This window comes from Betta splendens, chromosome 2 (genome assembly GCF_900634795.4).
Source record: "Betta splendens chromosome 2, fBetSpl5.4, whole genome shotgun sequence".
NCBI classification, from domain to species: domain Eukaryota; kingdom Metazoa; phylum Chordata; class Actinopteri; order Anabantiformes; family Osphronemidae; genus Betta; species Betta splendens.
In genome coordinates this window covers 14,554,851-14,826,761 of record NC_040882.2, presented here as the reverse complement: position 1 = coordinate 14,826,761, position 271,911 = coordinate 14,554,851, and the positions used below count along the sequence as shown (strand labels likewise).

Sequence of the window (271,911 nt, the reverse complement as noted above, 5' to 3'; positions counted from 1 at the left end):
AGCTAAATTATAGGACAGCTGCGTGGTCCGTGGACATACTGGGAAACACACGTCACCTCCGCGTATTCAAATTCCCAAAGGCGGCATCGCTTCCTGGCGACACCCCTGCACTCACATGGTCTCATCGTTCTGAAACTCCAGCTTTCCGGCCGCCAGCTCGTAGTCCTCGCCCCCTTTGGCCGTGCCATCCAGGGTCCGGTAGGGGACGGCCACCAGGCCTCGGGCCCCGGACGTTCGGAGAACCTTGACCTCCATCACGCCGACGCTCTCGCTCACCCGCTGACTGGCACTCTCGAAGGTAAAGATGCCTGCGAAAACAAAAACACAAAGGACGTGAAACACTAGAAAGACGTGAATGATGTGGTTGACAAACACCCACGCGCTCGCTTGCTAGCTTGCTCTCCTAGGTGCATGGTATATATAGAGAGCATAATAGAGATGCCACCCACTCTCTCTGGATAAAAGATGATAAGCATTGGATAACGCCCACCCTCCGCTGATCCTCCCACACTTTCATTCACTTTGAAGTCCTGTAAATGAGTATGTGGCACCAATGAGAGGGACGCTTCTTTATGAAGCTTTGTTGTAACATAATTTAATGGATTTCCAGAGTACACTCAGTTTTGGTAGAACAACTCATCCTGCATTGGACCGGCGCTGTCTAAAAACAACTTCACATATTCCAGCCTACAGTACATCTACTGTAAATGAAACTAAAAATGTTCAAAGAATTTTCATGCGACAAAAGGCATCTGTGATGGACACTGGTGACACGTAAAAACACAGGACTAAGTCACTAATGATGCAGAGGGCTGAGCTGTGCTACACAACCGGGTGAGCCGCGACCTCCATTAAAAAGCTGCCACCTCAAGAAGATGGACAGAACCTCTTGACTTGACCTTATATGATATGATTTTTACACCAGGTACTGTACGTTGAAAGTCAATATATTAAGTTTATTGCAGCAAAGCATGAGGGAGTGGCTCCTACCTGCATGATCATCGTCATAGATGGTCACGGTGGCAGTGTGGTTGTCTCCCAGTACAGCTTTGGGGGTGGTACTGGCGTCCAGGGGGGCGGGGCCCACTTCTGGGTACCCAACCACCCGAGGGTTGCTGAGATGGACGTAGAAATACTCATCTTCCTCAAAGATGTCATCATCAATTACCCCGACTGTGATTTCTGGTAAGAGAATGGCACGTCGCTTTAGGATGTTGACTTTACACATAGAGGGGGGAAAAATCTGCCCCCAGTACCTCGGCGATTCGAGCCTGGCTCTCATGACATGTGTTTTGAAAATATGTCATAATTTATTGCTGTCACCGCTTTTACCTTTGAGCGTCTCCCCCGGCTTGAACAGCAGAGTTCCCTCTGCGAACTCGTAATCCGAACCTGCGTTGGCCGTGCCGTCCTCTGTGCGATAATCCACCTGGGGGAGACAGGAGCACGCAGATAGTAGACGGGGGAGCGGAACGGAACGAGGGCCGGGGGGGGCAAGAGGGGAACGGAAAAAGGCATCGCAGATGAAACCGAAGTGAACAGATAGGGAAAAGGGCAGAGGAACACAAAAGGGAGAGAGCAGAGGAGAGGAGGGAGATGGAGGCGATGCCAGAATGAAAAAAAGGAGGGGAGGCATTTGGAGAGATGGGAACAGAGGGTGAGAGAAGAAGAAAAACAGCTTCATTAAACTGGGCCCTCTGGTCAGATACAGACTGATAATAAAGACTTTGAAGATAATATAACAAACTTTCTGTGTCCTCTCTCCACAAGCAAGTCTGTTAACCCCTTCATCCAACACTAAGGCGTTTAATAAAGGTCTGACCTAATACTGGCCACAGTCACACGCTTATAAATAATGAAATAATGAAACAATGAAAATAATTCTCAGACTTTTGGACTATATATACAGTCAGGACCATAAATATTTGGACAGAGACAAATTTCTTCTAATTTTCTTTCTGTACATTACCACAGTGAATTTTAAATGAAACAACTCAGATACCATTGAAGTGCAGACTTTCAGCTTTAATTCCATGGGTTGAACAAAAAGATTGCATAAAACTGTGAAAAACTAAAGCATTTATTAAACACAATCCCTTCATTTCATGGGCTCGTAAGTAATTGGACAAATGAAATAACTGAAAATAAAATGGTCATTACTAATATTTGGTTGAAAACCCTTTGTTGGCAATGACAGCCTGAAGTCTTGAACTCATGGACATAAAGAGATGCTGGGTTTTCTCCTTCTGAATGCTCTGCCAGGCCTTTACTGCAGCGGCTTTCAGTTGCTGTTTGTTTGTGGGCCTTTCTGTCTGCAGTTTAGTCTTCAACAAGTGAAATGCATGCTCAATTGGGTTAAGATCAGGTGACTGACTTGGCCATTCAAGCATATTCCACTTCTTTGCTTTAATAAACTCCTGAGTTGCTTTGGCTGTATGTTTTGGGTCGTTTCTCCATCTGTATTATGAAACGCCGCACAATCAGTTTGACTGCATTCACCTGGATCTGCGCAGACAGTATGTCTCTGAACACCTCAGAATTCATTCGGCTGCTTCTGTCCTGTGTCACGTCATCAATAAACACTAGTGTCCCAGTGCCACTAGCAGCCATGCACGCCCAGGCCATCACACTGCCTCCACAGTGTTTTACTGATGATGTAGTGTGCTTTGGATCATGAGCTTCTCCACGCCTTCTCCATACTTTTCTCTTGCCATCATTCTGGTAGAGGTTGATTTTGGTTTCATCTGTCCAAAGAATGTTTTTCCAGAACTGTGCTGGCTTTTTTAGATGCTTTCTAGCAAAGTCCAATCTGGCCTTCCTATTCTTGCGGCTTATGAGTGGCTTGCACCTTGCAGTGTACCCTCTGTATCTACTTTCATGCAGTCTTCTCTTTATGGTAGACTTGGATATTGATGCGCCTACCTCCTGGAGAGTGTTGTTCACTTGGTTGGCTGTTGTGAATGGGTTCCTCTTCACCATGGAAATGATTCTGCGATCATCCACCACTGTTGTCTTCCGTGGACGTCCAGGTCTTTTTGCGTTGCTAAGTTCACCAGTGCTTTCTTTCTTTCTCAGGATGTACCACACTGTTGATTTTGCCACTCCTAATACTGTAGCAATTTCTCACATGGTTTTTTTCTGTTTTCTCAGCTTAATGATGGCTCGTTTCACCTGCATGGAGAGCTCCTTTGACCGCATGTTGTCTGTTCACAGCAAAATCTTCAAAATGTAAACACGAGTCCTCTAATCAACTCCAGGCCTTTTATCTGCTTCACTCATAATGACATAACAAGGGAATTGTCCAATTACTTACGAGCCCATGAAATGAAGGGATTGTGTTTAATAAATGCTTTAGTTTTTCACATTTTTATGCAATCTTTTTGTTCAACCCATGGAATTAAAGCTGAGAGTCTCCACTTCAATGGCATCTGAGTTGTTTCATTTAAAATTCACTGTGGTAATGTACAGAAACAAAATTAGAAGAATTGTGTCTCTGTCCAAATATTTATGGTCCTGACTGTATATATATATATATATATATATCACACACACACACACACACACATATATATATATATATATATATATATATATATCACATATATATAGCATATATAGATATATATATATAGTATTATGCAGGATTGTTAACATGTCATGTGTTTATCTGATCACGATGCCAGACACCAGTAGCCTCGTCAGCCAGTCACAAGTTGTGAACGTCACTTCTTCATCTTCCATTTGCTGCTGTGTCACCGCAGCTGAAGAGCCTGCGTGTGGGCTGAACAGGACACTTGACAAACAGGCCAGACTGAGGTCGTGACATCAGACGACTCCTCTGTTGCGTTCGTTTGTGTGCATGCAGCCTGACGGCTCAAGGCTCCAGTGGGAGCAGCGAGCAGATGGACTGTCTCCAGTAGACGTTGGCGAGGCTATCAGGACTCAGTGAAGCCCTGGATCAATGAGCCACTGGAAAACGTTGTGTTTTCTTAAAGTTAAAAGCGGAACGGAAATCTGAGCGCGGAAAACATTTTCTACTGTGCCTCCAGTTGAGCTTTTTAGCCTCTCGTCATCAAAGACTGGCATCGCATTACCAGCATCTGACCAGACAGAGAACAGAGATGCTCAAAGTCTCGGGAGGTGACAACGAGTTATGAGCAAGATCAGACCAACACTAGGACGGCTGCCAAGGACGTGAGTGATCTGAGTCCAGTGAAGATCCGTGTTTCTCTGCTTCAGATACACACTGTGTTTGATGAACAGATGCATTTATCACACACACACACACACACACACACACACACACCTTGCCAGCGCTGTGCATGAACAAACCAAATGAAGCCTGTTCATTAATCACGTCTGATGAACTAATCAGTCTGTAACTAAAGAAGCCTTGATCACACGCAGGGTGACTTAACAGGAAGCACATCATCACATCGCCGCGGTCAAAACAAATGTTTCTTCTTGATTGTGAGCAAAGTTTTGAACTGTGAAATATTAAAACAACGTGTGTGAACTGAACTCATTACCTTGACGGTAGCTCCAGGATCCCCTCCGTGTCTGGAAACGGTCAGTTTCAGGGAGCCACAGTTTTCGAAGCACTGGTACAGAGACGGTTCAAACTCCATCTTGATGGTGTGAGGGTCGTCCTCCTGGGCCTGGGTCTCATGGCTGCTCACCACCTGACATTAACACACACGTCAAGCGCTGTCTGTCCTGTAGCTGCACGTTTCCAGTGAAATGCTTATGGAGGGGAAGGTTTCACCTTGCGAGCTTGGTCGGCGGCGTGCTTCTTCAGGATATTGCCGGCGCCGATCATCATCCTGGTCGCTTGGATACGGTAGAATGCTCTGCTCTTCTGCTGCTGCATCAGGACCTGCCCCACAAAATCAAAATGTATCTATGTAATTACAATTTGTGTGACTTTACTTTAAAACTGGTTGTTAGATATAAAACAGCTGAAATCCCCTAGTTATACTTACAAATGTATCGGGTACAATATGCTTCTAATGCTTCTTTTAAGTAATTGAGACCTTTGACAACTGACATTAATATCAGACACTCACTCAACTACCGTACGTTGCTTGTCCTTCGTCGACTGTATGAGCCTGGGCTCTGTGGGATGTGTCTAATCAGGACTGCAGTGCGCCTTTAAAACTGTTGTTGTTGCCACATACTGTTCCTTCAAAGGTCAAGCAATCAGTCTCTCCTGGGAAATTCTTCTTACATCTCCAGTGAAAGATGAGGTCAAAGGTCACCACAGATTCAGGGAGTTATTATAAAGGCCTAATAGGTTGTATGCTGGAGTTCTGAATGTGAGGATAACCTATATGTCAGTATAAAAACACTAACAAAGAGCAACAACCTTACATGGTTAGCCTTTTCATACAGTATCATATTGTGGCTTTCTATATTTTTTAACTGCAAACTTTACAGAGTATAAACCTCACATATCTACACAAAGACACCAGTAAAGGGCATGAGTGCAAAATGAACTCTATTGTGCATTTCATTAGATTAAATGTGATTAGATTATTAGACCTGAAAATGCTGAAATGGATTTAAATTTGGTTATTTACTTAAAACACCCTCCAAAGACGGACCAAGTTCCCTGATGGCTGAGTTTAAAAAAATTATTACAACCCCAAGAAGCTTAATTTACCCAGCTTACCCAGCGAGTTTATTCTACGGGGCAGCTGTCATTCTTATTTACAGCAGCAGGCTGTGGGAGTAGCTGCGAAGAGAGGGCGGCTTGAATACAAACAAACAGCTGGGACCTGCCCGGTGCAGCGCCGCCTGCCAAACACCTTTCATTCCCTGCTAGGCTCGCCAGCACCTTGACACGGCTTAGGGAGGCGGCGAGGGAGTGGGGGGGGGGCTGGCGGGGGGGAGGAGAGCTGCTGCTACGGTTAAGTAACTAAAGGACTCAAACGGAAACGCTAATCAAGGACTATGTCGTGTAGGGCGAACTCTAAAAACAACCAATACAGGCCACTAACGTGCTTCACGTGCTGATTTTTAGCAACACCGTCAACATTTTCACCAGGCTACAGGTTTCTAGCTCACGTGCTCTCACATGTTACGTAACTTACCGGGTAAAACGTCACCTGGGTGACAGAGGGGTTGCATGTTACACTGCTGTCAGTCAAGTCAATTGCACTTTCCATTCTGGGGACTAATGGTCTTGTCAGCACACAGAATAAAACAACATTATCCTCATCATCCTGATGGCGCTAGCTGCCAAAGCTCTGTTAGCTGCTCCGCTTCCTGGGAATTGCTGAACATAAACCTTAATATAAGTTGTTTTTTTTTCTCTATTTGAGAAATATTGACACCAGTTCAGATAATCATAGCCACGAGTCAGGTAGTTTAAGAACCTACAGTATGTTCACATTTGTTAGCTTGTGGAAGCGACCCAAGCTAACCTGCTTCCAGTTTTCAGTCAGTGTTAAGCTAAGCTAGCACAAATGTGACCAAAACCTGAATAAACACCTACTGTATGCACAATGTTCAGTAATTCTTCAAACATATGTCCAATATTCAGTTCTTACTAACTTCATGCGTGTTAGCTCTCTTGCTAACCTGATAATTGGCCATCTCAATCAGCTGCTCCATGTCCTTTTCCGGATGCCTCTGCTTCAGCTCCTTCAGCGTCCTCGCCATGTCCCTCCTGGCCTCGTCCTCCTCGTCCTTGGCTCCTCCTTCCTCCATCATCCCTCCGTCCATCCCACTGTGACAGTTCAACGCCATCTGTCCGTCCAGCTCCAGCATGTCCATCTTGGTGAACCCACCCAGTCCCAGTGCTCCCCCCCCTCCATCCATCCCTCCCAGCCCTCCATCCGCCCCTCCCTCCGTTTCAATGATGATGCCGCGGGTCTTGTCGGCACGGTAACGCTTCCGGACGTACTTGTAGAAGAGGAGCCGGCGGTCGGCCACCCAAGCTTGGACCACACACAAGGGGAAGCAGAGGAAGGTCAGCACGGCCTCCCATACCTAAAGCAGAGAGGACATAGGGTCACCGCCATCATTATAAGTGAACAAACTTCCCTATCTGTTTGCAACATTCCCTCCACCCTCACCTCCACCTCTCCAGGTGAGAAGACACTGAGAATTAGGTAGAGCCAGATATAAGCAAAGATGCTCCACGCTGCCGTGACGAAAAACACCCGGAGGTGTTTGATTTTGCGCGTTTCTCCGTCGGGGACCACATACACACACAGGGCGATGATGACGAACATGTTGAAGGCGGCGCTGCCCACGATGGTGCTGGGACCCAGGGAGCCAGCCTCGAAATTGTGGCCGCACACCTATGGAGAGGGGTGAAAATCCGATTACGGTGCTCCCATTACATTGTGTATCAGCTAATCGAATGCGTAACCAACTGGCTCATATTGTTCCGACCTCAATAACAGACAGCAGTATCTCAGGGGCACTGGAGCCCAAGGCCATTAGAGTGAGATTCGAAACAGTCTCGTTCCAGATCCTGACTGTGGCAGTGGTGGTCTCTCCATTTGGCCTCTTGATGGTGATCTCTTTCTCCTGGGAGGTTATAACCTTGAGATGCCGATAGACAAAGGAAGCATTAGAGCAGTGGACTCCAGAGTCATGTATAGTTGTGGGGAGTAACTTGTTCTTATCTTGCCCACCTCTATGGATGACATAAACCTGTCCGCTATGATGCTCATTCCCAGGAACATGTAGATGAGCGCCACAAAGTAGACGATGGCGCGTGCCACTTTGTCCCCTACGGACGGGTTCTGAGGGTTCCACACGGGCAGCACCACTCCTGGAAACCACAATCGGAGGTTTGCATTAGTGATAGTGGAGCCCAGGATCTATGGTTCCTGTTCTATGAAAACGCCCACGGGGCTCAATCAGCTGCTATCTCGCCACAGGTAGTTTTTATTTGTTTTAAGATTTTAATCTGGGATTAAAGCATGTTGTGATGTTGTTGTTTGATCCCTCCAACACCCACCTTCCTGACAGGCGTCTCCAACAGCTGAACAGTTTTCAGAACCCGCCCGCACCGATCCAGGGCAGGACAGGAGTAGAAATGCGGGGAGGAGGAAGAGGAGGGAAGGGAGGCGAGGCGAGCTGAGAGTCATGGCTGCTGCAGTTGGTGCTGATGCAGCCAGGCCTTCACTGGACTCTGTTGGGCTCCACGGGTCAGCTTGGCGTGAGGTGACCAAAATCCGTGTTTCTACAGAGAAAAGAAAAAACGGATCAATAGCTAAAGCTTTTATCCACACGACTTAATAGATTCTCTCAGTTCGTTCTATTTTTATTGCTTGCAAAACACCCTCTGCTGCTTTTAAATAAGCCCAAGTACAAAATGAAGGTAAAAGCACAAGATGATGAGAAACACTGTGACTTAGATGGACTGTCAATAAAAATCTGTGACTAAGAGTAACAGCAGTAGGTGGAAGGTGGTCCTAAAGTGGATTAAATGAAACCCGAGCCATTTTGAAAAGTTATTATGAAGACACATCTGTTATGAAGTTAAAATAATAAAGTCAATAAACAATAACAAAGCTGAAGGTGCAGCAGGGAGGAATGATGAGAAAAGTAAATCAAAGTTTTATTTTTAGGTTTTAATTCTGACAGAAGAGTCGTACTAGATGCACGACTTGACACAAGAACAGCAGGGGGCGCCGTTCAAAGTGGCACCAGCGGGTCAAATGTGCAGATACCTGAACAGAAACGGGCGAAACCACACTAAAATACAGCAAACAGACAACACGCGGAGCCTCTGAGTGCAAAAGTTGTCGACCTTGGACTGAAACGCTCTCACGCGCTGACACAGACACACACTCAGCCAGCCTTGGAGGGAGAACTGCTGACCCAGACTTCGGTCACACAGACACTCACCTATGCACAAATACGCACACTTAGTCATCTGTCGCGACATTAGCAGGGAGCTGCTGACCCTGTCTTCATCTATCTTCCTGGGTCTCGCTGCTCTGACAACAACCTGTCACTTCAATGCCCGGCTCGCTTCTCTCCTCCGTCATCTATCCCGCCGCTGCCGCCTCCCTCCTCTCCCCCCTCTCCCTCACTCTCATTTTTTTATAACCATTCTGGTATCAGAACCGCTTCAGCGAGTGATGTTTGCATCACTTGTGGAGGATCTTGAACATAACTAATACACTAGGTTTGAGTCCAGCTGGGACGGACCCACAGCACAACAGGCGACAGACGTCAGGGACGGCATCAAACTCACATCAAATCACATACAGGTTTAGGCGTGTGCAGGTTAGCGTTAGATTTCAGCGTTCTAAGGGTTCGGTTCTGACTCAAACTTGAAGAACTCGCTCGCTCACTCATGAAACGTGAGCGTCTGCAGCTCTGTGACTAATGTGGGGATGAAGCAGCCAGCAGGCCCGGTCCGAGCCCGGTCCTGGGACCAGAGGAGCGTAACTCGAATTCATGTAGGATGTAAAATCAGTGATCTAGTTAGTGAAGTGCAACCACAACACAAGTGCACAGCCGGCGTCATTGTTACTCAGGATCCTCTTTTATTAGCGCCCAGTCTTCTTCCTGCTTCTGTTCGTTCCCGCTCCTTGACTTGCTTCATTAAATCTCCCGTTCTCTCGCTGCTCACGCTCTGGTCTCCCCCTCGTCTTTTACATCCACAGTATGTGTGTGAGCCCATGTCCCTTTGTTTTCTAACTCTCTGCCCGCCTACACATGGCACTCGCCACTTCACTTCAGTTTCTGGCACCTCTTCACATCCTCTGGGTCTCTGCCTTCACACCTCTACTCGGTGCAGCCTCGTCTCCTCCTTCTATGTGGTTTCATGTGGTTCTGTGCGGTTCCATGTGGTTCCGCATTCGGAAACAAATCTGCGGCTGTTGCAGAGAACAATATGTAAATACATCTGATTGATCCAATTATTACCAAGTCCAAAAGTTGTCCATCACTCATTCCTTAGCTCATCATGGCTTGCACTATATGCTTTGCATGAAAGTCACATTTGAAGCACTGTTTTATTTGTCTGTTATCTTTTTTCAACCAGTGAGTCTAAGCTCAAATCTTTAAATAACATCTTAAAGTCCCCAAGGCTTTTGCTTACAAGACATGAATCAATGTGACAGCACTCTCTCTCTCTCTCTCTCTCTCTCACACACACACACACACACACACACACACACACACACACACACACACACACACACACACACACACACACACAAATTGACCTGCTGACTTTTTCACAGCTCTCAGTGATGCTCATGTATTTGCGCAGGAAGGACATTTGTAAATGTTCAATTAAATGACATTTACATTAATACAATAACAGGGTCAGATCATCTGAGGAGGTTTGTGAGTGAATGTAGGTGAAGACACTGAACTCTCCTACTCGACTTTAAACAGACTCGTGAGACGCTGCTTTATCGTAAATCTAGCAAAGTAGCTGCTCATGCAGCTGCTGTAACGATCAGTCGGCAACAGCAACCAAGACTGAAATTAGCGGACGACAACTTGAAACCCCCCCGAAGCAAGTCGTAACAGCGTTGAGCTGCAAAATAAAAGGACGGTGCATCAATAAACAATTATGACAAGAAATAGGGCTGCGAGAAGAGCGGCGGAACAAAGACGAGAGACGGCGACAAATGTGAATCTGGAAAATGTTATGAAAAGTATAACAAATGCCAGAGGGGGCGACGGGATAAGATGAAGGCAGACAACACACATATTCAGGCCCACACACACACACACACACACGCACACGCACACACGCACACGCACACACACGCACACGCACGCACACGCACACACACACACACACACACACACACACACACACACACACACACACACACACACACACACACACACACACACACAATCTCTGACCAGTCTACTGAACCAAAGTAAGAGCATCGACCACAGCTGTTGATTCGTTTCACATCACAGACGCTGTGAATCACAGCACGCACACACGTACCTCATGTTGTCTGAGGGTTAAATGACGTTTGATTCACCTCATTCCCACTGTCATTAGTTCATGCTGCTCATTCCTCCTGTCCCCCTTTGCCTTTTCCATCTATCTCTTCTCCACATCACTCATCGCTATTGCACCGTTCCACGCGGACAGAGAGAGCAGCACTATGCCACATCGTCAGCGTGTAACTGCTCCAGTGCACAGTTACTGGTGGCGCGGCCGGTGTGAGCGTGTGCACGAGGAGGCGTGTGTGTGTCTGTGCATGCGTGACCGATCTCTGGGGGGGCAGACAGCCCAGCAGGGAGCTCTTACTGCGGTAGGAGGGAGCAGTGTGGCGACTTAGACAGGAAGAGGAGTCAAGAATGACGCAACACAGAGAAGCGAGAGGATGAGGGATGGGAGCGCAAAGGGACGAAGGTGGAGGGGGCCGGAACCAAGAGGCTCCATGAACCCAAAAGAAAGAGTGCAGAGAGATGAAGAAAAGCCCGAAGGACAAGAGGCAACGTGGCGTCACAGCCGTGGAGCGGCTGAAGAGCTGATGAGATGCGTAATTAGGCAGATTTAAGGGCGATAGTGAGAACGTGTCACTGGGCCGTGGACACAGCTGTCCGAGCGCGTTAGAGGGTGCTGCGAAAAGCAGCCCGGGCAGCGGAGAGCGGCCCGGATGGAGCGAGAACGACCAAGATCCCGTAGAATCTGTGATGTTAGAGCAGCGGCTCCTCCACCTCTGCTCTGTGACAAAGATGGCGGCCGTCCGAGCGCTCCCCTCCGAGGGTGAGACAGTTAAACGCAGGTGGAGACAGATCAATGACAGCGAAACGATCCTTTAACGGCGGTGTTGGCGTCAGGGCGGCGGCGTGTGTGCGTCCGGTGCTCGGGGCCAGCCGGTCATCGGGTGTTTCTCCCCCCTGCAGGACCGTGCACAGCATCGATCTGCAAATGGGCTCATCCATCATCACACGCACACCCATGACTGAGCAAACACACTGCGGTCCAGTGTGATAGGCACACACACACACACACACACACACACACACACACACACACACACACACACACACACACACACACACACACACACACACACACACACTACAGATGTCAGTCTTAGCAGTAAGCGTCAGATCAAGCCTGAGGTCAAGGTCACGGAGGTCAAACTGGACGAGGGAGTGTGTAATCCCACCGCCTTCAGTCACAACTCTCTCCCGCTTATTCTCCACCCTTTTATTCTGCTCTGCCCCATATAATCCTAATCCTCGTTTAAAAAAAAAAAATATATGACTCTACAGAAAGATGTCTTGTGGCAGACTATCGAACCAAATGAAGTAAAGTTCAAACACAGTCTGTTGTTCTCTGCTCCCAGAAAATAAAGCGTCTAAATTCACCACAGGCCACAAAGTCACTGCGCGTTCAAATTATCCCGTCTCAATAAAACTCCACTCTCTTCCATCCCTTTATACCCAGTTCTCTCTGTTTGTGAGAGTTTTTATCCTTCACGAGGGACCTGTGGAAGATAAAAACGCGTCAAGTACAAAGATGTGAGCCTGCAGCCAAAGTTCTGCTGTCTTTAATGTTTTCCTCCTCGCCGTCCCTTCATTAGCACGCTGCATTAACACGGGAGACTGTGTGTAGGCGAGGACATCAGCCAAATGGGGTTAAAAGGCTTTTAATAGAGTGTGACATCAATACAGGAGAAGATGATGCATGATATGATGAGAGGGAGCGTGTGTGTGTGTGTGTGTGTGTGTGTGTGTGTGTGTGTGTGTGTGTGTGTGTGTGTGTGTGTGTGTGTGTGTGTGTGTGTGTGTGTGTCAGGGTCCAGGGGCGTGACACTCACTCAACTCTGGAGGTGGAAAGTCATTCGCTTAAATACGCATCTCAGGAAGTGGAACGCTTGATCTACTCGGCGGCGGGCGTGGATGTTTAGCGTATGTGTGTCACACACGCGTGACGACGCGGGAAACGACATGCGAGCTGCAGCGGGTCAAAGAAGGCAAAGTGTGAGGCCGGAGAGAAGGGAGCGGAAGCAGGGCTGCCTTCCAGCTCTGATTAGATCCCATGGAGAATTCTAACTTACGGTAAAAGCAGCCTGATGAACAGCAGCAGGTGGACGGTGATAAGGCTGAGTGTAAAATACTTCAGTTTTAGCGAAGGCCACTCTCTGAAGAGGTTCATTTGTGCAGTTACTGTGGTGTGGATGACGGTGAAGGTCACAGACGTGCTCCTGCAGCTCCGCCGCATGCGCGTGTCCACCGGTTATATTGGTGCGTGCATCATTCACGTGCGATCGCGGCCGCAGCCCAGAGCTCCGTTGCTGAGGCCGACTTCGGATGAGTTATCGGCCGCGGTGCGTGAGTGGGCGCAGCCGCGGGGAGGAGGGAGACGGTGCATGGAGGATCGGATCGCCTTCTGAACCACTGACCGTCTGACTTAAAGCTGCTCTGTCCCCCTTCGTTAGCTAATTGCTCCTCATCCGCTCGCGTCGTCCTGAGAAACGCCTCCGTGGGACGATCGGCCGATGCACGTGCACGGCGTGAAGCGTGGCTCTGCAGCGTGGCCGCGGGGGCCGAAAAGCACAGATCTACAGGTTTAGAATGGGAACAACGGAAACGAGCTCTCGTCACAGTCCGGCGCTGTGTTCGGACGGTTGTCGGGAAGGTGGGACTTTCTAGCGTGAGCATTTCCACACAGCTGTGATCGAAGAAGCAGGCGTGGGCGTTTAACATGTGTCCAATGTCAGGAGGGTGAAAAGTTTACCATCACAAACATCCTCCTCCTCCCTCAGGCGTCCTTTGCAGAGATGATGCCACTCTGCCGCTCTCTTTCATCCGTGCGCTCCCTTCCCTCCCGCTGCTCTCCCCCCTCTCACCTATCTAACTCACATCTCTAAAGCCTTTGACCCCCCCCCACCCCATCTCTCCTATGTGACAAATACCAGCAATCTTAATAAAAGGGCTAAAGAAAATCCCTTTGTCACTGAGAGCTTAGAGGAAATAGAGAGAAAGGGACGGAGGCCATTTGCTCGTGCATGTGCGTTTACTCGTCAGCGGAAGTTAGAGTGAGGCTCCGAGAGTCGGGAAGAGAGGGAGATGCAAACGCACAAGCAATAATTGGAATGCGTTCTAATCCCTGTTTTCTATCCCAGAGCAGTGAAATAAACACACACGACACCTGTCAGTGCTCAGACACACTCACTCTTTCTCTTTCACTCACAAACTCCCTGTCTTTACTCTCTCCATAACAACGTGGGCATCCCATTAGTAACCATGGTAACGGCGCGAGGCCAATCATGTTCTTTAAGGCGGCCATTTTTTCTACTTCTTGTCACTTCTCTGTTTGTCCTTTTTTCTCGATTCCTTTTCCACTCATCCAGCAACGGGGTTGGATGACTGAACGGGCAAATTCTGATTTATAGAACAGCAAAACAACAACAGAGGTCTGCACAAAACAAAAACCACACATAGAGAGAATACCAACAGCTAAACTATACAAAAACATTGATACTTACAAATTAAAGAGAATTTTTTTCAGGAACCCCCCCGCTAAAATAAAACCCTCAAAACAATCCACTAGAAAACATACAGACCACCTTAAATGACAGAAACACAGGAAATATCCATGCTGATCCAGATCCAGATACTGTAGATAGAGCGCACAGAGCAGGGGTGTGAGGGGATTTTTACATGTTCGTGTCCAGATTAACTCATAATCTGACCATGCTGTCACCACTCAGGATTATGTCGGTCCTTAGCTGGATTCACACTGCATTCAGATATTTCTATAAAAATTCCACTCTATTCAAAATAATAATGTGTTTTATACATATTAAAGCTGTTTGTCTTTAAAATACAGCAGCAATTAAATTAACTGTCTATTTAACCAACAATAAACACTCTTTTACTTTAATATCCGTAATCTTTTCTATACATGTTTTGAAATTCTTTAATATTAATAATATTACTATTTGAGATGTTATCATTTTATTGTCATAATACAGATTTTGTGTTTTGGCTTTTGATTGAAGAAGATCATAAGATCCCATTACGAGTGATTCAGTGAACTAAAATTAACAATTTATAGACAAAATAAGATCAGTCATGTAGTAACCCTCAGTTCGAGAAAGGATTTGCATCGAGCCAAAATGCCGTAATTAATCTGTAAACAAATTAATTTGTTGAAAGATTAATGTTTTATATAAAGTTTGTGTCAATAGACTGACACAACTAATGTCTTTAAGTAACAATCAAAGACTAAGACCTAAAAAGGCCACTGACACACTGCAGCTGAAGGTATTGAACCTTTTTTCCTTAGTGGTTAAGTAATAATTACAAAATGATATAAAGACGTGTGATAAGGAAAAGTGGAGCACAATCATTCATTCACACAACATGGAGCGCAAACACTAACAAGCAAACGAGAGAGAAAAACATCTTTCAAACACTACATTAATTAAACATTGCAGCAGTTGAATTGATCCGACGACTGTTTACAGTCGCATTATGGACAAAAGCCTGAGCTTTCCCTCAGGTTTTCGACTCATAAAGGAAACAAGACGTGCAAAATAGGAGATTTCCACCTGCAGCGTGACGCAGGGAAAAGCTGCAGCTTTGCGTTTTGGCACTGGTACTAAACAGTTAGACTGAACCTGGCATCGTGGTGACGCTCAGACTGAACAGGTCTCTGCCTGTGATGAGAGCACAGCGATTAATGGGACAGGAAACTTATTATCATCAACATTACGGATATGAAGCGAGTGGGTGATGCACTGAGTGTGTGTGTGTGTGTGTGTGTGTGTGTGTGTGTGTGTGTGTGTGTGTGTGTGTGTGTGTGTGTGTGTGTGTGTGTGTGTGTGTGTGTGTGTGCGTGCGCGCATCAGCCACATAAGAAAAAACCCAGAGTAATGTTAGCGGATTATTCATAGAGACGACCTTAACTGAATCAATTAGATGAGAGAGTTTTCCTCATAAATCAGCCTGTAAAGTGGAGATCAGAACAACACGCTGGCTGTTTGCAGCATGGCCTGTTATTCTACTTAGAGGCCAAATCCAGTCGTAGTAACAAAGTGTTCATTATTATTTATAAGAATTATAGCATTGGTATTAGTGTTTAGCCTGTAGCAGAGGGAGCAGGTTAGCAGGTCCTCAAGACTGGACATCTCATTTGGGTCCCAACTACTAAACTAGTGCATGGGCTTTTGTTGAGCTAATTTGCAGTATTCACCTAAAAGCAGACTCACAGGCACAGCAGACAGGACGGATAAAGAGAATTATTTTCACATGCACAGTGGAAAAAAAGTAATAGAGTGACAGAGCTGTTTGCAAGTCGGCGTGAAAGACAACATGAAAGCATGGCCACAAAAGCCGGAGCAGCATGATGATTTAGGGCCGTTTCGCTGCCTCTGGGCATAAACAGCTTGTCATTGTGGAGGGAGAGCGAGTTGCCAAGTTCATCAGGAAATCCAACAGAGTAATGTGAGGGCGATTGTCTGCCGAAGCAGGGAGGTAGCTGGGTAACGCTGCAGGACTGAGGCCGGACAGCAATAAAGACGTCCTCAGAAATAGAAAGTCTGCTGCTTGGATCGGTCCGGTCAGACCCAGACCGCGGCCAGAGAGAGAGACAGTGGACCGGCACCAAGTGACAATCTGTGCGAATCGAAATCAGGAGATTGAAAAAAGCGGGATTTGTTTTTCCATCAACAATCACAAAGGACAATTTCTTTCCAAGAAAATAAAAAAAAAACCCACAAGTGTGCAAAAAACTTGGGTTGATTCAACGTCAGCAAAGGTCGATCAAGGCCATTTATTCTATTTTCCTTGTCTCTAATACTCATTTTTATTATTAAGCCCTCGTCGGGTTCAGGAGTCGAACCACGCGTCTGCACTCGCAATCTGCCCGAACCTGCTAATCAAAGCGGTGACAGCGTCCCGGCTGTAATTAGGAGTGGGAGTGGAGCTCTGTGACAGAGCGTGGGTGTGTGAGTAGGTGGGCATATGCACTGGTAGCAGGAGGACAAGGAGCTCTAATACCTCACTGATGCACGTGCAATTAAACCTCCAGACAAACAAACCAGGAGGAAAAACTGACTGAATGCGATCCCATGGAGCCTTTTCTAAAGCGACGGCAAACTAGTCACCACACACACACACACACACACACACACACACACACACACACACACACACACACACACACACACACACACACACGCTAATGTCTTCCTCACATTCACTGATGCAGACGATGCCAGATGAAGGAGGACAGACCTTTCCCGTCACTGTCGTAATGACTGGCACGGCTAAGAAACGAGGCTGGCAACAGATTTAACAGGTGCAATTAGTCTGGTAACGCACATCGATACAAACAAACACAAAACTGGCCCACTGTGGCACAGGCTTAGCCACAGATGAGCGAGGCTGGTGGGTAAATCCAGTCGGGGACCAGAAGGCAAAGCCTGAGAAGAGAGGGACAAAGAGGCAGAGGGAGAGAGAGAGAGAGGGAGAGAGAGAGAGAGAGAGAGAGAGAGAGAGAGAGAGAGAGAGAGAGAGAGAGAGAGAGAGAGAGGGAGAGAGGACCTCGCCTATCCCAGAAGAAGAAAATAATCTTATCGCTCCGTCTCTCTCCTATCTCTCTCTACTCTCTTTGCTCTCTCTCTCTTCCTCTCTCCGCTCTCATTCCTTTTTTGAGGTTCCCGAGGATCAAGGATAAAAAAGAGGTGGGGGATTCAGATTAGGAGGTGAAATTTTCCAGGCTTGGCGGCGAGTGATTTCACAGAATTACCAGCAGCGCGGCCTGGCAATCAACAGCTGAATGGACCTCGTTACCTCAAGGTCACACACCTACCCACACACACACACACACACACACACACACACACACACACACACACACACACACACACACACACACACACACACACACACACACAGCGGTTCTGTGGATGAACTGCCTCAACGCGCTGCTTTGCTGACATGTGAACTGTCTCCTCCCACATTTACCTTCTCCGGCCTCCTTTTCATTTGGGCACAGCTTGCGCGGCGGCGCTATTGACGTATTGACGGCTGGCGGAGCCCAGTTGCAGGATTAGCCGGTTACTCGTGTGAGCATTGATTGGAGGAAAGTACAGGCCAGGATCCAATGGGAAGTTATCCACTGCAGAACTTTTAGCTGGAGTGTGAAGTATTTTGCTGTAGGAACAGCAAAGCAGCGTCAAACCCAAACCCTCACTTCCAACATCGGGCTGAAACGAGGCCCAGATGACAGTACCCGCCCTCCACCGTCCCAGAAGCTTCAGCCTCACGCGTGAACGAGCCTGCGTCTGCAGCCTCACCACAACCGGCAGGTGGCATGTACATTTAGATTCAGCACAACGCGGCTCTGAGCTGCATCCAAACACGCGTTGCACAGGATTGCAACATGCCGGGTGCTGCTGCGCGTAATGGACCGACCCACCGACGGCCCAGTCCACGAGGCTTCACATGCCTCATCCCAGCCGTTATCTGGAGGGTTTGGGAAAATGGCCAAAAACAGCACGGATCCAACACGACAGAGAGAGCCGTGACGCACAATATGTCACGTGACGCCCTGTTGAGTGACGAGCAGCCGGTGTCTGAATGCGTCTGAATGACGTCAGTTGTTCCTCGACTTCCACACACGTGCTTTAGGAGCCTGAAGCGACGTTTCTTTGCCTGCGGGGGGTCACGTTGACAGCAGGACCGACTCGTCAACGACCGGGCCGCTACAAAGGCCCCCGCAGCTCAAATCAATCCTGCAGCGAGGCCCGAGTCCAGTCTGACTGTTCTGACCTCGTGCTTGGAGGTCCGTAACAGGCTCCGCACGAGCAGGAACAAGGTAATCAGTGTTGGGCCTGATTAGAAATAAATTCTGTTAATTAATGGGAGCCGCAATCAATAGAGGGAGCGGCCGAGAGTGGAGGGGAAAGGAGAAAACAACTGCTTATGTATCAACGAGGAGCCTGACAAGACGAAGGAGGGTTAAAAGACAGACGGAGCTGGAGGAGATGCACAACAGAACTAACAGGGATTTCCATTTTCACGGCCCTGACTCATGCAAACTGTGGAGTTGGCCGGTGCACGGACGAGTGCAGCCATGCCGGGCGGCTCGGCCACGGCCTTCGCTGGGGCTCCATTGGCCCCGACTGAAGGGGACAATTCACCCAATTTGTCCAGGCTCTGACGCGGTCCATCGCTGGCTGGCAGGCGAGCTCGGGGGGTTTCACCGTGAAATGTCGGCGCGACAGGGTGAAACTGATAATGATGCCGAAACAGAGGTGAAGGGAAATCAGGTAAAATATAGTGAAATTAAATTGAGGTGAAATTAATTTGAAATTAACCAGAAAAATGGCCATTGGAATAAAAGCATCCTTTGAAGCCTTTGAATTAAAATCCCTATTGAACGTGGCCTTGGCTCCACCTCGAGATAATGCCGCGTGCAGTAAATCCGGTTTCCTTCAATGTGGGTTTAAATTAGATGGTAGAATCAGGCTAGCTAAACCCGTGACAGTGGCTAAGCTTTCTATATCTATGCAGCAGACAACCTTGTACTTATTTCCTTACATTATCCAAACTCCTTTTATTGCATTAACCTAAACGCTAACTAAACCTGAACACTGCGACGTGGTGATAAACGTACGGCTTCAGTGATACCATTCACTGTCAAACCATTAAACTAAACTCTAATACTGAAGTTGTCAAAGTGACTCGACAGCAACATAATGTTCATGATCATAACTTTCTGGTTGCGTTTACAGCTTGTTTCCAGTGCCCCCTAGTGGCCGACATTAACAGTAATTGCAGCTTTAAATGTATTTGTGTGTATTGAGCATTTACTGTAGAGTCTGTGGAATCAAAAGCTAAAATCTAGGTTTAAAATCTTTGTCTTTATCTGTTGATCTTTGAGGTTTGACAAAATGTCAAAAATCCCATCTCCCTATTTCAAATGCAAATGCTCTCGTCCATTTAAACAACTGATTTCTCAACTTTGGGGCCCAGCCAGCTGATGCAGCGATGATTTGTGAGACGTCAAAAACTGCACTAAAACATTTTTGTTTTCATGCCCATTCCTGTCAGGGAGAGAGGAGGAATCCAGTCGATTGACTGTGGGTGCAGTGGAGATGGAGTTGATGTTGCCTGAAAAGCGCTGAGTTTCCAGTCGGACACTTGAGATGCAGAGACTAATTGTCCATTATGTAGGTGGGAGCGTCTGATCCCACCTCGTTTCTGTAACGATAATGGCTTCTCGCAGTTAGCTGTTAATTACTGCTGCTGCCCGTGTGTGTGTGTGCGGTGTGTGTGTGTGTGTGTGTGTGTGTGTGTGTGTGTGTGTGCGTGTGTGTGTGTGTGTGCGTGTGCGTGTGTGTGTGTGTGTGTGTGTGTGTGTGTGTGTGTGTGCTCGTTGGCTATGCTGAGCACGCTCATTTAAGCGTGTGCAGCCGTGGGTGAAAGCGCTCCCCCGCCGCTGCAGACGGACAGCGACGACAACGCGAGGAGAACGTTACAGTCGCCTTCGAACAGGTGCAGTCGGTCCGAGTCACCGTGACCTCATGACCTCATGTCAGCGCACACACACACTCGGCTCATTCCAACGCGCTGATGTCAGAGCAGTTGATTTCAGTGGTCTGGACTTGACACCACCATCTGGCTCTGCTGCAAGCAAGCACACACACACACACACACACACACACACACACACACACACACACACACACACACACACACACACACACACACTAAAGCTTAAGGCGCAGACTGAGAATAAGCTCTGGTATTTACACTCTGTTACTGTAGGAACACAAATGTACAGTAATAACCGTATCTTGCACAGACATCCTGCACACCAACACTCACATTTCCTGCGCATGAATAATTTATGTATGTTCACATAAATTTAAAAATATCCAGCCTTAAATCAATTCGATGTAGATGCTCCTCGCTCGCACAGCTCCTTAGCTAATCTCATCTGCGTCGCCTCGTCTCTGCCCGAGAGTCAAATATATGAGTGTCTGCTCTCGACCAAGTCCTGCTATAAATTACAGCGTGAAAACATTAAACGCGCCCTCTGGAAACACGGTAGAGGCCCCGCTTGGCGTTTTATTACTTCCTCCACTCCTTCTTCCTTCCACACTGTTCCGTGTGGAGGCGCTCATCACTGTACCATCAACGCTACACGCCGCACGGAAACGGCTCCTCCGCGGCCGGCTTCGTCCCCGTCGCTAACGTCGCTCATTCACAGCCGAATGCTCAGTGACCTAGTGTATAGCTCTTTATTCAATTCATATCCCAGTCCAACACGCATGGATCAATCAACCCACTGTTCTCTTCACTCTGTTCTTTATCTCCACCACAATTGCTCCATGCATGAATTTGGCCTCACAGACTCATTATGACGCTCTAACTATGTTTAATCTTCCACTCTCCATCTCCATGGCGATGCTCCATCCATTTCCCACCACCCCCAGCAGTCCAGTGCTGCACAGCCTATGCTCCGCACCGCTCTCCTCCCCTCTTTATTTCTCGCTTCACCTCTTCACCTTTATCTGCTGACTGCATTCTCTTCTCTGCGCTCGCCCGCCTCATCCCGTCACCTCGGCCCCGCAGACACTTACTCTCGCTGCTTTATTTCCCCTGGCCTCATCGCTCCCGCGCCCGGGTTTCACCCTCTCCCTGCTGCTATTCATCCTCCTATCACTCGCATCTTTAACTCTGCCTTCGAGCTCCTTCGTCCCAGCGTTTTCCGCTCTCGTCCGGCTTTCCTCGGTCGGGCTTTATTGATTTGCTCGGTAATTCAACAGTGCAGCACACCAGCACCATCTGCACACATCAGCATCTTTGGAACATATGGCTACAGATTAAACACTGGCTATGTGGTGATCAGCAGAACTAATTATGTCCACACTGTAAATTCTTGCCACACTCAGTGATTCAGCACCAAGAAAGCCATTCCCAATCCAATACTGTAAATTACACAGAGGGACTTTGATGTAAGAGCCCGAAAAACGAGAAAGAGCCAGAAAAAGATCAAACCCCAATAAGAACCAAAGAGCCCACAAAAAGAACAACAAACAACAAGCGGAGCTGAAGGACAAACCAGCAACATCAGAGACGGAGCTAAAACACCACCTGCTCCACATTTCCAGTGATTAGCTAACCGCCTTTTTAAGCATTCTGCCCCAGTTAATTTAGAAAGGCTTCATCTGAATCACCTCCTTCACGGTGTATTTCATTAGCCGCCTCAGTATTGATCCTGTGATAAACCAATCAAAGGATTCATCAATTCCATGATCCTCGGGCACAAAACTCGTAATAAAACCGCTTCACACACTCAACAACTATTAGAAAGCACTTAAAGGATTTTTTTTTTGCCGAACAGCTCAGTGACCTTTGACCTGCAGACGTGAGGAGGCCAGCGAGGAGGTCGTAACCGCGCTTCCATTCCCTTTGCGCTTTAATGCAGTTCATGACATCAGCCTAAGTTATACATAAATTGCACAAAAAACCCAGCAAAACACTGAAGTCCTTTGTTCCCCACTCACTTTGTATTTATCACTCTCCCTATGTCTACACACACACACACACACACACACACACACACACACACACACACACACACACACACACACACACACACACACACACACACACACACATTGTGAGCAGATCTGTAGCGAAGCAGCAGCGGACTGGGAATTCTAAAGGTCAGACAGAAACACGGAGCTCGCAGTCGCACGCATCCAGCGTTCACAAGCTACATGCAGTTCGCCCAGTACAACCGTCCATGAAAACACATTTATAAAAATAAACCTGTGCGCACGCTCACAGCTCAGGGTGTGCTGATGTCTCGTCCAAACTGTTTCATATAGAGCTAAGAGTGACTCACTGTTGCAGCTGACTGCCTTTTTGGCTGTCGGCCCTACGATAGACACACACACACACACACACACACACACACACACACACACACACACACACACACACTTTCAGAGGTGTGCAAGTCTGCTGAGGCGATGACTCATACCTGTCTTCAGACACTGTTCCCCGCTGGGACTCTGACTTTGCCGTGGCCATTTGACCCGTCCTCTGCAGAAGGACGACGCACGCGTGGCAGAAACGGTCAAGTGTGCAAACTGAAACACTCGTATAGAGCTCTTATAGTGTCACAGCATACCTATACACAAATGGCAAAAGGAACAGACAAGGTGCAAGGCGATCGGCTAAACGAGCAACAGGAAGGTTGTGCACAGACAGCTACACTGCCATTTGTACCCTAGTAATGGTCAGTGGTAAAGAAAAGCAACCCCAGACTCATTGTCTTCAGCTCTGGTGCTAATGGATTAAGACACCAATAACAGGTGAGTGCAGAAGCTTGGTTGACCATAGCTGGTACTGAACCACCCTCAGCTTGTTTCTATCTGCTTAAGCTATAAATGCTCTAAAATGAGCTCACTTTCTCTATTACAAAAGTTGCCATTTCTATTGGGATCCGAGAGACATTTGATTTTGCTCGTCACAGATTCTCATGACACGGCCGCTCCGTCAGGGGTCAGTTAAGGAGGCTGGTGATCTCGCCTCGGGTTCTGAAACACGCCAGCGCCGTCACTGTCAGCGGCCGAGCCGGACGCTAAAGCTTTGCATCGCAGCCATCAAACGCAGCGTCTGTGGAGTCTGTCAGAGGATGCACCATTGGGCGCTTAATGTGGCTCCACTTCAGAGGCCGTTTGGACCTCAGGAGGCTTAGAATGAGGAGACAAAGGAGGAGAGTCGGCCAAAAGTAAATAGAGTGCCTCCATGATCGCGTCTACCTCTGATCAATAGCAATGTTACTGTATGTTTAGGTTATATTACATATAGAGTAAAAGGTGACGCTGGTGTGTGACGTGTGAAAACCCTGCGGTAGTTGTTGGTTTTTGAAGCTGTCTCTGCCCTGACAACATCACACTCATCTGAACACTCACACAGGGACCTCTCTACTGATGTTCCTGCACTTACCAGGGATCTGACGCAATGTACTTAGGTCTAGGGACGTTTCAGTTCCCATCTGCACTTGTGTAAAGACGCACGCTTCAGTGTCGCTCGCTACAAGCCAGCCATCACACGGCCCCGGAGGATGGAGGACGCTCCGGCACCAGCGCCGCGCCCCGGCTTCACGCCGACGCTCACTCGCCGGCGTCCGTTCCCACGAGCGCACGCAAACACGCGAACGCAGGCGACCGAGCTGCAGCGAGATCAAAGGGGCCACGAGCGGCGTGTCATCGGCGTCCAGCTGAGCGGTGAGTACAGATGCAGTCGAACGGACGTGTAACACCCTCCTGTGTTTGTGAGCGAGAGAGTCCAACAAAGGAAGGCAGAAAAAGTAGGTCCCATACTGTTACCATGGCGATTAATGAGATACAAAAGACTTTAACGTTATCATTATGGGTATGAGGGAAATGTGCGTGTGTGTGTGTGTGTGTGTGTGTGTGTGTGTGTGTGTGTGTGTGTGTGTGTGTGTGTGGCAGAGAGAGAGAAAGCCAGAGTAAGAGAGAGACAAGAGAAATGAGAAATCATCAGTGAAACGAGTTTAGTCCAAAGCCTGCGGCTGCTTTTCTATCTTTAGATCAATTCTGTTTTCTCACATCTAACCGGGACAATGTTTCAGAGGGCGGGGGGCGAGGAGGGTCAATAAACACACACACACACACACACACACACACACACACACACACACACACACACACACACACACACACACACACACACACACACACACACACACACACACACACAGACTTCAGCACAGAATGTGAGTGTTGCCAGTTGTTTCTCTTTTAAAATGTGAATTAAAGCGCTGCGTATGACCAGCAGCTGCAGGCGATGCAGCTGAGAGCAGAGGGAGGTTCATCGGGGCACGCAGGGGCCGAGGCTGGAAGCCCAGCTGGAAGGCTGGACTGGGACTTGAGGAAAGGAAAAAATGCAATTCTCCGCTGAGACGCTGCGTCTTGAAAGAAATCGAGCACTTGAAGCTCAGAGGGCGGCGGCTGTTCAGTAGCGAGAGTCAAACTCTGGAAGAGCTGCAAGGCAGACGGGCGTCCGTCAGCTGTTATGTCATTAAACACCAGAATAAAAGATCGATCAGCCGACGACATCGGCTGTTCGGAGACAATCTGTCAGGGATGTTCTGATGGCTTCATTCATTAGACATGAATAGATGCTAATGCACGCGTCACGTGTGAGAACCTTTATTATAAGCTGCTGCAGATTCAAGTGGAAGATGGAAATAATTAATTTAATGTGCGCAAAAGCACACAACACTAGATGTAATGTGATAAACCATCACAGGCTCATGGTTAATTTCCATGATTAACATCTGATTAAGCATCTTCCAGGCCATTGTTTGGTCAAGCCTTTGGTGTCAGCGCCAGATCATTCTAGTGCCTCTAAGTGGGGAACAAATCTAATAATAATTATGTGAAATAATTTTCACTGTAATTTGTGTCAAATCAGAAAGTCGCATGAACAATAAAGGTTAGAAAAATGTAAAAACTACCAAACATCTGCTGAATCGACCCCCGCTGCTAAAGAGCCCGTCCTCACAGTTGCTCACGTTCCCACGCCGTGCGCGTCTCTGAGCGTCTGTGCGCACATGTGAGCGCGCAATTAGCGAGCTCCCGCTTCCCCAAACGAGACGAACGAAGGGCGGCCGGCCCATCGATCGATCCGCGGATCCAGAGGTCGATGCGGCCGACGGAGGCAGAGCTTTAGAAGGGTTGGTCCCGCTCAGCCGGCGGCATTGAGCACTGACACACGCAGGTATGTGAGCATACATGATAAAAACCCACTTTGACCCATCTACTGTAAAAGCATGTTTGAAGCCATAATTGAGATTGCGGGTAATGGCAGGAGAAGACCAAAGCAGCGGTTGGAGAGGAACGAGAGGGGCCGGAAAGGAGAAAGGAGGACACACGTGGGGGGGAAATTACAGCCATAAGACAAAAGAGCGATGGCAGAACGATGAAGGAGGAAATGAGCTGAGCACCGGGGGCTCTTCAGGCCGCTGAGGCCAGAGCGTCAGCTCCCACATGAATGGTGAGGTGTGTATGAATGTTTCATTTTACTAGTAGATTAAGGATGAACCTAATGAACATGCCCTTGGGACCGAGGTTAATTACTAATAAAGACATGAGCAGGGATCAGAGGAGGAGAAATACCTCTCACGCTGTGAAGCGGACAGACTTGGTGGACTTGAGTATGACGGTGGCAGGCCTCGTGTTTGGTGGTTGGAATTCTCCCCACACATCGATCCAGATGAATATAGTGGTTTTCATAGTGACTTATATGATGAGGAATATTGAATTTGACTGTACAGGTGTAACATACAGGCGGCTTACAGTCATAATCTCTGTTTCATATTTCCAATGTAATTACTTAGTTGTGGGCTCAAAGTACTTATGTGAGCCTAGCAGGATTTTGAATCAGTAATCATAATCTAGACGAGCTATAGCATCACCACCTGGTCCCGGGCAAATCAAATTCTGCAGCTGCAATCATGAATCCCTCCATACCAGGACAGCATGGACAGGCCTGGACTCCGACCGGCCGCCGGGCATCTGGTTGTTTCATGTGAGGCTAGAAAATACGCTACCATGAAGTGGTTCAGTTCTGCATAAGAGAAATTGATTTGGCGCTTGGATGTATTCTCAGTAATACAGCGAGTGAAGCTGACCATCCAGATGTTCTGTATAAGCAACTGCACAGTGCTCATCCAGCTGCGGACTGCACGATTGACAGATCCCAAACTGTGGCTCTAGATAATCCATAATGTAATGTATGACATCCCATAAAGCATATTACAGTGTGGCGTTACGCAACACACAATCAGCATAAACCTCCCTTGGCTTTCTAAGGATACAAAGTCATGGATCTGAGCGTGTGTGTGTGTGTGTGTGTGTGTGTGTGTGTGTGTGTGTGTGTGTGTCCCTCTCACTGATGTCACAGAGAGCCTAGGGGAGCACCCACACGCATGCACAATGAATGAATGAACACTTTAAGTAAACATATTCATAACAGCTCACCACGCTTGCCGCTCCTTCAGTCACATCATTATTTATTTGTTTTTGTGCTACAGTGACATGGGAACACACACGCACACGCACGCACATGCACACACACGTCAGAGCAGGGTGTTCATTTAAGTGGGTTTTTAGCCGCAGGGTCGTTCTTTGTGAATTAAAAAGACAACTTTAAACCCGACTTTACATTGTATTGGATCTATACATAGAAACACTCACACACACACACACTGAGCGATGCATCGCTCCCACTGTGGACGACGTCAAGCCTCCACCCAACGCTCGCTTCCATTTTTATGTAACAGCAGTTTCCAGCAGTTGAGGCTGACGCTCAGTTGTAACGTCTCACTGCGAAAGGAATCCAGATGTGAGCCGTGCAGCAAGGGGACAGTTTATGAGCCATGTGATGCAGTTCATTTCATTTCCTTCCTCATCATTTTATCCCGCTGTGATTAACTCCTCTGTTGTTTGCCCTTCGCCTATAATCTCCTTCTCTATTTTTACTCCCACTTCCCTCTATTTTGTCCGATTCCTTATTCCATCCTGCCCATCGTCGCTGGTTTCAACCATCTAAGCAATAAGTGTACTTTACAGTTCCTGTGGCTCCAGCTCAGGCGCATTCATGAGGAGCTGGCACTCGTTGAGACCTTCTTTCTCCTGCATTTCTTCGGTTTTATAGGAGTAAATACTGTTAAAGTTGTGAGGAATTGCTAAGTCATCAAATAAATGCTAAAACCCAGTGTGTGTGTGTGTGTGTGTGTGTGTGTGTGTGTGTAGGCCTGTGAGTGATGCCAAGAACAGTATCAGTATTAGAGCAGGTAGATAACAGGACTGCGTTTGATGTGTTTGTGTTTAGGAAGAGGAGCAGAGCTGTGGTGAACTGATGAAGTTCAATGGAACCCAGTCTTTTATTGGCGCAGTGCTTTCCTGTATGAGAAAGCCTCACCCTGGCCCTCTTTATAATTTCACAGGAGTGACACAGAGGTGCCCCACCCCACGCGCATGATTTATTTTTCAGAAGGGCTTATTACTTTCATGGAGCAGAGGAAAAAATAAAAAGGCCTTTATTTTTGGTTTCACGCTGACATCTGTGGCCTTTTAAAATCGGTCACACTGAGGTCTGGGGGTCTGAGACGAATCACGAAATGTCCACAAACACAAAGTCACAGCATGAGGACTTTTTAGCATTTAAGGGATGATGTGTGTGAGAGGTTGGAAATTTACAAAAAGTTAAACATGTGCATCACAACAGAGGGGATTCTGGGTATTCCTGTTGTCTGTCCCTACTTTCGCTTATCATGGTTTAATATTTTCTTATCGCTCTTATGATCCCAGTCCCTTGTTTAATCCAATCAGCAAATCAGTCCATTCTCTGCACACACACACACACACACACACACACACACACACACACACACACACACACACACACACACACACACACACACACACACACACACACACACACACAGTCCATTGAAGCTGACACTTGCAAGATTTTATGGTCACACAAGCATGCAGCCGTGAACGCACCACCACGCACACGGTGCATACACCCTGCAGTCAAGCATGCAAGTAGCTGGACAGCTTGTTCTGTGTGTGTGTGTGTGTGTGTGTGTGTGTGTGTGTGTGTGTGTGTGTGTGTGTGTGTTATTATATAAGACAGGTCTGGGTTTATGCTGCTGTGACAGATTACACACAAATGAATTGAAGAAGTGACCAAGCCAGAGAAGCGTAGAAAATGCCAAGAGGCAACAGACAGAAAAATAAATTAGAAATATAATGTAACCTAAAGCGTGGTAGGACGAGGTCCCTAATGATTGAATGAGGTGTTGAGGCAGCTGGGAGGAGACCGTAATAAGGGCCCATGGGTTGGAAAATGGACCGAAGGGAGACAGAGCAAGTGTGCAGCAACAGAATAAAGGCAGTAAACAACCCAGGAGTGTCAGCCAGTGGATGGAGGAGGGCACGAGGTAAAGAGGGCCGGGGCTTAGCTGGCAAACAGAGGTGGGAGAGAGGGGGAGGCGAGACAGAAAGGAAGGAGAGGATCTGGGCGCGCGAGGGGACGAGACAAAAGCGAGACTGATGGGGGGAGGCAGACGGGAGCGAACCTGACGAGTGAAACGGCGCGAGAGGAGGGAATCCGAAAAAAGATGTGGGAGTGGGAGGAAACTGCGGAGGAGGAGACGCAAACACAGAGGAGGGAGAGAGGAGGGAGGAAAATAGGGAGGAAGCCAAAATATGCTGTCATTATATTAAAATACTCTTATAACAGGAGACACGAGTGGATCATACGTGATGTGAGTGTTTGAAGCACAAGGTGCTAAATGCTACGTTCCACAGCTGCTGAATACATTGAGCATCTGTCTGCTACTGCAGCTCTAAATCATCTGTTTGTGTTTTAGGAGTTAATTATTAATAATGTTAACACTTACTTTATTACAGCACCTGATTTACAGTAAATCCTCATTAACCATTAAATGGTTTGTGTCTTGTAGCTATACAAGCAGCGTGTGATCATCTTTGTATTGTTGACTATGACAAATGGCCTCAGGTCTCTGCAGTCAGCAGATTTCACTCTGCATCGTATTAGCACATATGTTTACACCGAAGCAGGATAATTAATTGTGAAGAACCCGCGACAGAGTGCGACCTGTGCAGGGTCAACCCCGCCCTTGCGACCCTGACGAGGCCGAGAGGTTCGGATAATGGATGGGTGGGCGCTGTAGCGGACCCAATGAGACATGGAGCCTGTGAAAGGGAGAAAATTAGAGAGTGAACGTGGAGCGAAGGGTGGGGAGGGAAGGAGGGAAGGAAATAAGAGGGGAGAGATGGAGCGCTTGTGCTTCTGAAGCAAAGAGGCCTTCACTGTCCTCGGTTCATCTCGCCGCCTCGGATTCATGCTTTCGAAGCACACACCAACCTTCATTCACATGAAGCCTATTGGAGCTCATTCATGTTCTCAAGCTAAAAGTGCTGTTTGCTTCTCTTAGTCCACTGGAGTAGCCTCCGATTGTCATTTCACAGCTTTCTCCCCCATTAACGAACCCAAAAGGCGGCCGAACCTGCGAACGAGGCGCGTACAACACCCCCCCCCACCTCCATCTGTTCCGCTCGACGCCTGAAAGCGTGGCCACCTTGCTCACTTTTCACCACTTAGCGCAATGTCACGCTGCCAAGCATCAAACCATCCTCGGGATGTAATTCGGGACAACAACACCGCCGCTGACAACAATAATAGCGTCTCCAAGGACAGGCGGCCCCGTGAATCGCACGCCCACGCGGAGCGAGGGACACACTTCCAGACACAGTTACTACCTTTCACACGCGTGTGCTGTTTGAGGTTACACACAGAACCAGCGCCCCTCCTCCACCTGGGCGCTATCTATTCTTTTCTATCTATTCCACCTCATCTTTAAACATTATCTGACGGCGCCATCAAGCGCAGTGATCTGTGTGTAAATGTGCATTTGTCACATTCAGCTCGTTCTGTATTAGCAGTTCTGTAAAATTATGTCCGTTTGGGCATTCTCTGGATTTCCTGGTCGGGAACGTGTATTGATTTGGCTGCGCGTTGGAGCTGAGACATGTCTGCTACTAAAGAAGGTAGGCGGACAAACCTATTATCAGGAAAATTAGCATCAATTAGTAATTATAATTATGAAAACAAAATTATATGAAATGAACAAAATACTGCCATCTAGTGGTCTGGAGTTTAAAAATACCACAATATAATACAGCCTTGACAGATGTGCAGCAGTAGCGACTTGATTTCAGGGACAAGAAGAAGCACTACTGTGGTAGTAAAACGGAAAACCAAAACAGAAAGAATTAATAGCTTAGCACTTTTTAAAAAAGGCACCAGGTTTAGGATGAATATATGGTTTCAATTTAGACTGTGCAGCTTTCCCTGTTCAGTGCACACAGGAATATCAGGCAGTCCGTTTGTCATCGTCATGACTGTTTTGGAGCCATTTCATTTTCTTTGACGCACTTACGTCAACCTTTTTACAAAACAACTTCCAGGTCCGAGGCTGAGTGTTTTCGTGCCCTGGCGTTTTCCTGTTCACTAGGGATCCAATCGCCTGAGGCCAGCGCGCTGCAGTGGCACAAGGGGCGTTCTGTACTAGCAGCTGTTACTTGGTAATGAAAACACAAGTGCATTTCCCCTTCAAACTTAAGAGACATAATTATGAGCTTTGTCATGTGCTCTTATGTTTTATATGCTTTATAGAGACAATGTCTAAGAAGATTTCAGGAGATGCTCCTGTTCTTTCAGTGAAACAATCCCACAGGCTTCGTTCCATATGACTTCAGACACATTGTTATTGTGCCGGGTCTCAACACAACCTAATATCAAACATGACTTACAGCCTGGCAAGCGCCTGGAGAAGCTGGTGGTTGGAGGTCCATTAACAGCACAATCCCCACGAGCACTGGGCAGTTTGCCCACAGTTCCAGCAGGTCAGCGGATGATAGGGTAATAATCGCCCTTCATCCCGCCCTTGAATACTTGGACTCTGCCGTTATATGTGGGGGAGGAAGGCCACGCTCTGCCAGCTCCACAGCACACTTTATTCCCTTCTGTTTATTTCCTACCTGTGCACATCTGCTCTGCTTAGATTACAGCTCGGCGTTCAATCCACGTGCTCTGAAAGAGGCAAACCAGGGGCTTCCCGCCTCGGCCTCCCGCCGCGGTTATATATTCAAATGGACTTGAGGGAATGGGCTTTAACTCTTTGGTCCCCAACCACCAATGAGCCGGCGGGGGCCGCAGACTTACAGCAGCTCGGATCGTTATTAGCCACCTTCCTGCTTAAACATTAAGTGAAGTACACAGGGGTGAGGCGCAAATCACTGCTGGAACATTAGAAACTGCTGTCCAGGCTGGAAATGACCCTGTCTGGCCATAAATGTGTCAAATGAATCCCTGAAGTGATGCTTTGGGAGCAATTGGAGAGTGAGCGGAGTGACCGGCGTGGAGGCCAACCCCTCTGGCCCTGAGCCGCATCAGGGTTACGCTGGCGCCACTCATTCCTGCAGATACTGTATTGCTTTTGATATAGCAAGTGCTTTATCGAAAAAATGCAGTACAGTACTTCATACAGTACTTCAAATCTATGTGTTTCACTCATTTTGGTCAAATGCACCAGTTCTTGTTGGTTTGCGTGTGATTGGCATCTTGACAAGACACACCAGCTTTTAAGGAACATTCCGTGTATAGTGGCGGCCTTAACAGTCGTTGTCAGGGAAGCTGACAGCAGATTTCTGTAATACCTAAATTCTACAAACATCCATTAATGACTTGTCCCTGATGAACAGGTTAAAAGGCTTTTAAGAAGGTCGTGACATGCCTCATCTGGCTGTCACACACGCTCCATCCTCCCAGAGCCAGCTTTGTTTCTCTTTTTAAACTTGACATTTCATACTTATCTTATTTTCAGATTTAGTCTGAAGCACCTAAGTCTTCTTTCACAGTCACCTCTCTGCCGAAGTGTCGAGGCGCTAATCTGCGATGTGGCATCTTGGGCACTTGCCATGAATGTCAACCGCTGAGTAACATAACGCAGGATAGACAATGACTTTGTGTCAAAGCCAGAGAAGAAATGAACACTGTGATATATGTCACTGTCGTCATGTTTGATTGTTGCAGAGAAATCATTAATCAACCCGTGGCCCCTCCTCAAGCTTTTAGGTGGACTCGCGGTTTTCTTGCTGTAAGATTAAAATGCCTGCTGATTAAATGTTAGTCTGGATCAGGGAGATGGAGTGGACTTTGTAAAACGTTCAAGTCAAACCACCTTCTGAGAACAGGATCATCTATGAGAGCTGACAGTTTAATGCACACAAACAGGTTTTGGTTTACATTAAATAATAAAGTCATTCCTTCATTAACTGTGTTATATATAGGGTACACTACTGAATATGTAAATCACTGCCTCATATGAAACGATGGCACCTAGAACCTCAGAATGTAACATGTAAGAACCCGACGTACAGCTCTGATGGGAAGACACGTGTCTTAATGTACTCATTGCTGCAAACACACAAATATATGAATCATTAGTAGTAGCTAACAACTCAACTCAAATGCTAACAATCGCTCAATCATTCTCTGGTTTGATTGACTCGCCCACCGTGGCCACGCCCCTTTTGGATGAGTACTTCCTGGTCTCCTCTCTAGACGAATCATAGACAATCCCTGGGACTCTGTTAATCATATAAAAGGATTTGTTTTGCCCATCAGTTTGCCGCTCGCTCGCCTTGTTAGTTCGTCTTTTTTTTTAACCTTCCCTTCAAGTGTCAACAAAGTGCTATTCCTGCCGCAGCATTCAACTCTCCAACACAGACAGTCTCCGGGGCTAACAATCCCTTACTGACACTACAGCAGCAGGAGAGAGGAGGATTATGGCCACGGGGACTTTCCTGAACGTCTCAGCCGTTGGATGAACGTGCTCTGCTGACAGCAGCGGGATCCCTGGCTACCCTGGTAACAACACAACTAACCAGAGGCTGGTGCCAGACGTAACCAGCTTAACATGGACAAGAATAGAGGAGAGTCACCACCTTCTCCAGTGGAGGGGAGCGTGCTGTTAAGGTATTAATGGATTAGCCGAGGTGAGGTCGCAGGGAAGGGAGCGAAGGCGGGCGGAGAAGGAGAGGATATTGTTCCAGCAGGTACAGAGGTGCATACAAAAACACACGCCACACGGCCAGAGGCGCAGAAGCAATGTGGCAGCCTGGCACGAGCAGCGTCAATATCGGCGTCTAAAATGAGTTCTGTCACAATAATGAATAAAACATGTGTTTTTTAATTTCCAACATCTGCTGGCAGCCGTTTGGAGCCGCAACCCAGAATGAGCGGCCGGTCGAAATCAGCCGAGTTGTCTGGGAAGATCAAATTATAGCCTCGCATTGCTGCGTCTGACCAAAGATACACACAGAATGAGTGGGTTTGCCGCCAAACATTAATCATGTCCCAGAAGTTGTTTGTGTTTTGTGGCCTATAATTTGAAGCATCATTTGAACGACTTCATTCAACACATTGTATATGTTCCCATAATCAACCAATAGTTGAATATTTCAGCCCGGAGGCACCGACGTGGACTCTTATAAAGGAACTGTCTTAAACAATGTCTAATGTATGGCCACCCTGCAGACACATCATAGATCCTCACTAGCAACCAGCTAGAAGACATCAAAGCTCCTTAAGGCCAACACACATTGTTGCTTATGTCAGCTGGAAAATGGCTTGAGATATGCAAATGAACCTATAACCTACATTTCCTTAGACAGCTTGGCTCTGTGAATTATTAAGGAGGTGACATATCTTCAGATCAATTATTTATTATTGTTGGAAAAGTCTTCATCGCCATCAGCCTGCTGCCATTAGGTCGCCTATCGCCGTCATCGGCCCCATCAAAGCTTCCATCAGCACCCATGACATAGACACTACACTCGACCAGTCGGTAGCACCGCTGCCCTCAGCACAGTCATCATCCTCATAGTCCCTCCAGAAACCTGGTCATGGAGGAGGAAGAGCAGCATTGATAAACACTATGATCACGCTTCATTTCGTTCAGGAGCCTTTTGAATAATGAGTATATTACTCTAGTGAATACCAAGCTCATCATCCTGGTAATTTCCTCCCCACTCCCAGCTTTTGTTTTCAACGTGGCTGTATAGTAATTCTATGACCCGGTGCGCAGTAATACCCCCCCCCCCTCACCGGCCACCGGCTTCACAGCACGCCCGGGTTATTGCCCCGCAGCTTCTCGCCGTTTTGCCCCCCGCCACCGTCCTCCCATCCGTCCATCTGCTGGAGGGAGATCCTCGGTGGATTCAACCGGCGCCGGTCAAGATCTCCCGATTTACGCGCGTGCTCCGTTTCTCCACGGCGGAGACCGTTAAATGCCTGATTGGAGGGGTCTCCGGGACGGGACCGGCTCTGCGGCGACGCATTCCCCTGAGCGGCACCAGCCGGCGCGTCCGCGGGGTTCCTCGGCGCTGCGTCCCCCGGCACCGCGGCCCGGCTCCCGTTTCGCTGCACTCCGTGCCAACCTCCGTCTGAACTCGACCTTTGTTCCGTCTACGCGCCACTCTGTGCGCGGCACCGCAGCCGCTGCGAACGCACCGCGCTGTCGGAGGGACCGCGTCCCTCCGCACTTCTCACGCGCTCGGATGTGACCCGCGGGAAGCCGCGAAGCACTTACAATAACAAACGCCTGTACATTCGCGGTCACAAGCAGCGCGGACGTTGTTCTGCGTGTTCTCACCGGTGAAGTTCGGTGGTAGAAGCCGCGGTCTGGATCCGTTCATTCATTCAGTAACCCGTCTCTCGGTCTGTTCATCCTTCCGTCCGTTTCGTCCCTCATTCAGCGGCAGAATAAGCGGCTCTCCTCCCCTGAAGCGGCGGCGGCGACAGAGCAGGCGCACTTTTCTCTCTCTCTCTCTCTGTCGCTCTCTCTCTCCCTCTCTCTAAATAACACTCTCTCTCCCTCTCTCGCGCGCGCGCGCCCTCACTCTCGCGCAGACCGACGAGAAAGATGTGGAACCGAAAAAAGAGATGGAGGCTGAGCGGGCGGAGAGCGGTAACCGGGGTTTGAGCGTGTGTTGGTGGGGTTAAAAGATGGATGTGAGTCCCCAGCAATGATACAGAGGAGATCGATGAAGCCCCATTCTGATCAATCACATTTATTCCATTAACGTGGCGGTGGGCAGTGGTCAATGCAGGCCATGTTTAACAGGTGTCACGGTCGCGTGAAGGCACGTGCAGCCACAGGTGGTGTTTATTTTAAAGCTCACATGACGTTTGGCTGAATTACAACACAAACTCAGATTTTGTTGGTTTGTTAAAGTAACTCGCTGAATTTTAAATGAAGCAGCGCTAAGGCTTTCATCTTGAATTTAAGAGCCTTGACAGTGGCACCAACCATTTGAGACTAACATCCATTTTCATACACACGCTCCTATTTTGGGGACATAAATAATGGAACAACAGGCAGACAAGCAGCCGCATGACCAGGTGTCATTACGCTACGAAGAATCCAGCAGAGGAAAGGCCCAGAGGTGGTTCTGAATGTTAATTTTAGAACAGTTAATAGTTAATTAGTTTTTGTCAGCATTTCCCTAATTAAAACGACAATGTATTAGTGTATGTGCGATGGCGTCTGAACTTCAAATGAAAGAGAAAGTCAAAAAACGAGCACCTACAGTAAATAATGCCTCCTGAAATGAATCAATTAATGATGAATTAGGCAGAGAAAGACTATGAAAACACCAGAAAGATAAACAGCGAGACTCAGAGGATGAAAGCTGATGATGGAGGCCAGGGAGGAGGAAGCGGGGCAGCGCTGGAAGGTAGCGAAAGAGGAGAGGGGAGTAAAGATGAGCAGACGGAGCAAAGGAGCAGGAGGAAGGGAAGGAAAGCGATGGAGAGGAGTTTTTTTCATCTTTCTCATGTGTGGTGCCAGTACATCCACCATTCAGATACAAAGAGTCCAATTAGAGAAAAGGGAAGTCTGAATCTGAACGGCCGTGCGTGTAATATTCCTGTAAAGAGATTGTGCGATTGTTATACTTCACCCTTTCGTATAATGTGAGTGAGTGAGTGAGTGAGTGAGTGAGTGAGTGAGTGAGTGAGTGAGTGAGTGAGTGAGTGAGTGAGTGAGTGAGTTTAATGGGACGTGTAAAACACTTACATTTTTAATAAACCTTCTTTAATGTAAATATAAGATCATTTTGAAACTGATTGCAGCAACACATAGAAGCCAAGCTGTGAAAACAGACTGAAGGCTCCTCAGTCAAGAGGAAGCAGCGCACATGGTTTACACATAAACAATATAGTGATATTGATTTGACTGACCACAGAACTGTTTCCTTTGCCACAGACCTGATTACAGTAGATGAGTTTTGGTCCCGGGGCGCTGGCGGCATTCATACATCATGTTCACATGATCTCCTTGTTTCATCAGTGTTGAAATGCTGATTTCAGTTCTACTGTAAGTATTCGGGTCCACTGTTTAGTCTGGATTGGTGCTGACGGCTGCGCTTGAGACGTCGTCATCCTGGTTGATGGATGAAAAGTTGTTTGTGAAATGTCAATTTTTCAAAGCCAATTAACTTCCAGCAGTCGTAAAAGTGAAACATCTAAAGTTACGACGCGTCTTAAAAACAAGCAGCAAAAACAAGTGCAGGGGTTCCAGTGTGTTTTCAAGGCACTGTAACTGCTCCACTTACTATCTTTGCTGTCTTTCGATTGGCAGGTGGATAATAATGGCCTTCTACAGAACATGGTTTGAACTGTCAACCTTTTCTACCTGCAGCATAATTACTGTTTTCTCTGAAGTCTCATTTAGTTGACGTCTTAACTTGAGCCACGGGAATGTGACACATTAACACACATTATAGGAATTTGTCTCGTTTATGTCTTATTTGCGCAGATGAAGTCCACAAACAAATGATAATTTTTATAATATAACATATAAAACCCAGTAACTGTCAGTTGTTTCAATGCAACATTAATCCAGGCCAGTGATTGGAGATGCATAGAACATGAACAGCACCACCCTCCTCAACAAAATGGCCATAATTCAGCTCCGTGTTCCAGACCTGCTGCTTTTTCCTGGGAAGTGAGGATGAGTAATATAGATGTGACTCAAGAAATACCACATTAAACTTGACAAGGCCGGACTAATTTTGGTTTAATGCCTATTAGTTGGTACAGAAATGACATTAATCGTGATACATTTAAAAAATAGAAGGTCAGAGAACTGAAAGACGGAATTTGCAGGCTGTGACTCCTGCGCTGCGCTTTCGCTCTGCACTTTTCAGGCTGCGTTTGGTCTGAGTGCTGCTCTCTGTCACGTATTTCACAGACTTTAAAAAGCGGCTCTCGCCGGTTCCTCCTCGCAGTGATTTTTTAGTGTCCGGTCCCCCCAGCGTCTGGTCGACACAGGCCAGCGCTTACAGTGGCCCCACTGATGGAGCTCCTCGGCTATTGAGCAATTAAAAGGAGAGCTGCAATTAAAAAGCAATATGTGACCGTGTGAACGAGGAGAGCCCAGATGGCACAGTGGTAAAGATAAAGGGACGAGAGTGCTGCTATGGAAAACAATATGGCTTGAGAGGAAAACAAGAAAGCAGCGAAAGACCCATCTCATCAAAACATGCACCCAATTCCTCATTTGCTCTTCCAGCACTAAATACGCAAGGTGAACTATATGACAGATGACCTCCACAGGAAGGCTGTTAAAGCGTAATGTATAAAACCATATGGCTTTTGATTAATTTCATAAGAATTGACTAGTAAAACCGGAATTGTCCCAGTAAACATTGTGAATGTTTTGTTTTGTGACAATCGTTTCATTCCACCAATCAAATTAACACTCTGTGCTCCACAAACTTTACGATGAAAGCGTAAAACTCACACTAGATGCGTCCGCTCACCCCCAGAGCAAAGGCGGCCACAGCTTCAGCTGACACTGACGAAGAACATATGGAAAGGAATACATTCTGCTTCAAGCCCTGAAGGACAAAAGCTTCATTATTTATCATTTGTTGGCCCAAAATGTGCAGCCGGCTCGTTACAGAACCTGTACTGTACATCCAGGCTGTGCAGATGAGTTCAGATACTGAATCTCTGATCTGCGCCAGTGGAAACTTTTCAGAGAGTTGTTTGCAAATTATGAACCAGCTCCTGTCGGTGTTGTATTATTCTCAGTGTTAGCTTGATGTGTGGATGGTTATAATTATCGCTCAATTTAACAGCTAACACAGCGCATTGATTTCTGACAAATGTTCACCCTGCAGCCGATGCAGGTCTCACTTATGAAGTAATAAAATCCTCCGTCACAAGCAGTGGCGTCCAAATGTCACGAGTCCAATAATAATAATTAGCAATTGGGAAGAAAGTTAGATTATTACATTAACAAATGCATAGGCGAAAGGAATGCAAGAAAAGCAAGAGGACAGGAATGCGACGGTTTAAAGACATACAGTAATTTGTGTATAGTCTAACATAGCAGCAGCATGGGGAAGAGGGTGGGAATCTAAACATACCATTAAAGGGAGTGTTAATGAGATAAAATGCATCGATGGCCATAAATTCGTTACAAGGATTGTTGGTGTGAGTGGGATTAGGGAAACGTTCTATGGTAAATAGGACTAATAATGGTCAAATTCCCCACGGCCCGTTTCTCTCACGCACTCAGGTGTACGGCTCAAATATTGGACATGATTACACAGCCGCCCACTAATCAAGCCTTTCTGCTCCATCTCCAGCCCCATAAGGCGTTGTTGGCTCCTGATTATTCATAAGCTGCCTCCAACCCATTGTGTCAGGCCACCGAGGCAATTGTAAGTCATGCTGAGCACAGTCCAGAGGGGAGCCGTGAAAGGACCTAAATGATGATGAGAAGCGCCGCGAGCAAATGAGCCTGGCTCATTTAGAAGCGGGACGATGATCGCCGCGGCGCCGATGCACAGGTTCTGCTCCACACCTGCTGAAATATGCAGGACGGCGCCGCGGGTCTGCTTCCACCCGCAGTCCGGCCGCACGCCAACACGCCAGCGCTCCCACGCCCACCGCTTGATTGTTATCCGCCCGCTTGAGAGCTCCGGAGAGATTCGGACATGGCTGCACAGGTGCCCGGAGCCGTCATTTGTTGGTCGGTCACAGCGAGAGAAGCGTTGCTGACAAGACGCATTTTGTCGAGGCCGACAGCAAACACGTGCGACGCCCGGGTGCGACGGGGCCCTCCTCCGTCGGCCCGCTGCCTTATTGATCGGGGTTCAAAACGCAGCGGCTGATTAACGAGACGCTGGAAACTAATTAAATCCACAGGCGACACAGAATCCCCGAGCACTCTGCCAGATGTGGTTCTAATGCGAGAACGCGGCCCTGCAACCGGACTGATGTAAACCTGCACCACGGGCCCCTGCTGTACCTGCTTCTGCATTTTGTTAAGTAAGTTCACCCTAAACCTTAAAAAGGAGAAGCAGCCGCTAGTGAAACAAGCATTCACTGCGAGTTCCACTTCCAATAGAAAGTACAGTGTTATAACATGCAGCAAAAAGGTTCAAGTCTAAATCATCACAGCAGACGCACTCACGATCGATGTGACTTCTCATGTTTGCTCCGATCGTCCGCGCAAACATTAGCGCCAGCGTTGCACACGGAGCTCGCTGAAACCGCGCCGACGCGTTTCCTCCCTCACGCGCATCCGTGCCGTTCGATTCGACCTGTGCTGCTGCAAGGGAAACGCTCGTAAAGTGCAATTCATCACTTCTGTCTCCTCCGCTTCTCATCCCCGTAGGAAATCCTGGCCTTTCTCTGCGATTCTTATCACTGCGTGGAGGCACAAACACGCGCGTACAGGAGAGACGCACGTGTTTAGCTTGTTAGCGTTAGCGGCTCAGCGTGACGTTTTGGGCTTTATACGTTTTCCAAAACTCAGTTGTGTTGTATATTTTCAATTAATTAAAACGTCTGAGATCGTGAAGGGGCGAGTGGACGCACGAAGGCAGCTGAGTAAAATGAAACGCGAGACCAGCTGCAAAATGATGAACACGCTGGAACGTTTCCAGTTGCTTTTATTGTAATGGCGGCCATCTATCGCGGTTTTCATTTGATTATTTCCATGCCGATTTGTATTGTTATGCTAATGTGCCGGTTACTGCTGACGGAGACGTCCTGGAGCCAGCAGCCGGTGTAAAGTTCTCATTAGCATTGAATGGTCTGTTAATGTAATTGTGCTGCTCCGTCTGCGCTGTTTTACTGCGCTTTGCTAACTTTGCTAAAAGTTAGCAAATTAGAAGTTGAAGCCGGAAGTCGGGCCCAGTGTGAAAACCGCCAAATGCGATCGCTAATGACCTTCGCCATCGCATCTCCACACGCCGTGCGTGATGGGAGATGGGATTCAAACCTCCCGAAAAAAGTCCTGCTTTTATTTTAGCTTGTTTTTGTTTGTGGTTAGGCTCTTAAGATTTAGTTCCCACCTGACTGAATCCTACATGCAGCTTGTTTCTATCAAACGGCATCAATTAAACAGGGCCGCGGCCGGCGTCGGCGCGCGCGCGCTCCACACGGGCTAGTTTCGTATGCAACCCAGATACACGGGGGAGCGGGAGGGGGAGGAGGGGGGGGCGTAATTGAAATTGCGGCGACGCTAAGGAACAGACGGAATGACAGATCTGAGAAGAGGAGAAAAGACTCAGACGGACAGAAAGCGATGGAGGCACGGGGGCAGAGAAATGAAAGAAGCGGCGCTGGGGAAGAATGGAAAAAAAGGCAAACGGCGAGAGTTTGCGAGACGCCGAAATGAGAGAGATGGAGGAGAGGATTAAGGCAATGAGGAGGACGAACCCGCTAATGCAGATACCGTGTACCTTCATTTGGGCCGAAAATGTAGCGTGTTCTGGATCATGTTGCTGCTCTCCATCCAATTTCCTGCCGCTCGTCAGTGTCAAAAAAAACAAATAAAATCTTTAAGGAGGATGGATTACCCACTCTTACCCAAGGATGGAGGGGCAAACACAGGCAGGAAGCTGAGTCCAGCTGACATTAAAGCTGTTTATCAAGATGATGGCGAATAAGTCAGGCTATAAAACATCTTAGTGTTTTAAAAACACACTTACAAGATACTGTGGACTAAAACGTGTAAAGTATAGGCCTTTACATTCCCATATGGGGCACATCTGCCTCAGACCAGCACACACACACACACACACACACACACACACACACACACACACACACACACACACACACCCTACAGTAACTCTGGGATCATCCCACTTCAACCACTTTTAAATTATTAGTGGGTTTGGGCTGGACGAGAGCTTGTGTGGCCTGAAGGCTGACAAGACAGAAAACCTGAATGTGTGTGTGTGTGTGTGTGTGTGTGTGTGTGTGTGTGTGTGTGTGTGTGTGTGTGTGTGTGTGTGTGTGTGTGTGTGTGTGTGCGTGCCAAGGAAAGTTAAGACGTTGTTTTTACAGCATTTCAACCTTCAAGGCTAAACTTTAGGATGAGGCCTCACTTGAGGATCTTGTTAAGATCCTCACCTCATCCTAGGATCCATCTTGTTAGGATGTTAGGTTCCGCCTAACAGAATGTCTTTGCCGTTGAAGTTAGTTCGTTTTCCACCTTCGTGGTACAACCACAAGTGTTGGAGTGTTAATTTACACAGTGTCTGAGATTCCGGCTGCTTCCTTCTGTTTCCGCGCTGCAGAGCGCACGCCGGTTAGTGTCGAGACTTGAGAGTGGCATCGGTTTCTCTCTTCAATTGAGAATCGCCCAAAAGCTGCACGTGCACTGGGAATAAGAGCGTTCCCTCAGCCCTGTGAGAGACGCCTCGTGCGCAACAAAAGGCAGGAGCGTTTCACGGGCTGACGAAACGTCTCGTTGAGCTGGACGTCCTGGCCACCGGAGAAAAGGCCGGCGGACGCTTTTTTTAGAGCCAAACTTTTCTTCAAGTGGAGAGTTCCAAGAGCAGCAGGCTCCACGAGGGTGGAGTGGATCAAATTAGAAAGCTGCCATATGCCAGCCTTATGATCACAGAGCGACTCAGTTATACAGCGAGGGAGCGGCCTGTGTGTAATGAGCACGTACAGGGAGCCGTGATGAAAGGGCTGCAGTTGAACAAGCAGACTGGAGGGGTGCAGTCGCTCTGATGTAGGTTAAGTTTGCTCTTTCCCATATTCCCGCTTTCTTCACCTGGGCCTTTTCTCCAACTCCTGCCTCTCGGAGTCTTATTCACTCTGTCGGTCCTGCAAATATTTAACCTTTCCCTCTTTTAAGCTTCATTCTCATGTCGCTGGCAGACTTCTTCATCCGCTGCTTCTCCAGCTTCTTTTACGCGCGTCGGTCCCTCTCGCCGCATCCCCCTTTCGGATGTGCTTCTCATCTGTTGCAGAGTTGATGGAAACCCAAGCTTCGCCGCAAAATGGACACGCTGCATTTTGTCCCCCTGCGCCTACGTGCACTGAGCTCACACACTGAACCTGGTTGAGAGGACAGAGGTAAATATTTGACAGGACGCAGGATGAAGCTGTGGCGGCTGCGGCAGGCAGTCGGCGTCCTGCCATTGAAATGGAAGGGACGTTTCAGGAGCCTCTTGAAAAACACTGCTGCCATTGCTCTCAAGCAGCTGCACACACACACACACACACACACACACACTGAGCGGTGGTTTGGAGACAGTGAGGCAGTGCGTGTGCCCTCGGCTTCCCAGAATAACCGCCACATGAGGGGCAGGGAGGCAGGGTGAGGTTGGTAAAGGCAGAAATAAATGGATGCTAATTGTATGGCTCCTTCGGAACACACTCAAATCCAGAAGATTTATACACAAACACACACGTTATGCCCATGTGGGTGAAGATGATCCCACTGGATCAGTCCAACGTCCCCCGTGGTGGAGTTACTGCACACATGGTTTACTCGGCCTCAAACACTAAGCACATACAGGTTAATATGGGTCAGAAATACAGACGATGGTTTTCTCATGTATTGTTTTTATAATCTTTCTAAATATAGATTTCAAGAGCGGTGTTTTTGTTAGATGCTCCATCCTCACGTCGCTTTGTGAATAAGCCGCCTGTCCAGACTTGCGTGTTTGTCTAAGCTTAGAAACTCATTTCAGTGCTATTTAGATGCACTGAATTACAAGACGTGGCACAAAGGCGCTTCTCCTACACTCCAGTGTTACTGACTTCGCAATGAAAACTATACTATTTTAATCTTTTTAATCTCATCTGAGTCTTTTACTGCAGCTGAGAGGAGAGATAAGTGATGCTATGGAGAAGAGGAATAGACACAGCTCGGGATATGAATGGTAAATAGTGACATGGCTGACCTTCTGCTGGGTCTGAGGAAAGAGCGAAGCGAAGACATGCTTCCTAGAGGACATGCAGCATCCAGAGATTTATACCAAGACACCCAGTATAATTTCTTTCTGCAGGGGAAAACCCAAATATTGCAAATAATGTTATTACTGTCAGTTGTAATAGTAAGCAAACCCAGGCCACAGGGCTTTTTCTTAATTTCGTAGGAGACTGTGATGGGAGCTGAGGCTGTGTGATGAGCCTTGCAGCAGTTCTGTTGATAGTCCTGCTCCGCCACCTGCTGGTCACAAAGGGAATGACAGTCATATACAAAGTGGGATTTCCTGTTCTCTCCCTCGTTGAATTCCAGGAAGGATGTATAAAGCCACCATAATTTAATATTGGTCCACTTTAATCTCGATGTCTTACCATGAATATTAAATAATTACAATGAGCTCACTGGATGACTGTTAGTCAGCGATAAACCCTGTAATTTGTGTGTTTACACTTGCTTTGGGCCCCACCCTCTGCTTTATCAGCCTCAACATCTGCCTAAAGCAAATCTCACATAACTGTTGTGTAACTCTGCTCCAGTCTATTCCCTTCTGATTCACCTTAGTTCACTCCTAAAAGAGGGCATCGACAAGCAAACAGGACCAAACAGGTACTTCCAAGAAATGTTGTCTTTTGATTCTCTATTTGTTAAGATTCATTGCATTTATTTATTTTTTTATTACTTGTCAGCTGCACTTAAAGATGACAACTCAGGGGGGAAACATTTAATCCAGTATGTAATTAGCAATCATTTAGCTTTTAACAAACTGCACCAAACCAGTTACTAAAAAAAGATACCTGTTCTAGAAGAAGACTACATTCACTTGAAGCTCTTAATGACAAATCAGCTCTGATCTGAGGCTTGATTCATCATGTTTATGTAATATAATTGTAGGAATAACACAGATTTGGATTTCACATGTATACGCCAGTTATAAAAGGTTATTTTTTAATTAATTTTTAAATTAGAACAGTAGCCTATATGCAGCCTACATCCGTAAGATTCAATTATTCCAATGTATTTAAACTTTAAACTTTACTTTAAAATTATATGACAACAAATAAAGACTTAAAGAATAGTCCTGTAAATAAATAAATAATTTAATTTATGATTTTTTATAGTATTTGCATTGACAATTAAAACAGTTGATGGTGCTGCTTCTACAAAAAATTGCCTCCTCTTTCACTGGAAACAAGTCGACGCTCTCGCGACTTACTTGTGTGGCTACTTTTTTTGTGCGCGTCCACGGTGCGCATTACGGTAGGGGCGCGAGACAAACAAGGCCCCAACCCTGTCCTAGCTCGCAACAGTGACGTAAGCGCGCAGCGACGCGCGACAATTGGGCGAGCGCAGAGCCGCCAGTGTATTGTACGGCAGGGAAGCCCAAACAGGACACCGATAATAACAACAGCAGCAGCTGAGCGCGCATGAGGACAACTTCAGGCCCAGTCGCTGTTTTCGGCCGCGCACAGTTGAGATTTCGGGTAAGAAAACATTTCCGCGTTAGTTTAGTGGCGCGTGCTAACGCGGCGCCCGAGCGGCTTCCGCCCTGTGCGAAGTTTCTTTTGTCCTCTTTCAGTCAACAACACAACAAACCGAGTCGCGGCGTTTGGCCGGAGAGGCCGCTCCTGTAACAGTGTAACAACACATCGGTAACAGTATCAAATGTGCGTTTGTTGCCAAAACAAACGGCGCAGCTCGCAGATACTTGGCTACACGGCGAATACCTTTGTACCGGCCAGTATCAGGGGCAGTAAAGCGACTTAATAGCCCGCTGGGTGTGTGAGAGGGGGCAGCGGCCGACACACAATGGCTCGTGCCGTTTTATGGGCCCTGGTTAGAGAGCACAATGGCACGACAGCCACGTTTACTTTGACCAGATGTTTTGATCATTTGTATTTTCCAGCTCTCAGTCAGGTCCTGAGCTGTGCAACACTGTTACCACCAGCTGGGGTCACATATTTATGAGTATTTGTGTGTTAACGTGTCCTCGGCTGCAGTACGCAGACACTTCAGAGTTGCACAGATCCTAATATTTCCTGAATCCTGCCTCTCCAGATGTCCCCATGGCTGCAAAATTCACCATTGCAGACAGCGACTCAGAGCAGTCGGAGGAAGTCGAGGAAGTCGAGGACAGAAAGCGGTCATCGCCGTCGACTGCGCAAGAGCAGCAGGTTCCTGAACGCCCCACCCTTGCGTTACCTGGACTCAGACCGGCAGGTAGGAAGCCGCAAATAAATCCACGGTGCTGCAGTGCACTGAGCTGCTGAAACGTAAAGGGAGTAAATACAGGATCTGCAGAGTAAAGCCCAAGCACCAAAGCAACACATTCCACCTTCATGTAATATCGCTCATGTGAAGAACTACCACCTACTCTCCTCGCCGTTCTCTCCGTCGCGTAGGGGGGGGTCGAATCCGCGTGAACTCCGAGTCCCAGGCTTCCAGCGCTTCCAAAGACGAGGAGCTCCAAGTGAGGTGGGATGAGGAGGCCGGCACACCCACGGACGGGGCTCCGTTCCGGGGCCGCTCCAAGTCCGCCCCGCCTGCCCTGTGGGCAGCAAAGAAATACGGCCGGCAGCTCAGGAGGATGAGCGACGAGTTCGACAGCCTCCTCGACAAAAGGGTGAGAATCAGGAGTCGGGGCGTCAAAAAAGCCTTTATAAAGATTAAATAAGATGATTGGGGAAATGTAATTTCATTTTTTTTTTCCTCGCAGGAAATGAGGAAGGTGAGCAGCGCCGGGACGACCAGGCAGATGCACCACTCTAAGAGCTGGTGGAGCTACCTCTTCAGCCACCAGGAGACGGAGGGCGAGAGCAACCACCACGACAGCCACACACACCGCACCGAGTAGGCCGCGGCACGGCACAGCACGGGGCCAGAGAGGTCTGAGGGGTGGAGAGGTCAATGGGAGCGAGGGGGCAAGAACCTCAAGGAAGCCAAGTCAGCAAAAATACGGTGATATGACGGTGACTGAAGGGAAAAAAAACACTTGATCCGGCAGAGAAACAGACAGGGACGTGGCTAAATGGGACGGTAAACACACATCTAGATCCCGGTCATTTTTACACATTGTTAACTACCTTTATATGAATCTTTTGTATTGTGTTGGATGTGACTTTAGTAAGATCTTGGGCAGCCCATTGTGAAAAAAACCTAAGGGGACTGAGCACCATTAAAATGGGCAAAGGAGATTTATGGGGAGAACACTCAGCTATCGGATGCCTACTATTTGAACCGTCTCTCTCACGTCAACACTATGCAAAACACTGCAGCGGGAAGGATGCACTGAAGTCAAAGCAGCCGAGAATTTGAGACCACCCTTAATACTGTTAAAACCTCTTTGCTTAGTAAATACAGATGTCTGGCGTGTCACTAATGCCCACTGAGATCACTATACTGATGTGCTAAAATGATCTTCAATCGAGGGGAGAGTTTAGAAAAGACGTTTTATAGTATTCGACTCAGGCCTTTATCCAGCTTCCTGTTCTACTACCTGTGAGCCAGCGCACTCGTAACATCAAACCGTGCCTTTACTTGGTTTCATCTTGTCGAGGAAGTGAATCCTACTTGATGAGTTCAAATTAAATACAGGCACGGTTTCTTTTTCGGAGTGCACCATCAAACCAGTGTACGTGACTATCATGAACTGCTTTAAATCTCAAATATATCAAAAGAAGAACAATCTTTATAAGGACAATCGGATGACACCGAAAAATAATATCTTTTTTATAACTTCAGGGTTAGATTTTATCTGTACAAAATGGCATTAAACATAAATATAAAAAGCACAATCCAATATGAAACTATCCTGTCAGAGCCGTGGAGAAGCAAAAATAAAAGAATTAGGAATTTTTATGTGTAAATATTTTATCAGAGGGCAGGGGTTAAGGTTGTAGGCAGCACGGTTGAGCCAGAGGGCTTTGTTTGTTTTAAAGATTACCATGCTTCTTAACGAGTCTGGCCAATCAGCAATAGGCAGTGTACAATCCATGGATGTTGTGATAAATGTTATGTGTATTTAAAGACAGGACGGTGGAGTAACTGCTGTACAAAGAGCCAGTGTCCGGTCCCATTCACGCTGTCGCTGGTGCGTAGGGAGCATGGATTCACACACAGGTGTACTTTAGAAGGAACTGAATCCAATTTGTTAAGATTTTTTTTCAGGAGAATCACTTTTCAGTCCTGTGGATTTTAATTCCTTTCAATGGGGTTTTGGCTTTGATCTATGTTGCAATGTGAATTATTTCAAAACCTAAATGTACCGGGCTTCGGGTCTCAGAGTGACAATTTGAGGATAGGATTCTCAATGAATGTTGGTTATTATTGATACTGAGGATTTAAAACTAAGCTCAGTGGCACGCTACACAGCTTGGTAAATATAATGAGGCTATTTGTTAGGTCTTTAACTGATATGTGACTATTGAAAATGGTGACAGGTTTGTTCTACTTGTGTCCCGTTCTCTTAATCTTGACTCGTAGACTTGGGTTGTGACGTGCTCGGGCTGATGGACTGTATTGTCTTTGAAGTAAATCTTTGCTCTGTGGTTTTGTTTTATTTTTTATGTTTTTTTTAAAGCTTTTAATTAACTTGTTAAAGGTGCAATGTTAATCAGAGAAATCCAGACAAACTCAGTGACACCACCTTTTCATCGTCCAGGGTGTGGGAATGTGTCCGATGAATTGACTAAAGTATTCTGAGAAGCCTTTAACATCAATTTGTGTCACATATATATATATATATATATATATACTACTGTATACGCTACTGCTTCAAAGGTGTAGCCCTACTGCATTTGAACAGATATTTACGAGGAAAGCAAGGATGAGTGTCAAGTAATTTTGCTGCCATAAATAGTTTTACAACGCCACTCTTCAAACATCTACTTAAGTAGATGAGAATAAAGTTCACCTGGAGATTCAAGCGGAGTGATTTTACTGTGAACTGCCTCGAACATGCTTTAACCTGTGTAACATCGCATTGCCAGCCTTGCCTGTTCACCGCCTTAAAACTCTACCGCTCGTTGTCGCAGATACGCGCAAAACACAAGCACAATAATGTGGAACGTGTATTCACCGTCACAGCAAATACGTAGGTGGGGGTCACGTGACTGCGGATAGTTTTGAATCATGACAGTGAACACACTTCAGAGGAAAAACCTGCCTCGGTAGTTGGAGTTTTATATTCATCCTTGGTATTACTTGAATATGGAGAAGTATGTGGAGGACTGATTTTCAATATTTCTTTCTTCTTTTTTGATTTTTTTAAAATGGCTTTTGTAAATGTATTTTTCTCTACAGCTGTGAAACTTCTGGTATATGCTGTATATAAGTGAGTAAGTGTAAATTTGAATTAAAAGACAATTATACAGAAGCCGTTTAATCGTTATGTTATATATGGTTTGAATGCTGCTTTTTTTTTTTAATCACCAATACCAAATATTCTCTGCATACAGCTTTACATCACCCAAAGAAAAAACATTACAATGAGTCTAACAGTAAATATAAAAACGAATGCCCCAGTAAAGTCACTGAACACCACAACGCTTAAATGCTGACACCTACATTTAATACATTTTAATAACAAAATGGTCTTAATGTTACAAGTCTGCACTAAAGAACCGAAGCAGTGAAATGCCGTGCCGACCTATCAAGCAACGCCGGATGGATCCCAGCAGTACCTGTGTTCACAGTCTAAAGCTGACAGTGTGTCCATGTCATTGTCTGTGAGACTAAAGTCAAAAAGCTCTGCGTTGTCCTTTATCCTGTCCGGATTCGAAGACTTGGGGAGGACTGGGACCCCCTGCTGTACTGCCCAGCGCAGCAGAGTCTGTCGGGGAACAAAGAAGCATATCTCCTGAACATCTCAAAACTCTTTAATAGTCCAAGTATTATGAGCATGACTACCTGTGCGGGTGTGCGTTTGCATTTCTTTGCCACCTCTAGTACCACAGGGTCAGTGAGCAGATCTCCTTGTCCTAAAGACGAATAGGCTTGGAAACACACCCCATACTCCGCACAAACCCTCCTCAGCTCTGTCTGGCACAGTTGAGGGTGAAACTCTACCTGATAAACAAAACAGTCACCTTTTAGTGCTGACGTCTATAAACAAGCACATTGTTATAATTCTATAACTGCAGGCCTTCTTGCCTTTGACTCTAGATTATACCTGTAGCACTGCAGGACGAACTTTGCAGCTTTGTATCAGTTCCTTCATGTGCGCTAGGGTGTAATTAGACACTCCTATGGCCTTTAGCTTTCCCTGAGCATGCAAATCCTCCAGAGTGGCCCAACTCTGAGCTCGGTTACCTAGAGTCAGAAATTCATTTATCTCAACATTGTGGGTGTGAGACTACAATTGCATTGTAGAACAGTAATGGGGGCTATTATTTATTTAACTAATGTTAGATTAAACAGTTTAACTATCGCATAGCAAATATTTACTGTTAGGTTCAATCAAGAGACACCTTAACATAACTAAATACTGAGAGTTTAAAACAAAGTACAAACCTTGGTATAATTTAAATTCAGATTAGACATTAGATTTGACTTTTATTAGATCAACAAAAAACAGCCTGGCAAACAGTCCATGAGCCAGTTATCCATCCAGTTATTATTTGGTACATGAAACTAATTTAGTGATTTAGTTCCAGCTTACCTGGGTTGCGTTTGTCATCCACTACTTTACCCTGTGTGCCAGGCCAGTGGATCAGGTAGAGGTCAATGTAACCCAGATCCAGCTCAGACAGGCTGTGGAGAGCTCCTTCCAGAGCTCTGTCACCTTGATCTTTAGGGCCCAGTTTACTGTATCAAGAGAAGTGAAAAAAGGAGTTTTGAAATAAAGGTCAAACAAGAGCTTCAATGTCTCCATATGGCGTGAACATGATGAAGGTGGAAGAGTCATACACACACAATAATGAAAGGGACACACGGAATTAGCATGCAAGTGATTTTTGATGACATGTTCTTATATAAATCACCTGGTAATGAACACATCCTCTCTCGTTAAGCAGTACTTGGGCATCAGTTCCTTCAGCGCTCGGCCCAAGTCAGCTTCGTTACTGTAAACGGCTGCACTGTCAAAAGCCCGATATCCAGCGGCCAGCGCAGCGTCCACAGCCCGGTGGACCTGCTCAGAGCCACGCAACTTGTAGGTTCCCAGACCCACAAGGGGCATACGAGCCCCCGTGTTTAGGACAACACAACGGCTGTCACATGAGGCAGACATTTGGGCCAAAGATCGGGTATATTTAGTCTAGGAAATGAAAGAGAGCCAGACTCATTTCAATGTGGTTTGAGGGATGAGGAAGAAAATGCTAAATGGTGGTTGCAATAATATCAGATGAAAACCTGTTTGAATCGTGTTACAGTGACCTGCCGAATGACTGACACGAGTGCAGATATTAAGTACAATGCAATGTTATGATGCATCACAGTTAATATAACAATGACTGAACTGATCAACGTTAAAACTCCAGTCAACCTATATTCGTTCATGGCCGCAGTATTTTAGAGTGGACTCAAACGTCCTAACGGAGCTGTTAGCGTGACCTTCGTCGGGAAATCTACACGTCACATTAACAGTCGCATCAAACGAATCGTTGCAACGTCACACAGTGACAATATGACGCCGTACCGCAATTAGCTCACCTTTAGTCCTTTTAGCTGTTACCTGAGCTGAAAATTAAATATTGGTTTTAAAAAGAGGCACAACTTTTAATAAAACTAAAGTCTAACTAAGTTAAGCTGTTTTATACAAAATGAGCACTCACAGCTTCCGCCTTCCACTACACGTGGTCATCTGACAGTCACGTGAGTCCAGGCGGTTTTGCCGTCACCATAGTGACATCTGCACCAAGGCCACTGATTGGTAGAGGCTCTGGCCAATCGGCAGAGCACATGCCAGCAGAAGGCGGGAATTCGCCCAGGTCGGCGAATCTCGAGGGGAGTCGAGTGTTTGATGGGCGGACACGGTTTTAACTGTTGGCGTTCTGCGGCGAAACCCGCGGCGCGACTTAGCAAGTTCAGACTCTACAGTTCCTGTGAACATTACGGTAATTTGAAGTGAGCGATAGTGAAAGAGAGAACATTCATTTAAATGTAGTTGGTGTTTATTGACAGCAGATGCACAACACTGCTACCTACAGTTTCCCCGTTAGCATGCTACCTGCCGATTCAGCGTCTGAGACATTACGTCATACGTTTTGAAACAGCAGCTGAGCGAGGCGCCGAGGCGTGGTTCCCTGCGGGCCAGCCATGCCGCTGCAGGCCTTCGCCTTCCCCGTCCCCGAGACGAGGTTCATCCGAGCCGGCCGGCTCGTCTACAAGTTCAAGATCAGAGCGGGCGGCAGCTACAGGCAAGGCAGCAGAAAGCGACAGCCTTCACCCACAATGGTGCTGCATTCACACGTGCCAAGGCCAACAGACGTCCAAGCAACGAATCTTTAAGACCAAGAAGTAATTTAGCGAAAATGGGAGGTATTTTAAGACCCATCAGGCCCCATTGGGCAGCGATCGGCTCGCCATATTTACATCCTGCTCTTTTTCCCATTTTCTTTGTTGAAGGAAGCATAACCATAACGTATCTAGCATAAAAAGACCGTCTTTGCCGTTCTTACTGTGTGAAAATCAATTCTAGATTCAAACGAAGGTGAAGTGTTGCAGGGCAACATGCAGACATGGCAGCAAACGCTGGCCTGTGATTTCCTCCCTGTAATCACTGGTACATGCCCATTATGCCTCCTACCACATGTTCTGGTCTGCGTCACATTAAGTTTGCCCTCACCTTTGATATACTCACCAACAGAAACAATGATATTCACAGACACAAGCTTTACCACATTGTATTACAACTTGATTTTAACAAAGATGAAATGTGTTTCTGCTGGATTCCCTTAGTGGTGAGGAGGTGTTGGGAGGAAACCTCAGTCGGGAACTGGAGGTAACTGTGAAATTGCTGTCATTTACACTCTTCTTTACCACATTATACTATTATACATACTATATATACATTTTTCCACATTAAACTACTTCATTCTGACCTCCGGCGTTTCGTATGCGGCTCTGTTTTCTTCTTTGCTTTGCTTTGTCATTTTCAGGACATTATCAGAGTGGTGCTCGGCAACCTTGACAGCCTGCAGCCTTTCTCCAGCGCCCACTTCCATGTTTTCCCGTGTATCCTTCAGCAGCAGATGTGATGTGCACCTATAGTTCTGCCTTCTCCCTAAAAATAAATGGTGCACAGTGATGCCACTGCGAGCGCGACGCTGTCCTGGAAGCTCCTTCTCGCTCGAAGCCGGCTGTGTTCCGTTAACGGCGGCTGCCAGATAAGAGGCGGTGGGAGGGCGCGTCCAAGGTGATGTGCAAACACAGCGAGAAGACGCTGGGGGCTTATCCTTTTATTCTGATCCTCTATGTGGAGAGAAACACGCCGACCGGTGAGAGGAAAACTGGAGCGCGCCCAGTTGCACAGAGTAAAGACACGTATAACTTAGAGCAGGCGTCGCCATCTGTCATCGCACTATAAATATTCCTATGAGCAGTCAGTGTCTCTGTTACTAGCATTTAGTACATGATTTTTAACCTGTTGTCTGATCTTGTTTCAGAAAAGCAGGAGGAAGAGAGACAGAGCCCAGTGAGTGTCTCTTCATTTACTAATAGCTGTGAATTATAGTCCAGTGACAATCTGTGCTTGTACTTTGCTTTCTAGAATAAAGGCGCCTGGTTCTACGACTGTGTGGAGGAGCTACAGTCAACGTGCCATACGGGGGACTCGCCACTAGAGGGCGCCACACTACAGGACTTGACTGAGGCAACGAACGCAAAGCGTTCTGCAGCATGGTGAGTTTATCGTGTTCATATTTGCTGATGATGTCAATCAGAAATAATTGTTCGCAAGCAAGTGTTGAGTATTTTCGAATGGTGGTTCAAATTGTTGTTGTCTAAGCTTAGTTAGTCAATTACTTATTCAAATATTACATGAGCTTGTAATACAAGAGAAAGCAGACGCACTTCTCACCTTCTTAACATAGAAGAACATGTGATTTTACATGTTTGTAGCTGCAACAGCTCAAACAGCTGACGACGACAGCAGCAATAAGAGGCTGCCTGTGTAACACACACACACACACACACACACACACACACACACACACACACACACACACACACACACACACACAGTCAGTGTGGGGCCAAGATGAGAAACGAAGGCTCCTGTTCATAAAACCAGTACGACATCCGCGCTGACAGCCAACCTGATTCACACGCGTACGCTCCACTGACTGCAGCAGTTATGAAAGAGACCAGAGGCAGATGGGCGCCACCTCAATCACGCTGACAGTCAGATCAGTGGGGCGAACATTAGGATTTGACACACACACACACACACACACACACACACACACACACACACACACACACACACACACACGCGCACACACTCTCTCTCTCTCTCTCTCTCTCTCTCTCTCTCTCTCTCTCTCTCTCTCTCTCTCTCTCTCTCTCTCTCTCTCTCTCTCTCTCTCTCTCTCTCTTTCTCTTTCCCTTGCCAAGTTTGTATTGAGCTTGTGTTTTTTTCCTCTTTCTCCAAACTTTGGGATCTCACCATCGATGCACAAACTGTGTAAACATCCTGCACACAGCCGGGGCCTCTGGCATCATAACTTAACATAACATCATAACTTATTCACAGGAGATCAAGTGTCATCAAGTGATGCTACCGCAATCAGCATTCACGCTGAACGTCACGTTGCACGTGGAGGCCACAGACACATGGCGGCTAAAGTTCAAGGAACGTGCGCAGCATATATCAGTGCAGCATGCAGTAAACACACACTCTGAGCAGGATGTGCTCGTTCTGTCCTCGGTGGCTTCTCACGTCCTGCGTTGTCACTGACACCATTGGTGTGTGTGTGTGTGTGTGTGTGTGTGTGTTTGGGGTGTGTTTGGGGTGCTACAGATGGTGTGTTTGAACAGAAAAGAATGCGTCTCAAAGTGAAGTGTAGACGTGGAGCCGACAATAAAGCACCCACTTCTCTGTTCTGTTTCGATTGTAGTATAAGCCAAGTTTCATGCAACGATGGTTCAGAAGGTAGAATATTATAATGATATGGGGAAGGAGTTTCTATAAATTTTTTTAATCATGGAAAATCTTGCTTACTTGCTGCTGCTGCTGCACTTAGTCTGTTCTTATTGCTTTTTGTTTAGAGCCTCGTGGGTCAAACAGTCAAAACTTTTCACTCTGTACTGTTGTTTTGTTACAGATGCACAATGGTTTTTAGCTATTTATTTATATACATTTTAAACATTTTTCTTTGCACTGTTAGAACTGGGCTAATATTTTCTGCTATTGGTATCAATATTAAACCCTCTAATATCCTTCCAGTGGCCACTTTAATGAATGTCGATTTTTCAGTCAGCTGAACACGGACGGTCCACATGCACAGAGAGAGGCCTACGAAGATGCTGACAAGGTGATTCTTTTCAATTTGCCCTCTTTTATTCAGTGTGTTTAGCAGTTCCCTGATTCTTACACTCGCTTCCTTCCATTCCTCTGTAGCACATGAGGTGCACACACACACAGACACTTGTAGCATCTCTGTCTTTATTGCAGCCCGAGGCTAACATTAGCGCAGACAGGTAGGATAACAAGTGCGATTAAGGTTAATAATAGCATTACATCAGACAGATTGTACAGGTTGGTGTGCGAGTGTGTGTATGTGAGGGAATGTGTGCGTTTCTGGTGATGTGCTTTAGTTTGATTAGCAACAAAGCCCCCAAATTACCCCCCGTCCCACTCATCTCATCCACGGCCCTTCATCTCACCTGATCCCCTTTTTCACACTTTTTTCCACCTGTCTAACTTTCCTCTTCATCCTGATGTTCGGCTCAAGTGGAAAAAATGATTTAAACGAATTGTGTCAACCTGCTGAGTTAACGTTGAGAAGGAAATGTCAAAACAAGTCGAAAACCTTAAAATAGATTAAGACTAAGCATTATAATGATCTCAGTATGAGCTTTAACAATATATTGTTCCTGCACAAACACGTTCTAGAAAACATTGGTACGTTTGTATGAATTAATCTCAGTGTGAAATAATAACTGCATCACATTTACTGCTATTTTATAGGTGACTATTGAAGCTAGTTTCATTATTTTTTTTGTGTGGGAACCAAAAGCTTCCCAGTAAAACCAGCGTCTTTACTTCTTACTTATGTGTGGTATATTGTTAAACAACATATTTCTGCCCTGTTTTGTGTTTCGAGGACGGGGACAACGCGGACACTGGCCCTGGGATTTGGACTCAACTGGCCAGGTGGGTGCACACCTAGAGCGGTGACGGTGGTGAAGTCAGCGTCTCACTGGTGGAGATGGGATTGACTTTGACACCTACAGGAAAACCAAAAGCGCATTAACGCTGCAGATCTGCGAGGGGAAGGGCTGTCAAACAATTAAAGGGATCGGGGGAAATCCAGCTCTTACGCACAGAAATTACAATATTGTGAAGCGTGAGTTTAGACAAGCTGAGGCGCTTAACGTCCTGAGGCGAGACACATGAAAGCAGCTCGGCGCTGACACTGTCATGACTGTGTTCGAGGTAGCGGTGACCGGTGACATACACACAGTCGCTGTCCCTCTGACGTGTTCTCTTTGTTTCTGCAGACAGATCTTTCCTTTCTCCTGGTTCTTTAGAGGCCCCTGAGAGCTGTAGACAGGGATCCACGGCTGGAGAGCAAAATGGCATTTCCATAAGAGTGACTATTGTTCCTGTTGCTTCTCAGTGTTGTTTCATTGTTCAGTGATCGCCTGCTGCCTCATACATTCATAACATTCCATACGACGTTTTGTTCCCTCACTGTCATTGTGTATTTTATTTCTGTGAGGAAGCAGGACACTCACAGGTTGTAGAAATACACTTTAAATAATAAACTGTGTCTTGGATTTTGAATGACGGCACATCTTTGCGTTGACTGGATCTCAGCATCGCACACGTCGACCCGGTCCACGGGACGCGGTTCCGCTGTGTGTGCATCTTGGCCAGTGCACCGTCTTCTTCGGATCAGAGACAGTTTCTTCATCTTGCTCTTGACTCTTTTTTTAACTGACTGAGTGTCTGATGACTGATGAAAAAAAAAACGTTACTTTGGTAATTGTCATGGACAATAGCGCTCACTTGAAATTTCCACTCCTCTGTGTGTGTGTATGTTTCTTTAGCTTCAGTCATTTCCACCTTGTGGAAATTCCACTTTCCTCCTGTCAGTCTAAATTAGTGTCCTGAAGTACTACACACACACACACACACACACACACACACACAGACATACACACACAAAAATAATGGCATATTTGCAAAGTGTAAAATATGTTAACTTATTAAACAACAAAATATTCACTTGCGTTTAAACGTGGAAGCAAACTTGATAAGAACTTTATTTTGCTCTATTGCTATGGACCTCAAAGTAACACGCATAATTTGCTTACGCTCACCTCTCACGTCATGTACTTTGATTCACATACGCTGATGAACATATACACACACATGCACAATCTCAGTATAATATAACGGCAGAAGTGAAGTGGACTCATTATTGATATTCTGGTTATTCGCGACACCACGGTTTCCACAGCAGCCCAGAGCACTGGGGCCACAGTGCAACACAAACACCAGTTACCCCAGTGAGTCACACTGAGTAACGTGTGTTCAACTTTACCAAGGAGCCAATTTAATAAAGTTCATTCCCATCTCTCTGGGGATGAGGTGCTGCTCTGGTTTAGCCTGTTAGTCTGTGGTTGGCATGGAATCAGATGAAACATACACTGCACTCATGCCACTTACATCCACTAAACAGTGTGCGCCTGTGTGTGTGTGTGTGTGTGTGTGTGTGTGTGTGTGTGTGTGTGTGCGCGCGCGCGTGCGCGCGCCATCGGCAGGGGGTTTGAGTGATGATGTCACTCATTCTGTTTTCCATTGACATAATGTTTAATGAGGTAGAGGGGCCATAAGATAATACTGTAACCTCTGTGTGAGTGACTCGGTGAAGCAACAAGCACGAAAAACCTTTGAATAAAACTATTTCATTGTTACAATAATGTCAATTAAATGTGCGTGCACAATGGTGCACATGTCCTGTGTTAACTTCTAGCATCCGACAAGCAAAGTGTTTATTACCGCTTTATTACTGCTGCAGAGCCCAGAGAGCTGGAAGGCTAAACTGACAGACGCGTTTCTGGACTTAAACTAATTAACATTTAGTTTTGAATGTCATTTTATATCAGACATGATTCATCAACCATAAGAAGATCTGATTTCATCACTTTGTTTTTTTTTTACCTCAGACAATATTCTCTGAATTAATTACTTTTACTGATTGTCCAGCAACTGTATTTAATCTTAAGGTTTGATAATTTCAGGACAAAGTAAAACTGCGTCTGTGGTGAGAAGCTGCTCACCCACGCACCGTCATTAACACATTACCCCACAGTCAAAGTGATGAACCCCTGTAGGCGAAAGCCACCGTCCAGATGCTGCAGAAACCCAAAAAAGACTCTATTTAAAGCGTGTCTTTTTTTTTATTTGAAGAGGGTGGTTGCTAAGTCGACTTCCTGCTTTCAAGACAAAGAAGAAGGGAAGCAGAGCCCAGATTGTCTAAATATGCACACCATGTGCCACACTCACAGACACACACTCACAGTGACCCTGCCCTGTCCTTCCTCCTGCAGCCGCAAATGGAAATCCCAGCCCATCTCTGCAAGTGTGTGTGTGTGTGTGTGTGTGTGTGTGTGTGTGTGTGTGTGTGTGTGTGTGTGTGTGTGTGTGTGTGTGTGTGTGAGGAGTCCAATTTAGTGCAATAGTTCTCTCCTAGCGTGCATCAACCAGCAGCCGAGGCCTTTACTGTCTCTGCTCCTGTGATTTACGTGATGCAAAGCCGCGTGTGTTCTCGCTGCTTTGATGGGAAACCCATCTAGTTTTCCTCTGTGTCACAGCCCCCCCCCCATGGTGGGAGGACGGGGAGGGTGAGGGGAGAGTTAAGACACGACAGGACAGAGTTTTAATACGAACGCAGGGCTTGCGGAGGCTTTGTTGCGCAGGTAGAAGAAAAAAACGACTGCGCTGGAGTTGGAGGAGGGTCCAGAGCTCCTCCACCTGTTACTTATACGCCTGCATGAAGCTGCGAGCAGACACTCACCCACACACCTGCCCTGCACCCTCTGCTCCTGCTGCGTCCTCAGGTAAGAGCCAGCCAGGCTTCACAGCCACAGCATCACCTTTATGAATCCACCCATTTGTCTGCTGCTTCTTCCAACCATGGTTTTCTCTTTTTACCGTTTTACGTCCGTCAACTGCTCCTTTATTAATTCTGCAGATTAATATCCATGTATTTTAATGCATTTTCTACCTTAAAGATACGATTTTATTAGTAAACTGCTGCAATTTAGAGGGTTGTTTTTAGTTGAATACTGTCACTGTGTTCTGCTGTTGTGATACATTTTTACAGTACAGCTTATACATGTTATATATTAAACAGTGGTTACACTCTGGTGGTAATTTTTAGTGTCAAGTTTTTTATTTATTTTCATAAATAAATAAACTTCATAAACAGCATCCATTCTATGCTATTTAGTGTTGAGACTTGGTTGGTTTTAGCAAGATGTGTGACCATTTCTGAGATTTTTAAGGTTGATATAAACAAACTATCTACGGTAAGTAGTGCTTTGAGATGCATTAAAAAAACAGTTACATTATATATGTATATTTTATAATGAAAACCCACACACACTTATTTTTATACATATATAAAATTAAGTAAAAAGTCTGTAAAACTGTAAAGGTCGTATCGCTGGTACAGTCAGCTAAGACGGTTTCATTTTAAAAAGTAACAAGTGTTGCTATTACTATTAGGGATGTTTCCAGGGTCTAAAGTCTCTTCAGGCTGTTTTGGTGGTCCTGGTCCTGATTGGCAGGACCTTCCCACTATCGTTTCCACAAAGGCGTGTAACGACCCACTTTCCTCAAAGACAAACTAAACTCCCGAGCGTGGAAACCCCACGTAGGAGGAAAAACCTGGTCATTTCCCTCGTCCCCCAGCTGACGGGGGGTTCCTGGCCTCACACACACCCCTCAACCCGTAATTTGCTCATGTTAAATGTGTTAATGGCGTCTCCGGGGCCCATCAGCCATTCACACAGCAGTTCCCAGAGTTTTCACTGGAGGGGAACGGGGCACCTTAGAGGTCAAGGGTCAGCAACACCAGATTAATGTTTACACACGTGTTGGGGGACGCGCGCACACACTAACCACGGACACTCGCGCTATTTCGCGTTAAAGAAAGCCTTTGGTTCACGCGCTGTGGTGAGTTCAGCTACACGTGCGCGTCAGGGTGAGCCCGAACCTGTGCCAGCTGTTAAATGAGGCACATGAAATGATGAAGACACCATTGTTTTTACTCACATTAGCAGCGACTTCGCTGAGTGGCGCGCGGGCAGACACACAGAGTGGGAAACCACCGTAAATGAGCAGCAGCTTCACATCTGTGCCGTGTAATCATATATTATCTGTAAATACTTTTTTTTTTTAATAAATGTGAAGTTGTTCATTCATTTGTGACTCTGGCGTTGTTCTGTTTGCGTGTTTTCTCTCCAGACTTCCGCCCTGATGCCGCCGTGCCTGACCCCCCATCTGTGCCTGCTGGTCCTGCCGGTGATGTCACTCCTGCTGCTCCTCCCCCCCATCGGCTGGAGCTACGACGGCCTGACCCCAGGCTGCCACCTGTACCGTGAGCGTTACACCTTCACCCCTCCGTTTACAATGAAATCACCCCGTGGGAAACAAACAGCAACCAGCGAGTTGTGGGTAAACGCGGCTTCAGGATCGATGACGTCGTCTCGTCTTCCTCCAGCCATCAACGTGACCATCCGCAGCGACCGCCGCGGCACCTGCAGGGGCACGCACCTGGTCTACGCCTGCGTCGGCTACTGCGAGTCCAGCGCCTTCCCGTCCAGGTACTCTGTGCTGGTGGCCTCCAACTTTACCCACAACATCACCTCCGCTTCACGCTGCTGCACCATCAGCAAGGACGCCAAGGTGAGGGCACAGGCGTTGGCGCCGGTCTCCTGGAGCATTTGGAGCCAGGAGCAGAGATCTCACTGCGCCTGTGTCGTGTCCCCTCAGGTCAAAGTGCGGCTGGACTGCCCCCGAGGCCGTCACCGTGACGAAATAGAGATCCTCACAGCCAAGGCCTGTCGCTGCGACATGTGCCGCAAGTCCCGCTACTGACACACGTTTGCCGCACTAACATTTGCGTGGATCCAGGCCACAGTCAAAACCGCCATGAACGAAGAAGCAAACGGTCGCGAGGGAAAGCTGGGATCCGAAGAGCTTTCAGCTAAGATCAGGATCAATCATGACGCAGTGTGAAACCGTTGTGTGTTTACATGATGCTGGATTTGTCTGTTAGTGTGTGTTTGCATCGTGTGTGTTTGCATCGTGTGTGTCTGCGTGCGCGCTGAGTAAAATGAATAGGGCAAACTTCATGCAATGCTGTTGTGTTAAAGACATTCAGTCACTGTGCCAGCACGTGTCCATGTAAGCAGCTGAAAAGTCAACAAAACTAATTATTCACATAAAATACTTGCATCCCAAGAAAATTAAAACGACTGCAAAAAAACGAATCCCATCTGTGTTGAATGTTGCCCAATTTATTCACTACACTTAATGTCCAAAAATACTTTTCAAGTTGAAGCATCCAATTGTGTAATTGTTCCATTTATTATTTATTAAATTACGTTAAATGTATGTAAATTTAAAAAGTATTTCACATCGCTTCTCATTTCTAACTTCCTGGTCTGTTACACTGGTTACTGCTCCACCTGGCAGATCAAAACAGGTCATCACAAACCTGAAAGGTATAATTAAGTTGAGTTTTCTATTGACTTCTAACTTCCAAATTTATTCTTCACTTTCAAGTTACAACATCAAACTTTATTTCCTAATTTATTTTCATAAATGTCCAAATTTCTAAACAACATTTACTTTCACAGCTTCCAAAATAAAATTGAACCATTTGGTTTTGGTCTCACAAATAACTTTAATGCAAATGAATGATGAAGTCAACACATATCTTATTTTGGTTTAGTTTGCAAAAATAGTTTGTACATTTTTATCTAAATACTAGTATTAATAGTAACACTGTGGCAACTAATTACAAAGACACACAGTCTCCCCGTATCATTGCTTTTTATTTATACCATGCAGTGTAATCATGTATCTGCACACACTGGTCTCATTTGACATTCAATAAAAGTGACAGTTGTCTGTTATGGATAAAAACGCGTGTCACCAGTTCATGAATCAGTCAGCGAGCCTCCTTCCTTCAGAAGGTCTCGCACTCGGTGTCCAGCGTGGAGCAGACGGCGCAGTGGCAGTGCACGGCCACTGGGTAGTGGTACAGAGGGGAGACGGGGGGCCGGCAGCCCGGCAGCCGGGCGCTGGCGTAGCGGCTGCGGCTGTACGTGCACACGCGGTGGTGCCTTTGGATGTAGGACGGCTCCGGAACTGGTTTCTGCAGAGGTCACACAGAGGGAACGCAGGCTGTGACCTCGTCGGCGAATGCAACAAAATCTGACTTTAACCGGGATTTGAATCCCTGCCCCCGCTGGAGGCTGAGTGACCCTCCCAACGTGACGCAGGGACGTGCGCCCTGTGGTCGGCCGCGGCGCGGCTCCGTCTGTCCGGCACTCACCTCCCAGGTGTGGCATCGCCCCCAGCAGGCCTCCGTGGTGATGCGCAGGCTCCTGCAGCCGGGCTTCTGGGCCACGAAGGAAAACTCCCGCACCGCGCAGCCCCGGAAACCGTGGAACGGGGTCGTCACGGTAACGCACACCACGGCTGCCCCGGCAACCAGGAGGAGGAGGAGGGAAAGGGACAGAGGATGGAGACGCATGCTGGCGCAGAACGAGACAAACGCGGTTAAGTCCAAGCGGTTGCGATCGTAAACCTCGCGTGTGGCTCGGCTACATTTTACATCTGACGTGGAGATTAACATATGTGAACAGTTGAAACTATTACTTCAACAGAAGAAGAACAACGATTCTAAAAAGCACAGTCATCGCAGAGAGTCAGAGCTCGGCTCCGCGGAACGTCTGGCTGCACGAACACGCTGAAACTACACCAACGATGGTTTAAAGTAGCTACTACTGAATGGGAAGCAGTGACCGCGCTCTGAACAGACAAAGGGAAACTCTCACCTTCTCATGTGAAGACTGAAGTTTGAGCTGCTGGACGCCCGTGTCTCTGCCCTGACAACAGCTGGTGAATGGAACCGGCCTGTCCTTGTTGTTGTTTTTAGGAGGCCATTAGGGCGGACGGACTCTCTGACATCATAGCAATTACAATAGAAGCCATTAGAGACCTCGGGACGGAACTAATGGAGACTCCCTGGAAAAAACGGACGCTTGTCTATGTTTTGGTAACCTCAGCTTGTATCTCCGTGTGAGACGGCCGTTCTTCGTCCGGGCTCAGTGCGGAGCCGTGTGCGATGTTTCTGTGGAGGAGTCGACTGAATGAGCTGTAGGAGGTTAAGGTTATTCGCCTCTGGGCCACTAGGATGAAGGAACAGACTGTAGAATATGTGACACGGTCTTATTATGATGAAGTTAAGCTGCAGCTTATTATTTCAAATCTTCCTGGGTCTCATAATCATAACCATAAATCCTTGGTTTCGCTGCTTGTCTGAGATTTAAGGGAATAACGGTGTAAATCAAATGACTTGCACTGTGCGTTACCGTCCATCACGGAGGAAACGGAGAAGGAAGAGGCGAGTCGGACAAAGCACACAGACTCCCAGAGTGTTTTCTCAAAGTGAAGTTTCATTTTTAGCACATAGTTTTTTTTCTCCATTCTACACCCCCTGTAATGTTACGTACAGTAGTAAGCTTCTCTACATTCAACCCCCCCCCACCGTTGTGTTGGTCCCCAAAATATACATCTGCTTCCTCTCTAAGGTTTTTCTTCAACACAACAAACACAGACCATTGGGCAGACAGTGCAAATCTAGAATTCCAGTGAAATTGCTACGTTAATGCATTTGTAGGTTTCGGTAACATTATATTGTCGTTCTGTTACTGTTGCTCTGACTTATTGCCTTTCTATTACGTCTAACTATGTGTTTTCTTTCCTCTGTCTTCCTCCCTCTCTGTCTTAACCTTAACGGGACGATTTGGTCAAATCCGTTGCACGGCTCCTCTCCGGTTTAACTTGGAGAGGACGCGCGGCGGTGGAGCGGTACCGGAACCCTCTGCAAACGCCCGCCCTCCTCTGTCCCTTCCCGTTCTGCAGCACTGAACTGTGCGACAGCCTCCGTCAACTGAGGATGCTGATGGATGGAGACTGTAGAGTGGTGGGAGCGGAAGCCCCGCCCCCAAAGTCAGCTAACAATCCGACAATAACAATCAAGAGGGTTGGTGAATAAGCTAGCCAGAACGAAAATCAGAACGTAAGCTGAGTTTAATGACACCAAGGTCAGGTTTTCTCTCTTTTTTTTTTGTTTTTTTGTGTTTGCCTGATTGTGAACAAAGTGTGAAATCCCACCTGATGTTCTGTTTGCTCTGCCCACAGTTTATGACAGCTTTAAAAACACTCACAATATTCGGTTTGACCAAAACATTGTCAGGCAGTGGAGGTCCCACCGTGGAGGTCAGACACTCCCTCAGCAGATGTACGTATGTGTGAACGCTTCAAATCAAGCTGGAGTTTGACTAACTGTACATAAACCTGATGGGTGCGACTCCGCTGGCTTTCAAAACGCTGTTGACTCAGGCATCATTTGAAGTGAGTGTTTTACAAAACAAACTGCTGGTCCGAAGGATTTCTGAATGTTTGGTTACGAAGCAGCCGACAGGTAGCTCTGCATCTCAAGCGTCAAAGAGAACAATCAGTCTGTTGTACGATACATTCGGATTCAAACCCTGTCCTTCAGAGAGGAGAGAAGGAGAGAGAGAGAGAGAAACGAGGAGAGAGGAGCTTCTCCTTCTCTGTTACTCTGTCTACGCATCTCCTGCTCACCGATGCTCACACACACACGCACACACACACGCACACACGCACGCACGCACACACAACCTGACCATCGCCTTCAAATAAAGTTACTGTTCCTGATCAAATAGAAAATAAATAGCATCAGTAACAGTTTTCCACAAAATGAACAAGATCGTACAAAAAAACAAGAAAATAAACAACTAAATTACAAAGCAAAATAGTTTTTCATCAAATAAATTTACACAAAAAAAGTACCTTTAAGACAATGTGAATATCAAGGACGCAACAGGATTAAAAACGAGTGGAGGGTAAACGTTTGAGTACGTGTTTAACCCACCTAAAAACACAGATTATCCTGAAAGAATGAAAATATTGCTAAAATAATTTTTTTCTTTTTTTTTCCACCCCTCTCTATTTCGTCACGTTTTGCTGATTCACACAGAGACAATGTATCGTCATGGTCGCCATCTAGCAGCATGGGGTCTGCTGAGCCTAAAGCAACAGACTCCGTGGACAGTAATGAAACTGGGTTACCATGGTTTCCTCCTGGGTTGAAATCTTGAACATGCACTCAATTCGCTCTTTCAGAATCTCAGAATCTGAGCTGGGTGGACACTTGGGGTCCGCTTGATATAAAATATGTCAATTAGTGCATTCAAGTAAATATTTAAACACACAACATTAAAACTTCTAATTGTGTGCTGCCTAAAATGTCTCAGGAATGTTTCAGGCCAATGAGGTTTTGCATAGTTTGGGCTGACGACCAGGGGCAAGTCGAATCATTCGTGACAACAGATCCACGTGGAGTCATTTCCAAACATGAACAGAAGCCGTTACTGTGATAAAAATGCACAGTAATAACCTTAAGAAGTAAAATATTTTTAGAATTGTTTTGAACTTTATAATCCACCCACTGCCAAAGAGTGTCAAAACAGGCAAAGACCATTTCCAACCCAGTTCATTACTCCCTCCTTAGGGTCTGTTAAAGGAGAATTCCGCTGAATTTCAGCACTCACATTATGGCCTCACACATTTATTGTGACATGAATTCAGAATTCAAGCCATCCTTCCCCTTTATGGTATCTGCTACACTAGTGTTTCTCCCATAATACACTACAGAAATATCCAGAGACATATGTATACATATATATATACGTATATATGTATATATATATATACATATATATAAAAACATTATCATCATCATTATCATCATCAGTAGTACTTAGAGTAGAATAGGAGTAGTTAAGTAACAAGTAAGAAGAAGGAACATTTTTGTACTTTATATCATTAGAATCATCAGTGGTCATTTAGCCTTAACAGACTTTTGGCTCTTCCTTTGGTGGAACCCGACAGATGGGAGAAGAGTTGGTACCAACACCAGCTGTGTGACTGAGGACTGTGTTTCTAACAAATATGTGGGATCCGTTTGACCTGGATACACTCGCTGTAGCTTTTTGATTCTAACATTTACTGTACATATGCAGCTCTGTGTGTGTGTGTGTGTGGGGGGGGGGGGCGTATGGGCCTTCTCGTGTGCCAGTTTTAGGACATTTGTGTGAAATTGTTTCCTTTATTTTAGAATATATTGTGCTATCCACGCATAAAATAAGCATCTCTGACCAAAAGATTATTACAAGGCCACAGTACAGACTTAGTTGTTTATATGTTGAGATGAGTTGGACGCGTGAAAACTTGGATATTGTTGCACCACAAGAAAACTTTGATGCTTTTAAAACTTTTATGTTGCGGCTGATTTGAAGCAGTTCAACTACCGGTTGGAGGTACTGACCTGCAGTTTAGTAAATCAGCTCTTATTTAAAAGGACAAACTGCACTTTGGGGCAATATTCATCTTGTGATCTGCAACATAATGTGTGTACAGCAAGTGAACCAGTTTCACACAACTCTGTCAGGGAAAAGAGGGTTTTTGTTTACCTTGGATCACTGAGTTTGGGCACTTTTTTAAGAAAAGGCACAACCCCCGGTGATACAAGATAAAACAAAGGATTTGCTCTGTACCTTTTCCTGTCTCCCAACACCGTCCCTATCAAATGTGTGTCTTCTCCCTGTCCCCTAACACCGGCGTCATCCCCTAGGTGGCGCTCTCGCCGGCGCCGGAGGAGGCCCCGCCGGGCTTCTGCTCCGGCTGCTCGGCCGGCGCGGCCCGCGGGGACGAGGGCGTGGGCGGGTCCCCTCTCTCGGCCCGCTCCTGGAGGTTGCGCTGGTTCCGGGCGGCCTCCGTCAGCATCTGCGTGCGGCGCTCCTGGTACTCGTCCAGGCCGCGCCACAGCTCGGCGCGCTCCCGCTCCCGCTTCAGCTCCCTGGGGACGGAGGGGAAAGGGTTAACGGCGCAGCCAATCACGTTCGTCCGCTGGCTGTGTCACCCGTGTTCGTTAGATGACCTAAGTGACAATGGAACAAATACGTCTAAAACATGACTCAAGAGCTTTCTGTTTTTTCCTTTTGTTGTCACTGCTGTATCCAGTGACACGAACCCGCACACACACACACACACACACACACACTGAGTCACACTCACTTCTGTTTCTCCACTTTGTAGGAGGCAGTGAGGTCATCAAACAGCTTGCTGTTCATCTCCATGAAGGTCTTCAGCACGTTGTAGATCAGAGACACAATGGTCCTGGAGGAACAGAGACAGAACGTAGTTGATCGTCCGTCCCACGAGACGACGGGTCAGAGGCAGATGAAGGAACGGCCAGTGGTTTGGTCATTCATGTACTGACCTGTACATTCATCCCAGTGTTTGTAGTTGAGGTGAAGCTTCATAAAAGTAGTCTTAATAAATGTGTTACAATAAGTTTTAAATAGTGTTTCTAATATTTTCTTTCATGAATAAGTGATCAGAGAGTTTCCACCCGACTGTGATAAGATAAGATAATATGAGTGTAGGTGTGTGTGGTGGGGGCCACTGACTGGTTCCAGTGCTCCTTGGAGACTCTGTAGAGGGTGGCGAACACCAGTGGCAGGATGACTTGACAGTTCTCCTCTATCAGACTGAGGATGTATTCGTTGTTCCAGAAGTAAAGAGCCCGCTCCGCTACCTGAGCACACCAAGAAACAGCATTTTACAGGCATCCAAATATAAGAAATGAAACTTTCTCCTTCAGATGATTTTATTTACAAGATATAAACAAGTGCTGGTAAAATTGAATAATAGGTTCTAACTCAAAAGGAGTTTGCTTTTAAATGTATGGAGTCAGTGTGTGTAAGTGTTGTCACCTGGAAGTGAGGGCTGGAGATGCAAGCTGCTATCTGTTTGAAGAGCGGCTCCTGGACCCGAATGAACTGAGACGGCTCGATGACGTCCAGGATCTCCTCGATCTCCCCCAGGAACATCACCTGAACACACACACACACACACACGGACACGCACGCACGCACACGCATGCACACGCACGCGCACACACGCACGCACACACACACACACACACACACACGCACACACATATGTACACGCACACGCGCACGCACACGCATGCACACGCACGCACGCACACACACAAGCACATACATACCCAGACACACACACACGCACACACATTATATACAGAACTCCTGCAGGATCTGTGTATCTGTGTATCCTTCACATGAGAGAATGTTTTGGCTGATTTGTTTTGCCACTGACTAATGAGAGAAAGCAGGAACACTGGTTCTTTTATTCTCACCTCTTTCTGTGTGCAGGTTTTTGGCCAGTACTTGAGCAGCCCTCTAATGATCTGCAGAAATATTAAACACATCCATGTTGACAAACACCACAGTTTTTATCTCAGCAGGGGGCCGGCTGCCATCGCATTGACTCACAGTCACACTGGCATTTCACATTGTTCTATTGTATTCATTTAATTAGTAATAGTTAACATTACAAGCCTCGTTGTCAGATAAAATAGGAGCGACAAATCGTTGCACTGATGATGTTTTTTGCCAATGTAGACTTTTAATAAGTGCCTAAAACTTTAAAAAAATGAATCACAACTATAATTTTAATAAGTGAAGTCGAAAATTAGTCTTACATATTCAGTGACAGTAGCATCTTTCTCCATGAACTGCACCACACAGTAGGCCAGCTGTGAGGAGAGGGAGACATGGTTAAAACATTACACTAAAGCACACATGTTCCCTGAAGCTGTCAGGAAGACAGTGGGGATCTTAGCACTTATCCCCTGAGATTATAAATGGGAAAGATCGGAAAGACGAGTTTTCCAAAGGGGAGGTGTGTGTGCGTGCGTGTGTGTGTGTGTGTGTGTGTGTGTGTGTGTGTGTGTGTGTGTGTGTGTGTGTGTGTCTCTCTCTCTCTCCCTCAATCTGCATCGCTCTCCATTACTCAGCAAATGTGTGTGTGTGTGTGCTGTACGCGTGTGTGTTTTGGTTGCCCCCTCCATCTAGGACGGTTGCCGTGGCGAGTGGGCACCGTGGCGACGGATACTGTGTGTGCGCGTGTTTATTTCGGAAGGAGTGATGTCACACACATGAAGTCCCTTAAGGGCAATGTGAGATAGAGTTTAAACCTCGTGCCTCTGTCTTTTCTCTTCTGTGCTGTTTTTTTCCCTTTGCCTTGAACATCATTACTTTACTGATTTATTTAACAGCTTCAGATAAATATGTTGAAATGTCACGATAATAAAACTCTCCTTGATTGTCCAGTTCTATGGCCTCAGTCAGGTTTTAGGACCAGTTCCTCCCTGTCCTCTTCTTTGTTTCTTTCTTTGTCTCATTTTTGACCTGTAGCTCGATTGTCTGTCTCTGTGTGTGTCTGGCTTTCACATCTTCCACAGCTTTTCATCTTTTAATCCTTCTTTTCTTCAAGCGAACCCTTCTCTCCTACCTTCTGTCCTGTAACTCACACCGCAACACAGCCACAGAGGCAGAGAGAAAAAAGGAGCGGAGGCTATAAAAAGGGAGCGATCAAAGAAAGAGATGTCGAGCTTGAAAAAAAAGAAAAGAGAGAGATTAAAATAAAGGTACAGAGCAGCCAAACTATTTAAAGCATTAGGAGGCATTACAGGGACGGTATGGACTAAATATGATGTTTTATTCTGTTGTCAAGTCGAGCTTTGTGGGGCAAGGAGGCCATTGTTTGCCTGAGGATTACGGGTGCTTGTCACAGTGGAAAGATAATATATTTGGGGGATGGAAAAACTGAAATCTTTATTTATTTTTTGTAACCACTACATTACATCAAAGGTCACGTCCAGACAAATATATAATATATTAACTGCTGATTATTTGTTACTTTAAAGCATCATGTTTAAAATGGAAAGCTAAGCTAATTAGCTTTAAAGCACTTTTTTAAAGCACCAATTTGCACTATAAATCACATTCAAACTAGCACTTTGGAAAACACTAATGTTGGGACTTTTGCAAAAGTCAGTTACCTGTTTTTATTACGGCGCAATAAGTCAAAATTAACACTACTGCCGGTTTCCTAACAAATATGAGGTGGGTTTTCCTACTTTTGCATTTTCTTTTAGATAATCTGCATTGGGATTATTGTTAGCACTGACAAAACCCATTCACAGAAAGAATAGTTACAATTGTATTGTTATTGTACAACACAGTGTATTAAGTATGATACATACAACATACAAGCTTGCTTCCAGTTGAACAGGAAGAAACAGGGGAAAACCCTAGAAAGGAGACGAAGAAACCTTTCTTCCTTCTGTCTGGTGTAACAAGCTCGGCTGGTTGGGTCGTACCTTAGATTACTATCCTACAGTAGATAGATTAGGCAAGATTACTATAAGAACAAACAACCCCTAGGAGCCGGCGGATTGAATGACACAAGGACCAACCCATAGCAAACAATCTGTTAAAGTGCTGCTCTTATAATTAATTGTGATGTTTAGATCCAGAACTGGGTCGCTCACACCTACTGGGCCCAGAGCTGCTGTCCATCAGCACAGGTTCCCTGTGACCCTGTCACACTGAGTGTGTGAGCGTTCGAGTGTGTGAATAATGTATGTGTGAACCACAGGGAGAGAGAGGAGAAATGTAGGGCACCATGACACACACACACACACACACACACACACGCACGCACACACACACGCACGCACACACACACACACACACACACACACACACACACACACACACACACACACAAACACACACACACACCTCCAGTGTGTGGAGAACAAACTTAACCTTCTGTATAAAGCAAATAATGTGAGATACAAATAAAATGCATGGGCACAAAAAAAACTGCCGAAAAGCTTCCAGCAGTGTCACCAAATATTAGGAAAAACCAAGCACACACTGTGTGTAATTAAAGTTGAGCGTTATCTGTGACTCCACTCTGCCTCCTAGTGGGGGATGCGACGCACTGCAGCCCCTGTAACCGTGGCGCATTTAACAGCTTGGCTCTGAGACGCTCTTCCCTATGATTCACCTTTACATGCACGCGCTGTTATTTTTAGCCGTTTACATTTTACATGTGAAAAAAAAAAGCCCGTGACTCATCTGGGTCTCATTCAGTTTACTGTGGCATTCACGCCTCGGCAAACGCATTTAAAATAATTACCGTGGTGCTAAATATCAGCAATCAGTTTAAGTGTTGCCCCCGTGAACGAGGTTCCCTGAGACGGGCTGATTTCTGAGGAGTGTGACGCTCACCTGTGCGTGGAAGATGGAAAGGGACTTTGCTGTGTGTAGTGGGATGAGGACCCGGACCAGGAACTGTTTGTGTTCGGCCTTCAGAGGCAGAGCGAAGCCGTTGATGATGCTGGAAGGGAGAGAGAGAGAGAGAGAGAGAGAGAGAGAGAGAGAGGGGTCAGATGTTGGACTACCCTGTGCAAAAACACACTGGAGTCAAGCAGTGGATATAATGGACGGGTCTGTGCATTTGTCTGTGTGGTCTTGGACTAAATGTGGATGAATGTGTGTTCACTGCTCCACTGGCCGTCATAATCACAGCTCAGCCTACGGTCAGAAGAGTGAGTGGGACCTGGACTTGGACAGCACCAGCCGGCTGTCATCAGCCCGTCCACCTGTCCGTCCGTCCACCTTCATTTTCTCCTTCAACAACATCCCTCCTGCTGTTTTCTAATCTGTCTTTCTGTCTCCAGCTCATCATTTCTCTCGACACCTCTGTGACACCTTCTCTCTCTCTCTCTCTCTCTCTCTCTCTCTCTCTCTCTCTCTCTCTCGCCCGTCTCTCTTTCCCTCTCGGTGTGTGTGGGAGGAGCTATAAATACCTCTGTTACCACCAACATGAATACAAGCCTCTCTCTCCTCCCCCCCCCCCCCCCCCCCCCCCCCCTCCACTTCTGAGTCACCCGTTCTCCCTCTTTCCCAATGCATCCCTTCATCTTCCATGTCTCCGTTCATCCCTCTTTCCTCACCTCCGACTTCTTCCATTAACCTGCGATTCCCAAACCTCAAAAGCGTCCGTGCACTTTCTGTCTCACTTCATGATCAGTGACAGCACCACTTTTGATTAAACATAGTTGTACTTTGCTCGTATTACAAAACAAACACAGACCTTATGATGTAAACCCCTGTGTATCTTATATGCAGCAATCTTTCCTGTTTCAGTCGATTAAATAAATTCACTCCTGCAATATTTCTCCGCTTCCTCAATCCCTTATGTAACAGAATTCGACGCACGCCACAACAACTTTCTTTGTTGGTTCCAGTTGAGCAGGAAATAATAAAGGAATGTGCAAAGACACAAACACAAAAACCCCTAACGAGGTTTATCCCCTTCCTCCTTCCGCAGCCGCTGGTGGAACACGCTCGGCTGGTTGGGCCGCGATGTAGCTGCGATTGCTAACAGGCGTTAGCCTTGTGAGTCCGCGTCCCGTTCCTGGTGTGGGGTCCAGTGCAGCTCATCACCTGTGCTCCGGTGCCTGATCACTGGCCCGGACCCCCACCGCCCCCGCTCCTCCCTCCCTCACTCATCAGCGGCCCCTCAGGAGTCAGCGCTAGCTCTCCGGCCGCGGCCCCCGCGCTTTCCCGTAAACCGGCCTGCCTGCGTGAATTAGCCGACTCTGTCGCCGCGCCTGCGAATGGAGCCAGACACTTGAGGAAGGGAACGGCGTGAGAAAACCTTCTTCCTCCACGGCCTGAACGCCCCAAACAACCGGGGAGGAAATGATCAGTAACACTGAAAATGAAAAGAGAAAGGTGCACTAACAACCCGGTTACTCACGTTCCCTCAGGTGATTGGCGTGCCGCTCAGGAGCCTGGTTAGTCGAAACCCATGTGCACAGGCAGCAGGTGAGCGATCCCTGATCACAGTTCATGGATCTGATCCCTGCTCCACCTTGGGCTTATTTTGAATGCAGGACCAGCATCTTTTAAATGCATCCAGACTAAAGGCAGAGGTTTCCTGTCTCGCGTGCGGCGAGAGGCCGACACAGCACTGGCGCTTCCCTTTGGTCAGACTTAGAGTGCGTTTGATTTATTGACGCAACATCAGAGCAGCAGCTGCTTCTCCCCACTTAAAGTTGTAGCGCGTGCCACGTAACAGCGGAATCGCTGAGGAACCGCCGCTGCCGCGGCCGCTTCCTGTGCCCTACTCAGATACGAAGCGGCACGTGTCCTTCCACAGCAGGGCTGCTGCGGTGCCGTAGGCCGCGATGGAGGAGCCTCATCCCTGTTCTTCCACCAGGATCGCGGACCGATATCGACCCTTTTATCTTACGAGGAAAACAACCACGTTTCCTACAACGGCGCACGCACCAGTCGCACGCGGTCGACAACAAACTAGACAACATCAATGGTTGTGTGTCATCCTCCACTTTTCCTTCGCCTCTCTATTCTTGTTCTTATTGATTTGCGCATATGCTCGAGCAGAGATCGAGGCGTGTTTGTTTGGCTTTCTTCCTCGGCTCCATTGTTCCCATGTCTGTTTATCGGCCTTAGAGACAAAGAAACCAGCTACAACCTCTGCGTCATCTCTCGCCCGTGTCCTCACGCGCCCCTCCTGCTGCCGCCTCCCCCATCTACCTGCACCGAATACGAATCCTGGGCCCGTCGCTCCATGCGGAGTCGCAGCGGGCCTGTAGCACACGGCTGCAACAGCCTGGAAAAAGGAGGTACAAACCTGCCGAGGATCTCCAGCAGCTCCGCGACCCCGTTGAAGTGCTCAGTTTCGTATATGAACCTGGAACACACACAGCGTGAGGGCATGCGTCAGCAGATCATCGGTAGGTTCTCGTTTTCTGAGCTGAGACCGAACCGAGGCTCGGCGCAGTTCGCAGAGAACCGCTGATTTTTCATCATCAGTGGCTACGGTGATGTAATGTGAAAGAAATCTGAGGGAGCGAGCGGATGGAGCACGATACAGGATTTAAATGCGGACAGAGGGTTCGTTGCCCTTCAAGAGGTCAAAGGTCACCGCTGATGATGGGCCTTCGCAGCTCACCTGAGGAAGATGTTGTTGATCTGTTTGCGGATGTAGGCCCGGAGGCCCAGCAGTTTCCCATAGACGCGGTGCAGGATGGTCTTGAGGTACTCCCTCTCCCTGGGGTCTTCGCTGTCAAACAGCTCCAGGAGCTGCACACGGTGACACACACAACACGTTTGTGTTACCTGACTTCTTTCCTGAGGTCGTTTTTTTTTTTTAATTTGAGGCTTTTTGACCGTCAGAGAACGGACCTGCAGCACGAACTTCTGGTCGACGTAGCGTTTGGCCATGGAGGGCTGGAAGTCCGGGCTCTCCAGGAAGCGCAGGAAGAACTCGTACACCAGCTACAAGACAACAGGCGAGAGCGTTTAGGGCTAGTATTCATCCGCCCGACACAGCGGGGGGGCCGTGATCAACCCGGACCCCCGGGGCCGGGTGTGTTTTTGCAGCTACGCTTCACGCTGAGCTGTGCATCACGTGACAACCCAGAGGCGTCCAAACGTCAAGCTCCATAGCGATGATGTCATAAAATGTCACACGGCAGAATATTCGGCGTACGCGTGCGCGCGAAGAACCGTGTCCATTCGACGCTTCGCACTTCCCTTTGTGCGGCCGAGCATCATCTGGGCGATCGCTCACAGCTCCGTCTTGTGACTCAGGCTGATAAAACGCGGATATTTCGGTCGATAGTTTTGCCTCCAACAGCAGCTTTAACCGATTCGAGGGCCCTGGGGCTCGGGCGCAGCGCGTCTACGTGCAGATAAGTGCTGACCGCTGCAGTGCAGGCAGCACCTGGTGGGAGCTGTGCACCTCCCGCCATATGCACTGTATATATAATATGTATTAGCAGAGCCCACTTCATAGGGGCTGCTTCATTTGAATAACAAAGATGGCACATAACAGCGTTTCCCAGCAAAAAAGGACAATTTCACACTTTTTTCATTCTGCCACATTTTCCGTCACCGTCTGAACACTGTGTAGGCGCGTACCTGCAGATGGGGCCAGGAGGCCTCCAGCGTCGGCTCGTCCTCCTCGGGGTCAAACTCCGGGTTCTCGCTGGGCGGGAGAGTCCGGAAGATGTTTACAGAGATCTGGGAGGCGGCAGAGGAGGAAGGGGAGGGAGCGCGTTAGAGAGAGGCGAGCGCTGGACAGGGCACTTCCCGTGAACGGTCCGCATGCGTGGGAACCGGCTCGGGCCCGAGTCATCTCATCCATCGGCGTCATTATGGTCACGTTCTGCCTCTGAGCCCAACATCTCGCCTGCGGTCTGTTCTGAGACGAGCGTGGTCCCTGCGTCCCAGCGATGCGCTAACGCGGCCCGCTATCATTTATTCAGCCTCGGTCGCCGCCCGCTTCGTTTAGAAACGCCAAAACGCAAACAGCAGCTCTCAGTTCGCTGGACACTGGAACCGGGCTCAGTGTCTGTAGGCTTTTAGATTTGTATGAATACTTTGACCTGTTTGTACAGTATAATAGAGGAAGAAGTCACTTCGAACGCCACAGTCGTCAGGTTCAGGACGGTTGAATGCCGATAGTAATAATAATAACTTTATTATTATTGTTTTCCTTTTTTCTATTTGCATAAAGCTTCTGCTCATCTAATACGCTGAGGTCATTTTACCTGGTGGCCTCACATTAACGCTCTTTCCTCTCCCCTCTCAGCGTTTCCACATCCTCACTGGACTCCATAACTTCCAGTGTGAGCTTCCTCCTCCTCCTCACCTCCTCTGAAGCCTCTGCTGTGTTGGTGTCCACACTCTCATCTCTGTCCTTCTCCCCTCGCCATCTGTGCCGCCTCTCGCTGCTCATCGCCCTTTTCAAAGCCTCCCTCTCATCCTTTTCTCTCCTTATCCTCCCTCTCATCGCTCCCGTCTTTTCCCCTTTGTCTGAAGCCTCTGGTGACTCCTCCTCAGTCGGACACCACTCTGTCTGCCTGTTCCCTCCCTTTTATCTTTCTCTCCTTTCCAGGTGAGCAAATGTAATTCTACGTTTTTGAAGTTACTGATCCATTTCCTTTCCACTGTTTATATCTGTCTGTGCACATATTTTACATTTTGGGGAATCTGGACATTTGTCTTCCTCTCTCTCTCTTCTCATCCTGTCCACCCCCTCCCCTCCTCCCCTCCTACCATCTTTATGGCCTCTGGGTACAGGGGCTCTATGAGGACTCCTCTGCTCGTGGCCACGCTCTCCACCAGCTCGTTGAGCGCGGCGCGTTTGATCTCCTTCCCCTTCAGGTCGGCCACGCAGTCCAGGAAATCAAAGAGCACGCAGCACTGCTGCAGCTTCTTGCAGAACAGGTCGTGGAGCTCCGCCACCGGGGCCTCTGGATGATCGGGGGGGGGAGAGAGAGAGACAGAGGGAAGATGATGTTAGATGATGCACGTTAGACGAAGCCGAAGGACGCAAGAGGTCAAGGGGGCGCAAAGGAAGCAACAACCTGGATGTACAGAGATGTTTCTCAAAGGCTGGATCTTCTCTCAGAAGTAATGAGGGAGAGACAACGGACCATTGCTCCACGAACACATTCGTGCACACACGCACGTCCACACACGCTCCCTCCAGGGGCCTGTGTTGTATCTCGGTCCTATTACCTGTCAGCTCCGCTCCCCGGACCCGTTTGTCACGATGAAACGACCTGCTTTAGGCCGTCAGATTAAAAGCCTGTGCCACAAAACCTCCACCTCTTCCAGCCGCGCAGAAGCCGGCTGACGACCGTGGGTCACTGAAGGCGCACGGTGCGTTTGGAGTCGGTTCCGCGGGGTCTAATGGGGAGCGGGTTCAGCAGCGATGCTGGAAGGGAACTTATGTGAAATGCTTTGAAGAAAACCTAAAAGTTCAACGCTTTGACAGCAGCCACACAGAACGGCGGGTTCTTTGTGGAACCAGACGATACTGTAAATAGCTGACGGCGCTCACGTAACTTTCAGACTGGCACCTCGGTGTGTGTGTGTGTGTGTGTGTGTGTGTGTGTGTGTGTGTGTGTGTGTGTGTGTGTGTGTGTGTGCGCCTCACCCCCACAGCAGGATGGGATTAGATTTAACCCTTCTTAACCTCCAGGTAGGAAACTGGGGAGGCGTTCGGGGGCGACTGGAGCCCTTCCAGCCTCAGACCCCCTCACCTCTCATGGACACACTGGGACCATCTGCTCCCTCTGGCACTGAGACCAGGTTTCATGTCTTAAGAAATTCTTCTGAGATCAATGTGTGTTACATAAAACACTAATACTATCTAGATTGTTTTAAGTTTACTAATCAGGGGTTGATTTTTTTTATCCAGTGCTGTTTACGCTGACAAAGTTAAGTGTTATTTTAGCCCGAGAGCAGCTCAGAATACTGATCCACTTATTTTGGCTCCACTCCTTGAATAACCTTGATAACACGAGCTGCATTAACCCTCGCCGCGGCTCCTCTGTAACCCCCCCCCCGCCGTTAAATGTCCACATTCGACGTCCGACGTCGGCGCCCACGAGTGACAGCGAAGTTCACAGAAAATTCCTGACAAAGAACAACGACCGAAAACAAAGTGTGAAGACTTCACAGCGGGGGGTGAATTATTCCGCCGGACGTTGCTGGGAGAATGAATGCGGACGAATCTGCGAGGAGCCACAGCCGACGTCCTGTGTTCTGCTCCCTGGTGCCAGATTGATCGGCTTCAGCCTTTTCCTCCGGACCGTTTATCATTCTCCAACACACACCCCCCCCCCCCCCCCCCCCCACCCCCCCGCGTTTGTTCCCCTCTTTTACATCCCCTGCCCTGCGCCTTCCTAATCCACCCCTTCATATGCATCGCTCCCCTTTATCTCCCCCCTCCCCCCCCGTCCTCCCTCTGTAGGCGCGCTGTGATGCTGAAATCTAATCCATTTTTAACGGAGAGTAATTACAATAATACATGCCGTGGTGGGACAGAGAAGCAGAACATGAGAGGTGGAGAGACGGGAGAGAAGAAAAAGTGTGCGCTGTGGAGACAGAGATAAAGGGAAGAGGTGAGAAAAAGAGAGGGACGATGAGCAGAATGGAGAGACTGTGTCATGTGCGAGCGACTGTGGGAAGAAATGAAAAAGGGACGATCACAGCACAGACAGAGCCACAGTGTAAGGCTTGGAGGCTAAAAATGCTTATTATCATTATTATTACTTGGTTCTCTTGAAATTCCTTAAAGTGGAAAGAAAAGTGTCCAAAGGCAATAAGACGTGTCCACAAAAAGAGCATCACTGTAACAGAGGCTTTTCCTGTGGCTCTGATGTTATTGGGTCAACGCCGGCCGTTCCGGACACATTCATTCAAAGCAGCTTTAAATGTCTTGTCAGCGCAGCGATTAGAGCACTGAATGAAATCTTAATCCCACAAACTACTGTAAGTCACTTACGACTGGGCTATTTCCACGTTGCTGACGATCCGCGGCGGCGGTTCGGAGCCGAGCCGCGGCCACGAGACGCGCGACGGCAGCGTTCATTACTTCAATCTGGCCGTTATCAGCTCAGAAAGTCCCCAGAGAACAAAGCGTCTTTCTCACAGCCAGACGTAATTATATAAAAGCATGTTAAAACACAGAAAAATGAAGCTGAAGATGAGCCGTTACAATATGGTCAGTTTAGAGACGATTCGCGTCTTAGAAATTCTCTCTCTTGCACATCAGAAGCCACTTTCCCCATTTTCATTAATAGTCGATATCAGGATTTGGTGTTTTGCACAAGGGACTCATCACTAGAGGCTCCAGCATTCGGCTTGTCGTGTTTGCTGTTCTGATTCAGTCTGAAGGCGTCTCTAAAATATTCTTAGCCCACTAAGTGCCACCTGCCCAGAAATAATGAAAACATTACTGTAGTAAAAGATCTGCTCCGGACTCAACTGTATCTGATTAGAGGCCTATTTCTATTCCAAACCCTTAAATAATTAAAGGTTAATTAAATGATGCAAAAAGTATTTTTAATACATCCCTGATCGTGCATGCAATAAAATGGTGGATTTTTCCAAGTCAGGGATTGAAACCAATCCCATTGATGATGATGATGATGATGATGATTCAGGTTTTTCACATAATAGAACGCTCTCTGCCTCTGCACCATAGGATCACTCCAACCTGTCAGGACCTTCACTGGTTCTGACAACATTATAAAATGTTTTCACACATGCAACACAGATGCAATTTGACCCATAAGAACGATTCATCATTTCCTCCAACTGCCTGGCGACAATTACCATAATTACACAAACAGGAGGAAGTAATGCATTTGTCAGGGACTATTTCCAGCCACATATTTACGGCGGCAGGAAGGTGCACGATCACGTTGGTCACGCTGCAGGAACATGATGTTAATAGACACAGAGGAAGACGCTATATCAGGCTTTGGTTTAACGGACAATGCTGGGTAGCGAGTTCAGTTCATTGTTAGGTTTGATCTTTTAATGGGATTTGCTAACCAGACTTATCCTTTAAACAGACAGGGGAGGGGGGTGAATTCAACGGCAACCTGAACCACGGAGGGAGGAGAAGCAGCGTGTGACGCAAGGAGCCGCAGGAGAGGGGAGGGTGGGTTCAGTAAACGAAGCAGGAACATATAAGACACACACCCCACACACACACACACACACACACACACACACACACACACACAGCTGCACACACCTAAATATAGTCCTGCTGGAGAGAGACAGAGAGGAGCAGAGAGGAATCTGTGGAGGAAACAGGAGGGAGGAGAGGGGAGCAGGATAGGGTTAAAAGATGACATCATCTCCTTCCTCCTCCTTCCGTTTCTCCCTCAGCTCTCGCTAGGTACCGCCGCTCCTCCTCTCCTCCCCTCATCCCTCGCATCACCCTCTCCATCTTAACCTTCGTCTCCCCCCTCCTCACCCATCCTTCTCCCGGCGTTGTGTTCCTTTTTTTTCCCTGTCTCTTAAATGAGCAAGCACAGCTCCAGTCTTTAAATAACAGTTATTCTGTTTGGGGCTGAGTGTGTCACAGGGAGAGAAAGAAAGAGAGGAGGAACGCTTCTGTTTTAGCTGCGATTCAAGCCGCCTCTGCACCTCTGTCATTAAGCACGCACACACACACACACAGGCGCGCACACACACATACACACAAGCACGTCGATGCTCAATACACAGATCCAGTGACGCAGAGAGCAAGACAACGAGGGAGGGGAAAGGGGAGAAAGATAGACAGGGATGGAGGCAGATAAAGTAGAGAGAGACAGTTATAAATAGTGGAATGGAGCAACGGCAGCCATCACAAGTCAGGGCAGTATAAATATCACCTTAACAGGTTTAGGTGACGCGCTTCAGGTCCAGCTCTGCATAATCTAATCCCCCTCACAACAATATAACACAGGTTCTATCCCCAGCCTGACCAGGAAACACGTCCAACATGTGACCCATTATCCGGCTCATAAACAGATTGATTAGAAAGAGGAAGGAGGAGGATGCTATCGCGTGTGATTGGCTGCATCCTCCATGACACTTCAGGTTTCTGAGAGGACTGAGGGGTAAACAGCGATTTACTGCTGAGAAAGAACAGCACTGTCTGGAATTAGAGCAGGAAATAGCCATCAGTCGGTGGTGAGAACAAGACTACAGCACATAACAGTACAGTGTTAGCCATGTACAGTATGTACCACTTGATCAAGCCTATGCCGTGATGATAGAAGTGGGCCGTCACCTGTCTATTAGCAGAGGGTCTCACCAGATTATCCTAGAGTCATTCTCAACTCTCATGATATATAAACATCTGTATCAATGTACTTCTGTTAGGTATAACCAAATAATTGATCTACAAACCCCCTTTGAATGTTTGCTGCAGTGAAAACAAAGGGTAAACAGGATTTGGACATTTTTCATCTAATTTACACAAAATGTAAATGATTTACATCCCAAGATCAGAATACACAGGCTGAATATACGCTGGAAAGGCTACATGTAACCTTATTAATATAAATAGATCAATATTTCTTTCAATTAATAATAATAAATGACCTGAAACTAAATGACTAAATGCCAGAAAATTCTATTAGAGTAGTTAGAATTGAAATTCCACATAGTAGCTTTTTTCCTAGAAGAACTGTAGCCACACTGTCATGATAATAAAACTGCGGTATTTGAATAAACGCTCAGAAATTTGGAGGTTTTTGTCGAAGGTTATTTTGTTCACTTTTCAGAAATAACTGCTTGAAACTACTTTCGCCTAAGATCACAGTTGCTTTAAATCCAGCGTTGCGCCACTGGCAGATGTATGAAAAGAAACATTTATCTTGTCTCCGTATAGTTTTTCCAATTTTTAATCCCACTCATCAAAAGCTTATCGCAGCGAGAGTCTTTGTTCCAAATGAATGCAACGAGCAGCTGAAGGACAATAACGATTTAAGTGAAAGATAGCGGTGAATTACAGCGAACGCGTCAGCGACTGAAGGCCTCATTGGTAAAGCGCTGTTTTAATGGCTGCGTTCAAAACACAGGTGAAAAGCGAGTCTGCGCGGCTGGAGATTAGCTGGAGCATCTAAGCCCGTCTCTAAATAATCCAGTCTTACTAATAATACTCATCCACTGCACCGGCGTGGCCGCGCTCGTGCCAGGCTGTGGTTTGGGTCTTATTTTGGTTACCTGCTCTCCCTGTAATTACATGAGTCACTATGAGCACTGAGGTTTCCTTTGGTGCCAATTAAGGAAGTCGGCTTTACATTCAACACTTTGTCCAACGGTCCGATATCGTCTTGACCAGAGGATGACTCTTGAAAATGACCCCCAAAAGCATTTGGGTGCAACTCGTAACCACGAATTGGAGACAGGCAGTGAACAGTTATCTCAGCTGGAGACATCCTCAACATTTGATTAGCGGCGTTGCAGCCCTCACTTGTTGAATCCTAATCTGACGCTTTGCTGTGCAGAACATGCGACTCTGCCCTCGCTGCCGCCGCTGCTCCGCGAGCGAGAAAACGCGACCAACGGAAAACAAGCGCTTCCTCGTCGTTGACTGAGGCTGAATATGTTTTTGAGTGTGGCTGGGATTTAATTCTCCAGGAAGAAAATTGGCTTTTGCTCATATTGTCTTCGTCCAATGGCTCAACTCATCTAAAACAAACAGTCCTCATCACAATCCCTATAAACAGATTCACATCATCCTCCACGCGTCCAGTAGTTGATTCATAATTCTAAGCACAAAGCTTAGTGTTTAATGTGCAGCACCCACGAAGCTAGAACTTTGCTCGCAGCCTATTTGCCCAACTATCAGCATATTCCTTCAGGGATGAACCCGTTCTCCGGCGACACCGGCAGCGGTTGTGGTTATTACCTCCTAGTTGTTTCATTATATCTCCTCGCCCACAATATCCTGTAGTTTTTATTCTTTATCTTATCGTCTCCCCTCATCCCGCTGTCCCTCCTTCACCTGTCAATTTAATGTTTGGTCATTTCCTTTTTTCCGATCCACTCCATTTCTTTTATACCTCCCCCACCTCGCATCAACCCCCCACCCCACCTCCCTCCCTCTTAATTGATCTCAGACCGGTCACAGAGCAAAAGCTACTGAGCGACTTCTGTAACCCAACACCGGGCCCATCCAGCTGGCCTCTCCCACACACACACACACACACACACACACAACCTGCCGAGGGGAAGGCTACTGTTTTACAGTAAACAGCACATTTAAAACTGAGCCTTACATTCACAGCGGTGATGTCAACAAGCACACGTACCGCACAAACAGGGATGAAAACCTAGGTTGAGGCGTTGGATATGTAAATATCACATAATATATGTATAAGACATATGTAGGGAAATGAGAATAGTAGCGTCTCAGCAGAGAGATACACCTGCAGCACAACAGGGGCTTCATTGAAATCCTAGTTGCTAGGGTGAAAACCGGCCCATCGATTCTCAGAGGAAACGCATCCATGTGCATCAAAGCCCCCGTCACAGGATGGTTTCACCTCTCTGCCTCTACCTGTCTGGTCCACGGCGTCATGAGCAGAGCACAGAGGTGTTCTGTGGCTCCGGCGCCGGGCCCGTTAGCAGGTTCTGGAGCTCTGACGCTCTCTAAGCTCAGCCAACGCGCTCCGGGGCCTAAAGCGGAGCCATTTGAAGCCGCTCGACCTCTGGCGGAGTCCAGTGGAAATGTCAAGGACGGCTCCTCCCTCACAAACGCACCTCCAGCTGGAGCCCCAAGCGTCTTCTACCACTCGACGGGAGCGACGGTCCCCGCTAACGATCTGTGCATGGCTGCAATTAGGCTGCTTTCACGTCGGACCCGGGGATAATAATAAACAACCAGGTATGAATTTTTGATGAGGAGATACGCAACACCACAGGAAACAGCTGTGGTAAAAATCAAGCCTATTTGAACTGCTATCTGGCTCCGTGCGCTGCTGTTAGTTGATCAGATAGCGAGCGTCACTAAATGTATTTCTTATTTTAACCAGGACAACAAATCCAGGGCCTCTCGTGACGCACGGTTTAAAGGAATATGATCGTCTTGTGACTCCCAGATACCGATACGTTCCCTATTGAAATTTGACTTGAAATCTAGAAACAGCAGCCACGCTGTGGGAAGGCCTTCGCCGCGTCCGCTGGTTCTTCTGTGATTTCGGCTTAAATGCGGACACTCTGCTGGAGCTCGGCGGAGCTGACGGGCAGCGCCGCCTCTCTGACCCCCCGCTGAGGCCGCTGCTGGCAGCAGAAGTGTTCCTCAAGATAGACCAGAGAATCTCCCATGAGCACCCTTCGCTTCACGCGAAGCGCAGGCCTTAATAAATACGTGACGACTACAATGTTTTAGTGAGATCTCCTCGCGATATCACACAACGTGGGGCCACTGCGTCCGGCCTCCAGCTGCAGCGGAGCCGATGGTGGAATCGGCAGTGGCCTCTTTATGTTCCGCCTGTGTGGATTTTATTTGCACCTGGGTGACTCACGCTTACTGGAAGCTTAGTGGTCTGGAAAGGCTGATTGCAGTGCGGGATAATGTGACACCACGCAGAGCTACAAAGAAAACTGACATTGAGTCAATATCAAGGTCAGAGATCACCTACTGACACTGAGGTTACCAGTGATCTCAGTGCATCCAATCTCTCTTCGGTGCGTGAATAGGACACAAATCATAATCGCGGGCTTGTTGGTCTGCTGACGAGACGTGACCTTAGCCTGCTTCGCCTGCTTCGCCCGCCAGCAGCGGCGCGACACCCGTGACCAGGACGCCTGACTGGAGCCCGCGGCCCCAGGGGAGAGGCGCCGCAGCTGGAGCCCGAGACACGGAGGACGAGCCGCACACAGAACCAGCCTCACCAATAATCCGAATGTTTGTTTTCTTACGTTATACGGTTTGGTACTAATAAATAAATGATGTGATAACCGTTTGTCACTGTCTGTCAACCTGAGTTTTGATTACTTGCAGTGTTTTTGCTCCTGCACTAATGGAAGCGGTGCAGCATTAGCTCCACCGGGCCTCCTTCCAGAACCATTAACTCTCCAGCGCCGTTTCTACTGGACGGCATCCTCCACTATTTTATAATTTAACATCACAATTAAAGTGCAGGCAGACAGGAAGAGGAATGCTTTCACCGCGTCTGAAAACATTTTCGATACCCATCTGGTGGTTCTGCGAGTGTGTGACAGCGGATATTAAATATTTTAATTTGCCAACAGGTCCCGGAGAAACCCAGAGTTGGAGCGCGAGGCCCGATCATCAGCGCTTACGTTAAAGCCCCACTTTAGACACCGTCCAGATAGAGCTGGGAACTTATCTGCAGCTCTCGAAGCTCAAAGGTCAAAAATCAACTGAAAGTTAAAGGGAAGCCTGGCTCAATGGCCCCAGGGCAGCGCTGTCCTGGAACCAGGCTGCTGCGGGTGACGGGGACCAACGAACTGATTGCAAACAGGACTGTCCATCTCCATGGGCTCATAAAACCGTTTGAACATAAAACACGCTGCGACGAACTGCAGACGGGGTTTATGGTTGGTGATTAGGGTTATGCACATAAAGCGTTTGGTAAAGTTCAGGGAGCGGCCATGTTTATCATTAATAGTGCGACTGTGATGAGAGCGGGCGCGTGCTCGCTCTGTACCTGCACTCCCAGATCATTAGGACGGCCTCCACCTGCAGTGAATGAGACATTAATGGAGATGGTGGTTCGGGTTCAGCAAAGGAAGCGAGCAACGAACGCGCTTTCCGTTTTGTTCTTCAAGAACCAAGAACGCCTTCAAACCTGCCTCCTGTACTCGAACTACAGAACTAAAAAAAACAAGTTATTTTTAAAGGCTGATATTTCACACATCTGCAACAACAAACAACAAAACCAAATCCCGATGTTAAACTGCTCTCCATCGGCTTCATGCACTCATCCATGCATCACTGATAATGAAGAAGAGCAAAAACAACAGCAACGTGGGTCCGTATGAACCCGACCTGCACCCTGTCAGCTGTTTCCTGCCTTTTTCTGTCCCTCTGCCTCTCTCATCGCCTGCTCCTCGCGTGCAGCTCGAACCTGCGAGCAGCAGCCACGCTTTTCTCAGGGCTTCTTATGAAAGGGATGCGCCTGCGTGCAGGAGGAGTAGTTCAAATTAACGAGGGTGGGATTCCCAGGAGGCTGAAAACACCCACAAGTCTGTCTACACTTGGCCTACATAGTGGCCGTCGCAGACTTCCCCACGCCGGGCTCCTCTCCTGAGCCGCTGCTGCAGCAGCCGTACTACCGCTTGCTCCTTGGGGTCCAGAAGCTGCTGCAAAGATGCGCTGGAAACCTCCTTATCGCGCTAGTGCACGCGGACCCCGGTTCCGAGTCTGACCCAAGGAAGGAGGTGAGGGGAAGATACGCCGTGTCTAAAAGTAGAAAGGTCCTCGCTTCATGGCAGGTTAATGGGACGAGATTGCAGGCGACATGAAAGAGAGAGTGACCTTATGAAGAGAGGTCACCGGCGTGTATGAGGACTTACAATGTGCCCTTGTACTACACACACACGCACACGTTAGAGAGGAGGCAAGGCTTCAAGGTGATGAAGATGGAAAAGCCAGAAACACAAATATAAAAATATCCTATACAAAAGAGCTGCAACTGCAATGTAGGGCTTAATATTATTAACACCCATTTAGCATAAACTTTAAATCCTCGCCATCATCCCTTTAAATAATGTTAATGCATTAATGTCCATCATGCCAGCGACGGCTCGCGTGCGTCCGCGCGCCTTCACTCCGAGGCCGAAGACGCTCACGTCCCGCAGATCAAAGCCTGTGCAGTACGAGCAGCCTGCAGAGCAGAGCTATGGCAACGACGGGCCCAGAGGCCGCCTTCGTGGAGGATGACGCTTCATTTTCCACACAGACCCCCTTCGGACGCACATGCTCCACGAGCCGTTTCTATCTGCTAAAGCCGATTCAGAGGCACGAGCCGTAGCGGCATCCTCTCCTCTGAAGGAAGATGGCCTCCCGTGTTTCCCCCTCACACAGTGCTGGAGACGAGCGGATGTGTTTTAATGCGATTGCTGGGCCACACATCAGAACTTGAGCCATTCTACACATATTGGTTGATAATAATGGTGAGAAGATCAGTGGGTGTCTGGACAAAACATGGCTTTCAGGGGGAATTTAGAGCTTATAGAAGCCTCTTCTACGACGCTGCTGTGGCGTTCCTCACCTTTGAGCAGCGGTAGTGCGGTGAGCTCCACCTGGGAGCTCTGGTAGCGGAACTGGGACGAGCTGTGGGACCTCCGCTGCCGGGCTCTGCGCATGGACCGGCGCGGGAAGCCGTCCACCTTCTCCGCGGACGGCACCGAGAAGCTGGTGGTCGGCGAGGACGGGCTCGACGGAGGCAGCTTGGTCGTCTCCATGGCGGCGGCGGCGGCGATGCGGCGTCGCCCGCGTGCGTGAGCGCGCGCGTAGAGAGGCGTTTGAACGGACGTATGGGTGAATGGAGGGGAGAGGATGGCGGACGTGGGGGGCCTTTCTGAATCACCGAGAGATTATCAATTGATCGGAGGGAATAGACGCGCCACGGGCGGCGGAGAAGGGGGGAGAGATAGGGGGGGAGGAAAGGTGTAGAGGCGGAGAGGTGAGGAATAAAAGGGCTGTTTTCTGTCCAGTGCCGTGCTGCGCCTCGCTGTCTCTATCAGAGCCGGACCGCGGCGGGCATCGGCGTCAGCGGCATGCCCGATCTCTTCTGGCGTTTCAAGCCAATCGCTCGCGTCTCATCCCCCGTGGAGGAGCAGCACGCGCAGCTTCCAGATGATGCTCAGACAGGCGCGTCTCCTCTCGCACGCACACAAACACACACACACACGCGCGCGCGCGCGCGTGTACGCACACCCCTCTGCTGCTGCTGTATTGGCGTCACACATACACACACACACAGACGCACACGCACACACAGACTAAGTCATCGGCCTAAATCGGACTGTTTCTTTGTAAAACTGCTCGCACAGGCCTGGCCGAGCTCCTCGTAGGAAAGGGGGGAAAACACACACAATTAACCTCCTGCTCGCGTTTATCCAGAGCAAAAAAAACCAAACAATCCGACGCGCTCCAGATCAGTTTATAGCGTCTTCTCCTCCCTGGTGCTCCTCGTCAGTAGAATCAGTGATCGGTCCTGCCGGTGGATGATGATATCATAAAATCATCAATCTGGGCCCACCTCGGTTGCCGCATCACTGTTGTCCTCGATCGTTTTTAACGGACCCTCTTCCCACCATCAAAACGGCCCGAGCGGCGCCTTTGAATTCTTATTTGTGTCTCTCCTTTCTTGCGGCGGGCGATATTGTTGTTCTCGTCGCGGTTTAGAGCCCTCCGCGGAGCCTCCTCCTCCCGCCGCCGTCCTCCTGCCGTATCAGGGCGGGGGAACACACGCCTCACCGCGCCGACATGTGCAGGTCCTCCGCCAGCAGCGCCGCACCGAGCCCGCAGCTCCTCCTCCGCCTCCGCCGCGACGCGAGCAAAAGTAGAAAAATAGAAACGGACAGATGCGAACGACTGAAGGCCCGTGTTGTTCAATAGCACCACGTCTGCGTCGGTCGGACTGATGCGTTTTTCTGATGCCCCTCTTCTCGGTTCCCGTTATCCGGTCGTCCTACGGCGCCTCGGAGAGCTGCGTCAAGACGCACTGCGGGAGTCGAGGCAATGCCGGAAGCCTTTCAAAACAAAACACTACCTGGGGTTTGACGATACTCGCGCCAGCATCCAATAAAACATCCGAACCTGCCGTTTCACGCGTTTTCCACGTCATGACTGAATCATCAATAATTTGAAAATCACAGAGGGTTAGATGACATTTAGAGTGTACTTAGATTGATAGGAGCTCCACAAGGTGTTTGTTCATTGTGGGTGTTACAAGTGATACAGCAGTTATCAGATAGCAAAATAAGACTTTTATTTTGACAGCCACCGGATGCTCCGCTTGCTAACTCCAGCTATCTTTCCTTCTGCTCCTCAGCTTTAAAGGTGGTGCAAGGAGAGAGAGGAATGAGGCTCCTCACTGCGGATGACGCTATAGGATGGACTTATTTATTTAATTGCTTTTATTTATGTGGCCTGGCTTTGCCTTTTAAAGCCGGATAATTCTAAACAAATGCATCTGAAACGTCGGGCGGTGCTCTGCTCTCACTACATCACCCCAAGCTGCTGCTTCGCCCTGTTATGAAATATTCGCCGCTGCGCTCGAGCCACACGCCGCTTGGACGCTCGTCGGTGTTTCTATTTGCCTGTGCCATGCACCCCCCCCCCCCCCCCCCCCCCCCCCTCCTCCTCCATTCTCCGTCTCCCGCGTGTGTGTGTGTGTGTGTGTGTGTGTGTGTGTGTGTGTGTGCGCGAAAGAGAGAGGATCAAGTCGCATCCATTCTCCCTGTCTCCGCTAAGCTACTTGTTCTGTCCACACAAGCGCACGTGCGCGCTCCCGCAGTCAAAGGCACAATTATCCACGCGCTTTCATCTTCCTCTCAAAGTCACACCTCGTCTGGCAGGGAACGTGCGTGCGTTCCCGGGCTATTTGCGCCACCGGCCTTGAAGCCCGTCCAACGCTCAAACACACGTTAGCCTCGTTATAATCTTATAGCTTATACAAAAGCTGCCACGCGCCTGCGCACTTCTCTGATCCTCCGCGTTTGTCCCAAGTGAGCTCAGCCGGTTGCCTTCTGTGAAAACACCGGGGGACTGAGGGTCCGGTAAATGGTTGGCAGTGGAGAGGCGGAGATGCTTCATCTGCTCCCTCCGCCGATGATTTAAAAATGGCTTCAAGGAATATTGTATTTGTATTGTCATTGTATTGTCGATTTACAACGTAACTGTGAGGTAATAAATAAAGCAGGTCTTCATTCTGTGGTAACATCTGTCTAAATTTCTCTACTGGGCAATGATGCCAGCAGCAGTTCTAGTAAGATCTGCATTAAGGTAATGTTAATATATTCATAATAAATTAAGGTACAATATTTGCCACCATGTGATTCAGGCAATAGTCCAACAGAAACACACATTTCATAAGGGTCACGTCAGGAACATCGAGGAGGCATTGCCTTCTTAAAGCTTAAAGAATAGGTAAGAAATGCTACGTAGGCTATTATTCAAAGTTGAAGAATTCAAAAATATGAAATTATCACAAATAACGCTTGTTTGATTGTAGTCCTGACCTACAGTAAAGACAACAGCTTGGGTTATCAGTTATTATGTGACTTGAAGCCAAATTGAGGTTTCAAGAATCACTGACCCAATGAGGACGAAGTAACAGGGCAGTGCCGATAAATGCACTGACTTACTGCTTTCACTTCCTTCCTTCTAATTTAGTCATGTAAATGTGAAGAATAATGCATTCAGGATCTTGAAACAATATGTGAAGCAGAGGTTCAGTGAATTCGCACCTGAATATTGACTTGTTGAAAGGTAAAATCGATAATTATTCAGATTTTGAGGGTCTTTGCAACCACTGCCCACCCTTTAATTTAGCATATGTCTACTCTACACATACACACACACACACACACATATATACACATCATATCAAACTTCATGATCTGACAAAACAGAATTTTAAGAAATTGATTTTGTAAACAAACATTTTTATTACAGTTATTAGTATTAAAGCATAAATATATAATGAATGCATGAAAGTATCAAATGATCATAATTTAAAGACACCCACCACAATCCTCACATTAGTTCAAATATCCCCTTATTTCCTAGTAATGGTGCCCTAAACTGAATAATCATTATCTGAAAATCATGGTCGTCACTGCAAAACAGTTACCATAAGGCCTGGTTTCATTCCTAGCCCAAAAAATAACATCCTAACAGCACTAGATCCTATTATTACAGGCTTTGGAAGTTTCTTATTGCCAGAAAGAATGTGTCACACGGACACATTTTCATTGTGGGTTTTGACTCACTTAAAATACATGAATTAGCAAAGAACAAAGAGCCTTTTTGGTGGTTTAGACTTCTAGGCGTGTGGGGTGTCCGGGGGCCATTTGACACATGATTCATCGACGATAACCCTGATATCATCGCTGTTCCTAATGAAGCTGCCCCTGACAACCTCCCGTCCTCATCCTGGTTACCGCGGCTCCCTCAGAGATCCGTGCCCGTCTGTGGGCTACGTGGAAAACAACTTAGTTTGCACAGTGCGTTACAGAAGCTCCGGTTTGACAACATCACTGCAAACGAATCCACATTAGGTCATATAATCCTGGATGGGGTCGTGCATTAAGCGTGTTTTCACCTGGAGTTGTCATGTAATCACATAATCACTGAGGGTCTGAATGAGCCGGGGGCTATTGAGCCTCCATTCGTTTGACACTTGTAGGTAAGACAGATAAATTGTGCGACTTCCTAAAAAAAAGCGAACTGACTGACTGATAGTTGTTCTTCTATTTAAATATTGCGACGCATAAATAAATTATCAATAGCAGCATAATAAAAACTTGTCAAACTGTGTAAGGAGTGTGTAAATGAGGTAAGTGAAGACGAACTGTAACAAGCTGCATCTAAGCAGGTTGGGTCTTAAAGAGTAAGTGAAGGGTAAGTCTCAGAAATTGAGTCAATCTTTCTGAGAAAGACAACGTCTGCCTTTAGCTTTCATTTATGTGGAAACGAATTAATCCACCGTCACCAGTTTTCCATTTCCTCACGTCAAAGCCTGCTTTGAGCCCTGTGTCTGATCAGATCCGATTACGACCTTGCTGCAATTTGGTGCCACTTCAGTCCCACAGCTCAACACGTGCGGTTTGAATTTTCACATCACGATACTGATCCTCCCCTGCCATGCGGCATGTAGTGCTATACATTACTGGGCCCACTTAGGATCCAGTCGTTGACCTCCAGGAGCTCAGTGAGGGAGAGATCCCTCGAGGAATCCAGCAACAGCGGCAGCGCGGGTGGAGACTGAGCAAAGCTGTTGGAGGGAGTCTGGGGGGCGCTGGGAGGGTTTGGGACAGTGAGGAGGGAAAGAAAAGATGCCGCATTTGGTGTCGCCTGTTGACAATAACTGGGATTTGGGGGTAGTGGAGGAAAGTTCATCTGAGGTGAAGCTGACATAGGCTGAACAGTAGACTCTTGCAGAGTCGAGGGTAAAAAAGAACCCAGAGGATTTGAAGTATTTGGAATGTTGTAGGGAGTTGGATCACAGCCACGAGCCAGACCGCGATGGTGCAGGGCCACATGGGAGTAGGGAGGTCCCACGTTACATGGAGCAGGTACAAAAGAGGTTTGTTTGGTTAGAAATGCATCTAGTGTATCAGAGAAACCCGAATCCGCTGACAACGAAGGGGTTCCATGAGTGGCGTCTTGCTCGGCTGCCGGGAGCGAAACGGGGCTCGTGCTCACGGGCGCAACGCCTGTCGGCCGGGACGCGTCGGCGAACAAGGAGTGAGGCGCCGGGAGCAGCGGGAGCGGGCAGGAAACGGCCGCCGGGTCGGAGGGCGGGGCCGCGAAGAGGTCAGAGGTCAAGCAGGACGCGGTTCCGCTCGGAGCGGACGTCGTGGGAGGAAGGCGGGCGTTTTCAAGCCCGTCGAGAGTCTGAAGACCTGTGCCAAAGGTCGAGGAGGTAGAGAACGAAGAATTGGCTCTGAGAGGAGGAACGGCGGCCGGACCGGGTCTGCGGCGGCCGGCGGAGGGGGGAGGCGGGCGGGCGCCGGGCGGGCCGGACTTGGACGCGGGCGCTCGGAGGCAGCAGTGGGGCTTGTGACGCTCCAGGGCCGTCGTGTAGAGGACGAGGTCTTTCTTCAGCGCCGCGATTTCCTTGTGGAGCGACGTGTTGGAGCGCTCGAGGCGCTGGAGCTCCTGAGAGGGAAACAGAGGGAGGGGATGGTGGAAGACAAGGAGAGAGGAGCCAACGTCAGGTTGAGTCGGGTGTAGCTTTATTATCCCGCCGCGCAGCCATAAAAGCAGATTAAAGACATACATCAAATGGCTAATCATAAACACTATCACATCCCAGCGGCATCTCATCGCAGCGGGCCATCAGTCTCACGCTGTAATAAAACTCTACAGCCAGGCAATACCGAGAATGCACTTCATAAAGAGTATGAAAGACAGCAGTCAGAGAGAGAATGAGCCACGGCTAGAATCAGAACCCCCCCAAAGGAGAAGTGAAATATGGGTCCTAAGTGACCGTGCTGGCGTTGAGCATGCACGCAGGTGGAGGAAAGGATGTGCTGAGCAATGCCAGGTTTAATTAGAAAAGTGTGGCCCACAGGCTCCGCATGTTCACCTGCCGCAGCTTAAAGATTTCAGTTTAGCCGCATCACTTTGCCTGTAAATGCTTCCCCCAAACGCCACGTCTTGGATAAAATGCAGAAGAAGGTCACAGCTGACAACGACGCTTTCCTGATCAATAATCGGATTTTTGCGGCTACGACGCGTGTTCAGTGTTAACCTAAAAGAGCACCAGGAGCAGAACTGAAAGAGGAGGAGAGGGTGAAAATGAAAGTCTGGACTCCTGCCACGTGGAACACACGCACACGCACGCACACACAAACACACACACACACACACGCACGCACACACACACACGCACGCACGCACGTACACGCACGCACACACACACACACACACACACACGCACACACACACACACACACACGCACGCACACACACACACACACACGCACGCACGCACGTACACGCACACACACACACACACACCCATTGACTGATTCATTTAACTGAGCGCTCATCCGACCAGTTATGTCAAACATGTCACATAGGGGATCGTAGAACAAGCAGTGATTAGCGTGAAAGCGGAACAGACCGAACAGGCTTTGGTGACATTGTCAGCGGTGTAACGTGCAACATGAGCGGCTCTTAAAATAATGACCAACCTACTTTTTTTGAGAGATAACAGCGCTATCTTGGCGCATGTTTGTAGCCTATAGCATTAACATTTAAAATGAAAAATAAAAAATGATTACACTATATGTCATAAATATATATTAAATATAAAAATAAGAGTTTAAACTAATGGTACAAAACACTGTGGAAATTACTAAGTGTATAGGAGTTACTGCTAATACGTTCTAAGTTGTAGTTTCGGAATGCTAAGCTACTATATGCTAAAATAACTAGCTGTTGCCGTATTGCTTGCACTTAAATGCAGTTTCAGTTTCCTCACCTGAAATGATGACTAAGGTGAGTGTGTGTGTGTGTGTGTGTGTGTGTGTGTGTGTGTGTGTGTGTGTGTGTGTGTGTGTGTGTTGGTTAAACCCTCTTTGGAATTTGGAATTTGCCTCTCGGGGGAAACGCAGTGTGTGTGTGTGTGTGTGTGTGTGTGTGTGTGTGTGTGTGTGTGTGTGTGTGTGTGTGTGTGTGTGTGTGTGTGTGTGTGTGTGGAGGGCAGAGAGGAAAGGAAAAGGGAGGGCCGTCAGGGAGAGCAGAGCAGAGGGAGTGAGAGTCCTTCTGTTAAAGAGGACTGTTTACAAGAAATGGCTGTGCGCATACTGCCAAATTACACAACACACACACACACACACCACTAGTCACATAGCCTGTGTGTGTGTGTGTGTGTGTGTGTGTGTGTGTGTGTGTGTGTGTGTGTGTGTGTGTGTGTGTGTGTGTGTGTGTGTGTGTGTGTGTGTGTGTGTGTGAGAGACAGAGAGACAGACACGAGGTGTCAGTCACAGGGCCACGGTGTGAGGAAGCAGACACAGAAAGGAGTCGTAACAATGAGGTGGTCTCGCACCTCGTGAAGCACGTCCGCTCGCTCCGTTTGCTTCTTGCGACTCTTCCTCGCCGCGTCCCTGTTCTTCTCGCGCCTCTTCTTGCCGGTGGGTCCCACCTGTTGCCCGTCCCCCTCTCGCTCCTGCAAACGCACAGGCACCGGTCAGTGAACGTCCAATATTACACAATGTGTGGAAACGCCTGGCAGTGGGTCGTGTGATGGGCCCGTGAGGAGCTGAAGGGACCTGATGGAGAGGAACCGGCGGCGTGTGATGTTTCATTCAAACCCTGTGTCAACAGGTCAAACCAACTGAATGAGCAACACAAATAAATTAAACATGATGATGACCTCTTTCCTCTGGGTTAGAGGCATTAAAGGTGGCTGCATACATGCCATACATACATGTGTATGTATGGAGTATTAGTATTAGTATTAGTACTTCGGGTTTTCAAAAAAGGGGTTTTCATGTTGTTTTTAAGAAATGTCACACAGCTAATTTCACCACGTACAGGTGCGCAAACCTGGAAAAACCTGCACACACTCAGCAGTCAGTGCCGCGGTTGATAAATCATTACCAGATGTGGCAGCCTCACTGTGCCAAGTAACTGTCAATGTTAAATACCAGCATAGTTTATATATTAATTAAGAGTGGGTGGGAAATATGGAATTATTTACTGTGCAATTAAATCATTATATAAATGCCGTAGTTGCACAGTACTCCTCTTTTTCCATCTTGTTTAGCAGTTTCTGGACTCAGTTGTTCATGAGAGGAAAATCCATCAAAACATGCATAAAAACGAAGGAAACGGTCAACGCATTGTAAAATCTTGTGAGTTCACTCTACTGGTATCCATGCGTGTTAGTATACTTGCAATCTCGTGTTGCACTAATACAGAGGAGGACTTACAGATCCAGCCGTGTAGTCTTCTGCCGATATGGAGCCAGGGCTGTTGGGCTCGTAGCCGGTTTCCATGAACAGCGGCGACATGCCGTCACCCCTCGCAGGACGCAGCCGGATGTCTGGACCGATCGCGTCTCCACCGGCAGCGGGAACCGCTCACCCGGCGCGGGTCATCGCTGGCGCACGGCGGCTGCGACCCTCGGCCCGGATGAGTCGGGAGAGGACGTATGGTGAGGAGCGGTGCCTGGTGTTTGCAGGGCGACTTGATGAATGCATGAATGTGCAGCTCGGAGTTCGTCGCGTGGGTTTTGAGCGCCGGGGGTTTGGCTGCCGGTGATGCAACATGATGCTGAGTCTGCTTTCAGTTTCTCTTTATTTTAAACGGATCCGTTGTGCGTTAAAGGGGGCGTCTTCAAGTACGCTAGGTTTTTCCCTGTGTGCCTTCAAGGAAACAGCGAAGAACGCTAAAATGTTTAAGACTGATTGCTGTTTGGAGGCATTTTCCTGCCAAGCCTCCTCCGTGTTTATCAGCTACATCTATTTGTATAACAAACATATTTACTCTGACAACTACGTTGCCTGATTGTGAATGTGAAGTACTACAAATGCTGAGCTAAAATTTTCGAAAGTCAGTGAAGGCATCATGGTTAATGAACAGGGAAAACTTGGGAGTGGAACTCTGATCTGAGGACCATATTAGGGAAAGGCTTCCTTCACGTGTAGGGAATTTTTTGTTGTAGTTTTGCCGGGAAACTAAGAAGACCCCTGACACAGGCCAAGACCCAGTTCCCAGAAGTTGTGTCTTTAAGCAAGTGGGCAGAACAGATTCAGTTGTTCTTCTATAGAGTCAGACAAGCCCACACCAGGAGAGAAAGATTTAATAGTAACTACTGAAATATACAGATACATGCTGGGATCAATATTGCATTTAAAGTTAGGAGCAGAAGGAGTTGTTATAATTCATAACAGTTAATGTAAAATGAAACAAACACATTGTCTAGACTTTCAGTTTTAACTTAAGCTAATTCACTAAACATTTTCAGGGGCCCGAAAGCATTCAAAGAATTGTAAAAATTACTTCCTTGAGTATAGAGGGAAATTATATTGCTCAAATACTTTGGGTTTAACAGTATTTCCTTTTTATACTTGTTCTATATAATATTGTCCCAATACTAAAAAGTACGTAACCATGTTTTCCTTGTATTAACTACCTGGAACTATTTATTGTTGCATTCAGTTTGTAGTTCTCAATACCTTCATTGTTGTTCGAATGTCATGATCGACAGAACATTTGTTATCCCGGGGAGACACACCCTGAGGTATGTACTGTCCAATCAACCACCGTATAGTTCCTAACAGCCAATCAATGCACGTGAAGCACCAAACTGACCAATCGGTGGCCAAGCGGGGCGGGTCTTCTAGCACATTCGCTTCCTACATCTCAGTGTTGCTCATGGATGCTAAAGAAAATTTACACAAAATTCAAATTTCTTTCAAGTAATAATTTCTATAACCGCTGTTGCGGTGCGTCGAGATGGGGCTGCTGACGATTCTGAAAAAGATGAAGCAGAAGGAGCGGGAGCTGAGACTGTTGATGCTGTATCCTGTTTGTGGTGCATTAGCTTAGCCGGTGGCAAAGTAGCATTGACACACATTATTGTAACCTCACCCGAGTTTGTACGAAAACAGACTCAAGGTTGAAAGTTGTTCCTTTGCATTTTGTGCTGTATCGTGCCAATAGCTCGCGCTTTCTTTAATGACTCGATTAATTTACTGGTAAAATTCTAATCAGCGATGGGTTTATTAGCTGCTTCTTTAACCTGGCTCGTGCAGAGGTCTGGACAACGCCGGTAAGACGACCATCCTGAAGAAGTTCAACGGAGAAGATGTTAGCACCATCTCTCCAACACTGGGCTTCAACATCAAGACCCTGGAGCATAAAGGGTAACACACTCACACAGCTGCATCACACTTAGGATGCTGTCACGCGTTTGACTGGAGTCAATCTACTGTTTAAGAGGAATTACGTCCGAACATCATGACAAAATGAGAGCAAACAAAAAAGATGTTTGCTTCACTTCACAGTAACCCTTAGCTATTCATTATTTTCTATACTATTTGATTAACCAGACAGCATCATACATGACTTCACTTAAATCTACACAGTTACACGTGTAGCAGTACAAAGATATTCACCCCACAGAGAGGACTGTTTACATGACATTACAGTGTCTTTTTATATCACTGCGCTGAAGATTTGTTTACTTCTGATGGCAAACCTGCTGACGCAGTCCTAGTATTTATTATTGTACCCACGAGATTAAACTATTTGATAACTACAGAAACATTTAAGAAGCCTAAAGGCCAACAGTTGTGGCCAGTGAGGTGACCTTCCCTCAAATTTCTTCCCTTCCTGTTAGTAGTTTTGATGTGTGGTATAGGAGACGTGTTTAAATCAAAACAAACACAAATTTGCGTATTTGTTATAAAGGTGTTGTGCTGCCTCCAAAATAGCCAAGTATCCACTAACAAACGTGGGCAGCACTGCCATCTAGTGGCCAAAACATTATTCCCTTGTATCGCAGATCTGGAGACGTGAACTGAAAGCGATACGTGTGTGTAGCTGGTGCACTCAGACTAAATTTTCCCTTGTCATCTTATTCCAATTTTCTCTCTAGGTTTAAGTTAAACATTTGGGATGTAGGGGGTCAGAAGTCACTGCGTTCCTACTGGAGGAACTACTTTGAGAGCACAGATGGGCTGGTGTGGGTGGTGGACAGCGCAGACAGACTCAGACTTGAAGACTGCAGAAAGGAGCTCAGTGCACTGCTGCTGGAGGAGGTACACAAACAACTACACAAGTTTTTGATCTCATTTTAGTAGTAATATACACATTGCAAGAGTTACCAGGCAGGAAAAATACTGCACAGAATCCACTACTAACATTTTGCTTGAGGATCAATCTATTTCCATGTAACATTTCCTGTCTGTCTTGTGCTTCCCTACTTGCAGAGGTTAGCGGGTGCAACATTGCTGGTTTTTGCCAACAAACAGGATTTACCAGGAGCTCTGACAAAAGAGGCGATAAAGGAGGTAAGACTATATACGTCCCAAACAAGACTGTTACTGACACTAAAAAAACTAAATGTTTGGTGCATAAAGTGAATGCGTTAGAGCAATTAAATGATCAGATGTAAATGTGGCTGTTACGCTCTTAATATCCCCAGTATAAACTAATATTCTAAGGCCTTTTAAGGCCACAGTGCACTAATCCACCCTGCTCAAGCTAAAGAGCTTCTTGAAGCTCTCAAGTGCTACATAAAAACCTACAGCTAAGAATCACCTGTTGTAACAGTTCCGTCTAGAGATCATGTACAAAAATAAGAGAATTTAACTTTTAATGGATTCAAGTTTAATAGCTTTTGTTCTGTGTCCTGCAGGCACTGGCTCTAGATGATAACAAAAGTCACCACTGGTGCATCATTGGCTGCAGTGCTGTAACAGGAGAGAACCTGTTAACAGGTGTGGACTGGCTACTAGAGGATATTGCTGCAAGGATCTTCACTGCTGACTAATTAAATTCGCAACTGATGTGACTCAAACGTAATCAAACTTTGTTTATCAGTTATCTGCAGCCATATGATCACTGGACTTGGGGCTTTTGCTTTACTCAAATTCAGAAAAGTGAAGGACTTGAGTGCATGATACATCCAGAGATAGAGTGCAAGATCGGTAACTACTTTGACACGAGTTCCTGTTACATGGCACTGGACAATGTATAATTTCTTTAGCATATTCTAAGATTGTACCACTCAAATGAAGGAAAATAAAGATTTGTTTAAATATCATTTATTTTAAAGTCACTTTTGTACATCAGAGACAGACATTACAGAGCAGTATGCATAGCTGTGCCACAGACTTGAATGGGATCATCTTCAAAACATTCCATTCAGTCTGCAAAGAAATAAACTTTTTAGAAATTGAGCAGACAACTCTATGACAATCAGATGTAGAAGTCAGTGTTGATCAGAGATACCAGTCAGTCATGATTTATCAGACTGGGGCGGTAGTTGTCATCATATTTAAGTCAACGTTCAAGATTTTAGGCCCAATTCTTACCACATATTGAAGCAGCTTGATTTGTGCAGAGTCATAACCTGAAACACATCAACATCTCAGTCACATTTGACAACTGCAAATACTAAAATTTAAAAAGGTTTCATTGTTATAGTAATCAGGATACCAATCAGTCATGATTTATCAGACTGGGGCGGTATGTATCATCATGTACAGTGATACTTGACTTTTTAATAGGATTGTTAGTTGCAGATTTGATGTTATTGGCTGCACCCATTAGACACATACCTCTGTGGGACAGGATCCCCATCCAACCTGGCAGCAAAATACCTAAATAAAGAAAGGTCTGTTATGTACTGGCCACAGGAAAGAATTGCTGTCATAATTTGAGTGAGATCAGAATGGAGAATTTCAGTCAATTACAGAACCAGACAAGTCAGATCACCATAACAACCTTTTATGTGAGCCAGGATCACCTTACACCTGGCAAGCCAGGGTTCTCAGTCTCTCGTTGGCCACCAAGGGGTTCTGATGCATCCGAAATGTCTGGTGGTGTTGGCAAAGACTGACAACAGTTTCATCATTTCTCACTCCATGTTGTGTTTTTAAAAATGCAAATCACATACCTTAATCTTTTGTTTACAGGGGTAGTGTGCCTCAGTTTAAGTGGTCCTAAAAGAAATTTTGAAATGATTAAGCTGCATGAAATTTTTTAGCTAGTAACGCTAATAGTTAGCACTAGTTGTCCACGTTTCCAATCAGACTGTTGGTAACCCCAACAGGTCTTCCCCTTATTGCCAAGGTAAAGCCAGTGGGTCCACCTTTTCAGGTTCTGGCTTTAACACATGGCGTAAGACGCGTGCAGGGATCATCATTAGGAAACTGCAGAAACCTAAAGCTTCAGAGCAAGTCCAGAAAGAATGTCCCTCACCTAATGAATCACTTTACTTGATCATAAATGTTGCAAGACCCATCATCTGCCCAGACTGATGCATCTGGAAGAAAGCAAAGTAGATGTCAGATTTCTGCACAAGCCAGCAAATGCTTTGACTTGTCCCGGTTGCTGAGGTCAGACACTTAGTATCAACAGCAATTCAGACGAACGAGACTCCCAAGTGGTATCTCATCATTTTCAGCATGTCTGGAAGAAGGTTAGTTTACTGCCTGCAACTCACCTAGAAGATGCTGAGGCCATCAGTAAGGTAGCTGGGGGAAGGGGGAAAAAAAAAAAAAAAGTCAAAATGTGCAAGTAGATCGCGTCTACAATTAAAACTTTTCTTGCCCAAGCCAACACCGAACACCTTGCCTAGGTGTTTAAAATAGTGGCAGCAGAGACTTAATCAAGGGAATCAGCAAGGAGAGTTTGAAAACCAGCAGGACACTCAGTCCTTGAGGACCAGGTCTTTCCACCCCATGCCTGGTCACTTCTGTATTTTACACATTTACCTGATCAAGACTTTAGCAACAAACAGTTGTCATCTGCCCGAGTTGAAACATCTGGAAGAAAGTAAAGAGGTCAGGTCTGAGGCTAAAGCAAATATTTGAGTTGTCCGTTTATGCGGAGGTCAGATATCAAGAATCAACAGCAGTTCAGACGAACGAGACTCCCAAGTGGTATCTCATCATTTTCAGCAGGTATGCAAGAAGTTCAGTTTAGGTTCGGCAACTCACCTAGCAGAAGTTGGTAAAGCCAGTACGTCAGTCAGTACAGCATCTGAAACATTTGCCAAAAATTAGTGCACAAATAGACCACACCTGCAATTAATCCATGTTGTAGAACATGGAAACTATGGTCTAGTTTGGAACACAGCTGCTCAGATGTTCGTGTCGTTTCACATTGGGTCAAAGTGAGCTAAGTTTCATCATCAATGAAGCTGCAATAAGGTTCAACCACAATGTTTGGCAAAGGGGAAAGGAGGAAAAAAAAAAAAAAAAAACTCACATTCATTTGGAAGAGTCATGTTGCACTTTAAAGAACTTGCTCATGAAGACCCTGCAAAAGAAACAGGCATTTTAAATAAAGCTCAGTCTCCTCTGGGACACTACTACAGTTTACATGTTTGATCAGGCTTTGGTGACAAAATTGCCATGAGACATTAGTCGTCCAGCTCTTTGATGGGTTATACCCCATTTCATCACTTCAAACAAATGAGTCCAACGATAACTCTGCTGGCAATATTACCTAACCAGCCAACTACATGTTTAACCTTTAGATGAAAGGCATTCTACCTATTAACCATGAGACTTACACTGAAATGCAGTGGATCGTTCCTCAAATTTCAGACCAACTCAGACCTAGTAAGAAGCAGACACGTGAGAATTCATTCTAGAATAGGTCTACCTGAATTCTGCAACTGAGGGTAATCAGACTAAAACTTGACATCACTCGTATCAGGCATATGCTTGTCATTATATTGGATCATCATTTAACCCAATGTTACGCAAATTTTAGAACAACGATTCCACAAACCTGAGTGTTCCACATTGTTTTAGGAGTTCGGCAAGAGATTTCAGCACAGCCTATAGAGATAAAGCTATGGTTAGTCAAACTAAGACCAGTGAGATTTGAGAATTTATGGAGGGCCTATCAGATTAAAAAGATAGCATCACCGAAGTCAGGCATATGCTTGTCAATTTCACAAATCATCATCAAGAGCCCTTTGTGGAAGCCACTATACTCCGGTCTTTCTTACCTGCTTAAAGATCTTTATTCTTGCCTGTCAACTTGGACTCTCGCTTAACTGATAGAAAAGAAAAAAAATTAATTTAATGTCCTGTGCAATGAGCATTGCCTCAGTGTTAATGACGCCAGTATTCTACAAATAGATTGGAGCACATTTGCCACTCAGAATTTAGTATTGAAGGCTTCTTCAGAGGCTGATTCAGTAAGAGAGAGTTCATAAGGATCATCACTGCAGCTCAACGAGCTCCCGGCCTGCAGCCAACATTTACAGGCTGAGCAGAGCTGCTACATTCGATCAGTTACCTTGTGAAGAGGCTGCTGCACATCTGCCGCCACAGCTGGAGGAAAGCACAAAAAAGGACAGCTGTTAGTATTAAATCGCCTCGCTGCATGAATGCAGTAGTAGAACTATGCTACTCAGCAACTTAATTGTCCACAAAAGTGTTCAGTAAGAGAGTTCAAGTTAAAAACATCACTGCAGCACAAGTAAATATGGAAAACTCCAAGTCTCACTGTTTATGTAGGGCATGTAGTTTACCTGTATAGCAAACAGCTGACGCACGAGTCCTCACCATCTAAAAAGAGTAAGTGCAGATTTTAGGCGTGTGGAGGGCGAGCAGCACGTGACCGCTGTGCGCAACGTGCTCGGGTCAGCACGGAGCTGTAAAGCGTCTCACATCAGATCAAAAAGGTACAATCACAGTCACTCAGTACAGGTCTGTGAAAAGTATCATCACCGAGAGACGCCGGCCCTAAACGCACCAAAGGAACGCGCCATGTCTAAAAAGGTGTAGTTTTAGGAATAAAGTAAGACGCTTGTCCGACAAATGGCGCGCACATTGTTTAGAGAGAATGTTGTGGTCAACGATGGCACCAGGTTCAGCGTTAAAGCATTACGTTTCACTTGCGGATGGTTAAAGATTGTGACCCCGCCGTGGCCGATGCTATCCTGGTCGTCTACACCGGAGCCTGAAGCTAGGACTCGACTTAAAATGCGGGAAAGTGCAAGAACGCACATGTACTGCTCAAACAATAACTTGCAAGTGTAACATGCTGACTTTATCTAACGAAGCGTCAGTATATACACGGTTATTATCTGGCAACGTGCGGGTCGTCTTACCTCGATCAGATGAGAGAAGGAAGTGGAAGAAGAAACGGGTCCGTCTGACTTTTATGTCCCGCCTGAACGACTCCTCCCACCGGACAGACCTCAGCAGCTCTTCCCGCTCTGAGATTTCCGAAAATTACATTCAACTCTGGATTATTTAAATTTTAATGTATTATATTGTCGTGTAACTATAAAAATGCTTTATATTGTTAAAGTTGTCGTTTGCAAAGCGAACGAAGTTCAACTGGGGAAACGATTAAATAACTTGTGCCGGTGTGACGTCATTTCCGCTGAGAAAAACATTTTGTTTTTAAAACAACCACACGATGGAGACAAACTCTCTGAAACACAAAGTGGATTCTTCAAGACTCCAGCAGAGCTTTATAGCTTTATAATAAAGCTGTCGTCTATTACAGTTACTTCTGGAATGTGTGTTTTAGACACAAAAAGCTGCTGGGTACAAACATAGAACAGGCATCCACACCTAAATAAGCACAATCTTTACATAGGGGACCAGAGTAAGGCCTCTATATAAAGTCCTCATGTATCTTTTCATGGCTTTTATGTGTCTGATGCCGGCTACACTTGTTTATGGTAAACTATTGTTTCTGTGCGGCCTGTTACTCTGACGATAACAATGATATTTAAATTGTTAGCACATTTATTGGAGCACTAATAATTGCATTCTATATATATATATATATAATTATAATTAATTATATATATATATATAATAACTAAATATTCGTTCATGACATTGTTTGTCGCTTCAGGTTAAACAACCCACACCCGAAGACACACACACAGGGATGAGATAGCTCTTGTGTAATTTTGTTGGTTGTAAATACATAAACTGTGCAATGTCCCCATAAAATGTTACAAATACTCCTGTGTTAACGTGAATCACAACGACAATGTCTTCACACTGATTAGTCAGGCTTATATTTGTGCATTTGTCTACTTGTCATTAACCACAACTGACTGCTTATTAGCTGGCACTGATTTTCAACAGAAGTCGACTCTCACTCAAACAGACGTCAGACACATCAGTCATCGCTGCTCAGCTGGAATTTTCCCCTCCCTCTGTTTGCACATCAACACATTAGCAGTTTCATAATGCTAAACAAAAGAAAGCAGCGGCCCCTTTGCACCACAAGCTCCTAGAAGTGGAGATGAAGTGCTGCAAGTAAAATGGGAACCAGCTGTAGCTGAACTCTGCCACATACAAGCCAGACTTAACTGGCATCACAGTAAAGTCAACAGCTTGGTTCCTCCATTAAAACAGAACACCTGCAGTCTGTAGCAGCTAATGTGCAACATAATGTGACACGTTCATAGTGAGTAATTAAGACCTAGTAACTCAAATAAACAATCATTGTTTCTGAGGCCTATTGCACGATTCAAATACGCTCAGAGCATATAAAAGTCTCGGTTCAGCACCTTCATAAATACTAATTGCTAGAAAGGGCCTCATTTTATCTCCAGCTCTACCGAAACTCGGCCAACACGGATCTGTGCAGGTTCTTCTGTCCTGAAGAGGGCGGAGGGGTCACGGGTGCGAGGGTGACGCTGTAGAGGTTGGCCACGAAGGCGTCCCAGCCGCGGCGGAACGCCCGGTCCAAGGCCTGGTGGGAAGAAGAGCACAGCGGTCAGGTCAGGTCAGTGCGCGTCGCCGTGGCAACGCGGCGGCAACGCAGGCAGGTAAGCGCTCCCAGGTCGCCAGCGCTGGAATGCGTTTGCTCATTGTGGGTCAACACGGCTCCGCCGATCACAGGGCGTGGCGCGGGAATGTCACCTCCGTACGCGTGCGCTGCTGGCAGCAGAAAGGCCTCCGGAGGTCTGTGACAGTGGAACCACTGGTGCGGTTCCATTTCCTCGTGACGTCTTATCTGACGGCGCCAGGCACCGGGCGCCGCTGTACCTTGACCCGCGTGACCCTCTGGGAACGCGGTAGCTACCGCGGGATTAACAGCCCGGGACATGTGGAAGGAGAACTTCACCCATGGGCTCCACGAGCCTCACCGAGCTGATTATGTAGGATGAAGCGGTCGGAGTTTAACCCCACGGGGTGAAGCTGAGCAGCAGCCACTCCGCCGGGTTCTGGTTCTCACCTTGCGGTAGTTCTTCATCGTGTTCCTCTTCGCCACCTTCATCCCCTTCTCCTGTTCCCTCTTCGAGCCCCTCTCCTCCTCTCCCTCCTCTGCTCCCCCGGCCTTCTTGTCTCTGATCAGGACCTGGTCGTCCGCGTCCTCCCGAGTTGGGAAGTGAACCAGCGCGGGCTCCCTCCCCCTCTCCTCCTCCTCCACCTTTCTCTCCTCCACCTCTGCCTCGCTCTCAGCGGCGTGTGGCTCGGCTGCGTTCTCCTTCTCGCCCTCCTTCTGCCTCCTCCGGGAGCTCCTTCTCCACCTGCTGCTGTGGCGGCCGGGTTTCCTCTGGAGCAGAGTCTCGCCGTCGTCTCCCACGACGCCTTCGCTGAAATCAGCCGCTCCAGCTTCCTCCTTTTCCACCCTCGGGCTCCTCGCGCCTCCGTCCTCTCTGCCGCCGCCGCCCGTCACGTTCCGCTCCGCTCCGCTTCCCTCCACGGCCTCCAGCTCGTCCAGGCGGCCGTAGAAGCCGCTGGCTTTGTCCAGAAACTTTGGGGCTCGGATGGAGCTCCGCACCGAGGCCTTTCTCGAGCTCTTGCCGATGGTCATGCTTTGTTTTTCCGTTTCCTGCTCTTTCTTTGACTTCTGGTGTCTGGACTCTGTGGCACGTCTACTTCTCACACACGCTTTTCTCCTTTTCCTTTTTTTGGCCACCTTTGGAAGAGAAGGGGCAGAAGGATTAGTGTAATGCCCTTATGCAACCCTGTCCTCACACTAAATTCTTGGGTCTGCGTCTTTCACACTCAAATCCTTAATCATTTCACTGCAGCTCACACAGGGTTTAATGCGATGCCCAGTAAAGGCTCTAGGCCTTAAAATAGAGAAAGCGGAGAAAGAATGGTAGGAATCAGACGACCGTTCTGTTGACTCGCCCGTTTCCTAATTCATGTGTGTGCGAGTGAGGCAGAACCAGCCTTATCGGGGAAGCGATAAAAACTAGATACCGAACTTGAACACACACTGCACTTAAACCTGCAGACAAACACACACACAGTCAGACTTTGACACTGATTTAACCCGTTGGATGCTGAAACGCAGCCAACTCCAGTGACTTCACTCGGACTATGTCTCTGTCAATGTGGCACCTGTTGGCCAACACAAACCTACACTATCAGTGTTATAGGACGGCCACGTATTAAAGGAACATACAGCAGTAGACTGTGAATTGTGACAAACTAATACAACAACGGCAGCAACCAATTAAGAAAGAAAAAGAGCGAGTGAACGGGAGACGTTGACGACATACAGCCAGCAAATCGATTACTAACAGAGACGGAGGAGGAATCAGACGGAATCTGAGAGAGACAGGATGAATGAACGCCATGAACGACATGATCTGAGCATCCTGGAAAAACACGCCTTGATTCCAGCACTTCTTTCCTAACACTAGAATATCAGCAGCAGTAGCGTCTTCAGGTAGCGAGGCGCTGATCTTACCTGGTGCCGTGCTGCTGCCTCCTCCTGCCTCTGTGTGTGTGTGTGTGAGCAGCGCTGACTCCCCTGTGAGTCAAAGACCCGGCGCTCAGGTCACTCCCCATCGCGCGTCACACGTCGACTCTGCCTGAACCTGCAGCTCTGTCGTCACCAAGGCAAACACACGCGCAGATAAGCAGCCTCCCCGCGAGGGACCCTCCGTCCGACGGCCGGTCGCCCTCACAGGCTGCAGCACGCGCTTCAGAGTCGAGGCTCCGTGGATGGACTCAACCAGAACCCGGGAAGTGAAACCCACCAAACATTACTATCGGTATCTGACATCAGCAGCTATCAAACGTTAACCATCAGCATCAGCAGCTCTCAGGAACAAGCCTACAGAGATGAGACTTCCTGTAAAAAGAACCTTTACGGTTAAAAGTTTTTATTTTATTGTTAACATTTAACTGTGTAAGTCTAATGTGTGTGTATACAAACTGTTGTTACACTAACATTTGGTACAGTCTAGCATCTAATCTAATTAACTTTCATTTTAGAGCATTTAAATAAGATAAAAGGGCTTGACAGTAAATTATACAAACTTTAATGCAAGTGACTTTACAAATTATCAAATATCAATATATTATTGTCTACTGTGAGGTTCATTAAGGCACCATTAATCAGAACAATAATAATCTATGTGTCCAAAACGTTTCATTCTTTTTTTATTGAGCAATCTCCACTCAGTTTGTGTACGTGGATAAGATATGGTGCCAAACCATATTGTGTTTGCAAGGTAAACACTGTGTCTGGGTGGGACAGGGAGTGGGAGTTACTCTGTGTGTGTGTGTATGTGTGTGTGTGTGTGTGTGTGTGTGTGTGTGTGTGTGTGTGTGTGTGTACAGCACATCCTGACTGACATAAGCAACAGGCGTAAACAGGCATAAAGAAAATTACTCAACACACACACACACACACACACACACACACACACACCTTTTTGTACGTGCACACACATGCGTAGTGTGCAACATTGATGGAACAGAAACCTTGGGGGGGGGGGAGCTTTGTAGGGTGATATTTGTTTTTCAAGCCAGTGAAAGCGCAGCAATGATGTGAAGACGTTCACAGGTTAAAGACAGGAACGAAACCACTCTATACAAGTCACAGGTAAAGTCTAGTCTACAAACTCCTGCTTGTGGGTGAATCACTGTGTTTTAAAAGGTGGGAGTCCAGCTGTGCGACGAGTCTTCACTCCCCCCCACAGTGTGTGCGTTAAGTGATGAGGTGGACCCATGCCTCCCGAACACGCCGCGTACAGTCACCGAGCATCAGGGGGCGTAGCAGCTGTCAGTCACGCAGCTCTTTAACAACCTCAGCTGTGCAGAGGCTGAGGAACCCCCACGCGTGTGGGTAGCACCTGATAACAGTGGTGGTCTGCAGCAGCCGGTTGCCACGGTGACGATCCAAGCAAGGACAAGACACGATGCTGTTGATTTGGTGAAACTGCAGGAAGTCGGGTAGAACGAGACAGAAGCATAGAATTAAAGAGGCAGGTGGAGACAGGCAGAAGTGAGAGTTACAGACTAAATGTATGACAAGCCTGCAAAACGTGACGGCGCCGAGTCTGAGCGCTACCTGTGACACACTCAGGCAGACAGAGAACAGGTGTGCTGTCGCCTCAACATCTGTCGAACAAGTCAGAGTCTAAAAAGCAGCATGAATATAAGAAAGAAGTGAATTGATAGACACGGTTCCATTTCATGTGGAGCGTTCTTTCTCTGTGGCTTTCCAGTCTAAAAATGCACCCTGTTGTCTATTTAAAGGAACATTTCGCCCCAAAGTAATGCTTTCATGTAGTCAGTCAGTGGTGTACGCAGAACCTCTCCATTGTGTCAGTGTGCACACCTCAAAACCAAAAGGATCAGCTTGGCACCTTCCTGATGAGTGTGACACACGGGAGGCTTTAACAGCAATTCTCCACATTCACACACACGCTGGAGCATATTTGAACAGCATAGAGGAGTTTATCGTCGTAAACACGTCCTCTAGTTGAGTGCACACTCACCCGTTTACCAGCCCCAACTTGCAGAGACATGGCGGAAGGTGGTCAAAACATGAGGTCGCTGATGCATTACGACATCACACAGCAAACGCTAGCTTTGAATAGAGACGATGACACATCATGGTTTATACCTTACTGGTTTATTGTCAAGGCAGGAACAGACACATATACAATGTAAAGAACTATAGAATAAATACATGACACACCAGTAGAAGTGACTTACAGGCACTAATTACACATTAGCAGGCACTAGCTTTCTTTACAGTATCGTACTTCAGTAGCTGAGGGGCATTTGTTTGAGTTTTTATTCTCATCATGTCTGAGATGTTAATGGGAGATAATGGACAGCTGGAGTAGTTTGACTTACTTGAAGCCTCTGCTGTATCTACTGTATAGTGGAGGAGTTTCCTGCCTAAGTAATAATGCTGATTGAAACCTTACTGAGCCCAGCGAATAAATTTCCAGCACACCTGGTGCCAGAGTCGGCGATCCAACCGGGGACATTCTGCCTTTTGCGCATTTATGTATTGCATATACAAGGTATGTGAACATCAGTAGTGTTTGTTTCTTTCTTTGAAGCTGAATTAAAAATATACAAATGCTGTTTGGAACCGGCGCAGTGACACTAAAGCAGGATGCACAGTCTCACTTTAAAGTGCACTGGGTGTGGAACCAGTGTGTCTCTGCGCTTGTGGAGCGTGTGTGTGTGTGTTTGTGTATGTGTATGTGTTGGAGAACAGTGTTGCTAAGATGTACCCATGGTGTTTGTAACCTGTTAGTATGAGAGCACAATAACAACAATGCAACAACTAGATACTAGGGTCCGTCTGCTATTCATGAAGTGTTTAGTAGCTGCTGTTCATGTCGTAAGTATTTTTACTACATTGGCTTCCTAATGCTACTGTCCCCCAGAAGCAAGTAGCCTGCAGGTTATATAAAGATTATTATTATGCCTCTGAGGCTGATGGTGTTGTTTTGAGGCTAAAGAAATTCAGAATGTCTATGTTATTGAGACATACAATTAAGTAGAACAGAAGCCATGCGTGAATAAAGTGCTCTGTTGCAAATGCAGTCAGAAATCAGTCAAGAGGTTTGTGGCTGCACTGATTAAACAAAATGAATCAGATACAACCACCAGTAAACACACAAACAGGAGGTAAAATCCAGGGATAAAAGAAAAATTCAGTCAGGGATCATGTAAATGCCCCCGTATGATGCATGTATGCGGTGCTAATCATCCTTCCAGTTTTAACATGGTAACCTACAAGTGGAGTAGTTGCCGCTCGGCTCCACCATCAGGTAAAGGACGAAACTTCAGCCAGAGTCCTTAGACAACTGACTTACTGAAACTAAAGAACACCTCTGATACAGACATGAACCAATACTGACAGTACAGCTGTAAGTACACAAACACACATTACTACCTGACACAACTAACAAGTTTCAAAGTACTTTTCTGGTTTACAGTATTTACAAGGCCAAGATAGATGTGCAACGTATACTCACATTGTGTGTGTGTGTGTGTGTGTGTGTGTGTGTGTGTGTGTGTGTGTGTGTGTGTGTTTCTCAGACCTCTACAGCAGGGTCTGAACCCAGTCCCTGAGCCTGTAAAGCTTCCTCACGCTTCATTTTTGGTTTCTCCGTCCGCGTGTGCCACACCAGCACCTACACGCACACACACACACACACACGAGAAATCAATAACGTCAATACTTCAAAAACATATGTCAAACAGCAAACCTATCTCAGGTTACTGTTTTTATATTAAAGTAAGCTGGAAATGGATGCTAAAGCGTTTTATGGGTTTATACCTTACAACTAAAAACCTCAAAGTCAACAGAGAAGGTGAAAGTCAGAAATGCTGTTCAAAAGCTGCATTCAGCCACCTTGGCTATCTTCAAACACACTTGACTTAATGTCGAGCATTGTGACTCTTACTTTAGAGCAGTTGTCTGCCTTGGGTTCCAGTTCATCCATGGTGACCAGTCCTTGAAGGAAGCTGCTCTCCAGGAAGCCCATTGGTGCCTCTCCATCGAAACAAGCCTCTGGATTGGCCAGAACCAGTTTAAGAGAGACAGAGAAGCCAGCCATGTCCATGGGGAAGGGGCGACTGGGGCGCCAGCCGGTATGAAAGCGGACCACCTCAAAAACACAAATCATCAAAACACAAATAAGAAACATGTTGACGATATCACCAGAAATTAAAATATATAAAAATTCTATACTGGTTTGTAACTGCAAACACATAAGAAACGTGAATGGGAAAACTTTATTGAGTACAATTACGTTTGTTTCATTGATCCAAACAGAAGTGGCATTTTATCTATTTGACAATACATTTTTATAAAGAATCTTTTTCTTAAATAATTTAATATAAAGAGATACTATGTCAATTCATAATCACCCCAAGATAACTGATTAGTGTGTATGCAGCATTATAAACCTCAGATACATCCTTTAATCTTACTGTTGACAGTTACAGCAAAGCAGAGGGGACCCACCTTTCCTCCTTCAACCACAGGGCTCTCAAATTTCATCCCTCCAACAAGCCCCACCGGCCACACTGATACTCGCTGAGTACTCCTCATCTAAAACAATAGTCGTCCATCAGTCATGGGACATCACAAACACACTTCACCAGTGCAATATTTAGATATCAAGGTTCCTTGAAAGGAAATTACACTCAGACCCCAACACCCACCTCTTCAAATATCTGCACGCTGTATGTGTTATCATCATCAGCAAAGTAAACCACTCCCTGCTGGCGGTCTCCTCCTGGCTGAACTCTTCTGTCCTCTCTGAGCCAACGAAGAGCCTCATTCCTTTGCTCGACTCCACGAGGCTTCAGCCAGCTGGGATCACCCTGAGGTGGACAATGGGCAGTCAGACCATAAAGAAAGAAATTACTTTTAAATGCAATGTCTGGAGGTACTGAGAGGATTGTTCTGTCTTCATTTACCTCTTGCAGTTTCCTGTCTTTAGCAGTGAGCATGTGTAGGTGCGTGTATGTTAGGCCGCTCTTAAACAGGAGGTCGGACACCAGCGGTGTCTTATGAGGAGAGTCCTCCACCACGATCCAGTGGAGGTTAGGAACGTGGAGGAAGGTCTGAGACAAACGAGTCAGCTCGGCTTTTTGCACCAGCCTTGGCAGAGAATGATGTACGTGTGCGAAAGGGAACAAGGTGAAACACAAGTGAGCAGCGAATGGAGTAGAAAAGACACAGAAAATTACCTTGCATATGTTGGTGTAATAACATAAATGGTGGGCAGGGAGGGCTTGGCTGGCAGTTTTGGCGGTAGTTTTGTTGCCCCTGACTTCTTTAGTTGCTCTTGCAGACGGCGCAGTTCCTCCCGCAGCTGAGTTATAACAGACATGTGTTCTCTGCAGTCACAGTGCTGACCTTTAGAGATGAACGCAAAAACAGATTCAGCAACACACTCTGACACCAACAAAAAACAACGTCAAAGGTATTCTCTCTGATGGGAATAAGTGTCTTTCTCTCTGAAACCCAGTCAAGTCACTGTTGGTGAAGTTCACATTTATTATTTGTTGCTATTCTACCAGCCTGAAACCGGCTCATGAGTCCAATACATCCACTTACCACCAAGCTGCATCAGTGCATAGACGAGGCCCAGCAGGGAGACCATGAAGTAGAGGACGAACACAGTCTTCAGCTTCAGCTTCATCCTCGTTGCCATGACACCCTGACGTAACAAAACGTATTGAGACGTATTAATTGTGACACTTTGCTATTTTTTCCCTATTTAGCATGAAGGAATTGCTGTCACGTTCTGCAACGTTTGCGAACCATAAACATTACGGGGCTGGCGGTAAAACACTGAAGCTACCACAGATCGTGGACTCTAGTCCAGAGAAGCTCTTCAGAAGTTAGTGAAGATGCATTTTAGTGAGATACCAATCTAAGCTAAGCTATGCAACCCTGACAGAGTTAATACATAACAGCCAACGTATCATCACCGGTCGCACACTTACTGTTATGGGGAATCGCGGCAGAATTGACTTATGGCATTAAACGTTCATGCCAAACTAGGGGGGATGTGAGTGCACCCGAACATCCATTCATTGGGCTTTGCTAGGACACTTTTTGCTGTGGTGTACCAACAACTTCCGCTTTGAGTGCATCCCCGTAAGGAGTCCCATCATAACGCGGACTAGCACGCAACGTTCCATACGACCGCGGCAAAATGGGAGGCTTTGAATAAAACCTAAAAGTCTTGCAGTTCTTCTTCCTCGTCGTTGTTTAACGGCGACAGAAACGCTTAACGGCGCATTACCGCCCCCTAGCGCAACCCTCTAACTCAAACCCTATTAATGTAACCAAGTTGTGTCTAAACCCGCAACAACGCACTAAACTCTGCTCCCTCGCCCTCAACCACCAATATTTTTTTTCAAATTAACTTCCTTTAATTCAGTTTGTTTAATATATCTTATCATCATCACCCTCTCCCTCTTGTAATCCATGCATTCCATAATAACATGTTTCACTCCCTTCATCTCCCCAAAGAACTCACATGACCCAGATGCCTCCTCATCAAATGCACTGTGGTGTTGAAAGCACGCCTTATTGCTTAACCTCCTTTTTTAACCTTCTTTAGAATTTTATGCAGCTTCCTAAAATGTTCCGCATTATTGCACTGCAGTACGTGCCGATTTTTAGCAAGTTCACATTGTAATTGTACTTTTTTTACGTCTCATTTTTCAGATGAAAAAAACAAAACAAATGTATATGTTGAAAACTCAACAACTTTCCTTTATTTTTTACATACAAATAAAACACTGACAAGGTAAAATGACTTAGTTTTCCCTTTCAATGTTATTTATGGACAGGACTAAAACACTCATTCTCAAACAATTTTTTAATTGTCAACAAAAATGTTTTTCTGTCAAAGGCTAAGAAATGAAAATGAAGATGGAGCCACAACAGCCTATATTTATTTACACACATACATAAAATATCAAGAGAAGAATGTGTGAATTTGTAACCATTTCTGAAAATAAGATACTCAGTGACTTTACACTAAACTGGTTGAGTTTAGGCTCATTTAGCAACTCGGAATATTTTACCCAAAAGCTTTTTTACTTTTTTTAGAAAGTAAAAAGCTTTAATTTTTTTTGCCTTATCACAAAAAAAAAACATTTTGTAAAGTAAAATAACTTTCTGATAGCGTTCTCATACCATGTTTATGGTATTGTATGCCACTTATTTAAACTGACTCCAAGTCAGAGCTGGACCAGGTCCAATTCAACACCTCACTAACAACACGACCACCAAGTGAAACAGATGAGATTTGATTACATTTGAATAACCTGAGAGAGACTGCAAGTTGGTTGAACTACCAGTATGTACAAAATCCTCTTTTTCTTTTAAACTATGCAGTAAGAAAAACAGCTTTACTGTATTTATTGGTCAGTTTAGAGTAAAACAAGCAACGTGTACTTTAATGTTCATGCTCAGAGTACAAACAAGCACAAAACACCAATTCCTTTTGTATATGTGTGTTTGTATGAACCCAAGAGCTGGGCTTCTTTTAGAAGGTTTTATTGCAGAGGTTACATCTTTGTGTAACAGATTGATTTTGTGTTACGGTGAAAAGTTTGATTTGCTTCACATGTTGTATGTAGGTGGCCTGGTAGCTCAGTAAGGAGCAAATAGGCCTGGGAAGCAGAAGGTCCCTCTGATCCTTGAGCGTGACACTCAACCACTGCTCCCCCAGGAGATTGGGGGAAAATGAGATTAATTCCCCCAATGTAGGAACAACAAAGTTCTATTATCATACACAAACCTGTGAGATACTGTATTAACCTCTCAGTGTATCTACTCAGCCACTGGACATAGAGGACTATTTGCATCTACACTAGTGCAATGAAGTGCCACTTGATTCACTCGCTCCTGACCACATAAACTGGATTGGTTCCTCAAATTAAAGGGATGCATGGTGGTTTGTAGACATGGCCTCTCAGCCAACAGACCTGCACACAGAACTGCTTAAAAATACCCTGAAGGTTTCGTAGACACATATGGGACCAACAAGGTCAGAGTGGTTACAGCATGAAAACCAGCAACGCATGTAAAATCCTGTGGAGCTTCTAGAAGCATCTTGGCAGTAAGATTATTCCGACGCGGACGTACCGTCCAACTTCACCCACACCTACGCTGAGATGCTTTTCATAGAACCCCTACAGTTCATAAACTCCTAACATGCGCCAACGTTCATGGGATGAGATTGGAGACATATTAAAGTAACGCTGATGAACACGTGAGCGTTTCAGGGACACGTTCATACAATGCAGTTAAGGTTCAGAAGCCGTAATCTGGATTTAAACTACGAGCTCAGTTTAAAGATTTTACAATTTGTCATGCAAACTAATAACACTGAGAAAAAACAGACACGACTTATGGGAAGAACCACAAAAAAATGCCTTCTGTCCTCCACCCATGTATCTCTGCTTCTTCATGCTAAAAAAAGGGAAGGACAATAGGATGAAATATGGTTCAGTAGTTTTTAAACACTTAAAAAGATAATATCAACACCAGAACCTCTTGAATATAAACTGAATGAAGATGCAAGCAGGACTAATGAATCTGTACACGCGAGGAGAAATTAGCTAATTCAGTATGTCTGCAGACGCTTATCGGAGCGATAAGGACATGGAGGAGGATGCACCGAAGCATGGGACACTTAGAAGGTGGAATTCCCCACTTGTACGTGTCATCACGGAAACAAAGGAAAAGACAGCAGGTGCGTTTCCTGAGGGACAAAGCTGGCTCGGGTAACTGATTAGGAAATACACCGACGACGACGATGAACGCTTACAACAGATGAAGAGAAATTAAAGATTTTCTTTAATCATTTCACTGAGAAAATAGAATGCACAACAAACAAAAAGGCAATGTTGGACATGTGTGTCTTTAAGTTATAAAAAACATAAAATCAGGGGAGTCTGTTGATGTCTGTACATTTAGGTGTCACCTGACTGGAGGCGATGGATAGTGCTAATAGTGTACCCTAACCATGTAACAGTGGCATCACTGGCGTGTTCGTGTTGCAGGCGAAGGTACAGACCATATGCGCATGTAATGTGTTATAAAAATTAATGTTACGGAGCAGCAGGGCTTCTCACACTGGTTGTGCAGGGAGCCCAACGTGATGCTCAAGCCTAAACGTGTGACCCCAGATTACAAACTTCACTAAACTCTATAAAATCATATCCACTCTGCATCCTTGACTTATCAAAAAGAATGCACTAATTTAGATTGTCTACATCAACCATCATAGACTTGAGACATTTTGCAGCACAGCCTAGGCTGAAGCACCCATGTTGAGTCCCACACCAGCGTTTAAGAGGCACTGCTGAAGGATTTAATACAGTACAGCACATCCAGAGATGAAACCACGATGGGATGAGGTTGATTGCGGTGGTGGAGAACGACAACAATGCCATAGCTTTTTGACTGCAAAATACTAATCGTTATTAACTGGGATAATACAAAGAGAAAAGATGGTTGGACACTAAACCAAAAAGTAGGAATAGAAGAAAAAAAAAGAAACAGGAGCTGTGTGTGAAAGCTCGCACTTGCAATCAGCTTCTGTAGCAGGAATACATACATACACACATGCACGCACGCAAACATAAACCTGTGACCCATAACGTGACGTCGCTATCGGTAGCCAGGTATTGGGGTTGAGCGGCTCGACAGCGGCGCTCGCAGGACAGCAGGCAGGTCGAGCTCTCACACACGGCCTGGGGGCCGACTCAGTGGCAGCAGCCGCCGCAGTGGCCGCCGCCGTGCGTGTGTCCCGCCGAGGCCTCGCCGTGTTTGGTCCGGCGGCTGAGGATCTCGTAGGAGCAGTCGTCCCCGCAGCAGCCGGACATGCTCGGCGAAGTCTCGTCGATCTCGAACCTGCAGGCGCGCGAGAGCAAGCTGGGTGAGCTGCTGGAACCACTGAACTGTAGTGAACTAGTCCTTTATTTGACAGTGCTAAAAACTATAAAATAACATTTTCCTTAATGTTTGAAAAAACTCACTGTAAAGCTTCTCTGAAGAACTGGTAAGCCCCATGGTTGTGTTTGAAGACTGTCAACATCACCTTCTTCATCTGTGTACTGGACGAATAGCAAAATAGTCAGACATGTTTAGATGCCGTTCCCAAATACACACTTCCTCTCTTAAAAAAAGGCACAATTTAAATTTTTACACTTTGAATCCGCTACAGCTTTGCTTCAATGCTGAACGCGCTCCAACAGATGTGATCACAGGTGCAGCTGTTACCTGTTGGCAATGAGTTGGAGTATCTGGATAAGGAACTTCCCCAGCCCTTTCCGCCGCACTCTGCTCTCTAACTGCACCTCATAGCTTGAGAAAAGAAATAAAAATCAACCGATCATGAACATTTGTTTGATACAAGTTAATTGCAAAACCACCTTAAATAAGAAAAGCAGCAGATAATCCATGCGTACCAATATAAAACCTCCTCCCCACACTCCACATCAAATCGGAAGTGAGAGAAGGCCACGGGGGCCGAGTCAGCGTCGCGGGCCAGCAGGTACCACGCCCGCTCGTCGTTCATCTCCTCACGCTTTTCCCGCTCCTTCCACCCCCACTCGCTCTGCTCGTACCTACAGCAGGGGGAAGATGAGATTGGTTAAAACATCCGACGTGCCAATTCTAATATCGTCCTCATGACAGATAATAAACTGCAGCAGTTTCATCTCAACTGTCTGCAGCACGTCCGTCCCACATTCTCCTGTGTGTGCTTTTAAACAAAGAAAGTCCTGCAACAACAACAAGACCAGTGTGGAACAAGCGTCTTACAGCGTCTGCATGTTGGCTCGGGTGAGTTCGAAGGCCCACTCCACAGACAGCGGGTTGAGGGCCGTCACTCTCTTGCACTCTATCTGGAGGTTCAGCCTGAACAGCAAAACAAAATAACAGGGTCAAAAACATTGGTGTTACGTTAACGCCCCCCCCCCATGCAGCACAGGAGACAAACGTCTACTTCATGAATTTGCAAAGACGTCGTTTGTAGGCGTACAATGAGAGGCGTACCCATTTCTGTCGTATTTTTTGAAGGCTGGGAAGGCTGCCAGCGGGTCCTCCAGCTGTGAAGGGAAGGAACAAAGTTAGACTTCAAACCAAGCTCCTAAGGCACAAACACTGCTTTGGGTTAGTCACTTGTTATTCTCTTAGATGCTAATAAAGCAAATATTAAATATGTGGGGCCTGAAGTGACGGCTGAGCAAGGCAAAGATCGTTCACCGGCTTCTGGCAGCTGCATCCACACTGACACATGTGTAATTCATCTACAGAAGTGACAAACCTCACGCCACTAAAACTCTGGAGCGTCGTCTGGAGTCTAACGTTTTTCATTACTCGCCTAGTAACTATGTATGGATGCCGTATGGGCATTGTGAGAGAAGAGCTAGACTCTGTTAGTACCATAGTCCCTTCACACAGGTGCTATAGCATGGTGGCTCCCTGGGCCTGGGCCTAGTAGACCTGTGCAGATATTCCTCCACTTGCCATTTCAAGACCAAGGGGAAACGTCGCAGGATCAGGTTTTCCCCTCATTTTCAAGGAATGAATGCCCCGTTTGTTCATTTGAAAACAATCCTCCAAGTCAGGGCTCATTACCGTAGAAATAAATGTTACTTAAGAGGAAATTCCTTGCATTGCATCTCTGCTGGCACATCGACAGGGCAGAGGGACGGAGGGGGCGGATGGAGGGGGGCATTAAACACAAAGTGGCCCATTTTGCCACAAAGTGGCACAGTCAAGTAACGAGCTCAGGCAGCTTGTGGAGGAGGCGGCCGACGCACGGATCATGGGTTCTGTTCTTCTCTGGCCTTCAGAGGATCTCGCTAACCCACCGGCCCACCTCTGCAGGAGCTCTGCAGGAGGAGCTGCCCGCTGCGCGCTCTGCGAGATGAGCAGGCATTAATAATGCCAATTAATTATGCATAAAGAAACATATGGCAGGAGACTTCCTGTCAGGAGCATATTAATTACAGCAGCACTCAGGGCATACTCACATTTAGGTCTAACGCAATAAAAACCTGCCATCTACTGCCATGAATGAGAATGTGTCTCTATGTACAAGCAGCATCCGCCTCAATCAGAACGTGGGGACAGACGCCTCCTCTCTGATGACACCGGCCCGTCTCACCTTATTGGCCGCGTCCACCTTGGCGCAGACCGCATCCATAGCCGCCCGCTCCTCCAGTCGCCGGGCTTTCTTCTCCTTCGCTCTGTTGGACTTTCTCTGAGCACAAAAGGAAAAGGGGACGCCGTGAGTCGAGGCGAGGAGGAAAACGGCGACAGGAAAAGGAAGTTGCAACACGTTAGAGTCTAATTGTTTCTCCCTATTATGTGGTGTGCCGGCGACATATTGGGAGCATCCAAATAACCGACCATTAACTTAATGTCTGTAGTACAAAAACCTGTGTGTGCAGGTCTGTGTAGCGTTCCTCATCCAAAGCACAAACAGCAATAGTCAATTTGTTTAATTGAGAATCTCCTTTGCCTGTCACCTAATCTATAGCCTTCTCCGTTTCATATGATCAATTATACATTCAAACCGATCCTTTCTGTCCACACAGCAAATGTTGGTCTGTGAGAATAATTTATCATTCACCAGCTCAGGTTCAGTATGAGACAATGCTTCCAGTGAACTGATTGGAGTAAAGCACCTCACTTGCTTTTCTTCAATTTACTCTGAAGTCATCTTGTCATAGAAGTGGCATTACATAACATTTAGGTTTTCATATACTATCATCTGCTGCAGCGCTTGCGTTTTGTATAAAGTTCCAGAGCAGGTTCTTTACAAATATGTGCAGTTTATGCACAGCATGGGAAGTTATGCAATAGGTCACCGATAGTTCTCCCACCTTGAGGCTGATTTCAGAAAGTAAATCTGTACCGTATGCGTTTTTTTAGTCAGCCAGCTGCTGCTCAAAATGTGGACATTAGAAGTACAGGTCACTTATCTGCACCTGACTTAAAAAAATATAAATAAAGGTTCTAGATACAACACGCTAAAGCTTATTACTATTCAGTAAATACGGGTCTCTGCTGTGTGAAACAGTGGAGTGTTCGTATGGCTGATGTTGCATAACTGCTCTCAGCGTGGCATTAAATATTGGAAAACTTCAGACCCTAATTTAGCCTCATCCCGGTCTGATGTTCAACGCTGCCGTCAGCAGCGGTGCAGCCATAATTCACGCAAATGCATCTCTGCCTTGCAATGAGCGAACGCGCACTTTAATGTTGGTGCTGATCTGAAAGTGCTTGATCTGCAAAACAAGTGCAGTGCCAGTTTAACGGTCCTCCCACCCATTAGTTCATGTTACGATGGTACACGATGGCGCATCAGTGAAAGAAGTAGGAATTGCTCAAATTCCTCGTCAGATCCAGACCCGATGAGAGGAGGCGAGAACTACAAGCGGGAATGCGGTGCATTAATAGCTTTAACTCGGAGCGTTAACTCTGCGCCAAACCGAGCGGCTGTGGAAACACGTGGGCTGGTTTAACTCGAGTCAAAGTGGAGGATCAAGCCCGGTCCGCTAACACGGGACTAGCTAAAGTTGCGCACGCGGTCTCGTTTCCAGACTGGGTATTACTGGCATCCAACCAGCCTGGACCTGACACAACAACCTGACCTGCTGCCCACAACAAGAGATTAGCATTAGCATAGCTCTCGTCGTAGCCGTCCTCCGGGGCTAACATGCGGCCGTCCGCTATCACGGCGGCAAAGTCGAAACAGCAACAACACTGGACCGCCTTGCGGGGCTATGCGTGAACCGATGATACCGTTAGCCCCGTGGAGCTGCCGCGGCTACTGGAGGCAGCTAATCGGCTAAAGTAGCCACCCAACACCTTTAGCAGCAACGCGCATCCGCCGCGGTCTCCTTCGATCCCTTTCTTTCCCTCCGGTCACCATCGCGTATTCACGGAATCAAACATCCACCGTTCACGGTATCACCTCGCACCGAGGCGTGTTGCAAAGGCACGTAGGACTCACCCCCATGTTGCAGCCGTGTGTGATGGATCCCCCCGGAGAAACACCCCTCTATTGTCCCCGTGCTGCCGTTATCGCAGAGACGGAGCCAGATTAATATGACAATGATAGATGGCTAACAAGGCTAGCTGGCTAAATCCCGACCGATCGCTGCCGACGTGTGGTCGCAGGTTTGTTGAAGACGTCAGCAACAACGTAGCTTCTTTATTTGTCTTTGGGTCAGATTGGCTCCAAGAATGCGGGCTGAAATTATTGCAGCTCCGTCTCCTTTGCCATTTTCTCCCCGCTGTTCTCCGTCGCGTCCAACTGCGCTGCATTCACGTGCTCCTGAAGAGCTCGGACATTCTGGCCACTTCGCTCCCAGGTGCTCTGAATCAAAAAGTTTAAGCGTTTACAGTTTGTGTCTGTGGAAGTTATTGCTATTACAACCGCCAGGGCTTTAGGGAATAGTCAATTGGTGAATGAACAACTGTGAAGAGTTAATATTTCATTTAATCTTTTCATTTAATCTTTTCATCTTTCTTTCATCTTTTTTGTGTTATGTTACATTTAGTGATATCAAAATCTATAAAACTCAATTACACGTGCAAAGCTTGCATTGAACACAGACCTAATGCCACTTAGGTGTCTCCTTAGGGACCCCACATTATGGGATATGTATCATATTTTACACTGTAGTGTTAATATTGTTACTAATGGTATAAGCGTATAAAGTATACACGACAGCTTTAACAAGTTTATTCTGCTTTGGGTAGTCTAGATGGAGCTGCCAGGCAAAAGGAGGTACAGGGAAGTTCTGACAGAGGACATGAGGTTGGCTGGTGTCAGAGTTGATTCTCAGAATAGAGTTAGATGGAGGCAGAGGACTGTCTATGGCGACCCCTGATAGGAACAGCCAAAAAATAAAGACGATACTGCTTGGGGTAATCTGTTTGAAATTACTGCAAGGTTTTGGGGTAAACATCTGTGAGGTAAACATACAACGTTACCAACAAGTGTCAGATGAAATCTGATAAAACGTAAAAAATATATATGTTTTTAACCCTAACCCATTATTTAAAAAGGAGAGAAAGGAAACAAACCAAATACAAGTAGCAAATCTTAACCCTAGTTATGTTAGTACAATCAGTAAAGAACTTGATGTTTCTATTTCATCGTACGAAACTAGCCTCTATTCCCAAAATATTGATGGCAGCGGTGGGATTCGAACCCACGCCCCCGAAGAGACTGGAGCCTTAATCCAGCGCCTTAGACCGCTCGGCCACGCTACCGTTCACGCAGAACCGAAAATGTGTCAACTGTGAATTTCTTAATTCCCACTGCACGTAAAAGTAGCATTAGTTTCGCGCGTGTGTGGTTTCTTTAGGTAGATAGTGGCGTCAGAGTGACGTAGCAGGGTCGGGCAACAGGCTGTAGTGATATTATCACAAATTTTGAAATCAATGATCAATAAGTATGTCATATTGTAAACCTTATTTTCTTGATGGGCAACTTTCACATTGGGTATCTTTTCTTAGTCTATTCTAAATATAAATCTGTTTTTAGTGGAGCTAAACTCCTTCCTTTTCGCTCTCTACACTGCAGACTTCAGACACAATACATCTGGCTGTGTTCTGCAGAAGTTCTTTGACGACTCTGCAATTGTTGGACTGATCACAGTGTCAGCAGAACCACATTGTAATCAATGCAGGGAAGACCAAGGAGATGGTGGTGGACCTCTGCCGATGTCAGTCTAAACCCCCCCCCCAGTGAACATCCAGGGAATAAACATCCAGAGAGAAGGCTGTTACAAGTAGGTGGGTGTTCACCTAAACAACAAGCTGGACTGGACTAACAGCACAGTGGTTTTCAGTATACTTTGCTACTTGCAGCCAACCAGCAGATACTAAATCTGCTGGTCGATCTGCTAAACTACTAAAGGGGCCCATTTCTGCTTATGTTATAACACAACAAAAACATAGTTCAGCTGGATTCAGCTGGATTCAGCTGTTCGTAATTAACAGTTGCAGTTAATGGAAAAACCACTTGGTGGCGATGCAAAGCGAGAAATCACAGATCACTATAAATTCTCAGAGAAGTGCTCTATTTTGTCTAATCCACAATTAAGGTCCAGGCGTGATGATGAGAAGTTAAAGAGAATATAGACATTTCATTTGGACTATCACTGCATCGATTTAAGCTGTTCTTTACACTTAGTTGGCCAATAAAGCACTGCCACATCTTCCTTCACTTTGCAAAATATTGTAAAATTTACAGTTGTGTGTTTTTACATAAGATGATTTGAATAAAAAAACAATAAAATGCTATAGAACATCTTAACAAAGTCCCACTATAGGCTCCTGAATACAATCAGAGCACATGGTGAAATGAGGAGACAAAGAGAATCCAATTTACCGCTTATTAATGTACCAGATATTATTAATATTTTATGATTAGATAAGAAAGAAAGAAAAATAAGACAAGTCTGAATAAAGACAATAACAACCAACCACAACAATGGTTTCACAACAACAATCCTTCTGCATTCCACACATAAAACATATAATATATATGGTCATATAATAACTGACTGCAATAACAGCAGAAAAGCAACAATGGGAAAGGTTGAAATGTTTCTTCTTGTAGTTTTTATTCTGACTTTCACATCTATAGCAGTGAGGTCAGAAGGACCAGGAGGAGAAAATCGTTAATTATGAATCCAAGGAGCAGCTTTGACTGTGAGCTGGTGGGATGTGAGGCGATCCACCTTAACAGGCCCAGCCAATTTTCATATTTCAAATAAAGGCCTTGTATGAGGGCTTTTCTTTCTCCCTCACACACACACACACACACACACACACACACACACACACACACACACACACGCACGCACGCACACACACACACAGCCCTCCCCAGCTCGCAGATGGCCCAGGCTCTAAACCCCGCCTACAGCCTTTTGTCTTGCAGGAGTCTGTCTCTCGGCTGTTGGTAGAGAAACTATTTGTTTCATGTGTCAGAAGGGGGCGCGACGAGGCCCACGGAGGTGATCCAGAGGCCTGATGCTCATTGTACACGTCTCTGCGTCGCAGCCTTTGAACGCAAGCAGAGACTGACAAACGTCAACGTCTAAAAACTGGCCATTAATCAGTCGGTACAGACACGTTAGTATGATAAGAGAGACCCCACGTACGATCTCTCTGATGTGTGCTTGTTCGTGGGACTGAATAATGAGATTCAAGCTGGTCGCCTCCCACCTCCACCCACACATATACTGGTATACGCACACATGTGCACGCATACGACGAACGTGTCCCTCACTTTAGCTCAGCCGCACACCGAAAAAAAGAACTGGGCCGAAGGAGGATGAGGGGAGCAGAGCAGTCGGATGGAGGAGGATGAGAGGATGAGAGGAGGTGAGCGAGAAAGGTCGGATGAGAGCGGGAATCAACAGATGCCGTGAGGAAATAAGCAGGGGAGAACGGTGGATGAGGATGAGGATGTGTCTCAACACAACAAGCCCTGCGGTACAGAACCATACCACATAGACTGGGCATACACTCCACAGTGTCTGTTATATACTACTGTGTCTTATATATGTTATACATCATTTTATGGTTTTAAGGCTTTTTAATAGACTTTACATCAGTAGCACAATTCAAAGGGAAGATTCAGTTAATAGTAATGAGCAATGAAGCACAAAGCATCAGCTGCAGAGGTTGTGGTTATGTGTCGCTAGCAGTGGATCCGCTCTAAGACTGCAATATTACACTGAGGCTTTTTAAAAAAATACCTGTCTGGCCTTGAATGTTACTGCTTCAGTGGATGATAGTTCTCATCTTCGTGGGGGCCTTCTAAAATTTTCACAATCTTACAGCATTAGATGCCTTTCCGTGATGCTTTCTTTGCTTATGCTATTCAGGATCTCCTGAAGATGAATCGTGTGGTACAAGGTAACCACACAAGGTAAGGTAAGAGATTTTAATACAGAGGCAGAAATTCGCTAAGCTAAACCAAAGGATTCCCCAATCACCAAATATTTAATTGTTATTATTTTTCCAATTTCAAATGTTTATTGGAATGAAATTTCAATCACAAATAGCCGGGACACTACAAATGACAGATGCCTATGTTGTGAACAAGGCTTCAGATATATGTGGGAACTCCTAATGCCACACCGAAGATGATATCGCTCAACGTCACAAAAACAAGCACCCACAGACACAGATTAATTCAGTGACACATTATTCAGACTTTGATCCATTTAGATCTTAAACTCTGGTGTCAGACTTTGATGAGTCACATGCTGTGCGTCATACGGTGCAACTTGTGCAAACAGCATAAAATAATGAGTTGGAAACGGAGTTCATTCTATCACAAGTGATTCTGGAATAATGCATCTCCTGAGATTAACAGAGAAAGACTTTTGTGATTTCAGACTTCACAGGAGGGAGAGATGGGTGGATGGGAGTGAGGTGCGAGGAAACGAGGGCGACTTATGCTGAGATGAGGAGAGAAATTGGGGAGTGAGACGGCAGAGGAGACAGACAGATCCTCTACCTCGGCAAAAGTGAGGAGAGGCGGCAGATCGACAGGCAAGACGAGGGAACGAGACAGGTGGGGAGACGTGAGGGGAGGGGCGGCGGGGTGAGGAGAGAAGTGGAAACAAGAGAGCACTAAAGGGAGAGTGGGAGGGACACTCGGTTCTGAAAGATCGAAGAGAAACCGAGCGAGGAGAGGAGGTGAGGGAAGGGAGAGACAAACGGAGTGAGGAATGGAGAGGACGGAGAGAGGGGGGAGGAAGATGAAAGAGAGCTGAGAGGTGAGGAAAGGGGGGGAGCAGGGGACAGAAGTACGCAGCAGTTGTTTATTAGTGAGGATGGGGACTGAGCAGGAGGAGAAACAGTGGAATGGTGAGTTTCATGGACACTGACTAATGAGAGGAGAGAAGGGAAGGAGACAAGGGGAGAAGACACGAGGGGGAGTGATAAAAATGTGAGGAGGGGAGAAAAGGGAAGAGGAGGGGGAGGAAGAGGAGAGCTTGGGGGGGGGGGGGGTGGAGGTGAGTGGAGCGAAACTGCTTCACTGTGTCACCATATGAGAGGGATGGGGGGGAGGGGAAGAGAAGGGAAGAATTTGCACGTACGCACACACACTGTGGAGACGGAAAGCAACATGAGAGAGGCAGGAAGGCAGAGGAGGAGGAGGAGGGGGAGGAGGGGGGGGGAGGAGGAGGAGGGGGAGGAAGGCTAGGAAGGAAAGGAAGGAAGCAGGAGAAGACGGAGGAGGAAGAGTCATCACTGAAGAGGAAGTCAGTGAAGGGAGTGAGAGGGGGAGGAAACGTGAGGAGGTGAAGCAAGGGAGGGAGGAGAGAAGGAGGAAGGGAACGAAACATATAAGGGGGCAGAAATGGGGGGAGAAGGGGGGATTTAGGGCAAATATGGACGATGTGAGGGCATGGGGGAGTAAGAAGAGAGACGGGGAGAAATGAATAGAAAGGGAACGACAGAAAAAATGAGAGAACTGGGAGGATGAGGAGGAGGAGGTGGAAGCAGCAGAGAGGGAAAGTGGAGAGAGAGGAGAAGCTGGTAACAGGCTGTTACATGTCAGCAGCAGGCACTGGCGAGGGGTTACATCAGGCCCTATGTGTCGCCACGCTGTGGTGGGGGATGTTACCAGCATCAGGTGAGCCACAAGTATCACTGAAACAGTCCTTATGCTGCTCACACACACACACACACACACACACACACACACACACACACACACACACGAACACACGTCTTTTTAAGGATTGGGGCTATTTATCTGAGTCATTGTCAGTTCATGCACAAAGTCACGTGCACTCTCTCCCGTACTCCCGCACTCACGATCACGTGTACGCGCACGCACACACTCGCAGTTCAATTGTGCCACTCTCTCCTGCCCTTTTCTCCACCATGCATACATCAGTGCAAGTCTGGACAGCCTGCCTCAGCACAGAGATGCACAGCTGACGAATCCCTCCGCCGACACACTGGCAAGTAGTTCCTAATTTATGGGATTTTGATAGATGGCAGATTAAGAGTCAGTCACTGATGCTCATCGTGTGCTTTTATACCATCTTCTATTTAAACGACATTAATAGTGAATAATAGTAATAATACTAATAACAATAGAGTGAATTAGCAGATACTTCTGATGTCTTTTGAATTTTTTCAGTAAAGCCTTTTATGGGAGATGTGCTGACAAAAGACGCAACGAGTGTGTCAAATAACGTGTTAGCGAAATAAAAAACAAAGTGATGACCATGCTAGACTTCGTAGTTTCGCAGGACTAGTTTGTGTCAATCCGAGGGGCTGGTTGGTTGGGAGAGGCGAACGCATCGGGGCGGATGTCCACCTCACTTTTCTCCGGGTGTTGTCCGCCTCCCCGGCACACACACTCACGGCGGCTTCCATCTCTCCGTGCGCTCTGCTTCATTGTACTGACGGTGCTCATCAATTAGGCAGGAATTAAGCCGTTTGCGGCGTAATAGTGGTCTTTGGGCACTTCGAGGAGGATTATCAACCGTGGACGGGGGCGCACGGAAGTTTGGGGTTCGGAAAAGCGGGCAGAAGCGGAGCACAGGTACAGTGTGACTATTATCCCCACTTCCAACTATTGCCGTTACAAATGTAACGCGAGCGTACTAGCCGCAAGCTAGCAGGCTAGCGTTAGCATCCCAACGGCAAACTAGGTTTGACTTCGGAGTGCGCAGTCGGAGTGCGGGGGGGCAAAAAAAGTGGCCTCAATTTAAATGGTTCGTCCTCCAGGAATTACTCATCCGGTCCGGACTCTGCCGAACCGCAGCCCGACGTGCCGCCAAGTTGCCCCACGAGGGGCCAGAAATCGAGTTTTTTTCCCCCCCGTGCCAGCGGAGACAGCGGCGTCAGTTGTAGTAAGAGCGACGTGAGCGTGGGGAAAACAAAAGAGCTGAAAGTCTGACACTCGGCGCGGTGGACGCCGAGCAGAACCGTGGAGACACGGATTCACCCAGCAAATAACACCCGCGCGGAACACTGGGCATCCGTGGCGTCGTACTTTTTAGTAGTTGGTAGAAGTTTTATCATTAACGACCATATTATGGTATATTTGTAGGCAGCACTTTTAACAGAGGACACGCAGACTTGATGTGATCAAATTCAACGTGCACTGCATCATCACCACATACAGATCGATGGATGTTTAAATAGATACTTTATTCACTATAAACTTACACCTGACGTCCTTGAGCACATTGTTTAATAAAGACTACTGTTAAAAGACGATTTTTGCCTATGTTACTTGTCGGCATGAGTCCACAATGATGCACCACAGAGAAGAGGTGCGTCTTTACATCTATTCTTTCATTTATGGCCACTAAGAGTATGATAAGCTCGTATTGTAAGTGATTTTAGGATAGTGTTTTGCATCTTCGCTGTATCTGATTTCAAAATATTGTTTACGTTTAGTAACGGAAAGTTGCAGAAGTTCAGCTTTCCACGCGCTGGCCAGAAGTGAATCCTGAATACAACTGTCTGGTTAAGCAAAGTGCGCCACTGTACTGCTATAAGCGTTCTATATATGTACACACAGTGCAAATGACGGGTGTAGTCCAGAATCAGTGCTTCTGCTGGCAGAGATCAAGGCTACCGTCGCGGTGTCCGAGGCTACCACAGCCCCGCAGTAACTGCCTGAGAGTGACCCGGGCCGGATCGAACGGCTCCCCTGTCTTTTCGGCGTTTATTTCCTCAACCTTGAAGCAACGAGGCGGGTTTTTGTGGCACATTCACACGCTAGGTAGGCACAGATGTGGGTGAAGTGAGTTTTCAGTCGAGCCAGTAGGCAGCTGTTCTAGTTGTGCGGGTGCAGCGACAGACAAAGACCCCCGGAGAGCTCCACACACTCAGCATTGTCTGCGCGGAGTTTGGCAGACATGATTTAATTTCTCGGGCTGTACCGACCCCCCCCCCACGCTTGTCCAGTCTGAGGTGCGGGGACAGTCTTAAGTTGCTGATGTCGTCTAAAGATAAAGAAAGCAAGCGCGTCTGCTGCTCGTGACATCGATATCGCACGGAGTCGGTCCACATGCAGGAAGTCCTGAGCGCACGGCCGCTCGTCCCCTGTGGGGAACGGCAGCTGCGAGAGGGGAACGAGGCTCGGCCACGTAGTAACACGGTAGAGACTGGCTGACACTTGCACTGAGAGCACCCCCCCCTCCATCAGGATGAGCTCCTGTTTATCGTACCGTGTTGTTTCTGCCACTTCTGGCGTTGAAGGCAGTTGCGTGTTGTGTCTCGCCGGCGGTGCTGATATGATGGATTGTATTCCACTGTGATATTATGACGTCAAGTGGTGCACGTCGCATTCAGCCCACGTAGACTTCGCGTTTTCATATTTCATGTACTGTTTTGCAGTTAGGTTTATAACCATTTGAAGTCTGTAAGTTTAAACTCAATTAATGTTTTTATTGTATGATTGATTTATAATTTATGATTACCTTTCTTCTTTATCCCACTCTAATGGTTTATTAGGAAATTATCTTTGCATACTTGGCTAATGAAATAGATTTAGATGTGGGGGCTTGTCTGAAGCGGAACATGGTGCTTTAGAGGATGTGACTTTGTTGCTCCACATTCATACTGGAGATAGGAAATGGTGACCAGTTAAACATAGTACAACACAATTAGAAATCCTAGCCCTTTTTAAATATGCATAGATCTGCACAGATACAGACTTTGCCATGCTGATCACATATCTGCCATGATTTTATCAGTCTACACCAAATGGAGTTTTGATTAATCTCCCTATAAAACCAATCTACAAAGTGTTAGACTATTTCAGTCAGGTCTAGCTTTCAGCTCCACTTTTAATGGTCCAGCTGCCCCTGGTGCCCTGTCAGTTTGCAGAAAAATGTTAAAATGAGGCAGAGGTTTGAAGAGGTTTGTGTTTTAGATGTCAGAATTCGTAGTATATTCGAATGAGGTCAAATGGTGTCACCTGTTTACGGAAATTGTTCCGTGGATTGAATTATTTGAGCTCTTGTGTATCTTCTGGTTCAGGATGCTGACTGTCCCTCTGTTGTCTTTGCTGGTGGTAACCCCAAAACTGAGCATAGCATGTTCTTTATTAGCTGGAGTAACAGGCTTGAGTTAATCAGTTTGAGTCATGTGATGAACAAAAGACGAGTGTTTGTGGATGTTTTCCTTGGGTCAATGCGTTGTGGCAGAAAATGGAAACCTTAACATGAGCCAGTCATGTCATCTTTTTTATTTTATCCCACTCAGCGGTTTCCAGTCGAAGGTTGTTTTGATTTGAAAGTTATTTACTTGGGTACTGGCGTTAGCTGCTGAATGATCATACGGGTGATACGAGTTCTTATTTATTAAACCATCTCTCTGTAGAAGGTGCCACTAGACTTTATAAGAGTAAGGCAGCCTTTTATGGAGATTCAACTGAAGTTTAATAGAAGCCAAATTACAGAATTTTCAGATACAGATTTTATGGAACATTATCACTTTAGTTAGAAATCTTGTTGAATAGTGGTGTCAAATGTTATATCATGTGTGTGTGTTCTGCAGATATGCCCTCAGTGATGGAGCGCTCGGGGACTGGGGTCCTGTCCAGGAGCAGAGCCAAGACCGTAACCAACGGCAACAGTCAACCACACTCTGAAGAGGAGAGCAGTGATGAGGAGCATGCTCATGGTAGAGACACACACACACGCGCGCACACATACAGAGTAGCACACCTGTGTTAAACTAGGCTCATGTTATTTGGCTTCGCTCTCTGACATGATACTAAGTGTGCTTACATGAGACATATACAGACGTGCCAGCTGTTCTGTTGCATGTACTGACTTGCTGCCGTTTTTAAGCCCTTGCACACTGTTCTTCCCCGTCACCTCCATACTTTTTATCCTTGTCATCACCCACATGCATCTGTGAGCTGTGCTCTCCCTCACCCACTGATGTTGAGCTTTCATTTTAGAGCTATTATCTCACTCATAGACTTGATTTTTGGTCAGAGCAGTTGAACTGGTATGGAGATGGCTTGCTCAGAAGACATGACCCAGACCAACCATTGCAACCACCACTTTGATTATGGCCTCCACCTGCTTTGTTCTTCGGCCTTGTAGTAATGTCTCCATTTTCATTCCTTTTGGCTCGTTTCTGTCCCAGTCAGCATCTCTCATCCTGTCTTCTTTCCTTCTTCTTTCTTGGCTGTTGCCCATTCCACCCATTTCTTACTATCTACGGTTTCTATCAACCCCCTCTCCTCCCTTCCTGTTTCTGTCCCTGAGGAAGTCTTTTCCCCCTCTCTGCTTCCCTGCTTCTCTCATAGTCGCTATTCACCACTTGCTTTCCAGCCTCTCTCTCTTTCCCTCATATCTCTTGCTGATGTCACAACAGCACCAACTAATGTCTTCCATGCGCAGTTGCACTTCTGTGGATCTTGAGCATGTGTGTCTGATTGGCAGCAATTATTAATGGTTAAAAGAATTACAAGCGTGTTTAAAAAAGAAACCAGCAGCCTAGCCATTAACTGATGATGTGGTTAGCAGCCAGTACCTAATGTAGGTGGATCTTACTTAATTATTTTACAGTGGAACCAAAGCATGGGTACACTAAATCATGATTTCACGTGACTCGAAACTTGTAATGAAACTGAAGCCTTTTTTCCCTGCCTTTCTAAAATAATATTATGGAAAATGATGGTCATTATATGTAACTCTCTACAGACAGCATGATCAGAGTGGGAGGAGACTACCAGGCTCAGATCCCAGAGTTCAAACCAGGTAAGCTGAAGAACAAGAAAGCACGAAAGAATGGGACATAACCGAAAGAAAAAGGATGAATACAGAGAAGCAATAAATCAGGGTCGAGCAGGGAACGTAGATGCTGAGGACAGTGAAATAAAGGAAGGAGAGGCATTCAGATAATAAGATAATAAGAAGGCAGTATTATTATAGGAAAAAGTATTACAGAAGACATGATATTCATTTATATGAGATATTCCTCTTCATCAATAGAAAATATATAAACAGTGTTACCACACAATGAAGGCTGTGTGATATTTTGGATTGACAGGTTTATGTAGATGCTCAAGGAATCTCTGGTATTTCAGACCTTAAAGAATCAGTTGAGCTGTATTAAATAATTAGAGTTTGACAAAACGACACACACTTTCTTTGAGGTGGATGTAAAGATAAGATAGACCTTTATTCGTCCCACAATGGAGAAATTTCCATGTTGCAGCAGCAGTACAGAACAAGAGCAGAGTAAAGATTATTTACAATTTAAGTAAAATTAAAAATATATCATATATATATATATACACACACACATGCACAGGTGATGGGTAATTCCACCATGGGTTGATCGGATATTGCACAATGTAAAAGATTGCCCAAACATTTGTTTGATGACCACAGTATAAGGTGACATATGTAGCAACAGTTACAACAGACTTTACAAGCTGCTCCTAGTAAATCACTTACAGCAGCAGGTACAAACAACCTACGGTGTTGCTTCTTCAGACACTTAGGAGGTTTCAGTCTGTCACTGAAGGAGCTGCATAGTGATGACACCCTTTCATATAGAGGGTGGGCATCATTCTCCATTATGGATGACAGCTTAGCGACCATCCTCCTTTCTCCCACCTCCTGCACTGAATCAAGAACGGAGCTGGCCTTCCTGAGCAGCTTCTCCAGTCGCCTCCTGTCTGCTGCTGAGATGCTGCTGCACCAGCAGACCACTCCATAAAAGATGGCTGATGCCACAACAGAGTCATTGAAGGTCTTTGGGAGTGGTCCCTGGACTCCAAAGGACCTGACCTGAAAATCTGACCACATCACATTAAGCCATTACTCAAAACAGTTCACAGACTGGCTTGCTGCCAAACGAGGGAAAAACACATGCAAAATAAGGGCCAGTAGATGCAAATGATGCACAAAAGTGATTGAAACACTGTGTTGATCCGGTGTCTGTTTTTGTTTTCGTTTCCAGACAGTCCGTCCCGCCACACAGAGAAGGACCAGAGAAGCATGTTGGTCTGGTGTCCCAACATCCAGCTGTCAGACACAATGTGTAAGGATCACCCACACACTAGCACCAGCCTGACTCCAGTTGACCTTGAGATGAATGACTGTGTGCTACCTGGAAAATAAAAATTGAAAGTTTTTGGCATCTGTAGTTTTCTCTCACTATGTTTTTCACACTTCCTGTCTTGTCCTTGTTTTTTTTTTTATCTCTAGTGCATCCATATTACTGTCCCTGTTGCCTTTATTCTCGTAGGAATAATAATGTCTTCTTTTATTTTAAATCAATAATGTATTTTAGTAGATGAATACATCCTGATGGCCAAAGAAAAACATGGATACAACATGGAGCAGGTAATTTCATATTCTCATATTCTCTTAAGAGGCCTTTTTTTAGTTATTAAATTAATATTTATATATTTTGCTACTTTTTAATAGTCGTTTAACATCATATTTCCATTGTCTGTGTCTTTTCAGGCTCTGGGCATGTTGTTGTGGCACAAACATGATGTGGAGCGCTCGCTGGCTGACCTCGCTAACTTCACCCCCTTCCCAGATGAGTGGACAGTTGAGGATAAAGTGCTGTTTGAACAGGCCTTCAGCTTTCATGGCAAGAGCTTCCACCGCATCCAGCAGATGGTGAGAAATGGTGGCACACACCTCTTCAGTATTGTCAGTATGGGAGTTACTATAGTTTTCATAATCATTGTCAAGATTTAATGCTTGTGTGCTTTTGTGTAGCTTCCAGACAAGCTAATCTCCAGTCTAGTGAAGTACTATTATAGCTGGAAGAAGACCAGGACCAGGACCTCTGTCATGGACCGACAGGCCAGGAGGTTGATCAACAAGAGAGAGAAAGATGACAGGTAGGAAGTACTGTGCTTATTCACCTGGGAGAAATGGAAATGAAGTAAGACAAGATGGAGTAATAGAAAGAATGAAGGAAGGAAAAAGGCCCTGTATTGTAATTTAATTTTATAAAGATATAAGATACATGAGTTTTCATAGATTATATTGCCATTTACATACTGACAATGTGCTTGAAAAGAGTTAATGACATTAAAAACATACACAGTGAGGTCATCATATCACAGAGCAGTTGTACCTCCCAACATGGAAAGGTGGAATGTGGCGACACAGAAACGGCCACAGGTCTAGTTTGAGCATTTTAGAAATAAAATGAAGTGGACACATAGATTGACTCTGCCAACTCCTTTCTTTTGTACAGTAATGATGACTTGGAGGAAGGAGACCCCGGCAGTGATAGTGACTTTGAGATTGATGCCAAAAAGGAGGTGAGCGCTGGTAACGCTCTGACTGGTATTGTGCTCCTTCTAACAAACTAATGTTCGTGGCCTTTACGTGACTGCTGTGTCCACACAGGCAGTGAAACAGAACCCCAGCAGCACCAGCTCTGACAAGGCCACCCCCAGTCGCGCCGGGCCAGTGAAGAAGGAGAGCATCGGGGCTCAGTACCGCCACCATCCACTCAGAGCTCGCCGCAGGCCCCCCAAAGGCATGCACCTGGACCAGGGGGACATCACCTCCCTGTCTGCCTCCCATGATGCTGGGGTGCTAACTGTACGACAGCTGGATACGCAGCTGGTTTCACTCAAGAGACAGGTATGAACCTAAGCTAATGATGAAAGATGTGATCAGACACCATAAAAATAAATGGAGCTTCTGAATAAACATAGCAGAATATTAGCACCACCCCCAGAGGTTTGTATTGCAGCAGAAAGATAATAAATTGTCACGTTCTAATGATTCTGTGAACAATATACGAGATAATGAATTCAGCGTCTAAGAGGAAGGTTTAGCGTTTTTTTCCTCCCATCTTGGTGTAAATGTAAGTGCTTGACAAGGTGAAGCATCAGACGTTCAGGTCATATGAGGTCAGAAGAGCTGGTGGAAGAACTGGAATATTACTGCCAGCAGATTAAATCTCCATCAGCGTTCAGCTTCAGTAGACAACGCAAGTGGAGCAGAAGCTTGTCTTTGCATGTGCTCTGATGCTTGTTAACGAACCACACTGCCCCTTCTCTTTGTCTCAGGTCCAGTCAATTAAACAGAATAACAGCAGCTTGAAACAGAGCCTAAATGAAGGGATTGATCATTTCAGACCCGCTGAGGTAAACCTTTGAGTATGACTCCTCCCTTCACACCCCTGCCTGAGTCCTGCCTTCTGTTTAGATCTCCCTCTCTCATCATGTTCATCATCTTCAGTTTGCCCCCTCCTATTCCATTTAGTCACTCTGTCCTTCCCTGACTCCATTTAGATAGTATTTCACTCCTTATGGGGCTGAGATTAGTTTTAATCTGCTCTTTGCTCTCATGCTGTTATTTTCATCCTTTTTTTTTCTCTATCCTACCACCCGCTTCCTCCCTCGATTTCAGCCTGCCCCTAAGATGAACTCTCGTTGGACCACGGAGGAGCAGCTCCTGGCCGTACAGGGTGAGTGAAGGTTGCATCATCTCCCCCTCCCCTCCTACAGAGTCACCTCACTTTGCAGGGTCTTCATACATACCTCACCCTCACATTACAGTCATTTAGCCCTCACAGTCTGTAGTGCTAGCAGTACAGTGTAACAGATAAGATGTTTATCTGTTCAGGAATTGAGAATAAAATCTATAGCTCATCATAAATTAAAGAGTTTTTAAGGAAAAACCATACTTGTATTTAGGTGAAACATGATGTGACCAGGAGAAACAGACTGAAGGTCATCTGGGTTTTAGAGCCATTCAGAGCCCAAGACACAGTCGCCTGCAGTTTCACACTTGCTGTGCTTGAACAGATGCATTGATTAAAATCATCTCCATCAGATGTGAGAGGGCTGAGAGAAACTGCAGCTGATTGTGGTTTACAGACACATTAACCTTGTGTGTTTCTTCTATCTCCCTCCAGCAATCCGTCGTTATGGTAAAGACTTCTCAGCAATTGCAGAGGTGATAGGGACAAAGACGCCGGCCCAGGTAGGTGCCACACACGGGTTAAACCTGACCTTATTCTAACCCTTTAGCCATCAGCGCTTCTTTCTTTTGCCCCCTGTCCTCCAGTGTCAGCCTGTGTGTCCTTGTGTGCGGCATGATTTTCAGATTTCTCTAACAGTGTGCTTGTCTGGTCAGGTGAGTTCATTCTTCGTGAGCTATCGGCGCAGGTTTAACCTGGACGAGGTTCTGAGAGAGTGGGCAGCCGAGCAGGTGGCTACCAGCCGAGAGCAGAGAGACCCCAGGAAGAGTGGCGAGGAGATGGCAGCAGCTACGGATGGAGCCGCCGAGGAGGATGAGGTGAACATTATTTAATAAAATACAAAACTCTACATTAATCAATAAGTGGGTTAACAAGTTCAGGTTTTAGTTTGATCTCTGTTCATTTTTCAAGGTGTTTGATGTTCATCTGTTCTAAACCTTATTAGTAAAACGTAACATCAATAAGTGAAATACAGTTAATCTTTGACCCTGAGTCCCATGAAGAAGAACTAAGTAGTAGATTCATTCCATCATCTGATCCGTCAGCTTTACGCTCAGTCACAAAGGACTCGGCATGACTCAGCATGATGAACCTGTTGTTTGTCACTGTTCTGAGTAAAGTCAAATGCATCCTTCATGGAGGAGATTCAACAGAAGGAGCAGGTTGTAACATTCAGTTCTGTCCTGTGTCATCTGCAGGAGTTTATATCGGAATGTTTCCTCTTAGTCAGTGTCACTTTTTTTTTTCCTCCATCTGCCCCACCTCCTCATTCTTTACTCACAACCGCCTCCAGATGTCTAATCGTTTCTATTTGTTCCCCTCTCTCAGGTCAAAATGGAGAACTCTCCTTCAGACGCCACCAGCAGCGCATCTCCCACCTCCACCCACACCCACTCCTCCATCTCACAGCCTCCCCCTCTGCTGCGCCCCGCACCTCCCTCTGCTCCTCCCAGTCTCCTCCGTCAGCCCCCTCCACTGCAGACTCGCCCACTCCAGAACCGAGCGCCACATAACCACCCTCCACCTCCACTCATCCGGCCCGCAGTGACCGCCTCCTCTACCGGGAGCTCGGGCCTCAGGGCTTCTCCTCCCAGCTCCTCCTCCTCTGCTGCAGGGCAGATGCCTCCATCGCTGGTCGGGCTCAAAGTGGAACCAACCAGCTCACACTGATATATATATATATACACACACACACACACACACACACACACACACACACACAATAGGAATAGAAAAACCTAATTAGCATGTAGACACACACACACATAGATTTCTTTCAGTTTGCAAATCTGTCCTTCAGCTCTGGGACCACCACATAATCAATTGGACATGTTCAGGTATGAAGCTGACATCACAGCTCCCTATAATGTGGATCAGGACCCCCCTCCCCCCACTTACACTAAAGCACCTACCTCCAGAGAAGAAGACACTACCTACACATCCGATGTAAACAAGACACTGGATCATCAAACTGTTGAGAGAGAGAGAAAAAAAAACAGAACAAAACCCACCTGCTTGTCTTCATGGCAACGGTTGAACATCTGGATTGCGGAGGAGTGTGGTTAAAGACGTGCACTATATATATATAGGACTCACTGAGCAGGTATCAAATAATCCAACAACCTTCAGGAAAAACAAATACAGAAAAAAAGAGAAGAAAGGACAAAGGAAGAGTTGTCCACATGAGCTGCACCCACTCTGGGGACTAGAAATCATTGATAAGTGATGCCAAGGAATCCACATTCCCTGTTGTGCTTTGCTTTAGAACTCAGATGTTTAAAGAGGAGTAAATACTGGGCCTCAGAGTTCTTGATAATGGCTATTCTTCATTAAATCTATTTGAATAAATTTGAACAAATGTAGAATAAAGGGAGGTTATGGGCTCTTCCTCTTCTCTCAGAGCCATGTATTAGTAGTATTAAGTGGAGTTTTGAAATAGTTGTTTATAGGTTAGTCCTAGATAGGAAATCAGTGCGTAGTTGAGCTAGTGAATGCGTTTATTATTCTGGTTCTTGACTGAGCACTAAAGAGAAAAGGAGCCATGTACCATGTGAGTGGATGACTACACAAATATGACTGGCTCTGTTACATTTCAGGAGTCTGCAGGTAAAACCGTTTGCTCTGAAGAACAGATGATCATTAGTTTTTGATGTGACGGGGTTCTAAACTCATGTGGCACCATTTTGTTTTCGACAACCTGCAGATTCATATAAAAAAAAGATTTATTCTGCCAAAGTCTGTTCTTGCTTTAAAAGTACATTGACAAACATTAGCAACAGAAGAGTCTTCTCCACTTCCTACAGTGTTTGCTTTTGTTGTGTCCTTAAAGGGGAAGAAGTGTGTTTTTGTTTCGTTTACTGAGTTTAAAAGAGATGATGCTACTGTCAGGAGCAGACCAAGCCAACCTGCATCTGTCAAACAGTAAAAATATTTTAAACAGTTTATGAAAACTTCACTAATGAACGTTTTAATTTATCGTTTTGTAGCTCCACTATTTCTTAGTTTGTAGCTTCCTGGAGCCTCCACTGGTTGCCAGGCAACATGTTTTAACTAATGAAAAGTCTCCAACAACAGACGGCTGTTTTCGAGCTTTAAGTGTATGGATTAAAGATTAGAGAAGTTAAATATGTGTTAATCAGGGCGGTTTAAAAGGGCTGGACTGGGCAGTTTCCTGTGTGGCATTAGCAGGATGGAGCTGGTGTACACGAGTACCGTCTCTGCAAGACGCAAATGATGGCAGAAATATTCACTCAATGTTTCCATGGGTCTGCTCAGCCAACACCGGTTTGTTCTGCTGCGTGAGAAGGATTAGAAATTAGTGGCGACGACTCGCGAATACCTGCTGAGCCCACCTGAGACGGCGACGTAGCGGTGGTTCATTACTGTACAGCACAGAGGGAGACAATAGGCCAAAGGGCATCAGTTTCTGCTGAAAGTCAGTCAGCTGATTAATTTAGTCGATGTACTGTTAAAAATGCTGCATTTAGTTTCTACATGCGCCTATAGAAGGGTGAACATGGTGCTTCCTGTGGTTGCATCACCTGGATTCCTTCTTTCTTCTGGGACATTATGTGCTGGTCCCCTACTGAACCTCGCCTCACATTCCAGTTGCCTGTTAATCACAAGTTTTTTCGAGCTGATACGGGATCACAAGTCACACAAACCTTTCTGTGAACTGTTTCATTCTCACATCATTGACTTCTGTTAGCGGAGGCCTTCAGTCCACTTAACGCAGCACTGTGAGACCCATCACAAACTACATTTGGCTTTAAAGTGGCTTGTTTTCTTTTGTTCATTTGTCCAAAAACTGCTTGTGTGTATTAAGTGAGAAATTGTTTACAATGTGGAAACAGATTTTTGTTTTAATTAAATAAGTCATTTGTTTTCAAGTTGAAGCTGTCTGATTCTTATTTTCCACATTGACAGTTTGAGATAAGCTTTTGGAGAATAAGACCTGTCAATATACAAAAAAAAGAGCAAATGGTGGTTCAGTAGAAGTGAACATGACCTCTGGGCCGAATCCACACTGTTTGCCCTTTTACATAATGGATTACCAGTCAACACTATCATATCATTGTTTTTATTACTATCATTGTAATTTTTCATCATTTTGTCTTTGCACAAAAAAAACATACATTTTCCAGGAGTTGATCACCCCTCCCAACCCTAAAACCCACCACTACAGTTACAGTTTGCTCAAAACACTTAAAATCAAATGTAAATTACAGCAATGTAAAACAGAATAATGTCAAATAAAATCAACCCTGAAAGAGATAATATAACAGCAACAGCCAGAATAATTAGAATTCAATACCCAGCACCTTAATACAATGATCAACTTTTAAAAGGAAAATCTGACGTATTAAAAACTAAAGAAAAAATAAAAACGACAGTGTGTCATTGTGATAGTTAGAAAGAAAAGTGTTAAGTTAGTACAACCAGCTGATGGGACCCAGCCTCGTCCCCCTTCTCCAACCCCACGTGTCTGTGAGTATTTCTTCAGCTTCAACAAGCATCAAGCGCAGAAAGAGCAGCGGAAGAGACCTTTTCTTGTGGTTATGAACATAAGCCCATGTTCTCGGACGAAGAAGTCTCTCCTGCTGCCTCGTTCTGCTTCAAGCTATTCTGGACCAATAAGGCCTTTAAAAAATATCAAAATAAAAATGGCCAAAAGTGAGCAGTAGTTGTCACCACCATCAACATCCTTAAATACATCAAGAAGTCCTGCACTTCAGGGGAGGGAGGCGGGGTCTCTGATTAACCCAATACATTAGGAGCTCGGTGTGTCTTAAAGGTGCACTACACCAAAAAGGCAGCAATGATATGATTCAACATGACCCTTGACACCACGTCCCAAAAAATCCAAACCTGTACAAACCCAACACTGGCGACGACACAAAAATATATTATCAAATCAAATGTCGAGGAAGAAAATAATTCACTGTTCATCGTCGATTCTTTTTTCCAGTGATCGTTTACAATACACTCGTGCGCGCGCACACACGGTTTGTTACATACTCCTACGACACCTTAGTTGTGTGTTTGCTCTTTGGGAACAGGTGTAGCAGAGAGGGTGATGGGCAGGACGTGTCGGCTCATAGCAGACGTTCTGGATTCCAGGGCGTGATGTTGACTGACGTGATGAACATTAAAAAAAGCCCCGCGTCAAAATCGTGTGCTGATGTGAGCAACAAAAACAAACCCCCGAATTAGGTTTGTCGAAAAAAAGAAAGAAAGAAAGAAAGAAAGTAAAGGCAACATTAAATCCATCAACAAGCTCACCTGTAAACTGTCCTTCCCTCCCCAGGTTCCAACCTGCCCCGCCTTTCCAGTGCACAGCTCTTTTTAAAAGCAATAAAATAACCAACTTAAAAAATAAAATCAGAAATACGGACAATTAGACAGTTACCGAGTCTCAAAGGGCCTCCTTGACTCAATGGTGGGAGTTAAAACGCAGAGGGAAAAGGAGTGAAATGGTGAAAAGATGGTTGTGTTTGTGCCGAGTTCAGTTTCAAATAACACAGGGGTGGGGAGTGTGTGTGTGTGTGCGTGCATGTGTGTGTAGTCAAAGGATGAAAAGATGAAACAGACGGGTTTTTAAAGTTCTTCTCAGGACGAGAGGATGGTTGGGTGTTAGGCGGAAGGTGAAGGGGGTCCTTGAACCAACAACAGGAAGTTTGTCCATCTAAAATCCATCTGTAGGGGTGTGTGTGTGTGTGTGTGTGTGTGTGTGTGTGTGTGTGGTGTGTGTGTGTGTGTGTGTGTGTGTGTGTGTGTGTGTGTGGAGGGGGTGGTGGGCTTCAGCAGCCAAAGTCCTGGCTCAGTTAGAGTCCATTCACTTTTGGAGGACATTGAGAACAAAGTCAATCTCTGTTTTGTGCTTTCCAGCAAAATCAGGCTCCAAACATTCGGTCAGACCTAAGACCGAGCGCAACAGTTGTTTTCAGCGTCCCTCTGCTCCCGTTGTCCATCCAGCCCCCACGTCCACCTGGTTCCCCTCCTACCAAAATACCGAACTCAAACAAACCCCCCCCAAAAAAAAAAAAAAAAAAATAACAAAAAAAAAAAAACGACCTGGCAGCAGAACCATGAATAAATAGCAGGAAGAAGTGACAGTGGTCAGAGTGATCGACGTGTGAGTTCAAAGAAACGGAGCAGATCGGACCATGCAGAAGACTGGAACGTCTAAGTAGAACGTGAGAAAAGAAACCCCACAGGGAGACTGCGTGTACTTCACAACTCGGAGGAAAATCAGCTCAGAGTTTTAATCGCAGGGCCTCGGGAAACAAAGGAACAGAACCATTTCTATTCTCACAGAACTGACAGCCCCACCGCAGACATGAGTCCAGATAACAATCGTGGTATTTTTAAAGTCACCCCAACTGGAGCTTACCTCGTGACCTCCACACCCCCCCCCCACCTACAGTATCATCCCTCCCTCCCTCCGCCCTCCGCCCAATAGACCCGTCCTCCCTGCTGCTGGCGCGGGCTCACAGTTTGAGCTCGTTGGCGATCTTTGAGGCAATGTTCTTGAAGGCGATGGACGTGCCCGAGATCCTCTTGAAGCGCACGCCGTTGAGGGAGAGCCGCGGCAGCTTGCACACCTCCATCTCCCACTGCACGAAGTCGTCGCGCGCCGGATCCCCCGACACGCACAGCAGCATGTAGCGCTCGCGCAGCTCGTACTCGCAGCTGTTGGAGTCGAGCACCTTGCGGATCTCGCGCATCATCTCCGAGGGCTCCATGGAGGACGTGGTCTTCATGGACCAGGTGAAGCGGAGCGAGCGCGGCTTCTGGCTGGAGTTGGCAGGCGGAGTGCCGGTGCCGCCTGGAGGAGGAGAGGGAATAATGATTAGAGAAGGGATGGTCAAACAGTAGCCCTAGCTGCAGCTAATATGTTATCATACCAGTAGTGAAGCTCCACTGACTTTAATGCAAAACACCCCAAACAATGCTTTACCTTTTATCTGCTAGTGTTGGACAAACAGTAAAATCAAAATTCCTGTTTTGCCTGGTAGCTTTTGAGTCTGGTCAGATTGTTTACATTTGATCTTAATAGAAACACTGGCACTGGTCAAGAACCAGTAAAGACGCTCAACCTACCGGTGTTACCAGATCCTGGGGAGGAGTTGTTCTCGTCGTTGTTGGAAGAGGAGGAGAGAACGCCACCGGACGTCTTGTCCGACTTGTCCACTGTGCTGCTCAGCATTGACCTGCCGTGGAGGAATGGGAGGGTGGAGGGGGAGGACAGATGTAGAAGGGGGGTGGAAAAACAGACAAAGCAGAGGAGGAAGGGAGGGAGAGTGTTGAGGAAGGAAAACAGGAAGATGGAGGAGAGAAGAGACAGGAAGAAATGAGCGAAGAAAGAAAAAGTCAACATTAAGTAAATTGTTTAAATAAAAAAAGGAAAAACCAAACAAGGGGGGAGTAAAGAGAGGAAGAAGGAGATGATGAGGTTGTGGAAATAAATGAAGACAAAAAGCAAATTTTTAAGTACCCATGCGCATTTGTGTGTAAACGTGTCTCAGATCAGTGTGTGATTTTGCATGTGACACTGATTTGCTGGTACTGGCACACAAATACACATCTGGGTACTTTGATCCAATTTCCCCTCACACACTCACAACCATGCCGCTCAACCTCCACCCCATCACTCTGCTAATCTCCCATTTCCTGATTGGTCAAGTCAGTACCACCGTCACCACCAATTACACCAGCCCGGCCCCGCCCACTCCCCCAGACATTCACAGCACGCTCAGAGATCATCTACTGATTGGCTCCAGGCTACTTGATTGACAGGCAGGTTTTGGTAGGCTCTTAGGCATTTGTAGGGTTTTCTCGGGCTGTTCTGTATCTCACCTGCTGCCCTCATCCCGACCCTCTCCCGGACTCCTCGAAAAAAATCAACACAAGTTTAGTCGTTTATCTTTGCTGCTTTATAACCAGGGGCAACATTTGGATTTCTACAGACAGTGAATCAGGTGGCTGGACACAGTCACGCTGCTCGCCATGCCTGCCTCAATATTCCAATCCATCCACTTTGAACCAAGGGTAAATGTTCTAAACTAGATGCTCATCGAGAGAGACTGCATGGCACCCGTGGCTGCTGCTGCCTGAGTCCAGATAATTACGAATCCCCACTAACCTGATGTGATAGTGCAGTCATACAACATAAGGACGGACAAAGACACCAAACACCCAACTGATATAGGGCTTGAAATACAACTGATAACCTTGAAAAACACACAGATGTGTGTTAACATGTAGAAATGTAATTAAAAAAAACGTAATTGTCGCCTAGTGTTAGTGGCACTGTTGTAATATGTACTGCTTAATACAATTTGAAGGAATAACTCGAAAGGCTAAACTGGTGTTGAACCAGTCAGCGTGGGACTAACACACATAACTAGGCTAAGTCTGAACTTCAATAGCACAGGTGCAGCTGAGGAAAGCAGGCGGAAAACAACGAGCGGAGCTGACATGGACGTGATCTGGAGCAGGATGGAATGGATTGGAACAGCTCGGAGGGCATGGGGAGGGCAAGTCCTGTGACCAGAGGTTAGGAGCATTATGATCCCACCACTGCAGTAAAACCTGTGTTAGTAACACTGGACCTGCACACGGGCTGACTGAGAACAACACTCTTAATGCTGTAACGCACACTCTCTCACACACCAGCGGACATGACAGAAACTAACAGGTCGGGAGAAAAGAGGACGACGACAAAAACACATGCAGACGATGAAAGTAACACACAGAGCAACTTCAACTGGTCCTAAAGATACAGGAAACTGTATCAGTCCTGCCCTAATAAAGAAATAACCACACATGACATGTAAAACACCTGCAACAGAAACATGGTTAAAATATATAACATGAGAGATGGCGAGTTGTGGGGAAAAAGTCATAGGAATTCCCTAAATAATAAAAAAACAACAGTTTTTCAGTTGCAAAATGTGATGGGATGCAAAATGGTTGAGACTGGTAAGATGACTATTTGATAACAAATACATCTTGCGCAGTCTTACATATGAGCTAGTGTAAATTGATTTACCACACACATACTCTTTAAACAGATAAACCTTGCCTCTTATTTCACAATTATTTGCTTATAAGCATCATTTATCAACATTGACTGAACATTGAGTACTTCTGCTTCAAGCCACCAGGTGGCGCAATGTTCCAGATTAAAAGGAAATTGCTCTACCTGCTGGTAAAAAGCAGCCAACACACTCAAGCAGCGTGTGCGAGTGACAAATGTGACAGTGAAATGCATGTTCAGCATGTACATATATGACCGTGTGCGTGCAAATACACATGTTTGTGCACAAATTGTCTGTGTGTGTTTCCACAGCATAGAGGTCTCTTCCAGCCAGAGTAGGTCAAAGCCATCCAGTTCTGGTGATGCTGCTGTTAAGAGCCAGTGGCAGAGAATGGGAAGAGAGCAGTGAAGGAAAAGAGAGCGCAGCCTCCGGAAAAGAAGTGCAGCATGAGAGACACTGCAGCCCGTCCCTCCTCCTGGATCCTCTCCTCTCCTCCTCGGCCCAGCTACAGACTACACGCTTCCTCTTAAAGGCTACGAGGTCAGAAACTCGCACCAAATACTATAAACGCGGTTTAGTCGTCACTGAGAAACTGTACTTATAGTTACCGAACTGATGAAAGCAGGTAGTTAAGATGTGTGATGGTTTTAGGAGGTGTTAGCATGAATGATGGTTAGCGATGTTATACAACTACACTGGTCATAAATTAAAAAACACAGGTCTCCTATGCCCGTGCTATTTTTAGCTTTATCGTCATAAAAATGACAAAAACCGTCTGGTCCCAGTACAATATGTAGAGGAGGAAGTAGACGGTGACGCCGCAAAAGACAATATCACCTGCACCTAAAGCTAAAGAAAGCATAAGGAAGCCGTTTGATCTATCACACCATTAAAACGCAGGCTAAATCTGGGACACTACAGGGAGATACCCACTGTCTCACGCACACGCTACCTGGTCAATAACTGGAAAGGTGGGGGTGAGGATGAGGGGGGTGGAAGGATGAGGGGGGTGGGAGGGACAATGGAGGGCCGAAGAGGATTTAGGCGTTATTATGCAGCATGATGGTGGAGTGAGCGAGTCAGTTAAGTGAGTGGGTGGCTGGGTGAGTTAGTGAAAAATGGAAAAATAAATAAATAATGGTAAAAATGGGCCAAAACACGGCACTCAAAACCAGAAGGCTCAAAAAAGGGGCCAACCACAGAAAAAGAGAGGAGAAAAGATAAGGCTCAAGGCACAAAAGGAAGGTCTCAACGAAAAGCTGCATGAAAACACCAAAAGGGGAGGAAATATATATGTAAAATATATATGAAGGAGAGAGTATACGTATATATATCAAGGGATTATATATTTAACGTTGGGGATGTTGCCTACCTTCTTGGAAACCTGAACGAGAGATTTCTACAAAAACAAAAGAGGGATAAAGAAAGAAAGAGAAAAAAAACGCATATATAAAACATATATATTTATGACTTTGCTGTAAAAGACAAGCTGTTGTCTGAGCAGCAAGCGCGCTCTCACAGTCCAACATGAACAAGACACGCTGAGGACTCAAGCAGCAAGCACACACCAACATTAAAAATGGACCGAAGAAATGAAGCCTGTGCTCCCGCCGTCGGCTTTCAGCGTGAGTGTGATTAAACGTGGGGATCACTCGATTCGACGTGTGAACAAACATTATTAAAAGCGCCCGCCGTGTGCTCCCCACACACACAGCGGTCCTGCGTGGACCTGAAAAAGGAGCGTTGGTGAAGTGAACAGCACAACGGAACGTAAAGAAACGAGCACAAATCTGTAGGTTTCAAATGAGATCATACAGGTTAAGCAGCAACTTAATCTTGAACCACACACACACCTCCCCAGACCCAGAAGGAAAGTGCAGTGCGGAGGTTATATGATATGCTAATAAAACACACCGCTTGAGTGTGTGTGTCTTCGGTCCAACTGTACAAATGCAACACAATCTCTCTGTCCACAGCTCCTACTTCCTACCAACACGCCAAGTTGTGTGTGTTTGTGTGTCTCAAGGTGTCCCCACTAGAGGTATTTATAGTTGAGGGAAAACTGATATCTCCGGTGTAACCATGGATACGGTCGCCACGGAGCTACAGTATCTCTGAGTGGGAGGCCTGGAGAGTCTCTGTGCCTGTACCTCCGCCTCTCTCTGGCTTTCGCTCTCCCTCTCTCACACACACAAACTCTACACCAACACCCACCACGCATGCAGGCCAGACATATGATCGTTCTCAATGTCGGTGTTTAAAGGGAACAAAATCTATAACCGCACACTGAACCTCCAGGGTGAGAAACAGAGCGTCGTACACGCTCTCTGCTTCACATTCTTTTTTTGAGTTACTTGGACCTCCTCACTCTTTCCTGTCACATTTAAACTCCTTCTGTCACATCCGCTCTTCGACTGTGGCACTGACCTCCGATAATAATGTGTCAGACGGCCCCGCTGACAGACACGCTATTTGGCTCAAATCTACATTATTATAAATCTGATTTTATATTATCTTTCTATGTCACAGAGTTTCAGAGTTTGTCCAACCAAAACTCAATACAATTCATTTAATAGTAGTGCATAAGCTGCTTTTGTTGCAATTAAAAGCTTTGTTTCTAATTCTTTACTTTCTATAGCTCAGTGGGATGAACATTGAAAAACTGACTTCACTTACAGAAACTGAATAAGAATGATTTTAGCTTTTTTTACAATCTGGTATCAGGGACAATAGTTTAACTGCTGCAACCTGCAAGAAAAGAGCAAAATATATACTAGGCCAGATGTGGGGAGGAGAAAAAAGAAAGAATGACTCCTCAGCCACCACAGCTCCAAACCAAATTATAGAGAACACAGCTGTTCCCTTCCTCTCCCTTTCAGCAGTTACAGATCAGCATGGGTTTAGTAATGGGGACGAGTTAAGACCGGCGCCTTTAAAGAAACACTGAAACCCAGACATGGGACGAACACACATTAAACCTTTCCTAAGAAGAAAAAAGCAGATGACTTGTTGTGTAAAGGTTTGTAAATTTTTGTTTTGAACTGAAACCTCAGTAATGAAAACACTTCAGTTACAAAGTAGGTGGATAGTAACCTGGTGCCATCATGACTCCATGCTGCTTTTACTGAAACAAGCTTCATGCGTTTGCTCCATCCTCTCTACATCTACCCATCTTTCTGTGCCCCATGCAGTTGCATTACTCACCTGCGTACAAACTTGGATGTGAACTTGCTAAAAATCCCTGTGGCGCCGTGTGTCCTGCGGGCCTGGCTGTTGCCGTGCGACAGCGACGGGGACGCGGGCCCGCCCGGGTAGGCAGAGCCCTGCTGGTCCCGGGCCACCCGCTGCTGGCCTGCGTGGAACGTGCTGCGGATCCCCACCCCTCTGGAGAAGTTGGTACGGTCGGACACGGCAGCACTGCTGATGTTGTGGGCAGATGGGGAGGCACCGGGCGCCCGCTGAGGTGGGGCGCTATGGGGTGGAGGAGTAGAACAGAGCGGGGAAATGAAGGAAGGGAGGCATAATAAAGAAGAGGTGATAGATCAGGAATGAGGTGGACGTGGATTATGAAGAAAGACGTGAGAGGCAGGAGAGAGGAGGTGCCAATGAAGACATCAGGAAAACAAATGATGGGAGAAATGAGGAGTCGAAAATGAAGAGAACAAGATAAATGAGGAATGAAAAGAGGAAACAAGGTGTAGAAGATGGAGAGAAGAGGAACACAATTAGACACTGGTAGAAAAACAGTGTTACTTACCTCACTACAGTAAAACAAGTATCTAGATCTGTACAACATCTGCCCACCTTGATGTTTCATGAAACACACACACTCATAACAACAGTTAACTCTGGCCTGGCCAGAGAACCAGGAGTCGCACACCTCCAGCCCCTCACCACACAAAGGCAAACACACACGGACGCGTGCTGTGCATTGAGCTAAAGGTTGCATATGCTTTGTTAGCATGTGTGCATACATCTTCAATGCAAGCGTGCGGAAGATGATGGCAAACACGGCAGACATGGCCAATGCACAAACACTATGCGCACACTGAAAGACAAGGCAGGCACGTCAACAGAATAACGTAAACCACGCACAGAGGCTTTTGTCCTGCCTGAGGTCTGCAGCATGACAGATTATAGCACGGCCTTTGAAGGCATACTATATTTCAGCGAGACATACTGGAAAGGCTGGGTCAGGCACATTAGTGTGGACCGCTGTGTTGATGAAGACGAGAGGATATGAATCCATCATATAAAAAGGACATCAATTGTCACAAATGGGAGATAAACTGTAATTATCTAAGGGAAGTGTGCGATAAGCCTGATGTGTACTCAAAGTGTAGCTGGGCCATTTCCCATAACAGTAGACTGGACATAAACTACAAATATTAAATTAAGCTGTACATGTTCGGGTAAAGAAGCAGAACAGGTGGCTGAAGGTACTGAAAATGCATGAGAATGGCATTTGGAAGGTTTTTCGAGGTATTTTAGGGACAGCTGGAAAGGACAGCAATGACAGGGCCCATGCTATGTCCTGACAAGCTGTCTAGGCCTCACTCGGTCTATTGTTGGAGTGGTACCTTCTCGTTGGCGTTCCCAACCAGGTTCTGAACGGCCCAAGCTCTCTGTTGAACGACGCATGCAACAGAGCGAGACTTAAACATAGAGCAGACAAAACTACATACGGGCATCGGGCCACCTTGACATCTGCTATTCTGCAATTTATGCCCACATTTAGTTTTTTTCCCCCCATCAGACAACTGACAACAGAGAAGGAGGTCTGTCTGAGGTGGCACAATTCATCATCAGATGACATCACTGATGACAAACTGAGGAACATACAGCACCTCCAAAGGCTGAACGCCGTGCATTGTGACACAAGGCTGAGAATGAAAAGGACAAAGGAAAAAAAAAAACGACAAGGAAAAAGTCAAAATATCAAAATGGCCCTTAAAACAGACACCGTCAAGCTGCGAGTCAAGACAACAAAGCCAAACGCACATGAAGCACAAAGACACACAAAGACACACAGCTCACATGCGAGAGCCTGTTCAATCGGTTAATTTCATCATTTGTTCATTTTACAATTTAGTTAAGACTTAAATGGAGAGTTTTCCCAGGCAGAGTCATAACAGATATGGTTTTAAATAACAGACCAAACAGCAAAATAGACGCTGTGGAAAACTGGAACAATAATTTCTACTAAAGGAACAGAAATTCATTTAACCACCCGAAGGTAAACCTTTTATTTAATTTATTTACACATATACACTTCACAGGAACAGGCTCAAACACTATTATATGTGCATTTTGCCTGGTTCCACTCTAGCTACTAAAGCACTGTGCATTAATAATTAACCACTAATGAGAGTGTGCCAGCACTGGTGCGCTACGGTGCTCAGACTGGCATCATAAGGCTGATGCTTCAGAATAGAGAGTAAGCATTTGCCCATTGACATGAAAAACCAAGACCTTTAATAAATGCTGACACACAGTAATGTAAAATACTAAAACATACTTTTTTACATTTATTATTATTATTATTATTTTATTATTTATTTATGTGATTTGTGCCTGATAATTAAATCGACTTTGTAGAAAGTTCAGAAGAGGGAAACATTTACAAAAACATTTAAACCAATGTAACAATGATGCCAACATCTGAAAACCTGACAGGCTCTCACTAGTTCTCAACTTCTGCCTATTCAGTCTTTGTCCACTGGGTGAATGTGCTTGGAGAGAAACTTTGATGAGGCTGCATCCTTTTCTTATTGCCTCATTAAAAAGAAAAACATTTATCTAGTCCTGAAAATGTCTGTTTAAATTTTTTTCTTTTTACTACTTTTTATTTTTGTTAGAGTATTTGCGAGTTATGCTGTTTTGTAATCTAATTTGTAATGATAATATCAGTTTACAGCACCACACAAATGACTCAAAATAGTCAAACTTGACTTTTTGGTCATAGAAATGCTGTTGTCATTTGCTTTTGAAGAGGGAAATATTGTCAATTTAGCACTAAAGAAGTAATAATACTGTAAATAAAAACAGATTGTTTTATTTTATGTCAAACATTGGAATATTTCAGAGAAAAAAAATATTATCCCTTCTTCATCTCCCTTTTTCCTCTTCTGTGAGAAGGATGATGATCTGTGCTCAGTAAAGTGTGTGTGTGTGTGTGTGTGTGTGTGTGTGTGTGTGTGTGTGTGTGTGTGTGTGTGTGTGTGTGTGTGTGTGTGTGTGTGTGTGTGTGTGTGAGCGTGTGAGAGACTTGCCTGGGCCGTGGTGCGTGCAGGTCAGAGGGACATGGATGATTGGAGGAGGACAGGGACTTGTGGTGGCGGGGACGCGAGGAGGAGGAGGAGAGGACGGCAGCAGCCGAGGCAGTAGAGGCCCGGGAGCCCGGAGTGTTTAGGCTGGGAGGCAGGAGGGGAGGAAGAGTGGGAGTGTCCCGCCCGACACACACAGACACACAGAGACACACACACGTACGTACAAACACACCCATAAATGTGAACGACACCCAGTCACCCATACAAACAAACACCACACATTCACAGCCAGGCAAACACACCGGGCGGGTTTTTTCGGTGTGGGTGGGCGGAGAGGTGAGGTGAAGCATGGTTAGAAGTAGCACTTATCAAACATGGTAAAGGATGAGGGTGGGGGTCGGGGGGGGTGAGGGAGAGAGGGAGACAGAGAGAGAGAGAGGGAGAACAGAAAAAGGAGCGGAACAACACAGGAAGCAGACACAAAGGAAAGAACACCAAACGCAACAGGACTCGAACAAAGGAGAGAAGTTGGTCTTTCTTGCCGCTACCGTTGCTTCATCGTGGTTTAAAAAACAAACCGCAATCAAAGCACGACTGCATTCATGTACAAACATCTACCTGACACAAAAGGCAGACACATATTTCTCTACTGGCTGAGTCAGACTGAATACATGTTAAAATAACGCCAGGAATGTGCAAAGCAGATAAATGTGACAGAACACCTCAGTCCTTCACTGCTGGGCCACAGCCGGTGTAGCAAGTCTACATAGAAGGAAACATGAACTCCAACCTCATTTCATACAAATACCTAATAAATATCTCTTTGTTCTGTTGTGTATTTTCACACAAGCTCTTTGCCAGATAAAACTGGACAGGTAAGGTGCTGCATTTATTTCCTTATACACACAGGAACACGTCTGCTAAGACAAAGCTGTCAGTCCTGTTATGAGGTGATCACTGACCTATGAGCTGCCAGTTTTATGGCCGTGATTCACAACTTTTTTTGCACTGTACAGAATGTAGACCGGAACAGGAAGACATCTGATTGACTGGCTTAAAGCAACACTGCCTATTGAACTCTGCTCATCAGCAAGGGTGCTACGGGCTATAAAGCTTTGCACATTACAGGCAGCTCTAAAGTAACAATATAAAAACTGAAAGAAAAGCTGGAGAAATAAGGCATGAGAAGGGAAAGAGAGAGAGACTTAAAAAGGTCAACAAAACAGTTGCTAATTACACACAGTCCAGAGAAATGCAGATTTTCTAAAAGGGATTAGCTCAGCTTGTGATGGAAAAAAAATAATAGCATGGACTGGAAAACCCAGTGTGTTACTGACTTTGAGAATGTTGTATGTTTAGGCTTGTGAGGCCAGATGACTGCCTGTTTGTGTATAAGACTATTAGGAGGCAGGAATAGGGATCATATAGCGCGACTAAAAAGTTAATTTTCCATCAGAAGTCTTTCTAATCTCCTTAGACACAGAGAAAAAAAGGAAAAATTATATAAAGAGGTAGAGCCAAGGAAATATGAGCAAATTACAGTAGGATCCAGAGGGACCAAAGCTCAAATGCAGATAGAAGAAGAACAAATGACGGAAGTTAGGAAAGCGAAGAAACAAAGGAGTAAGTAGGGGTGGGGGTGAGGATGGGGGTGAGGGTAGGGGTATAACAAGTATAAAAGCCCAAACTTCAAAGCAACAATGATGATCAAATAAAGTCACTTTAAAGTGAGAGCAGATGACAACCACTGAGTTAGCAGAACCTGGCATGGTTAACACACCCACAGTATTAAAGGAGCAATGCAGTTTCAGATGACCCCACTGTCCCCACGCAGCACGTATTGGGATGGCGGACGCGGCAAACGCGGACAAAGCTCTACTTATTAAGCATTAGGTGAGGTGCTGCTGTGGTGAGAACGGGGTCATGTGAAAGCGGTGAATGATAAAGTAGCAATGAACAATGAACACTGCAACATAGTGGGGATTATGGTCTGGCTTAATGTTTAATGCTCATGAAAGGCGCCCAAAGCATTAAGACTAGTTGCGTGAGTGATGTGCACGGAGAGGTTTATGTGGAGGCAGGTGTGATGTGTCTAATGTCAGATGTTGACATTTGGAAAAAAAAATTTCAACCTTAAAGGATTTTTTTGTGTGTTGGAAGAAAAAAGGAGAGGACGATTTACATTTAAGAGGCTTCAAAATTTGAAGATAAGAAAAGATGCAATACAAGGGAATGGGGGAGAACATGGACGGGAGCGTCATTTTAGGAAAATTATTTCCAGATTTTATTTTTATTAATAAAGATTGTGGTGTTATGCTGTTTTGCACCTGATTACGCAAAATTAAATATTTAATTAACTGCATTAATTGCGAGAGTTAATATTATTAGGACAATAGTAATAAGATAATGGAAGGAAGTCAACTTTATTTATGAACTTTTATAATTTATCAACAGAAAAGAACAGACGTAAAAAGTAGGAGCGAAAGTTGTGCGACGCTGTGTGTGCGCATACGCGTCCGTGAAGCCTGCTCTGGATGGCAGGTCTCCATCAGACCATCTCTGGTAATCTGTACTCTACTGAAGGTTTGGCCTTAATTCTCCAGAGAGCTTGGTTTCTTTGTCCAGGAGAACTCACCCCGCCGTGGGGGAAGGCTGCGAGCCTCCCAGAGCCAGCTGGCAGAGCGCTGGAGAGCACCAGCCAAGGCCTGGGATTCAGTCACTGAGACAGCTGTGAGCCCGCTTCATTCACAAACCACGGCGAGTGTTTTCGTATCGAGTGGATGTTCACAGCAGTGACTCGAGCGTGAGACTAACTGTGGGTGTAGCTGTCCTGCTAGCTTGAACATCTTTAACATAGTGTGTCTGTACCTGTCCTTGCCGTTCTGGATGCCCTGGCCCAGCGTGGCTCTCTCAGTCAGTGGAGAGTTCCGACTGCGGCTGGTACCAGTGGACAGTATGCTATTCTGTAGGGGGAAGAGAAGAGAAGGGAAACACTTTGAGTATGTCAAAGACAAGATGGTGACAAATCACTGGCTCTGATCACTGGTTGAAGGCTCTGAAACAGCCTTCAACAATCTTTCTGATCAGTAAGAACCAAATTATTACATCTACTCAAAACAGTATTTTCCCTACCCGAGCACTGCAACTGATTAGCATGTGATTTGTCAGCATGATCTACACACCTACCATTACAAACTTATCATTTTTACCACAGTTGTCTTTAACTGACAGTCTAAATTATGAGTCCAAGGTGTTGGGACAGACGTAACAGAAGCAGTGAAGGAACTTGAATGAATCACAGGTTGTTTACACCCACAGTCATGAGAAAAAGTGTTATTAAAAAAAACTAAAGAGAAGAAGGGTTGTGAAAGGACTCAACTGCACACATTACACTAAACACTTGATGATTGATGCCACATGCAGCGTCAGAAGACAGCAAGGCAAAACAGTGAAATATTTGACAAAACAAATATGGGTACAATAAACTGTCATTTTCATCTATTACATTTCTCTTTGTTGGCTGACACTGCAGACAGGCACCTGCTGAGCAAGGTATAATTACAGCCTTTAGCGCTGTTAGTTGGTGTCAGCTGAGTGGAAGGCAGAAATGTGTGACAGAGAAAATAAAATGGGTCTTTTTACACAAGACACTGTGGGAAAAGCAGAGGTGCAAATGAACCCGCCGTCAGGCTGTCATAGCTCAGTGACTCTTAAACAGAGGGGATTCATTGTTTTTATTAGTAGCACATGTAGTTTTGGCTGTTTGGAACCTTCCTGTACATGCATGACTAGATTGCCAAACTAAAAAGCTGCTGGAACAATGCATACTGATGCACATCTTTTTTTCCCTACAGGATGCAAAAAAAAACCCTGTACAGTTATATGGTCATTTATTCTTTGTTTAATTAGTAACTAGCTCTTGTTCTGATCTTTGGACCATAGCATAAGGATCAAATATGGCTGACATCAGTTTATGCTGAGTAGCTGAATGGGAAAATGCACGGCTGCCGTGATTTCAGTCTTTAAAATGTCACGTAGGCAGTGTGGTCTTACGGTGGAGGGGGTGGCGCTCTTCTTGCGGTCAGAGGGGACCAGAGGGCTGGCTGGCACCTTAGTGGTGGAGCTGCCTGACGAGCCCTTCCTCCCAGAATCCTCGGCTGTAGTCCTGTTGTCTGTTTGACCTCCCCTCTTAGAGTGGGACGAGCCTGGACAAATGAAAAAGGGCAAGAGGTCATCAGTTAGATGCTTAATCCTGCCTACCATTGTCCCGTTCTGCATCGTCTTCCCTCTCTTCTGACACTCTTATCACTCAGCTGTAATGAAATTAAGGTTGACCACGACACACTAGTTTTCATATCAGCCAACCTCTCAAATCTATCGTGCTCATCTTTAACTTCAGCTGCGCCCCCTGCTCCTTTCCAGACATAGGATCCTTTCCAGACATACTTTGATAGGTTCTTCCTTTCTAACCCTTGCTGCCACACATCACTTCATACTTCACCCTCCTCTCACTGACACACACCAATCTCACCCTGGTCGGTGGTTCTGCGGTTCTGAGGTTTCTGGTTGGATGACACACTGCGCTGTACCTTAAACACGAAGACGGACACACAGGTCAGTGTTTTTGTACATGTCACACAGATCGTATTTTCGCACACTAGGATTCAGGTGAACTGAGGGAATAACAAGCAGCTACATCTGTGCACGCTGACCAAGCTATCTTAAGATTATTCTCATTGTACCTTGTGACCCGGGGAGGAGGCGTTTATGTTTGTGACATCACCTACTGGCCGCGGCTTGATGCAGCCCTCATCCAGCTGTGGAGAGCAAAAACAGCTCTTCACATGTGTCTTAGCCTGAATCTTTGTACAAATGACTAAAAATTGTAGGGCTCATTTATTTTGAATCATAACAGTAAAACTTTTAAAAATATCTGTGTCAGTGAAGTAACTGACAAATAAACAACTGCATGTAAAGAGAGGCAGCCTACCTCAGAGTTCCTGTAGTCCAGTAGCAGGTACGTCGCCATCACATCATTGTACTTCTGGTTCACTAGCGAGTCCTGGATCTCCTCCTGAGAGAATCCCATCTGCAGCATAATGTCTGCGCGCACACAAGAAAACCATTTTATAATTAGTTGAGCTTAGCGTAGGTCAAGAACTCCCACTTTAAATAAATTACCATTGAGTAAAAAAAAAAGAACAACATTTGCACTCCTTTGTGTGAGAATAGGAAAATTCATGTACCGATTTTAAGGTTTTCTGCACCTACCTGTTCTCCTGGGGTCCTTATAGTCCGGCTGGGGTTCAATGTAGGGTTTGAGTTCCTCCTCCTCATAGCCTACATTCATCCACCGGTCCCTCATTATTTGCTGCTGGGAGCAAGCCACACAGACAGATAAAAGGAGACAAGAGATGTCAAAGCAAAGAAAGAGGCCGAAAGCAGTGGAGGAAAAAGGAGAAAATCAAGAGGTGCATAATGTCACTATACACAACATATTTGTTATTTGCTTTTGTTCAGGTTTATTGATTTAAAATGCAAATAAATTTGTCTGCAGATGTTTGTCTGGATGTTGTAACACCAGAGATAGAGGAAGAAGATTTCCCTATTTATAGTTTAGCAAGAAGAGAATAAAACCAATAGACTGATGCATGCTAAATATTAAAACATTTTGCCAGTGACAGGGTGAGTTAAAATATAAGGCCGGAGGTGTATTTATAGTATTCTCACAGTGCTGCCTTGGCGAAAAAGGCCAACAAAAGACAAAGCAAAAATGAATCATAAAATTATTCCTCAATGCCTATAAAAGTGGCAGCAGTGCGAGCTTGGCATAACTCCAGTGCAACCAAACATATTACTGTACTGTGTACACATGCACACACAGATATATTGAAGTTATTGGTCACTTTCACAACAAGATACGTAAATACAATAAAACAGTTTAAATGAACTGAGACTTGTGGACGCGGTGTCAGTGAAGCACAGTTTACCTCGAGGCTGCCTCTTTTGGAGGGGTTCAAGATGAGAAACTTCTTCAGCAGGTTCTCACAGTCGGTGGACATGTAGAAGGGAATCCTGTATTTGCCGCGCAGCACACGCTCCCTCAGTTCCTGGGGACGAGAAAGAGTGTTGAAAGTCAAGTGGAGACTAGACAGTCATGTTTGGCGTCACACAAACTTCATTTCTATTCTCACAATTTCAGGTTTTGCAAAAAAGAAAAACACAAAATGACATGGGTGTCGACAAACTGATTATGGTCATTGTGCATTTGGCAAATAAAGAATGATTTGACACTGAGTAATACTCCACTCCAAACAGTGTCACAAACTACAGTTAACCTCTTTACTCCTTCATCCCACCGGATGGGTCTTTTAATCATCATTCATTCTCTGGAGGACAAACACATGTAGTGACAGGTTTTAATACAGCTATACAAAACACTTCTCAAAGCGCTTACCCAGCCACACAGGCAATACAATAAAGGACCCGAGTCGAATCTAACTGTCACATTAATCAGCTAAAGCATTCACATTGGCAATTTATCAGTGCATCACTTACATATTTAAAAAAGGCACATGCATTCATTACAGCTACAAAATAGTAAAAAATGAGTAAAAGGCAGAGAGGATCGTATTTGTTAAATGAGTAGTAAAAATCAGTAATGTAGGTGTTAAAGGACCAAACAGCAGAAGGCACTGCACAGGCCCACTTGATAAGCCTGGGTAGCTGTTTGCAGGCATCAATATCACCACATTCAATGTCATATCGCCCACCCAAAATGTGTCTGCACTTCCAGAATGAGTCATGTGGGTACTGAATGAACGCACAGTGTGATAGGTGGTGTGAATAATTTAAGTTCACAGAAAGCATGAAAGTTTTTGTTTAAAAACTGAAATAAGAACCAAGTTGCAGCCACCGATGGTCCATCTGAAAACAAAATAGACGGACTGGCATTTCCAACAGTATGACTCTTTTCCTGAGCTCAGTTTCTGTTTTCTGTGGGGAACAGAAACCAGCATGACAAATACTACAAACACCCACAGAATACAGACATTGCTTACATAATGCGCATAAGCACACACATAAACACACACATAAACACACACACTCTGCTGTTCCTGACCTTGAGGTTCTGTCCATCGAAAGGCAGCGAGCCGCTGACCAGGGTGTAGAGGATTACCCCCAGGCTCCAGACGTCCACCTCAGGCCCGTCGTACTTCTTGCCCTGAAAGAGCTCTGGGGCGGCGTAGGGAGGGGAGCCGCAGAATGTGTCCAGCTTGTTCCCCAGAGTAAACTCATTACTAAAGCCAAAGTCAGCTATCTTGATGTTCATGTCTGCGTCCAGCAGCAGATTCTCTGCCTGCAGAGAGTGGGAAGAAGATGATAAACACTTTGATGATGAAAAGTGCGATGGAAAGTGGTAAACGATAGAGGGAATAAATGATTGCATGTGATTTTCCTGTGTACATAGAGTGAACTTGCATTTTCCAAAGCACAGTCAGTAACAAATGGATTAAAACCACCTTAAATAGCTGAAAATCCCCATTTAAAGTAAAAGGCCACCCGGCCATTTAATGTATGCCTTATAAAGGTCATCTCTGATATACAACTTTGTTTCTGGTGGTTTTTCAAAGCTTCCTTCTCCATATATAAAGTATAGATATACAGTTGCCTGGTGGGAGAGGGTGGTTTTGCAGAGTAATGGCTTGGGGCCTACGAGTAGCATACGATGAGCAACGGCGAGCTACCAGTTTATTCATGTGTTTGTATCCTTAAGCCTGAAGTGAGCCAGTGAGCAAGGAGGGCTGTGGTTGCCTAGCAACAGGTGCACTCTCATTTTCACTTGCTCCGAATACTCTGCAGCTTCTGTGCGTTTGAGTGTGTGAGTGCACCTTAAACATATTCACAATGACATCATCTGTAGGTTGTGACCTTAGAAACACATGTTCAGTAGTTTGTTGCTGGCAGATTCAACTGTCTATAGCTACTGACCAAGGTCCCACAAAAAAGCTAATTTTAAGTTTGAGCATTAATGCAGCCAAGTCCACTTTGGACCCCACACAGAATGATTTCAGCGCTGTAAAATTATTCAGACTCATAATTTGCTCCTGCACTGTACCTGCTGGAAATAATCCAGTGCTGGATTTCAAATTACAGCAGCCAGATCGAGAGTGATTGGGATTAATGTGCAGGGTGGTAGACATTACAATATTAAAAAGTGTCTGTCCTCCAGAAACCTCTTGGTTTCCCATTTGGCCTTTTCAGTATGTATCCAATGTTACCTGTTAAAAGTGCTGTAAACCCTTTGAGGAATGCTAGAAATGTGTGTCATAAACTTAAATGAGTGAAAAGCAACTTTGATATTAAGAGATCTTCATGGTTACTGTAAGAGTAATCATGATAATGTTGCCTACAGGTCTGCTGGCTGACACAGTAAGAGGATTTACAACTCAGCATATTACCATGAACCTAAATGACCCAAAAGCATCAACTCTGCAGTTGTGTGCTCTAAGCCACAAATTGTGAGTGAACAACTGTATGGGTATATGGGATTTAGCCCCAGGGCTGAAAGAAGGAGGTCTTTACTGCCACCTTTACGCTTAACCTTCAGGTTTCCTATTCGTGGAGAAGCGACTTCATGTCCGGAAGTCAAATCACATTAGGATTAATGTAGCAGGCAGTAAAAGAGAGTGAAAACGAGCTCGTGCCTGGACACTTGCGAGTTCTCACCTTCAGGTCTCTGTGTACTATACACTTCTGATGGCAATACTGCACTGCTGACACAATCTGGAGAGTAAGAAAACGAGAGAAAGAGAGGGAGAGAAATGAGAAGACAAGTTATGTTGACAGGACATCAAGTGCGAATGAGGAAAACCGGAATCAAAACTATATAGGAAAAATTTATTTTAATTTATAGGAAACCTATAAATTATTAGTTGCCCCTTTCAGCAATAACAGTTAAACCTACAGTAATGCTTAGAATATATGCGTCCCTTCTGATTGTGTCTGAGGGCATAAGGCACCAAAACGTTAGTACTGTAACTCAGGATCGGGGCAGACAAGCTGGGTCTGGCTCAATCAACATTATCAGCAACAAACCTGTCGAAATTTGGCACGGGCTTCTTTCTCCTTCATCCTACCATGAGCAACCAGGTAATCAAAGACCTCACCTGTGACAGTAAGAGAAGAGCAGATTTAGTGTAGGAAGCAAACACTATTCTGCTCGGAGAATATTCGGGTAAATTGAACCAATTTGTGTGATTCAATAACAAAAGTATCGACAAAGCTCAAGACACAACTACAACTTTACAAAATATCAACTTCCTCACTCTTCATTCATGGTATAAATAATAATAGAGGCACCGTCCTCACCACCTTCCGCACAACGAGGAGTCCAACAAGCAAAAAAAAAGAATAAAACCAGGACATTTCTAGTAACACCTCTGTGGCGAAAAATCACTTACAATGGACAGGAGTGTGTTCATAACCTCAGGGGAGACTGATTTCACAGTGACACACACTTACCTCCACTAGCATACTCCATTACCAGGTACAGAGTCTTGTCTGTTTCTATCACCTCGAAGAGCTTGACTGAAGATGGAGAGAAAGGCAGAGGACAGAGGATTAGGAAGGGTAAATCAGAGTGTGGGGAGTTGAAAGGAGCGGTCACAGGAAGAGCAAACACAAGGAGCAAAGATAAAACAGGAGGATCATTAACATTTGGCTTGAATACATGACTTTGTAGGACAGATCAAGTCCTTTACAATATCAGCTTTGACTGAGTGGAAACTCATATCTGCGTGTGACTCACCTATGTTGGGATGATTCAACATTTTCATGATCCTCACCTCCCGGAAGAGCTACGAGAAACAAACCACGGGGTCTATGTCAAAAACACTTTCATCTGTTAAATTTAGTTTTTTAAGAAAGACTGTGTTTTAAATAAACTGACAATCTATTGTTGTCCACTATCCTCTTCATCTGGCATTTAGATCAGGACTATTAGCAGGCAAACCCCTGACAGAGCTGTGCCCTGTCCCACGTTATAATTATTATTTTCCTAAAATCCTTTCTTCTGTCACACAAGGTTGATGTCACTTATGACTACATGCTCATGAAGTAGCTATTGTAAATTAGCATCTGTGACACTGGCTGAGGTCTACGGAGGAGCTTTTCAAATGAAAGGAAAAAACAGTACTCAGTCATCCAATGTGAGGGTAAAGCTACATCTATAGATTTAAATTCTACATGCTCATTAGTTGTTTGAATTTGTGCCCAATGTTATAAAAACATGGCTTTTTGTTGCAAAGACATGATCAATATCTGTAGAGAGTAAGAGGACGCTGAATCAAAAATTCACTTCCTATTTGTGAGCATGAGGGAGAAAAAAAGCTTGAAGGAAGTCATGCTCGATGATGACAACAGCAGAGCCCGAGGTAACACAATAAAGGCATAAGGATTACCCTGCTGGGTATTTTGGAACTCAACGTAAGAGCATTAACAAATAGATAAAATCATAGCTGTGTCTTTTCTGTGCAAAGTGCATTGTAAACATCTTATGTCTTATGGCAGTGGGAGATGCATAAGCATTTGCTGTGTATGTAATGTGAGCAAGAATTCGTGGTGAGGGAGTGTGCGTGTAAGTGGACAGACCCCACCCTGCCACGATCAAAGGAAGTAATTGCAGCTTGTTTCCTGTAATTAAAACTCTCTCTGAAAACTAGACCACTTCAGAAAGACAGAGGAAGGGAATGAGAAAGACAGAGAGTGAGACAGGGCAAAAGTAGAGTGACTTAAAAACGACTTGAGAGAGAAGGGACAAGGAGGACGACGGTGTGAGGGGGAGAGTGACAGACCCACCTTCTGCAAACTGGAGGAGTTCAGCTGTGTCTTATCAATGATCTTTACAGCCACCTGGAAGAAAACAAGAACGTGCTTAGTCGTCATTGCACTTTTATTCATTTATTACACTAAGTGCAGCCGGTTTAACGCATCTCACACAGACCTGAAGAGCCTGTAAACACAGCATAAACACACCAACTGCTATCTTTCTCGCACACACAAAAATACAATCGCACAGCAATAAGTGATAAACACAAATTCACAGCAGGCGGTGGTTGTATAATAGGACAGAATACAAAAAAGAGAGCCAGAACTGAAACTTGGTTTATACTCGGGCCATAATGAGGTCTATAGTTCATATTCCAGCAGTGGACACCAGTATGAAAAGATAAAAACACGGGGGAGAGAGAAAGAGAAAGAGAAAGAGAAAAAAAAGATGAAGAAAACAGATGGGACGGCTGAAAGTGAGAAATGAAGATTGAAAAGTGAGATGAACATGAAGTTAAAAAGAAGACACATCATATCACTGAATTATGTTTCACACCCTTCCATTGGTTCCTTCCATTTCTGTCTTTCATCGTTGACTAAATCTTTTCTTCCACTCCTCTTCTGGTTGTGCTCGTCTGACTCTTTCATGCCCTCTGACGCTCCCTTGTTTTCTTTGTGTGAGTGTGTGTGTGTGTGTGTGTGTGTCGGCGAGTCACATGTAGTGTTATCAGGGTGTCAGGCACAGAGCGGTCACACATTGACAGAGCCTGCCCACCCTTTTTTCTGGCTTGCATACACACACACACACTTGTCTGTGCCTCAGACAGAGCCCAGCATGGGCTCACAGCAGACCTAGATTTTCCCTTAAAGGGGCAGTTTGCTGTTACATCACATCTGGAATTTGCAGTAAGCCAGGGACATTTAGGCTCCTTTATTCAAGCTGACAATAGTGATATAATCTCCTGCAGCAGATGTACCAACTCCAAAGCCATGCAAGCCTGAGATCAGACCAGACCTACTGTGTCTCACAGCATGAGCCCTCCCCTAGACTCAGAAGCCAGGGAGGAAGATTAACGATTAGACATGGGCTAAACATTTACAGTGTTTTTACCATTATAGCTAATTAAAAACATCCCACGCTTCAATCCTTATTCAAAACAGGTTCCGGTATTTAAATTGTTACTTTCTTAAAAAAAAAAAAAAAAAAAAAACATTTGTCTCTGCTAAAAAACATCCTCGTGGCCTTTTGTCTTGAGTGGAACCCAAAGCAGTCTGTTTTCAGACAAAGGCTTAAAAGGTGTGTGAATTACTTCTGGAATGTATTTGTAACTGAGGCACTGAGGAGCCTGTTACTCACCAATAGTTAATGTGTCATAATGGAACTAAAGGGGTTTAAAATAAAAGCCTAACGTTGAGAGTAAGGGATAAGATTAAAGCTTTCAGTCAAATCTGGCGGGCATACCTCTTTTCCGGTGAGGACGTGTCGTGCCAGTTTGACCTTGGCGAAGTTGCCTTTGCCGATGGTTTTTAGCAACCGGTAGTTACCAATGTGCGGCTGGTCGTCTGATGTGGTCGTGGCAACCGAGTTCCGACATCGCGACATGCTGGAGCGACTAGATGGCTTGGAGTCCTAGAAAGAGGAAAGGCAGTCGTAAGCACATGACGCGTAGGCAGAGAAAAATAGAAAGTGACTTTGAAAGGTGGCCGAGGTAAAAGTAAAGGTTTCACATTCCAGAGTGCAGTTCTGTACACGATTCCAAGTTCATGAACACAGATATGTCACAGATTTCATTACTGCTACTACATGTTTAGTATTACTTCTGTGTGTCACCCATTTATCCTCTTTCATTCATCCACATAGGTGACGAGAAAAAAAAAAACAAGATGACTTTATTTGCAACAAAGAACAAAGTTTTGCAACTATGTAGCAGCTTCAGAGACATTCTTAATCCAGCTCTGGGTCAAAAGACAGCACATATGTAATATATTCCAAACAGTAGTCATGGATACATCCCTTTATATTTAAACTATGAAGTTTATTATTAAAAAAAATGAAATCACACCAAATTCCAGCCTCAGTGTTCAGATTATGCTGACCCAAATGCTTTTTATTTGTATTAGCCTCCTTGATTACAGATTAGAAACCGTCTGCACAGATTTGGTTCATAGAGCTAAAGCTGCATTTCAGTGGTCGGATGTCAAAAGATCAGCGTTTTAATCTGGTGGTTTTGATTAAGACAGAGATGGCCAATAATCTCCCGGGATTCTGGATACATTTAAAACAGCTAAATAAAACACAAGGGTCCAAAGCAAACGGATCAGTTGTTGCAGGTTGAAATCTCAACATTCCTTCGGGGGGAAAAATAACCTGGTCCTCTGCTTTGTGCAGAGAGGGCTGAGAATGATGTGAGCAGAAGTACTGATTACCAAAATGTTGCGTATAGTTTTAGTGAAGCTGGGTGAAAAGCTGCAATTTTCTTTCCTGGTTCCGTTTTATGAACTAGCAGTTAGAGCTCTTAGTAGTTAGAGTTAGAGTACCAATTATGCTCATGGATTGCATATATTTCGCTGGTCATTAGCTCGTTCTAGCACTTTAAACCAAATGCTAATATTCCTCTATGTGAACATAAGTAAGAGACACTGAACTTGAGCAGTCAGAGACCACAGGTCGTTTTGGTTCTACTGCCATGGCGCAGTATTGCAAAAGTAAGTGTGCAACAGTGATTTACATACGGTCACTGTTTTACTATGGTTAATGTTTCACGCTGTAGTTGGTCATCTCCCAACACAGCACTTTCTAAAGAGCTCATGATGCTTTTCAGGATCAGATGAAACAATTTCAGAGCGGTTTCCTTCACCGTCTTGGCGACTCTCTTTTAAAACCACTAGTTAAATGTACATCACTTTACACGGCTCTTTGAACGTCTATTTTTGATGGTCTCTTCATATGGCAGCATGGAGTAAAATGTCTCTGGTTCGTCTTACAGCAGACAGACAGAGGGTCTTTCGAGTCATAAGCATAGCCACAAACAGAAAGCAAAACCTTGCTGTGCTGGCAAGATTTGTAGCGTTGGCAGCTGCGATTGGGTTTCAACCCCTGGAAAGGGTCACGGCAATTGTGTGCGTCGGCGGCCATCGCTGTGTGCGCGCGCGCGTGCGGGTCTGTGATCTGAGCAGACAGGTGACGGAGATCAGGGTCAGGGGGAGAGGACGACTGGCTCCAGGGTGACGAGACACACACACGCACACGCACACACACACACACACACACACACACACACACACACACGCTGCGGCCCCCGTACAGGAATACACACTGGTGTACACAAAGGTGGTGGTATGCAGAGACGCGCACGGGCGTACGTAGCAGCACACACCTCTCAAAGACCCGACACCAAGACAGAGACAAGGACAGGGACATTCACACTGTAAATCACCTCTTCCTCCGTTTCTCTCCCTTTTAGCATTAACCCACCTAATTACCCCTCTAGAGCGAGCACACCACATTTTTATCAACATCTTCCTCCCTCCATTACACTTGTGGACCATGGGAAACAAGATCCCCAGTGATTACATCACTGGGCTTGTGCGCTTCTTGCTCCAGATGGTATGATCTAATGTCTGCATTCAAGTCACCCCCGCCTCCTTAATGCTGACACTGCAAACCTACATCAAGTGTAACGCGCCAGATTAAGTCTGAACACAAGCGGTGGAACTGGGATTAAAAACAAATGACAGTTACATTAATCCCGGAGGACAGGGAAGGGCCTTATGTGGCCTTGTGTGAGGGGGAAGCAAATGATTTTTATTTTTGGATCGAGTGTGAGAGGGGGAGAGGGAGGCAGACAATGTGTCATATAGGGAAGCTGTTAGAGACAATGAGACCCAACCTGACCGTGCAAAGCACTGCTACTGGTTTCTATTACCATCACTGATAGTTTTGTGGACAAAAGGTGGGATTCGTATGCGTAAATTTTGCAGCACGTTGTACATAATAAAAAAAGTGCATCTGACTTGACTTTTGTTGTCTTCTAAACTGATGCACAAACGTACTGGCTGCTGCAACTCTACATGTGACAGAACTCCACTGAGACCACTTTACTAATGAGGAACAACACTACAACAACCTAAAGACCCTCAATCAATGCATACATGTTGATGCAAAACAGTGTTGGAGGTATCAAGGTGGTCCTTATACAGCAGTAGATCATCAGAAAGAAAATGATACAAATAAGTAAAGTAACCCATCAAAACAATAGAGATTTTGCAGGACATGTGAGACGTCTAGGAGCCTATAATGAAGTAATTCACAACATCACTGCCCAGAGTACAACTAAAAATTCAAGTGTTTCCCTTTGATCCTCTTTCACACTGAACTTTCATCGGACCATTTTTCTTCTAAGCCAGGAGAACCTCCCCCCTTCCCATCAAACACACATGTGCATACCCGTCTCTCCCCCATCCTCTAACTATAGACATTTTAGAGGACAATAAGTGACATCATTGTTTTGTTCTCACATTACTCTCTGATGCAGCGTGTGACTCATAAAGGCTAACTTAGACCTGCTAACATAGACAGTTTAGCAGGGACTTATTTTCATGTTCACAACAGCTGCAGCACCACACTCAGAACTCGTTATGCAACGGAGTATCTGTTAAAGATATTCGCACCTGATGAAGACAGAGGAAGGAACAGTGAGAAGTAGGACTCAAACCACAGAACTACAAGACGCACATTTTATAATGCTTCAACTTCTGTGAAGGCTTCATGGTTTTAGACATGAAGCGGTTATTTACTTCAATTGGCTGAAGCTGAATTACTATAAAAAGCAATTGGTTTATCGATTTTATCTAGTGTGTCTAGATACATGTAGCAAGTCAAATTGGAAACTGTCCAAGCTTATCACACTACAGTAAAACACCGTTGCCCTGGAACAGGGGGTCAATGGCTATCATGTGTGAAGCCTGCTGCATGGGACAGATATTTTTTTTTATCTCTTGCCTACCGTGTGGAGAGATCATTAGTAAATGTTTATATCCGGAACAACAATTCAGTACCCCTCCCACCACACACGCACACACACACCACTGAAATATCACTGACAAGACGTTTGCAGCTGAGAGTCATTTACTACCAAAGTGCAAACTGTTTACTGCCAGAAGCATGTGCGCATGACCAACACATACACAAAGCAGTAATGTTAATCCAAGGCAGTACAGGTTGTGTTTTGACTTGGGCCTCATTATCACTGACCTTCACTAATCGCAGTTCTTGGTGGGGGGCACTCAGATACAACTACATGGAATTTCACACCGTACGGTTTAGAACGTAACGTGAGTTAAGTAAACACAGGAAAAACCATCCTAGACTTGGTGCAAGGCAGGATGAGTGACTAATATACAAGTTAAATAATAACTACACTAAACACCACGTATGAGGTGTTAAACATGGTCTCTTTTCACGCTGTCATTTTGAACACATCTATGACATCGATGAATCCAGACATGGTTGTTCATTCACATGCACTTTTTCAGACACTACCTATTTTAGGAATGGACTTAGGACTAGTTAGCTCGCATGTGAAAACCCTGACAAACTCAGGATTAAGTGATTAATCAGTTTACCCATAATAATGAGACTACCAATCAACCAATATATTGAGAAGTGTTGCGCTGTTTTCTCCTTCCCTTTATTAAAACCAGCAAACTGTACAGTCGTTAGGCACACATAAATAAAACCACAGCCTTTGGCAGTTACAGTATACGCTGGGATCATGAATGCTTTCAGATTATTCATGCAGCATTAAACAAGTGTGCAGTAATAATAATACTAATAATAAATAGGTATTCAATTCTATACAAGTCACTAGATGATTTTGGTGTCAATTACTCCAGTCTGTACTGGTCAAAACTGATCCCAAACCTTATTGAGCCAACATTCCTCCTTTCAGTATATGGATGAACCCATCTCTGGTTGCACGCACACACGCATGCATGTGCACACGCACGCACGCGCGCACAGGCACTCGCGCACACACACGCGCGCCACACCAAGTCAAGGTTGTGATGATTGTGTTTCCATGGAGATTTGTCGCTTACTGAATCCTGCGATCCATCTCAATGTTTGTTTGAATGTCCTTTATTCTTCCTTCATTTGCTCTTGCTCCCTCCCACTATCACTCTCCGCTACCCAGCTATTCATCTGTTTATGTTTCTATTTATACTGCTCTTTCATGCCAAGACAGGTTTTCAGAAAAAATATATAAGTTTCAAAGAGAGTTTGTTGTATTTAAATCCGAGACAATAACTCAAACACAATAGCTCTGGGTCCAAGTCCAATTAGGGCTACGACAACTACTAACTAAAACATTTAGGTAAAAATATGAAAGTCCCAGGAGGGTTTGTGTGACACAACCACATGAATGAGAGAGAAATTAAAGGGCACGAATGAAATGTTCAGCAGAAATGCTACTGCACTCATCTGGCAAGTGTGTCAATTCAATACAATAAGACACAATAGGAAGTTAGCTGAAAAGCAGTAGCTGAGCAGAGTTTTGCATAAATGTAAATTTTAGGAACTAATGGTTCTAATGGGTAAAGTTTTTTTCTTAAATGCACACACATCAAACTGTGTAACAAGTAGGACTAATCTACAGGCATTTGAGTTGATGGCTTTCACTTTACAGTTATCTCAGTCTTTTAGTTATTGACATGGCAGAAAATAATTAAAACCACTTCCATGGCTAAAATAGACTACAATAATAAATTAATTGAATAATTGCATATATCAGTTCCTCAAAGAAATTGAATTTCTAAATACGCTCCCTAATGTTTTAGGGCTGATTACGTTGTTTTTGTTATCACTGAAGTGAGCTCCTGCTGGTGCTGGTGCTGTTCAAGGCATTATTGTTTTGGTAGCTACCATATTAAAGTCTTAACCATGAGGATAGAGTAAGGATACAGTACAAAGACATACACTGATCCACACACGTAGCACATGACAGCACATGACAAATGCATACTGTAGAGGAAATAAGAACTGTTATACTGGATGAACCAGTGTACCGGGTGTATACTGGATAAACTAGGATGAGACAACCCCTCACCGGGTGTACTGGCTGCAGCATCAGCCCAGAACAAGCTATTTACTTATTGACTAAACTGGACCATAAGACACATAATAATTTAGTCCATTTAATGTTAGCACACACTTTCACACACATGGCTAAGTCAATTTGTGAAAGGCCCCTCACTTTAACAATGTGGTGTTACGCCAGGTCTCAGTTTGCCGTGAATGAACCGTTGTGTATGTGTTCCCTTGAACTGCATTACCATAACTACCAAGGTATGTGGAAATTTTCTGTGTATCTCAAATCAATTGAAAGCTCCCATTTGTTGTGCTGCCATCAGAGTTGGGACACAGTATACTTTCTCACATGCCCTCATTCTGCTGCTATGCGACTCACACACTGTGTGTGTGTGTGTGTGTGTGTGTGTGTGTGTGTGTGTGTGTGTGTGTGTGTGTGTGTGTGTGTGTGTGTGTGTGTGTGTGTGTGTGTGTGGCACCAGAGTAAATAGGAATGAGAAGCTGATAAGTAAAAATAAAGTTAGTCAATACACATAATTCTTCACAAGACTTCTGAGTAGCTGAAGAGAAGTGATCATTTTTCCTCAGTCTCGCCATTCATCCATTAACTGACTGCAACCACTACAGCAGTGAATGTGCAGTGGCTGGGATGTTTTAATCTAGAGAGAAAACACTGCTTTGACACAAACAGTGTCAGTGGTATAACCATATAACAATCAATTTAGCAGAGGTAAAGTGCAGGTATTTGACGTCTCTAGCGAAGTACTGTATCATATTGAGAAGTCTGTGATTTCCCTATAGGAACTTAAATAAATGCCAATGAGATGTTCAGTTTACAGGTCACCTGTCAGCTGTGTCTTTACTAGTCAGGACTTGAGCTGGCGGTAATTATCAAGCTGCTCGTCCAGGTTGGTTGTGATTCCAAGTAATGGAACTAATTTTATTTCCTGTCTTTTACACTTTTTAATCCAAGACTGGGCTGCGTTTGGATTTGATTGGAAACAAAAATAAGATCTCAGCAACTGTGTGACTTTGTGCAGTGCACCGCCACCCGGTCTTCACTGCCTGCCACAAGGTCAGATGAGCTCACTGCAACCACTGTCAGAGCGGAGACTCACTGATGGTCTATTTCTGATGGGCGATGGTAAAAAAGCAAACGACACGCGTACAGAGAGCAAGCGGTCGAGTGAAAATAGTACTTCATTTGCAGCGCAGTCTAACTGTATAAGCTGACACTGTTCTGTACATTAAGAGTATATAACATTCAACTCTGCACACACTGTTCTAGCAGCAAAACAAAGGCACATTAATACCACTTTGTTGCTGACCAACAGGCACAAACTGTGGCATCTTGGAGAATATTGTTGCTTCTAAAACTGATTTCAGACAATAATCAACATTAATCTTAGTAAAAGGCTTGCCATTTACTTTTATGTTTTATTAGATCAGAACAAAAACAATGATGGCAGACTGGCGTCAGACATCTAAACAGACGCACATCCATGCTGGAAGAAAACAGCGCGCGCTCCTTCACCTGGATGACGTAAAAGCGCTTGAAATCGCAGAACTGCAGTCAGCGGCCACACCTACCGCGCCGTTCAACTGGAAAGGCCAGTTTGTCCCTGCTCCCTCAGACAACCCAACACGTACACAGGAAACTCCGACCTGCACTGCATTGTTAGCTTTAACACCTGGGTAGCACCTGTGTGCCCTGTACTTACGGCTTCACTGGACTAAAGATAAAAGGCAGAACAGGCCATTTCATCAAAATGTAATTATGATCCAATCAACTACAAGCCATGCAGAGTCGTGTGTGTGCTGGCATTAGAACATGAATGATTTTGTGTGTTGAGGCAGGCCCCCTGGTTGGCTTTGTCTTTCTGTTCATCTGCCTAGTGACCGTTTAGGTGAGCAGAGAGGCGTAATGTCTTGTTTCCTGGGTGTAACAGCAATGTGGCACGTTTGCTACTGATTTAATATGCAACGAAGGCCTCACTCAACATGAGCAGAAAGGTGAACACTGGAATACAAAGGCGTCTTCAACACATCAGTGCGCTCGCATGTGGTGCTCCTGGTTCATCTAGTCTGAAATCAAAATCAACAGCTTGATGGGAGAGACGCCACCAGCCTTTCGTATTCCCAAGGTGTCAAGTGAACCGCACCAAACTGTGCGGCGGTACACTCAAATTACCTCAGTCTTTTGTTACTGCACTGCTTGAATTTGTAACTGCCTCCACTGGGCCTAGAGCGAGTTACAAAGGTCAACCTGGAGGAGAAGAAAGTCCCAAACGCAGACATCGACCTATCAAGTCAGTTACGCTTGGGGAGTCTCATTGTATTGGAGATTCACGTGAACAACATTAATACACAGCACAATGGCACTAAGCAGGGGAAGTAACAATTCAGCAGCCATTGCGACACACAAACACCTTCTGTATTTCCTTTACTGCCATTTTTGTTTTGCACAAAGCAATTATTTCCTCACGCGTTGAGAATTTCAGCCTTAAAATTCACTTAGGACAGGACTTAGTTCAATGAGGTAATGTCAAGAATACACACACACCGAGAAGACCTCAAACACATGTGGTCCTCATGTGCAAGTGTTTGTTCCACACATCAGTGCAATGGAACAACAGAAACAGAACCGCTGGCCAGCAAAAGTGGAAGTAAACAATGCTCAGTCCTTATACATTAAGTGCAAACAATTCACATGAAGACATTTTTTAACCACAGCAGCAGAAAGATGGTCGAATGACTGCACTATGAAAAAAACATAATTGGGCTTGTTGCTGAGGAGGTGAAACTACATCCGACAGGTACACTCGTTTTTTTACATCTCTATGTAGGTCATTTCTATGTAAACATTTCAATTAAGCGCTAAAGATAGTGTCATTTTCTCTGTCTCTCTATTTCTACTTATACAACAAGGCAAGCTCTGCCTTAAACAAAAGGGTTTACAGCCTCCTACAGCTCCATGTAAGGAGGATCCAGCTTGCTTGGCTAGTGAGACACAGCACAAACCATGAAGTGGGGGATGAAGCAACAACTGAAGGAGCAGACCAGTATTTCTAGCTGCATTAGTCTTTCATGAGCTGTGCCACGATGAACAGAAAGGGAACACAGTAAAACACAAAATCTGAGGATCAAGTGATCATGTGTGGGGAAGTGCACAGTGGATGAACCCACCGCTAACAATTTAATAAGATGAGTAATAATAAACTATATTAAAACTATCCCACTGATGTAAAAGTTCCTCAATTTACCAGCCAGGATAAACTTGTGTGAAACTGAAATGGAAACATTACTGTACTGTATCTGTCATTTCACACCATCAAAGGTCAGTAACTATCTTCACACTCTACTACAAAGTTACACTTTAGTTTGAGAGTAGTGTAAAACAACAAGCCCGGAATCGTCCATTCAAGACTAGTCAATCAAATTAAACTAAGTCCATGTAAATATTTCAATTTAACGCCTGTCCATTTCCACCAAACAGTTTTGCAAAAGCAATACAAAAACATTAACAAATCTGATTGAAGTTACAAGCTTCTGTCTTGGACACAAATATAGTCAACACTGCCGTCCGGTCCCATTTTGTCCTGTGTCTGAGACCCGACACCAAGAGGTTTCTATACATGGCCTTTGAAACAGACTGTGGTTTGTATCCATACATGACCTTTGCACTACAAACCTGATAAAGGACTATCCATGACCCCAAATTTTGTCTCCCACCCCCAAGTCCTCGCTAGATGTTGTGGGAGTCGTATAGGCCCATTCATACCAACAATAGCACAACAGCAAAACAACACAAAGAGCTTGGTTATTACCAGCTGGTTTGTTAAAGGGTAAAAAACTGGGTCTACCACAAAGTTCAGTAAACAGCTAGTAATCACCAAGATAATGCACTTCAGATTTATTCTCATGTGAGCTTGTACAACTGTGAGCTGTTATTGCAGTGGCGGTCTTAATATGGCTTGTGACATAATACTACACAATACAGAGGTTTAAATGGATACATATGCTTGCAAGTATTTAAATTAGCTGGTGTAGAGTGCTGTTAGATAATGTTGCATGGTCCTGAGCCAAAGACAGTGGCAGGACTAGGTTTTCTCTGTTGCTAGGGCTGTCTGCAGAGGCCACAGAAGCCAAGGAAGCTGAACTGTCTATACACACACACACACATGATAAAACACCAGTGGAGATAGAGGCTTTGTTTGGGTCAGCTTCAGCAGCTGATTTCTACAGTCAACTGTACCGTTCCTGACCTTGGTTCCAGGTAAGGGTGTAGCCATGTAAGAACATGCATGTGTCACACCGCGTATTTCTCGCCTACACCTACCTACTTTCATACCGGTTTAGCCGCCGAGCTCCTTTTTGTACACTGAAAGCAGACGTCCTCTGTGTGAGACAAGCCAGCGCATGCGCATGCAGTGACATGATGGAACCATCACATAACTTTGGTGAGCAGTTTTTGTATTATAATTAAAGTTGTTTATTCTCCATAACCAATAGGTTTTCCTGATAACTGGAAAGAGCAGGCCTGCATTCTGATTGGCTGTTGTGCTGATGTTTACACACCTGGGACAACTAAAAATATTTCAGGTATACAACTACGTAAGAGGTAACGGTGAGGTAATTGGAAAAGACTAATTAAAAAACATTGTTAGTGTCTGCAAATTAATGCTGATATCATAGCTGACAAAGGATTCTCATGTGAGTTCATTTGCTCTTTATATATTGCTGAATTCAAGGCTACTAACCAGCAGCTAAAACAATCCGTCTCTGCATCTACATACATCTATAGATATTCAAGTAACACAAGTACATACCAGTGTGGTGAGACTTGCAATATTACAACATAACAATATTTCACATCAAACTGAAAAGCAGCCTGTGATGCAAGCACATAACCAGGGTGTGAAATGGGCACAAAAGACGCTTTGGACACTTTTAAGCAGTTTAGGTCACAGGTAAAAGACGGAAATGACCTGAAGAATCTGTTATGACTGTGCGACTAGTGCCGTACGCCGTGACTAACACAGGCAACGTCACTGAGACCAATAGTTCCTCTCCGTCGTCTGATATTACTGTATAATGCACACTTTAACTATGGCCGCAGCTGATGTGACCATGTGAACGGCAGCTCTTCTGACCACAGCGCATTAGACATAGTTAGTGACATGAAGGTCTCATCAGCAGCCAGAGAACTTAAGCTAAGCCGCCGTGTAGCAGCACCTCTGTGCAGGACGGAAATGTGGTCTCTGCTTGAACTCTGAATACCCAGAAAGAACTAACTTACTCATTGTTGCACCTATAGTGGGCGCTGAAAAAGAAATTGTCAACAAGTCTCAAAACTACTATTTGTTGTTATTCATACTACTTGTGGGAAGGAGTTCAGTTAGAAGAGCAAACACTGCTTTAATTAGAAGCTGCACAGTTATAAGATCTGAAGAGACTTGTAAAATCATACAGGAGAGAGGTTTGTGGTGAAACCAGTGATTGCATCTTTTTGTTTTGACTACATATATTTGATAAAAACGAGACCTCCATCATAAGACACAAGGTTTAAAAACAGACATGTATTTGTCTATATTTAATACAAGTATAAATATAAGAATTTTTCCAGTTTATCATTAGTATTTACATATTTCTACAGTGATAAATTAGACAAGTCTATGCCAATACAGAGCATCACAGTCTCTTGTCATGAGCAAAGTAAATGGTCACACAACCTAGAGGTACGAAAACGCAAACATTATGCTTTACACACACGCTGACATCATCCACTCTGTAAAATGCCAAAATGGAGATGAACAAACCTTCCACACTGGTGAGCTATTTTGCATTCAAAGATGGACACACCACATGGTGGGTGTCAACAGCTGTCCAAGCAATGGAAGTCATGGTCTATATTAGAAACGAAAACGGCTATCAGGTTAGCCTGTGTGGCTCCACAATCACATTGAACGTATAGATAAAGACGCTGACAAGATTAAGACACATACAATAAGTCTTGGAAGGCGGAGCTCTGATTCACCCTGATAAAATTAATGCACTATGTCCAGCGACTGAGTGGAGGTAGAAACATTTCTCTCCAAACACCAACAATTCCAGGAGTTGATTTAACAGTAGTTCAGAGTTTAGGTTAGCTGTGTGTATGGTTCATTTACAGCTGGACTACTCAGCATTTGTTACAAGTTAGGACTTGTGGCCAAAACGTGCAAATCGACACACATTTTCTGTTAGTACACGACACCAAAATCGCCTTGCACAAACTTGACGGATAATTGTTCTCCTCTGTGATCATCTGAAGGCCATTCTTGAACGAACGCTGTGCAAACCAATACTTTGAATTTCTAAACCAATAGATAATCTCCTTGGGGCGACAACACAAACTAGACTGACTTTTGGAAAACCAGATGATGCTTTTAAAGCTGTCCAGCCAAAGGAACACACACACTTCTGACATCACCGCTCTATATACAGTGATTCCACTGCTTTCTGTACTTTCAACCGCATATTATCCACGTGGAAGCGGCTGACAAGGTTCTCGTTGCACTGCAACAGGTCAAAGTGGTCAAAAGTCAAGTAGGAGGACATGTCCTAACACACAGACTAAACAGAAACCTAAATTTGTTCTCCTGTTCTGCAAGGAGTGGGAAATCCAGCGAGTGCGTAGGCAAGCTGATGAATCACTGCTGTGAAGCGAAGACAACAGACAGGGAAAGCAAAGAGGCAAGCAGAAACCCTGGAAGGCCGAGCTGCGCCTCTGTGCACGGCAGCACTGCGTGATCTAATAAAGCACATCTGTGACTTCACGACAGCAGCATTTTGATTTATTTCTGGTGTACGGCTTACCTGCCCAGCCGAGTTCTCAATGACTTGCACCAATGGAGTCCTTGTTGACATTTTTGAGGAGTAGGAACAGTTCAACGGGGAGGAAAAAAAACACTCTTCTTTAGTCTCTCTTGTGCATTTAAAACGTGGGGGAGCCGGTGTCAGAGGGAGATTTCCAGCAGACGTCCGGTGCTAGCCAGCTAGCAGCACTCAAATCGCTCGCGAATCAACAAGTTGAATCCCACATCAGCGGCTAGCCGAGCTGGCCAGCTAGCTAGGAACTAGCTAGCAGCAACCGCACGTCCCATGTTTGTCAACAAGCGCTAAACGCCGAAAGGCTAATATTTCCTTAATCCTGGGCCTGGGTGGGAGAGCATTCACTTCCCGGGTCTACTTTAACAGTGAGCAGCGGCTGCCGGCGAGCTAACGGCGCGACGGTGCGACGTCCTGGCCGCTTAGCTCCCGGGGCTAGCTCCCAGAAAAAGTTGGGCAACGGCTGCACTGAAACGCGACTAGGTTCGGTTAGGTGGCTAGCACGCTAACCCGTGGGGTGGCTAAGCGGCGTTCGAGGAAGCCCCGACGGCCGTCGAGGTCGACAACAAGTGTTTGTCCAGCGTCGTTTTCGTGCGACGCAGCGTCGCCACTTCGCCTCCTGCTCGGTGGAAGAGCGGCTTCCCTTCAGGGCTCGAACCAGGTGCACAAACTTTCAGGCCAAACTTATTCCCGGCGAGGTCTCGACCTTCCCAGCGGACGCGACACGATTCTAAATGTTCCCAGCGACGTATCCAGGGAATGGTATCCGACGGCTAAAGCAGCGCGGTGTAAAATGCCGCCACGGCAGGTGAGAAATGCCCACTAACTCGCCGCGCTAGCTATCCGACTGGCCGATATTAGCCGATGCAGCTAGCCGATTCGCCGTTTCTGTCGAAGCGGAGCTAGCTAGGTAGCTTCTCCCCCGGCGGCTGCCACGGAGCAGCGCAACCAACTCGAAATCCACGGAAATCACCGGCGCTCTCCGCCGCGCTGCGTGACTGAAGGAAGGTCGTTCGCCACTGCTGCACTGCAGTGTGGCGTTACACCAGCTCGTCCCGTCGGTGCGCCGAGCGCTAATATTCCCGTGACCAGCCGACCGAAGGGGGGGGGGATCATCAAGTTGTACAATCCATCATCGGTAAACTGCGCTTTTCGTCTTCGGAGGTGCGTGTCAGGGCGACAGGGGGGGGGGGAGGGAGAGCGCGCGCGCGAGAGAGAGAGAGAGGCGAGGAGCTGCGCCCGAATGCAGTCTATGCGCACGATCCCGTCCTGATACCGGAACAAGCTCGCGGCAACATGGCTGCTTGCACCACGACTGAAGGAGGAGGACTGGGGAGGGAAATGGTTCGCTCCGCGTTCGGCGGCGCTCGACTCTTTCCGACCTGTTACCGACGAGCGCGATTCGCCCAGGTCGGCGCGAGGCAGGTGCGGCGGGTTGAGTCACTTCCAGGAAACCCGTCCCGCGTGTCATCGGCGTGAAGTTAGAACCACAGAGGCTCGTGTTTGGACGCTCCTGGTTAATTATTGTCCTGCAAATTTACCAGATCACCCGGTTTATAGTCTTCTTATAACTTCTCTATTATGGGTTTGACGTTGGTTTGATTTAAACACATTCATATGTACCGTTTTTTCCGCTCTCCTTAAATGTGGAAACTCCGTTTCTGCAGTCGAAACACGTGATCTGCAGGAGCTAAAAGTTCCTGCAGTGAAGTCATGTCCACCTCATACACTGCTGTAAACCTGGTCTCTGCACAACCTCCCTCAAAATGTATTACTATCCACAATGTATAAGACAGAACTATGTATGTGCTTATTTAGACGTTATTCTCAAAGTGTTACTTCACTTTTATGTCACAATCGCTATATGCCATAAAATGCCTGCTTCCTGTCAACTGAGGATTTAAAAGGAAAATCCTTTATGTAGTTGATTCAAAGACCATAGTCAATTATAAAGCTAAGCTCTGATCTGGCTGATGTTTGCGTTGCACAGCTGTTAAAATAAATACGTGCAATCTGTAAGTGTGACTCGAAGATGCTGACAGCTGGCATAGACATTCTCAAGTTACTTAGCAACAGCCACGGACGGACAAAGATAATATGGCTGCTGTTGGAACTGGGGGGTGGTGTGAAATCAGCACGTCTCCTTTACACAGCGTCAGGACGTTAAAAGAAACACCGGGGGATGAAGAGGGTACGAGGGGATTGTTAGTAGCGACTGGGAGAGCGTCCAGCTGGAAGGATGTCCTCGTGAGTCAAGGGGGAAACAGTCACGTGTCAGAAGGGAGGAGGGAGTACAGTCACAGGTATGTGCACAGAGGACCACACGTCTGTTTCCATACAATCAGTGGCCTATTTACAGTCACTGTGCATTTAAAGCCACTGTACAATTGCAAGATTTACAACGAGGGATGTGTGGGGATTTGTGTAGTGGGGGAACGTGCTCAAGCGTCGCCATCTGCAGGATGCCTGAATACAATGCATCTGTCCGGCTGTCCGTCTGTCCCGGCTCAGAGGAACTCATTTTTGGCTGCCGTGCTCCTGTTTTGCTTTGAAAGGAAAAATGACACACCAAGTAGGAGTTTGAACTGCAGACTGTTAATTGCAGCGGATTCGATGGTATTTTAGGTCTCATTGGATGAACATTAAAAAACACACTGGCCATTTTATCTCCATGGTCTCATTTCATGCTGCCAAATGTTTCTGGCCAGACTGAGCCTGTAATAACAGCTATTTCTAATATGGGCGCCAATGATATCTCTGTAAAGTCTGGTAAACGCCACACTGATATGTCACAGTATACAGTTCTACAAGTGTTCACATCTGTCTTACTGTTGGCAGTAAGAAAATATTGATTTCTGTGGCTTTCGTCTAAAAGACCGGCAGAATGTTCTTTCTAAATGCAGGGGAACATGAATGACCCAGTTCCTACCACTGATTCCACATGAACAGTGCTGAACCTGATGCGGGGGGCATCAAAGGTAGTCCAGGAAATACACATTAAAATAACAACTGACTGATCCATGGGTGCAAGTGTACTTGAAATTTCAAACCAAGGTCAAAAACAAGTTTGTATAAACTGGGCTACAGTCACACAACGTGCTATGTAATGCACTTTAATTGAAGGGTTGAACTGATTAATTTAACCATGTTGCTGGTTAATTCTTAGTTTGTTAATTTTGTTGCATTTGTTATGGTTTGTAGTTTAAATAATTAGACATGAGTCCACAAGTTGCAAAAGCAAAGAAGGAAATGGGTGTGTGTCATTTACACATTTGAGGAAGCTGAGCTTTGCTGCGTCAACAAGAGGAAATGCCGACAGACGTACACCATGTTGGTAAAAAAAGAATACGCCTCTCTTTTATAGGTCTCTTCCATGAATGTCTTTGGTTTTCCAGCTTTAGAGAAGTGAAGGAGGTCAGTAGGTCATAGACACAAACTGCCCACAGCACAGTTCTTGTTACATCATCCCTGTACTGAGCTGTGGCATTCTGTTTCTTCTCAATGTGCAGAGAGGAAGGGTGGGTTCAGTGTCAGCAAATGGTAAACTACCGTAGGTCATTTTTACTTGCTGCTGTAAGACTTTACAACCTAAGCTGCTCCCAGTGAATCACTGACAATTGTAACTGTTTCTACAACTGTAACTAATGCCATCTTATACTGTAGTCACCATCCAAACTTCCAAATGTTTGGGCAGTCTTTTTTTTTTAATCCTGTGCAATATTCAGTCAATCCATGGTGGAAATACCCATCACCTCAGTATGCATGTGTGTATATATATGATACATCTTTATTTTACTTTAAATTGTAGATAATTTTGATCCTGCTCTTGTTTTATACTGCTGCTGCAACGTGGAAATTTCCCCACTGTGGGACGAATAAAGGACTATCTTATCTTAAACTGAAGCATCTGGGCTTTGTGTGAATAGTAAAGAGGTGATGGACATGTCAATATGTCACTAAGGGGGAGAATATCCATAAAAACTGTTTATTAAGTCTTGATAAGTCGTACATCAGGAGATCACAGATACAAACACCTCGTAATTAATAGAATACACTTCATGCACTTACAGCTATGTAGAGGCCAAGTTTCAAATACTGGCAGCCTCTGTTATCAATAACAAACAGGCCAAGAGGCACATATGCAATGCACCAAAATAGAAATGTAAATTTTACCTGAGAAAGAACTTTTAAACTATGTTCATAAAAACTGAAATAACAGCCTTCAAGGCTCTATATTTCATTTAACAAAAATAAAATCTTGTTATAAGACATTTCTTAAATTCTGTTTTCCACTACACCAGAAATCTGATTACATATTTTAAGATCCATATTCAACACAATTCTGCAGAATTATAATCACAACCATTTCTATACACAGATAAAATAAGAAAAGGGGTATAAATAATAATGGAGGTGGTTGATAAACAGCTCCTCATCCTCTCAGGTAGTGAGGATTCACCTCTGACTCGCTCTTCAGACGGCACCTAGCAGCTCCTCCACAGCGACGGTGGTGAGGTCAGAGTAGAAGTTACCCTCGTTGTCACCGCCTCCGAACACCAACAACGTTCCACCGACGGGGACGGGGTCCATAGCCGCGTCTCCGTCATTCTCTGAGAAACGGGGGTGACCTCCCGTCTCCATTGTAATGATGGAGTGGCCCGCCCTGGGAACAGCCAGCTGAGGGAGCTTCACCTCTGTCCAGCTGTTGGAGTCTGAAGCAACAAAGTGACCACATTACTCTTTATGACATCCTGCTAATATGTGCACACACTGCTGTTGTCTGTTGTTGACTCACAGCGCATTAAATGTAAGCATAGAAAAACAACAACAATTAAAACTGAGATATAGAAGCAATGTGTTGTTATCCTGTTTACACAGGTTTTATATTTCAGATAACGTTGTGCATGTGTGTGTGTTTAGTTGAAATCAGTATATTCATATAGTGACAATTCAAAAGAATCCATCTTAAGGCATTACAAAGTGAGGAGATCTTCTAGAAAACTCCCTGGCTTGTGTTCAGTGTGACCATCACCTGTATCAAAGATGAAGGCGTCACTGAGCGCGTTGTTTCCATTGTAGCCTCCGTGGATCAGGAACTTTGTGTCCGAGAGCACAGCGCTGCCGTGCCAGCTGGAAGACACGTTGATTCATGTAAACCAAGACTAAGTGGCTCAGCGCATCCTCATATTAAAGAAAGCTGTCAACACTTAAACCATTGGTTTTGAATCAGAACCTGAGGAGCGCTAACCTTCGAGGAGAGGGAGCTTTTCCTTTTGTTTTCACTGCAGAAAACTCCATCAGACCTTAAAGACACAAAAACATGTTCATGTACTGTATACTATACACTGTATGTGAATATATCAATGTCTCCTACCGAGGTCCAACATGTACATGTCATTGTAGCATACAGGAGTGTCCCATCCACCAAAGACATAGATCTTCCTCTCCTGCATCACACATGCAGAATGGCTGAAACAGGAACATAGAGGGAGAATCAGGGATCTATAAAAAACAAGCTGCTCGGATGATGTTCGGATGAAGCCGCCTTACCCGGAGCGAGGGGAGGGTTTGTCTCCTGTGACTATGGGCTCGTACCAGATGGAGAGGTGGGGGTCGAAGATGTACAGCGAGTCACTGCAGCCGTCTGGCTCCGGGTTGGGACGAGGGAAGACTCCGCCCAACACAAAGAGTTCACCACGAAACATGCTGCAGCTGTGGTAGGCCAGAGGAGGAACCTTACCCTGAGCCTGAGGAGGGCGCGGAGATAGGAACGAGGTGAAAGAAGTCCTCATGGGGGTGTCTAAAGCAAGATTAACACATACTCACCTCCACCATCGACCACTTCCATGTCTGCGTGTCCAGAATATGAACGTCATTGAACCACTTCTTGTTCTTAGAACCTCCAAACACAAATATACGCTTTGAGGCAGGGTCAAAAACAGAGGTGTGGCCGATTCTGGCCTCAGGCGTTGGACCCTCTGCCAGAGTCTCTGCGGCCACCCAGGACATGTCCTCTGTGGTACAGAGGCATAAACACTCAGTCAGGGCAGGGCTTTATTTAGAAATCTGAACTTATTGTCAAACGTTGTTCTACCGACCAGTGCAAAGCTTCCACATGGGATCTTTGCAGAAGTGCATCCTGGCTCCCTGTCCTCCAGCAAGAATGGCTGTTTGAGCATCAATGGGACACAGCGTCTGACCCCAGCGTCCTGATGGGCTGATCAGAGCGGCAACTGAATGAAAAGAAATCTGTGATTAGGTTTTAAATGACTCTAAAATTTAAAAGTAAAGTGTGATTGAATGTGAGACATCAAGAATTACACCTAGATTTAAGGTGGTGTTTTGTTAAAGGTTTCTGTCCAAGTGAACCTTATGTTGTATGTTCACAGTGAAAAGGACGGCCTTTATTAACCTCACGTTCACCTGATGTACCAAAGCAAGAAACTAGTCAAAGAAACCAGAGAAGAAAGACCGATATGTGACCACGTGAACCAATTGTGGAGGTGGTCTTGTTGGCTTTGATGCTTGGATGCACAAGAGTGATTCTGAAGTGCTTGACAGTACAGGCACTGATGTGAAAATCCAAATGTTTGTTTGAACGGTGATCATTCAATGTGGCTTCATTTCAGGGACAGACAAAAAAAGTGGAGCGTCTCATCCAAATGTCAACAGAGTGATTGCACACCTTTCTTAAAGTATCAAAACCCATAAATTCAACATCGCTCCCTGGGAATCTGTAAGCTCCTACCACCTTGATGGACTACAGCCTGTGTGAGTCACGCATCTGTTGCACTCCTGCACTGAACCAGAGTAAGTCAAAGAGAAAACTTCATTCTGAGCTCAGGTGGGCGAACACAAAGCCTCGTACCAGGTCTGGCACCCAGAAGTAAATAAACACAACAGAAAGTAAAGATAAAAGAGGAGCGGAATGGTATGTAATGCGTATGCACAAACCCACCGGCCTGTGTGGGTGTCCTGGCCTGCCTACTCTTCGCCCTGGCTGCACTGTGAGGAGGTGTTTTTCCCACAATTCCTTGCGCATCTTCTCCATTAGCTGTAGAAAAGACATGATAGAAGAAATGGGACACGGTTTACTCCTCCTCCACACTGAGTCTTGCACAAATCCGGTCACACTGAATCCCAAGAAATCAAAAAAACATTATTTATAATCTGGTAGATGTCATGGATTTAACAATTTTACTAATACACAACAGCAGAAGCATCCTCACCAGTCCCCTTTATCTTGGTTGCATCTCCTCCACTGCTGAGCAGCTTCTGCCCTTTGGCTTGACCTCTGGCTTTTCGTATTGGTGTGGTCTTGGAACCATTGGGACACAAGTTCTCATCCTCTCCTGTCTTCAAATCCTTATTTTCGTCATCGTCTTCATCACTCATCTGTGCCCTCTTCCTTTTGCCCTTGTGCTCTTGGGATGTGAGAGGAGCTATGGTTTCCTAAAACAGTTACTTGTGTTACTGTTACTAAACCTGCAGAACATCTGTATATTCATTATGTTAAAACCTGAGCTCAGTCAACCTACAGTGCACAGAACTTTCATGACAGCTTAGATGCTGGATGCATATGAACCCATAAATACTGATGGTTATTTGCATCTGCTATTTAGTAAAACTCTGTTATTTTAAAGCCCAACAATTGTTTTATAGAAACGCTACAGGCCCGCTGCTTCAAGAAATAACAATTCTTATAGAAAATGCCTATTCTAGAAAATTATTCATAGCTTACTGGTCAGTCAGTTTAAGATAACAGCTGTTTTCTTTCGTATCAAAATGTGTTACAGGTAAAGTCAATCCAAATGAGAAACTCTGTTTTTGGTTTGTTTTGCTAAAACTCAATCAGTTTCTGAGAGGAAGTGCACAAGGTATAGGAATGTGTTTATGAAATGATTGTGTTTGACAATAAGCACATTACCTTTGGTGTGTATTCCGTCATGGCAAGCACGAGTTCTGGTTCTGACGAAACTGATTTTCCCTGAAAAGGCAAAAAGAACAAATGCAGAAAATACTGAGACTGAGTCAATAACAAAACTAAAAAATCTGCTTTAAATTTGCTTCAAGGTAATTAATGACGATAGAACCTAAATTCTTTACCATAACATACTCTGATTCAACCTTTTCTGCTCCTGCTTTACACGGTGTTAACCAGCAAACACTTTTTGCTGATATTATTTGTTTTTACTGTTGTGTCTTATTAAGACTGATGTTTTGCTGCAATATTCACCTGGTTTCCTCCCTCCAGAGCCACATCCAGTGTCACACTGTCTGTCCACGTCTCCTCCTCCCACTGCTCCCATGACAGACACCTAGAGGAGAAAATATCATTATTGCAATGTCAGCAAATCACGTGAACAATCTTGGTCTAACTCGGGGGAAAAACATCAACTCTTAACACTCAACCTGCCTGTTATAAGGAGTCAGTTTGCCGATGGTGATGGGCATCCGCTCAGCATCGTTGAGCTCCGCGTTGACGCAGATCCTTTGCCCCCACGGCCCGCTACTGAACAACACCACCTGGTGGACACTTGGGGGAACTGCAACACGGACCTTGCACGAACCATGGGCACTGACACAAAACATTTAGAAAAGAGTTTAAGAACAAATAATAACGAAAAACTATCAATCTATTGCTTTTCAGAAAATATAGCTATGTATAGAGTAGCACGTGTTGGGATGCGTTACACACCAAGATTAAAACACAAGGACATATACGTAAACAACCGATAAAGAGGCGCCAATGAGTGGCAGTAGATGAAGGTTTATGTTCCTATCTGAGCAGCTAGAATAATAAACACGTAATCAATTAAGCACAACAGGCTTCACTTTGTAACACAATCTTAAAGCCAACATTAAGACATTTAATGGTTAACGTACCTCAGTAGTCGTTGAGGCGGTCCGTTCACCCCGAAAACCGCATAAACACCGAAATCCTCCATTTGCGTTTCCCTCCACCAAAATCTATTTCCTCTCAAAGTAGTGAGCGTCGCCCCGCTGTCACTCTCTCGGCAGTAAACATTCAATTATACGAAGTATGTCGCTTATCCTTGAGTGCCTGCAGCCTCTCCCGCCACCGACGGGTACACAGTTTCTAAACTCCGCGCGAGTTCTGCCCCCGAAAGAGATTGGATGCGCCGGTTTCCACACTAGGACTACTTTCACGGACGGAGTCTGCGCCGCCCCTATGCAGAAAACCCAAGGTACACCCAACACGGCTTGTAGTAATAGTTAAACCGAACGCACCACAGGGCGTTCCTCGCTAGCTGCGGACCAATCAGAGGCTGCATTCAGCGGCGATGCGAGGCGCACCTAAAGCTGTGTTCAACAACCACACTCACCACAGTCGTGTTTGTAGAGTTCGATATCACGTCTCCTGTTTGTTTCAATTCAGTTGAACGCGAATTATGATTCTTTTACATATTTTCATACAAAACACACCCGCCAGTCACATGTTTAATCACTGTTGCTCACATGGGTGGATACTGACCAGAGACCTATGTTGTGTATTAGATAAAAATATAAAACCTTTACATCATGTCCTGCTAAGATAGTTTGTCTGTCCTAACTATTCAGCAGCTTTAATTAAGACATCAATTGCTCAATTTGTTCTTTATGTGAAGGTGAGGTGAACTGAATTGATCCTAGGGCTTTTACAGAGTCACTTTATTGGGTACACCTCTACAACGCACTGTGACATTAGTAATAAATACACAGTAAACCAATAATTGTTTTGACAGCTTCAACCGTAAATACAGAGAAAACTGGTTAAATTAGTACAGGAAGTACATACTAACCACAATAAAACACAATAAAAACTTAGACACTGATCGGAAAGTTGGAAACAAAGAAAATTCAAAACGTTGACAAATCGTCGTAATATGTTCTTGAACACCCCTCCAACGAGTTTAGCTGTCGAAAAGCATTGTGGGATAGCATGCCGGTGGAAAGCTTCTCGAAGGAACTGCAAAGATGATGGTGAGTGAGTTAGCATTTGCGTGTCCACCCGTTATGACAATCTATGGCCATCCTTCACTTTGTCACTAAACATTTACATCGGAACTATTCTTACTTCGGATGACTAAGTGTTCGCAGTGTTGAGAAGGAGTTATTTCAATGAAAGACGTTTGAGAATGTATTTATTGTCAGCTAGTCAGTGTTAGCATCCTAGCTTTATCAGGTACCAATGGGGCGTAGACGATGCTAACAGTGACTTTTAGCAAATGCTGTGAATTAAAAGATAAAATCAAACTGTTCGCCTTTTAACTTGTATTTTAGGAACGTCTTGGCGTATGTTTGTGTTTATACGTTTGCTTCCAGTGTGTGTGCTGTGCAGTGAGGTGACCGCTAGCTGAAATGTCAAACTCTTTGTGCCGTTAGCTTGACGTGTGTTTATATTTGTCTTGAGATCATGTATTATGGCTGTATATTGGCAGACAAATGCTAAAACCACAAAGCACTGTTTAATCTGTTGGTTGTATCCCAAGTGATATTTTTATCTTAAGTTTGTAACAGTCTTGTGCGAAGTTGTACAGTAGCACAGGTTGGACCTCCTCAATGCACTGAAAGACAAATGGCTGCTCAGATGTGGTCATTATGAATAAAACGCCTCATCTTGCTCATGTATTTTCTTTTATCCCCTTGTTCGCTAAAGCCCACACCAGTTATCCTACTCAAGGAGGGGACAGATACGTCTCAAGGCATTCCCCAGCTCATCAGTAACATCAATGCCTGCCAGGTCAGAAACAACTTTTTCTTGTCAATTATTTGTAACCTTTTCACGTGTGGTCCGATATTCTGAGTAAATCTGACTAACATGCTTGTCTGTCTATTCTCTTGTTCTCACCAGGTGATTGCTGAGGCTGTCAGGACCACCCTGGGGCCCAGAGGGATGGACAAACTGCTGGTGGATGGCAGAGGTGGGCCAGATTATTAAACAGGACTTAATTATTAGAATAATCGATCTCGAACTCAGTAATCAAATTTTTTCTATATTCCAGGCAAGGCCACAATTTCCAATGATGGAGCCACCATCCTGAAACTACTAGATGTGGTTCACCCTGCAGCTAAAACGCTGGTGGACATCGCTCGCTCCCAGGATGCTGAGGTAAAAAGTACTTGTGTAATTTTCATTCTGTTTTAACTATAGTAGCAGACAAACTATAACCTTTATAATCAACTATTAAGGCCAACAACATTGAGTTTATTAAAAATGTACAAATTTGGTAGGTTGGGGATGGCACTACCTCTGTCACTCTTCTGGCTGCTGAGTTCCTGAAGCAGCTGAAGCCCTATGTGGAGGAGGGTCTCCACCCTCAGACCATCATCAGAGCATTTCGCACTGCTACTAACCTTGCTGTCAGCAAGATCAAGGAGATTGCCATCTCTGTGAAGAAGGATGACAAGCAGTAAGTAATTTCACCAACAATTAATTTATGGCAGTCACAAGACCTGTATTTAACATTTACCTAATATCTTGTTCAACATTTTACAAGTATTCTTCTTCCTATATTCTCAGAGAGCAGAGGCAGCTGTTGGAGAAGTGTGCCGCCACAGCACTAAACTCAAAGTTAATTGCGGGTCAGAAGGACTTCTTCTCTAAAATGGTTGTGGATGCTGTCATGTCTCTGGATGAGCTTTTGTCCCTGAAGATGATTGGCATCAAGAAAGTCCAAGGAGGAGCTCTTGAGGTTGGTGGTTGAGATACAGTTGTTGATGGGGAAAATACAAAAGGGATGTCAAGGTTCAAGTGATGACATTGTATTACTTGTCACCAAACAAGCCCCAACTAATTGCACTGTAATACATTCTACAGGATTCCCAGTTGATCTCTGGGGTTGCATTCAAAAAGACATTCTCCTATGCTGGATTTGAGATGCAGCCCAAACGTTATGAGAATCCAAAAATTGCGTTGCTTAATGTAGAACTGGAGCTGAAGGCTGAGAAGGATAACGCTGAAGTTCGGGTGAAATCTGTGGAGGTATGAAGAGACCGGGACCAACTATATAAAGCCTCTCTATTGCCCCTTTTATTTCCTGCTAATTTTCCGTTTCCCCTGCAGGATTACCAGGCCATTGTGGATGCAGAGTGGAACATCTTATACGACAAACTTGAAAAGATCTATCAGTCAGGAGCTAAGGTGGTTTTGTCGAAGTTGCCCATTGGTGATGTGGCCACCCAGTACTTCGCTGACAGAGACCTGTTCTGTGCAGGCAGAGTGCAGGAGGAGGATCTGAGAAGGACCATGATGGTAAGACATGCACAGTTTATATTCATTTTAAGAAAGTGAGTTACTTTTGGAAATTGGAGATGTGATTTTAAGCACTGTGTGTAACGTCTATTGCAGGCCTGTGGAGGCTCCATCCAGACCTCAGTAGGAGCAATGACTGACGACGTCCTGGGACAGTGTGAACTTTTTGAGGAGGTCCAGGTTGGAGGAGAAAGGTAATGATGACAAGCTTTTGTTTGCATGAACATCCTCTCATGTCATCGGTGTGTGGTTTAATCTTACTGTAAAGGAATATTCCTTAAATCATGCTGTGCTGTATGTACCCACAGGTATAACTTCTTTAAGGGCTGTCCCAAAGCAAAGACATGCACCATCATCCTGAGGGGCGGAGCAGAACAGTTTACAGAGGAAACGGAGCGATCTCTTCATGACGCCATCATGATCGTACGCAGAGCCATTAAGGTCAGTTGACACACGTGCAGAGTTATTATTAGAGTTAATTATTTGATGCTGTTTGTGACCCTTGAAGACAACAAGCTGACTGTGTTTAATCAATTTCCAGAACGACTCCATCGTGGCAGGTGGTGGAGCCATAGAGATGGAGCTGTCCAAGTACTTAAGGGATTATTCCAGGACCATCCCTGGAAAACAGCAGCTGTTGATTGGCGCATATGCCAAGGCCCTGGAGGTCATTCCCAGACAGCTGTGTGACAACGCTGGTTTTGATGCCACCAACATCCTGAACAAACTTCGGGCCAAACATGCACAGGTAAGAAACACACACTTCCTCATGCAGTATAATAATGAACAGTTTTGTCATTACCTCATTGTTTAGTTGGTATTATGAAATACCAGTATGACCTAAGTGTTTATGTTGTATTATTGTGGACAGGATATGGCACACATCTAATAGTTTTTTTAATGGTTCTCCAGGGTGGTATGTGGTTCGGTGTAGACATCAACAACGAGGACATTGCGGACAACTTCACTGCCTGCGTCTGGGAACCATCCATCGTGCGAATCAATGCTCTAACAGCGGCGTCGGAGGCGGCCTGCCTCATCCTGTCAGTTGATGAGACCATCAAGAACCCACGCAGCTCTGTGGATGGACCCCCAGGGGGTGGAAGGGGCAGAGGCCGCGGAAGGCCCCATGCCCACTGAGACGAGATGGAAACAAAACCCAATTTCTTTTTGTAACTGCGATTAAAATCCAAATGCAGGTAGATGATCAGGCTACATATAAGAAAAGGTGCAGCTGTGTGCACCTGGTCATGTCCAACCAGCCTTTGGATTTTAATTCTAGATGAAGAGAGGAGTTGATTTTGGGCATAGCGGTGTTTCACATGGCAGAAGCAGTCAAACAAACAAGGGGAAGGAGAAGTGCATTTTAGTTTGAAGACATGTTCTTGGAACTTTGTCAAATAGCTGAAAACCTTCTCCTGTAGTTTTTTCATTTCAAGCAGTGTCTTTCCTCATACTCCTCCTCTAGACCAGTTTGTTTTCTGAGCTGAAGGTGTTGTTGCATCATTTTCTATGTTCTATAACATGCAAAGTAAAGCACTGAAAGGATGTCAAACAGTTCTGACTCATCGGTTACGCTGCGTGAAGCTATTTATTGGTTCATTGTTAACAATAAATTCACAGCTTAAATCAAACTAACTGAAGTCGTTTGTGTAGAAATTAAACATGCAGTAAATGTAGAAGTTGAACTTGTTAGCTCATGTTAAATAGTTATTTTGGCACCATTAGCATTTTATGTTTTGAAAAACGTATGTCTCGGAACCAATGCGGTTGAAAGACAGACTGGACTCGAGGTCGGAACAAACACATTTGGGTCAGTGAGACTGGTGTTGTTGATGTTGTTTATATGCATGTCCAGTATACTACAGGAACAAACTATTATGTTTCTGCCAATGCATCATTGCTTTTTCTGCAGAAATCCAATCACAAGCTGCGCTGTTGAGTCAAGTGTACACATTTTCACCTGCTTTAGTAAATGCTGCTTAAATCCTTGTTTTGAACAGGTAAAGCTCTGGGATAAATGATAGAAACATGATGCACTTGCACAGTGACAGGATAGGTCCCTTTTAGCTTGTAGCTTAACCCTTTTAACACTTGGTGGCGCCAATTATAACCAGGTTCCATAAAGTTACAGTGCAAGTAGTAATATCTCAAATGTATATAGTGAAATACTTAAATGAGGTAATAATTAGTATTTGAGGAAAGCAAGAGTTCATCACTCTTCCAGGTAACATCCTGTGTTGGTTTCATGGTGCTGGTGTCGCTTTCACACTGAGCAGGAAACGCCTGGGACGATGTTATGTCATGTCACAACCTCTTCTCTGTAGCCAGACAGTTCTCCTTTTCTGGGCACATCCCCGGCACCTCACTCTCCAGTCATGTTAAGACTCTGTAATGTGCCTTTCGTGCTCATCATCTGCACTAATGAGTAGATTGTCTGAGTGTTGAGAAGAGACTTTGTGCACAGTACCGCATCTTTCTCCAATTATGAGCTATTTTTGAGTTTGCCTCCTCTTCCTGATTCTCCTCAGTTAGACAGGAAGTCTATGGAGGCCCGGACGGAGCGGTCAGACACGACATCCACGGCGGTGACTTTTATCTCCGTGTCTCCAAACTGCATGGTGGCCCTGATCTCCCTCCTGTCCGGGGCTCCTCCTCCCGCTCCTCCCACGGCTCCCGGAAGCGGCAGCGGCTCTGCTAGGTCTAAAGTTATCGCGCCGCACTTCCTGACGCCAGGGTCGGAGATGTACGTGACGTCGTCCGTGGCGCTGCAGTAGATGTTGATGATGATCTTCCGCTGGCCCACGCGGGCGGGCGTGTAGCTCCGCCTCACCACCTCGCCCAGGGCCACCGACTGGTCCACGGAGACGAAGCGGTCGAGGATGTCGGTGCACCACTCGCGGCCGTCCTTGACGAGGAGCTTGTCGCGAGGGTGGCGGCCCGGGATGAACCGGTTCAGGACGCCCACGCCGTAGGTCAGGGGGCATCGACGCACCCGGACCTGTGTGAGAGTCGCGCTTGGGTCACGTGTCAAAGACGTACTCGTCTACACTACCATGTGTGAGGCCTCACCACGGTGGGGTCCAGTCCAAAGAGCACGGCGCCCTTCAGGATGGTCAAACCAACGTCATGGGGAATGATGATGCGGCACGTCCGCCCCAGGGCCCTCTGGACGGCCTTCTGCAGCATGGGCGACTCTGCAAAACCTCCCACCAGGAAGAGAAACCGCACACCACTCACCTCGGGCTTCGCCATCAGCTCCTCTGGTTGAGGGAAGAAAAGAAATAAATCCACCCCACTCTTTCCTCATTGTTTTTAACTGTACTATGTGCCGGCAAAGGCCAAATACTGGAAAACTAGTTTCTTTCTCACCGATGTGTTTGACTATATTGACTATAGTGGGCTGGAAGAGCTCGTTCATGGCTTCCTGTGTGAGACGCAGCATCCCCTGAGACGACCACTTCACGATGTTCATGCTGAAACGCACAGGAGAGAAGGCCCCGTAACAAAGTAGGGTTCAAGTGCTTGTTGGGCCGTTTCACACACACACACACACACACACACACACTCACTTGCTCCTCCTCAGAGCGGCCTCCACGCTCTGCCCCCGGTGCCTCTTGTAGTAGTCGATGAAGGAGAAGGGCAGGGAGATGTTAAGGGCGTTGGCTCTGCCCGGTGCCGCCGTCCGCTTCCTCGCCTCGAACGCGATGGTGAGGTCCACCCAGGCCGCCGGCCGCTTGGCCTTGAAGCTCTGGATGAAGTCCTCGCCGAAGATCTGGCACAGCATGGCCTCGAAGGCCAGGTCCACGCCCACGGCGCCGTAGGGCCCACCTGAGGGAGGGAAACCCGAGCGTTGGACGGCCCTGATAGTCGCAGCATTTGCACGTGTGAACGGAGGGAGCACTGTACCCGAAGCCTTGTAGAGCTCCTTGAGCGTTCCCTGCGGCTGCTCGATCTGATGGACCGTCAGGTCCACGGTTCCTCCCCCACAGTCTGCAACAATATACCTGTCGCCTACACAATGAGAGCATTGTGGGACGAAAAACACACCATTCAGGGATTTCTATTTTCATAAAACCAGTTGTTTCATGAACGGGAGAACTTATCGGGCCTATCGGCTCGAGGAAACACTCTACACAGAGTACAGTGAGATAAGTTGTCTTCATTTTTGAGGAATGTCTAGATGTCATGTTTCCTGAGTGTGTGTTTCCTCTGAAACAGGCACTCAAACATAAACAAGCTCCAGGCTCCTGTGATTGCTGCGCTCCCTTGTGTGCGTGTGATAGAGATCGGCGTTAAAGCCCAGTTTGAACCCGCTACAACACCAGGGTGATTTAAGACACGCAGCGGAAAAAGACAGAATGCAACGTCCCGAATTCAGCAGAGGTTTAGGGTAAAACAGCGTTTCTTTTCCTTAGGTCTGGTTCCAGCGGTGCGGCCGAGCGTCCCCCTGGGCTGGGCCCTTCCTGTGTGTGTGTGCAGGGACAGGAAAAGGAGCAGAGCGGGTCAACGGGGCACGTGGCTCCTCACAGGTCAACACAGAGCCAGCGCTGTGGGAATCCAGCCAGATGGATGACTTTGATTGTCTGGTGGAAGGTTGACTTCACCTCTGACAGCGAATCACGACTGAAGCTGCAGGAGCTGTTTTAGGACATGACTTGGTGCGAAGAAACATGTGATATGTTTATATTTTGTCTAATTATTTAGACCTTATTCATTTTTTTCCCTGAAATATTATAAATAGAAGCTCAATGTAGAAAAACAGTTGTACTAGAGACTAAACACTTGACCTAAAAGTAAAACCAATTCATAGTGATTCAAGGGCCTCTCGGATAAGAGCAGTGGATGAAAGAGGGTCAGTCGATGTGTGTGTGTCTGACTCTTTTTCTGGGGTTAAAGGTCATCAGTCACTATCTCCAAGCACACGCCAACACAACAGTGACTCTTACCGGTCTGCAGCTCAGACCACAGCTCTCCTGTTCCGCTCTCCACCAGGAACGTCCTGCTGTGCCGCGATCGCCTCAGTTGCTCCCGCGCTGCAACACGCATGCACACGCGCGCGCGCGCACACACACACACACACACACACACACACACACACACACACACACACACACACACACACACACACACACACACACACACACACACACACACACACACACACACCTTTAATGCTTGTATTAAGAAATACCATATGTCGTCTTGATTCCAACCAAACACAGAGTTTGAAAACTAAATGTGAGACATTTAAACTACAAGCATCTAACCTTATGGTTTCCATTTTGCTCTCTAGTTTAGGGGTATAGTGTAGTAGGAATTTCTCCTCCTTCGACATTGGTCTGGGCCCCTCTTTTATAAATATGTACAGTTAAATGTTTTAAAAGAAAAAAAGTACCAAAGCAAGAGTCATAATCTTGTTGCATGATGGGAGCAATGCATCAAATGAAAAACACTCTCACATTTCAACGTTCTGCTTTTTGACAAGTAAAGTGTGGAGCTGGCAGGGTATTATTATGGTTAAAGACCAACACAAACAGAACAAAGCTGACAGACGTACTAAATAGCGGACGGCCTGTTTGACAGATTAGATAGATTAGATATAGCACATACGTACAGGCCTCCCTACAGTGAACACCCTGTGAGGAACGCTGTGGGAAAAGCTCTGAGTCCAACGTTAAAATGCGCCAGTCGTATTTTAGGTCCCACTCTAGGTTTGACAGGCTGGAGTGGATTGTTTATGTAACTACGTGAAAACAATTTTTACTCGGTTTCCCTAAAGCCCATGAGAACCACACGCACCACAACCATTAGAATAAGAAAGGAGGGAACCAGCAGATTGATCGCGGCAATTACAGACCTGTTGAGCAACAATGGCCGAGATTAGCTCAGGTGTGTAGATGGTAAATGAAGCCGAACAAAGAACATCACAATCGAACAGGCCTTGATTTCATCCGTGTGTGTGTGTGTTGGGGGGGAGGGGGGCTGATGATGAATGGAACGCAAGTCTGGAAACCATTTACATGAAACAGCAGAAAAGAAAAACAGTGTGTGTGTGTGTGTGTGTGTGTGTGTGTGTGTGTGTGTGTGTGTGTGTGTGTGTGTGTGTGTGTGTGTGTGTTAATGACTCCCCAGCGCTATCTGTGGAGAAGAAATTAGGTGGAAATGCTAAAGATAGTAAAAGCCTACCAGCGAATCCAGGTTTGTGTCTGTGTATGTGTGTGTGTTCAGACTTGCTGCAGAGACAAAGAAAACTTGAGCCCAAATGTTAGGAAGACAGAGGGAAAAGAGGGAAAAATGAAAGTGGGTGAAGGAGAGGGAGACTGACAGGCCAAGAGGGGGTGAGATCATAGTCTCCCTGCACCTTGTTCCAATTACAATATCCTGCGCTGAGTGTGTGTCTTTTGTGCGTGAATGCTGTGTGTGTGTGTGTGTGTGTGTGTGTGTGTGTGTGTGTGTGTGTGTGTGTGTGTGTGTGTGTGTGTGTGTGTGAGACTCTGCATATGTATAAGTGGGGCTGTGCAGGGGATTTTGGACGGCGTGTTTGCTCGCTGAATTATGCATCACGCTCCTCTTTTTCCAGCCTGAAATTGCTCTTTGTTCCTGTTCAGTACTTTCCTGCTTCGTTCCAGTGCAGCTGCACTTTGCTTTCTGAGAGGCCACTCGATCGGTTTGCTCAAGTGTTGTGTTACAGTGTTGTGTTGACTTCTGGCAAATGAACTTTCACAATTCAAAGACTTGATCTCAAGAATAGTCACAATGGTGTCACTGCAGTAGTTCACTGTTTTGATTCAGTCTTTTTACTCCAATCAGCAGAAAGAAACAAACTTCAGTTCTTCACAATTTAGTATGATCAAATCATAACATTGATATTAGGTATAAAGGTAGTTGTATACATCTTATTTCTTATGCATTCCCTGCAAAAACAGTTAAAGGACCAGCTTTTATAAAGGTGGGCAGAAATGCTGCGGCCTGTGATCAGTCATCTGAGGCAACACAATGAAAGCATGTGAAATCAGATCTTTATCCTCAGAGATCTCTCAGACGTCTGCTCACATACACACACACACACACGCACGCACGCACACACACACACGCACACACGTGTCGTTTGCAAAAACCACAAACCCCGAGTGAAACCAAACAACGTTTCCAGGAACACAGTTTGGAGTCAAGCTCATGCTAAAGAAAACAACAGGAAGAGCGTTTCCTACCTTGTCTGAAGCTGGAGTCGAAGGACTGGGACCCGCTGGGGTCGAGGCCGTTGGTGACCGGCTGCAGGCTCAGGTCAAGCACCTGGTGGAGACGGAGCTTGCGGCAGTAAATGGACGCGGCCTCTGGTTCCAGGGCAATGAGGAGCTGCTCTGGACAGTCCGCCGGCACCAGACCAGCCTGGACGTGGACGCAGAAGAGAAGAGAAATATTTACAAGCAGAAATTTATTACCCTGTAATTCTGGTGACTTTTATAGCAATACCGAAGGCTCTGAACAAGAGAAAGCAGAGAAGGAGACTAGTCTGAAAGGGGCACAAACCAACGAGAGGCAGAAGGAAAAGAAGACGACACCTGGGGTCCAATCATACACATGTACAGTAGAGGAGCTTGGTCTGAATGTGTTGGGAGATACGTTGCGTTGTGGGGGGAACGCGTGTGTTTGTGTGTGCACCGGCTGGGCGTGAACGTGTGCATGCGTGCAGGGTGGGTCCGGGCTCCACTTCCTGTGTTTGTGCGCCGGTCTCGCTCATTGTTCCATCCTGGTGACATCATTTTTTTTTTTTGTCCAGCAGTTTACCAAGCAGCATGTATTAGGCTGAATGCCATATTGTGATGCACAGCTTTGGTTTAACAAGAGGGGTATGTATAAAATATATATACTCTTCTTGATTAATGGTTTATTTATTGTTTTATTTAGCATATCCTAAATATGTGTGATGTCGCCGTGTTGGTGGACAGGTTAAGTTTCTGCTTTGGGGTGCAACCAGCTGCTGAAACCAAGCAAATTTGTTAAGCAAACAATTGGTGCAGTGAAAGAGCCATATAAGACGCACCGGCATGTAATACGCACCCAATTTTTAAGAATGAAAATCTAGAAAAAAAAGATTCTGAACCAAATACTGTAGTAAAATATTTTATATCAACTGTATAAAAGTTAACAGCTGTTTAAGAACAATTGTAGTCACAGATTGGATCTTTTTCAGATCAGTAAAAAAAAAAACAAGACAAACATAATGGGCGGCACAGTGGTGCGGCGAAGAAGGTTCTGGGTTCGATTCCCGGAGGCGGCCCTGGTGCCTTTCTGTGTGGAGTTTGCACGTTCTCCCCGTGCTTGCGTGGGTTCTCTCCGGGTTCTCCGGCTTCCTCCCACAGTCCAAAGACGTGCATTAGGTTGATTGGCTTCTCTCCATTGCCCGTAGGTGTGAGTGTGTGTGTGAATGGTGGTCTGTCTATGTGATGCCCTGTGGTGGACTGGCGACCCGTCCAGGGTGTACCCTGCCTCTCGCCCGTAGCCAGCTGGGTTGGGCTCCAGCACCCCCGTGACCCGGCATTAGGGAATAAGCGGCTTCAAAAATGGATGGATGGAAGACAAACATACCGGTACGTTTCGTCTTTGCCCCCACTCATCACTGTAAAGTCCACCATTGCCCCCCACTCGTCATCACCATCACTGTTCCAGTGCAACATTGCCCCCACATTAGTAATACCGTAATAGCCAGTAACACTGCCCCCACATTAGCAAGAATAGCGAGTAACATAGCATCGCCGCTCCTCACCTGCTGCTGACGATCCGCGCTACGGTAGGATCGACGAGCAGAGGGCGAAAAACGAGGGGAAAAAAGTGCGTCTTACACGGAAAATACGGTAACTGAATGTATTGGATTGTAAATAGCCATCCTGGTGGGGGAGAAAACAGTGGAGGACACTGGATCGTTTAAATGCACTAAACCACTCGGTACTTCAAAAAATCTTTTCAGGTAGAAAATCTGTCCGAGCGTCATCGTCATCAAGACGAGAGCTTTGAAAAACGACCACAGCACCAGTTGGCTGTTTGTGTTGTCGTTTTTTACTCTGTGGACCCTCTCGCGGACCTCCAGGTACTCCTGCTCGCGCTGCACAGCCGTCATGACCCTTGCCAGTTTATTAATCATCTCCAGCTTGTTTCGGTCAGCTTCCGTCTCCATGTGTTGGCCTTTAGGCGCCTTCCCAATATCAATGGAGAACATCACAATCTTAGGCGTTGACATCTTGTTGCGGAAGCAACACTTGTAGGTTCCGTCCACGTGGGCTGCCTCTGAGTATTTTCCACCGGACTTTCTGTGAGCTTTGTAGATCTGCTTGCCATCTGGCCCTGTGATCTCCACGTCGATGTCCAGGAGGCTTCCTCCGGCTATCTCGAACATAAAGCCCATCTTGGTGCCGGAGATGACCTTTTCGTAGAAGCATTCCTCGGCATGGGCGTCTATGCTAACGAAGTAGCCGGAAGCGGCGGCAGAGAGGACGGCCAGCAACAAAACCGGCTCAAAGACGGTAAACATGGTTGTAATGCTTTACAGAGCCCCCACGGTGTTATAAAGGACCGGCCTCGATTCGGTATGTCCCGCAGGAGCGCAGCATGTCAGGCTGCACGAGAGAAGCGGAAGAGGAACGCGTACGAGCGTATACGGCGGCCCGGGAGGGACAAAACTCTCATTCACGCGTAATGTGAGAGGACTCGTTCCCGTGTAGGCGCCCGATCCTTACAAGTCATAGTAAGAAGATTATGGGGTGCCGAATGTAAAACGAGCACCTATAACTAGTTTTCTCACATTTAACTAAATGACCCATGTTTTCTCACATTTAGTTAAATGTGCAAAAGTCAAAATGTAAATGTTAAATATAAATGTAAATGTTAAATCTAAATGTTAAATCTTAAATCTAAATGTTAAATGTAAATGTAAATATTAAATGTTAAATGTATATGTTAAATCTTAAATCTAAATGTTAAATGTAAATGGTAAATGGTAAATGTTAAATGTAAATGTAAATGTTAAATGTTAAATCTAAATGTTAAATGTAAATGCAAATGTTAAATCTAAATGTTAAATCTAAATGTTAAATGTTAAATGAAAACTAGTTATAGGTACTCCTTTTACATTCGGCACCCCATACAGCCAGTGATCTCTGTGGGAGCCTTGGTCTCCTGCTCTCTCACTGTCACACACACACACACACTGGTGCAATCGAGGCAGCGGTGGATGTGCTGGACTCTTCACAGCAGGAAGAGAAGGATGTAGGTCTGCGTCCTCACCAGATACGCGGCCTCTCTCATGAACTGCTTGGCAGGTTGTCTCCACACAGCGGGGACGGTGATCACCCATCTTATCTCCTCCCCTTCCAGCACCGACGACGACTGGTCCTTCACCTCCTGAAACAATACATGAAAACGATCAGCGATAACTGCGCAGAGAGCGAAACCAAATATCATCCCTTCTTCTGCCCTTAAAGGAAAGCCCCATCATGAGACCTTCAGAGCGTGTTCCCTGAAGAAGCGCAGGGCGTGAGCAAACACCTCGATGGCCCTGACCCTGCGACCGTTGACCGCCTCCAGCTCCGTTTCCATGGTGAGGTCCTGGAAGCGACAAGTTCCCACTATGAACCCTTTTTATTTAAAATGTGATTAAAATGTGACTGAACTATAACCTCTGAGAAAGGTGGCTCTCCGTCACTGTGGGATGTAACTAGTGCTGCATATATCATGTAAAGAGGGATTTGGACATCCTTCCCTCTCGTTCTCTTACACTCGTACTGTGGATCTTCATTTTAAATTTATCAAAGTAGAGCCAATGCCGGGCCTCGTCCGGGTCCAGGTCATGATAAAAATCCCTGGCGGCGAATCCGAAACTGTGGAAGCGCAGGTCGGGGGTCAGCAACAGGCACGTGGGGCTCTTCTGATTGGCCACGCCAGGGTCCCCGCCCTCCCAGCGCCTGCGAGGATTGGACGAAACAAAAATCTGTCACCTGAACAACAAAACTAAAGAGGACCAGGAAGGCTCTTACTTCATCATGTGAATCGCCTCGGAGTCGTGCGTGAAGCTGAACGCGTAGCCGCTAGAGGTCGTCCCGAAGTCTATCGCCACGACAACGGAGAATGGACAGGCCATCCTGGGTCTGACCTCCACTCTCTGAGAGAGAAGCAGAGCGATGGAGACCTGTGTGGGTGTGTGTGTTGCCTCTTTCATAGCTTCACTGCCAGCGTGACCTCACTCACCACAAACATAAATGTTATCACAAACCACTAATTGCACAGCGAAGAGGTTGTGGGTTTGCAGGTTGTGTTGAAAAGGGCTATATAAAGAAAAACTAATAGAAGGGCGGTGGGGAGAGTGTGTGCACAGCTACCGGCGAGGGCGAAGGTGTGAGGGGTGCGATGCTGCACTCGTTTCTGGTTGTAGCCGGCGACGACGGCACTGACGAGTCTTCACCTTGAAACAAATCCAGCGGAGAAGAGTAGTGTAAGTGATTTACAGCAGCAGGCACGCAAGGCTGATGAAACTGTATTAATGCCATTAAAATCTCATTACAAATGTCTTGTGTTGGAACAGCGCCACACGTACTTTACTGGGAAATGATCAGTAAAGACAAAGAATCTGAGTGTGGTTAAAAGCGAATATGCCGCTATTGGAAAAGTTGCCTATCACAGGAAAAGGACTGTCATCCGATGTTGATACTAACATAAAATGCCAACTTAAGAGCCCGCATGCGGAGAACACCTTATTTTTCACCTTGAAGATTGGTCAGGACGTAAACACGCCCATGATCCAGTGTTTAATATTCGCAATGCTCGGGAATGACTGGAATGCCAGTGGAATCTGATGTCAGTAATGCTCCCAAGTGGGAGGGAGACGCGGAAAGGTCAACGCGTTCACGCTCCCAGAGATAAAACAGGAAAAGTGAGTCATTGCAACCGGGTTGCCATAGCGACGTGGCGCACGCGTCTCACTCGGTATCTGCAGGCTGTTCGCGTCCAGCTGCACCTCGTCGGCCATCTTCACAGGAGCCAGCGTCTGCGGAGGGACACACCAACACCAGCGTGACGCGCACGTAGAGAAAGCCTGTAGTTTGTCGTCATCAATAAACCCATGAACAGTGATCCCCGCCCCTGAATGTGATTCATCTTAAAGTAAGACAATGAGCTAAGTTCATCAGGTCACAGGTAACGCGTCATTAAAGGTAAGACGTTTCTAACGTATGCATCTGAGTTTCTGATGAGCATGATGGAGGAGATGAGCTGGGGAAATACAAAATTACACATATAATATTAAATATGTCTAATAATACATTATAAAGTAATATGAAGTATTGCACATTTAAGTCATAAGGTATTTATGATAGTTTTTTTCCAATGATAACAGGTAGGATTCAGCCTTTGCATATTAACTGTACATAAAGGCTTTCTATTAGATAATAGGAATAAAGATGCAGTCAATGGTCCAACTGCACTTGAACATGAGTCGCAGCAGCTTTAAGTGTCTGCCCAGAGAAGTCTTCAGTTGTATGTTTAGGAATCAGAATCTCTCACAAATACCAGTTTAAGCCAACAGTATAACGGGAAACATGTGGACGCATCAGAGAAGCTGAATTTATGAGTATCCTTACACAACATGCAATTAGTAGAGACTCCCACTGCACCTACCAGTCCATGTACTTTATGTGCATTTTTTTTGCATGTTTATGTAATCCACACTGTGTGTTTTTACTGTGTGTGGGGTTTTCTGTGTGGAACTGCAGCGTTGGAAGTCGTCGTGATCTAAACCAGGAGCAAACTCAACAGATGAGCGCAATGAAACAAAGATGTGTTTGTCTAAAGCTCTTTGTGGCCAAGTGTGTGTGTGTGTGTGTGGGAAAGAGAGAGAGAGAGAGAGAGAAAGAGAAAAAGAGATTTTAATTTTAAAAAAGAGAGAGAAAGAGAGGAATAGTGAGAAGGGAAATGTTAACTTTTCTGGACATATCACATGCATGGATTCAAAGACGTGGCTGTAACATTAGAATGTGATGTTTGCTTCAAACTCAACCTTCTTGCTTTTTAATGACAAAACCAGAGATTGGATGAGACTCCGCTTCCTTCATATAGGCTACTTTTCTTTCTGCTCTTCCTCTGTTAAACGTAACCTCTTTAAACTCAGTGAGCAATCGATGGTTTCCACCGGCCACCTCTCCTTGATTCATTTATTTGTCTTTCTCGTTTTTACACACGACTGAAATCCGGCAAGGGCTCAGCACAGGAAACAAATGTCCTGTGAGACGGTCCATTAAATGTTAGGGGCAGGTTATTCAGCACTTTCATGCACCATTAGCAATAAAACTCTTGCGCTTTATTGTCTATGGAGCCACTTGGTTAATTTACACTTACTAGAAATGTAACTTCATGAGAGCAGTCGTTCACTCACCTCGCTCAGTGCTGTCGCAACACTATGACCTCGTCCTTTTGTTTCCTCTCCAAACTCTACCAGCCGTCAGTCTGAAGTTGAAAGCGGCGCGATGGAGACTAGAAGACACAAGAGGAAACTGTGCCTGGAAACCAGAGGATGCTTTTCAGGAAACCACCCGGGTAGAGATCGAATCCCCCGCGTATTTCTTCAATTCCCCGGTGCAACGAAGGCGCGGCGAGAAGCGAGGGCTGGAACTTCAGTGGAGGGGATCTGTTTGCTCCTCTCCTAACAAAGTTCCGATTCGGATCTGCACTTCTGCGCGTCTGCAGCCGAGCTCGACATCTCTGCGCTGGAATGTCGGAGAAAAGTGGTGACACTCACACACATGAACACACACACACACACACACACACACACACACACACACACACACACACACACCCACTGCCGGTTGCAGGGGTGGGAGGGCTGTGACAGCACATGGGGGGAGTGGGTTCACCTCACAGGGAAATTGCTGAGGGTGGAGTAATGATGGTGAGCATGCGATGCCTCCCAGTGAAGTCGTCTTGACCTCCCTCGTCCCTCCCACTCCTCCCTGTTTATCCTTCCTTGTTTAATTAGCTCTTCCTGTCTTCCTCGCTCTTTCTCTTTTCGTCCCGCGCAGCCTTTATGCTCCACGTTGCTTTTGTTCTGTTGCTTTTCCCTCGGTTTGACAAGCTGACAAATGCAGCGAGCAGCCAGGTGTGTTGGGTCAACCTATAGCAAATAAACGTCTCTGCTCTGCTGCGGCTTCTCAGCGAACACCTTTGAAAGTTTGTTTATTCCTCTACAACCGGTGACTCACTTTAACTCTTAAATCAGAGCATTGATACAGTTCATTTAAACTGATCTCTGCTGTCTTTTCACAGCTATTAGACAAAGTTTGTATGCTCCACACACAACAGTGGTATGCGTCTATTAATCTGAAAGTTAAAAAGGAAATACCATTTTCAAAGATGTCAGACTACTACCTTCTGCATGATATCTGTCATTTGCTTCATTCCTTTGCAATTTGAAAAAACTCTCATACGTCTGTGTGTGCATATTGTGGAATCCATGCTAATGCTGCAGGGATCTGATTTCTCCACACTAGGCCTATGATTGAAAGCATACATTAACCTCCAGCACACACACACACACACACACACACACACACACACACACACACACACACACACACACACACACACACACACACACACACACACACACACACACACACACACACACAGGCCTCATGGGTATACAATAGAACAGACCCCTGATATATATACACACACATCCACTCAATCTCCTTGTCTTGTCAGATTTCCAATTGCATTTGATTATGTGTGTGTGTGTGTGTATGTGTGTGTGTGTGTGTGTGTGTGTGTGTGTGTGTGTGTGTGTGTGTGTGTGTGTGTGTGTGTGTGTGTGTGTGTGTGTGTGTGTGTGTGTCTGGAAGCCATTACCTGCCATGTCTCTCCTCACTGCCCCAAAACCAAGAGGCCCCATATGGATCCTGCCATCACCTTTTTCTTTTTTTCTCTGTTCTTCCTCTCCATTGCCTCGTTCGCTGCATTTCTCTCTCTCTCGTCTATTTTACAGGCCGTTCACGTCTCTTTCCCTCTAAATTGTAACTGTTGTTAGTTTTATTTTGTCAGTAACGCACTAGTAGTCATGTTAAAAAGCTATGTTATTAGACAGTCTATAAATAAATTTGGTAAATTTTACATTTTTCCAGGTGTGAGCTCTGAAACAACCTCCTCCTCCAAGCTCCTCTATAGGTAGAGCCAGTTATGAAGCATGCTGCACAGCCTTACTATTCCCAATATGGTTCAGATACAGGAAGACCAATGCAGGAAGTGATGGAGTCAGGTCACAGGAAGACCATGAGTTAGACAAGCGCACACACACACACACACACACACACACACACACACACACACACACACACACACACACACACACACACACACACACACACACACACACACACTGTTATGAGCTATATTCCTATAGCTCATAAAAATAACTCACAATCACATCCTGAATGAAGGCCTGTTACATCACAGGTTCAGAGGTGACAGTATTAATGTTACTGCCCATGTAACTGGGCTCAATCTGTATTTTCGACCTGCATTGCCTGTACCTGTTTCCATTCTTCACACTAAGCTAAGGGCTCATAACACAGCTTTAGAGGAAGAGCTGGGCTGTCAATAATAAAGATATTATTTACTTTCCCATGAAAACAAAACTTTCTGCTGATGCTGATATTGTGGTACTTTACTTGTCCTGCACGTGCGTGGCCTTGTGTTTCTAGAACAAGAAACTCCACATATTGTACATATGCAGCTTTTTGCGGGATGTGTGTTAACAGGGCATGTGGATTAAAGGCCCTGCTACATGTAGATATATCAGGCTCCTGCAGGAAACAGAAAGAAACAACACGTTCTGAGCACCAGTGTGAGCACATGAACAGCAATGTATGTGTGTGAGTGCAGCATTGGCCAAATTCACCCTGATGAAGCCTTTGGGTGGAGGCATGGGGCGACAGGAAAAGCAGCAGGAGACAGGGAGACACACACACACACACACACACACACACACACACACTACACGATTGCCGTTTGGCATAAGGTCTGGGCTATTGTGTAATAAATAATCAAAAGAGCAAAAGAGAGAGAGGAAGTGAATGTACAGTATGATTAATAATTGAACAGTAAAGACAGACCAATGGAGCGAGAGGAGGGAAAGGGGCGTAGTCCAGCAGCCATGGGGGGAGCAAAGGAAAGAAAAGAAGGGAAATAGTTTTAGCTGTGGACATGCCTGATACATTTATGAAGTCAAGACATTGCTCTAATCCCAAGGTTTCCAGGAAGTGTTGCCTTAGACCTTCACAAATGAATCTGATGCAGACACATCTCAGTGGACACTGTGCACATCCATGCATGTCACATCCAACTGACGTAGCAAGTTATAAATCTGTTACAGTGACACTTGTGATAATAACTCTCCTGCTCCACTATTGTTCAGTACTGTAGTATTACATTTCTCCTTAACATGCATTAGTGGTTATGGCTGTAAAAATGGGATCGTGGACCAGGTCTGCTGCCTGACGCCCCTGCATGTGCTATGCTCTAACGTTTCTGCTGGTGGACACACAACACTGTCTGAACCGACACAATGTGTTACAGTCGCCCTCCAAAGTTATTTTAAGGTAATGCACCCTGCCCCCGGGATGCTTTTTCTCCCTCTGCTCTGTTCTACAATGGCAGTAAACCGAGGCCTGAATGAGACTTCAGTCAGAAAGAAAATGCTGAAGCGCCGAAAAGCAAGTAAAGTTAAAGAAAGGTTATTTTCAGAATCTAGCCTGAGAATGGCTAAATTTTTAATACTGTATAGACTAAACTGTTAATGGCAGGATCCCAGCAAGGTTATGTTGAAATGGGTTAGATGAATAAAGTGGAAAACATTCAATCTCTGTTTAAGATGAGCTGAGCTGTAACTCCCATGATGAAAACAGGTGATTCTCATTTTAAGCTCTGACCAAAAATAGACTAAATAGTCACTGAAGCTATAAAGGGGTCTGATGCAAATGAGGTGGCCATTCTGTCCGACTGTGCCATATTGGTCATTGTCTATATTTGGATCGGATCTTGTCAGGAGCAGCAATATCAAGCTGTTTTCACTGGTCACGCCTATCTCACAGCACCTAGGGTGGAGCATGGCACCCCTCTGTCACTGTGCAAGTGGGTGGGTGTACAAGAATATGCCAGTCGTGTCTGTCCCTCGTATTATATTAGTTGGATTAAATAATTTAGCATGCACAAATCGTGTATTGACAACAAGGCTGCCCTGAAACTAATACATTTATTTAGTTTCATTTAATGTTCTTAAGAAAAATGTTTATTCAACTGGATGACAAGTAGCATAAAATATTACATTAAACAGTAATTAATAAAAGCAGTGTTTTTGCCATGCACTTTATTTAGAATGTATTTTATAAAGACAACTGAATAAAAACATGTCCGGGCTCCAGTGTGTTGAGAGAGTTTTGCAAAATTACTGTGGTAATATCATAAAGGTCAACCAAAAGTTTAAAAAACTGAAATAAACACAGCTTACGTTAAAATGTTTTTCTAGAGTTTTGGACACATTAGAAGCAACTATAAAATAATGCATTCCAGTGCAAAACCAGCAGACAATGAAACATAAAGTATAAACAGTTGAAAAATCCCCTTGAATCTTTCAAATCAAAAACTGAGAAATGTGAAAAGCAACTGCAGCTTACTAACACGCCACACACTGCTATCACTACACACTGTACTACTTAAAGAGACACTGGACCAACACAGATCACTGCCATCAGTCAGACGCAGTTAACGCTTGACGGTGTCAAACATTAACCGATCCCATCGATTACTAAAGGGAGAGTGAGGGATGAAATCGACTACACTTTGTTTACCTACGTGAATGGAGGGAAAAGGCGGGGCGCGTGTACGTCTGGGCCAATAGCATCGAGTGGAAGGGGTGACGGACGTACGATGCAGCCAATGCGTGACGTGTACAGCTGGACAAACACGACCACGACACAACGATTTTCCCTCTCAACGTTTGGCCATAAAACTGTGGATGTATCCGTTGATTAGCCGATAACGCGAGCTAACGGACCAGGGGGACAAGTGTTTGTTTGGCTTATTAGATAATCTTACAAACAATACTTGACTGTGTGGGCTTCCTGTCACGTCGGGGACCGGAAAAGTGCCGCTTTCGCACGACAGCTGGTTTGCGGATTCCCCCCATTTGCATTTGAAGTTGAGTGGTGAGTGTGATGTTGACGGAGTAACGAAATAAGCTAGCAGGTATTATAGAGAAAAGAAAGACCGGCACAGAAAAAGCAGCTAAAAGCCACGCGCGCATGATATAATTCTTGTTACATACTACTAACTTGTGCTATTTTCTCTGAGCGCCTGCTTCATTAACGGTAATGTCACCGCAGCCAAACAATACTAGCTACTATTACTGTGTTGCACCACTTAGCGGAGTCCTCGTATATTGGATTGTAAAGAGGGAAATTCCCGTATAAATATCACCATAAAGGTTGCCAGTCTGCTCGTTTATTAGTTATACTTGCCTTGTGATAACTGGCAACATCGCAGCACCGTCAAATTCATAAAAACATTAATTTACATGCTCATTTACATGATCAGAGATTCAAGGCTATGTAGCACACACCTGATCCGCTATAGGCCACTTAATATTAATTAAAATCATATAGTCCTCCTGTAAAAAGTCAGTTAAAGTGTGGCTGGCTGGATATGTGTAATTATTGGACAGATATGATGTTATTTCTAAAGCCACGCAGGCATTTGTGTTCTGGAAGCAGAGTGTAGCGGTGGTGTGGTGGAGGGATGTTTGTTCACATGCTGCGTTCAGGAACCGCCTGGAAGTTCCTGCTTTAAATAGCTAACGTGGCCAGATAGACACAACATGCATGGTGTAAAAGTCGGCACTGTTGTTTATGTTTTTTAAAAGTTTTGCCCTCTGCTCAGTGTATTTCGACGTTTAATTCTTTATAATGAAGATAATAGTTACATTAGTAGTTGTTTGGACATAGGCAGTAATTTAGTTAGGGTTAGGTTAGTGACTTTCCACATGTAGTTACTTTCATGTGAACTCACGTTCAAGGTTGTTTTTTTGCGGTATGAAACAGGTAGAAGCGCTGTTAACTTCAGAGTAAACTGTTGTCATTAAGTAAATGTATTTAACTTACCATCCCACTGGGTGTTTGACCAAGCAAAACATAGCATAATATTATGTCATGCTGCGACACTGCAGGCCAGGATGATGAAAGAACACCCACAGTGTTTTCTTTATCTAACTTAGCAACAAAACTTTAATCAAAAAATATTTTCATCGGAATCAACAAATGAAACTACTCAAACTGCATCAGGGCAGGATTTGGTTCCATCTTGATATCAATCATTCAGTTGCTCATCAGCCCCTGGGGGGAATAGGAATGGGAATACTGTGGTGGGATATAACCAGATGTTGTGTTGTAGCTGCTTGGATATCCAGGCCACATCTGTCTTTGCACATAACTGCAAATATTTTTGCACAATAAACAAAGAATTCATTCTTTCTTGAGCAGCTTGTGTTTCATTTTCTTGAAAAGTACACTGCCTGCCTGCACGCCTGCATACTAATATTTGTTGATTGAATGTGATTCATTGTTCAAATGGAAATCAGCAGGTTATAAAGGTTTTCGCTGGCCCACATCCCAGTAATTAGATGAATTCAAACCACCTCGTAGTTCAAAGGAAGAGTTGCGTGGTATGTTTTAACAGGATGTTCGGTTCGTTTGACATTTAAGTTCTCGTGAAGGCAGCACGGACCACGTGACCGAGCCAGCTTTCTAACGTTAGCACGGTGGCTAACAGGATTTAACTAAGTTGAGCTACGGTGCATCGCAGCGCACAGAAATCCCCGCTGGGCCAACGACGAACGCGCTTAATTGGCGGTGTAGTTGCCATTACTTTGTGTTACGTTGAAGACGAGGCCAAGGACACAATGCCAGGTAACGCTGACGCGAGAAAGCGTTGGTTTTTACGTGTCGTGTTTTGTTCGCGGAGCCTCCGCGGTGTCCTGAGCGGAGCCTTGTTTTGTTGACCTGCTTCACTGATGCTGCCATGCTGTAGCAGCGTGCTAGCTCGTAGCGGAGCCGCCGACTTTGTCCGGCCTCAAGCATCCGAACGGGGATTGTAGCTGACCACGCCGCAGGCTTCACATTGTTGTGATATCCGCACGCGGTGCTGTCGTTTAGCGCTTTGTGCGCCTTTTAAGCTGTTTTCGCCCTAACGTGTTTTCTGGGCTCACTGAGTGTAGCAGTTTCCAGCCCGTCAGTCGACTGCCCTTTGTTGTTTAACACACAGCTTTCACCTTAGGCCCGTTTATTGACAGCTACGTGTACCTGTGCGCTCGCAGCCACCGTGGACTAGCCACTTAGCATCACCTTGGCTCAAACCGCCCAGTCCTTCTCGCCAACTTTCAGGTAGGCCCGGACACCTGGATTAGCCCGTTAGCTCGGCGTTAGCAGGCTACGACGACGCAGCTCTAAACACACTACACGAGCTGCTGCCTTACATAATCTACCATGGAGTGTTTTGTTTTTGCCAAAACAAGCTCCGTAAGCATATTTCATTATTTCATTTATGCACGTTTGTCGGACTTGATTAATACGTTTACGCAATTGTTGCTCCGTTAATTGGGTCCAAGATTAAACCCGGTTGCTTTCTGTGAAAAAGTAGGGAATCGAGGAGCCGACGTGCCCAACTTTTATACATAGTCATTTTTAGTTTATGCGGGTCTTTTCTAATTGTTTAAGCTTAATTGTTGTGCAAATTAGCAACTCTTATAGCATTTTACGATTGGGTTGACGGCACTGAGTGGAGTAAAGTCATCTAAGTCCTATATAATGCATGTACATATGCTCCTTGTTAGTAACTTACCAAGATTACGTGGCTTGTCAAATGTTAAACGTGCACCAAGATAGTGTCAATTGTTTTTGCACTAGTGCATGCGGACACCGTTAAGCAGCTGTTTAATCGGTTGCTAATAGGTCCCAACGATAGCTCCTGTCAAGATAGTATTTCTTGTTTCACCTGTTTCAACAGTCCACTTGCACAAAACATGTAGACTTCTGTCAGAAAGGAATAGGTACTCCATGTATGGTCTCTGCAAATTACATGGTTAAAGTGGAAAAACTGCTATTTAAACATGTTAAACACCATGTGCAGTACATAATGCCTCAATGTGCACAGTCTATACTTTGAATCTAATTTTTATGGCTGGTATAGTGACACATCATAGGAGTAAATATATGCTAGCAGTAAGCTTCAGCAACTGTTGAATATTGATTTCAAGGCTGCTGTACCAGTCTCATATAGACATGCACATTATGTTTTTAATGTGTACTTTAAATTTCCAACAGATGACTGTATTAGTAAGTCTAAGAAATGATGTTGGTCATTTAAACCCTCAGACTTTTATTAACAAAATAATAAAAGGAGAAAAGCAGCAATTTTTGGAAGGTGATTATAGAGACATATTTGACGGAAGGTGATTATAGAGACAAATTTGACTTTAAGTGTTAGCTGAATCATTTTTTGTCAGCTCTCTGTGACATTATTGTTGTGTACTGTTTGAATTTCTTGGCTGTGAGACATGTTGAATTTAATGCAGCACATTGTGAATGCAACTGGCACTTTAATAAGCATCCAGGCAAATTTGGCTGTTGTTCCTCAGTACTTTTATAGACCGTAGTAAAAAAATCAACACTTTCACTCTGGCATGTGTAGTTAAAACATGCAGCCGAATTAAGTTTAGGCCCCTGTTTGTCCTGTAAGAAGAAAAAAAAGCATGATTGTCACTGCATCCTTTCTGGTCTTTCTGGTCATAGATAAACAGGGAGATGCCTGACTGCTCACCTACTTGGACAATCAGTAATTTATTTTTTAATAAATTGTTTAGTTAAACTCTTCTGAAGGACAGTGTTGGTCGCAGGTTACTTTTTTTTTTTTTTGGTGGCATCAGAAACATGCGACCAAGTAACATCTTGTCCTAGACATGGAAATAAGGTCATTGTAGGGGGGAAGTTGCTGTTGATAATTAGCACCAGTTGAACATTGCAGCGGTGCATGTGTCTGCATGAGACTGACCCTGGAGCTCTGCGCACGGCTCAGTTGAGATCACCGGTTTTCTTTTTTCACTTCCCCCACTCTGAGGCTGCAGTTGAGTCATGACAAGTCTGTTGGCGCTGGCTGTCTGAGGATTATGTCATTATAGTGGGCATGCGTCTTCATATTGGGAACGAGGTCTGTCTCACCTGGGGGTACTAATGAACAATAGTCATGTCTAGTTAATTCAAAAAGATGGAGCTGGCTTTTTAAACTTCAACGTTGCATTGAATTAATGCAGCCTTGCTTAACAGATAAATATCAATCACGTGAAAGTGAAACATAAACAGTAGAAAAGATAATAAACACATTATTCTCTGCCCAACCAGCACATGAACATCAGCGTCCAAGCATTACATTTTCAACTAAGCAAGAATGGCGGCAAATTCAGCATCTTTATTTAACCCTGTGCGTGCGTGTTTTACACTTACAGCACCATTACGCACGATGACTCACTCTAGTTGTCTTGACTAAAACGTGCAGACAGTGTCTCTCAGCCATGCAAACATCTGTGCCTCTGTTGACATCAGATCAGTCACATTTTTTGGTGGTAGACATTTTCTCTTTCTAATGAACTGATCTAATGGATCATAATGGTGAAACATCTTAAGGCTAGTAAATAAACTTTGTTTCTGTCCAGTCCTTCATCTTATCCATGTTGAGGCAGCATTAGCCACATGCTACAGTACAATTGCAGCTTCATTTTTGTCTTTTGGCTCATGTTAACTATGTTGCAACTGGTAATTTTCTTTTTGATATAGAAAGGTCAGTATAAATGATGGCTTCACAAAGTGGCACGGCTGTTTTAAGGAAAACAGTAAAATGTAGTAGTGATTGCTAGTCTGTATTGTTTCACTTTTTTAATTAATTTACTTAGCATGTTAGTTCTTTGATGGATAAATGTCCATACATTCTTTTCTAATTAGCTTCTCCCCTTATGTCCCTATAGTCAAACATAAGTCTTGCTTTTTTTGTCTTTCAATCAGACTTGAATCTTACTTGTCAAGATTGTTTTGGTTATGCTCTCACTTAAGCATGTGGTTGTGCTTTGTTTTCTCCATTAGCCTGTACCCTAACGAACACGTGTGAACGTTTGTGTGCCAATAAATGTTGTTGTACAACTTTTCTTGTTGCAACAAGTCTGTGTAGATCTGTTTTGTTGTGGCCTTAAACCAGAAAACAGTTCACAACTATAAGGGGAAAGAGGTTGTATTTGTAAAATATCAGTAGAGGCAGAGTATGGGGTAAGATTTGGAGATGAAAGGCAGAGATTTTTAGATGCTGTTTTTGTTTTATTTTTACTTGGCTTGTAAATCATGGAAATGTGCTTCCATGATGAATTTGATCAAAAGCATAATAAAGCTTTTCAGTTCCAGTTTTTATCTCTTTACAACATTAAACATTTTGTCTATCTACCTGTGCAGAGCCAGCTGAGATGAGCGGTCCCGAGGTGGCCAAGACACCAGGAGGCGGTGGTCCGGGCAAGGAGGGCAAGGAGCCGGTGGCCAATGGGCACACGGGAGAGAGCAGCGACGCCAACCCCTTCGCTGAGTACATGTGGATGGAAAATGAGGAGGAGTACAACAGACAGGTGTGCACATTATGAGTCCAGACACTGGTACAACATTTTTTGTATTCAAAATGTTACAAATTTAAATTAAGAAAAACATTATTTTAAGTTATTTTCATTATTTAGGAGTGAAGACAGAATGCGTTGGCCATGCTTGAATTAAATAGTTTTTTTTATAAGATTATTGCATGGTGTCCTATGTGAAGTTTCTCACATAAATACCTGGTGTCTGTTCCCTGTCATCTCCACAGGTGGAAGAGGAGCTGTTAGAGCAGGAATTCTTGGAGCGCTGCTTCCAAGAAATGCTAGAGGAGGAGGACCAGGACTGGTTCATCCCGTCACGTGACCTCAACAACCAGGGGGTGGCGCAGCTGCAACAGCAGCTCAACGGCCTGTCCGTCAGCGATCACCACAGCAACCTGGAGGAAGTGGCAGTGAGTCAGAGAAGCACCAAGTTTAACCGCATGTTTTACTCTCTTGATGCTGACATATATTCATTTCTCTCTTTTCTCCTTGATTTCTGCAGAGGAAGAGCATCTTGAATCCTGAAGCAAAGGAGTTTGTCCCGGGAAAGAAATACTAGGAGTCCCCCTCACCCCCATGGAGCCTCCACATGCACAAACACAGACACACACCAGTCCTCACTTATTCTCAGAGACTCTGGCAATTGCAGCCACACACACACACACACACACACACACATACACTCTGATTATCTTACATAGACACACACGCTCATCCCTACACTCTTGAAGTCAATGGCGTGCTGGCAGGCCCAATCGGGGGGTGGGGGGATTTCTTTAATTTTTTTTTCTTTATTCTTTTTATTTCCTGTTTGTTTCTTGTAAACTGAGGGACAGTGGGAACAGGGGTGGGGAATCGGGGTGTAATACCAGCACCGCTCTACAGTGCTAGTTCATCATTGCATTTCACATGACACTGATGTTTACAGAGCATGCAGATGTCTTTGAAGCCCCTTTTGAACTGAGGCAGCTACCAGCGAGTGATGTCAGGATGAAAAAAATCCAAACGTCTAATAAAAACTAAACAGAACTTCACGTACTTGTAAAATTGTTTGCTGTCTGATTGAACATTGCTTTTCAGAATTATAAGGATTTTGTGACCGTGATAATAGAATGACTAACATTCAAGGGACTTGATGGACGTCTGTCACTGCTCTGTAGACTTACACGGTCAGTCAAACCCGTCAGCGTTTGCCTCTATGATGTCATGAGCTTTCTGCGACATCACAGATCTTGTGCATCTGGAGATGCAAGTTACTTTTATCTTCAGCGGCACTGTTCCAGACCAAATACAGACCCTGACGCTCCCTGAGTGATCAGACAACACATGGACAGATTAAATCAATAAGTAACATTGTTTACCCAATCCAAGTTGGAAGTCCATGTTTATCTTTTGTCTAGGTTATAAGAAATTTAAATTTCCCACTATGAAATTAACATTATCAAGAAAATGCTACTTAGCAGGCGCAGAGCTTTTTTTTTTTTTTTTGGAACCTTATTTTTTTGCCATTGTTTTCTGCGTCCATAACTTAATTCTTCACTTAAATTTGGAATCATGGAATATGATGAATTGAGTTATTGAGGGAGTATTTGGTCTGGAACCTAGACGCTGCCTCTTTCTGCCCAAACAGTTTCAAGTGTCCACATCCAAATCAGGTTTTCAAATGGCCTCTCCTCCTCTTATGTAATTTCCTGTGTTTTTTGAGAATGAGGCATTTTGTGTCTCTACTGGGTACAGTAACCTGTGGTGTCCATTCAGTACTAGCCATAGGAAGATACGTGTGGAGACAGTATTGTCACATCCAGTCCGAATATAGCAGTAACGAACATGCGGCCTCCTTTATGTTCTTCTCTTTGTAGGTTGAATTTCTGGAGGAAGTTTTTTTTTTTTTTTTTTTCTTTAAACCACACGTCTTTACTCTGGTCTGCTTTTCCCTGAAACATCAGCATCTTTGAAGTTGTGAACCAATCTGGAAAAGAACCGCTACCAACCCAATGGCAAATTGGTGTCCATTTAATTGATTCTTGTTGTCACCAAGGAAACGTGACCAGAACATGGAGATAATTAAGTCTTGGTTTAATGAGAACTACCTTTAATAGTGTTGGACCACAACCGTCGAATGGCACCCTGGTGAATCCGATAGGAATGTCCGCCAGGTGGATTGTACAACATGAAATCATTTTTGGTGATTTTTTTTTGAGTTAGAAGACAGAGGCTGTTTAAAAAAAAGAGTTGAAGACACAGTATAAATTTCAATACAAAGAAAAATAATGAAAAAAGGCAAATAAAGAAGTTAAAGACATGTGGTTGTTTCTTTGTTTTCACATTGTTGTGTATGAACCTAGAATAGCCCATGCACTTATCAGGTCGTGGTCTCAAGCTAAACGTCAGAATGAGTGACGCAGCAGGAATAAGACCCCGAACACCTAAGGAAAATCTATTTAGCAGACGCAAAATAGGATTGGCCCAGTCGGAGCACAGTGTAAATAACGGGTGAGAGTCTACTAAAGCGGCGCAGATTGGTTAACAACCCACAAGATGGGGAGGAAATATAAAACAGGAAGTACTCAAACAGAACACGGCACTGAGTGATCATTTATCCATAAATGTACACACTGTAGAATATCACCTGCAATGGTGGAAACAAATGATCAGCTCCTCAGCTGAGATGTTTACTGTAAATACTTTAATTTTAGGTCTATTAACCACAGAAACCATCTGAACTACTGTTTGTTTGAACTGGTCCAACAGGAGGGCGCCTACACTTTATTGTCTCCTTTAGGTGCATGTTTTCTGTAATGCTGTGACTCACCCTCAGCTCCTGTATCTTGATAAAGCGAGAGCCACACGAGCTCTGAGCGCTTCTTCAGTGAGAAACGATTGTTCATGTAGGCTAGAAAACACAAACATTTAATGCTGACACAACTTTAAACTCAAAAGAATAAATCTTTTTGTCATTGTTAGACCGCCCCCCAGTGGCAAAAACCAGCTGGTAATACAACAATACTGTTCATAGGCTGATAGTAACATTTTCTAACATAATCAAATGGTACTGTTTCTCCACCGTTCTCTCTTTAACACCTTCAGTTTCCCCTGCTTAACAAATGAAGCTATGAAAGTATATGATCTTTATATGAAATGTGCTGCATAGAAAGTCATGCCAGAACATTTCCTCTTAATAGTTTATTAAGAATGTGCAAAATATAGTTTCATATAGAAATAACCTTCATGCAGCCGTCGAACCAACATGATTTGTTTTTGTAGTGAGATCAGTGTGATCCTAGTTTATTTACTAGGCTCAATATTAAGAGGAACGTGGCCATAGGAGTCCCGATTCAGTACATAGATATTCATTAAAATCAACAGTATTTTTGGTCAGTTAACACAGTATCACACAACATATTATTGTGATACTTGTGTATTTATATGTTCTTATAATATTATTGTCTTTTGAAGGTGTTGCGGTAGAAGACCTCAGCGTTGGCTGTGTAATCCATCCTCATGGTGAGGCCTAATCTCTGAGCTCCGAGGCTGGCTCCTCCCAGGGCTGACGACTGCTGCAAACTCAGGAGGCTGTAGCCGTGGAAACGACCCTTGAACCTGTCGGATGCCGCTACTTTATCCAGGACCTCTGTGAATCCTGTTTTGAGATGTGGAAACAAATAGAGAAAACTGAGCTATCAGAGCGTTGCCTAATTTTTTCCTCCAGGTTGAAAACTCATGGGAAAGCGAATTGGACTTCCTGACCTGGCTTCAGGAGGTCCCAGCTCTTCCACACGGAGCCCACACACAGAATGGGCAAACCGAGGTCCCCGCTCAGGAGAGGCTGTTAGAGGAGAACGAGGCAAATGAGGACCGTAGGAGCTGTTACTTAATTATACTTCACGTGCGCGCATGAGCCTTCTAGCAGCAAATGTGAATGTCCAGAAACTACTGTTTGTCAGAATGGAGGACAATAGACACAAGCTGGATCCTTACAAACTGGAGAAACTGATCGGCTGGTTGTGAAGCTGGAATCTACATGTTGAATTCTTTCTAAACTAAAATGTGAAAATTATCTCCCATTTATACTGCTTGTGTCGGGTTGGTTCTTTCGCTCCTTTTCAACAGAGAATAGCTGTAAAGAAAGAAAACCAGATCAAGTTGATCCAGTCTTGAATCTTAAATAGATCCTGTCACCTCTTGTGCTGCAGGTAAGACGGCCTCCACGTGTTTTGCCAGGACCCTTCCAGCCTGAGTGAACACATGTTGACAGAGAGCGTCTCCAGCCTCGGCACCTTCACAACACGCACACACACGATTCATTTCACCGTATTCACTCCTTCTTTGCTTTCCTTGCTGCGCAGGAAATTATGTGTTGCCTACCTTCAGCCAGCTTTTTGCAAAAACCTGCAAAATGTGACTTCTGGAAGTTTCTGTAGAGGTGCGGCAGCATTCCCATCAGGTCTGACACCTAACAAACATGCAGTTCCACAACATCTGAATCGTCTGAGTTATGAACACTTGCTGGCGTATTCTAACGTTAATGGAAAATTCACACAAAAAAGTGACTGTTGCTTGTCTAACCTGAAAATACTCCTCCATGGCTTTTCTGACATGGGTAATGTCATGAGGAGGGGCGACCAGATTGTCTCTGGCGTCAAACACCGTCTTCACGGCCGAATGAGCGATCCAGAAGGCTGAGAGGCAGAAATGGTCTCTAAGGCGTTTGATCGAACCCACAGAGCTTTAAATCATCCCGCGGCATCACAACGCTTACCTGATCCTTCATCGCCCATCATGTGACCCCAGCCTCCACAGCCAATCTGCGAGCCATCTGGATTGACCAGCTTACAGTTAGAGCCCGTGCCTGATATGAGGACGACACCTCCTGCAGAGAACACAGAGACGTGTGACTTTTATTACACAGCGATCGCCACTGTACAGGTCTCGTTAGCTATCTATTCAAGTCATATAGTTACTGAAAGACACAAGAGACGACACGAGGAGAATCAGGGGGTAAAGTATCGAGCCTCGCCCATTTATGATGCTTTATGGCCACATTTGCGTTTATATTCGACTGCCACATAAATGGACAACAGACAGCTTACCACAGTCGCTGGCTGTTGCCATAGCGCCAATGGCATCAGTGGTAATGAAGTAGTGCTGGCTGAGACTGGGGAAGCGTTCCTTCATCAGAGCCATCAGCTTCTCGATGGCGTCCTTCTGCTCGCCTCCACTCAGAGACATGCCCTGCAGACACGGGCAGGAAATATAGTATCATGGCAGGTGATTTAAAAGTGAAACTCATTGCTTTTACATGTGTGGCATGAGGATGACTGACCAGCAAGGACAGAGGCGTGTTGGGGTCCAGGCCGGCCACCACCTTGGCTCTCTGGATCATGTTGTTGATGGTTTCAATACATTTGTCCACTCCCACCAACTGAATATACACATGATTATCAAGTGAAATAAATATATGAACACAAATGTGTAGTAGAAGGTAGAAACCTCTGATTTACTGACTGACACCTATCACCTGAATGAGTATTTACCCAGTGGTTGGTGGAGGGCCCCTCCGTCTCTGCCAGGATCTTCCCATCTGCCGCCACCAACACTGCTTTGGAGTGAGTGCCTCCACTAGACAGGTCATAATGGAAACAGCATTACATTATGCAGGCACCAGCTGATAAGAGAAGGGCCATGATGCCTTAGTGGGAACCCTCTCAGGCAGTGAAGACACGGATACACAACCATTGATGCCACCAGTTTACTGTGCTCCATAAGACATAAGGAAGAAAAAAATCACTTGACAGCGACGCTGGAAAAACTTCCTGTTTCTCTGGAAACTGGTCCAGTCAGAATGAATCTCACTTTCCTAAGCGAGACTCATTAATGACTACTTCGCAAAAAAGAACACTGGCATCTACACAACACATTGGGGAAAATATATCATTTTTTAAATGCACCAGCGCTAATTTTCTAGTATATTTAACTCAATCTTACCCCTCTACTCCGCCGAACACTGTTGCCATGTCTCAGTTCCTGTTTGGTTCATTCAGCAGCGCAGGTATCGCGAGATCTGGAACCGAGAGGCGCCTGCAAACGAGAAGAACAGAAATGCCCGGCAGATGACAGCAGTGGATCGGTTTGTGCGTAGACAACGTGCGTGTTGCTCCAGCGTTCGTCTGCAAGTAGGATTTCGTTTGTTATCTCCACTTGGGATATTAACCATAAAGTTCTGTATTGAGCTGATGCAGGAATGAACCTTGACATTGTGTTTGGTTTCCTGTACTTGATTGTGGTTCTAGTTGCTCACACTAAGTTTGTAAAGCCAATATGTGGCAGCACAACAGCTGGTGTTGTGAAGCAACACTGGCCAATTAAAATAACGTTTTAGTTTTGACTCACGATGTAAAAATCCATGACCTGTGTCAAGAATAAGACTGACAAGAGATTTAGCACCGTGTTGTTGTGAGCTGGAAACAGGAACTCAGAGTTACGCTGTGAGCCAGCAGGAGGCATCTGCAACACATTATGAGGCCGACTTAAAAAAATAATAACTGCCATTCCTTGGCTAGTATAAACTTTCATAACGTTTCTGCAGCAGGCTTTGTCTCAATAATAACCGTGAGTTCACACAAACCCAATACCGACGCTGTGATGTCGCGCATTTGCCAGTATAATTCTCACGTATTGCTGTGTTCATATATTAGATTCCTATTAAAAGCATGATTTGCGTATGTCGGAGATGAAACCGACAGAGAAGTTACACAAGCGTGAGTAGGTGGGAGGGAGGAAGAGAGCAGCAGCCCGATGCACGCGCTGCTCACTCCTCCCGCAGCAAACAGCGCGCACGCATTACTAGCTTCCTTTACAAATTAAAAGCAGGCATTGGACAAAAATAAAGTTCCTGTTTACTCCATACGCGAAAGGTTTAATCAAGTAGCTTATAAACACGGAGTAAACTGAGCTAATGACTTGAAAATTGAATTGCTTTCTCTGGTCAGTGTCTTTATTTGCTCTATCTCTGGGATAAAACTGGTTATCCAAAATAGGTTGGGCCTATTTTCAAACTCCTTTTTTTAACAGCCTTTGTTTGTTCTTTGCTGCTACCAGTTTGAACATAAGAGTAGTAAACTATGTCAGTAAATTAAGCGTCAGCAACTTAGAACAACACGGTGGTTTGTTTACTAAAACCCAGTATATTAAGAGACAGGAAACATATGTATTTTAATAAATATTCGTCCCGTATAGTTTACATTCTTATTACCAATTACGCTTTTTTCTGCAGATTACTGTACTGTACTGTACTTTGCCTTGGGCCTTAATTCAGACCTTTATTGTGAAGGCGGTGGCCGGAAGCTTTGTACACTGACGGTGTCTTTGGTCCAGCCCTTCAGGAGGAGACAGACAGGCGACCCGCACAGAACTTTCGAACGTTACCTAAGTTTACCGCGGCACTCTTCGGACCTCGTCTGTCTCCGCCATGACACCGTTAACCGTCCGAACCCGCCACGACGAGCGCGATTCTACGGCGGGCCAGCGGAAGTGAGCGCAGGGAGAAGTCGTTCGGGGAGAGAGGGGAAACAGCCCCGATAAAGGCAGACGTTCCTCCGCCAACTGGAGTTAAAGCCGAGCGTCCCGGAGGGAAGGCGGCCCCCGCGGGGATCCCGTGGACATGGACACGCACGTCATGGAGGGACAACTCTACGTGCAGCACCAGAAGTTTGGGAAGGTGAGTCCGACTGTGGCGCTGACAGACAAAAACGGGGGGAGGATGCTCCACGAGCCCCAACATCAGCAGAGGCGTCGCATCACAGTGAGAAGGTCCAACAAAGTGTACAGAACGTGGTGAAGTTAACCTGTCGGGGCCAAACTGAGAAATATATGGAAGAAGCACTTGTTTCGACTCATGAATGAATAAAGCAAGTAAAAGTCCGCAGCAGGAAGTTCTCCTCCCAGTGTTGTACGGCAGCGCTGCTTGATGCTTTTTCACTTGAAAAAGTCGTCTGCTGCTCTTTCCAGTTGCATCTAGACAGGAAGTGAAATGTCACGATGGATGCATGGCGTCACTGCTCAGTCGCAGACACGGGAGTTTCGCTTCAAAATGAGTCCCGCTGCAGATGCACGAGGCTGGAAAGTTCACACGTCGGAGCCCCCAGACGGTCGCGCTCGCGGCGCCGCGCGGCTGCACTTTGCGGGCGCCGGTGGATGCGCGCGTCGGCGCCCTTCGCGCCGCGGGGGCCTCCGTGCAGCGGCCTCCTCCGGGCCCAGGGCGCCGCTGCTGCACTGGAGCCGATGTGCTCCCTCCGCTTTGTGAAGCGCCTCTTTGTCCGCCTGCCCGTCCTCTGGTCATATGACACGGGGCCGACGACGCGTTCAGGCCCCGCGTTTCCTGCCCCGAAGTCACCGCTGCACGGTGCATGGCCACACGCGCGCTCAGTGCCTTTTATGGAGCATTTACAGTAGACGCCGATCAAACGGGTTCAGGATCAGTGTTACATTTAGAAGAAGGAAGAACACAAGACAAAGAAAAATGAACAGGAAGCTAAAGCCTGTGTGGGGTTTGACGGGCGAATTATGCAACTCCTCGAGCTGTCAGTGGACTCTCATGCACACACGTTGACACGTGCGGCGTTGGAAAATGTGACTGTCGCGAGGTGACGACGCAGCGCTGAGGTTTCTCTTTCTGACATTTCGAGTAACGGCCGTGAGCGGGTTCCTCTGTTCGTCCTCCTCCGCTCCGCGCTGACAGGGTGAGCGGCTCCTCAAAGCCCCAGTCGCGCCGCCTCGGCCTCGTCGCTTCCGCGTCTCGAGGCGCCGTCGAGCCCGTCCTGCTCGCCGATTCGCCGCCCGGGTCTCGCGCAGCGGACCGTCTGATCAGCGCGGTTACACCCTGCACCTCAATCGTGTTCACTCATCACCAGACCCGTGCTTCACGTGGAATCAGGCGACTGCACGTATTTCGCATCTTTCTGTGGCACACCTGTGGTCGCCCACCTGAACAGAACTAACCCCCACGATGCCACCGCCGTGCTTTTTCGTAGCCGCGTTAGGCCGTGATCTCCCAAAGGTGAAGTGAGCCTTGACTGTTGGGCAACTGCAGGAACGGGGCCGCGCTTTCTCTCGAGAACACAAACGAAGGCGCGTGTGCGTCCTCCCCTGACGCTGGTCACGTCCCTCCTCCTCAGACAACGGCTGGGCCGTTTTGGGCCGTTTTGTACACGCATCCGCTCGTCCGCCGCGCGCTTGGATCCAGGAATCCCGCACCTGCGGTGTGGCTGCAGGGCACACATTACAATGAACAGGGTTTGTCATCATCTGCTGGGTTTTAACACCAGTGATTCACATCTAACGCAACGAGTGCCCGATGAGTTCGTGTCTCATATGATTAGTGTCTCGCGTTTCCGACTGCGTTTCCCCAAAAGGCACCGGGGTCGAAGAAGTGCGTTGGCGCCGAAGAGTAATGTGGTGACCGGTCAGTCAACGCGGTCCATGCTCCGATTCCACCAGTAGGTCCGTCATTACCTGCGTAGCTTCTGCTGCCGGAGCTGATGTAACGCAAGAGAAACCAAAAATATGAAGTCGACTGTAAAGGAGAAACTCACAGAGGCTGTTGTACAATGAAGCATTATCGATGGACACGAGCAACAGCTCTATTACAAGACTGTTGGTAGGAACTGATCCGATTTCCTCCACCACAAACGGATAATGTAGCATTTTATATACAGTATATTTATATACAGACATTTTTGAGGCCTGTCGTAACACTAAATACACTCCCTCCGTGGGTGATGTGAACCTACTGACGTCCCGCTGCACCGTCCGACTGTGTGTCACAGTCATGGGCCTCGTATTTGTTGTGAGAGACGTATCGGTTGTAAACTATGTTTTTGTAACGGGAGAAAACGCAGTAAGAGTTTGAGCACGTGACAACGTTGATGTGAGCGCGAGAAGACAGCGTGGAGGCACAGGAGTCGGTAGCTTTGGCCTGCATGTGTTTACACACCATGAGAAGGTTCTGTGTGACTCATATGAATGAAGATGTCGGTTTTTTTTTTTTTCCATTTTTCGCATCACCAAAAAAAATCTGTTGCGTGTTGTGGCGAATGTGAAGTAAAGTGTGTCGTTTTCGCAGAATTTAAATGGGGAAGTGTTGCACGTCGTTAGATGATAGGCCACAGCGACAGTAAAGGCCTTGTATTGTTTCTGCAGTGAAAGTGAACAACACACGCACGGGCACACGCACACACACGCACACGCACACGCACACACACACACACACACACTGGTATCATGGTTAATGCTGCTGTGCTCTAATGAACAGACTCAGCAGCAGTAAGGAAGTTTCTCTACCTTTCTGTGTCATGATCCCTTTTGCATAATTTCCACTCAGTGTTTTAGTGGCTGATAACGCGGTCTGTTGCCTTATATGGAGCAGCTGTGTACTGCACCACACACACACACACACACACACACACACACACACACACACACACACACACGCCAGGACGCTAGGCTGCACAATTACACGTGTACTGACAGAACCAATGTGGTGCATGCGCGTTCAGTAGCGGACGGCCTTCACGGCGCCGAGGGAATATTACGAACAACACCAACAACACGAGCGCATGCTCAGACTGAGGCGCACCTGGACTCGGCAGGAGGAAGCCAGTGGAATCCTGGGTAGCGGCGATCCGGCGCACTTCCTGTCCGCTGTGTCCTGTCAGGCTCCTCAGTGGGAGCCTTCTCATGATGACTGTGCCAACGGCTCTGCAGCTTGGATTCAAGTGGTTTTAATCGTTACTATATTAATGTCTGCGTCAAGACGCCGCAGGCTCTGTTTATAGAGAGCAGCAGGCAAACACAGTTAGACTGATTCGCTCCTGGCTACATGCTGGGAACAAAGGCACTCATTCATTGTTGGTTATCTGTGAAAGTGGTGCTAATATAACTCCCAGTCTTGTACTTTTCATTACTTTGACCACTTCAGATCATTGCTGTACCCATTAGTTTTTGAGGCTGTAGTCGTCCGCTTCATCAGTGAGTTTCACCTTGAGTGCAGTTTCTAAGCGTAGACAAACAGCCTCTCATGCCTTTCACAGCTCAGTGACGCCTCATCGGCCTCATTGTCACCACTTGTAGTCCTTTTTAAGCTGAGTTTGAAGTGAGCTTCCTACTTGTTAATTATTTCCATCCACTGGACTCACACACGTCGTCTCGACTCGAACCCGTGTCATCTGCTCCAGTGCAGAATGGTTTGCGTTCCGCTGGATTTTCCCTGGCGGTGGAAGGATTTCTCTCACACCGCTGACCTTCCTGTCGCCAACGAGCTGGTCTCTCCGCGGGCCGGCTTCCGCCCGCTCTGTGAGCGGGGGGGAAACGCGATCGTTCCCTCGCTCGGGGTGTCGTCACGTTTCTCGTAAGCGCTGAACGCGGAGGCCGGCGCACGCTGGCGGCGACGGCCTCCTTGTTTTATCTGTGGGGAGGAAGCAGCTCATTGTTGGCTGCTGCTTCCTCAGGGAGAAACCATTGTCACCTGCTTTTAAAGTGGGTCATGTGTTTAACCTGTTGTCGGCCGCTGCACCCTTCGCTTTTGGGCCATTAATGCTGATGTTTTTGACCTTTTCCACCCTCACCCTTTGTTCTTCAGTTGTCTCACTTCTAGTGAGCGTTAAATTAATTAGGATTTTAGTCACTTGGAACAAACGAGTAAAACGTTTGATTCGATTCCTGGGGGAAATCGGGCTTTTCTCTCTTTCTCAGTGATTACTAATGCTTAGAATGTGGTCTGCTGCCGTTGCTGATTACTTGCAGGGGAAACCGTGGCGTGTGCGATAGAAACTGCAGTCGTGTCTCCTCCGCCTCCACCACATTAACTCTTAGTCAGCCTCTGTCTTCTGCGGACACGGACACACATTCACTTTTCTCCCTGTTGGCTTTTGATGAACTTGTAGACAACTTCTATTTTCCCGTTTCTGGCCAAACCACATGCAAAGTATTGTTCCCTTCACAAAAACGTGACTGAAATAGATGTGGTCACTTTTATGGATTTATTTTAGATGACCTCATAATGGTAATCAGGTTGTAGTTTAGTAGTAACTCACAAACAGATGTGTAAGACTTCGATTTCTACATTTTATTACCATTACAGTTGGTACCAAAAGGAACCAGGTTTTAGTCTTGTTGACATTATTACATGCTCCAAGGTGCTCAGCAGGCATTTTCTATTTGTGTTTGTGTGAAACCACACTCTCTGCTTGCTGTTTGATGTTGGGCAGACAGACAACAGTGGTTTAACCTTTTGCTTCTATCAAAGCAAAAATAATGAAAGTAATGCAAGGTTCCCCAGAGCTGCGGGTGATTCTGCACTGCACCATGATGTTTGTCCTTCTCCACCAGAAATGGAAGAAGAACTGGTTCGTCCTCTACCCCGCCAGCCAGAACGGCATCGCCCGCCTCGAGTTCTTCGACTCCCCCTCGGGCGGGGGCGGCGGGTCGACCGGAGGTTCGGGAAGCGGGTCCAACGAGAAAACCAGGAAGCTGGACAAGAAGATCATCCGCTTGTCCGAGTGCATATCCATCCTCCCGGCGCTGACGGAGAGCTGTCCCAAAGACAACATGACGGCGTTCTGCGTGGAGACCAACGACAAGACGCACGTGTTCGCGGCGCAGAGGGACACCGCCAAGGACTGGATGGACACCATGTGCGACATCGCCTTTCAGGTACCGCGCCTCCGCGCTGCACGCGGGCCGACCGGCGCTTTGGTGAATAGGTTTTTGCTGTGAGTGACTGAGATGTGGGCGGACGTGTGAGTACAAGCTTCCGCTGTGTGTTTGAATTCTTTTTGACTTATCTCTGCTTTAGCATCTGATTTTTTGCATATTTCGATTAAAAATTTCCTGTTTTCACGATTAGTCTCCAGTTTATCAGAGTCTCTTTTCCTGTTTTTCGAAAGTCAACTTGTGGTGATTTAGAGCAAAATCAAGGAAACATTGTTGACTGTCAGTGTGTCTGCGTCCGCAGGGAGGGGGCGGCCTCAGTAACCCTGCTTTAGACCCCAATGCCAGAATCCAGGACCTGCAGATGTCTGAAAACCTCATCTACTACTCCAGAGAGGAGGGTAAGGACACAGAACAGTCGTTTTCACATCTATCCACAGAAAGCCCTTTGGAACAGAACTAACGCCACTCCACCTCCTGCTGCAGTGAACGAGTTCTGGGTGAGCGTCCAGCGCACCGAGGCGTCGGACCGCTGCGGGCTGGCCGGCAGCTACTGGCTGAAGACCGAAAACGAGGCCTTGATCCTGAAGGACCCGAAGACCAAGAAGACTGCCCAGGTGTGGCCGTACAAGCTGCTGAGGAGATACGGGCGAGACCGGGTGGGTGCCAGACGCCTGACGAACGTAGACAGAGGAAGTCTTAAATTCACATGAGCGACTGTGAGAAATTAATCGAAAACCTGCCTACTTTTAGATGAGTCAGGATGTGCGTGGTGAGAACCGGAGCGCACTTAGAACCGGTGCGTGTCGGTATTTCTGCCGCTTCGATGCTTAGGCTTCCAAAATGGGCGGTGTGTGGTTTGAGCGCACCTGCTGCTGTGCCGAGCGTGAACGCTGGGAATAAAACGCGAGTCCCGAAAGGGTTAAGTAAAAGCTGCAAAGCAGAACAGTTCTGCACAGTAAACAGTAAAGTTACACGGAAAAAGGAAGTAAGAACTGCTTTGGTGCCAAGAAAAAGGATAAAAGAGTAATGACAGGAACCGAGTGGGAACTTCTGACTACCTTCCACTATTTCAGCCCCTTTTTGATTTTATTGTACTTCACCTACTTGTGTACATATTTATTCAGCCACACACACATGCTGGCTTGTGTTGAACTGTCATAACCCTCCCCCGTGTTTTTCTTTCCAGGTGATGTTTTCATTCGAGGCGGGTCGACGCTGCGACTCGGGCCCCGGGAACTTCACCTTTGACACCAAGCAGGGCAACGAGATCTTCCTGCTGGTGGACCAGGCCATCCAGTCGCAGAAGGCGCAGGCCGAGGACCGGCACCTCAGCGGCTCCCTCAGCTTCGACCCGGACTGCCCCGCATCGCTGCAGCACATACGCAACGCCTGCGGCGCGACCCCGGCGGGCGCGGGCGGAGACAGCAGCGGCAGCAGCTGCAGCAGCCGCGAGGCCGACAACGACTCCGGTGGCAGCAAACCGGGCTCCGCCGACGGCGTCCTGGGGAAAAGGGAAGCGGGAGATGGGAGAGGGCAGGGAGGCGGACCCGCAGGGGGTCCCAAAGGCAGGAGTCTACCAGAGCCACCAGCCATGTTGGGGGTTTTAGGAGGAGGGACCCCTCCGCGTTCTCCGAGAGCGCATGCGGCAGCAAAAGGTTCCCCCGAAGAACATGCGGGTCTTTATTCCGAGCCAGCTGACTCGATCCGCCCGCCTCCGCACATGGCCGACTGCCTCTACTCTGACCCGGTGGACAGTATTAAGAACCAGAATCTGAGCAGCAACCATCCCACCCCTCCGGTGCCCACCCCTCGCCTCCGACCAGTAGGCGACGAGTCCTTTGGAGGCGGATGCCAAGGGGACCACCACCCTGGAACCAACCACAGGACCCCCCCGGACCTGTACTCCCATGTGTACGATCGGATCAACCTGGAGCTGAACCAAAAAACAAGCGCCCTGAGTCTGAACGGGGCGGCAGGCGGGGGAAAAGGCGGGGGCCGGGGGGTGAAACCCAGCCGCCGACCCCCGGGAGGCCAGGGTGAGGGCGCCCTGTCGCCTGCCCGTCCTCTGGAGCACATATACGACGAGCCGGAGGGCTGCGCCAAAGCCAACGCTAGCATCCCCGCTTGCTCGGTGATTAGCATCTACGACGAGGCCCGCTTAGAGCCCTCCGGCCCGAAGCGGCAGGAGGAGGCGTCGGGACCAGAGGGCACGTACAGCACCGCCTCGGCTGGGAAGCCCTCGGAGCCCCCGAGGCACTCGCCCCCCCAGCTGGGCCCGAGCCGCGGCCCGGCCCAGCCTCAGCCTCAGCCTCCGAGGCTGCCCAAGCCCGTCACCGCCCCCAAGCCGCCCAGGGGCGTTTTCGGCAAGAAGGAGCCCATGCCGCTGCCCTCCGAGAAGAAAGGAGGCCCTGGCAGCAACGTGAACAACAACAACAACATCTGGGGCGGAGGAGTGGACGGAGGAGGGAGGGAGCTCTACAGCAGGGTTTCTAAACCTGCGAAGTCGTGGTACAGCAGGTACCACCACGCAGCGCTGAGGTCCCCGGACATCATCTACGACAACTTGGGAGATATTTGAGGTTTTTGTGCTGAAGTGGAACCTTTTTGAGGTCGTCGCAGCAGCTAAATGCTAAAGCAGGAGAATGGAGCAGCCCTGTATTCTTGCAGTTAAGGACTGAGCACATTCTCCCCTCGTTGGCGTTTCTTCCATCCATGGGCTGGAATAATTATTTGAGACAGCTGATTCATTCAGGACGGATTAGCTCACGACTGTTGGAAAACCACATCACGGCTGGTTTCTGTGCGACTCTCGCACGGCCACCCTCTCTCTGCGTATGTGTGTTTGAGGGAGAGAGAGCGCGAGAGCGAGTGTTTGCATGGTCAATCCCATAATTGGTGTACCAAGCCACAGTGTGGTCGGAGCCAGCCACCTCACACACACACACACACACACACTGATTTACCAGCGCGAGCTCGGCCCGGAGGCCTGACTACAACAAGCCGGGAGCGCGGCTTGGCTCCTCTTTTCCAGAGTGTGTGTCGTGCCATGAGGTGACTGGGAAGCGGGGATTTGCTCTGCTGCTTTTCCGGACTCGATGTTCGACTCGATCGAGTAGTTTTAGAGGCCAGGGCTCCGCGAGAACCAGCTAAAACGTTTCCGTTTGTGTTTTCTGGACTGATTCGTTGCTTTAAATCCCAATGAGAGACAGAGATTTACAGATGTTTGTTCAGCCCAGGACACTAATCTGTGACACGGTTTCACGTCGGATCCACTAAATGGAAAGATGTTGAAGCTACTGCTTTGGAGGAGGCCTGAAAAGTGAGAAGACCAGTTTGGTCACATGGGTTATTGAATGAATGACGTACAGGAAATAATATTATTTCATTTCTTCATGTTTGTATGTACAGATGACCTAAATAACATAATCAATGCTCTGCAATGTGTCATTGTATGTGTGTATGCGTTGGAAACAGCTGTGCTGTCTGTAAATACAACTAATAATAAAAATGTGTCAGAAAATGATCACGTTTCTCCACCGTTGATTCGTGAACAGGACTCTGGGAATGGCTGCATCTCTGCTCCCTCGCTGTGTTCGTCCCACAGCGAGGGTCCATTGGACCGTTCTGAGTGTCGCATAGAACTTTCTGTTTTGTACCAAACGGGACGCTGAAGCGCTCTGACCTCATCGTCCGCTCCTCTCCCTCTGCCACGCTCTGTTTTTGTTGCTCCGGTCTGTTTCCAACCACTTAATCACACCGTTAAAGCTGAGCCTCAACAAACGGGACAAAGGCGTCCTTTCTTGCTTTTCTTCCTTCCTTTGCCCCTCTCCGCTTTAACTGTTGTCCGGTTGCCGTGGCGACTGTCCGTGGCGGCTGGTCTGTGTCGGACGCGCTGTGCATTTTAACTGGGGTGAGATATGGTGAGAGGAGGTGGGAAGAGGTGTGTGTGTGTGTGTGTGTGTGTGTGTGTGTGTGTGTGTGTGTGTGTGTGTGTGTGTGTGTGTGTGTGTGTGTGTGTGTGTGTGTGTGTGTGTGTGTGTGTGTGTGTGTGTGTGTGTGTGTGTGTGTGTGTGTGTGTGTGTGTGTGTGTGTGCTTACCATGAGCTGAGCCTGATGAAAAGTGAAATAGAAGGACTTTAGCATCAGAGGAGCTGATGTGATGGATCCTGGTCTCCCTGGCTCACAGACAGGTACAGTCTGTTCCCGGCGGCTGCTCTCCCCCCGTCTTCCCTATTCCTCCCTCTCTTGTTTTTCTGTCCTTCTCTCTCCACCTGCTGCTGGACTACTTTCTGAACAGGAAACGAGCAGTGACTGGATTACATCTACGGGGTGAGTTTTCCAACTCCGTCACTGGCCAGTCAAACAAAGTGGGCGAAGAAAAACAATGAAAAGGTTCTGTCTTTCTCATTAGACTCTGGGTTAAAGTGTTTCAGTGTGGTCTTATTTACATTCCACTTCCTTGATAGAACATCAAAAACATTCACACATTGTGTATGTGTGTGTGTGTGTGTGTGTGTGTGTGTGTGCATGTGCGTGTGTGTGTGTGGACAAGAAGCAGCATCTGGATCAGATAATAGTTTAAAACCTTGAAGGGGGTAAAAGTGTTAGTGTTAGTTTGGTACCAGATATGCTGCTTGAGACTCCACAAACCTTGCATGTTGATCAAGTCCTGTTGTTTTGTGTTTTACATTGTGTTTTGATGCGTGACAGTGTTGGCCAGTGCCATTTTCCCCGACTTCCTGCTCATACTTTGTGTTTGAGAAAGCTTCTTTATATTGTCACCTCCTCTCCGTTCGCTCTCACGTTTCTCCCCTCGTCCACGTTGACCTTTCACGCCGTCTGCACCAGAGTTCAAGCAGCAGTCATCCATTAAAAGGTGTGTATCTGTGTGACTGGTTTAGTTAGCGGCTCGTCAAGGTGTGAGCATCGGTATATACATGTTATGGATGAGTCACCTTAGTGCTTTTCCTGTGAGCTGATAATTGGTGACCTCGTGCTAAAATCCTACAAGACCTCGTGGTTTCAAATCAACCTTTTGTCTCGTTTCGCTCCGGCTTTGGAGAAATGTCAAGTCTGTAGGAAGATATTTAATCGTTTGTTGCACAACTCAAACAAACAGACGAGAGAGACTGCGGATTCAATTCAAGAAATCAAAAAAGGCAGCATCAGCGCAGACACCCGAAGTCAAGGTCACACTCACCCGAAGTCAAGGTCACACTCACACTCTGCTTTGCGAGTGGAGGTGTGAGTCTCCAACCACACAGCTGCTGCCGCAGCTCTGTTCTCGACACATCTGACGTCTTCAAATGCACTCACTCACGTCACAGTCTTCCTGTCCTCTGCTCTGTTTATTCCCCATCGAGGGGACCGTTCTCTTCCTGTCCCGTCTACTGCCTTTTTCAAAGGCCACGTCGGATTCACTGAAGGAGAACAGCGCCGGTCCGACGATACGAAGCACCGAACCTCGGCGACAGTACGTGCAGGCAGGGTTTTAAAGCGCTCTGTTTGTTATTGCACAGTATGTTGGGACAAAGGCCAGTAAACATGAGCCGCTTCCACCCACAGCAGGTCATTCCTCTCCATCCCAGTGCAAAGTCACGGCCGCCTGAGAGGAAACATCAGAAAATGAGCAGCACCCGCCAACTGAATGTTTCCACGCGGATGCTGAGCGATTGTTGTGTTGCACCTGACAGCTGCGCGTCTCAATATAAAACACATAGAGGTCAACTCTCAGTTGCAGTTCCGCGGCCTGTTTTAGCGTCACGGTACACTAAACATAAGCTGCGTTTTTGTTTTTGAGCACCTCATCAGAATCGACGTTCTGCCCGCAAACACACACACACACACACACCTGAAACGGTCCGGCTTCCTCTCCTCTGTGACCCTGCAGACCACCAGCTGCTATTTTTAGCCGCGTGTGGCTAAATCATTGAGTCTCAGCCTGAACGCGTTTCATTCACCCTGCGTAGAAAGGAAATGACGGTTTCTCAGTCTCGATTCTGGCTTCATGACGTCAAAAGTAAAGTCCATGCCTATGTAAAGTATTTGTGTATGGCTTCACTGGGGTCTACTCCTGATTTTTTGCTAATAAGCAAATCAGGCTCCACGCTTCCACGTAGGAGCAGCCACCTGTCAGTTACTGTAATTAGGCTTAAAGTTCAGCTCCTGTCGCCTCCTGACTTCACCTCCTCGCTTCCTCCTCGCGGAGATGCACTTCCTCGTTCTGTTCTTAGTGCAGCGCTGGAGAGAGGCGCCCGCGGCCTGCGTGCACGCATGCAGCCGGAGCGCGAGGCGCGACGCCGGCACCGCGGGGCTCCCGCAGCCAGCGAGGACAATGGCAGGAAAGAGGTGGCGAATCACAGGCCGCGAGGCAGACAGACAGTCCCGACACGGCTCCTCTCCTCCGCGCGGCGCAGCAGAGGAGGAAATGGAACGCCGAGAGCAAAGCAGGAAGTCGCAATGCTAATATTATACAGACGCGCATGAAGACACCGACGAGACAGAAAACGTAGTAGGCCGCTTTTAGAAGTGCGACCCGCAAACGCTGTTTTGGACAGGAAGCCCGAAAAGGCCTGCGCGCTTATCTGAGGGGGTCGGCAGCAGCAGAGTGGCCGGCCCGTACCGGCTGAGATACATGCAGCAGATAGGACGGCGTGTTTACCCAGCCAGACAAAGTGGTGCAGGGAGAGGTCACTGCTGCACCCTCAGGATGAATCGAAACCTAAATAGTGGAAGTCCGACTGGAGACTGTGTCCTGCGTGCACCGATAGTGGGGTGATGTCATGTAACGGTCACCACTCCATCCTGCACCTTTAAACCCATATTCCTTCACTTTAACTCAGGCCTAACGCTGCTGGACGTGACCTGAGCTGATTAACTGCTGCTGCGCTGGTTTGGTCTCACTGTAAGAGCCGCAGCGCTCTTTACAATGAACGTTCCCATCGTGCCGGGTGACTTCACACTTCACACGCCGGCCGCAGCTCGCGCACGAGGAGCTCACTCCTAAGTCTGCAAATATTACATTATTGTTACATTATAAATGTTGAAGGTGAACTTTGCTGTATTGTTCAAGAAAAAAGAATTCGCTGCTGCCATTTTCAGTTTCCGGGACTAGCTGGTCATGAAATGAACGAACCAACACCGTGTTGTAGGAAAAGGTAAGTAAAACCGTGATAGATTAGACCTTCACAACAGCCAGGAGGAACTTTGTTTGTGCTCTGCTTCCGCTCTGACATGCTGTATCTCAAGGCGTCGGCTTTAGCGTGTAGGGTCAGTGTTCTGCTGCACCTCTGGAGACATTCACACTGTGTGATATAAGCAGCCCCGTGGGTGTGTTTACCAAGACATAGAAGATCACCGCTGCTGCTGTTTCATCAGCTTGGACTTGTTCTTTTGGCTCGTATTTATGACTTTAGTGATGATGAGATCACGTTTATTGACTCATTTATGTAGCAAGCCGGCGGTTATAATGTAAAACCTCAGTCTGCCAGTGACACGATCAGCCACATACGCCTTCTTTAACTAAACTGTTTATTCAGTCTAGACACAGACATTTAAACCTTCCAACGCTAACATGCGTGTGTTGAAGGAACGTCCTGCAGATGGGACTGTGGGTTGGCTTCGTTATATCATAACACACCTCCTACTAGCTTTTTCACGAACTGACCTTTATTCTAAAACATTTTCCCTGAACTGAACAAATGTCAACTGAACGAATTTGTTGTATGTTTACAGTACAGTTTGGTAGTTTGAGCCTGTGCAGCAGGATGTCCTCAGACAGGTGTCCTCCTTTCAAAGCAATGGTGCTAATTCACAGACTGAGCGTGACAGAAATCAACGCCAAGAACGACAAGAACGACGCCTGTGAGGTGGAGTCCCAGGAACAACGTATGAACGGCTGAACATGAACCTGACTAATGCTGTCAGATTCAGCTAAGAACGAATCTGCCAACACAAAACAATCTGACTTTTATTAGTGTAGTTCGCATCTGCTTAATCTTTGCTAACTGTGACATTTACCGAGGAGTGTGTTCCAAAGCGCTGAGGTCAATGGGGGGAACTTTGGCTTCGGTCCTTTGACCTTTTTGGCCGACACAGAAGCTGCTTCTGTTCTGTTTCAACAAAATGATGATATTCCCACACGTTGACTCAGCATCTCTAACGGCCTGTAAGAGAGGAGGGGGAGGACGGCGAGAGGGAAGTGGGTAAAATGACCGTGGGCAGCTTCGAGTGAGTGTTCAAGTGGAGTTCGCTTTCCAAACAAAAGGACGGTGTGTTGCTGCAATTTGGGATTGTGGAAGTCCTGTGACGTCACAGCGTCATGAAGTCATCTGCCACCGGGTCGTCCCCAGTGCTCCAGGGTTCAACACGGGGGAGGAATGGCGGGAGGCTGATTAAGACTGTGAGTGCGTGGATGACGAAGCCTCGCGCTCAACTAACTGATTACAGAGACAGTGACTATGTGTAATGAGCAACGAACACATGAACGGAGGGACGCGTGGAACTGTAATACTGTGCGTGCGGCTGAATCAAACCCTATCACGTCTGAAGCGTTCGCCCACCTCCTCTCGCTCCTTCTCAACCCCCGGAGACAGAGCGTGCTGTGGGGGTGATGGAGAGCAGAGAGGCCCCTCTGTCTGCGTCCCGTTAAAACACTGAAGCTGTGTTCAGTCTGGGGCTTACGGGCAAAAAACGGAGAAGGAATGCGCATGTGTTTGTCTATAAGCGTCTGTACACTGAGGCTGCTGTATGTCGGTGTCTTAACAGCGTTAGGCTGTGAATGCTGTGCGTTTTCTGTAACAACAGTGCTTTTACACATCCATCAGCTCCTGAGGTCTCTCTGGTCCCCTCCAACGCCCACCTGTCTTCCTGCTTCCTGTCTTCCCTGTTAATTTCTTGCTGATTATGTTCCAAGCTGCCATTGTTTTGCTGTTTCCCTTCTTTTCATCTATTCTCCTCTTTTTTTAAATTATAATGTGTCATGTTGACAGTTTGCTGCCTCAGCGATCTACGGATGGCAGTGGACTAAAACTTTGCCTGCACACACACACACACACACACACACACACACACACACACACACACACACACACACACACACACACACACACACACACACACACACGGGCATATCCAGCTGCTGCTAGATGTTGGGCTCCCTCTCTGTCCCCTGTCTTGCCCATTGTCCCGGTTCAGCCTCCAGTGTCCTTACTGTGCGACCACGAAGTCGTCATCTTTGCTGTCTTTGTCCAGCTGAGAAGGAGGTGGGGCCCGGCGGCTTCCACTGCTGCTCAGGAGCATCAGTGCCGGGCGGGAGGCCTTGGCGGGAGGAGGCCTCACGGAAGACGAGAGGGAGGAGGAAGAGGGCAAAGGAGCCACGGTGGCCCTGGCCCTGCTGTTAGTTCCCAGCTGTCGACCTTGGTTCTGTGTTTGAATGGAGACAATATCTACATCAGCACTGAGACAATTGGAACCTGGAGAGGAGAGAGCTGAAGTGAAGATGGAGGAGGCAGCCCTGAAACTGGATGAATAACAAGGCAACGAAGCAGAACAACCATAAAAGGTTTCATTGAGCAAACGAAAACATCCAGTTTGAGGTCAAAGTTGATTGAAGTGTGTTGTGGAAGAGTAGCAGAAAACCAAAGCCAAACAGATGAGCGTGGTTTTTTTCTTTTTCAACTATTTGCATGTCAGCCGTCCTATCGACCCAGATGAGTCACTGTGCCACCGGCGACACACTCACAGGTCACAGGCCAGAGTCGCATGGACGCGTCAAGCCCGGCTCAAACTTCCTCTTTCTCTAAACGCTCGCACCCAACTATGCACTTACTGTACGTGGCACAGCATTTGAGGATGTTTGACTAAACGGGACCAGTACAGTCTGAGTTACTGGCTGGTGTAGGGTACAGTACGCTGTGTCCTGTGGTTGTAGAGAAACACATTAGGAAGTGGTCTGAAGTTCTGCCGTGAATCGTTTGTGAGTTACGTTTGACAGGAAACTCAGAGGACGAGAAGGTGTCACAGTGCTGCCACCTCAGCTTGTTTCCTCCGGGCTCATTACTCAAAGAGAATATGCCAGATGGAAAAAAAAAGCCCTGCTCCTGATTTGGCTTTGATTCATAAGTGTGAGCTGCAGAATATCCCTGTTAACCCCATTAACTGTAAATAATACACACCAGGGTTAAAGATTAACCAGCGCGTCCCAACCCTCTCAGCTTCTGAAGCCTTTTATCACGTCTGTACTGTATATGCCCTCGTGTCACATCTGACTTCTAACTCTAAAATGCTTGTTTCATACCAGTTTAAATGATCTAGTATTTCACTGAACTGGAACTATTGGTTCCTATATTATTAGTCAATGTGCATCCTCTCAGCTTTGACTTGTTGACCTTTGAAAGGAACTGAACTTCATGCTCTTTACCTTTACACTAAACTGCTCCACCAACTGTATAAAATACATTTGCATTAGTAACAATAATATACTATATTTACTAGTTTACTATAGTAAGTCAATAATCATCCATAGTGTAAGATTTGTATGATATACATTAATATATAGGTAAACAGCAATGATGTGTTCCACCGATTACAACATCCAGCCACCGCTAAGTAAAACACAGAAGTATTTACTGCGTACTGAGTGTCTTGCGACTGGTTAAAAATATAATAACATAGTATTTAAAAGGATAGATTACAAAGCATGAGTAAGTTCCTTCTATCAGCATCGAAGTTGTGATTTTGATCTGACTCACACACAAACATTTGGCTGAGTCACTTAAAGGCCCGAAATAAGAGACTTCTCATAAAGGACAAGTTTGTTTTTGTGGCTTTAGGCCATAAACTGTCTGCATGTAGGATGTGCTGCCACCTAGTGAGTGAAGATCGGACAGAGGTGGTGAGGTTTGAATCGGAATGTCTGGTATCTGCTCATGATATCACCGTGGCTTGTGTTGTAATCATCCCAGACTGCGACCTTTGTGCTGCCATTAAGCTGTTCTTACCTGCCGAGCATGTCTGCCTGTGCTTTTAGGGCCCTCTGCTGCTTGACTCTGTTCTCTGTGAGCAGCTAGTGGCTGCAGCCTGGAATCAAATACACCAATATTATGTCCTTATATAATTAATACAGTATAATCTCATACAGTATGTCCAATATCATGTAGCATAAGATGTATAAACACCACAATCTTTATCATAGTCAGAACAATGTGGTAGTGTAACTGTAACTCGGTTACACACATTCTTGTTTTCAACACATTGCCTTTGATGTTTACACAGTTTTTCACATGCTCCTGTTGTCTTTGGTCGCCTCATCGTCCTCATCAGGCTGACAGGCGACTGTGCTGACCTGTATGGGTACCGTGGCTGTGACAATAGGCCTCTGCTCCTGAGGTGCTGGTAGAGGTTACTGCTCACAGAGAGGGGGTTGAACAGAAACTCCTCATCCAGCTGAGTGAGACAACCCTGACAGAGACACACGACGCACAGACATCAACCAAACCACCTGATCTACTGCTCTGTGGGATTTCATTTCATATGGTTTGTACGCAGTGAAAGGCTCCTCAGCCATCACGACTATATCACAGGCAAGTCATAATATTTCACATCCTTAAACAGATCTCACTGTAGATTTGTATTTTTGAAGCGTGGACAGAGATGACTGTTGTCTTTCACAAATTGCAATTTATTACAGAAGTGAAATTTAGCTCATTATGAAAGAACCACTGTAAACTTAAGACAGACAGTAAATTATATAAAAGTCTTAACCACTGCATCAAGTTCTTGATCCCTCAGTCTATTCTTGTCACCTTTGTTCAGGGAGAAAACATCCTAACCTGGATAGTGTGCATGGCATCAGGTACAGGGTCCTGATTTGAGACAGGCAGTGAGCAGGGCAGCAGCAACTCTCTGGAAACCACGGGCTTCAAGAGCAGGGAGAGCGATGGAGACGGCTGGAGGATGTAGTGTGAATACACACCTACGGGCACAGACAACACAGTATGAGAGAAAGCACACACACACACACACACACACACACACACACACACACACACACACACACACACACACACACACACACACACACACACACACACACACACACACACACCGGAGCCTTCAGCTGCAGACCTCTGGACAGGCTCCACCTGTAGCAGCAGGAACAAGTCACGGCTCTGAAACAGAGAATAGCAGATGTAAAATGAAAACCTTTCTTTTTTCATGGCGCATAGAAAAATGTGGGAAGAGTGTCAGTGCAGCAACATGCATATATATAGTAGTTACATCCTAGTATGTGTTTCATTAAACGGTAACGCCAGCTCCCATCACCACAGGCTCAGAGATTTCAGAAAACAGCTGCAACAGTATGTCTAAATATTTTATCTGAACTAAAACAGGGACATGAATTTTTCATAAGCTGATGTAAATGCTGTGTTGTTGACAGACTTATGAAGCTTTTATTCTTGACAGTCGCCGCTTCCCACGAGAAGAAGCGGGCGCACTCACACACCCGGAGTGTGTGGCAGAGCGCGTGGAACAGGTTGTGGTTGGCCTCCATTTCATCCCAGTCCAGCTGCCAGCAGGTGGTGGGACAGAGCACCAGCGGCAGGCCGTACATCACGCTCTCACACACTCCGTCTGCACGCAGAGACCTGCAGCACACACGCAGGCAGGCAGTTACAGAACGTACGCACGGCCTCTGTCGCTTCATGACGGCTAAAAAAGTCACATCTAACGCGTCCATCTTCCTTTAGCGCCTCAGCTTTTCAACAGATCACACGTTGATGTAAACACGACATCATCTCTGGTCTTAACGGTGACTTGCGTTTTCATTTTACTGCCACGGCGACGTTCAGGTACAAAAACATCTGGACAGTCACAGTCACATGATACTTATTACCGCAGCGCCAGCTCTATTGCAGGAAAATGCAAATCTTATGCAAATCAGCAAAAAGGGAAAGCGCTGTTGCCCTTCATTGGCCTGAATGTCGTCTTTCTTTCTGTGGAGCGGTGTGTTTGTACAACACGTCACATGTACACCAGATACCAGTGTATTCTGGGGAGAATGACATCAGCGAGTTTGAAGTGTCTAAGTAATCCTGCTGCTGCCCTAGTGGACGAGCTACTAAAAATAGTGTTGTTTTTATGACACATAAAAATAAAGAACATTTACAGATGTGAAAACAGACATTTGCATTTTCTGTATCTGAAACGTTCTCGTTCCAGTTCATTGCTATATATGGGATTTGATTTACTGACAAACCACACAGAAACCGTAGACTCTTCTTTTTTAAACATGGTTAATGGCTTTTAGACCACGAAATAATCATGTCTCTTGATTTGACTCTAATGACGATAATAAACTTCTTTAAACACAAATCAGCAACAACCGTGAACTAGACTTTGAGGCTATTTTCTGTCTGTAATTGTTAAGTGGTGCTATTTGCTGAGTGTTTCTCCGAAAGCAGAACAAAGCGGCTTCTGATGTGATGGCAGGACTTCATCTAGAAAATATTTCACTGCTCCCTGCTGTCAGAATGGACCCATTCATGAACAGACACCATTTCCTTGAATACAATCTACACGTGGTCGATGGAGCACATACACAATATGCTGTGCATATATTTTACACATCCACAACCAAGTGACATTACATTTACGTGTAAACAAAACTCAAACTGTGGGTTAGGGAAGCAATGCACGGTTTCTTACTTGATGGCCTTCAGTCTCTGGGGTGGGTTCTGACTGGCTGAGCGCCTAGAGACAGGCAGGAAGTCCTGGACACTCTCAGTCCTCGCACCCAGGGCAGGGCTCAGAGGGATGAGTGCAGGGCTAATCAGGCGCTCCTGCATGTCGCACTTCACACATACTATGGAGGAGACAGACCACATGGATGAGAAGAAAGGCCGAACCCCTGTAACCTTTATAGGAGAAAGTGGTTTAGATCCAGTTGAGTCGTGGCAGCTGGACTTCCTTCCCCCTATGCGGAAATGTTTCATTTGTTTGACACCATCTGACATTAGCTGTCACCTAGACTGTCTGCTGGTTTATTTTGGTTGGCTGGACTGAGTCTACTGTATAAACACTAGTGCTGGGCATTGTGCTTCATGGGATTTAAAAATTGCTTGTTGTATTGTGTTTCTTGGGAAGCTGGGATCAATGTGCTGAACTTCGTGGGACTTAATATTTACTGTGGAGAATAACTGTTTATTCCGGGCTCCGTGGGATTTGGTTTTTTATTTGATGTTTTCTGGCACCCACTCACTCTGCGTGTCAGAGTTTTTCACGTCTCTTGTTTTATGTAGGACATTCGTCTGCAGCACCCACAAGTCGTCGTAGCCTCTCAAAATCGCTGTCTCTCCTGGAGGAGTTTTTGCCTACTATTCTCCACAGATGTCAGAAAAATCATGGCTTCTCATACTCGCCTCTCAGATCATGGCTGGATTCACCGCCCTCTTCTCCTGAGTCTCAGTCCTAGGCTTCACCTGGTCTGCCATCTTTTCCCTCAAAAACTGCCTGTCATAGTCAGTTGCCGCTGCATTCGATGCTACTCCCGTGGCTGGAGTTCTAATACGCCACTTATTCAGCAAACAGTGAACACATTCAGCAACATCAAGTTCTGGGAACATTATAGTATTAGTCACCGCCGCGTTCCTGTCACTTAGCTGTATCTGTGCTGCATATAGAGTCACACAAACTCTCCTGACTGATGTCACCACTCACCCAAATACTCCCTTGGAGCCAAGACTTTACTGCATTAAGGAAATCTGCTCAAAATTATCCTATCCCTCATCTTCTTCTTGCAAAGCATAGTAAACTCTAATTATGACCTAAAGCCAAGTCCAAATGCCATGAGTGAACTCCATTCTATTGACATTGAGAATTTGTATTAAATGCTCTTACACATTGTGCAGCTTGTTTGTAATCTTCCAGGTGCCTGTGTGTGTGTGTGTGTGTGTGTGTGTGTAGTACTAAACCTGGACTTTCTAAGCGGTCAGGCAGCAACAGGTGGAGGTGCTCTCTGTCTCCTCCCTGCTCTTGAAGCCACGCCTTCAACACTGTCTCCATGGAGAACACATTGTTTTCCACCTGCTGCATGTCCACCTCTGTCCCCAACATCAGACATTCTACAGACAGACAGAGGCATCAGTATTTGCACAAAACATACACCAGACTAACGGAAACACAGAGGATTCAAATTCACACTAATAGTCTCATTACGTTGACATTTGTTAATAACAATCAATAAGGACACGTTTTTAGTTTATTTTTAAATCATTGTGGATATTTGGCTTAACTGTTTTAGCAGTAGTTTAGTTTAGTTTAATTCCAGTTTTCCCCTTTGAACACTAGATGGAGGCAGCACTCAATATATGCATGTTACGTATCACTGGCCTGGGTGACACTGAAATGAAACTGAGACACACAACCAATAACATTGTGACACTAATTTCCTGAATATAACAGATTGAAAACATTTTAACACATTCACCTACGATATGATTATTTAACTGAAATCTGTTTGAACCATAGCTGTTACAGTACATTAAAAATGTTTTACATTTAATATATTTTTATATGTGTAAATCTACCTCCCCTTCTACTGTACAGTATGTACACACTAAGTGATCCACTCTTCGCTTCAGAGGATGTGACCTCGTTGACCCAGCCCACCCTCCTGCCCTGCTCTGACCCTGTTCACATCAATTCCTAATTGCACACTAGGTACAAACCGCTTCTCTTTTTCCCTCTGTCTCATGTTTAATATTAACGATCCATCGAGAAAATTATTAACGAGGCCAGCCTGAGAGGAAAGGATCAGGAGGCACTGTGGGGACTGATAGTTGGTGTGGACTGAAGAGACTCTGACAGAAGCAAAAGAAATAGCAGAGATGGATTGAGACGAGACAAGGTATTTAAACTTTCACAGTTGGAAACTTTCATGGAATACGAGAAACTTTAAATTCAAAGAATTAAATATGTCATTGCTTCTTTCATCTGTCAGAGGCAGATACAGTGCAGAAGCTATTTTTGGTTCTGGGCCAAAGTTTCCAGAACTGCCTCATCTAGGAATAAGTATTTTATCGGAGGCGCAGGAATTATGCTATGCTAATTTGCTGATGGATGTTTGTGGTCTGATCCCTGCTGGGTGAAGGCAAGAGGGATGAAAGCAGCGAGACAAAGACAGAACATTAGGACGACAACAAGTCATGTACTAATGGCACTTCTGCATTTATGTGCCAAAAAGGCATACTGTAAAGTCAACGCTTTGAAACAACACTGTGCACTTGTTCCCGATGTTCTCACATATTTGGAATCAGCAGTACAGTAGGGCTTTACTAAGCAAAACAAGCAAAGGCTGTTAAGAAAGACAAGAAGGAGCCTGAGGAGAAAACAGGATCAATTCACATTAACCTACGCTAATTAGAAAGACAAGGGTAGAGGAATAAAAGCTGAGTTAGGCGTCCAAATAAAGGCATGTACAGTGAAAGAAGAAGAAAAGAAGAGAAGGAGAGGATGGTTCTTGCTTTTATGGACATGCTAATGGAGAAAGATAAGAGGAAGACCCTTGATGTACAAAGATGGAGGAGGGGGAAGCAAATCGATACAGACCTCCTTCTGTAATATATGTAGGAGAATAGGGATTCAGGAAGCATGAGATGGTCAGGGTGGGAAAGGGAGCTGGTGAGAGAGTGGGTGAAGCAGAGAGGGAAAGTTTGGATTACACAAAGAGCAGGCCAGAGATGAGAGCAGAAGATAGGAGAGGAGATGGATGGGAGTGCTGGCTTGGATGATGTGGAAGTGCTTGTAATTAGACTATAGTATAGAAAGCAGAGGCAGATAATAAAAGAGGATGAGGACAGAGGTGCATTACATCTCAGGATTAAAGAACTAAACATAGTCCATCTTATGTGTGCATAGGTGTAATGCTTTACTCAGAGCAGGGTGTGTATTGGTGGTAGGCGTTAACCCCACTGTGAGTTTAGATTACCAGGAGCTGGAGTAAGGATGTGATTCCTTATCTGCATTAATGAAAAATGTGTTTACACTGTCCAAATACAGATGTCTCCCCTTCTTTCAGGCCATAAAATGCGTGTCTACTGACGGTATGTAAGATAAAAAAAAACTGTTTTGTGTTCACTGCTTTAAATCCGATTCAGTGCCTCTTGTTCGCTGACTATTGTTGTTTTGTTCCTTACTTTCCTGGCCTGTAACACTGAATGATTAAGTATCTATTAAATCAGGAGCCAGCCTCAGTGGCACATCCCTCTGATCTACAAGTCTAATTGCGCTCCTGCATCACATTAGTGTGTCTTCTGTGTGCGTGCGCTTGTGGAAACGATAGAAGATAATGTGCAACACATGCTGAGGCAAAGTGAGGATGCTGGGTGGTAGTTGGACTGGAGTGTGTGTATGGGGCGAGTGAAGGCAGAGCCAGACGGATCAACAAGTTGAAAAGGTAAACTCAATGAATCACAAAATGAATGTTGAAATATTGCAACTATATATACAAACAATATGAGAAACCAGAACATATTATAATAAAGCTATAAATATAGTGCAAGTAAATAAGGCTGCTAGTGCCTCCACTTTTATGTTAGCATCTCTCTGCTGTCTCCACCTGTCTAATGAGCTGAGTGTTTTTCTCTGTCCAGATGATTCTCCCTACGTCTCCCGGAGCAGCTGTTACATCACTAACAGCGACTGGGGATCCGAATAAATAAAAATGATCCCAGATGTTGAGTGATGACACTGAGGGTGGCGTGAAGGTGAAGCTGTTTAGGCTGGTGTAGACACACCGGTAATTCACACAAACACGCATGCCCCTCCACGTTGGCCTTCCCATCGACACCAATAACACACTTACACTCTAATCGGTTGTCAGGTTTGGGCTTTCAGACCTGTGTAGTGGAAACAGTCTTTAAAGACTGAGCCGTCCAGTCTCTGCAGCTCTGAGCTGTCTTAAAGTTTTTGCAGAGCCTTTAATTGGCTGTGATTGCCTCTGAGGCACCGGGGGATCTCGCTCTTGTTTGTGTGCCTGTGATAATGTCATGATCTGTGTTTTTGTTTCTAGTTGTATCATGTTTCACGCCATGTCCTGTGTAACACTACTTCCTGTTTTATTTTGGTAGTCTCCTGGTTTCTGTTCCTGCTTTAGCTTTACTTCCGGTTTTTGTCTTGTCACAGCTGTCCCTGCTCCACCTGATCGTTATCCTCACCTGCACTGTATCAGTTAATTACTCATCTGTGTATTTAGTCACCTCCTGTTCCCGTAGTCACTTGCCAGATTGTTGAGTTGAGAATGTGTTGAGCGTCCCTAGTTTCCTGAGTTCCCTGAGTGTTCGTGTTCTCGTGTCTTATTCCTGTTCGCACCGTGTATCCTGCCCGACACTGGATTATCTACTGACCGTGAGTTTTTGCCTGTTCCCTGCCTGTACTTTTGCCGAGCCTTTTTGTGTTTGACCTGGACCGTATGACCCTGCCTTGAGCAATAAACCTTTTGTTGATTATAACCTCGCCTCCGTGCTGTGCATGTGGGTCCGCCGTCTGCCCGAGTCCCTGACAGAACAATCTGGCCACACTTGGACCCAGCCAGCACTTAGCCTCCGGTCAGGTCAGTGACTGTTTTTCCTTTGTTTTTTACGGCAAATATAACTCTCCCGCGGAAGTATGGTTTCGGTTTCCTCCTCTCCGCCTCGTCGGATCGTCGTGCCTGCACCAACCTGCCCAGCTCCATGGTTATTTCCCTGGGAGGATTTCCTGCTCTCACGCGGTCCTCAGTCTCCAGTTCAGCCGCGCGCTGCTCAGTCTCCAGTTCAGCCGCGCGCTGCTCAGTCCCCAGTTCAGCCGCGCGCTGCTCAGTCTCCAGTTCAGCCGCGCGCTGCTCAGTCTCCAGTTCAGCCGCGCGCTGCTCAGTCCCCAGTTCAGCCGCGCGCTGCTCAGTCTCCAGTTCAGCCGCGCGCTGCTCAGTCTCCAGTTCAGCCGCGCGCTGCTCAGTCTCCAGTTCAGCCGCGCGCTGTTCAACCTCCAGTTCAGTCGTGTTTTCCCCAGTCTCCAGCCCAAGCTCCAGACGCCGCGGTCCCGTTTCACCATGCGGGTCCCGGTACAGAGGTCCGGTCCACACTGCTCCCAGCGCCCCAAACGACGGACAGTCGCAGCTGCTCCGGACGGCGCCGGCGGCGGCGCGGTTCCAGGATTCCGGGTCCCGCGGTCTCGGTCATGGGGACCGAGCAGTCTCCTTCTCCGACAGAGGAGCCCCTTGATTCTCGGACTGACTGTGTCTCTCTGATAGCAGGCATCCCAGACAGCGTCGCCCGACGGGTCCACCTCCTCTGCTCTCCTCCGGTTGCGTTTCTCTTCGCCCACCTCATGAACACCGCCGATTCGGCAGCAGACCAGGGCGCGAGAGAACAACTGTTCACGGAAGCAGCCGCTCTCGTCCTGAGGGAGCCTGTCCTGCGTGAGGCCCTGCAACTCCCGGGCCTGCAGCCAGCGGCCGCTTCATGTCCCACCTCTCAGTCAGTTCAGCCTCGCCATGCTCATGCCCTGGTGCAGCCCTGTCGCCTCCAGGTCCCAGCCCAGTCGAACCTAGTCCAGACCCCAGATCAGCCGTGTGTTGCCCAGACCCCAGATCAGCCGTGTGTTGCCCAGACCCCAGTTCCGTCCTTGTCCCCGTCAGAGGGCACCGTCCGTCTGACGACTGTTAGCCCCACCCAATCAGGCCCGACGTCTCCCCCGTCGAGCTCGGCAGCTGTAAGCTGTCATGCCAGCTCCGGAGGGGACGCCGTTCCAGTCCCTGTCGGCCATGTTGCGGCCGTTCCAGTCCCTGTCGGCCATGTTGCGGCCGTTCCAGTCCCTGTCGGCCATGTTGCGGCCGTTCCAGTCCCGGTCGGCCATGTTGCGGCCGTTCCAGCTCCTGTCGATCCGTTAAAGGTCGTTCCTGTCCCCGTCGGCTCCAGTAAGGACGCCGTTCCAGTCCCTGTCGGCCATGTTGAGGTCGTTCCAGTTCTTGTCGGCCATGTTGAGGTCGTTCCAGTTCCTGTCGGCCATGTTGAGGTCGTTCCAGTTCCTGTCGGCCATGTTGAGGTCGTTCCAGTTCCTGTCGGCCATGTTGAGGTCGTTCCAGTTCCTGTCGGCCATGTTGAGGTCGTTCCAGTTCCTGTCGGCCATGTTGAGGTCGTTCCAGTTCCTGTCGGCCATGTTGAGGTCGTTCCAGTTCCTGTCGGCCATGTTGAGGTCGTTCCAGTTCCTGTCGGCCATGTTGAGGTCGTTCCAGTTCCTGTCCCTGTCGGCCATGTTGAGGTCGTTCCAGTTCCTGTCCCTGTCGGCCATGTTGAGGTCGTTCCAGTTCCTGTCCCTGTCGGCCATGTTGAGGTCGTTCCAGTTCCTGTCCCTGTCGGCCATGTTGAGGTCGTTCCAGTTCCTGTCCCTGTCGACCAAGTTGAGGTCGTTCCAGTTCCTGTCCCTGTCGACCAAGTTGAGGTCGTTCCAGTTCCTGTCCCTGTCGACCAAGTTGAGGTCGTTCCCGTTCCTGTCCCTGTCGGCCCAGTTGAGGTCGTTCCAGTTCCTGTCCCTGTCGGCCAAGTTGAGGGCGTTCCAGTCCCCACTCCTGTCGGCCCTGTAGCGGTCGTTCCAGTCCCCGTTCCTGTCGGCCCTGTAGCGGTCGTTCCAGTCCCCGTTCCTGTCGGCCCTGTAGCGGTCGTTCCAGTCCCCGTTCCTGTCGGCCCTGTAGCGGTCGTTCCAGTCCCCGTTCCTGTCGGCCCTGTAGCGGTCGTTCCAGTCCCCGTCATCCTTGGAGCCGCAGTTCCTGCGCACCTCCAGGAGGAGGTCGCGCCAGCCGCAGTTCCTGCGCACCTCCAGGAGGAGGTCGCGCTAGCCGCAGTTCCTGCGCACCTCCAGGAGGAGGTCGCGCCAGTTGCAGTTCCTGCGCACCTCCAGGAGGAGGTCGCGCCAGTTGCAGTTCCTGCGCACCTCCAGGAGGAGGTCGCGCCAGCCGCAGTTCCTGCGCACCTCCAGGAGGAGGTCGCGCCAGCCGCAGTTCCTGCGCACCTCCAGGAGGAGGTCGCGCCAGCCGCAGTTCCTGCGCACCTCCAGGAGGAGGTCGCGCCAGCCGCAGTTCCTGCGCACCTCCAGGAGGAGGTCGCGCCCGTCGCAGTCCCGGCGGACCTCCAGGAGGGGGTCGCGCCCGTCGCAGTCCCGGCGGACCTCCAGGAGGGGGTCGCGCCCGTCGCAGTCCCTGCCGACCTCCAGGAGGGGGTCGCTCCCGTCGCAGTTCCTGTCGACCTCCAGGAGGGGGTCGCTCCCGTCGTAGTTCCTGCCGACCTCCAGGAGGGGGTCGCTCCCGTCGTAGTTCCTGCCGACCTCCAGGAGGGGGTCGCTCCCGTCGTAGTTCCTGTCGACCTCCAGGAGGGGGTCGCTCCCGTCGTAGTTCCTGTCGACCTCCAGGAGGGGGTCGCTCCCGTCGTAGTTCCTGCCGACCTCCAGGAGGGGGTCGCTCCCGTCGTAGTTCCTGTCGACCTCCAGGAGGGGGTCGCTCCCGTCCCGGCTCCGGCCGCACCAGCATCGGTTCCTGGCGGCCCGGCTCAGGCCGCACCTGCATCGGTTCCTGGCGGCCCGGCTCCGGCCGTACCTGCATCGGTTCCTGGCGGCCCGGCTCCGGCCGCACCTGCATCGGTTCCTGGCGGCCCGGCTCCGGCCGCACCTGCATCGGTTCCTGGCGGTCCGGCTCCGGCCGCACCTGCATCGGGTCCTGTCTCTCGTCGCGGTGGTCCAAGGAGGACGCCGCTGGGTCCTGTCTCTCGTCGCGGTGGTCCAAGGAGGACGCCGCTGGTTCCTGTCTCTCGTCGCGGTGGTCCAAGGAGGACGCCGCTGGTTCCTGTCTCTCGTCGCGGTGGTCCAAGGAGGACGCCGCTGGTTCCTGTCTCTCGTCGCGGTGGTCCAAGGAGGACGCCGCTGGTTCCTGGCTCTCGTCGCGGTGGTCCAAGGAGGACGCCGCTGGTTCCTGCCTCGTCCTTGTCTCGGCCGCCGGACTGGTGGCCTCGCCCTCGGCGCCTCCTGCTGCCCGGATGGCGCTGCCTCCTGCGGCGACGTCCGCCTCGACTCCTCAGCCCATCGGATCAGCGTCCGCCTGGAGGACGTTGCCATTCGGGGTGGCCCCCGGGGACATCGGTCCAGCCCAAGGGCACTAAGAGTGCCACCCTGGCTCAGCGGCTGCTGGGCAGGGTCTCGCCACGCCATCACCCTCCGTGAGGGAATCCCTGAACTTCATGTTTTTCCTGGTCATGGACCTTTGTAGTGTATGTGGACTCTTGTTTTGGCCCTCCCCCGGTCCTCCCTCCACCCACCCTGCTCATGTACCTTGAGGGGTAGGGATTCGGTCCCTCCGCCTGGGACCACCCTCCGCCCGCCCTGGTTTGGGGGGGGGGGCTTCCGTGGGCGCCGTGGAAGGCGCCATAGGGGGGGGGGTACTGTCATGATCTGTGTTTTTGTTTCTAGTTGTATCATGTTTCACGCCATGTCCTGTGTAACACTACTTCCTGTTTTATTTTGGTAGTCTCCTGGTTTCTGTTCCTGCTTTAGCTTTACTTCCGGTTTTTGTCTTGTCACAGCTGTCCCTGCTCCACCTGATCGTTATCCTCACCTGCACTGTATCAGTTAATTACTCATCTGTGTATTTAGTCACCTCCTGTTCCCGTAGTCACTTGCCAGATTGTTGAGTTGAGAATGTGTTGAGCGTCCCTAGTTTCCTGAGTTCCCTGAGTGTTCGTGTTCTCGTGTCTTATTCCTGTTCGCACCGTGTATCCTGCCCGACACTGGATTATCTACTGACCGTGAGTTTTTGCCTGTTCCCTGCCTGTACTTTTGCCGAGCCTTTTTGTGTTTGACCTGGACCGTATGACCCTGCCTTGAGCAATAAACCTTTTGTTGATTATAACCTCGCCTCCGTGCTGTGCATGTGGGTCCGCCGTCTGCCCGAGTCCCTGACAGATAACACAGCCAATCATTATTACTTTGCAACATGGCAACTGGAACAACATACAGTATTTATAAACAAATCATGCAAGAGAGATTCTTTCCTTGGTTCTATAAGTCATCTCTGTGGACCTAAGACCCTCAGTGTCTTATTGCCTTTCTTCTCTTCTAAGCATCTCCTCTTCCTACCCAGTCCCCCCCCCCCCCCAGCCCACAACCAATAATGGTTCCATTTACTCTGTGCTTTAGGAAGAGTGACTCATCCTTATGAGTATCGAGCAGTCCAATGAGCCAATGCGCTACCAGACAAACAAGCACACATGTAGTCAACCATGTTTCCACGCATTCATCAAGACATCAGCAACTAATGGAGAACAACAATACTTCTAGGATGTAATTTAAACTATAATCTGGTACATTAATTTACAGTAGATGTTATGGTTATATTAATCGCCTTACAAATCACAGCTGAAGTTAAGTTGAATTACACTCAAGGTAACAATAATCACTGTTTCCTTCTTACTCATTAGGAAAAGGAGTGCTGCTTAGCCTGTTTTTTGGCACATGTAACACAAATAAAAATATTTCCTCTCGACACCAATGTGTCAATATAATACGTAGGTACAGTAATGCAAGGTAATGCAACCCCCTGACACAGACTTCACAAAGCGAGGCAGAATATGAAGGAGGCGCTGATGAATGTGTGTCTGAGGAACTTCCCTCTGACAACCATATTTCACTTGCAGAGCAACATAGACAGCACAAGCTCTACCCTTGTCTGTCAGTCTGTCTGTGTGAGCACTGATGATGAATAGCGCATTGATGTCGTTCGAGACCTTGACAAATAGGACATTGATCATCTGGTATGAAACACAGGCTCTCGACACACCAGCGGCTGTGTGACATAATTGCCTCGCAGTCACTTCTTTAGAGCCATGCGATCATGATGTCAATTATAGACAGACACTTAAAAAAGAGGACGAAGTGGCGAAATCAACATTCTTATCAGTCTGTGATCGTTGAGAGGAAACATGAAAAAAGAAAAAGAGGTCACACATTTAAGAGACGGTCAAAAATGCTGATCATTCTTTTACCACAGTCCATTAGGCCAGTTTGAATAAAGTTCAAAGCTCATCATGTAAATCACATTTTTCTAGGGTTGAATATGAATGAATTCATGCTAATAAATCACACTAAAATTATTGACCAGGTGCAAGACAGAAGCAAAGTGAAGGCATTAAAAACCACCTGCCTGGTTTCAAGCAGAATCTGGAAGTAGGAGAGGGTTAGCTGAGGAGAAGGACACAGAGACTCGTGAGAGGATTGTGTCGGGTCGACTTCTTTGAAGCACTTGAAAAATACAGGAGGACGGAGGATGAGAGGAACTCTCCAGACTGCATTCATGCAGACACACAACAGAGGACAGAGAAATGGCCGGTCTGCACAAGAAAGCTTCCCTGCACATCTTTGAGAAATGATAATATTGGTTGATTCTTTATCAGCCGGCTCAATAATTGAATGGAATTTTAATTCAAACATATATTTCTCGATTGTTGCTTGGCTTGTGATGCAGCCATCGCTCTCAGACGAGGCAAATATGTGAGAACCAGGATCAAATAGTTTTTGTTTTTTTGCTGTGTTTTTGAAACTTGTTGATGTCTCTAGTTTTCTGCCAGAATACGAAACCCAAACAATGTCTGAGAGGAGGAAGAATAAGCCAGAAAAATTATATAGTTAAATAAATCTGCCATCATATTTGTTCAGCTTTATTGAAAGACTTGGAGAACTTGCCTGTGTGAAGATAGTCTGATGTCTGGGTCCAACTGCCAGAAGGATGTGTGAAGTGCATCCTCCAGACACCCTCTGACTGAAGGAAAACTAAATACTTGTTACTGATCGCCCTGATTCCTAGGACTCTCACTAACCTGAAGAAAGTTTTAAAGTGTTGCTAAAGTGAAGACAAGATCTATAAAATGGTGAAGAAGGAGATGAGACCAGGGATGCAGGACTGCACTAGTGATGGTAAACACAAAAGGAAAAGGGAGCAAATAATTTGGCTCAAATGGCCTGAAAGCCTAGAAAACACAGACACAGTCCATCTGTGTCTGCTCTGACACACATAAAGAAGACAAGACGAGAGGCAGAAGGTAATTCTGTCTCTTTCCAATGCTTAGATAAATGAGGAAAATGTAGAAAATGGGATTTGTGGAAAAAAAATAATAAAATTAGAAGTAAGTGTGCAATTATATAAATGAGATAAAAAAGAAATTAATAAGAGAGATTTACTAAGGCAAAGACTGCGGGGGGGATTAACGAATGGTACAGTAATGTCAGCAGCTAATTTTAGTGCTTGTTTGGACAGAAACTAACCTTGAGCAGAATTAAACAAATTAGAAAATAGATGGTGAGTTTAATGACTTTGTGCTGATAAGACATTTCAAAACATTAGCCATGTAAGATTGTCTTGCTGAACAGTACCTATACAGGATTTGATAATCTTGCTTCTACAGGACATGACAAAAAATACTCAATTTTGCCTTTGGGTTTCCGCTGCAACCGTCTTACAGTATTTCTGAGTTTCACTCTCCCACCTCCCATAGACAGTGATAAAGGCACACAGCAGGTAAGGGGGGAATGGAAAAGTGTAACACAGTTCAACAGTTGTAATCCACACTGAGGAGAACTTTCTACTTTCACCCTATTGCTTTTCCTTTTACTTCCTATCAGCTTTTCCACGAACCGTATAAAGTAAAAATGTGAAAAAAGGTGGCATCAAACTGTGGCAGACAGGAAAATGTCAGACTTTGCGAATATGTCTGTCAACCTGCCACGGTCATTTCTAATTATATTTTGACAAAATTCAGAATGACCCTGATGATAGAAGGGGATAAGAGGTAAAGAAAGTTGTGTCTATGAGCGTGCGTATGATCTGAGAGCAGTCGGCCATCTCTCAGCATGGAACTAATAGGTTCCATGTCCTGGTGTGAAGAGTGACGCCAGGCTCCATCTGTACGACCACCTGCTGTTCTGCTAACGCCACACAGAGGTGTGAACAGCCTGACCCTGGACCTGTGTGTGGTAACGTGACAAAATCTATCCTTAATTTTCACATTGCACATCTACACTGTTAATCGTAATAATATTTAATAAAAAGAAGTAAAAATGCCGAGCTTTTCTTTTAGGCTTAACGTTGGCATTAGGTTGCCAGTGACTGTTTTCTGTACCTGTGGACATTTGGCACAACCTAACACTGGGCATACAGTATATTTATATAACAGCAGGTCTCTGTGAGGTTTCCTCCCAAGCAACTACTTGCACTTTTGCTCACCACCCAAGTTTAAAGTGGCTGACTGCGAAGGAAAATGAAAAAGGAACTGCCAGAGAACGAGTCCGAGAGAGAAAGAACTACTGTGGGCAGAATCACTGCACTGCAGGTGTGTGATTGTAGCTGAGGAGGAAACGTCTGGTGGAAAGTTGTTTTTACACACCGCCGATTACACAAAAATGTAGTTGAATACACCCTGCAATTAGCTGCACAAGACTGATGTACGGAGCAGATCTTGCAGACAATCAATAACATCCTCCAGGTAACTTCTGGGTCATGGCCCGTTCAGTTCAGCACAGAAAAAACAATATACTGTATTTTATCATTTTTAAAGCTGGAGCGGATGTGAATGAAAGATGATTTGAGGTCAGGGCGCAAAGGCATCAGCCTTCACCACAGTTAATACAATCACAGAGAAAGCTTTAGGGTTTCCACTCTTTAAGTCTTAACTCCTCATGAAGAGGAGACCAACTGAGTAGCAACGCTGCCTCTGGGTATCAATAAAGGTTCACATTATTATTATAATGTAAAACAAGAAACAAGACTGATTGTGAGCTCTGCATGAAGCGCTGGATAAGGGCCAATGGATTGTAATCCTCCTCTCAAGGGACGCAATTTTTCAGAGTCATTATCCTTGTGACTTAAAATGGATTTGTGGGATGCGCGCGGATCCAAGTGCAACTGTGTGGGGTGTGGAAATGGCTTAAGTGTTCCGGAGGAGGCAAAGACGGGGAAGGAAACAGTTCGAAACGAAAAGAAAGAGCGTTGCGTATTCAGCGCCGCAGTCGCACAGATAGAATGTCATAGTGTAATGTACGTGGAGCAGGCGGTGTAACATCCAATGTAACGTGATTACACAACACGGGACTCCCACTGTGTTGGCTCAACATGGGCCGTATATTTACTGTAACTCTGTTCTCATATGGAATGCAAAGGCTGGATACAGTACCTTTACTATGCACAGGACGCGCCCATGCAGTCCACATGTTACTATGTATTTGTGAAAGCAGCATTATTCAGTACATGACCCAAGCTCACCTACCAAGCTCAACCACTTTAAAAAAAAGTGTTGAGGGGAAAGGTCAGTTAAATAAATCCCTTAACATTGGCTCCAGCAAAAGGCGAGAGGAAACTGAATACTTCACATGAAATGTACCACAGTAAGTACAAAGGAGGAACGAGGCTCGGAGACAGGGCCGAGTATTTTATTTCTTTCTCAGAAAAGGCAGAGGAGGAGGAGAAAGTAATTAAGTAGCCGGAGAGAAGAAAAGAAAAGAGGGAAAATCCTCTCATCTCCCTGTTACACTTTGATGGAGCATGGCAGCTCCTGTGAAGCAGGGTATGATTAAAGTAAAAGTGAAAATTATACTGAGAAGGACCACACACACACACACACACACGTCGACGCTGACACACAGCGCAGGGAAAAGATACTGATGAGTCATTCATTTGCCACATTCGTGTATTTGTAATCAGGCGTGTAGGCTCCTCGTACATGATGGTGTAGAATTATTCAAAAGCAAAGAGTAAAACAAGAACCGAGAGGACGGCCTGCACAGAAAAACGAAGGCACACTGCATATATCTACACAGAGTATTGTGAGAGTGTTTAGTCCAAACCACCACAACCTCCATCTGTCGCTGGTGAGACATTCTCATCTGTCGAACCAACTGGAAAAACTGACTGGTAAAGAAAGGGAAATCTTTGCGGGGGAATGGAAGCAGCGTTAGAGGGAGAAAAATGCACAGAGGGAGAGATGGCGCGAGGGAGGGAGATAAATTAAGAGATTCCAAACAGAGGGAGAGGATTATGGGGGATATAAAAGGCTATAATCCAAGAATTGCTGATGGGGTGTCAGTCTGAAAGGGATATTTGTCCATGATATAAGTCTGCTTTTACGCTGCTTTTACCTACAGCTCAGAGGGATCGTGCAATTGCGATTAGACCCTTTAAAAAAAATCATATGATTATGTGTCATATGATTGACTGCTAATCTGCATTAATAATAAAACAAATTTTTATAATGTAATGGAATGCACTATTACTTTGTCTATTATCCATCCATTTTGAAGTCACACAGATAATTCAGAGTCGCCAATAATATGGCGCAAACCTGTGGACTGTGGGAGGAGGCCACTGAGCAGAGCAGACGTGTTTTATTCAATAGTTAAACATGTAAATTTATTTATGCGTTAAATGCAGAGTGCCCCTAAAGTTTGCAGTCATCGGTATACGTGATAAATTACAGGAAATATCCTTTAATGCCGTCACATTATCTGAATTTAAGTGTGCTTCGGGATCCTAATCCTGCATCACGCAGCGTATGGGGATGTAGCTCAGTGGTAGAGCACATGGCCTGCATGCATGAGGGCCCGCGTTCAATCCACAGCTCCTCCACTTATCCTGCAAAGCTTTAATATTACAGTTTATATGAAGGAAGCAGATGTGGCAAAATATTAGCATATGCTCACTGAATGTCACTGAGAACAGCATCTGTGGCCTGTGGTTGTGTTGATATTTGCTAAAGACCCACAATATTGTTTTACTGTGAGCTCAAAGCTAAGCTACAGAGAAAATAAAGGTGGTTATTGGAGGACTATGGACTGATGGTGGATCAGCGATTGGAGAATAACCTCCGTAAGATATCTCAAAGTTGGCTTTGTGGATGGTGTTTCAATAGAATAACTGTCGCTTGGAACCTGGATTTCACAGCCACATTTACGTGGAGGCGATGACTGTGTTGTCACTTTGAGAAGCATTTGCAAACTCGGCATTGAAATGAAATAAATTCCTTGACAAAGCTGGGGAGTGATGTGAAAAAGAATTAAACTGTTGAATGAGTGTCAAAATATGATGATGAGGAAAAAGATTTTGGCAGCTGCCAAAAAAGGATTTTTAGAGAGGATGAGTCAGATGGTTCTTCGTAGCACTGTGCAAACACAAACATGTATTAGCATACAGACTAAAACACTATGAGTAAAAACCAAAGAATACATATATGTGTTCAGATACTATAAGCTCCAGCTACCAGCTACGCTCTATTATGATGTTCTGAGCTTCAAATTAAAAGAAGCTTCAGCAGTCCTGAATTAAACATCGGAATGGGTATGAGTGGGAATGGTTTGAGCATGTGAGCATAAAAAAAACTAAATAAACCATGTGCACTGAACGATTGGAGTTTTTGTTTATTAAAACTGTATGAAAAACATCCATGCAGCTAATATGTACAAACTGATCCTGGCCTGTTCTGCCTGCTGCGCTCCCCACGTGCTCTCTCACACTCAAACCACGCCCCATTGTCTCTGGCCACGCCCACTTCCTGTTTGTTCCCCTCTGGCCCCCATTACCTGGCTCAAACTGCAGATCATTTCCACCTGTGACTATGAATACTCCTCACCTGCCTTAGCCCCTTCACTTCCCTTTGCAAGTCTCATTCTAGAATCTTCATCATTTTGAGCGAGTCATGTTATGAGAGTGTGCTCACCATTCTGATTAAGAGAGTGAGTCCGTAAGGGTCTTTCATTGTATGGATTGTTTTACTGCATTGAGCCAGGCCTTGTTTCCACTGCTTTGCTCCCTACGTACAGTATCAGTCTTCTGACCAAGAAGCCCTATCATTCCACATTCCACTCTGTGGTCCTGCAAGTACTCTGCACCATTCATCTGCTTCACCCTGGCGCTACTGGGTTCAGGCTCTAATGGTAACCATTTCTCAAACTCCCTGCAGACCATTTCAGACCGATCTCAGCAACCACTCCTCGGCTCCGCCTCAGCTCTACCCTCACGCTCCTCTGGTCAGCAGTCTTGCTACACCTCCTTTCTAAAGGTAAGTGGAGTTTTATTGTTTGTTGTCATCTCTGAACCAGGGCCCATTTTGTTCTCTTGTCTATTAACGATCCACCTGTTTGCTCCAGTGAATTGGGCAGACGGCCCACATCAGATGCGGCCTTTTCAGTACATCTGTCTTAAAGCACAATAAACTGAATCAAACTGAGTACTGATCAGAGTCACAGTGTGTCGCTTCTAACACAAACCCACATGTATAATATAAAATACTGTTCCTATTGGCGAGGCAGGCCTAGAAAGATGCAGCCAAAGGCTTAACAGAAACAGAAATATCCTTTCTCATCACGCTGCAGCTTATCTGAAATGGATGCGTTATCTATTGATGAAATGCCGATTTATGGGGCAATGATAACATCCACCCTATAAGTCAAACCGATAAGGGTTTCACAAGGGGAGAAAATACAACGGCTTATGTGTCAATTCATATACTCTAAGAAAGTCTAAAGTAAAATAAAATCTGTTTACTTTACACTTACACTAAATATGACCTTCTGGCACTGTACTACTATTCTATGTTAGTAAATTTAAGTCAGCTACATTCTGATGATTATTTAGGTCCCTCAGTGCAATCAGTGTCTTAATTATTATGCATCAGATTTTGCTGTTCCCTAAAAGATGCAGTGTACTTTTCAGAGGTAGTTGGAATACCTACAGTATCTTCCTTTTGCAAAGGTAATGATGACCTCTGAACGTATGATACAGACTCTGTCTATTTCACAGTGTTGAATTGTCACTATATTAAAGTAAACTGGATCATTCTTGTAATACTCTGGGGAAAAAAACTTTTGAAAAAAATCCACAAAACCAAATTCCCCTGGTGTTTACTATAACTTATCACAGGGTTTGGGCTCTGACTCCAAAAGATAAAAACAGGAAGAAGGAGAGAGAGAGAGAAAGATGCAGTTCAGAGGACAAGGCCCAGGTGTTCGGCAGAGACAGTCAGAAGAGAGTAATCTATCAGTGCAGCTGCTCCAGACGGCGCTTGTGTGCCTGTGGATGTCTGTAACAGTGGGTGTCCTGTACACAGTGAGCACAGTGACTTTGCAAAAATAAAGTAAAGTATCAAGCAGCTTTTCCCCAACACAGATGCTTCTTTTCGAAACGCATGATTTTCTATTGAGAGTAAATGTATGCTTTAATGCATGATTTGAAAAAAACGACAAATGTAAGATTTTTAAATAATTATTTGGAAAATGAATCCTTCTCGGACACACACACACACACACACACAACTTGGACGGCTTTCTCTGGCCTGCAGAATGCATGATCGATCCAATTCATTCATTTTATTTTCCGCTCCTGCATCATCTGTGATTTTGAGGGTTATTGTGTTTGTAACCGTCAACAATAAAACACCCAGTAGCTCATTATCTGGTAATAACAAAACTATGTAGCGTCTAATTGGAATTTATGGGTTGTTAGCTTCTCGCTGCAGAATCAAATTGCATTTGTTTATAAGTTGAAAACCGAATGGCAACTGATTTGCTACAAGCATTAGCGGACATTGTGAGAACAAGCTTGTACATGATAATGAAGTACACACTAAAATGTAATTTGTTAAATAGATTTTAATCCAGCATCGTTTCAATATTGCACATACCTCCGTATCATCAGCTTTTCAATCAATGGAAATTGTTTTTGTTTGCGACTGTCCTCAAGGAATGTCATCAGTCTGTGTGGAACCACTTCTATTTAAGCTGACAACTTGGAAGCTGTGAGGAGAAAAACCTGAAGCCCAAGGCCATAATGATCCCCCCTAGTTTCTCTAGTGCTCGACTGTACACCTAGAGTGTAAGTGGAGATTCAAGGAGACTCTGGTTGAGTTTCAACAAAAACAGGATGCTTAGCAGGGCGTTGGCCTTCAGACGCTCACTTTTATACTCGTGAGACTGATGAAAGATACAGTATTAACCATTTCCTGCCCCAGAATCATACAGTCAACACTCACTTATACATATACTCATATATATGCACACACACTCTCAGCTTTAAATGGCCTCTCCTCTGCTCCCTGCTACCCTGCCTCCACCCTCCATTAACATGTTTTATAAGCGCTGCAGGTCAGTGTCCAGGGTCATTACAAAAACATACCTCTGGATTCTCTGGACCAAGTTGCTCTCATCTTCTACTCTCTGTTTTACAGCTCCACTAGAACCATTCAGTGTTTTAGCCCTACTATATATTTAATCATTTTATCTCATTACCCTCTATTGACTTTTAATCTCACAGGCGTTTGCATATCTGTCCTCCCACGTATGTTTCCATGAACTTTAGTATCCATTGTCATGTTTGTTGAAACTGACCCAGACTCCAATATCTGTATATTAGCATAAAGGATATGCTACAATAGAAAGTGAAGCTGCTTTTTACATCAGTTTTACTTAATAATTAAGGGTTAATGAGGTCTTACTGTACATGCAGCAGTGCCTAAATTGATTAAATTAAATTTTAAGAGCCTTATCATCATCCTTTTAAGTCTGAGTAAAATTGGTATTAGCCAGACAGTTAAACTTCTTATCTTTAAGTCTGTGTTGGTTTTCGGCCAGATGCTGTAAGGTCAATGTGGCTCCTGAGTACAGAGATGACCCCATTCCCTTTCTTAGGTTGGCACAACACCCTATTGTAGGACTCCAACTAAACAAGATTTACAAGATTAACTTTATACTGGGAGGACATACTTTATAACCAAATCAACAGGAATAACAGCAAATGAAAGAAATCTACATTTAAGGTCACAAACACTAGTGGAATTAATGACACTGTGTGTGAAGATGTTGTGACAGCAACAACCATGTTTTCTCTACACTGGAACAAAACTATTTCTTATTGAATAGCTTTAAGTGGAGCAGTGTCGACATAATTAAAGGCTGTAGGGCCTCAAGTGATGATCATGTGCTATAAACATTTCTGAGAAAAAAAACATTGGGAACAGTGATCTAATCCCAGTGGCATCACAGCGACGAGAAGGGTGTAGACCTCACTGACATCCAACTGTGGTGACTACATAAACACAAGGCTCCAGTCCAAATACTTGAAGCTTGACTGGCACTGTCCATTTTGAGATACTGGATAAACAAACATCAATCATATTAATAATAATAACTAATTAATAAAACAATTGAAGAGCAAATACATAGTGAATTGCTTAGTGACTCTTTAGGCCTTTATTAATCGGAACAAGGACCAAAACTAGTTCATTTTCCTTATAGAAAATAAGGGAAAAATATTAAAAGTACAAGTCACTTTTTTATGCCGTCAAGCTCTCACAATTTTGTGATCCTAAAGTTGGGGTGTCGAACACACATGTTGCGAGCACCACAAACGCAGACCTGAATCTTTTACTCCACTGGTAATAAATTTACTATACTATAAATATGAAAAACTCTCTACAAACTGTGCCTCCCCTAAACTCACACTCACATTATGTCTCTCATATTTCCCTTGTGTTTGTTTTACTTAGGTTGTTCCTCCCGTTCTATTTCTCTCCTATACGGTACTTCCCCCTTCATTTCCCTCTAGACCTCAGTGCCCTCGTCACATATTCACACCACACCACTTGAAGCTTGACATAATTACAAAGACAGACATATCATTTTGAGATTAAGCTCGCTGAGAAGACTCGCACACACTTGGATGTGAGTCATATTGTGCTTGTGACATGTTAAGTGAAAGGCGTATGTGACAAACAGTAAAAAGATAATAGTGTAATAAGTGGGTCAATGCCACACATCTCTGCTGAACATGATTAGGCAAACGCAGGCAAATGTGGGGAAAAAGTGAGGGGGAGTAAAGTCTGCTCTGGAAATACAGTAGATAACAGACCTCCAAAGCATTGAGGGTTGTGTGGCTGTTAATCCTTCCTCTTGTTTGTTTGAATGCACTTACAAGTCGTGCTTCCAGTGTTCCAGCCTTGCAGGAACAGAAAGTGTGTGTGTGTGTGTGTGTGTGTGTGTGTGTGTGTGTGTGTGTAGTTCTCTATACCTGTATCTTTCTTACCTTCAGTCTCAGTGCGTGTGGCTTCAGGTAAGGAACCAACTTGACTCCAGTCTCTTGCGCTGTAGATGTGTACCACCAGGAGCCGCTTGAGGGAAGCTAGGTCGGCATCTTTGAGCCCCATCTCCAACTGATGGACAATGGCCTGGCCTGGCTGGCTGGTCACCACAGTAACCTGGAAAAACAAGAGAAAGGAAACTATGACTCTAAAGGACACCATCCATCGCTCTATGATGTCATGTAGCTTTAAGTTTATAAAGAGATGGATTATGAAACAAAGAAAGAGGGGAAAAAGAAGTCTTAATTGCTAGTTATTGAAAAATACCAATTAAGGCATGAGGATTACTGCAGTTCTCCGTATGTAACTATTATTAGGCCACATTCCTTTACATGGCTCATTCCCGAAAGTCCACTTGTTCTTCCAGTTAGCGTTACCAGTGATAAAGTATGTGTTTTAATTTGTCATATCTTATAAAGAACAGACCACAGCGTCACCACAACAAAGCATTCTCTGGACCAAACTGTTATGTCTCTGTTCTTCATCAGAGGCGCTACAGGCAGATAATTACAGTTACTATATGAAATACATGATTTCAGGACTGTTCTCTCAGTTGGAAACCCACAAGCAAGCTCCCACTACAACGCAGAAGTAGAATACTGTATGGCATTATGACAAAGCTCTACACTTACAGACCTTAACATTTCAGGGAAACTGTGCTTTGCAAAAGATTTAACTTCCCTCTTGCTTTATCCCTGTAATTTAATGTTTCCCTTTAAATGAGCTATCATTATCTCACAAGCCAGAACACCATGAATGAACAAAACTCCAGGCATTTTCTTGTAAATTGCTTTACTAAATCATTATGTTTCTTATAATGTAGATGACTGCAGAACACAGCATCTTAAAATAACCACTTGATAATGGGAATCTATTTTCTGAGAAACTCAAGCTAATATCAGGCGGATGATGTGCACACTATCAGTAAATGATGATTATTCTAAGTAACTAATTATTGACACACTCTCTTGCTCAGCCAGAAATTAGAATTTGTTGCTGACACACATCATTGAGGAAGACACACATACAAAACTGTACATGCTGAAAACCGATCTGAATGGAAACGAGTTACATTAGACACGCATTCATTCTCGTGCACTTGCACAGCACCATGGGTCTGCTTAGTGTCTCTCTGTGTCCCAATGTGCAGCTATTCATATCTGCTGCTGTCGGAAACAGTGCGTCTTAGTGTAATCATCCGTCCAGAGCTTTGCAATAAATTGACAAATCCTGCGCAATAACCCAGAGCTGAATAGTTTCCAGAGGAACTAGAAGGACACTGACTGGGTTATTTTTCAGTTAAGCTCAGTTACTTAACCAACTTTTAAATTAAACAAATTAAGTGCTTTCTATAAAGTGAACTAACAATCAAACAACAGACTATACCAAAAACTGAACTGCACTAAACATTTTGTTGCTCATACAAATGACAAATGAGATGCTTAATGGCTCTAATGCCTGGAATGCACAGGGAAATAATGTCTGAATGTCACTTTTGCAACGGTTTTTCAACAGATGGCTCAACAGCAGCTAAATAAAGCCCATTTGCTGCATCTGAAATATACATTAAGTGGTTTTATATGTACTTTCTGATATGTGAAGGGTTTTCAGTCAGTAAAAGTGGCTATTAAAGATTTAAAACATGCTAAAGAGTCAAATTTTTAAGCTTTGTGTAACTGATGAGATCTCATTAATAAACTGTTTAAAGTAGAGCCTCTTCCCTACATTAGTGTGAAATATAAAGCTGAAGAGATGGCACAAAGGCATAGACTAAATAAGCTGCATCTTTCATAGTGGACATGCTATTAAATGTATTAGCATTAGGCGGTAGCTACAGTACAGTATTTGAAAACAAAGTGGTATGTGGGATGCACATACTGTAGCTCAGCATTGAATGTAAATGTTTTGCACTTACATGTATGAGGTCTTGTTTACCTGTGTTACAGGGACATTAGTATTGTTTGTAGGTCTGTGCCTGTGATGGCTAATGTACAAATATACTATAAGCAGCAGCAGAACTAATAAGCCCAAAGCCAAGTTAAATACCTTACGTTGGTCAAACCTACTCAATGTTTTACATCAATACAGTACAGTATAAATAAAATCTTATAGTTGTTCTCGCTGTTCACAAACAAATGTTATGTATGCTAACCTCCACAGAGATGTTATTGCCAGATGGATTGCCAGTACTGGTGTGTCTCATGTACTGTTTAAACTGCTGCAGACTGTCCAGCACCGTCTGGAGCAGCAGCTCTCCTCCTCTTGCTGGTCCTCTGATGTAGCCTTCACCCTGAATAGACCGGAGCTCCTCCACACAGGTACGCAGCCTGGCCAAGTTACCATGAACCTGCTATAAAGGGAGGATCACTTGGCTTTTACACAAGTAATAAAGAGGAAGACTTAAGGATGAGAGAGAAGTACAAGGAAATATATCTAACCACAAATGGCAGTAAACATTCCTGCTGCCTGCTGACGGCGTACAAGCTGAACAGAGGGATCCGACAAGGTCCATACAGACCACAGGCCAGGGACAAGAAGTTATCCAGGGCATCACAGATTACCACACGTGTGTCTGACCACCAGGGTGGCAGCGCATCCACAATCAGGACCCTGGCTGGTTGCCGCTTGAAAGAGGAGGAGCAGAAAACCAAGTTTCCAGAGCTGGAAGATCCAGCTGGCCACTTTCTGTTGTTCATCTGTATGGAAAAAAGAAGATACTTTATGAAAATAAATTATATTATTTCAATAAATACTTTATATAAAATTTTGGAATTGCAGAAGAGGTTTGAAACTTTGAAGAAAGACAGTCAAATAATTTATAACGATAACAACCATAATAAAAGTAATCAGCCATATTTGTGTGTGTGTGTGTGTATTTACAACACACATGATGTAGCCACAGGGACAAAGAATAAAACAAAAACATATCTCATCAGATGAGTAAGGACACAACCACTGACGGTGACAAACTGCTAAAAAGGGAAGCACATCACTATGACAGTGCTGGGTGGTGTGTGTGTGTGTGTGTGTGTGTGTGTGTGTGTGTGTGTGTGTGTGTGTGTGGGAGGGGGGGTTCCATCTCATCACTAAAGTTGCTTTAAGGACTGATCCATTTGTCCATTACAGGTTTCAAGCACACACATTCAGCACCTGAACACATGCAGTACACAAGGCCAGCTCATGTCCAACACAATGACTGAGGCCAAAGCTCATCTGAACTTAACACGGGCAGAAAAAGAGCTAAACCTACAGAAACTGAAGGCCTCAGCTGCTGTAGTGTGTCCTGAAAGCCACAGACAGAACTAATCCCTTCCAATCGAAAGCTGAGCTAAGAGCTGTGTTTATCATTCAGACTCTTAAATCCACCTTCCTGAAGCGCTGCTCTGTTCTGATCTTCTCAGAGAGCGGCTATTTTACCAGTAAGAGCCCCGATAAAGGGCATATTATGCAATTGTGCGTGTTTGGCGTTTGATCTTGTGCCCTTCTCGTCTGTCTATGACTCAGTTCTCCTTTTCTGATCAAAGTTCTGTCCACCTCAGAGCAAAGCATATTTCACAATGGCACTCATTTTATATTATATATGCACCGTGTAAACAAAATGATGCAACAAGATCCAGGTCAGTATGAAAATACTAGAGTTTCCATTGAATTATTCTGTTACAGTAATTACATTTACACAAGGTCCCTCCATTGGTTCGTGAACGTCAACTACATTAATGAAGATGAACAATATGAAAAGCAGAAATGGTTTAAAATACCAACAGAACAGCAATAAAAACGAAGTAGTAGAAATATGACAGAAGTAGAAACATGACTGCTAGCTAACGTGTAGCTAGTTACCTTAGTAGCTAGTTAATAGTGAGTTCATCCGTTTCTCTTGGGTTTTGCCAGGAAATCCAAATTAAAGTGAGACAACAGATAGAGTAAACTGTAACTACCATATATACAGTATACTATAATATACAGTGACTATATAAAAACGTACAGCTATATAACTCCTGTAGCTAGAGTTAGCCTATGGCTAAGCTAGCTGTCTAGCTACAGTAGCTGGAGCTGCTTGTCTCACGCAGCTTCTCTTTATTTTGTGAGCTCAGCTGGTGCCGGGGTCCGATATAACAACAAGACTGTTTATTAAAATGATGGACTGCTCTTCCCAAAAGACGCTCTAGTGTCGTTTTATTCTTTTGTGATCACAGCAGACGTGTTAAATTAGCTATAAGGTAGATCTAGATAGCTGACTTAAGAATAAAATTATATACAGTATTACTTATATAATACATAGTAATATATTAGGTATTCCTTAATTATGTTGTTTATAGACTTCTCATATTCTTAAGTTGAAGTATAAAAAACAAAGGCTTCACCAAGATGACAAAAAAAAAAATAAAAGCCTCTAAAAGTATCACTTTGTGATTCTTTCTACAGTAGGTGATAGAAAGAAAAACTCATACTTTTTTATTTCGTTCATATTGTTACATGTATATTAAAACTGTTGCATCTTCCAACCAAGTCCAAGGACAGAATGAAAGTGTCATATGGAAATTTGGTTTCTGATGCTGGCGTGTGTGTGTGTGTGTGTGTGTGTGTGTGTGTGTGAGCAATAGCTCTACATTCATAACCAAACATTCACTAAAGCCTCTTACACAGACCATAGCACAAAACCCTTCATGTCACACACACACATTCATCATTATTTTCTCCATCTTCAGTCCTTTTTATATCCCGACTGGGTCTCGCAAGGTCTCACACGCAAATGTCTCCTTGTCATAACACTCATTGACACAATGTCTTCCTGGGCATTCCCTAACCATCACAACCAAATATCTAACACTAACCGCGTCGTAACATGCATTAACATGAGGACCAGCTACAACGTCCTCATTAAATACATAAAATGAGGAGACGGGGAAAAAAAATCACTTCTGCCAATTTGCTGTGCCTGAAAACACAAATCCAGATGCATTTGCGCACAGTGGCAGTGCTGACGCGAGAACACAGCACGTCTGACTATCAGCCAGCCATCATGTCATAAATTGGACCCCTGAACCCCTGCTGCAGACGCTTCTCGCGTCCTCTGCCTCTCTCTCCCACTTACTGTACACAGACAAATTGCACATATCCCTGCACGCGCCTGAAGCTCACGTCCCCAATTTCCCATTCATTCAGGTCGTTCTCCATCCACGTCCCGCCGCCTGACTCCATACGCTTTGCCTCATATTAATACTAGAATGCATAGATTCTCGAGCGCCGGGTTGTCGAGCTTCCACTTCCTAAGGCCCATGTAAAAGGATTAGGCGCACCGATACGATTGAAGCTTAATCGCCGTTGCACACAAGCGCACACACTCCCAAGCATATGCGCACACGGAATACAACACACACATTCTCCTAATTTAGTTGCGATGAACACGCGTACTTCTAGGTCAATAAGAGCTTTTCCACAGCGAACTAATCCGTTATGCCTTTTTGATTTACTCTGGGGGATTGGAGCAAAGTTTGCCCAGTAGTATCGGTTCTTATTTCGCACACTAGTTGCTCTTCCCGCCTAGTGTAGGTCTTGCACCATTTTGACTTTTCCTCATGGCTTTAGCTTTTCTCACTGTGCAACTGGGGTTAAATTAATGTCGAGTCAGTTGCGCTAAGTTGTTTTCTGCCCTGGGAAGTTTTAGCTAAATTCCCTCAGATGGGCACAGAACCGTGAAATTATAAATCCCCCCCAGTGCATTCTGGGAGTTTTAGATGAACGCCGATAGCAGGTACAACCAGCAAAACTTAAATTGTGACGAGGAGCTAGGTCAGTGCTAAATATATGTTTTTGCTCACATATAATTCTTCTAGCCACCCATCCCTGTACTTGTATGCTTGACTTAAAATTGTATCTTAAAAACTAGTTTAGGAATTTACTCTTCAAAGGTGGTCCTAGGAAAGTTATGGTTACCCTAACTCTAACTCTAACCCTCTTACCCTTTTTCTTTTAAACTGACACAAAAACGCCTGCATGTTCCAAGCTTGGATGGTTAAAGCAACTGGATATTTATTACACATACAACAAGATTTTGCTTAACCTTTGGAAATACTGTGAAGAAGTGACTTTTGTTGTCAACAGTTGTCCAACGCTGACGGAAGAAGTCCATATAAGCCCTACAATAGTTAATAGTAATGCATAAAAAACAAGGCTAATGCTGAACTCAGACCGAGAAATCTTCGCCATTCTGTACAATTTCATGCATCAGCTACAACAGTTATGACGAATAAGGATTCGAGGCTTCTGCACGAAATGCACAGCTGGGTGCTGTGCTACTTTACAGCAGCTCAGTTCTACTTGATGAGTAGAACACGTGTAAACATGCCAGGAAATGGTTTGTAAAAGGCTTCACCTAAACCACCTGAGGGTGTTCATCCTGAGGAGGAAACAGTTGACGATGCTCCAAGCTTGAAATCCAGACGTTGGAACTGCAGCTCCTGGAGCTGATGAAAGTCACTCTGTGAACTGTTTAATCTAAGGTGATCATTGGTTTCTCCAGAGGGAAATAAAGTGCTGCTGTGATATTACTATGCGTCTACTACAGTTTTCTTAGCTACGCACACAGCTTAGAAAACTACACACTGTAACATGAAACAGTTTAATCAAAGTAGACATAGTTTAAAATCTACTGCAGCTCAGCAGTGCAAATAGGAACAAAGCTGCGGTTCTTTGATCCACATTGGACCCATTTCAGATCCCAGCCCGTCGTCTTGTTACACAGGATCAGGCTGGATCCTACTGTCAAGTAATGATACTGTAAGTACTATGGTAAAGTTTAGTTTTTTTGTTTACTGCTGCTACGGAGCTTTATAGATCTGGATGAGCTTATTGGTCAGCTCTCACACAGCGGATGCTCTTACCTTAATGGCAGTGATTTACAGTAAAAGGGTGGGTGTTGAGCTTCATGGCCTAATGGGAGGTCTGCTCTCTGGGACATGTAATACATGAAGCTGGACAGGGAGGGGATCAGATAATACCTCCTTTGTAGATAACAATATGACCGACCTGCTGCTTTGCTCGGTTTGGTGGGTTTCTAAGTGTAAGTGGGAGGAAGGAGAAGATGCTCTAGTTCATATTGAAATAAATGATCCCAGATGTTTCGCAGACAACATTTCTATCTGGAACCAGACTTCCTGTTAACAGTAGGCCCGTTCATTAGGCTGCATTAGCATCTTGCATGATGCTGAGTGGTGGCCTGATGTCCATACATTAGTAGCCTACATTTGCTAGAGATTTGCCAACTGATTATGACTAATGACAGTGTGGCTGAACTCTGTACGTCATTGGAAGTCTGTTTATGGCTTATAACATTTGTATGCTTGTGTTGAGGTGACAGTTGTTTTCCTGTGATTTCCTCCCAACATCTTGGGAATTTTTGTAGGCTCGAGTCGGCTGATTAGATTTATTGGTCAAAGATTTGGCTCCCTGGGATCTCACTCTTGTGGATGCAATGCAAAATATCTGAAAATCACTTCCAACATCCACTTGGATCTGAGCTTGAACACACCAGGTGTTTTACGCTCAACAGCTGTGTTTGTTTTTTATAGTATACAGTGTTTCAGGTCAGTGGTTTTAAAAGCTCATTGTTTTGGTTCAGTCCCACTGCTCAACAGCGTTTCCTCCAGCCACAGCAGATTTATTTCCTTGTTCCTTCCAGTGTTATGGCTCATGACAAACCTCTGTGAGAACAATTCATTGTGAAGCTCTCCTCCTTGTTCACTCACCATGTAACTGATACTGTACCACTCTCATACTGCAAAATGTAATTATCCATTGCATATCAATTAACAATCTAATTTGTTGTTGAAAGCCCGGAGTCACCTTTCTTTCTAATGAGATGATGAATGGAGGGTTTTTGCTGGTCTGCTGCCAGGTGTAACTTTGTTAGAGAAGAATGAGGATGTGAAGGTTGGCACAACTTTATAGTATTTGCTGAGATCTTGAAATGCACGTTGCTAATTCTTGCGATCAAACTGATTTTCATTTGCGGAAGCTCCGTTTGCGGCTTCCTCCTCTGGACTAGAATTTCAACTGAGCTGTGAACGCGACCGGAGCTGCTTAACGTCAGAAAAGAAAATAGCACAGGAAACAGATTGTCCTCCAAACAACAGAGGCTCCTGATGATCTTGTGACTGCAGCCTCATCAATAAGTCAGTGTCCTTAATGTAGTACAGGAGCAGGAGCCGTGGTCTCTGGAGGAAAAGTGCATGTTGGGTTCCCATGCAAATGCGTGACTCATCATCAGCTGAACATTAACATCCCTAGGGTTAAAAACATGAGGCTGACGACGTCATTCTAGTCATGTCCGCTGATGTATATGCTACAGTTTCATAATGAGATCTCCTATACCACAAGCATCACACGAGTGCAAAGCCTTAAAAAATGTACACATGAAACATTGAGAAGTGTATAAAGTCAGAGCATCAGTCACATGCAGTGGTAGGAGACATGCCCTAGTTTAGACAAGGCTTTGAATTCAGCAAGATGCTAAACATGAGCAAATCTAATATTGTAGGTCATGATGAAAGACAATAAAAGCTAATAACAGGCCGTGAGGCATCTAAGGCAGGCAAATGGAGACACTGGTCTTCTTTGTGCTTCTCCTGCCATAAGTGTGATATTTACATGTCAGGAAGCGCTTCCCGATGACTCTGCTGAGGGACAATATAAACAGTATAACTGTGTACAGTAGCACTAACAGAACAACGTGGTCCCACCGGTGCCGACCCGTGCGTCACATGGCTCTACAACAATCCACACTTTGTCGTTGTCTTTGTTTTTTTGTCCCGCGAGGAAGACGCGTCTGTGCAGGCGGCAGATGTGGCCAGTTGTTGTGCCGTGACCTCCGGCCGCCGTCATTAGCTTTTCTCTATTCATTACTACAAGGTCAAAACGGAGCTTTCGCATTAATTGATACCAGCGACTGGTGTTCGTGACATTTTGCCATCTGATGTTTCCAGCGTAGTGCATTATTAACCCAGCGTCTATGTGCAGTGCAGAGATGATACAGGGCCTGTGTACAGTATGTGCTTGACCCAGACAACCAACGTCACCGCTCGTCATGGAAGCGATGTCACCGCTCCCTCGCGTGCCTTCACCATGGCTAAATGATGACATGCAGTAATCATGGAGGGGGCGGGTTTCCTAATTACATATTCATGAATCTTGTTATTGTATTGTGTCGTCATGAATAATCCCACTATCTCCCATGTGCTGTGTTATATATATATATATATATATATATATATATATATATATATATATATATATATATATATATATATATATATATATATATATATATATATATATATATATATATATATATATATATATATATATATATATGTTGTGTACAGCAGTGCTCAATCATTTGAATCATTTGTCACAGTTAATGCAAGAGTGCAGCAGGATAAAAACACATCTATTCACTGGCTCCGTCTAATGACAGATGTTTGCAGATGTTGTCAGACGAACATGAGCGGCTGCCGACTTCAGAAACAGCTAATTGGAGGGAAGCTGCATCCACCCGTATTTAGACTGTTCCAGCTCCGCATCACAGACGAGACAGCGCTGAATGACACGTGCCCCAACGTTTCAGACGTGCTGAAGGTTTGTGGGAAGCGAAGGCAGTCAGTTCAAAGGAGCATTAAAGCAAAGTGGATCGGGTTAAGAGACGCTGTCAGATTTGTATGAATATGAGGGAAAATTAAAATGATACATAAATGAGTTTCCACAGAGACGGCAAAATATATAAAAGGAGCGATAAAGTTTAGAAAAGAGAGAGACTGACGAGCTGCCACAGCCGAGACCACGTGCATCAGGCTCACATTAGATGTTTTCTGCTTTCTGCCTTTGCTTTGAAAAGCAAATATGAAATTTGTGGGAGGTGATCCTTCTGTCATAGAAAGATTAGGTGAGGCAAAATAAAACCAGCATTAATGTCAAGGTGCTCCTTTAACCTCCCTCCGGCTCCTCCAGGTTTATGAGGCATCCTGAAATTTATTTCTGCCGCTGAGAATTTTCCACGGTCACATAATGTTTGGAGGATGTTTTCTTTCCGCGTTCCACCTACCTGCATCCGTCTGTCGCAGGACGCGACTAATAAGTGCTGGAGCAACAACAACTTGTAGAAGTCGCAGCAAAGTTAAATGAAGGATATTCATTCAGAGCAGTATTATTGTTTTTCCTTTAAGCTCTTTCAAGTGCTTATTGCTACTTTAAGCTTCCTGCAAGAAGATGGTGAGGTGCATGGTTTAATATTTAAAGCGTCCAGTGCGTTGGAACGTGTACGGAAATATCACCATAATTGCTCTAAAGAACATTTGCGGCATCTAGTACATGCGCTACAGCCTTTTTTTAAAACCAGAACAGTTTTAACAAGCGGCGAAACCTTCAAAATTAAAATTTTAAACGTATATTTAGTGTTTTTGACTGGATTATTGAATTATGTATTTTGAGCTCTTAAAATAGTTCTGCGGAAATCTCCGAAGATGGGGAGAACCGCTATGAACTCAAAAGGTGTTTATATGCGTCGTGCAGACGAACGCACGAGCCAAAATAAGCAGATGAGCTAGAGCATGTTATCACAGTTAATTGATTCGAACGGACTCTCTGTCCGAGGCCTCATTACTCTGGAAACGATGCCTCGCCTCGTCTTTTAACGCTCTTTCTGCTGATTGTTATTCACCCTTCACTCAGTGTCCTCACATCGCACTGCTTTACATTTGCATTTACCTTTAGATTAGCTGTTTACCTCTCATCCGCCGCGGCTCACCATGAGGGAGGATGTGGGGGTAAAGTGAGATTCTCCCTTGATCCTACCAACCGACCCAAATCCCTCTTCCTTCCACCCCCGTCCTCTGTTCCTTGCCTTCACTCTTAAGTGCGCTTCTGAATCAAGGTGCTCCGACAATTGCTTTGGAATGACAGTTTTTCCACCCTAATCCTCAGACCTGTTGTCATGGTAATGGGGCTCTCCAAAACTGTTCCATTGAACGTCGCTCGCATGAAACATGAATGATGAATTTGAATTTCTGGATGAATGTGTGTTTGTGTGAGCGTGAGAGGACAGATTCTGGCATTTAATCACTTTTTTTTCCTCCTGTCATTTCATCACATGTGGGGGGAAAAAGGGAGTAAAAAGGAGAATGAGAAGAAAAAGATGTGTTGAATAGAGACAGAAAGGTAGAAAATCTGCCCAGTGGTAGTTTGTGAATGCAGGCCTGCATTCGCTGCATTCGCTGACGAGGCTGGTGAGTTTGCCTAATTGCTTCGGGCTAAAAAGTGTTCCGTCCACAAAGGATAACTAGGCTAGGCGCTTAGCTTTCTGAAAATAGACGGAGCTGAATGCCTTAGTCTCTTTGCTGGGCTTGTGAATCGGCCAGTTTTAATAACTCGGCTAAGACTGAAACCTCGGAGAGTGGGTGCGTAGAGATTAAGACTGATTCTTCTGATTTACCCTGTCTAAATAGTCCCCTTCTTTGTGTTGTACGTGTTTAGTTTGCAGTTACAGTATGTTCATTGTGTGTTTGATGTCCTTTTTGACATTACAGAGTAAATATATAGCGACAGATTTTGAAGTGCTGGGTTAATAGATGTTTGGAGCTGGTCACAATCATTGAGTTTCTATGAAGTACCGGTTAAAGTTAAAGGAAATTCCCAAGGCTGCTAATAACTTTATAATAATAACATATTAACTCAACAAGTTCTATAAACAGCAACCAGGCTTTTATTAGTCTAGTCTTTGTAGGACATAGGACATATGCATATGCGTTAGTTATAGTTACCTCCAGCCCGTGCAGCTGCTACGCTGTGGTTAGAAGATTGTTATTTGCTGAATTTATTTTTGTTTGCTAGATGTGGCTTCTCAGTGTTTCCTCTTTTCATCAATGAAGACGCTGTGTGATCCACTTCTGGCGACTTGTTTTCTTTATACGCATAAGGGAGCATTTCATGGTCAGAAGACTAAATAAGCTAGTGACAGTATCCCAGTGTGGGCCTGATTAACACATCTAGCACCAAAGGAGACAATTCAATTTAATGTTGGGTATATAAATTAGCATCATGCAAAAATCATGCAAATGTGGTTTACTGTAAAATAAATCATGCTTTGTTTGTCTTTGTTAATTTACAGGAGTGTGACGTTTCTCTTTATTACCCATTGATGGAGAACATCATAATGGAGTGTATTTTAGTGCACACTCTGTACTGTCGAGAGGTTCAGGAGGTCTGTTGCCATAGAAACCAAAAAACGCAAGTAGTAGACCATATCAGTCGATTAGACTTCAAGTTGTTCCAGTCGTTAATAGAGACCTAATGAAGTGCTTCATTTAATTAAAAGGTGTGTGTTTGTGTGTGTGTGTGTGTGTGTGTGTGTGTGTGTGTGTAATGCTGATTGTTGAACTTTGGTTTCTTAATCTCATGATGATTACTCCTCTAGGAAATAACATGGTTGTAAGCAGCACATGTGTATTTTAATGATAATCGCTCGAACCTTCACATTTGTTTCTCCTCTGGTTTCAAACCTTTTTCGCCCTCCTTTCTAATAAGTCACGGTTCCTCCCATGAACACTTACAGTATATCAAATGCTGCTGCATCTCTCCACCCGTGTCTCATGATGCTGTTTTCATATCAAGCGCAGACCAATCATCCATCAAGAAACTCTTTGTTCACAGTGTCTTGAAATAACACACGCTCAGCCAAAAGTTGTTATTTTGTCTCTTTACTTGTTAGCTGGAAAGAGATCAGAGATAATATGAAATGACTGTGACTTACATCATAATTTAACGGTAAAAATAATGCACTTAATTTCATTTACAGAGGCGCAGTGTCTGCCGCGTTTCCTGTCCATTCATTAATCAGCCCGCGCTCATTATCAGCCTGCATCCTGTTTGCTGCTATTTATCTGTCTTTTCCTGAAACTGTCTTACATCAAGTTTAATGACTTGGAAGTCAACTACTGTACATGTGAGCGTAGACTTTTCACCAGATTTATTGAGAGGTTCTAATCAGTAAAGCGAATGTACAATGCAATTTGTGCCTTTGTGCGAAGACACAAAGGAAACATTTACTTGATTGTTTGTTTTTTATTACATGTTCACGTCTTGATTGCACTTCATTCGTCTGAAGAGGTGATTAGGAAAAAAAGTGACTGGTTTCACAAGAATAAATGGAAAATTTCATACAACTTGCAGTCGATTATTACGGTTCAAAGAAGTGATCAGAGCTTTGAAAAATGCAATTTTTCTCACACCGTGCTTTCCTTTCAGTAATAATGAGTTTCATGATTTCGTGATTTGTTGCACACATTAGTCACTTAATAAAGAGATATTGAACAACGGAGCCACATTTTGTGACCAGCATACAGAAATCTGTTGTCGGCGTTTGCACTTCGGCGCGACCCTGGAACGTCCTGTCCTGTCTATTCTGTCCCTTCAACCGATTTGAATCCATCCCATCATCATATGCACACGCCCACGACCCCTTTCACCTTCGCAGCAGCAGCTAAAAAACGCCCACATCTGTCACTTGATTTACGGCTCCTTCAGTTCCACTCAG

General features: G+C 45.8%; 21 protein-coding genes, 3 long non-coding RNA genes and 5 other non-coding genes across 53 annotated transcripts in view; 9 read left to right on the top strand and 20 right to left on the bottom strand.

Moving 5' to 3' along the window:
• The window catches only part of slc8a4b (solute carrier family 8 member 4b), a 59,734-nt gene extending 24,276 nt beyond the window's left edge, over nt 1-35,458 (bottom strand). For 2 of the 3 annotated variants that reach the window (XR_008693282.1, XM_029127881.3), the window contains exons 1-11: nt 35,282-35,458; nt 7,976-8,200; nt 7,647-7,786; nt 7,402-7,554; nt 7,080-7,307; nt 6,583-6,993; nt 4,766-4,876; nt 4,530-4,682; nt 1,333-1,429; nt 991-1,182; nt 116-308 (exon numbers count right to left, since the gene is read on the bottom strand). Coding sequence is in view for 2 of the 3 variants with exons in the window: in XM_029127881.3 (XP_028983714.1) it covers nt 116-308; nt 991-1,182; nt 1,333-1,429; nt 4,530-4,682; nt 4,766-4,876; nt 6,583-6,993; nt 7,080-7,307; nt 7,402-7,554; nt 7,647-7,786; nt 7,976-8,200; nt 35,282-35,324 (1,946 nt within the window). In the remaining variant the exon portion in view is untranslated. The remainder of the gene's footprint in view (nt 1-115; nt 309-990; nt 1,183-1,332; nt 1,430-4,529; nt 4,683-4,765; nt 4,877-6,582; nt 6,994-7,079; nt 7,308-7,401; nt 7,555-7,646; nt 7,787-7,975; nt 8,201-35,281) is intronic. The other variant, XM_029127891.3, reaches the window with a different exon arrangement.
• Nucleotides 35,459-36,452: 994 nt separating this feature from the next.
• LOC129603830 (uncharacterized) lies at nt 36,453-41,118 on the bottom strand. Its single transcript, XR_008694058.1, has 3 exons — nt 41,004-41,118; nt 38,435-40,255; nt 36,453-38,001 (listed from the first exon to the last, which is right to left on the bottom strand). It is a non-coding gene; the product is annotated as an uncharacterized LOC129603830 (long non-coding RNA).
• A 3,233-nt stretch (nt 41,119-44,351) lies between these two features.
• badb (BCL2 associated agonist of cell death b) lies at nt 44,352-49,256 on the top strand. Of its 2 annotated transcripts, none has more exons than XM_029167011.3 (4): nt 44,352-44,491; nt 45,941-46,102; nt 46,285-46,505; nt 46,599-49,256. In XM_029167011.3, the coding sequence occupies exons 2-4, from the start codon at nt 45,949-45,951 to the stop codon at nt 46,734-46,736; spliced, it is 513 nt and encodes a 170-aa protein (XP_029022844.1). In that variant the 5' UTR covers nt 44,352-44,491; nt 45,941-45,948; the 3' UTR covers nt 46,737-49,256. The 2 variants fall into 2 exon arrangements, with proteins under 2 accessions (XP_029022844.1, XP_029022836.1); XM_029167003.3 differs by lacking the exon at nt 44,352-44,491 and adding an exon at nt 45,200-45,366.
• zgc:101765 (uncharacterized protein LOC450036 homolog) lies at nt 49,247-53,187 on the bottom strand. 3 transcript variants are annotated; one of them, XM_029166975.3, is made up of 6 exons: nt 52,924-53,187; nt 50,863-51,137; nt 50,541-50,686; nt 50,052-50,191; nt 49,790-49,948; nt 49,247-49,712 (listed from the first exon to the last, which is right to left on the bottom strand). In XM_029166975.3, the coding sequence occupies exons 1-6, from the start codon at nt 53,044-53,046 to the stop codon at nt 49,533-49,535; spliced, it is 1,023 nt and encodes a 340-aa protein (XP_029022808.1). In that variant the 5' UTR covers nt 53,047-53,187; the 3' UTR covers nt 49,247-49,532. The 3 variants fall into 3 exon arrangements, with proteins under 3 accessions (XP_029022808.1, XP_029022825.1, XP_029022816.1); XM_029166992.3 differs by lacking the exon at nt 52,924-53,187 and adding an exon at nt 51,655-51,749; XM_029166983.3 differs by lacking the exon at nt 52,924-53,187 and adding an exon at nt 51,533-51,691.
• A 3,404-nt stretch (nt 53,188-56,591) lies between these two features.
• On the top strand, nt 56,592-61,727 carry gpha2 (glycoprotein hormone subunit alpha 2). 2 transcript variants are annotated; one of them, XM_029167056.3, is made up of 4 exons: nt 56,592-59,113; nt 60,525-60,657; nt 60,781-60,965; nt 61,053-61,569. In XM_029167056.3, the coding sequence occupies exons 2-4, from the start codon at nt 60,537-60,539 to the stop codon at nt 61,155-61,157; spliced, it is 411 nt and encodes a 136-aa protein (XP_029022889.1). In that variant the 5' UTR covers nt 56,592-59,113; nt 60,525-60,536; the 3' UTR covers nt 61,158-61,569. The 2 variants fall into 2 exon arrangements, with proteins under 2 accessions (XP_029022889.1, XP_055358091.1); XM_055502116.1 differs by having other exon boundaries at nt 56,592-60,657; nt 61,053-61,727.
• Nucleotides 61,728-61,935: 208 nt separating this feature from the next.
• Nucleotides 61,936-63,583, bottom strand: LOC114865691 (glycoprotein hormone beta-5-like). Of its 2 annotated transcripts, XM_029167035.3 has the most exons (3): nt 63,128-63,583; nt 62,623-62,824; nt 61,936-62,442 (listed from the first exon to the last, which is right to left on the bottom strand). In XM_029167035.3, exons 1-3 carry the CDS (start codon nt 63,133-63,135, stop codon nt 62,254-62,256), a joined length of 399 nt encoding a protein of 132 aa, XP_029022868.1. In that variant the 5' UTR covers nt 63,136-63,583; the 3' UTR covers nt 61,936-62,253. The 2 variants fall into 2 exon arrangements, with proteins under 2 accessions (XP_029022868.1, XP_029022858.1); XM_029167025.3 differs by having other exon boundaries at nt 62,623-63,583.
• A 145-nt stretch (nt 63,584-63,728) lies between these two features.
• On the bottom strand, nt 63,729-88,359 carry ppp2r5b (protein phosphatase 2, regulatory subunit B', beta). The gene is made up of 13 exons (XM_029166963.3): nt 86,905-88,359; nt 76,418-76,614; nt 75,278-75,379; nt 74,540-74,632; nt 74,307-74,437; nt 73,986-74,045; nt 71,552-71,660; nt 68,950-69,003; nt 68,605-68,655; nt 68,159-68,278; nt 67,853-67,980; nt 67,458-67,559; nt 63,729-67,239 (listed from the first exon to the last, which is right to left on the bottom strand). Exons 1-13 carry the CDS (start codon nt 87,095-87,097, stop codon nt 67,011-67,013), a joined length of 1,569 nt encoding a protein of 522 aa, XP_029022796.1. The 5' UTR covers nt 87,098-88,359; the 3' UTR covers nt 63,729-67,010.
• Nucleotides 88,360-90,286: 1,927 nt separating this feature from the next.
• On the bottom strand, nt 90,287-95,644 carry batf2 (basic leucine zipper ATF-like transcription factor 2). Its single transcript, XM_029139057.3, has 3 exons — nt 95,309-95,644; nt 94,423-94,542; nt 90,287-92,525 (listed from the first exon to the last, which is right to left on the bottom strand). Exons 1-3 carry the CDS (start codon nt 95,387-95,389, stop codon nt 91,524-91,526), a joined length of 1,203 nt encoding a protein of 400 aa, XP_028994890.1. The 5' UTR covers nt 95,390-95,644; the 3' UTR covers nt 90,287-91,523.
• A 1,056-nt stretch (nt 95,645-96,700) lies between these two features.
• arl2 (ADP-ribosylation factor-like 2) lies at nt 96,701-99,150 on the top strand. Its single transcript, XM_029139083.3, has 5 exons — nt 96,701-96,901; nt 97,136-97,246; nt 97,981-98,143; nt 98,315-98,395; nt 98,743-99,150. Exons 1-5 carry the CDS (start codon nt 96,837-96,839, stop codon nt 98,875-98,877), a joined length of 555 nt encoding a protein of 184 aa, XP_028994916.1. The 5' UTR covers nt 96,701-96,836; the 3' UTR covers nt 98,878-99,150.
• On the bottom strand, nt 99,135-107,023 carry sb:cb1058 (uncharacterized protein LOC394209 homolog). Of its 2 annotated transcripts, none has more exons than XM_041069526.2 (17): nt 106,752-107,023; nt 105,282-105,968; nt 103,183-104,795; nt 102,601-102,637; nt 102,366-102,400; nt 102,073-102,120; nt 101,850-101,899; nt 101,629-101,674; nt 101,322-101,372; nt 101,051-101,093; nt 100,826-100,876; nt 100,555-100,585; nt 100,311-100,374; nt 100,006-100,051; nt 99,668-99,709; nt 99,422-99,459; nt 99,135-99,256 (listed from the first exon to the last, which is right to left on the bottom strand). In XM_041069526.2, the coding sequence occupies exons 2-3, from the start codon at nt 105,861-105,863 to the stop codon at nt 104,658-104,660; spliced, it is 720 nt and encodes a 239-aa protein (XP_040925460.1). In that variant the 5' UTR covers nt 105,864-105,968; nt 106,752-107,023; the 3' UTR covers nt 99,135-99,256; nt 99,422-99,459; nt 99,668-99,709; nt 100,006-100,051; nt 100,311-100,374; nt 100,555-100,585; nt 100,826-100,876; nt 101,051-101,093; nt 101,322-101,372; nt 101,629-101,674; nt 101,850-101,899; nt 102,073-102,120; nt 102,366-102,400; nt 102,601-102,637; nt 103,183-104,657. The 2 variants fall into 2 exon arrangements, with proteins under 2 accessions (XP_040925460.1, XP_040925463.1); XM_041069529.2 differs by having other exon boundaries at nt 102,073-102,115.
• LOC114851586 (small nucleolar RNA SNORD31) lies at nt 99,323-99,389 on the bottom strand. The gene has a single exon (XR_003785201.1). It is a non-coding gene; the product is annotated as a small nucleolar RNA SNORD31 (small nucleolar RNA).
• On the bottom strand, nt 99,531-99,595 carry LOC114851585 (small nucleolar RNA SNORD31). The gene has a single exon (XR_003785200.1). It is a non-coding gene; the product is annotated as a small nucleolar RNA SNORD31 (small nucleolar RNA).
• LOC114851587 (small nucleolar RNA SNORD22) lies at nt 100,132-100,259 on the bottom strand. Its single transcript, XR_003785202.1, has one exon. It is a non-coding gene; the product is annotated as a small nucleolar RNA SNORD22 (small nucleolar RNA).
• LOC114851584 (small nucleolar RNA SNORD29) lies at nt 101,189-101,253 on the bottom strand. The gene has a single exon (XR_003785199.1). It is a non-coding gene; the product is annotated as a small nucleolar RNA SNORD29 (small nucleolar RNA).
• Nucleotides 107,024-108,910: 1,887 nt separating the features above from the next.
• Nucleotides 108,911-113,060, bottom strand: b3gat3 (beta-1,3-glucuronyltransferase 3 (glucuronosyltransferase I)). Its single transcript, XM_029135725.3, has 8 exons — nt 112,784-113,060; nt 112,392-112,494; nt 112,022-112,190; nt 111,749-111,932; nt 111,491-111,652; nt 111,291-111,377; nt 110,728-110,931; nt 108,911-110,454 (listed from the first exon to the last, which is right to left on the bottom strand). Exons 2-8 carry the CDS (start codon nt 112,486-112,488, stop codon nt 110,356-110,358), a joined length of 1,002 nt encoding a protein of 333 aa, XP_028991558.1. The 5' UTR covers nt 112,489-112,494; nt 112,784-113,060; the 3' UTR covers nt 108,911-110,355.
• Nucleotides 113,061-113,536: 476 nt separating this feature from the next.
• On the bottom strand, nt 113,537-121,173 carry naa40 (N-alpha-acetyltransferase 40, NatD catalytic subunit). The gene is made up of 8 exons (XM_029135712.3): nt 120,832-121,173; nt 118,978-119,073; nt 117,861-117,913; nt 117,627-117,722; nt 117,272-117,430; nt 117,084-117,167; nt 116,840-116,917; nt 113,537-116,714 (listed from the first exon to the last, which is right to left on the bottom strand). Exons 1-8 carry the CDS (start codon nt 120,835-120,837, stop codon nt 116,567-116,569), a joined length of 720 nt encoding a protein of 239 aa, XP_028991545.1. The 5' UTR covers nt 120,838-121,173; the 3' UTR covers nt 113,537-116,566.
• Nucleotides 121,174-122,017: 844 nt separating this feature from the next.
• trnal-aag (transfer RNA leucine (anticodon AAG)) lies at nt 122,018-122,099 on the bottom strand. Its single transcript has one exon. It is a non-coding gene; the product is annotated as a tRNA-Leu (tRNA).
• Nucleotides 122,100-126,323: 4,224 nt separating this feature from the next.
• rcor2 (REST corepressor 2) lies at nt 126,324-139,207 on the top strand. 4 transcript variants are annotated; one of them, XM_055507138.1, is made up of 14 exons: nt 126,324-126,492; nt 130,389-130,514; nt 131,549-131,605; nt 132,816-132,896; nt 133,149-133,201; nt 133,325-133,486; nt 133,589-133,713; nt 134,076-134,142; nt 134,231-134,470; nt 134,902-134,979; nt 135,245-135,302; nt 135,753-135,820; nt 135,974-136,135; nt 136,647-139,207. In XM_055507138.1, the coding sequence occupies exons 1-14, from the start codon at nt 126,339-126,341 to the stop codon at nt 136,986-136,988; spliced, it is 1,773 nt and encodes a 590-aa protein (XP_055363113.1). In that variant the 5' UTR covers nt 126,324-126,338; the 3' UTR covers nt 136,989-139,207. The 4 variants fall into 4 exon arrangements, with proteins under 4 accessions (XP_055363113.1, XP_055363114.1, XP_028999095.1 ...); XM_029143261.3 differs by lacking the exon at nt 126,324-126,492 and adding an exon at nt 127,183-127,416; XM_055507139.1 differs by lacking the exon at nt 131,549-131,605.
• Nucleotides 139,208-141,569: 2,362 nt separating this feature from the next.
• Nucleotides 141,570-176,675, bottom strand: mark2b (MAP/microtubule affinity-regulating kinase 2b). Of its 9 annotated transcripts, none has more exons than XM_041072845.2 (21): nt 175,406-176,675; nt 162,923-163,090; nt 161,491-161,544; nt 160,442-160,490; nt 160,156-160,221; nt 159,730-159,800; nt 159,361-159,417; nt 157,754-157,990; nt 156,621-156,740; nt 155,902-156,004; nt 155,621-155,733; nt 155,373-155,447; nt 155,153-155,219; nt 154,684-154,835; nt 153,499-153,593; nt 150,634-150,774; nt 147,566-147,832; nt 145,734-145,760; nt 143,178-143,210; nt 142,422-142,531; nt 141,570-142,146 (listed from the first exon to the last, which is right to left on the bottom strand). In XM_041072845.2, exons 1-21 carry the CDS (start codon nt 175,454-175,456, stop codon nt 141,809-141,811), a joined length of 2,394 nt encoding a protein of 797 aa, XP_040928779.1. In that variant the 5' UTR covers nt 175,457-176,675; the 3' UTR covers nt 141,570-141,808. The 9 variants fall into 9 exon arrangements, with proteins under 9 accessions (XP_040928779.1, XP_028999085.1, XP_040928781.1 ...); XM_029143252.3 differs by having other exon boundaries at nt 143,178-143,207; XM_041072847.2 differs by having other exon boundaries at nt 155,902-156,001; nt 175,406-176,649.
• Nucleotides 176,676-176,752: 77 nt separating this feature from the next.
• LOC129603854 (uncharacterized) lies at nt 176,753-178,198 on the top strand. The gene is made up of 2 exons (XR_008694087.1): nt 176,753-177,720; nt 177,846-178,198. It is a non-coding gene; the product is annotated as an uncharacterized LOC129603854 (long non-coding RNA).
• A 1,190-nt stretch (nt 178,199-179,388) lies between these two features.
• Nucleotides 179,389-184,581, bottom strand: krcp (kelch repeat-containing protein). The gene is made up of 13 exons (XM_029143260.2): nt 184,304-184,581; nt 183,834-183,995; nt 183,654-183,735; nt 183,345-183,404; nt 182,647-182,869; nt 182,376-182,471; nt 181,516-181,650; nt 181,244-181,431; nt 180,968-181,164; nt 180,792-180,886; nt 180,666-180,720; nt 180,450-180,547; nt 179,389-180,129 (listed from the first exon to the last, which is right to left on the bottom strand). The coding sequence occupies exons 1-13, from the start codon at nt 184,363-184,365 to the stop codon at nt 179,891-179,893; spliced, it is 1,692 nt and encodes a 563-aa protein (XP_028999093.1). The 5' UTR covers nt 184,366-184,581; the 3' UTR covers nt 179,389-179,890.
• Nucleotides 184,582-185,277: 696 nt separating this feature from the next.
• cct7 (chaperonin containing TCP1, subunit 7 (eta)) lies at nt 185,278-189,307 on the top strand. The gene is made up of 12 exons (XM_029131953.3): nt 185,278-185,401; nt 186,078-186,161; nt 186,273-186,342; nt 186,424-186,530; nt 186,653-186,831; nt 186,942-187,113; nt 187,239-187,403; nt 187,485-187,673; nt 187,770-187,867; nt 187,982-188,114; nt 188,215-188,421; nt 188,586-189,307. Exons 1-12 carry the CDS (start codon nt 185,396-185,398, stop codon nt 188,811-188,813), a joined length of 1,638 nt encoding a protein of 545 aa, XP_028987786.1. The 5' UTR covers nt 185,278-185,395; the 3' UTR covers nt 188,814-189,307.
• hspa12b (heat shock protein 12B) lies at nt 189,246-201,487 on the bottom strand. The gene is made up of 14 exons (XM_029131938.3): nt 201,097-201,487; nt 199,650-199,713; nt 199,049-199,131; nt 198,707-198,831; nt 198,448-198,634; nt 198,174-198,278; nt 197,958-198,074; nt 194,888-195,065; nt 192,623-192,709; nt 191,583-191,687; nt 191,246-191,504; nt 191,046-191,149; nt 190,746-190,936; nt 189,246-190,674 (listed from the first exon to the last, which is right to left on the bottom strand). The coding sequence occupies exons 2-14, from the start codon at nt 199,693-199,695 to the stop codon at nt 190,201-190,203; spliced, it is 2,061 nt and encodes a 686-aa protein (XP_028987771.1). The 5' UTR covers nt 199,696-199,713; nt 201,097-201,487; the 3' UTR covers nt 189,246-190,200.
• Nucleotides 194,928-197,530, bottom strand: LOC114844516 (transmembrane emp24 domain-containing protein 2-like). Its single transcript, XM_041068302.2, has 2 exons — nt 196,444-197,530; nt 194,928-195,065 (listed from the first exon to the last, which is right to left on the bottom strand). Exon 1 carries the CDS (start codon nt 197,203-197,205, stop codon nt 196,516-196,518), a length of 690 nt encoding a protein of 229 aa, XP_040924236.1. The 5' UTR covers nt 197,206-197,530; the 3' UTR covers nt 194,928-195,065; nt 196,444-196,515.
• LOC121201810 (uncharacterized) lies at nt 197,058-198,359 on the top strand. The gene is made up of 2 exons (XR_005896947.2): nt 197,058-197,197; nt 198,155-198,359. It is a non-coding gene; the product is annotated as an uncharacterized LOC121201810 (long non-coding RNA).
• Nucleotides 201,488-205,690: 4,203 nt separating the features above from the next.
• On the top strand, nt 205,691-213,730 carry paip2b (poly(A) binding protein interacting protein 2B). 4 transcript variants are annotated; one of them, XM_029175831.3, is made up of 4 exons: nt 205,691-205,913; nt 211,259-211,425; nt 211,656-211,838; nt 211,931-213,730. In XM_029175831.3, the coding sequence occupies exons 2-4, from the start codon at nt 211,270-211,272 to the stop codon at nt 211,985-211,987; spliced, it is 396 nt and encodes a 131-aa protein (XP_029031664.1). In that variant the 5' UTR covers nt 205,691-205,913; nt 211,259-211,269; the 3' UTR covers nt 211,988-213,730. The 4 variants fall into 4 exon arrangements, with proteins under 4 accessions (XP_029031664.1, XP_029031646.1, XP_029031639.1 ...); XM_029175813.3 differs by having other exon boundaries at nt 205,692-205,921; XM_029175806.3 differs by lacking the exon at nt 205,691-205,913 and adding an exon at nt 207,491-207,676.
• A 944-nt stretch (nt 213,731-214,674) lies between these two features.
• nagk (N-acetylglucosamine kinase) lies at nt 214,675-217,506 on the bottom strand. The gene is made up of 10 exons (XM_029175793.3): nt 217,414-217,506; nt 216,963-217,047; nt 216,752-216,850; nt 216,519-216,660; nt 216,188-216,298; nt 215,995-216,107; nt 215,794-215,881; nt 215,608-215,705; nt 215,176-215,254; nt 214,675-215,068 (listed from the first exon to the last, which is right to left on the bottom strand). The coding sequence occupies exons 1-10, from the start codon at nt 217,440-217,442 to the stop codon at nt 214,869-214,871; spliced, it is 1,044 nt and encodes a 347-aa protein (XP_029031626.1). The 5' UTR covers nt 217,443-217,506; the 3' UTR covers nt 214,675-214,868.
• Nucleotides 217,464-227,659, top strand: dok1b (docking protein 1b). Its single transcript, XM_029175762.3, has 6 exons — nt 217,464-217,601; nt 218,803-219,145; nt 223,813-224,136; nt 224,438-224,534; nt 224,620-224,792; nt 225,323-227,659. The coding sequence occupies exons 2-6, from the start codon at nt 219,089-219,091 to the stop codon at nt 226,712-226,714; spliced, it is 2,043 nt and encodes a 680-aa protein (XP_029031595.1). The 5' UTR covers nt 217,464-217,601; nt 218,803-219,088; the 3' UTR covers nt 226,715-227,659.
• A 141-nt stretch (nt 227,660-227,800) lies between these two features.
• On the bottom strand, nt 227,801-262,857 carry m1ap (meiosis 1 associated protein). 3 transcript variants are annotated; one of them, XM_055507142.1, is made up of 16 exons: nt 262,167-262,857; nt 260,765-261,022; nt 260,479-260,676; nt 258,272-258,443; nt 239,109-239,258; nt 237,844-238,000; nt 236,642-236,783; nt 236,243-236,306; nt 235,968-236,110; nt 235,481-235,596; nt 235,137-235,215; nt 229,988-233,559; nt 229,337-229,741; nt 228,787-229,209; nt 228,235-228,425; nt 227,801-228,041 (listed from the first exon to the last, which is right to left on the bottom strand). In XM_055507142.1, the coding sequence occupies exons 2-12, from the start codon at nt 261,020-261,022 to the stop codon at nt 233,344-233,346; spliced, it is 1,695 nt and encodes a 564-aa protein (XP_055363117.1). In that variant the 5' UTR covers nt 262,167-262,857; the 3' UTR covers nt 227,801-228,041; nt 228,235-228,425; nt 228,787-229,209; nt 229,337-229,741; nt 229,988-233,343. The 3 variants fall into 3 exon arrangements, with proteins under 3 accessions (XP_055363117.1, XP_055363116.1, XP_055363115.1); XM_055507141.1 differs by having other exon boundaries at nt 228,235-228,975; nt 229,092-229,209; XM_055507140.1 differs by having other exon boundaries at nt 228,235-229,209.
• Between the last annotated feature and the right edge of the window lie 9,054 nt (nt 262,858-271,911).

Bases quoted from the DNA above. Each gene is read 5' to 3' on its own strand.
- badb (XM_029167011.3), top strand. From the start codon at position 45,949: ATGGCTGCAAAATTCACCATTGCAGACAGCGACTCAGAGCAGTCGGAG. The intron at 46,103-46,284 runs GTAGGAAGCCGC...TCCGTCGCGTAG, and splicing joins ACCTGGACTCAGACCGGCAG to GGGGGGGTCGAATCCGCGTG. The intron at 46,506-46,598 runs GTGAGAATCAGG...TTTTCCTCGCAG, and splicing joins ACAGCCTCCTCGACAAAAGG to GAAATGAGGAAGGTGAGCAG.
- zgc:101765 (XM_029166975.3), bottom strand. From the start codon at position 53,046: ATGGAAGTGGGCGCTGGAGAAAGGCTGCAGGCTGTCAAGGTTGCCGAG. The intron at 50,192-50,540 runs GTAAGCTGGAAC...TTCTGACTCTAG, and splicing joins GGATGACAAACGCAACCCAG to GTAACCGAGCTCAGAGTTGG. The intron at 49,713-49,789 runs GTAGTCATGCTC...GTTCCCCGACAG, and splicing joins GCAAACGCACACCCGCACAG to ACTCTGCTGCGCTGGGCAGT.
- gpha2 (XM_055502116.1), top strand. From the start codon at position 60,537: ATGCCGCCGTGCCTGACCCCCCATCTGTGCCTGCTGGTCCTGCCGGTG. The intron at 60,658-60,780 runs GTGAGCGTTACA...GTCTTCCTCCAG, and splicing joins CCCAGGCTGCCACCTGTACC to CCATCAACGTGACCATCCGC. The intron at 60,966-61,052 runs GTGAGGGCACAG...GTGTCCCCTCAG, and splicing joins CCATCAGCAAGGACGCCAAG to GTCAAAGTGCGGCTGGACTG.
- LOC114865691 (XM_029167025.3), bottom strand. From the start codon at position 62,925: ATGTTAATCTCCACGTCAGATGTAAAATGTAGCCGAGCCACACGCGAG. The intron at 62,443-62,622 runs GTGAGTGCCGGA...TGACCTCTGCAG, and splicing joins GGCGATGCCACACCTGGGAG to AAACCAGTTCCGGAGCCGTC.
- ppp2r5b (XM_029166963.3), bottom strand. From the start codon at position 87,097: ATGGAGACGACCAAGCTGCCTCCGTCGAGCCCGTCCTCGCCGACCACC. The intron at 75,380-76,417 runs GTAGGAGGGGAG...GCCGCCTCCCAG, and splicing joins ACCCAGAGGCCATAAAGATG to ATCTCTGTAAACATCTTCCG. The intron at 74,046-74,306 runs GTGAGCTGCGAA...TGTGTGTTCCAG, and splicing joins ATCAACAACATCTTCCTCAG to GTTCATATACGAAACTGAGC.
- batf2 (XM_029139057.3), bottom strand. From the start codon at position 95,389: ATGTCGCCGCTGTTCATGGAAACCGGCTACGAGCCCAACAGCCCTGGC. The intron at 94,543-95,308 runs GTAAGTCCTCCT...GTGCGTTTGCAG, and splicing joins AAGACTACACGGCTGGATCT to GAGCGAGAGGGGGACGGGCA. The intron at 92,526-94,422 runs GTGCGAGACCAC...TTTCCCTCTCAG, and splicing joins GAGCGGACGTGCTTCACGAG to GAGCTCCAGCGCCTCGAGCG.
- arl2 (XM_029139083.3), top strand. From the start codon at position 96,837: ATGGGGCTGCTGACGATTCTGAAAAAGATGAAGCAGAAGGAGCGGGAG. The intron at 96,902-97,135 runs GTATCCTGTTTG...TGGCTCGTGCAG, and splicing joins GAGCTGAGACTGTTGATGCT to AGGTCTGGACAACGCCGGTA. The intron at 98,144-98,314 runs GTACACAAACAA...CCCTACTTGCAG, and splicing joins GTGCACTGCTGCTGGAGGAG to AGGTTAGCGGGTGCAACATT.
- sb:cb1058 (XM_041069526.2), bottom strand. From the start codon at position 105,863: ATGACCATCGGCAAGAGCTCGAGAAAGGCCTCGGTGCGGAGCTCCATC. The intron at 104,796-105,281 runs GTGAGAACCAGA...TCTTCCCACCAG, and splicing joins CGATGAAGAACTACCGCAAG to GCCTTGGACCGGGCGTTCCG.
- b3gat3 (XM_029135725.3), bottom strand. From the start codon at position 112,488: ATGGCAACGAGGATGAAGCTGAAGCTGAAGACTGTGTTCGTCCTCTAC. The intron at 112,191-112,391 runs GTAAGTGGATGT...TCATCTCTAAAG, and splicing joins TGCACTGATGCAGCTTGGTG to GTCAGCACTGTGACTGCAGA. The intron at 110,455-110,727 runs GTAAGAGTCACA...GTGTGCGTGTAG, and splicing joins AGGCAGACAACTGCTCTAAA to GTGCTGGTGTGGCACACGCG.
- naa40 (XM_029135712.3), bottom strand. The intron at 117,723-117,860 runs GTACGCCTCTCA...TTTGCTGTTCAG, and splicing joins AAAAAATACGACAGAAATGG to GCTGAACCTCCAGATAGAGT. The intron at 116,715-116,839 runs GTGAGTTTTTTC...GCGCGCCTGCAG, and splicing joins TTCTTCAGAGAAGCTTTACA to GTTCGAGATCGACGAGACTT.
- rcor2 (XM_055507138.1), top strand. From the start codon at position 126,339: ATGAGGAGGAGGAGGTGGAAGCAGCAGAGAGGGAAAGTGGAGAGAGAG. The intron at 133,202-133,324 runs GTAATTTCATAT...GTGTCTTTTCAG, and splicing joins ATGGATACAACATGGAGCAG to GCTCTGGGCATGTTGTTGTG. The intron at 134,980-135,244 runs GTAAACCTTTGA...CCTCGATTTCAG, and splicing joins ATCATTTCAGACCCGCTGAG to CCTGCCCCTAAGATGAACTC.
- mark2b (XM_041072845.2), bottom strand. From the start codon at position 175,456: ATGTCAACAAGGACTCCATTGGTGCAAGTCATTGAGAACTCGGCTGGG. The intron at 163,091-175,405 runs GTAAGCCGTACA...TCCTCTTTCTAG, and splicing joins TTGAGAACTCGGCTGGGCAG to GACTCCAAGCCATCTAGTCG. The intron at 142,532-143,177 runs GTGAGATACAGA...CCTCCACGGCAG, and splicing joins GGTCGGGATGAGGGCAGCAG to GTCAATGCTGAGCAGCACAG.
- krcp (XM_029143260.2), bottom strand. From the start codon at position 184,365: ATGGAGGATTTCGGTGTTTATGCGGTTTTCGGGGTGAACGGACCGCCT. The intron at 183,996-184,303 runs GTACGTTAACCA...GTTTTGTGTCAG, and splicing joins CCGCCTCAACGACTACTGAG to TGCCCATGGTTCGTGCAAGG. The intron at 181,165-181,243 runs GTGAGTATGTGT...CGCCCTCCTCAG, and splicing joins GGAAGTGGTCGATGGTGGAG to GCTCAGGGTAAGGTTCCTCC.
- cct7 (XM_029131953.3), top strand. The intron at 187,114-187,238 runs GTTGGTGGTTGA...TACATTCTACAG, and splicing joins TCCAAGGAGGAGCTCTTGAG to GATTCCCAGTTGATCTCTGG. The intron at 187,674-187,769 runs GTAAGACATGCA...CGTCTATTGCAG, and splicing joins ATCTGAGAAGGACCATGATG to GCCTGTGGAGGCTCCATCCA.
- LOC114844516 (XM_041068302.2), bottom strand. From the start codon at position 197,205: ATGTTTACCGTCTTTGAGCCGGTTTTGTTGCTGGCCGTCCTCTCTGCC.
- hspa12b (XM_029131938.3), bottom strand. From the start codon at position 199,695: ATGGCCGACGAGGTGCAGCTGGACGCGAACAGCCTGCAGATACCGA. The intron at 199,132-199,649 runs GTGAGACGCGTG...ATTTGTTTCAAG, and splicing joins GAACAGCCTGCAGATACCGA to GTGAAGACTCGTCAGTGCCG. The intron at 190,937-191,045 runs GTGAGAAAGAAA...TCCCTCAACCAG, and splicing joins CAATATAGTCAAACACATCG to AGGAGCTGATGGCGAAGCCC.
- paip2b (XM_029175806.3), top strand. The intron at 211,426-211,655 runs GTGTGCACATTA...TCATCTCCACAG, and splicing joins AGGAGGAGTACAACAGACAG to GTGGAAGAGGAGCTGTTAGA. The intron at 211,839-211,930 runs GTGAGTCAGAGA...TGATTTCTGCAG, and splicing joins GCAACCTGGAGGAAGTGGCA to AGGAAGAGCATCTTGAATCC.
- nagk (XM_029175793.3), bottom strand. From the start codon at position 217,442: ATGGCAACAGTGTTCGGCGGAGTAGAGGG. The intron at 216,661-216,751 runs GTCAGTCATCCT...CCGTGTCTGCAG, and splicing joins ACACGCCTCTGTCCTTGCTG to GGCATGTCTCTGAGTGGAGG. The intron at 215,069-215,175 runs GTCAGGAAGTCC...ATCTCAAAACAG, and splicing joins CTGGGACCTCCTGAAGCCAG to GATTCACAGAGGTCCTGGAT.
- dok1b (XM_029175762.3), top strand. From the start codon at position 219,089: ATGGACACGCACGTCATGGAGGGACAACTCTACGTGCAGCACCAGAAG. The intron at 219,146-223,812 runs GTGAGTCCGACT...CTTCTCCACCAG, and splicing joins AGCACCAGAAGTTTGGGAAG to AAATGGAAGAAGAACTGGTT. The intron at 224,793-225,322 runs GTGGGTGCCAGA...TTTTCTTTCCAG, and splicing joins GGAGATACGGGCGAGACCGG to GTGATGTTTTCATTCGAGGC.
- m1ap (XM_055507140.1), bottom strand. From the start codon at position 261,022: ATGAACAACAGAAAGTGGCCAGCTGGATCTTCCAGCTCTGGAAACTTG. The intron at 236,307-236,641 runs GTGTGTGAGTGC...TCTCTGTTTCAG, and splicing joins CGCTCTGCCACACACTCCGG to AGCCGTGACTTGTTCCTGCT. The intron at 233,560-235,136 runs GTAAGAACAGCT...ATTCAAACACAG, and splicing joins CAGGCAGACATGCTCGGCAG to AACCAAGGTCGACAGCTGGG.